General features: G+C 40.7%; 20 protein-coding genes, 4 long non-coding RNA genes and 1 other non-coding gene across 39 annotated transcripts in view; 11 read left to right on the top strand and 14 right to left on the bottom strand.

The window, feature by feature from the left end:
- The window catches only part of LOC6500885 (sex determination protein fruitless), a 123,525-nt gene extending 68,291 nt beyond the window's left edge, over positions 1-55,234 (bottom strand). For 2 of the 4 annotated variants that reach the window (XM_032456039.2, XM_032455696.2), the window contains exons 1-2: positions 54,726-55,230; positions 29,497-29,776 (exon numbers count right to left, since the gene is read on the bottom strand). In XM_032456039.2, coding sequence (XP_032311930.1) covers positions 29,497-29,765 — 269 coding nt within the window. In that variant the 5' untranslated portion in view covers positions 29,766-29,776; positions 54,726-55,230. Of the gene's footprint in view, positions 1-29,496; positions 29,777-54,725 lie in introns of all 4 variants that reach the window. The other 2 variants (XM_032456186.2, XM_032455462.2) reach the window with 2 other exon arrangements.
- Positions 55,235-69,578: 14,344 nt separating this feature from the next.
- Positions 69,579-71,327, top strand: LOC6499698 (zinc finger protein 184). The gene is made up of 3 exons (XM_001954071.4): positions 69,579-69,778; positions 69,835-70,483; positions 70,544-71,327. Exons 1-3 carry the CDS (start codon positions 69,703-69,705, stop codon positions 70,701-70,703), a joined length of 885 nt encoding a protein of 294 aa, XP_001954107.3. The 5' UTR covers positions 69,579-69,702; the 3' UTR covers positions 70,704-71,327.
- A 10,476-nt stretch (positions 71,328-81,803) lies between these two features.
- Positions 81,804-97,750, top strand: LOC6499700 (E3 ubiquitin-protein ligase RNF181 homolog). Of its 5 annotated transcripts, XM_014910705.3 has the most exons (4): positions 81,804-82,265; positions 85,524-85,541; positions 97,153-97,463; positions 97,521-97,750. In XM_014910705.3, the coding sequence occupies exons 3-4, from the start codon at positions 97,155-97,157 to the stop codon at positions 97,653-97,655; spliced, it is 444 nt and encodes a 147-aa protein (XP_014766191.1). In that variant the 5' UTR covers positions 81,804-82,265; positions 85,524-85,541; positions 97,153-97,154; the 3' UTR covers positions 97,656-97,750. The 5 variants fall into 5 exon arrangements, 4 of the variants coding, with proteins under 4 accessions (XP_014766191.1, XP_014766190.1, XP_014766192.1 ...); XM_044714275.1 differs by lacking the exons at positions 81,804-82,265; positions 85,524-85,541 and adding an exon at positions 88,760-89,017; XM_014910704.3 differs by lacking the exons at positions 81,804-82,265; positions 97,153-97,463; positions 97,521-97,750 and adding an exon at positions 93,089-96,463.
- Positions 97,751-98,131: 381 nt separating this feature from the next.
- On the top strand, positions 98,132-152,057 carry LOC6499703. 4 transcript variants are annotated; one of them, XM_032449923.2, is made up of 11 exons: positions 98,132-98,247; positions 98,298-98,470; positions 99,063-99,703; positions 99,838-99,918; positions 146,568-146,771; positions 146,824-146,975; positions 147,051-147,764; positions 147,834-147,971; positions 148,029-148,468; positions 148,521-150,964; positions 151,031-152,057. In XM_032449923.2, exons 2-11 carry the CDS (start codon positions 98,347-98,349, stop codon positions 151,727-151,729), a joined length of 5,637 nt encoding a protein of 1,878 aa, XP_032305814.1. In that variant the 5' UTR covers positions 98,132-98,247; positions 98,298-98,346; the 3' UTR covers positions 151,730-152,057. The 4 variants fall into 4 exon arrangements, with proteins under 4 accessions (XP_032305814.1, XP_032305813.1, XP_032305815.1 ...); XM_032449922.2 differs by having other exon boundaries at positions 98,138-98,247; positions 98,306-98,470; XM_032449924.2 differs by having other exon boundaries at positions 98,161-98,247; positions 98,311-98,470.
- LOC6500884 (putative uncharacterized protein DDB_G0291608) lies at positions 99,920-123,244 on the bottom strand. Its single transcript, XM_001954067.4, has 9 exons — positions 123,130-123,244; positions 122,153-122,294; positions 104,609-105,126; positions 103,738-104,339; positions 102,099-102,728; positions 101,195-101,991; positions 100,935-101,140; positions 100,735-100,877; positions 99,920-100,669 (listed from the first exon to the last, which is right to left on the bottom strand). The coding sequence occupies exons 2-9, from the start codon at positions 122,205-122,207 to the stop codon at positions 100,117-100,119; spliced, it is 3,504 nt and encodes a 1,167-aa protein (XP_001954103.2). The 5' UTR covers positions 122,208-122,294; positions 123,130-123,244; the 3' UTR covers positions 99,920-100,116.
- On the top strand, positions 105,386-106,942 carry LOC6499702 (testis-specific serine/threonine-protein kinase 1). The gene is made up of 2 exons (XM_001954066.4): positions 105,386-105,585; positions 105,652-106,942. The coding sequence occupies exon 2, from the start codon at positions 105,775-105,777 to the stop codon at positions 106,681-106,683; it is 909 nt and encodes a 302-aa protein (XP_001954102.1). The 5' UTR covers positions 105,386-105,585; positions 105,652-105,774; the 3' UTR covers positions 106,684-106,942.
- Positions 118,802-119,467, bottom strand: LOC6500883 (salivary glue protein Sgs-5). Its single transcript, XM_001954065.4, has 2 exons — positions 119,050-119,467; positions 118,802-118,994 (listed from the first exon to the last, which is right to left on the bottom strand). Exons 1-2 carry the CDS (start codon positions 119,432-119,434, stop codon positions 118,945-118,947), a joined length of 435 nt encoding a protein of 144 aa, XP_001954101.1. The 5' UTR covers positions 119,435-119,467; the 3' UTR covers positions 118,802-118,944.
- Trnap-ugg lies at positions 131,203-131,274 on the bottom strand. Its single transcript has one exon. It is a non-coding gene; the product is annotated as a tRNA-Pro (tRNA).
- LOC6500882 lies at positions 131,636-143,409 on the bottom strand. The gene is made up of 4 exons (XM_001954064.4): positions 142,475-143,409; positions 133,264-133,458; positions 132,405-132,515; positions 131,636-132,346 (listed from the first exon to the last, which is right to left on the bottom strand). The coding sequence occupies exons 1-4, from the start codon at positions 142,530-142,532 to the stop codon at positions 132,120-132,122; spliced, it is 591 nt and encodes a 196-aa protein (XP_001954100.2). The 5' UTR covers positions 142,533-143,409; the 3' UTR covers positions 131,636-132,119.
- On the bottom strand, positions 151,990-153,072 carry LOC6500881 (gastrula zinc finger protein XlCGF67.1). 3 transcript variants are annotated; one of them, XM_032449927.2, is made up of 2 exons: positions 152,191-153,072; positions 151,990-152,135 (listed from the first exon to the last, which is right to left on the bottom strand). In XM_032449927.2, exon 1 carries the CDS (start codon positions 152,944-152,946, stop codon positions 152,224-152,226), a length of 723 nt encoding a protein of 240 aa, XP_032305818.1. In that variant the 5' UTR covers positions 152,947-153,072; the 3' UTR covers positions 151,990-152,135; positions 152,191-152,223. The 3 variants fall into 3 exon arrangements, with proteins under 3 accessions (XP_032305818.1, XP_001954098.3, XP_032305819.1); XM_001954062.4 differs by having other exon boundaries at positions 151,990-152,129; XM_032449928.2 differs by having other exon boundaries at positions 151,990-152,424; positions 152,471-153,072.
- Positions 153,073-154,143: 1,071 nt separating this feature from the next.
- Positions 154,144-163,289, bottom strand: LOC6500880. Its single transcript, XM_001954061.4, has 6 exons — positions 162,863-163,289; positions 159,943-161,028; positions 157,166-159,883; positions 156,980-157,101; positions 155,911-156,920; positions 154,144-155,829 (listed from the first exon to the last, which is right to left on the bottom strand). The coding sequence occupies exons 2-6, from the start codon at positions 160,801-160,803 to the stop codon at positions 155,051-155,053; spliced, it is 5,490 nt and encodes a 1,829-aa protein (XP_001954097.3). The 5' UTR covers positions 160,804-161,028; positions 162,863-163,289; the 3' UTR covers positions 154,144-155,050.
- A 364-nt stretch (positions 163,290-163,653) lies between these two features.
- LOC6499704 (cleavage stimulation factor subunit 2) lies at positions 163,654-165,159 on the top strand. The gene is made up of 2 exons (XM_001954060.4): positions 163,654-163,929; positions 163,993-165,159. Exons 1-2 carry the CDS (start codon positions 163,793-163,795, stop codon positions 165,101-165,103), a joined length of 1,248 nt encoding a protein of 415 aa, XP_001954096.1. The 5' UTR covers positions 163,654-163,792; the 3' UTR covers positions 165,104-165,159.
- Positions 165,125-167,612, bottom strand: LOC6500879 (cleavage and polyadenylation specificity factor 73). The gene is made up of 5 exons (XM_001954059.4): positions 167,436-167,612; positions 167,208-167,369; positions 165,846-167,137; positions 165,338-165,780; positions 165,125-165,279 (listed from the first exon to the last, which is right to left on the bottom strand). Exons 1-5 carry the CDS (start codon positions 167,501-167,503, stop codon positions 165,190-165,192), a joined length of 2,055 nt encoding a protein of 684 aa, XP_001954095.1. The 5' UTR covers positions 167,504-167,612; the 3' UTR covers positions 165,125-165,189.
- Positions 167,613-167,924: 312 nt separating this feature from the next.
- LOC6499705 (Golgi SNAP receptor complex member 1) lies at positions 167,925-169,220 on the top strand. Its single transcript, XM_001954058.3, has 4 exons — positions 167,925-168,066; positions 168,127-168,314; positions 168,377-168,765; positions 168,980-169,220. The coding sequence occupies exons 1-4, from the start codon at positions 168,045-168,047 to the stop codon at positions 169,080-169,082; spliced, it is 702 nt and encodes a 233-aa protein (XP_001954094.1). The 5' UTR covers positions 167,925-168,044; the 3' UTR covers positions 169,083-169,220.
- Positions 169,221-169,328: 108 nt separating this feature from the next.
- On the top strand, positions 169,329-171,564 carry LOC6499706. Its single transcript, XM_001954057.4, has 3 exons — positions 169,329-170,897; positions 170,950-171,046; positions 171,108-171,564. Exons 1-3 carry the CDS (start codon positions 169,344-169,346, stop codon positions 171,494-171,496), a joined length of 2,040 nt encoding a protein of 679 aa, XP_001954093.1. The 5' UTR covers positions 169,329-169,343; the 3' UTR covers positions 171,497-171,564.
- Positions 171,565-171,736: 172 nt separating this feature from the next.
- Positions 171,737-172,651, top strand: LOC6499707 (mitochondrial import inner membrane translocase subunit Tim22). The gene is made up of 3 exons (XM_001954056.4): positions 171,737-172,097; positions 172,184-172,377; positions 172,447-172,651. Exons 1-3 carry the CDS (start codon positions 171,860-171,862, stop codon positions 172,600-172,602), a joined length of 588 nt encoding a protein of 195 aa, XP_001954092.1. The 5' UTR covers positions 171,737-171,859; the 3' UTR covers positions 172,603-172,651.
- A 3,678-nt stretch (positions 172,652-176,329) lies between these two features.
- Positions 176,330-179,831, top strand: LOC6499708 (insulin-like growth factor-binding protein complex acid labile subunit). Its single transcript, XM_001954055.4, has 2 exons — positions 176,330-176,814; positions 177,913-179,831. Exons 1-2 carry the CDS (start codon positions 176,791-176,793, stop codon positions 179,491-179,493), a joined length of 1,605 nt encoding a protein of 534 aa, XP_001954091.1. The 5' UTR covers positions 176,330-176,790; the 3' UTR covers positions 179,494-179,831.
- Positions 179,827-182,309, bottom strand: LOC6500878. Its single transcript, XM_001954054.4, has 5 exons — positions 182,210-182,309; positions 182,092-182,139; positions 181,628-182,028; positions 181,367-181,568; positions 179,827-181,160 (listed from the first exon to the last, which is right to left on the bottom strand). The coding sequence occupies exons 1-5, from the start codon at positions 182,222-182,224 to the stop codon at positions 180,045-180,047; spliced, it is 1,782 nt and encodes a 593-aa protein (XP_001954090.1). The 5' UTR covers positions 182,225-182,309; the 3' UTR covers positions 179,827-180,044.
- Positions 182,310-182,761: 452 nt separating this feature from the next.
- On the bottom strand, positions 182,762-192,256 carry LOC6500877 (NADP-dependent malic enzyme). 2 transcript variants are annotated; one of them, XM_001954053.4, is made up of 4 exons: positions 192,046-192,256; positions 189,041-189,818; positions 183,876-184,804; positions 182,762-183,814 (listed from the first exon to the last, which is right to left on the bottom strand). In XM_001954053.4, the coding sequence occupies exons 1-4, from the start codon at positions 192,105-192,107 to the stop codon at positions 183,139-183,141; spliced, it is 2,445 nt and encodes an 814-aa protein (XP_001954089.1). In that variant the 5' UTR covers positions 192,108-192,256; the 3' UTR covers positions 182,762-183,138. The 2 variants fall into 2 exon arrangements, with proteins under 2 accessions (XP_001954089.1, XP_014766772.1); XM_014911286.3 differs by lacking the exon at positions 192,046-192,256 and adding an exon at positions 190,347-190,532.
- On the top strand, positions 186,508-186,823 carry LOC116654759. Its single transcript, XR_004309972.2, has 2 exons — positions 186,508-186,589; positions 186,689-186,823. It is a non-coding gene; the product is annotated as an uncharacterized LOC116654759 (long non-coding RNA).
- An 18,176-nt stretch (positions 192,257-210,432) lies between the features above and the next one.
- Positions 210,433-245,487, bottom strand: LOC6500876. The gene is made up of 7 exons (XM_001954052.4): positions 245,319-245,487; positions 240,107-240,626; positions 219,101-219,260; positions 217,002-217,210; positions 212,428-212,561; positions 211,734-212,010; positions 210,433-211,649 (listed from the first exon to the last, which is right to left on the bottom strand). The coding sequence occupies exons 2-7, from the start codon at positions 240,153-240,155 to the stop codon at positions 211,585-211,587; spliced, it is 894 nt and encodes a 297-aa protein (XP_001954088.2). The 5' UTR covers positions 240,156-240,626; positions 245,319-245,487; the 3' UTR covers positions 210,433-211,584.
- Positions 213,634-214,826, bottom strand: LOC26514571. Its single transcript, XR_004311544.2, has 2 exons — positions 213,856-214,826; positions 213,634-213,793 (listed from the first exon to the last, which is right to left on the bottom strand). It is a non-coding gene; the product is annotated as an uncharacterized LOC26514571 (long non-coding RNA).
- Positions 245,488-271,153: 25,666 nt separating the features above from the next.
- LOC6500875 (calcyphosin-like protein) lies at positions 271,154-276,733 on the bottom strand. Of its 2 annotated transcripts, none has more exons than XM_032449570.2 (5): positions 276,585-276,733; positions 273,451-273,599; positions 271,811-271,930; positions 271,680-271,737; positions 271,154-271,623 (listed from the first exon to the last, which is right to left on the bottom strand). In XM_032449570.2, the coding sequence occupies exons 2-5, from the start codon at positions 273,597-273,599 to the stop codon at positions 271,309-271,311; spliced, it is 642 nt and encodes a 213-aa protein (XP_032305461.1). In that variant the 5' UTR covers positions 276,585-276,733; the 3' UTR covers positions 271,154-271,308. The 2 variants fall into 2 exon arrangements, with proteins under 2 accessions (XP_032305461.1, XP_001954087.1); XM_001954051.4 differs by lacking the exon at positions 276,585-276,733 and adding an exon at positions 274,480-274,620.
- Positions 276,734-279,987: 3,254 nt separating this feature from the next.
- Positions 279,988-280,893, top strand: LOC123257544. Its single transcript, XR_006507644.1, has 3 exons — positions 279,988-280,154; positions 280,266-280,402; positions 280,501-280,893. It is a non-coding gene; the product is annotated as an uncharacterized LOC123257544 (long non-coding RNA).
- A 22-nt stretch (positions 280,894-280,915) lies between these two features.
- LOC116654545 lies at positions 280,916-284,452 on the bottom strand. Its single transcript, XR_004309781.2, has 3 exons — positions 283,802-284,452; positions 283,645-283,743; positions 280,916-281,520 (listed from the first exon to the last, which is right to left on the bottom strand). It is a non-coding gene; the product is annotated as an uncharacterized LOC116654545 (long non-coding RNA).
- Between the last annotated feature and the right edge of the window lie 640 nt (positions 284,453-285,092).

The raw sequence follows: 285,092 nt of genomic DNA, 5'->3' as shown, positions 1-285,092 counted from the left end.
AAGTCCCAATCGTAGATGCACACTCACAAAAATGAACCTGGTTAGTAATAATGTAAATAGGTTTTTAATTAAAAATAGTTGCTAATCACTCTAAACACATGTGAAGATAACAAAAGAAACATTATCAATTGGCAAAAAATTTAATGTTATGATATCCTTTTTTTTTATATCCTTTTCAAATTTTAATAGTAGTTAAAAAGACTTTTCGAACTCTATTAAAAAGTAAAAAAATACGTATTCCTTTTCTTTCTGTGCCTTTCTAGCCAGGTAATTCCTTTGCGCTACAAAAATAATTGCAAATAAAATGCAAGCAGCCTCGCCGCTGCACCTGAGCAGCAAACCGGTGAGACGAGGCGAAGGGAGGTTGGGCCAGCCAAGAAGACATCTCTTGGCCAGCACCTGTGCGCCAAGGCGTTTAATTCCATACGAAAACAAACAGCCCAGAGAAGAAGTGTTGCGGCATCTAAAGCAGCAGCAGCAGCAGCATCAGCAGCAGCAGCCGAGGCCGCGGCAGCAGCAAATGTTGCATGTTGCAGTTGCAATCCCTGTCCTCGGCCCGAGCAATGCGGCTGTTAAAGTAACAGCATCGAAGAGCCGTTATCAATATCTGGTTTGTCCACTCAGCGGGCGCTGCAGATGCAGCCCAGCATCATCAGCGCACTCACACTCGCGAGCCTATTTACTATACTTTACCATTCTATACAATATATACAATGCAGCGGGAGCCGGTGGGGGCAAGCAGGGCGGCAGATTGGGCCAATGTACCTGAGTGGCAGCCACTTTCAGGCAGAGGAATGCGTTCAGCAGCAACACGGGATGAAGCTGGAAGCGGTCCTAGGGTAACTGCAAATGTTGCCATTTATATAGCACAATAAACATTTGGTCTTGCCCCCGCTCCCATGACTACACTTTTAGGAAAGCCAAACTGTTCCAGTATATAATGAATAAGTCTTTAATAAGGCAATGAATGGGGCAAGAAAATAGGATAGCTTAGACTAGTTTTATCATAATCATTTGCCCTAGATCTTATAATTGAATTCCAAAAATTCACTCATTATATTTATTATTCATCAAAAAGCCTCTCCAGCATCTATAAAATTCATTTTCATTTTATAAGTTAATCTATTTTCTCAGTGTCATTTGCCCCCTTTAGATGCTGTTGTTACTGTAGAGTGTTATCCCGTGCCGGAGCTTAGTTAGCCAACTATTTCAACGCCCAGCGTTTTGGCCTGGCCTGGGCTAACCAACGGTTCGCCTCGATTTTTTTCTATTAAAATTACCATCAAGATTTACATTTCAGTAGGCAACAGGTTTGGGCCCCTTTTAGGCAAATGTGGGCAGCAGTATCCAGCCACTTTCCAAGGCGGAGGGTGGCGTGTGGAGGAGCTGCCTTGTACTGCCTTGGCTAAATGCCTTTGCAACAGCCTCATCTGCCCACTCGCCGCGGCTTGAAGAGTCCGGCAACGCTCAAGTCAAGTGGAAAATTGCGGCTATTTGCGGTTGCTCCCATTTTGTTCGCGTTTAATGTCCATATTTAGCTGGGGGAATCAAGCCAGCGAATGAATGAACCGAGCGACCAGATCAATCTGGAAACAATGGCTTTAGCAAATATACTTTAACGTTGGCTCTGATTGGTGGCCAGAAAGGTGATGTTGGCCAACGGATGTGGAAGGATGTCAAATGGGGTTCTATGGCTAAAATTAAAATTAGAAAAGTTATTATTTAAAATATACATTTAAAACTATTACAGAACTCTTGAAAAAATCGCAGAAGAATCAAAGTTAGTAAAAATTACGTATACGCAATGGTGACTTATTTTTGATGCTCATTAAAAAAATTAATCGATAAATTATAATAGGTTTCTGTAAAGGAGTTTATTAGCTTAAAATAAGGTTTAAACTTTAAACTTAAAAAATTATTTTTCTTACTACTCGAGTAATTCTTACTACTTTTTTTTAACTACTACCCTACCCTTTTCTACTACTACCCTACTTCCCTTTTAAAAAGGTAATTGAAAGCATAATTTCAAATTGTAAAATCGTCAAATAATTATTTTGACTTTTACAGAAGCTCTTTAGAAGCTTGGAAAAATAACAATCTGCTCTTGAAATTACAAAGCTTATTGCAATATCCCCATAGGCTAGTCAATAAATAAACAAATGCCTTGACTTTAAATAAACAATTCTAAAAGGCTTCGCCATTATTGCTCAATAAACCATTTGGGATCGTTTGGTTTACAGTTAAGAGAAAAGTGCCGAGATTCAACCTGGCGATTCATAATCGCCTTGCACAGTAGCCCCTGTCCTGGCCAAGTGCTTTTGGTACTATCTGGCCATCTGGGCAGCCGACTGGCTGCCTGGTCATGTGCAGACGTCAATCGCCGGCTGGCCAGGCAATAAATTTTAATTTCATTTAACATTTTACAAGCCTTCAGAAGGCATAAACGGAAATTTAAAGCAGGTTCGAGTATACATACGACCAACGAAAATCAAATTGCGGCCCAACTAGGAAGCAACAGTCGCCCTCCTCACTGCCTGCCTGCCTGCCTCATCCTTGTGGCATGCCTCGAAATCCCCGCGTTTCCCTCGCACGCATTAGGACATCCATTGGCCCAGTCAGAAAGTCAAAGAGGCTCCAGGGATTGCAAGATGCGAGAAGGGAGACAAGGGGAAGAGGATGGGGTCCATCTAACAGCACAACGATGTATAAAACAATTTAAATATTGCCGCTGCACTTGCAACAACAACGAAGGAAAACATCTTCGATGTAAGGGAGCGAGAGACAGAGCGGGAAACTTGTTTGCCAGATAAGTTCGCGGATGCATCTGCAATCTGAATCGGCCTGCCGACGCTAATCTTCATCATCCGCATCCGCTTCGTCATCATCATGTTCGTCAACGGTGTCAGCTATGGGCATTCAAACAGCAAAAGCGGGATTGGGATCAGATTCGAGTCGGAAAACTTAGGGGAAGGTACAGGAATGCACCGAAAAAATAGGCTTCAAATAAATTTTAAAATATATTTGTACTGGGATAGGGCTAACACCAAACTATAAACTTATTCAGAATTTTATTGTTATTTATATAAAGAGTAAAAATATTTTTAATATTAGTCCATGGAAGATCTATTTTATAAATTTTTTCCCAATGCATCACAGGGTCTAAATGCCGGACTTGAGGCCTACGACGAAGCGGAAGATCAACACGCATGGGCCTGGGCATTAGCCAATGTCTGGCTGTCCACTCTCGGCCAGCGCCATGTTCATTTAAATCTACAACTTTTGGAGGGACAACTTGACTGGGAATGGGAATGGGACTACGACAACAACAACAAAAAATACTATAAAAGAATGGGGAAAATAGGTGCAGGATGGGGAGGGCCAGGCAGCATCAACAGCGACTGCCATGTGAGAAAATTGCGCACTTGAGCGGGCCCAAAGTCTCCGATTCAGTCTTGCAGCAGCCTTAGCTTTTACTCAGCAGCGAGCTGGCTGCGAAACCTTCGGGGCTGGTCCGGTTCACTGCTATTGCCTCTTATATAAAATGAAAATTCCTCCAGCAACAAATGTTTGTCCATCCACTGGCACAGGCATAGCCACATCCTCGCCCATGCACTGAACAAATTTTGTTAATTAAGTAAGGAACTTAACATTTTTTATTGCATATGAAATTAATGTTTTAATGTTAGATATTGAACAGTTAGTTAGTATAATTATGATTACATTAAAATATATTAATGTAACTTAGTAAAAATCATCCTTCAGAAAATAAAATTAAATTATTTTGAATCTGCGCTGTCTATACGTGACAGTTCTTAAACTTTTTTTTTTGAGTGCTTGAGCATGCGAGTGAATGGCCCCAAACCTGGGGCAAGTGAAGCCAATGCGCTTATCTCGAATTCATTATTGAAATACTCGTCCCCTTTTTCCTCCATGGCATGGCCCTAGAAAAAAAATGTAATGCCAGGGGGCGGCGAAGGGGAGGCCATCTAACGGTAAATGGCAAGGGATCAGGCAACATCTTAATGAAAATTGAATTTTATGTTTATTACGCTGAGGAAACACTTCAAGCTGGCAACCAGCCCTGCACATAACCCTAGCTACGATCCCCAGTCTTTAACGGCCAAAACTTTTCCGGAATCTTGGCCTGGTAGTCAATTTTTTAAGAAAAACAAAGAAGGTTTTAATTAGCCATGCCACTTGAAAGGGGTTAAGCCATTCAGGCTCAAAGAAAATATAAAAACTCATACCATATAAATCAAAACTATAAGGTTAAAAGGTTATATATTCCAACTAAGCCAAAACTAAAAAAACACTACTTGTATCAAATTATAATCCTCGAACCCCATATAAATATTTCCAATTTTTCTGCAACATTTTTCTTTTTTGGCGTCCAGGGCCCAGCACTTTGTGGAGTGGGATTAGCTTGGTGGGATCCCACCACTTCGACCTCAACCTGCCTGTCCAACTGTCATGACAAAGTGAATGCATCCTCGGAAATTCGATTAGCCTGGCATACCAGGCAAAGTCAAGGGACAGCGACATTCAGAATCGGAGAGCCGCGATCCGCAATCCGCCAACAACCACCAAGAGCTAGGCCAACTCGCAGCGAGTGGTTGCCCCACCCCACCACCTTTCCCCTCCTTTTCCCATAAAATCTCCCCCTCTATTTATCACACAAACGCACATATATATGCACCAACATATGGGCACACAATTACATGGGCCACATGCAACTAGGAAGCAAAATGATCTGGCCTGCCAGCAGCAACAGTAACACCAGCAACAACCAACAGCGAGGAACATCCAGCGACCAACCAGCAACAAGAACCGCTCAGAGACCTTGGTATGGGGCCAAAGCCCATTGCATTGAAGAAACGGTCACTACAGTGAAATAGATTTAAAATGGAATTTCTTGGAAATTCTTTCTTTCTTATTAAACAATTTCTTTTAATAATTCTTTTAAAACTTAAAGGATTTGTTTAGTCAGTAAGTGGTGAGAACTCATAAACAAAATTTCATTAAAAAGTATTTACAATTAGAATCTTAAAATAGAAAGTACAACCTGTAGTTGCAACAGCAACCTGCCACACGCGGCCTACGTAAGTGGCAAGATCGCACACAGCCACAGTTGGAGTCGCTCTAAGGATGCCAGGCGAAAGGTGGGCAGGTTGGTTGGTCGGTTGCTCGCCAGCTAGGTTGGAAGGTTGGTCCATGTGGGACGCCTTCAAGCTGTGGCTGCAACTGCGGCTGCGGTTGCGACTGCGACGTTAGCTGAAGCAGCAAAGGCTGCTGCCATGCCCCCAAGTTGTTGCATTGATTTAGCAAACATGCATTTTTATAGCCTTACAACGCGCCCAGCTAACAGCAACAGTAACAACGGCAACAAGTTTCTCTATTATTTATTCCAAGCTGACGGCCAAAATGCACCGTGAACAAGCTAATGATATAAAATTGTAATATCATATATCAATTGATTTTTGATTAAGCTTAAAGATCCTTTATATTGATTATACTTGATAATAATTTTATTGAATTAAAAAATTGTAGTTTTCTGCAGTTTTTTATTGTCACTTTTTGGCTATATTTTCTCCTAGACCCTTTTTATTGTGAAATCCCAGTCATCTATTTTTTCAGTGCATGCACTGCACTGTTTTTAAGGCATTTCTGTGTCCTGTCCCTGAATCCCTCTTTCCCTCTTTCTTTTTTGTGTCCTGCTCACCATTTTCCTTCTCTTTCCGTTGGCTGATTATTTTGATAGCGGTGGCGCAGAATGGCAGGAAAGTCGCCAGCAGCCTGAGATACTGCGCATGCGCAGCAGCATCTCCCCCATTCGGGCTTCCCATTTTCCGTGCCCCCTCCTCGTGCAACGGATTAAAGTGTTATTAATGTTTATTATGCCTGAATGAGTTTTAATGTTCGTCGAGGTTATCATTAAAATGTTGTTAAAATTTGAATACCACGTGAGAACAAACATAGACCGATCTGCTGGCAGTCGCTGTCTCGGCTCGCCGTCTCGGCCAGTCCAAAACCAAGTTAGCAAGTTTTTTTTTTAGCCAGGGGGAGCAGGAAGAGCGCGTACTTTATTTTGATTGAAGCTGCCATGGAATTTCTTTTGTGTGTTCGCAGAGATTTTTTAATGATCGGTGACAGGATTATTAAAGTCATTAAGCGACCGCTAGCAGTTGTTGTTTTCTGTTGGCGGGGCCGGGATCTAATAATGTTAACTGTAACTGGCAATGGCAGCCGTAAAAGCAGACACTTGCAACACGGCCCCAAACATGCACCTAAGTTGCATGTATGTATGGGCAAATGCATATGCTGATGCCAAAGTCGATGCCAAAGTTGCGGTTTATGCCGCCGACGATCATAAAGGCCTACTACACGGACTCCATTCGTTCGGCAAATTCTGTTTGGGTTGCGCGGGTTGTGCTTTTAATTAGGGTCATCAGCGGTGAAATGGCCGAGAGCCCGAAATTACAGGCAACTGGCCAAAATGTGCCAAGCCAAATAAGGTCTGCATAAAAATAAATGCTCTAATTACTTGTAATTCACCTTGTACTCCTCGCTAACTAAAAACAACCGTTTTCCACTTGTCACGAGATCGAAATAAATTTTTTTTTTTTGGTTTTTGGCATGAGCATCAATTTGTGTCAAATTATGAACACTTTACGCCAGGATATTTTCTCAAAATTGAAAAGCAATAGATTACTTTTTATGACATTAATGAGGCCTTGCATCTTACTAATAGCATTATTATAGCTTAAAAGTGATCTCATGGATGGCACTATTTAGGAGAGTTTATGCATCCGCTAGTTATTTTCAAATTGAAATTTTTGGCCTGCCGGAAATTAGCATTTTCGTAAAAAGCATAGATGCTTTTGCTAAATTAAAATTAATATGATGTATAACTAATTATTTAAGGAAACGCGCTTTCAAACATAATGTAATAAAAAATTAGTTTCGAAAGTCAGGCTTATATTTTCAGCTTATTTTATTACTTTCCTCAAATTTCCTATTTCAAAGAAGTAAATTACCTTCTCAGTTACAGGAGAACACCTTTGTAACAAAACCGGAATTAATATCCTTTGTAAAAGTACCTTTAGCATTTTATTCCTTGAAGGAAATGCCTGAGGGCCTACGCGTTCAACAAAGAGGCTGCCAAGTCCGAGTGTGTCCTTGATATTTTTTTTGTCGTTTTATATTTATTCTCGTGCTCCTGTTCCAGTTTCTGTCTACGTTTTTTTTCCATTGTTTAGTGTCCTTATTTTTCTTCTTCGCCGGCTTAAGCCGTAACTTCTCCAGAAACTTCAGCACAAGTCGGCGGCTGGCTTTTCATGTCAGGCGGCATTAATGTCGGCACGTTTATCAAATTGCATCCAACAGCGGTGCGGAGTGGTGGTGCATCGGTGGTGCTATTGGCGGTGGTGCAATGACTAAAACTAAATTACAGCTGCGCCGAGTAATAACCGTGAAGCCGTCAGATGACAGTCGAACACGTACGCATCAAATTATTGACACTCGACTGGAAAATGGAAACAGCTCCCTCAGTTCCATTTGGTTCGAAAATAAAGTTGCACCGGCTTCCTGGGAAAATTTGAAGGTCCCGTCGTCCGTGCATTATATAATGAAAAGTTTCGAGCTCACGCAGCTGCAACGCCCACTTACACCCTCGCCTCGCACAAGAATGTGTATGTAAAAAGTGTGTAATGCCAGAGATGAGTGCAATTTCTTGGTCAAGGTCAAAGCGGAATCAGCGATGGGGAAAAAGGAAAAGCCAGCAACTAAAATTACGAGCACGAGCCAAACCTCCCACCCAAGTGGGCGGCCAGCCATGTTGGAAAACGCTTTTATAATACGCCAGGAATAATAAAGACAAAAGGCTAAAAAACCAAAACGTGGAAGTGAACCAGAGGTGCAATGCACTTTAAAAAGGTTTATGGATATTCTGAAAATTAAGGAAAAATAATAAAGTAACATAAACTAAACTGAAACCTAAAATTTTGTTTAAAAAGTCTTAAGGATGTGGTACTACTGAAAATAAAAAATAGTTAGCTGTTCATTTTTGCTATTAGTCCATTAATAAGTTTAATCTACATGAGTTATCGTTACTTTTCAGTGCACTAAGCAATCGATTGAGATTTTAGCAAAGGCGAACAATTGATTCCAGTTGAAACGAACCTCGGAAAAAGTTACCAGACAAAGGCGGCCCCCAACAGCGAAGGAGGTGTAGCTCTGGGGGTTTTCAGGAGGGCGCGGCTGGCCAGACGGCGGGGGAGTCGGTTCGAATCGGTGCTGAAGATGGAATATAGATGGAGCTCCAAGCCGGGCGCAATTAGCAGGCAAACCGAGTGGAGCCTGCAATTTTAATTGCTTAGTGCTTCGCCAGCTGGGGGACACAAGAGCGCTGCATTTTTCTACTTCTATTTTGACCGTTAGACGCGAGATGGCCAAGTGCATGGGATTGGGATCGCTGTCTCATTTTGCAATAATCAGCGACAGCGAAATGGAGCACAAAACGTGGCTAATTGTAAATTGTTGCAATTTAAATTGTTGGCAACCAGCAAACGGTTCACCATACAAACTGGTCATAAAAGACAACATACGGCAACAGGAGCAAAAGTGCTGTTAAGGCCCAAAAGCAATTGCTACACAGACAGCACAGCAAACGCAGAAGTAGAAGTAACATCATCGACTCGATCTAAAACTATTGAGGTGCCATTGGCCGGAGCTCTAGTGTCCAGAGCCTGGGCGTAATCGTTAAGAGCGATCGTTAAAGGTTCCACATCGCATCGTAAAATTTGTGCATTAATAAACATTATGCGACAGCAAAATGATGCGTCGGCATATCCGCACTCTGATTCTTGTAGGCATTTTCTATTTTGAACTGAAAAAAATTGTGACCAATAGAAATAATATGTCTTAGGGCCTAAAATACTAAACAATACAATTATCTAGGAATTTAATTATTTTACTTATTCCATGAAAAACATTTCATAAGGATCGAATATATTTTAGAGCTGCCATATAACTCAACGATCGGATATGATACAAATTTCAATATGTCGCTAGGGGATGGCTATAACTTCCCTAGTTTCTATCCGTTTTTATCCTCCATCCACCATGGAAGGACAATATGGCCCCCAGGGATGGCTATATCTTCCCCAATTTCTATATGATTCTTAAGCGGAATACCTTAAACGATTTGTAGGTCGATTCTGCATCTTTCTGTATTAAAATCTAAGGACAAAATATTTTTTAGATTTTTCATCAAATTTTGTGGGGGCTACCCTTCAAAAATGATGGAAACGCAGGGAAGGACGATATGGCCCCCAGGGGTGGCTATATCTTCCACAATTTTTATCCAATTCTTGAGCGGAATACCTTAAACGATTTGTAGATCGATTCTCCATAGTTTTGCATCAAAATCTAAGAACGAAATATTTTTTAGATTTTTCTTCAAATTTTGTGGGGGCTACCCTTCAAAAATGATGGAAACGCAGGGAAGGACGATATGGCCCCCAGGGGTGGCTATATCTTCCACAATTTTTATCCAATTCTTGAGCGGAATACCTTAAACGATTTGTAGATCGATTCTCCATAGTTTTGCATCAAAATCTAAGAACGAAATATTTTTTAGATTTTTCTTCAAATTTTGTGGGGGCTACCCTTCAAAAATGATGGAAACGCAGGGAAGGACGATATGGCCCCCAGGGGTGGCTATATCTTCCACAATTTTTATCCGATTCTTGAGCGGAATACCTTAAACGATTTGTAGATCGATTCTCCATCATTTTGCATCAAAATCTAAGAACGAAATATTTTTTAGATTTTTTTTCAAATTTTGTGGGGGATACCCTTCAAAAATTATCCTTCGCCCAAAGTTAATTTCCTTTTCTTCTTTATTATAATTTTATTATTTAAAAAACAATATTTAAAAAGTTTGTATTATTATTTTTCTCAGTGAAAGGTTCGGTGTCCAGGTGACAAAGCACCGTATCCAGGCGATTCTTCTGTGACTGGCAATGTGACCCCCCTGCGGTGTGTGAGCTTTTTGTGTAATAAGCAGTTAGCGGAGGGATCGCAGTTATAACGAGATTCAGTCGATCCAGCGGGGCTTACTAACCGTTGTAGCATTTAACGATGCGTTTATTAATGCCACAAGGGAAATCGTGATCGAGAACCAAAGGGGTGCGGAAGCGGTAGCATTTTTATGCGCCGCCTCATTGAGTTTATCTATGTTATCAATACGTTCGAAAATTTATTTTACGACCGGGTAATTATTTGGCTCTGGCAACTAATATCCCGGCTACAACAATGTGGCAAATTGGCAGCCAACCTGATGATTATAACCAATTTAATGGGACTCTCCGGAAAGAGGCGAAAGATATTAAAAATCCTGCGGTTGGAACTTAAAGAAAAAATAACGAAAAGTCTCTTGAACTTTCAGCCAAATGACAATTGACTGCGGTCAAATGTGAGAGCTCGATTCAATAAGGTAAAAGTTATGCAACAGCGTGCCCAAGATTGCAACCGATACATTTCCCAAGCATTGAGCAGATGCCACAGCACATTTCTCATGCCTGGCCATTTATGGCATATGGATTGCCAATTGTCGATTGCCAAGATCCCAGATCCGTCCAAGATCGATGAACAATTTAACGGGCAGGCCAACTCGGGCCGGACCAGCCTTCAGTTCTAACTGTCCCTCTGACAAAATGCCGCAACCTGCAAATGTAACTGACACACAGTCAGACAGCCAGACAGACAGTTGGTCAGGGCGACGTAAAATAAAATATATATACAACATTATGCCTGTATAGCAGTAGATCTGAGGATGAGAGGTCTGGCCAACGAGACTAAGTATACAATGTGCAGGCAGGGAAAAAAATAAATCAAATTTTCTCATCAATCTCATCGAACATGAAAATGCACTTTCAAAACGCATTAAATAAACCATAACGGCACGCATGCGCCGAGGTAAGGTAAGGGAGCAAAAGAAACAGAAACAGAAACCGACTCTGAGACTTCGATCGAGACTTGGACTTGCACTAAGACACACTTGGAGGCAGAGGCCGCGTAAATCTTTCACTTTGAGCCAAATGCAGCACAGCTAACTGCGGCTAACTGGAAAACTAGCGGCCAAGAAATAACGCAAACGATAAATGCGCTTAGGCAAGTGCAGCTCCACAACCTCTGGACTAAAAGAAAAATCGGGGGAAGGAATTGTAACCCAAGCAGGCAGATGGCCAAGAGAGCTGCTATTTTTTGATAGCCAGAATGTAGCTGGATGGACCCTTTTGAAAGCCAAAAACATCAAAATAATTTGATTTAATATTTCATTCAATTTAAAACTTGTCCCTAAACTATTAAGATTAGTTTCTTAGAGCAGTAGAATAAGCTAAAAAAGCTTCGAAGAAGCCAAAACTTGACTGAAAAATAGCCAAGTTGGCAACGCTCTTAGTCGCACTTTACCATTATTCTCCATGGCCTGGCCATATTTGGCATTGGCTTTGCCCAAACCTCTGCCTCTCAGACACGCTGCGACTGCGCTGACAAATTGCTGTGGTTGTTGTTGCTGGTGGTGTCGCCAGCAACATGCAACATGCAGCAGGAGGAGCTGCCACAGCAGCCGGAGCAGCAACAAACAGCAACAGGCAGGCGGCAGCATCCGATATGCTAGAGTCCTCCGGGCAGCGTGGCACACAAATTTGGTAGCACGCCGCACGGCGGCACTCAATAGTGTCCAATAATTCATAACGCAGCCGTCGCCGTTGCCAAAATTGGTAAGACTCTTGATAAGCCGACGCTTGTTGGTGTTGCTGTTCCTATTGCAGTTGTTGTTATGGTTGTGGCTGTTGCTGTTTTGTGGCTACTTCTGCGCAGCCGCGCGTAATAAATCTGAGCAATTTGTTGCACACTAATCGGCAGAGCCGAAGCAGCGGCTTTCGTTGGCCGTTTCAATTGAAAGTATCTATCAGCTTATGGTTTGCAGGTGTTTTGGCCAAAAAATAGCCGCAGCGGGAACTTCAATTAGTGGGCCGAATAAATCAGTTTAGTAATTGCAAAGAAGATACGATACAAGACATTACTAAATATGGAAAGCTCATTTATAAGATAGCACGAGCCATAAAATGATATTTAAACAAACGAAGTTTGAATTTTGTTAAGTAGAGGAAGTGCCCGATTAAAGAATTGCGAAAGAGAATGTTCCTTATATAGTAACCTACATATATTTCAATTTATTTCCTCGCCTATTTAGGGACTTAGTCTTCATCGAAAATTTACAATTTTTCCACTCCATCAGGCAATTTCATTCAATAAGTGCAACCGCCAAAGATTCGCCCCAACCGCTTTGTGCACTGACTAATAATAGCCATAATTTGGTTTGGCAAATGAAATTAGCATGCATTACACAACGGCAATGGCCAATAACGGCACAAACCTGCCATTGATCCTTGGGGCATCCCAATGGGCCGTTTTTCGTGTTGGCCAACTCGTCGGTCGGTTTAAGCCATCAGTTTAGCAATTCCCTGCGCATGTCTGACTGACTGACTGACTGCCTGATTGACTTGGCCTGGGAGTCCAAGACTGGTATTGGTACTTGGTACTTGGCCGGGGACTGGGACGGTGGACTGGCACTGGGCATCAATGAAACCGGGCGGATGTGGCGGCTGCTGGTTGGCTAACGGTATCGCGCCATCGCTGCAGCCACTTCCACGTCCCCCTTCTCTATCCATCCTTTGCTTTCCCATCGGGCATCTTTCTAATGGCGCACGCATCTGCATCTGCATCTCTATCCGAGCATCTGCATCGCATTTGCCGCTTCAATGGCCAGCTGAGTGACCAACAGCGGATTCCTCCTCGATTTTCTCTGTCCCGGGAAATCTGAAGGCCCGAATCTACTCAATGCTGGGCGCCATGGTGAATGCATTTTTTATGTAAATTTATTTTTTTCCGCTCATAGTCATTAGTTATGACGGATGACGCTCGAAATTATTTAAATATATTCAATTAATTCAAGCAGACACAACATAAACAACTTCGTGGCACAAAGAGCAAAAGTAAAGTTGCATTTAATTATTAGAGAGGTTCCTTACATTATTGTGATTTATCTATTATAGGTGATTTATCTATTATTATAATATATATTCCATTAAATATAAATCCAAAATATTAACTACCTTTTTTAAAATAAGGTGTATCAGCAAGAACCAATCAAGATGACAATAATTAAAAGAATTCAAAAAACATTACTCATACGCTCTGTGGCCTCTCGTTGAGTCTATGGAATGTCTTCATTCTCGCCTGCCTGGGAATAAGTTAATAAAATAATTGAGCTACATGACAATAACAAGTCCGGTCCGGCATAAATGTGTGGCAATAACGAGAACAAGCGATGTCGAGATGCAGAGACAACAAACAAGGCGAACAAGGAAAGCGTGAAGCAGACAATCAATAAATTTCTGGCAAAAAGCGCCAGGCAGTGGCAACAGGTAAAGGCTATTTCCAATTGTTGGATTGCCCTAGACTGCTGCTCTTGCTGCTGCTGCTGATGTTCCTGCAGCTGCTTTGCTTTTGTTGTTGCTGGGTTCAATTTCAAAGATTTCTCTTGAAAATTGAATACCAAATAAAGCGCCGTAAAACAGAGAGGAGAAGTCAGGATAGAAAAGGCCAAAACAGGAGACTCAGTCGAGGCTTGAATATGATTTACATGCGGCACTAACTTGGAAGCAGGCTGCAATCTATGGCAGTGGTAGCAAATGCAGCTGAAAGTGCACTGAGAGCAAGGATTAATAGGTTATTACCAAGTTGGACTTCAAGCTATTTGAACCATATGACATAATGCCAAGTTGACTCAAAGTGCAGCCCATTTAAGAACCCTATTCAACCCTATGCGGCGTGGCAACATCAGCTGCTATAGTTTGATTTTTGTTATTTTTCCATTTCATTAAAGTCTATTTGATTTTCTCTTCATAAATATATTTAAAAATCCATCCAATTCTCAGTGTGGCAATATCAGCTGCAGCATTTGCCGTTTGTTCTTTGGCTTGGTCGTGCCACGTTTGCCACCTGTTTCTGTTCCTGTTGCAGTTGCAGTCTCTGGTTTTTGCTGGCTTCTTTCTCCCGTTATTGTTGCTTGCTTAGCCTTGCCTTGCCTTGCCTTTATATCGTTAGCTAATTTTATTGTTACAATAACTGTTGTTGCTGCTGCTTCTGGCATAAATGGCATTGCAGTTGTTGTTGCTGATGGTGAAGCTGCTGATGCTGCTGCTGCTGCAGTCTGTTGATGGGGCTATCTCTCGCGCATCTTATGACCGGCCTTGCTTCAACTCGTATCAATTCTATTAAGCCTGGCAGTTTGCCCCCCTGCATCCCTGTTCAGCATGTGACTAATCATGCAGAGCCAATCATGCCGCAAGTTTATTTATTTTCACGTTGCAACTGCCGGGCTTTGGGGAAACAACAACGGTAGCATAGAAAAACTAAAAAAAAAAACTAGGTAATCCACTTGAAAATTCCTCGATTTTTGCTTCCTTTTCGCTCTTCTCGTACATATAGATTTTCCATTTTCTATTTTTTGTGTGCCTGTTATCGCCTGACTATCAAGGCTGCTGCTTGTTCTCGTTATTGTTCCCTGTTATGTTGCACGTTGCTTTTCCGTTGCTTGTTTGGCTTCGTTTGGTCCGATCGTTGGCAGTTCAAAATTTTATAGAGTGAGTTATCCGCTGGGCTGTCTTTTTGTATGTCCATCGGTCCAAAGACGGTATCCCCACACTTGAAAATAAAATAGTTGGCCAAACTAGTTGGCCTTTAAGGTTAAAATAAAATGATTTTTAAATTTTCCATCTGGAAATTTAAAAACTAAAAGAGTAACTAAGATGTTTTCACTTCCTTAAGTAAATATATTTGAAATTCTTGTTGCATTTTTCTACCTGTATTCCCATTGCCATTACCATTCCCAGCTGCACTTGTTGTTCTCGTTCACTCACCGCGAGCATCTGTATCTGTATCTGCATCGGTTTGAGTGCATCTGCACATCTGAGGAGTATCTGTGTGTGACGTTTACCGCTATCGCAGCTGTCACTCGACCAGCCGGCCGTTATGTGTCCTTGAAAGATCTCTAACTGGCTAACTGTATCTGCTGCTCTCGGCTCAATCCACTCCCCGCCACCTGATGCCCCCAGCGATGGCCACGCCGGAAATTATAATCCATTCAGGCGATGCCGCTCAGGCACATCCTGCCCTCCATCGGAACAATAAGAAATTGTTTCAACTGCCAGAAGTTCAGGATACCGTCATCTATCATCCCATTTTGCTGACGTGACCCAGGAGTGTGTCATGTAACGTAGATTTGTGGCTGTTACATTTATATTGCTCCGATTCAGACACCTCAAAAAATGGCTTTGTGTGAGTACTGTGATTGGATTGGGAGAAAATAAACAAATCTGTGGGGTATTTCAGTAATGCAGGTGTCATATCCAAGGGCCAACAGAGGTTTTTGCCACAGAAAAATAAAATTTGGTTTGCGAGAAAAACAAAATCATTGCACTTGCATGATTTATAGTCTGAAGTAGAAACGGTTCAATGGATTTGTGTTAGTTTATTCAACAACTAGTTTTTTTTATGTATAAATATAAAATATATAATAGTTGTCTATATATTCGTTAATCATTTTCTTGTAGGTCTATCTATTGAACTATCTCTTCAATGCTATCAACCTACACATTTCCCAAATAAATCTCAATCACACATCAGCCGAACCTGTCAACGTTGCATAGCGGATTAGAAATCCTACCTAGGCAGGCATTCTCCTCATCCTCATCCTCATAAACATCCACATCGAAATCCACATCATCGTCAGAAGATGCGGTTGTGGGGGAAGTTGGACAGATGTCGAAGTCCATATCGCTGTCAATGGCACTTGTTGTACCGCGATGTCCCCGCCAATATATCGCAAGTGCTGGTTGCTGGATGCAGAATACAGAATGCAGCCAGCGGAATTGATAAAGACCGACAAATCCGTTGATGGCTATGTTAATACATAGGAGAATGGCCGATCTTTGGGAGCAGGATTCCATGGGCGGTGAAAAAAAACAAGCGCAAGGAGGCGGATCAATGTCGTTCGAAAACGATCTTATTGATGGCAGGAAGACAAAGACCTAAGATTGCCTGTTAATGCCAGTTTCAGACCTGATTCAGCGACGCGTGCAGAACCAGTTGTACTTCTAATGTACTCACTGAGAAAAATTATAAAAAAAATGTGGGTGCAATATGAAATAGATTTAACTAAAACTATTCAGAACAGGTCCAACAAGAATACGGTTTTATGTTTATTAATTCAAAACATTTGGATGTATTTTGATAAAAAAAAATGTCACCTTTAAAAGACCCAGAAATTATTTTTTAGTAATCATATTTAAATGTAAAAATATAACATTTTTTTTAACAGTACTGCTAGATCTTTCTGATTTTAGTAATGATTATCGCCATTACAGGAACTGCCGCTGCATCTTTGTGATTGCGGTTAGCAGATGATGGCAGCTACTGCAACTAGTATGCCACACAAAAGGCGGCTAACAATGCAACTGCAACTGAAACAAACTGGCTGCAATTAGAGGCTGGGCGTGGGGCATGGGGCATATAACGTGGAGCGTGGGGCGTGGGGTGCGGCTGGGGCGCATAAATTGCGTTAGGATAATGATCGCGCTTTGGCACAGTAAATCGCATTTCGAAATGCAACGGACACCGGAGGTACAGTTCGAATGTGCAACATAGCCCCTCTCCAATCTATCTATCTATATTTTCCCCCCCGATGCTGAACTGGTTCGGCAACAAATTTGACGCGCGCTGCTACAAATGAGCGGGCCCCGAAGAAACACACAAAGAAAGGGGCCAAAAGAAAGCAGAAAGCTGAAGGAAAACCAGTAGATATTGGTGGTTGTGAATGTGGATGTGGAAGGCCAGGCAGCGGGCACCGTTTTGGCCACGCATGCTGGGGCGCCATTTAAATTGAGATTTATTGCCAGCCACTTTTGCTGCAGGTGCATCACCGACTTGCAACGGCAGCAACTCGCAAAGACAAAACTGTAAACCGCTGCCAGCTCGCCAGCCATCTAGCTTTTGTCCTGGCTGAAATATAACAGTCAACAAATCGCTTACCAATGAAGATGAAGTTATTAGGCGACTTATTTCGCAAGCGTGTTGCCAAGATTTTCAAGCCATTTTCCTCTCACCTTTGCGGCGGCAGCTTTTCTCGGCAAAATGGTGCCAAGATTTAGAGTAATGACAAAGCTTAACAAGAATTTTAATTCAATTTTCTTGATAGCAGGAAATTGGTCTTGTATATTTTCAGCTAACATCGCTTGGAATTCAATAGAAAATAATTTCGGAATATAAATTTAAGGTGACTTTATGGAGCTTCTGTTGTGGTTTTAATTGGATGAAACATTCTCTAATTTCCGACCTTAATATTTAAACAATATATGACGTAAATAGATAATAGAAAAATGGTAAGAGAAATTAAAGAAAAAATATTTTAATAAAATAAGAATGATATAAAGAATTAAGAATGAATAAAGATCATATTTTAAAAATGTATAGATAAGGTAATAACTGATTTTGTTTTTAAATTCAAATAAAATCTGGAAAAATTCACTGAAACTATGTGTAAGCTTAAAACTTACATCCAGTATTATTATTTTAAATGGGCCCTGCCCCAGTGTGCCTGCCATTTATTTAATTGCAAGTGACACTGATTAGCATTCGCACGCCAATGCAACGGGGCGTTAAGTAGCCGAAGGCATCTAATGAGTTTGCCATGTGGCAAAACATAATTTCTGCATGTCAGTCACTCAGTCGGTGAAATGCCAAAGAGTAGGAGCACTTTCATGCAGGGAGGAGCGAAAAGGTGAGGCAGGTGGGGCCGGGTGGTTCAGAGGCGCTGTCAATGTTGCGGCTAATCCTGCTCATCATCTACATCTACAGTTGCCGGCACGAATACGATTTTGAAAAATCACTAAAACCGGTTGTCACCATTTGATGGAAAAGTCTCTCAAGTTGTTGGTGTTGTTTATTTTGTTGCATTTGTTGCTGTACTGGCACCTGCTGATTTTATCCTTGCCGTTTTGGCCATTTGCTTGTTTGGGGGCTGCTGCTTCTGATGCTGGATATTTTTGCTGCTGCCTCTCCATTTGATTGTCTGCCGTTGATTACCGCTGATGTTTTGCAGCTGTGTCGCCTGTGTCTGTTGCAAATTAAGTTGCTGCCTCCTAACGTTTACATGCTGCCGAACTGGCAGCTTTTGATGTTTTAATGATAAGATTTGTGCGATTGATTTTTTCTGGGTGTCGAATCTGCTGTTAAGCCACCAGGCCAACAGTGAAAAAAAACTTGGCATTAATTACAACTTTTTAATAAAAGTTTTGAAAGAAATGGTACTTCAAATTAAAAATGCCTTCTAACAATACAGTTCTTTGAAACCCTTTTCCTAAGATTTCAGCAAACTTTACTGGTAAACTGAAATTTTAGAGTGCATTCGTCTGAAGACAGGAAAAAACCAGCAGACGTCGAAAATTGGCGCAAAAACGTGCCACAAAGATTTGGGTATCAGCCCAGCCCCCGCTGACGCCCCGTATCAAGGTCAATGGGTTAATGCGGCATCAGTCGCGTTTCGGTGGTCCACCTCGTCAGTACCACCTCTCTGGGATCACGATAATTGCCACTGCCGACAATCCGACAATCCGGCAATCCGCAAGTGCAACTGTGCAACTGTAAGTGCCACCGTTTCTAGCCGGCGGCAAACGAGAGATTGACAGTGGAGCTGGAGCTGCCACTCAGCCACAGACGGCGCATGTTGGCCATCAAATGTCTAGGCTCAACATTTAGATTAGACCTGAGACGACTCCAATTCCAATCCCGACTAGAAGTCTTCCGTCAGGAATGCCATTTTTATGGAGCGTCGGTAGCAGAACAGCAACAGCAGAACAATCGACGCGACGATGGGATCTAATCTGGTTAAATTGTTGCATGCAACAATCGCAGCATAGCACACACAAGCGCACTTGCCGAGCGGCAGATACCGATACAAATCCAAGTGAACCAAGAGCTACACCATTGCAGCCTGTAACTCGGATAATTTCGTCGGGCTAATTGCGAAAAGTGCTCCCGTGGCGGAGGCCAAAGCAGCAGGACAAGTGAAAGACAGCGGCGCACGTGCGGCGGGGGCTCACAAAGTCAGCCCTCTCCATTCCGAGGCTCTATTAGCCCATCCTCCCTGGAAGCCACAACAAGTCAAGCACTTTGAAAAAATTCTTAGTGGAACTAGTCAAAAAACTAGTTTAATTATAACATTAAATATATACATATATAACTTTATGGAATAAGGGATAAATAAAATAAAAAAGGAAAAAAAACCCTTGCCAAAGGCTTATATCAGCTTATTTTGTTCAGTGCACCGTTTGCCATTTATGTAAGTGACACCTACGAGAAGGAAGCCGAAACAGGAGGAAGTCAAGCGGAGCTGGGACAGCAATTGTGTTCTGCGGGCCCACAAATAATAGCTTCATTGGGCGGCCCGGCAGCCGACAGTTTAGTTTGGAAATAGCCATGGCCATGGCAATGGCAATTTCAATGCCAGTGGGCAGCCAAAATGGGCAACAGGCACAGTGGCCGTGCCATGTCATGGAATGGAATCTGGTCTAAAATTTGCATTGTCTCTGGCATGGTGGCTTTGGCTTAACTTTTGGCCAAAAATGGTCGTTGGCATGGCCCGGACATTATTATGCTGGTGATTCTAATGCTGATGCGACTCCCTAATGGCTCCCGTTTGGGCATTTAAATGTCCATCAATTTATCAATTAAGTTTGTAACTAAACAATTAATTGTCAGCAGCCAGGACATGGGAACTACTTACTTGTGGACGGAGCTTTGTTTCCTGGATTCCCGAATTTTTTCATACATCTAGCCAATTTGAAGCGGAGGCTGAGCGATTTTATGTCCGCGACGTTTCGACATTTACTAACCGTTTGCAATGGCAACGTCCGCAGCGTCCGCAAAATCGCCTAGACGCATGGGCAAGTGAGAATCGCAACAGCACGAAAAGCTGGCGGGTTCATAGTAAAAATTCAAGACGGTCTTGGGCGCCTGACCGGAATTTATGGGTTGCGCACATGGCGCCAAAGGTAAATGTGGGCGACCAGGTAACTGTGACAGCGGCAGCAGCCTGAAGGTTACCTGTGAAACGTTCGCCTTCTCGTTTTGGCCAAAGAAATGCCCCGAAATAGGGGGGTAAAATGTTCAAAATTACTAAAGCCGCTTATGGGGAATGCAGGCATATTTGTTTGCAGGTTCGCAGTTTTATTTTCTGAGGCACGTTAGCGATGCGTTCGTGTAACACATTCTTTATGATCTGAAATATTTGTTTACAAGACACCACAAATATGTGCATATAGCTTTGCTTTAAGGCTGGTTTATCTTTAGGTTTACTCAACTACAATATTTCTGAAGTTACGGTCTCCAGGAACTAAGCTCCAGGATCATTGAGATAGCTTTTGAAAGTCCTATGATTTTATTCATCTTATATTCAATAAAGTTTTACAAGAGCACTTTTCATTTACAAGCAACTCGGGTTTAATGACACACACTTAAGGTTCCGTTGGAAAAGTTATAAATTAAGAGCCTGTAAGTATTCAGAAAGTCCAGATAAAAAGCAGGATAGGAAAAGTTTGTTTTTAGAAATCAACCAATTAATATACTACATGGACTGCCTTATACATAATTAAATTAGATTTTTAATAAAAAGAATCAGAACCTTTGAACTATTATTTTAGAAAATATTTTTTACTGAGAAAATAAGTAATACTATTGTACAAGAGTTTTTGAAAACTTTGAGTTTGATTTGTATTTCCTCTAATTCTCACGACCTATCAGCTGACAATGTTTATCGTTATTTGTGTTTTTTACCTTTCTGGCACAGTAGTTCAAGCTAAATGTCATAAGTTAATTAGATTAAATCGCAGACGTTGGCAATATTGTTGCATGTTCTTCTGACTTTTCTTTCCATTCGGCTGCTTCCTTCGTTTTGCCTATTCTTACTATTCAGTCACTCATAATACTCTTCACTCGATTCTGTTTCAGCTTCTGAATCGGCCACCGTTGTCAATGCCATGTGGGCGAGGGGCGTGGCTGGCTTAGTGGTTGGCTGGAAGGAGGAACTGCATACTTTGTGACTTGCTCGAGACGCCGCGCAAAAGTAGGCAACAATTTTGCGTGGACTGAGAGGCGGCCAAGTACAAAAGGCGCTCTATTATATAGTATGGGCTACACACAATGTATATGCTTACATTTTATTTGCAGTCGCGTGTGCGTAGGACTTGGCTCAAGTACAAGCCAGCTGCATTAATTAAAAGATGCAGAATAAAAAATCAACTAAGCCATGCACTCGAAAATTCAATAAGTTGCATTAGGCTCCGAGAAAAACTCGTTGGTCGCAAGTTTTTCTCAAACCCGAACCCTTGTGGAAAAGTTTCACTTTTGCCGGGCGAAGAAAATAAAGGAACAAATGGGTCGGGGGCTGGGGTAAAAAAAGTGGGAAAAAGGGTAAAAAATGAAATAGAATGGGGCGGTATGCATCTCGAACGCCCACGCACAAATAGCGGCGGCCCTGGCGATGGTTCTCGACTTTTGCCTGCCCACTCACGCATAGCACCCCACTACCAGTCATGCAGTCACCCACAAAGGCCGCCCCCGCACGCACTTACGCACTCGCCTGCCAGGAGCTTAAGTGTTACGCATGTATGTACAAATGTACATGTTTCAATGTATGTATGTGCATTAGTGTGCGTCATTTTGCAGCTGCTCGACATCGGTCTGGGTTTTAAGCTCGAACTGAATCGGAGGGTTGTTCTGTAGGATCGGGGGTAGCAGCTCTGGCATGCAATATTTTTAATGAAATATGCAACACTCAGATACACCGTTCTAGGCACTGAGAAAAATAGAAACTCATAGCCATCTGTCTCTGTAAATTATAAAATTCTAAGTCTCAAATAAAAGTAAACTGAAGTTTTTGCATGAGAGTCATTTTAGTTAAAAAACTATGTTTTTTTATGAAAAATTTGAATTTAATGCATCCAACTTATGCTTTTTTTCACCCCTCATAACAATATTACACTGATTTCCCAGGCATACTGATGCTGTTACAAAGCCTTTTCTTCAGTGAATAGTGCCAACTTCCTTTGGGAATGGCGAGGATAGAGGAAAAAAGTGTCTGTGGATTCGGCTGGGTTTTTCTATTTCCGTGTAATCATTCTTAACTTCCAGGGCTTTGCACGTGCCTGTGTAAGCTGGGGAAGTCAAGTGCTTGTGATTTGCCATTGTCGAGTCACTTGGCACACGCACATTTGTCTGGCAATTTTATAAAACCCGGCGCATATTACATTCTCCAGCGCTAAGTGACCCAAATTGTTGTCAAGCAATGTAATTTATGTATATGTGCATATTCGCCCCTGTCCCTCAGTGCGTATACTTGATCACGACAGAAATTTCTCAATGACTGTGGGGCGTATTATGAATAATGTAATTAAATTTTCCCTCGACTCCAACATTTGGAGTGGTCGCTTTACGTTTAATTAAACTAATTCAATTTGCAAATAAACACCTGATTAATATCACTCATACGCCACGTTGGCGCACTCGGCTTTCTCTTTAATTGTTAAATCTTGAGCCCCAGACTGGGATTTGTTTATGTGCGATATACATTTTAAGCCGAGACCGATTCCACAGACATTTGCTGGAAATAAACTGCAATCAGTAGTAAATCAAGTGTCGCATCAACTGCAGGTGGAAGCTCGAACCCGTGTGGCAAATGCCACAATAGAAAAGTTGACGAGCAGAGGGAAAGGGAGCCTGAGACAGCCGGTTGCTCCTGGCCAAATGACAAACAAGTCACGGAGCACTCACAGCCAAACATATTCGGTGCAGAATATCTAAAATTATGATTTCTGCCATTGGCCACACACAGACGCACTCTAAAATTCCCTTGCCTTTCTGCCTTTTGTCTCCATAAGCTCCACAAAGGCGAGAGTGGGTGTAAAATCTTTACTTGCCAGTTGCCGAAAGTTAATTATAAAGAGCATTTCGTTTTGCTTTTTCACCTTAAGCTTTTGCCCCCATCTGGAATTTGTTTTTCTGCTCTTAAGTCTCGCTTTGATGGCATTGCTTTAATAAATTATGAAATGGCAACCGAATGGGTACAAGTTGAAATCAAATTTATCGGCAGTTAGCTCCTGCACATAGATTTCTTGGCAATTAGTCTGAGTTTTCATCGAATCCAATCAAAGTTTTAGATTTAAAAAAAAAAAACATTTTTAAACGTTTAAGCTTTTTAAAATTATAGTGTACCCAAAAGGAAAAAGTGAGAAAGACATATTGATTTCAATTAAGTTGAAAATAAATGTTAAATAATATTATTTTTGAGTAAAAGTGACTCTTTAAGACATGACAGATGGCCAAATCTTGGATTTTTTATATTTAAGCTGACCTTTAGTGCAACTTTGGGCAGACTTTTTGACCCAGGGGTCCTAATGAGTCAGTGGTGGCAGTTTATGAAGTGCCAACATCTGATTCTTATCCAATTAGCGGGTCTGCCAGACGACACGCTGCGTTTGTTGCGCCAAGCAGACTAACTTTTCCCACAAGGAAGAGATAAACAAAGGGCTAAATGTTGGTTAGTTACACAGAGAGAAATTCACAAGAGTTAAAAATGTTCAAGAAAATGTTATTGTGTTGAATTTGAGTTTATCGATGATTTTTACCAGAAATGAAGTAAAGTTTCTCTGTGCATTTCTTACCCCACTGAAAATTACACTTTGTTTTTGTTTTGAACAAGAAGTAAGGGCTAAAAAACATTTGAACAGGCAAAAAACTTGAATAGTTTAAACAGCAAAAAGCAAGCTAGGTTGGAAAATGTGTAAGCTATTAAAAGTCACATTTCCTGGCTTTAACGCGGTTTTAGCTGTTGTCTTGTATTTTTCTTTAATCTTATCTAAAAATATTAAGCTACCATAGTCTACTTCCTTTTTAGGATTTCTATTCATTGGCCATCCTGGGGCCTCAGGTGCAAGGTTTTAACCTTTTTTGAGACACTTCCGCAATCATAGCTGACACTCGAAAGTGTTTGCAGCAGGTCAATAACAATTTTGCCTCTATTGCCTTGGCTTCCTGCCGGATAAGTGCACATAATTCGAACGGAAGGATGTGGGGTGTACAGTTTTTAATTACAGGTTCAGTTGGCCATAACCAAGGGCGATGCCTTTTCACTTAAATCGAGCGGGGTAAGAAGGATAAGGTAAGTGCGTATTTCTCTCCAGGATGCTTGTTTGCAACCCCAGAAACATGAAGTTAAATGAAATCGGGCAACGGGAAAGAGAGAAGCGAAGTATCCGGCGTCATGCTCGGCCTTTTGTATTCGTCCTGTGCCAGTTCCACAGTCTGCTGCATTCATTAGACCTGGCCAAGTGCCGCTCACAGCTCCGGCCTGGAGAGTTAAGTTGCCAGCTCTGGATACCGCGCTAATGGTGTAACATGACTTAGGGCCATCATGCCATTATAATTATGGTTATTATGATTACTCTCGGCCTTCAGGTATTTCATGCCGGAGAATGTTCTTAAACGCCTTCATATTATCGCTCAGCCTGGATTAGACCAAAACAAACACTAGACTGCAGTGGTTTGCATTTAATTTAATGAAGGAGTACTCTTAACCAAGAGATACCCTAAGGTAAGACTTATTTTTATTAATATTGTGATGCACTTGAATAAATTAAATTTCCTGGAGTGCAACCTGAAAGCCTTTTTTAGCCTTCTTAAAATCTATGGCTAAAATCAAAGACACACCTTCATTAGTAAACATATTCAAGACTTAAGAACTATAAATCATAATTAAATAACTTTTCTACCGCGCCTATTTAACAATTAACATATCTCAGCAGTCGGACACCTGAGTTGAGTTGGTAAATTGGCCAGTTACATGTGTTTCTTAATCATAAGGCAGCTCAGTCAGCTACTGAGCCGGAAGTGCATGACCCGGGTTGGCAACATGCCATGCAAAACGTCACAGTTACAACAAAACTGAAATAAAATTGGCCGTAGTTGAACAAATGTTGAAAACAACTTTTACAATAAACGGAAAAGTTCACTCCGCATCCTTTAATTCAGAATGGGAATGACACTTTTTTGTATCCTAAAGCTACGTTAAAGTGTATGTAAGGTAAAAGGTCTGTCCTTAAAGGGAAATTGAATTAAAGAACCATTGGTATGCAGTGTGACCTAGCTGCAATAAATCATTTTCAGTGTGACCACTATTATGGGTATACTTTTAACAGCCACGTAGCGTGTAAGATCGCCATTGGTGCGATGCATATTTAAGACGCTTGTTGCGACATTTCCGCTAGATTTGATTATCGGCCAGTGGGGATCCAAGTAACTCGATGCGGGAAATGCCTAAAGTTAAAACTGCTCGGACCTAGCAAAATAATTACTCAATTCCTTTTTATTTTCCCGCCTGAGTTGCATGTGTAACACGCTTTGCTGTTGTAAAAATTGCCTAGAAATTGCATGTTCATTAAAGGAATTTCGTTGCATGTCGAGGTGCCTAGAGTTAAATTTTTTAAAGACTTATGTTGTTTTAGGTTTAATATTTCGTATCAGAGAACTGCAACGAGTATGATTGAGTATGATAAAATCATCTTTAACAAAAACAGATCAAATCAAATCACATCATATGTCACAACATTTCAAATCGATTCAAGTACAAGTCAACTTTAAATCAGTTGATGTGATTTGTATCGTATAGTTTAGCTCGGTTTGAATCAAATCGCTTCAAAAAAATCGTCAGGTATAATTGACTGACTTTGATACAAAATGATTGTTGAAGTAGGCTACGATCCAGGCAGATGATTTAAATCATTGAGGTATACTCGAGTAAAAATGTATGATTGAAACCAGAGACTTGTAGTAATGTTTATTTTAATTTTTTTAATATACAAATAGAATAGACAGAATTTCAGCTTCTCTATCAACTAAGGGGACAGGGATTCAGCGAAATAATGACGTTTCATATTATCATAATATTTCTTCACAATGCTTCACAATAAAATGCATGAAGGGGTCAAAAATCACCAAAATGCTGATAACGTAATAAATAGGCAGACCCTAGCCTTGAGGCTCCCATAAACCATAGTCCAGATCTGTCATACGACCTTTCACCCTCAGTTTCCGCAGTACACCCAAGAAAAAATTGATCAAATTGGAGGATCAAGTGAAGGAGACATCTCCGACCCTATAAAGTATATATATTCTTAATCAGGATCACCTCCTGAGTCAATATAGGAATTTCCGTTTGCCGTCTGGCAGCCTGTTTCTACGCAAACTAGTTTCTCAGTTTTAAAGCTATCGTCTTCAAACTTTGCACTCATGCTTCTTTCGGAATCGGTCAACTATATCCTATAGCTGCCATATAACTGATTGATCGAAAATGCAATAACTTTGTTGATTTTTAAGTTAGAACGATGGGACACTCTATAGAATCTGGCAAAATAATCCGATCTGCCCAATTTCATAAGGATCGGCCGACTATATCCTTTAGCTATCATATAACTGATTGATCGGATAATATAATAGATAATAATAATAGATAATATAATAGATACAAATAATGAAATAATAACACAAAAAAATCATTTTTAAAATATATGTGTGCGTTTTAATAACAAGACATTATAAATCATTTCTTTGAATGGAATTTAAAAAAATGATGCTGTCAACACCGCCTGGCGCAATTCTGTTACGTTTCTCTGTAACTATATTCCCTGCTATTGAGAATGATCTTTCTGCTGCTGCACTGCTTGCTGGTATAGAGTGAACTTGAAGCGCAACTTTGTACAAGTTGGGAAATATTTTTTTATTGTTTTCCCACCACTCCAATAAATTAAAATTATGCGACATATCAATTAATTCTCTTGAATATCGAAGTACCTCTTCATAGGGAGTTTCTATCATAGGGTATAAGCTCCGCTCGCAATTTTTCTTTCAATTATTTCGTTAGTTTCTTCCATTTTTATTAGAGAATACTATTTGAAAGTAATGAGTGACAAGTAGTGATGGCACAAATTTTTATATGGTACAAAAAAATCGATTATTTTGTTTCAATTAAAGATTTGGTAGTCTCGAAACATGGTTTTAAATTAATTGATTAATAATGAAATAAGGTGGAATTAAAAATCAGCCCAACATACTGGCGACATTTTCAAACGCGCATAGCTATAAGTCAGGTTGCTCCACACCGAGAAAGATTATGTTACAAAGCCAATTGTTTAATATTTATTTATTATTTTATTATCCTCTTGACCAAATTTTGATTACCCTATTTATGGCGTTGCTTTTAACCAAATTTCCACGTAACCTTATAAATATATTAAGCCTCATATAGGCTCCAGATACAGCCTCAAAAGGCTCCAGATTAAAGCTCATTAAGCTCAGCAGGCGAATCAGAATCAATCATATGTGTATGATTTTACATCATTTTCGGGTATTGCTTTGCTTCTGAACAAATCAAAACAAATCATTCCCAATTGATGCGATAGTGATTCAAAATTGTTCCAAATCATTGACACGAAGCATTCGGATCGCTCTGTTCACATGAATCAAATTTTAAAATCAATCAGAGTAACCTATCATTACTCGAGTATGAACAAAAAAAATGTGATTCGTGCAGTTCTCTGATTTCGTATTTTCATTTGATTGGCATGCGCACAATGCAGCTAAGTTAGTTTTCCAAGGGCCTATTGCCGGTTAGCTATAGTAGTTTGCTTATCCCTTGCTAATCACATGCAGCCAGGATCATCAGTTACAGCCATTTAAAGGGCCATATGCCGCCGGACTTCACTACGAGGTAACTACGTACGCTAGTCAGTGGCTAAGGGCTTATGTCTAGGATTAAAATGGCTCTTCACTTACCGCGCCAGTTGGTTGGGGATTTGGGTTGTTGATTGTAGTTTCTGGTTTTTAGTAAAACTTACGAGAGAGAAAAGGTGGCTAACTAACAACTGATTAATGATAGTTTAAGATGAGACTAACTTTAGGTTGCTGGGTTGCCCCAGTTCGGGTTGAGTGTTGATTGAAGAGCAGCTCCTCCGGGGTGGAATGTTGATTGAAGATCTTCTCTGGGGTTGCTCCATATCGTTACACGGCCTCGAATTCTCACAGTTTGCTTGATTTTTTCACTCAGTTGAAAAGTGTTTGCCTTACAATTTCTTACATCTACGTTTGGGGTTATACTACGGGGCAAAAGTTAATGGTCTGGCCAATTGAGCTTCAATGGGGTTTTGGTTTTCCTTTACAGTTTGTACTCTTGGTATATAATTTTTGCATTTTACATGGGTGCATATCCTATCGCCGTGGTGCTCGGTTTATGCCTAGGACTTAGGGCTACTAATAGTGGTTAGGCATAAACTTACTCCTAGTTAGAATGTTGACTTTAATTATGGTTTATTGTATTGTTTATTGCTTCGAAAGAATGTAGTGTAGACTTGGAAAAATTCATTATTTTCGATTTACGTATACTTTGAGTGGTTATTTATCGCTCTACTAAGAGTTTAGAATATTTACTCGCTGATTAAATGTATCTTACTAATGGGTAACTGGTGGACCCTTCCGTTTAGCTGTGTTCTTTTACACGGTATGTTCTCGAACTCCTCAGTATACAACTCCTACTCTGGCTTTGGCTATATAATACTGTTTGAATTTATGAATATGTTAGTGAGTATATTGTATAATCTTTAGAAGAACCTCTACTAGTTATTGTAATTGGATTGCTTGAATTACGTATACGTTAGTTGCTTAAGTCTAGAACGGTACAAGTGCTATCAGAAATGCTCTGCCTTAGGTCTAAGATATTCTTAAATACTTTCGCTACTTGTATAGTTAATTAAGTATTCTTTAAATTGGTGTTTTTTCTTGCAGTTAGGTAATATTTTATAAATAATTAAACATTAATCTACTGGTTTACAATTAAATAGCGTAGCAAACACTTTTCATTGCATAAACTTGATATTAATTTGTTTTTCTCTCTCTATTTTTCTATTTTTTTTAACTTTAATTTTTGATATCTTGTAGTCTGATAATTAGCTTGACAATACTCTAATTTTACTTGGGCGTGATTATTTAAGGGCTTTTTAATTAAACTATCTTATGAAAAACGAAAATTATCTGATTTTGTATTCCTTCTTTTTAACTCATTTTGGTATGTTGATTGAAGACTTAGCAGAGAAGTGTTGATTTATGTTGCTGATGATATGCAATTGGTTGGTATTTGATTTCTTTTTTGATTTCGCTTCAATTCTTTGCTCGTCTTGGGTGTTCTGATGTATGCTTCGAAATTCTCCCCCATCTTCTGCTCCCTCCTCCTCAGTTTTTTGTTTTTTGTATAAGGGGGAGCCTTACCTCGGCGATGCTGGCGGAAGTGGCGGGGGCGGCAATGGCGGCGGTGGAGCCCGCACATCCGTCTCAATATTCCGCTTGTGCGGTGTCTGCAAGTCCAACGCTGCATAATGCGAGTGGGCGTGTCCATGCCCGTGGGCGTGTCCATGCATATGCCCATGGCCGTGGGCATGACCGACGCCCAATGGTGACTCCCGCGGCCTCAAAGTTGTGGGCGGACCGCGAAAAAGGGCGTAGGGATTGCCAAAATAATCCTGTGACGTCGCCATCATTTTCCCGGTGGCTGAAAAATATTGGAGAGGAAAACAATTAGCTCGCAATTGACAAATTATGACAAGGCAGTGCACAGCTGGCGAAATTAAAAGCAAACATTGAGCGATTGCTGGCATGTCAATAAACCATTTTTATGGCCACCGATTGCCACTGACTAAACGATGGCTTGTGCAACAGAGCACTGAAAAATATTTATTGTAATTATCTGAAAAAGGCTTCCAGTTTATAATTTCATTGAATAAACTATTTATTTCCCTTTGAGTCATAAGCAATACATATATTGTTTCCCGTGTAGCTATTGCCCTTCCTCCACACAAAAACCTTTCATCCTCCGTGTCCGTATCCGTGTCCATTCATGTTTTTTAATTTAATAGTCGTGTCATGTAAATGGCCCCGGCACGCGACTGTATTTAATTCGAATCGTGAAATGAAATTATTTTAACATGTTCGCTGTGATTGATACTCATTCCCGGCTGCAGTCCATTGTCTGATGTGAAGGCTCTATGGCCTTTTACCCATTACCATTTGCAGAGCCTGTTGCAGATGCAGTACACATGTCGGACACACCATAATTGACAGCAAAGGACATGCCACGAGCGGACTACACATGTAATTAAGTGCCGGCTTGTCGCTTAAAGTGCCAGCCAATTGCCACGAGCGCACAACGAGGCGACAAAATCGTGGGTGGCCACAGTGTGAGGATGATAATAAATAAACAATTAAGACAGTTGGTTTGAGATAAAAGAAACTCTGTGTCACCTGATTGACCTTTATGCATTACTATGACCTTAAGTATCAATTACCAAGACCTTCATAAAGTATTTAAGCTTCTATAGAATGCTCCTCTTGTATTTAATATCCAATAATCCCTTATATTACATGTATCAATTGAAATTGTTTTCGCTTTGCTAATTACATTGTGCTAACAGGGCTCACATTGAATATAAATTCCTGAAAGCCATGAAATCTGATATAACATTCTCGGTGTGCTCGTGTAAACATAAACGGCTCATTATTTCCCAACCATCAAATCGACCAACACTTGAAGTCACTTGCAATTAAATGCTTACACTGCGGTCCGAACCAAAAGCCCTTCACCCAGCACTAATTCCCGCCCCTATCCCAACCGACTTTACACACTTGACGGGTTTACGCAATTTCCAACCAATTGGCATTAAGTGGTGAACACATATAAACCGCATTTCGTCAGGATTTCGACTGCATTTCTCCACTGCAATTATTCCAACCGAAAAGAACAAATTCGCACAACACAGTAAGCGCTTAGCCGGATGATGACCATTCCTGCAATGCGGATTTTTTTCGTTTTTTAATGAAGGAAAAGTTCCTTGAATTTTGCACGACCTTTTTGCATAATTTAACGCGACACCGACAGCTTAAGTGCTGACTGATTTTCTACCTGGCTGAATGGCGAGACGTGCAATTGGGAGTTGGAATATAAAAATGGAGCCGATGATGGTTGCTTTTAACTTTTGCATAATTATGTGTAAGAAAAAAAGCACATTCCGCGCGCTGCTAGAACAAAGTTCGGAGAGGTAGCTAAAAACTTTACATCGGCATACGGATATCGAAGATCTACGTGGATGCTTGCGGCACGCACAGGGCGAATTGTTTTAACTTACTTGGCTCAACTTTTTTTATGGCAACGCACCGCGACACTAATGGTACACCCCCAGAGTGTTCTTGGCCAAAATGGGTTGTAGGGCTTTGAATAAAGGAGGCAGAAACTCACTTTCCATGTACAATGTCAGGTAAAATAATAGTACGGAATAAAAATAATAATAAAAATGTATAATTAAAGTATGAAGCTTCATTTGGTCTGATGTAATATATTTAATAAAAAATATCGTTAAAAAAAGAGAGCCATAAACCATTTACAGCACTATTATTATGCCTGCGGTTGTAGATACGCACACTAACTCTGTAGCCGGAAGAAAAGTGGAGCAATAGCGTCAAGTACACGCAGTCTGCTGCACTGCATCGAGGATGCTATATGGACTATACACTATATAGGCCAGACGTTGTGGGCCGGCAAGAGCACCTATGCGCAATCGTGTCACCTACTGAACTAAGCGTCGAGCGTTAAGAAGCAAACGCCAAAAACACTAAACACCAAGGCGCTAAACACCAGTGATGATAAAATATTTTGTAGTAGCTAACTGCAAATAAGCGTGATAGATATATTAAAGCAAAGGAATAAATAATAAACAGAGAAATACATAGAAGAAAAATGTAAAGAAAACAAATTTCTTGTAACCAAAAAACTTAAATATAATTTTTACCATATGAATATTTTCTTAGCTTAAATAATAGCTATGAATGACATTTCCACTAACTGGAAAACCCAGTTGAGTGCCTGGTATATCAGGCAAAGTAATCTCTGCTCTGTAACGCTTTTACAGCGCTGCGCCCAGGAGCTGTTAATGAGTCAAGTTGTACATATACATTTAGTGTATTTGTGTGCGAGCTACATGCATTTTGTGTTGGTGTGGGTGTGAGTGCGCATGGGATGTCCTAAGTGCGTTGGCGTCAAGTTGAAAGCCGCTAGACGGCAACAATGGCGGCGAACAACCATGCCGCCGGTTTTTGTTGCCTACTTTTGTGTGCCGTCGAGACCGTCATGGCGGTCTTAAGCCCAGTAACACACACTTATTTGCATACATGCACACATCTATTTTAATGACTAGTGATGAGACTCTTGGAAAGAAAGGGAAGTTTCATGGCCAAGGGATTCTCTTAAAAAAAGGCAGCAAAATAAGCAAAGTATCAATATTTCCAAAACAAACTATCATAATCAAGTAACCTTTCATTGAAAAAACTATTGCTCATGAGAAAGTATTCAAAAATCAGTGCTAGAATCTAGATAAATAAAGTGATTAGTAAGTTGGACTAATTAATTTCCATCGGAAGCTACCTATCATAATAAATGAATTGATATGAAAGTGTTCAAGCACTCATCGCAAATTTGCTGTTGAGACTCATTCACGTTGCCGCTTTTGTTGTGTCATTGACGGCAGCGTTTACCCCATCAGTCTGAGCATAATGCATGATATATATGGAGCGAAGGGTGGATCGGGGTGGAAATGTAATAACTCTGTAACTTGGGGGAGCCAAGGGCCCAGGATCTTGTGTGAAGAGTTTGCCTTCAGTGCTCATTACGTATAGGTGTGAGTTGCAATTAATTGAACCACTTTCGGGATCCTGCAGCAATTCATTCAGCATGCGACTCGAAAAAAGTTTCCTATCATTTAAGAATTTCATTTTTTTATGTTTCATTATAATTTTCTGTTTTCCATTTTTTTTTGTTGGTTACAAAACTTCTTTGTTGCTTGCTATCAGCGAGCTCTGTGCAACTTAGCTTGACTTTTGCCGGGGTCTCCATAGCAGTAAGTTTTCCTACGACCCCACTCCTCTGGGTGCATTCACTGACCCAAAGGAAAAGAAGGAGGTTCTTTTAGATAATCCTTTTCCGCCTTAGTGCCATACACTGGTGACGCTTTAAGACGCAGATAAATTGAATTTGCGGACAAGCCAAATCTGTTTAGCTGTTCTCTCGCATTGAGGAAAATTTTGCTATAGTTTGTTATTTTGTTGAGATGTTTATAAACTTTTGAAAGAAATAAATAAATATAAAAGGTTTAAAGGGGCTTTTCTAGGGAAATAATAAGTGTTATCCTTTCCATTTTACAGTCTAAATATCTATCCCAAAAATTAATAACAGATTCTATCCCATATATTTTACAAGTGTGTTTATGTTGTTCTATAGCTTTATTTCCAGCTGTGGACTTGTTTAGTCAAATGCTTCATTTGTTAGCCGATTTGTGCCGCAAACTCCTTCTCACTCCACTCAAAATGGACTCTTTCTTTGTGCTTGCGGCCTGAATAGTCTGCTTGCCAAATGGCTTTGAATGTTTGCCCTCTCGACTATTTGATTAGCCGCACTGGAAATGTGATTTTGTTTTTGTTATTACATAATACACAAAGAGAGTGCGAAGCAGTGCTGATGGCCGGGGCACTTTGGGAAGTAACCCCACCATTATCCCCGACCCTGAGTAAAATTTTTGGACTGCAGTCATGTGCCTGGCAGCTGATGGCGCTGCTCCGGTTTGTTTGCATGCAATTCCGTAAAGTCCTGTGCGTGCATTCAGGTTATTCCGCCAGCTCAGGCGTTTGACATGAAAAATGCATTTTATTGGGATTATTTTTATAACGTGTCCGACCTCAGGGCTCCGCCGCAATTAAATCAGCCAGCATCACGTCATTAAAGCACACGAACGAGCACGTGTGTTGAAAATGCAAATTCAATTAATTTTACATTTATGCTTAGTACGGGGCCCACGCCCAGCACTTACGATTTCATCAAATTTGCAGTCAATTTTCGCACTTTTTAATTCAATTTCTCTGAATTTCGCGGATAAAAATATTAAGCCAAAAAAACTCCAGTCCTTTGTGTCGAATGGTTGCTGTTAATGGCCAATTACGTGCTGGCTTTCCACGACCAGGTGAGTGTGTGTGTTAGCGGACAAGTGGGTCTAAACTCACATAGTGTTCACGGGTGACATTTTTGGCACATGTCCATGACGGGATCCATTTCGCGGTAGCCAACAAAGAGCCGCACGTGCCCGTCTCCCAAACTTTGCGATTTCATCAGCAAATTTGTTTTACGAACCTCTACTCTCTTCATACTCCTGTTCCAGAATTAGTTTATAAATTTAATTGTCTTTGTAATGAAATATTAGCAATGAACAAAGTGCTATCATACTTGCTATTTAGTAAAGTTTTGAATGTGTGAACAGAATTAGTTGATAAAGCAATGAAATAATTTGATTAAAATATATAACAATATTTGGAGACTTTCAATCAAAATGATTATCATGTTTGTGAAGTAACTTTAACGAAAATTCTCTAAAACTCATTTATTGCCTCTTAGCATTTACAATTAATAAAGCAGCGTGGCATGAATTCTAATCGAAAGTTGCCAAATATTGATGGCCAATCCCCCAATTGGTCACAAGTTCAGCAATCGCACGGAGACAGCCGGCGTTGAATGCGAAAAGGCAAAGCCATTACTTGACTTTCAAATTAAGCGAAGGCGCTTGGCGAGCTGGGAGCAGAAACTTTTATCGATAGATGGATGCCAAACTTTGGCCATTGCCAATTTGTAAAGACTCCCAACACTTACAGCTGTCACAGTCCTGAGTTTTTTGGCCAAGTGCCGCCGCCCATCCGGTAGCATAAATAAACTATTACGCAGCCGGAAAAGTTCACCAGCTTTCCGGTCTTGGTGTTAACCAAATATAATCTGTTCTCAACCGGACAACATATTCAATTCGCTTCGATTGTGAAACGATTTACAGATATTGCTTGTGTAATTTATTTTCAAGTGCCGAACTGTTTACAAGCTTACTGAACCAAAGAGCAGCTCATTTAACATGCTGATGTTCAATTTTCCCCGATGCTGCCAAATGGCAAACGGCAAGCGGCAGTTGTTGTCCATCGACGAAGGAGGGGCCATTACATGTTGCCACAACTGTTGCCATTGAAAAGCGTAGCAAAGCCGGGACTAAAGCCTTTAAACTCTAGCATTGCCCTCGGCCATAAAGTTAAAGTCCCATTTAAGTGACCTTAACTACTCGGAGCTATCAGAGCTTCATGATTTTTTGGCAAAAATCCACTGTCTATAAATTTTATTTATTTGAACATAAGTATCAATTTTTATTTAATAAACTTATTATATCATTGTTAAATATTCTTGTAATAGTCTTAAATTTATTTCAAAATTTTTATGGAATAGTTTACTATAATTAAATAAAAAATAGTGAAAAAAGATTCTATCCTATTGAAAACCTTGAAAAACAGCAGGTTACTCCATTGCAAGTGTAAGTGCAGTGTAAACGCTTTTCCTAGCGCCTGTCGGCATGCAGTACTTATGCATTGTAAAATATGCATTAATGGCAGCTCCATGCGAGTATTTGCATTTATATGGAATACCTTTTATTTTGCTGGAATTTGAGAAATTCCGGCACGTGGCTAATAAACCGCAAAGGCAGAGCTGCCATAAATAAGAATGCCAGCATGTCGGCTCGACAGAGGCTATTTGCATGCATGTAAAATTTGTTCATGATGTCCTCCGTATGCGTGTGTTTGTCTTATCGATGAGTGTGTCAGTGTGTGTGTCAGCTGGCGAATTAACACGTCAAGCGGCTTCTGCATTGACAGGTCCAAATAGTTACCACATGCCACACGGAATGGGAAGTGCCTGCTGTTTTGGACAGCGTGTGAGTGGAGCTCCTTAAAGGGTCCGGTCGAGGTCCTTGTTCGCGGGCAAGATGCCGAGAGATAGAGTGAATGGCAAATAAAATAATGAAAGGCCTTCGTAATCTACAGAAATAATTTAAGAACCAGTAATGCTCAAAAGAAATAATATTTAAATAAATTAGCCCACATGGCGTATGATCAATGCACTTTCTTAATAACTATTATGACTTCTCTCACAAGGCCTAAAAAATAACGAGAAATTACCAAATTTGTAATGCAAATGTATGCCTGAACTTTTTAAAACTTTTTCCCGGAAGTAAAATATAAATGGTAGAGCTATTAAAGGCGAAAAAAACTCCCAGGAACATATTGACAAGGCAATTAAATTTTTAATTACCATGTGTGCAAATAGTTGGTGAACTTAACGTTCTTTCTGCCGACATTAAAAATTATTAACAGAATTAATGCGAAAAGTTGAAGAAAAGACAAAGGCAAAAGGCGAAAGGCAAAGAGAGCGACCAAAACCACAAGAAGTTGGCCCCGACATCAAAGCAAACATCAGTGGAAAAAATGAAGGCATCATACAGACAAAGAGCGGAGTTAAAGAATTTTCCTGTCTCTTTTATTTTGCGATTTTTTATCACTTTTTCCCCAAAAGAAATGGCGTGCGAGTGTTGATACATTATTCATGGGACCAGCAGAGTTTTCAATGCTCTGTCATTTTCTTTAAAAGCATCCGGCAATTAAGAGGCGTTAGCAGGGAAACTTTAAATCGATCTGATTCAGAATGAATTAAATAGCAAATATTTGGCAATGAATTCTGAAAGAGGGAAAGTTGGAAAGAGGGATTTATTAAACTTGCAATATATCAGTTCCAAGGACTTTTTTAATTGGCAGTTTTGCAAATACATTAAAAATATGTAAAGTGGTTAAGTGCAAGAATCCTAATGAAATCACAGCTCTAATTAAATGCAATAAACACTGCAAGTCGTACAAGTTTTAACTCAATTATCAAGATACCAAAATGTCACGCAAACTCCCCATTCTTCACTCTCAGAATGCCGGAAACATGAATAAATTCCGTGTTAATAAACATTCATGCCCACAACGAAATCCGATTTGCATTTTTCAAATATTTTACAAAACTAACCAAAATGGCAGCTAAATTGCACTCACACACTCGCATTCGAACCGGGGGTGGAAAATGGGTAGGAACCGGGGAAAGTGACATTGCTAACTCGTGGATGTCGACAACGCTGGCGGAACGAGCGCCTCTGGCCAAGCTCGAAATGAAAGGCACGCGCTCTGTTACGCAAAAAAAAAGACAAATAGAGTTTCCTCTTTGATTCGATTTCAGAAATACCCTTCCAAATATATCTAAAGCGATATTAAATAGACAATGGTTCATAATTAGTTGAAGAAAATATAAAAGATCCTATGGTTTTTTTTATACAGATATAAGATGCATTTAGAGTCCAATTGAATAATGTAAGTTATCCCTATTTAGGGTATAAAATATATAAGAACGAACACGAATCTCCGAGCTTGTCTGACTGACAGGCCCAGTGCGAATAGCAGCCGAAGAGGCGCTGGGCGGAAAACCGGGGCCGGGGGGCGGCGGCAGGTTAGAAAAAGAGGCGGAAACCAGGCGGGTGAAAAGCGGCGTGTAAATTTTCCAACTAAGCCACAGCGAGCAGAGCGACTGACACTCGCACACGACAACCAACTCAACCCAACTCAACTTGCTGCTCGCGCCGTATATCTTCATTAAAATGCAATGCATCCTTGGGAGAGCAGGGCATTGGGGCAGGCAGCGGTAGAGGTGCCAAGGGGGGATGGAGGGAGGACAGGGCAGCCCGCTGGCGGTGTGCTGGCAGAATCCTGGCCCCTGGTCCACCAGTTCCCATTTCTGTCAGGCCAACGGGACCGAGTCGATCCCAATCCCAAACCTTCAATCGTGTAAGCGTCCGCGCGTGTAATGACAATGGTGGCGCGTGGCTTTGACTTTGACATGGCCAGCGGCAGGACTTTGGACGCAGGACATCGTAGGACATCGAGTCGGGGCTCTAACACCATATTTTTCAAATGCAATGCCCCGTGACCAAAGCTGCGGCCTGGCCCAACCTCTCCCATCAACACGTACGTAAAAGTCAAATCAACTGGAGCTGTAAAATTGGAACTTGGCAATGGGAATGCGCTGGGTAAGTTGCGACTGCGGATGAGCAGCATTAACGAAAATATAAACAAACATCTCGACTGGCAGCTAAAAGCAGCCAACACCTTATAAACTTTAAATGGAAAACAAGCAGAGGCTGGCAGACAATCACTGAACGAAACACAAACCTAATACAATGAAATACAGAGGGTAAAGTAAATATCATTTAAAATTAAAGCGCAAACTTAAAGTCATATTTTTCCCGCACTGCTTTAAATTAATTTCCAAAAAATAAGATAAGCTAATAACTATTCCCCCATTTTTATTTTGATTTTTCTCAAGTGCAACCAGAACTCAGGGAGCTGTGAAAAGGGCGTGACATGTGGTAAGTGCAGCGGCAGCAACAGCAGCCGCCGACAAAAGGAAAGGATAGCAAAAGGACGAAAGCAGTTCGGTATCAGGAGCCATCATAAAATGATGCGCCCACAAAATGCACATCCTGTATCCTGGCTAGGTGTAAATCACGTAGCACTCTGACGCCTTTTACAGTGCCAGTTGTTTTACCCACAATAAAATTGAAAAGCAGCCAAAACAACCAGCAAACTAGCTGCAAACCAAGAAAAACAACAACATCGAAAACGACAGCAGAACGCAAAAGTTTTAAAAGTAAAATGACAAGAGCACGTGCGACCTGTTCGGAGGTAGTCGAAACTGAAGGAGTTTGTTTACGTCGTCTGCCCACCAAGCAGTACCCACAGCCCACCAAAATCCCACCAAAACCCACTTTACCACCCATTAGAACTCCTCTTTCGGGATGTGGCTGAGTTATGGTTAGACATCGATCTCTGGGGAAGCCCAGTAGTTCTAAAGCTGGCTTGGCTGAAGCCAAAGCTACGCTCCCGAAAAGTTTTTGCATTTCTCGTGCGGCTCATTACAACTCCGTCAGAGCAGTAAAAAATACTCATATCACAGACAGGAATTCCTTCCCTTTGCTTAAGCCGGAAGTGAAGTGCATCGCATCTCAAAAAATGAACAAAAACAGAGCTTCCCTCCACCGACACCCATTCATGCATGTATTTTGCTCTCAATCCTTAACGCTGGCCCACGCGCCGAGTATTTTGTTTATTAAAATTAAGTGTCCTGAGCTTGGCCCAGACAGGAACAGTGGGGTAAGCTTTAATGTGGTATTTGAAATTAAAATGAACAAGGGTATACCTAAAATTCATTGGCATAAATTTAAGTGAAATCAAATTTTTAGGTTTCCAAGTAAATCAATTCAAATTTATATATATATTTTTTAGAAATGTTCCATCCACTGTGCAGTGACCACTACCATGAACAGAGCATCATCAGCTAAGGCCACCAGGTGGTCCCAGGACTTCGGTCTCCTCCTGGACTCCTTCTGCCGTATTATTATTATTGCTGTTGCTGTGGCCTGTTGTTGTTTGTCGACAGTTGCTATTAATGCCACACAGCAACAGCAGCAGCAGCGAGAACACTCGTTGCCCCTTCTGCAACCTGATGCACACTTTTTTACGAGCTGCACACGCACACGTGCCGGATGAGTCCCGCAGCAAGGACAATGGAACAGGCCACTGGCCAGTGGGCGCTGGACGGCCAAATGATGCCAGCATCCAGTGGGCAGGAGGTAAGATACGTGCCTTTTTGCTTTGCCATTAGCCTGGCGCACTGGGCCACATTAAGTGATATTTGTTTTACATGAAAATCAACTCCTGTCTTGCTGTCTACCTCTGTCCGATGTCTCCTGTCTGCACGTCTGTTGTTAAATTTAAATTTCAATTGCAGAATTGCTGAATTGATTTGCTAATTGCATTGCCGGCGCGTGGTTAGTTGAGCTCATCATGGTTACTTACGGTAATTTTAATCAATCATCAGGCGGTGTGTGTTTTGTGTGCATTGCAAATGGATGGATATCGAGGCATTGAGCTGCGTTAAATCCATAACTAAGCAGCCATCGGATATGCAGACTTAATGAGCACCAGAAACATTAACCACAGTGCCAGCTTGTTATATGCACAAATGTGTCAAGCATTACACCAGCTCCTGTCACTGCCATCTCTGGGCTCTGCTCGACAGCCACTTCACCCTCACCATCCACCATCCCAAAGCCCCGAAATAAGAGAAAAACATTACCTAACCTAGATCTCAGGGAAAGTTTTCGACTGCGCCAAATTCAAGCCGCTAAATGGTAATGCACTAATTAGTTCACGCTCTCATCTTGGCTGTCTGACTGCTCAGACTTTGCAATTCAGCAGCGTTTAGCATTGGGTATTCGCAGACACATTGAGACAGAAGCTACGAATGATTAAAAATTCGCAGACAGTCCGAATGTAAAAAAAGTTCGTCTACTAATAAAAGTGAAAATAATTTGACAAAACAACTTTTAGAGGGAAAACATTTTCCAAAAGTGCATTGGGATAAATTCTTGCACGGCCCTGTTTTCTCAAATTGAATAGCCGAGAAGACTGCTTATATAAGTATCTAGATTTTAGAACCAGTTATCTGTTTATAATTCAACCCATTCAAATTATAGAACAAAACATACAAAAACCTCAAAAAGTTTGGCTGTAATGTATTATTTTCTAATTTCATTGGGCTTGTTGTTATTGTGGTTTTCCATTGCATTGAAAACAAACCGGAAAAAATGTAAAACGCCAAATCAATTTTGGCTTTACACCTAACCAAATCTTTTCAATGAAAACTTTAATTGAAACCAAGGGAAAAATCCACTCGCTATTCAAAAAATTTATATTTATTCATATGGGGCTTAGTCCAATTGAGTGTTGGTTTCACAAAAAAGAATTTGCCCATAAACATTTTAACTGCCCAATCGAGTGATGTAATATATTTTCAAAATATAATTTTTTTGTTCATGCCACCATTTTATTTTAAATACTCGCCGCATGAGGCTGAAGTTCATTTGGCTGGCGTGGCTGTCGTTTTTGCTGCTGTGGTAGTGCACGTAAAGCGCTGCTCATAAAAGCCAAAGGCATTTAAACTGATGGTGGTTCAGGTAAGGTGGCCCGAATGGAGGCAACTTGGCTAGCCACAGCAAGTTATAAAGATGTCCAAAGGCCACAACACAAAAGTTTATTGCAGTCGGGCGAGAGAGTGAGGAAGTAAAGGTATTGCAAGCCCTTCACACCTTCATGTTGGGCCCCGCCGTCATGGTGGACATTTTTCTTGCACTTGACTTTCCTTCCGACCTGACGGCGGCTCCACAACCCAGGTGATATAGGTAACACGAAGAAATAGTTGGAAAGTTAAGTGGGAAAAGAGGCAGACAGAAAATTGGCAAACAACTAATGGGCGCTCCAACATATGCACAATATTTATTGCTGTGATTTGCCCTTTTTGTTCCAACTGCTTATTCTTATGCAGCTGCTAATAAATAAATTTTACTTCAGGCCGAACTATAATTTTATCAAAAGTAGAAATTCAAGATACTGATGGCACCTAGGTAAGATCTAAAAATTCAAGTTCTGTTGAACTATAATTGTCGTCGTTGCTGCGTTACTTTACTTGTAATATAAATATGCTGCTGCTTGCACATTTGTTGACTTTTACGGATTTGGGTCTCTGATTTATTGAAAAGTGCCTGGTAGTTCATAGCCCGGACTGTTGGGGCTTGTTGGGGCACACAACTTTATAAAAATATGCATTCGCAGTGAATGCTGGGGCCACTCAGACTGCTTTGAGTAGTGCTTCAGCCTGAAGGGGGTGGCAGACTTTCGCCACCCAAGATGAGCTAGTAAATGTTGAATAGACCGAGTTGTGAGAAATGGTAGAAAGCTAGTGGGGGTCCACACTGTCCTACATTTTCTCATTAAATTGGCATGGTTAACACCCGGAATTGCCGTAAACTTGACGCTAACAAGGCTGACAACGTAAGGTTGAAAGTGTCAAACATTTTTGGCCACCACTCTGTTTTTGTTTATTCGAAACTTTTAATTGGCCTGAGCAAATGCCAATTGTTTTTGCGTTTTTTTTTTAACCAAAACTTGTGGCTTTGCCAATATAATGGTCAGAGTGAAATAGTTTTAGAACTGGCACTGTATCACTGTTTTTTCGCCGCATAAGGGTATTCGTATTTAAATTACGTCCATAAATTGTGGCCAAGTGTCAATAAGTGCAATGAAATCCAGCGGAAACAACATTGTAATGGTGAAACTTTTTGCAAGCCTCACAGCAAGCATTAAAAATGCATAACTAAAGGCAAATTTACGGCAAATTCAGTGCCGCGTTTTCCATGCCCCAGAAGCCTTTTTAGCGATAGACTGTTATTTTAATTTTTACTTTAACAGCAGCCTGTTACTGCGTAACATCAATGTTTACAGCTTCCTGTAAGTGGAGGCATTACAGTGCTCGCAGCTGTGCGAAAACTTTCGTAATGAAATTGCTTTCCATTTGCCGCCTCCGCACGAAGTGAATGCCACAAGAGCTTCGAGGAAAACAAAGTTTTCCCTGAATAATGGCTAGGATTTTTGCTTGGCAATATTCACCACAAGTTCCCCTTAAATATAATATATTTTATTTAGGATTTAATAATCCGTATTTAATTAATATGTTGATAAAATTAAGTAGTTTTAACTCACATAGTCTTTGGAGGACACTTAATTCGTACCACACAATTGGTAGTTTCCTTTAAAAACAGCATTTTTACCCACAGTGTCCATTTCTATACATCCTAGGCTAAAAGTGCGAGCCTCCTTTCCGGCAGCAGTCACCCCATCATTCTTCCCGTGGCCCACTCTCCGAGCCCGTACCACTCCACTCTCTTGGCCTGGCCGACGACACCAATGCATGCTGGCCACGCGCTCATTTCAGTTTAAATTGAATTGAAGCCAAATGCATGCCATGATTTTAAATTGTTTGGTTTGGTTTGGTTTACATTGCATTACGCAGCAGTGGGCGGGATAGATTCCGGGTGGTTTGGCTTTTAAGAGGGGCCTTCTGGGTTCGGTGGTAACTTGGCGCATTGGTGCACAAAACTACACAAATTGCTGACATATTCAAATCAATGAGAATGGGATTCCCACTCCGTGTATATGTGGGTGGCTATGGTTGCATCTTTCCATTTCCAGCCATTCCCAGCACTTGCAAAAACAAACATCGAATTAAATAAATTGCAAAACGGCTCCGATGATGAGCAGAGACTTTATACCAGAGCCTTGTATTTTTTTTGGCTCATTCCCGATTTGCATTTTTGCCATGCAAATTCAAGGCGATAGTCGCGGGAGCTGGCTGTGGCGATAGTGAGGACCATACAGCCATTTGTTTACTACATTCCCGAGGAGCAGGGGGCCAATCAATGAGCCAAAAGAAATAAAAAACGTTTACGTTGGTGGCTTGTTAAGTGGCATATTTATGTAAGGCGAAGCCCGCGCTTGATTCTGTGCCAAAAAAGAATCCAGACCGGAATCGAAATGAACCGGGGACCAATTACTTGCAAGGGGGCGGCGCCCGACTTGCGGTTTTTTCTGTCCCCAAATCTTTCCATTCTCTTTGCGTACACCAGCTTTCAAATAAAATCTATTCCATTTACAAAATTCTTTGGATAAGCATGGAGAAAAATAACGAAACTGACTGTAAATTCCATGAAAGGGAGGTAAACAAACTAACTGTTTAGACCTTGAATGCTTTTTGCAAAAAGAAATTCAAGTATTTAACAAATTAAGTATACGCAGTGGTATGCAAGGTCTGCTAAATAAAAATAATGCGCATTAATATGCAAGGACAAAACATACACAGTACTATTATTTGTTACTATTATAAACACAATATTGATTACAAACATTTGAGGATCGAGGAAAATTATAGTCAGGATTCCATTAAGTATACGCAGTGGTGAACACTTGACCAAAAACTATAATCCTACTTGCAATGTTAATGTAAACATGATTGAAATTTTTGTGGTTTTCATTTGTGTTTATTAAATATTGTTTAAAAACAACCCTTAAATTTGTCTTTTGAAAAAAAAGAGATGCAAATAATCCATTGCATAACCTTTTACTTAAAGGGCTTACAAAGATTTATGAAGAGTTTATTTATAATACTATATAAATTAACTATATATTACGTATAAGTACTAATGAATATTGGAAAAAATCAAGAAAATGCATTGACTTTTTAATAGAATAGAATACATTTAATTTAAGTAGTTGTATAAATCTCCTCCAATATGCTGAATCTCGTAAACTACCGAAAAGCCAAATGATGACAAATTTTAGCCAAAATGCAAGTGGAAATGACCCCGGCAAAAGACAATCCATGGGAGAAAAAAGATAGACGGTCGAATAGGGATGTGGAATGGGAAAAGCGAAAAGAGAATCTCATAGATACAATAGCCGTGCCTCGATGCAGCTGGAAAGTAAGACCACAAATACAGGCGACCAGACAAACAATCTGTTGGTTTGACGAACTAACTGACTCGCTGACTGACAGCGACTGCGGCGTCGCCTGTGACTGCTCGGGCAGAGGCAGAGGCGTCGACTTTGTTGGCGCATCACATACGCCCGCCGATGAAAAATGGCTGCCCTTGGCGCCGCAGCGACGCCCAACTGCCAGACGGGCAGACAGACAGACAAAGAACTAACAACAAAAAATCAGAAGAAAGACAGGAAAACCTAACAGTCCGGATGGCAAGGCATAATATACTCGCTAGCTAGATACTTTTATTTCTATTAAATACTTTTACTTCTATTAGATACTTTCTATCGGATTTTTTATATATTTGATAATTAGGATTTTTCTATTTTATTTTTTTACATATTTTTCAATTCCTTATATATAAGTTTTTGAATTTCTTTTCAACCAGGTTTACTCAATCAAGATGAACAAAATAATAAATTCTGGTAGTTTTGGTTAAAAGTTTAAATTATTCATATAAAAGAAAAAAATATAAAACTATCTAAAAAATATTATTATGCATATTCGGTTGTAGTCCATATTCCGTCATACTTTATTAAGTATGTCCCATTCATTTTAATAAATTAAAATATAGGGTATGTGACATAAATTATAGCTGGTCTTCCATGGCAGCCATCTGGAGGTTCAGTCCTATTTTCAAAGCAAAGTTAAAATGGCCAGTAAAGCCTTTACCACGTGCTTATGGCTCTGACTTGGTCCCAACATGGAATGGCTCTGTAAGTCGTAAGTAGGTTGTTTCCAGAACTTCGTTTTTGGCATAGAAAATAGCTGAAAATCGAATTCCCTTTGTCTGACTGTTTACTGTGCCTGCGAGTGTGAGTTCCAAAATATCTAGGAAGCGAAGGTAGTTAAGGGAGTGGCATGGACGTGCCCGAAAGCCAAATACCAATAAAACTTACTGCACTTACTGGTCGCCAGTGTTGAGATTCGGTACGAGGCTAACTTTGTGTCCCAAATAAAGTTAATATTTTGTTTAGTTAATACTCCCCTTTAAAAAGAAATAGCCCTTTTTTTGCTAGAGATCATACACTAATATTTATTTTTTTAAGTGGAAATTAAAAACCTTTTAAAGCTATACAGCTTTCCGTACAATTCGTTGTACCAAGTTGGCCAACACTATCTTAATTTCGGCCATAATCGTGTTGATCATCATAATGCGCTTTGTGACATTGTGTCAGCTTCAAGTGCCCAGGTCCACAGTGCCTTCTGTGTGCTCCTTCTGGGCGGCTCCCAAAGCTGTGCATATTTTACAAAATCCATAGGACTACATCCGCCTCCCTCCATCCCTGTTCGGACTCTTTTTCACTGGCACACAACACACACAACTTTTGGTTGAGATTTATCGCTATCGCCCAACTTGGCCAAAGAGTTTCGGGCGCAAGGAATGGTTTTTAGAGACTTGCGGGAAAATCTAGACTATGCCTTTGCTCTGGGCTTGAACGGGAAACACGGCATATTTCCGTCCTTTACTACAAAACATTTGTTGGATGGTTCCAAAGCACAGTTCTTGAAATGAAGTAATTTTGTTTGTATAATGTGCTAAATATTTAAATATTGTCTAAGAAATAGACATTCTGGCAATAAATCGGACAATTTGGCTCGTCAATGATGATGAGGATGCGAATCGCATTGATGCTGGGCAAATGAATTGAAAGTTATTTTGATTGGCAATCGATTGCATCGGCGGGACATGAATAAATTTAGGCATAGCTCTTGCCTGCATGATGCATAATTTTATGCATATGCTGTAAGATTTTAGCATTTTAATGAGATGTTTACGGCATGGCCAATCAATCAGTTGGCCAATCTATCGTGTTTTCGTCTAATTTTCATGTAAATAAGCCACACCCACACCTCTCGCACGATGTTCAGCTGCAGGTGGCCCTTAAAAGCGACAGCCTGTTGGCGAGTCAACTGGTGCCATAACTCCTGAGCCTGCTAAGCGACCCCATCTGCCTATCAAAACTGACAACAATCCGTTGTTTGACCAGCAGCAGCACACAACCCAAGGGGCGTTTGGGGGATTGACAAACATACCTGATCCGCAGTAGCTCCACAAAGTATGAGCACATACTCGGCAGACGCACCGTTTAGTCATGGTCTGCCTTTCAAGAGCCTCGAAAAAAGACGAAAAATGAGGCAAAATCCAACGTAACATGGCTAAAAGGCATACCAGCCAGTAGCCAGTAGTCGGCTCAATCCCCCCACACTTTTCCATTGCTCATTTTCCACTACTTCGCAAACGGTTTCACAAAACGTTATATGCAAATCCCATTTGGCATACATATTTAGCAGTTGTTGCCAAACAGGAACCGACACGGATAAAAAATATTAGAAATTTTGTGAAACTATACAATAACCTATTAATATTTTATTTTTATTTCTAAAGGATTTTCTAAATTAAAACTCCCTATTTAAAATGCACATTTTTACAACACTTTTGTTTTCTTTGAAGTGTTTCTTTCAGTGCCTGAGAAAGTCGGAGCTTGGCTGTCCGGCATTAGCATATGCCAGCGACAGTTGGCTCCTGGCAAGGTTACACAAGCAAACGCACAGGATAAATAGGAGATGGAAGTCACAGTTGGAGGCCTCGTACCCCCAATATCCACAAAATGCCACAGCCACCGCCCATGTAAGGACGACAGAGATGCACCCCTCCATCTGCTACCGTTCTTTTGCATTAAAAGTAAAAGGAAAACATTTTTGTGCCGTTTGCGATTTATAAATGTGCTGGCCATCGATATGGATGAGATGAGATGAGATATCTCTTGCAGAGCCGATAATTTCGTTTAACTTGGCCTGATAAAAAATGCAGCCGGCTTTTAGGCGCAGAAAATGCTCTGATGAGGGGCTAACTACGAAAGTCAGCAGGAAATTATTGCTATCGTTTGCCTTGAGCTCGAGCCGGGGAAACTTTGTGCTTTGCTAATTGAAAAGCACAAAACGGGCAGCGGAAGCAGCCGTTCGGTCAAAAGGAAATTAATTGCAAATGACAAACACTTGACCGTAGGATATCCTTTCAATTTTAAGTTTTCTCCCCATCCCCAATCTCGGTTCGCTTTAATGGATACTCCTGTGCCATTTTCCAAACCATCGATGGCATTTAATTTCCGTGCCGGCATCGAAAACTTTAAAACAGCTCCAGGCATTGCTCAAAGTTCCCGTGAAAACTTGGCAAGGTGAGCCGAATTTTTCGCCTTCCTCTCGATTTTCCAGAAGTATCAGTACCTTCGGAATTGCTACCACCAACAAATCATCGGGCGTACCGACTATATAAATAATCCAAGCAAACAAAGACGACCAGCGATACATGAAATGGAGCCACGAACTAGGGTCGGCAGGAGTAACAGAGAAGGTAAAGGATAATGCGAAAGAGACAGGATATAGACCAACATGGGAGCGCAGTAAATGAGCCGAATGTTTAGTATCAGCGGTACAGTAAAATCAGGAATTATATATATAAGTTATTTGCGGATAGGATTTAAAATATAAAAACATCCTTCAATATTAAAGAACTGGCTTCGTCTTTAATAAATGGATAGACTTTAAGTAAATATGATATTTTTTGGGATATAATGTTATGTAAAAAGTATAGTACATTTTGGGTAAATTTTTAAATAAATTGCATCCAAATATTTAAACAAAAAAGCACTTTGTTTAATTTGGTTTCTACTGTATCGATGTGACATTTCACTGGCAATCAGGCGACCACCTAGTCCAGGTGCTAGTTGTTGTAATTTTAACGGCACCGCCGACAGTCGCGACAGATTTGGCTCTTCCCTCTTCCTCTAGGGGAGTCCCTGACTCGCTTTCCCCATGTTACCTTCAACATTTTCAACAGTTTTTAGCCCCCTGTCGTCGGCGTCTGGCAATGCGGTTAATGAAAACTGCGATTTTACTTTGGCGAAATTGGGTCGCTGCTCTTGTTTCTGTTTTCCGCAACCGACGCGTCGGTCCCGGTATCGCCATCTTTTTCCACTGGCTTATACCCATCTCTTTCGCTGTCTGTGTCTGCTGCCATTGCTGTTTTCCTGCAACGGCAGCAAGTGCTCGTTTTGCATTTACTTACTGGCTTCTGCCATTTACTGGAGCCCTTTTTCCTTTATTTTGCATCCTTGTTTTGTTTCTTTTCAGTTGTCGCTCTATTTTTTCCCCCCCCTATTTTGTTTTTTTGGCTGACTGCCGACACCAAAAGCGGAAAATCGCGGGGAATGAAGTGTAAATCTGTCTGCCGAGAATTTCCATACAATTTACACTATGCCACTCCACTATTTGGTCGTAGGATAAATGTTCGAAAAGATCATGAAGAGATAAAAAGTTAACTACGAAAGTTTATGGATTTCATATTTGGGTTACTTAGTTAGGAGCACTCTGTATATTAACTTGAAACACATTATGTAGGAAGTCATTGGACTTATCTAAGATTAACATTTAATATATTATTTAAACCTTAAAGACCTTTGTTTTTTCAAGTTCAAGCTTCAAAAGTTTGAAATTGCTAAGCTGACAAAATTGCAACATTATGACTGTAGAGAGAATTGTAAGCATTCTTTGAAATATTTGGAGAGCTCCACTTGTTGGACAAAAGACATTTTTTTGTTGGTAGTGTACTTTTTTTTGGCTTTTGACACATTTAGTTCGCTTACTGCGAATGCGTTCGAATAGTGGCGCCTTTATGTCTCCTTTTGAATGGAAACCAAGCATCCTTCTCTTCTCAGTGGCTCTCCATCCCAACTCTTGATCCCTAGTTGTTGTAAATCCATAATCAGTGTCGACTTAGCCTCCATTTTAGCGGTTGGCTTTCCGAAATGTCCGTATTTCCATAGATAATTTAAGAAGTCGCCAGGCAAGACCATAAATAAACACCAATCCACCCACATTTTTACACGGCAAATTACACACGGCTATAAGGGAAAACAACGGGGAAGTAAAGGAAAGGAGCTGCCTCCTTTCCCCCCGAATCCAACCATAGACGTCCACATATGTATGTATGTGTGTTTATAGTGGAATATTTTCACGCCTCAATAGCGCACATTTGTCTTGTGTAGACGGGCCAGCGTTTTCAACGTTATCATTTTAAGCAGGCGCACAGGGTGCCCGTGTCCTGTGTTCTCTGTCCCCGAACAAGGACGAGAACAGGCCAAGAGAAATGGGCCAAAGCGTATGGACAAAGGGAAGGTGGACCCCCATACGGGGCGTCTGAACATAAAATGCACTTGGCCGTGTCTCTGGCGTCTGGCTGGATTGGATTAGAGTGGACTCCACCGGACTGCAGTTTAAAGTCAAAGCCCACCAGAGGAAGAGTGCTTAAAATTCTGTAAAATTGGTTAAGGCCAAGCCGGTGGTGTTACGCATCCAAAAACCCAAAGGTGTAAATGGAGCGTAAACACAAACACTGAAAGGGAGTTGGGCATTTACAGTTGAGCTTTGCCGAAGGGGATATTTTTTGTTAGTAAGCTCGCACTTCTAAATTGTATCTCTTTAAAATTATAGTGGGCTAAATTTAATTTTACCTTCCTTAGCTGGTTCTTATTTAAAGGATATTAAATTATTCAATTGAAATAGGTGAAACTTTTATAAGTAAGTTTTATTTTTTTATTTTAAATATCCAATTAAAAGTACTTACATAAGCTTAACTAAAATTGTACCCAATTCTAGATGTAAATTTAAGCTTACAAGGCCCAAAAATTTAAAGTGGAAGTAGACTGATTAGACCTTAGGTAAATGTTATTTTCGGGCACTCAATGTGTCCAACTAATCGAGCAGAGAGAGATATAACGCATCTAATAGGTTTTGACCTGAAGGGATGCCTTGCACCCAAGTACTAGATGGAGATATTTTAAATAATTTATCAAATGCCATGTCGTGCTGTGGCATTGTTGATGCTCTTTTGGCTTTTTTGGCTTTTAATGAAATTAAATATTGATGCAACCGTTTGCAGGCCCAGAAAAATACTGCACATCGAAGGACCGAAAACCACAGGCCTAATAAAACTGCTCATGGGTATTAGGTAATCAAAATTTTAGCCTAGACCGAAAATTTTACAAATTCAACCTCTCGACTTCTCTCTTTCTATTTGTATGCATCCGTCTCTGTTCGTCCGTAGATTTATCTGGCCTGTCTTGAGGTCCTGTCTGAGTCATTTTATTACTTTGAGCATTTTTGAGCATTTGGGCAAATACTTTTCATGCATTTTTAAATTTAAGCAATTATGAAGCCACTGGCCTAGTAAAGACATTTCTGCCTCCTTTAATTGGCAGCCAACTGCACTTGTGAGCTGCATTTTCTTAGTTTTATGTAAGAGCCCAGTTGATTGTAAAACCTTCATCTTTATCCGGCCAAAAGTTGTGCCGAGAAATTCATTTAACAATTTGTGGTTTTGCTCACTAATTGTTGGCCAAAAATACATAAAAATAAAAAAAAGATCAACGATGGCCGGAATAAAGGAAGAAGAGCTTAAAAGTGGATACAGTTGAGGTGTCCGAGCAAACCGATAAATTGGTTGGCAATTATAAACCAAATATTTGCATTTCTCGAAGGCATCAACAATATCAGCTCTTATATCCAATTCAAATGGAATTAAAGAATCTACTGGTATAATTATTAGAATAAGAAAACTAATATTTAAAATATATTTTCTTTGGTCGAAAAAGAAAGTTGTGAAATGTTCGTATCACAGGAAATTGTATCTAAGTGCACTTAGCATTTAAATGGATCATTTAAAATTTATTGAATCAACTTTTTTTTTTTCTAAAATAAAGAAACTTACTGTACGTGTTTGACTTACTCGACAAATTGGCGACCCGCGGACAAGGTCAAAGGGCTCGGCAAGAATAATTCGGCAACTCAAACACTAGCTTTGGCTTCATTCGTTCCGCAAACTTATTTTATATAAGTGCTAGGCACTAAAATGTTCTTACAAAAATCCATAATTACATATTTTTTTTTGAATGAGGAAAAAAAATTACAAAACTAAGAATAATACAAGACCTAGGATTTTTTTTTTGTAAATCTTTCCAAGTAGACTAAATCTAGTCTTTAACTTTTTTAAATCATAATTTTTCTAGTTTCTAGTAATTTAGTTATTTAATCTATTATACAGGAAAATACTAATCTCTCGTTAAGCTTTATTAATTTGTAAATTTTGCCAACTGATTTAGGTGACTTTGGCGAAACACACTCAACAAATTACACATAATTCCATATTATGACTATTTCCGTTTTAACTAAACCACATTAGTAAACATACCCACAAACACGCGTAATCGCCGAAAAACAGAACCCAACTAATGGGAAAATATCTTTTAATGACATTAAATTGTAAAATCATAAAATTCTGTAATTGTCCAGTCCATGAAAATGCAATTTTGTAATGCAGAAATCTGTTATATAGGGTTGTTGCAATTGCGTAATTTGTACAATATGTCGCCAGTGGAATTGCAGGGTCATGTTTGTTAATTTTCATGTTGTAAATAAATTATTAAATTACATCTAGGAAATGAATATCACAATAGACCCTGCACCGGAAAGATGCCCAATAAAGTACACAATACAGATATTAAGTTGTTTTTAATGTGCTCGAAATGTTGTCTTCCTGTGAATCCTGGGGGCTGGGAATTACACAAGAGTGTCACAAGGGCCAGGGGCCATCATCATCAGCCTGCCAACAAAATCGAATTACTTCCGTATGTTGTGGCAATGTACTCCCAGTCATTCCTTTATACATATATCCCCGTCCGTCCATACATATATCCACCAATTCAGGCCGCACAACTGCAGCTCCATCTCGACACTTCACTTGTCCTTGTCATCCTTTACAGCCCCCGGTATCCCCGACTTATCCCACTTTCTCCCCATTTTATCCCAGACCCCGCACACATATTTCAGCTAACTTGTTGGACTTTTGTAACGGTTCGTCTGGTTGTTCATCAGGAGGCACTCGCAGCAGTTCGGCTTACACACAATTTACAAAATAACCTCCACTCACTCAATCCCGGCGCCCCCGTCGAACTCCGCCCCTGTCTGATAGCGCCAGGGCGGCCCTTCAGCCAGTCACTCAGTCAGCCGGGCTGGGAGAGAGTGTGTAAATTGTCTTGTGTAAATATGCAAATTCTTCTTATTTCATACCCTAGCTGGGAGGTCTTATAATTCAACCAAGTATCAAGAAAAAATCCAGGCGGAGTAGCTTTAACTTCTACACTACTTTTAATTATTTCATTAAATATATTTGCTACTGTAAAGTTACTAAATTAGTAGAAACATGAATATGGGGGGAATACTGATTATGACCAAACATTAAGGCTTTTGTACTTTATAAAACATTATATTTCAATTTAAAGAACAAACAAAAGTAAAAATTACAAAGAAAATGAAATAAGAGGAATTAAAATAGAATAAAGATAATTTTTTTAATTATATAGAATATCTTTTACAAGGATGAAGAATAAAATAAATAGAAAAATAAATCCAAAGAATAATTTAACAAACATTACAAACTCACATTAAATTCGTTTCTTTCCATACAAAATTCAATCCTGATAAGCCCAAATAAATCTTATGTAACATTTTTCAATTCACAAACAATTTCAGTGTATTAAGGGATCGACTGCCAGAGTTATCCTGTCAATCCTGTTTTTATTGTCAATGTTGTTGTTTTGGTTAGAGTGTGTGGACCAGGGGCGAAGTGGGCGTGGCGTTGGCAGTTCGTGTAAACAAACCAAGGCGTCGGATTAAAAAGTTTTGCATTACAAAGAGTTTTCGGTGGCAGGGTGGCGGGTGGCATGGCATCAGCATGAAGCTTGTGAAAATGTTTTGATTATTTAACTGAAAGTTACGATAAAACTAATTGCAATTACAAGAGGACTCCCTCGCTCGCCTTCTCTCGTTATGGCCGTAATGAAATTGGCAATGCCAAGGCTGGCGATTCAGCACAACTCAAATCAAACTCGGACTCAAACTCGGAAATGCAATTTTATTGGCTCGGTTCGAATTCAAACAGTTTCCTTTCTTTGTTGGCCTCTGCATAAATTTTCCCCGGGCTATATTGATTTCCATTACAAATCCAATATTAAACTATGCCCCTGAGAACGATTACTCGATTTCTACCTTTTGCTTACTTACTTAAAGCTTTTGTAATTCGACGAAATTGAGGACACAAACCGAGCACACCTACACGCACTTATGTAAGATATGTGGCACCACAAATTTTTTATTTTAAATAAATATTCTTCCCATGGGTATTTTTTTATCTTACAAAATATTGACTAGGGATTTATTTGTTCATAAATTTTGTTGGGCTTTTAAATTCCTATATTCCGACACTATGTTTATTCTAAATGTTGATTCAGTTTCAAGTATTCAATAAATATTGGCATATCTTAAAATATTGTCAGAAACTTAAATTTTTTTTTTTTCATTTTACATCAGAACAAAATATTCTAATACGATAAATATTATATAAATTAATTATTTTGTGGAGACAGATGACAAAATAAGTTATTTTGCTAAAATATGTTTTAAAGAAATCTTGAAAAAGATTGATACCAATCTGAAACTAATATTTAACATTTAAAATTTATTTTTAAATGACTGGCAGATTAAAATGGAAGAATTAAATAACTTCCTTTTTTTTATTTTCGAAAGATTTTGTTAAACCCATTACCATTTAATACTAACTATAAGGTTATCAAAAATGTATCTGTAAGCTGATTAAATTGTATTTTAAAGATTATAAAGGTTATTAATGTAGTTATTTTAGACTCATAATGAGATGATTTTATTACTGAAGAGCAACATTTTCTATAAATTGTTTAGAAGTATTTTTTATAAACTTTTATGCCTTTAATAAAAATATATTTAACGTAGCACGTAATAACAAATGCAATTCTAGTACCGACACAAATTGTGGGAAACGTAGACTGGCAATAAAGTAACTTAGAATAACGTTATTTTTACCATATGCACTTTACTTATTCCGCAAACCACTTAATAAAATTTTCCCCCAGAAAAACATATTACAAGCACTTCAAGTAAGTACACAGGAAAATCCTGGTCTTAGTAGCGACAAACGCCAACTCACCTGCTTTTATTTGACCTTATGCGGCTGCAACTTGTTGACTTTAATGAAAATGCACTCAGAACCTGCACACATATACAGGATGTTACGATGCTCGGGCAACGCACAACAAGTTAATATGAATTAGCTGGGCGCTATTGTATATACCAGTATCTTGGCAATGTTCACTGGCTAAAATGGCACACAACGAAAAAAAGGACAAACAAAAAAGTGGTGGCACAAATATGTCTGCTCACACACCGCACAATAAACCACTAACGCGAAAAAAAATGTCAAAACTTGGCTAGCATGTCTGGCTAATTAGCGTCTCTAGTGTTTCTCATAGCAGAGCCCTAGCATTTTATGTAAGCTGAATGTAAACGCTTTACAGGACTTTTACGTTGGCATTTAGCATTCGGTCTATGGCCTTTGGATTCTGGTTTCTGGTTACAAGTTCAGGTTGATGTTGGTCTGATGTCGATGTCGATGTCCTTTGAAGGGAGTGCTGTGCGTCCTTGCTGAAGGAGTCGACGCGGCCAACTGACTGCTGCTGGATGTGCAAGCTGCGATTGTTGCAACGACTCTGCTACTGCTACTGCTGCTGCTGCTGATGTCGTTGTCGTAGTCGGCGCTGCAGCAGCAACACATAAACGCTTTTCATATAAAACCAGACCCATGTATCTGTGGGATATGTACAGTGAATAGCGTCGGACACGAAGCTCCTGCTGGACGAAGGGTTGTGTAGTTGCACTGGTAGTTGTCGTTGTAGTTGCTCGTGTTGCAACATTAGCAAGGCGCCAAGCACGACCTCAACTTCGGCCCACATTGTGCAATTGGCTTAGTCCCAGTCAACAACCAGCCGCTTTACAGAGCCCGCTTACAGCAAAGAGCATGAAAGAGAGAAAACGTCTCTATCGCCAAAAAAACACAATTTCTCCGGCTGTGCTCTCTTTATCCTTGCGAACAGCTGTTCTCCATTTGCCGGTTCTTATCAGTGACAGTCTATGGAGCTCTGTTAGAGTGCAGATGCACTTTGTACACAGTCGGCAGAATGTTCAGAACGTGGGTTTTCTTTGCGTTCAATTTCCTTAGTTGGGCTTTGATTTATTATGTAATATCTCAAGGACATTATGTACAGTAAGTGCGTAGCATAGTGGACAAACTATATTAAGAAAAAATATATTAGACTTGATTTAAATATATATATTTTTTTTAAATTGCATTTATTAAAAGTTAATTGTTATAATTTAGTTAATTTTTTCCCTCTATTAATTTTGTCAGTTTTATAAGTAACTTTTATATCTTATATAAAAACATATCTGTATTTAAAGAGATCACTGTATGTTGCTAAGAAGTAGCGTGTGCGTGCCAAGTGTCGGACAAACAAGCTAAGCACTAAAGCCAGAATACATTTGAGACACTTCCAATCGACTTAATTCAAAATGGCCGTGGGAGACTGATGGGAGACCCTGGCAGGCACCAGGGAAAATCGGGTAATATGAAAATGGATTACCGCAAATTGCAAATCGAAATTACCAATTGCATGTGCCGACTAATTGATCGATTTAATCACCTTACAAATGCAAAACAGCCAGCCATTAATTACAGACAGTAAATCCTCTTTATCTGTTACTGAGCAACAATGGCGTAATCTATTATTAGGAGGTGGTCGGAGCGGGAAAAGCGATGGAAAATCAGTTGAAAATTTTCCACCAAGTTTGTTGCCAACCGGCGATATTAACAGTGCTCTGTTAAAGGACCTCTGTTAACAGAACCGGCACGTGTTTCTCTCGCACGCACACAGGCAAGCGGACTTTTTGATTCTGTTTTGATTAATAGCTTCGTTGCAAGCTTATCAGGTCTCATACCCACACACATGCAGGAAGTGCAACAATGTCACGTGGTCGGCATTTCCTCGAATTCTCTCTCGGTGCCTCTCTCGACCTCTCTCTTTAAGGACCTGTCCGTTTTGCCGCTCTCTGTAAAGCGTGCGCTGTAAACAGTATAAACTCGGCCACAGTTAACTTTTTCGCCTCCTTGCAATCAAACATGTTGCATCTACCGTTCTCTTTCTTACCTTTCCCCTCCACTACCAAATAACAACAACAAATAAAGGAGCAAATAAACAAATAAAAACAGTGCAAGCAACAAAAAATGAAGTATTACATAAGTCGGTGCTCCACCCACGCGAATTGTTGGTGGCCATAAGTACGTATGTAGCTGGCCCTATGTGAGCTCCTATATGGTAGATCGGTTTTTGGGTTTTCGGTTCTCGGTTCTTGGCTATAAGCGAATGAAAAGTGCGAAAATGGCTTGTTCGTTTTAATTGCCATCTAGTGTAGCATACATTTCGGCTGTATCATCGGCTCATTAGATTAAATATTTTTAAATGAATCAGCAATCGAGATTTATCTAAATATTATTTATTTAGTTTCCATTTCGACGGAGCTCCCATTTAAAAACATTAAGACTGGATAGATCGTAAATTTAATTAGATTGCAGCTTCCGTAAATTGTTTTAATATTTACTTTTAATTGGTTTTAGAAACTGCTGATATTATATTATTATTATAAGAATCAAATAATCAATTATTTTGTCATTTCTAATTAAATTTCGCCTGTATTTATTTTTAATAACTTACATTTTTAAGTTTACTTCACTGGGTTTATTATATTGAAATATATATTGTAAAATAATGATTTTAATAGTAATTAACTTTTTATCCCTAGTTTTTTACAGAAATTACTTTTTTAACATCACTTACGGCTTAGAAAAATATTAATTTAGGAACTTGAGCTTTTAAGGATTTAATAACGAAACATTCAATAAAGTCTGTGCAGATATTTAGTATTTAAAACCATTCGCAGAAATCAATATATTAAATTTAATTATACCTTTTAATCTAAAATATATGTATAAAATCAGGCCAAAAAAGTGTAAAATATTTCATAGATTGCTTTTACCAAATGGTAGGTTCTGCCAGGACCTTAACTCCTCCCCTTGCAACATGTTGCAAGCGTAATCCTTTCCCCTATTTTCTAGAACTCCAGTGTTGTTGGTTCTGATGCCAACGTTGCACGTTGCAAGCCGGTGGTGGTATGGGCTCCCTACAGATTTTGCATTTACTCCGCTGCCTTTTTGGCCATTGCCATGACTCTTGTTGCAGTACATGTCACCTACATACACACAGACCCGCCGCACACACAGACACTGGCCCAGGTACGGACACACACACAAATGCAGAAACGACTGCGTGCGTGCGTCGTTTACATAGGCTCCACTTTTAGCCAACCAACCAACGACGTTCATCCATGTCGCCTACACATGGTGGGTGGCGGGTGGCTCGATGGGCGGCAATTGGGCGGTGGGCGGCGGTGGCAGGGTTCGTCATTCTCATTCGTCGGTCGCTCAAGGCCCCCCGCCCTGTTTTATCCTCCTTCCCGCCCCCGATTGGCATACAATGTTGCTCGTTTGGACTCGTGATCGGGCTTTCGTAACCGAAATGTCAAATGGGCCTGAAGAGGGCGGTGGGCGGGGCGTTTGAGACGAATGCGTTAAGTTTACAAAAAATATTTTTGCAACAAACTGCATTAAATCTCCTGCTCTTTGCTTTCATTCATTTTCGTTGTTTTTGTTTTTTTATTTGCCTTTGGCTGTTTGCTCTTATTTCCTCTTGCCATGTTTCATGGCGATTGTTCTCTGCTTTTTGCATAAATTTTAATCTTAATTAAATGCGATTTTAATAGCATTTTTAATTACTTATCCACTATAATAATGATAACACAATTTTTGGCTCTTAACAAAATTTCCAGTAAATCTATGCATATATACTGCTGTTAAACATGGTCAAAACTATTGGCCAAATTATGCATTTGAAATGATTGATTTATAAAAGATTCGAATTATGATTTAAGGGAAATAATACGCATTTAATAAACATTTAGATTGTGATAGAAAAGAATTGATTCAAAGATTGCAATGATAGGCAAACGAAGCTCCTTCAATAAAGATTAAAATTGTTTATATAGTTAATATACTGGATTATTTAACGCTGTCTAAAACTAGCTAATAAAACAACTGTAATATGTTAATTTCGTATAAAAAGAACTCAAATGAAATTTATATAGCTATGAGTAAAAACTACTTTAAAGAATGCACAATACATCGCATGCTGGACCACCGAAGCGTGAGAATGTTAATTGCGAGGTAAGGGGTCCTCCCATGGGTAAGAGGGTATTGGTCTTCATGGGATCGGGTATAACCACAGTACTTACTATCTCTTCTAGTTGACCGATCCTTTGAAAGCTTGAAGTTGAAACGCTTTTTTAGGATTTCTATATTTAGAATATATATATTATATATTCTAATATAATATTCATTTATATTTTTTTATTCTTAAACAAATATTTGTACTTATGCAGGAAAGATATGTATGTAAGATCAACCACATCCGTGTTCATATTAAACAGAGCTGCTTATCTTCTAAACTAGAAGCAGGCAAAAAACAAAGGCAAACTAAGACTAATCCCGAGAACAACAAACAACAATTCCCATAAAGAGACACAAACCATTTGGCATTTTCATCATGAAGCAACTCACTCACATCCACATTCGGCATTCGCATCCACGGCTGCCTCGACATCTTCATCCTGGGAGGACTCATTTGGCCGTCGCCGCCTGTAATGCGACTGCACGGAATACCAGGGACCCCGATCTGGGTTCTTTGCTCGAAAATTTGTTTGTTTTCCACGACAGATTCGAGGCCATGCCAAGTTCGAGGATTCTCCTCTGACGAAATGATGAAATCTACTGCTGGGATATGCAGTCAGCCCATTTGTAAGCAAAAACATTTCAGCTAAATTAGTTTATGCATTCTGGGAATTGGAAAATTTCCTAATGAGAACGTGGTTGAATATACTAGAAAGTTTTCTTTAAGACAAAATCTATTGTATTTCTAAGACATGCAGGGTTTTCAATTTAATGTGATGAAATTATTTAAAATGATTGTTTTATGGAGAGTGTTTAACTAAAAATAATAGTTTGGTAACATTTATTATAAAAATTTAATGCTTTTTAATGGAAAACTATGCGGAGTTTAACAAACGGCAAAAACTGAACAGAAACCAAGAAACAACCGATGCATTTTTTCCGTCAATTCAGGACATAGGACGGCTTAGAGTAGCATCCTGCAAATAGCGCCAGGACAATCCACTTCCCGAAAGAAGCAAACTTGGAAGCCACTCAAAAGGCAAATTTCAGCAAAGGCCAAAAAGGAGCAGGAACAGGATACTTGCAAAAACTTTCATGTTCGGCAGCGGCTGCTTAATTTTAATTATGCCCTGCTTATAAATTCAATTGCATTTAACAATTGCCAGCGGAAACTTTTCTATTACTTTCCAAGCTAGACACCAAGCAGACGGAAATTTTACAGGATTATTCTATGGCAAAATGGAAAATTAATCCCGCAACTTTCTAGAAAAAAGACAAAAGACCGTGGCAGTTGGCTTGTTAAACATGACTCTTAACGTGGCTGGTGGCGTTTTAATGGGCACAGGCCACAGCTACTTCAGTTAATGATGCGACAATTGTCCCAAAATTGAATTATTCAAAATGCAATTTAAGAACCAGCACTTGACAAAGACTTCGTGCACTGCCGTCGAATAATATTTGTTTTTGGAAAATCCTTTCACTGCCTAAGCGCCATGGGTTTTCCTTTCCATTTCAAAGTTGATCAAAGAAGGGGAAGATGTGTTAGAAATTAAAATTCAAATTTGTGTCTACTAGCCTTGGGCTTGGACTTCAACCGAAAAGAATTCTCCTTTAAAAAAAAAAAATCGGGAAACTAAAAAAAGTTTCTGATCCCGAACTAGCACTGAAATGGAAAATCGTGCTTGAAATTATAAAATATTAATCGGCTGACGAATTGTATTTGAATTAGCTCTAGAGTGGGCCAATTTATACAAGTTCATTTGGCTGGGACGTGCCCGAGTTTCTTTTCGATTCTAAAGGATGTTCCCTTGAGCCAATTCAGATTACCACCTTGGCAAGGCACAACAGCCGAGCAGCCGAGGAAAAACTAATTCCATGGAAATGGTTTGAAGTGTGAAATAATTTCCGCAAAAAAAATTCTACGCCACAAGGCGATGCGAATTTCAACAATCGCCAGGCATTCAGTGGCCCTCAGGTGAATGGAATCCTTTTTGCCTGCCATTCTTTGACTGTCACACTCGTTTCCCCTCTTGCCAATTAGATGTTTATAAAAATGTGTGTGCATTGAGGCGACAGAAAAGTTTTTCCATTGCCGGTCTAAGCTGGCCAAAGAGAATTTGGCCAGTAGCTTTTCCCCAGTCTCGCAATCTGTTCTTTTTTTCAGGCCAAGCCTCGAAAAATAGAGAGGTAATGCCAAATGAAGAGGTGAAAGGAATTATCTTAAAGGAATCAAGGACTTGGGAATGTTCAGGTATTTAAGAGAGGTATTTTCAGAACCAAGAATAACAATTTTTCTATACTCTAAAAAAGTTGCCAAAGATCATACTTTAAAGTTTAAACGATAAATTTTCTTGACCGGATGGTAAAAAATGTACTAAATTTAACCAAACTTTTCCAGCTCAAAGACAAAGAAGAATTTTTAGTATGGAACGCCTTTAAAAGTTTTAGAAAATTTTGAAACTAAGCAAAAAGTGCGGGTATTTAACTTCTAATTAAACTGCAAGAGCCAAAGAAGGCTCATGCCGTCAATTGTAAAATATGGAAATATGCAATTATAATTTACAGTCTCTCCCACACCCACTATCATTTTTCGGCGGTTTTTGCGACTAGCTGCCACATAAATTTCTTTCGACTAACGCAACTTTGTGGAGCAATATATAGCACACCTCAAACTGCGGCGCATAAAACGCGATGGTGAAAGTTTGCCTGCTAATCTTCGAGCTGAAACTGCACTGCACGAAACTACAAGTCGGCAAACACTTACCAATTAACTTGCCTGGCACCTGCAACAACCAAACACGAACACCCACACGTCGTCCTCCTGACAGGATGCGTAATTTATGTTAAGCGCCGCATTTTTATGTTCAAACAAGCGAGGAAGCTGCTTATCATACAAGGCGATGCCTCAGCTGCGTTCTCATTTCACATTTCACTCGCCTCATCTTTGGAGTCATGGCAAAAAGTTAATTGAAACACACGCAAGAATGAAGCACGATGTGGAGGATCCGCCAGGAAATGTTTACACGGATAAAAGTTTCGAAAAACAACAGACGTAAGTCTCCTTGTCTTAAGTGTCACTTAAGTCGATTAAAAATATAACTTATTTTATGTCTCCATATTTATTAATGTCCCTAAGATACCTTTAATTGTTTTATTTGAAATCAGTTAAATCTATATGACATAAACTTCTCCATAAACGAAAGCAGAGCTGCCTTCGCCATGCCTTGGATTTTTTACTTTTCTCCCACCTCTTCGGCGGACTTAATCTTTGAAGCTGCATGTCAAGCCGAACAAGGCAGATGAAAGGACCATTGGATGCATCTTTAGAAAGGAATACATTTAAAGCGAATAAAAAGCAATTAAATAACGCAATAACCGACCAATAGCCAAATGGGAAAAATACGGCAGAACACCCACAGAACAATGTAAAAAATACACAATCACCGCAATGAACACAAGCGCCGGATCGCATTTATTTAATTAAGAACAATATTACGCGAGAATTGGGAGAGTCCGTACTTTTGGGTGGGGCCAATTATGGCTACAAAGTGTCTTCATTAAATTATAAATTCACGAGCTTAACATAATTTGCATGCCAATGCATTTTATGAAGTACTTTGTGGCCATGAAACACATGAATCCGATGAACACAAAAAATAAAAAAGCAGTTCAGTATAGCAGCATAATGGAAAAAACACAACCTGGGCCTCGTAATTGCAAATGGCCAGCGGCCTGTTGACACTTGCGGCATGTAAATTAACAGTTATTATTGCTGTTTAAAAACTACAGCCCAAACAAAGCAACAGTGAAACCAGAGGAATGCCAGACAAACAGCTTTAAAGTGGCAAATTGATAAATCGCCCGACATGGCAGCCACTAAGTCCAAGCGATATGCGTATTTTTATGCCAGCCCATAAATTATTTGCTCCGATAAGCAAAAACAAATGCGCAACAGATTTGTCCGAACAAAATCTATTTATTGTTATATAAGCCCATCCATTCTACACACAAAATTGGGAAACCGCGGGCTTTGGTTCACGTTTTATGATTTTATTTATGGTCGAAATTTTTGATTTCGGGGCCGAAGCATTGTTTTTGTTTTTTTTATGCTCTGCGATGGACACAATAGACCTGGGAACAGTTCGTCCTTTTTTTTTGTGTGGTTGCAAAGCGAAATGAAATTATTAATTTGCATGTGTGATTATTTTCATATAAATAACCGCACACGGGATGGCTGGCTGGGGTGCAAGGGGAAAACTGTAGAGCAGGAGTCCATTTTTTAATGCCCTGCGGTGCTGAAAAGTATGCTACAACTCTGACTATGACCTAGGTTTCCCCACTGTGTGTGTGTGCGTGTGTGGAAATTAAATTTGCATATACGGTGCATATTTTCTTTACTGTGGGCAATGCAATAAACAAACACACATAATCAAACTTGTACAGGGTTTTTTTTTTAAGGACTAACTTTTGAATGAATTTTTTCCACTGAAAGGCTTTCAAAGAATATAGATCATGCCAGGCCGAAATTTATATTTTAAGCCTTAACTATTTGTACAACATAAATTTCCCAGCGCAGTATGTGTAATTGCAGCATAATTCAATAAATATTTATTTGGCATCGGTAAACATTATTATTGTTGTGTAAATTATCAAGCGATTAATGCGATTGCCCATGGCCTCGCTGATACAACCTCGATTCGGCAGCGGATCGAATGCTGCAAGGACATAGCATATCCTTGGCCACAGGTTCGCATCTGCTTTGCTAGCTGGGCACCAACGAGCTAGGCAAACAAACTTGAACAAATAAATTTGGTACGTGCCAGCTATGACTTATCGCCAGGCCAACAAACCCGGTCAGCATACAAATGGATCGTTGAATAGCCCAAGTACAATGCTAACAATAATAACAATTGCAACAGAAGCAGGAAAAGGCGTCGGAACAGGAGCAACAAGCATTTGTCATGTGACAATGGCTTGCAAAAATCTACCAACAACACTGCCATTTCATGAACTTACCGCAAAGATAGCGACCAAGTCCACTGCTCTCGACCACATGGTCGGATGCCATATTTTATTTATGGGCACAATTCCGTTGCACAAATTTGCCGGCTCGGCACTTGGCCATCGGGGCTGGCCGCACTTTTGGCCAAGTAATAGACCCGTAACGGAGATACGTTCTGTACGTGTTGGCAAATTTGCTTGTTTGCAGCTTAAATTTAATTTATAAACTAAACAAAATGCACCGCAGAAGACCTTTGTGCTGGCAGTTGTTTTGGGCGTTTGAGAGTGGTCACCTCTAATCAATTCAAACGGATTTACACAATGGGAGTATACGAATACAGAAGAGTGTTTTTGGAGGATAGTTGGGTGCTTTTCGAGGGTTTTATTTGTTGGCTAAGGAAGCTTAATTGCTGGTTTATTTTAACGTGAAAACAAGCTTACAATTAGGCTCAAAATTTCATCACATTTTGATAAATGGCGACTGCCGAATATTGAGGCTGGCTATAGCTCCTACAGAGCCTTTATCCTAATATCTTTCCTGACAATTTTTGCATTGCTATGCCGGACACGTAGACCGACACTGGACAAATGCAATACAAACTTTTGCACAAATTAACAAATTTTCCCCAAACACCCGAAAATAAAGTTCTATTTGCCTATGTCGCAGTTTGTTTATGCTCTAGCCTTAGGTGGGTTAGGGATCGAGTTAGATGGAAATAGAAGTGCGGCAAAGGATGGAGGTGTCGGCTTTGGTCAGGTCAGGCCAGGCCGCAAATGCTGCAAACAATTGTGTTTTTCTTTAGTAAATAACCGGACAAGTAGAATGGGCTTTGTCACTTTTTTCCCAAACATACATACACTTTGCGGCATGAAAATTTAATTGCCAAACGCCTGAAGGAGATTTGTTGTCGCAGCTTGATTTCCGAGTATTTGATTAAATTATGAATTTTTATTTGCTTAGGATTTGTTGCATATTAAATGATGGCTGAAATGTTTTTAGTAAATTCACCCCGATATTTATTTATGACAGCATTTCTCAAGGAAAAACTCTAAAATAAATGCAAAGTGCAAATGGAAATGAAAATCCATATTCTTATCCCGTAGTCGGCAAAAAGGCAAAACAAAAATAATTACATTTTAAATGGGAAAATTGTGAAATGTGATTCGTTTGTGTCGTGCCTTTACACAAAGGAGTCCAAATACTGCCGTGACTCGTTTTCAGGCTTTTTCCAAATCTAAGGATTGACAACCTGCCGCCGTACTTCATTTATATGTTGATGACAAAATTTGCAATGCAATCTGAGGCATTGGCCTTCTGGGAGGTCACCAATAAAAGAACACTCCTATTCGAATTGCTGCCAAGCATGGATTAAAGTAAAAGAAGCTATTCAATTCTTGATGAGTATGACTTGACAACGAAACTGCTATTAAAAATTAAAGTAAACGCCTAGAACTGAATTCTGAATAATTTCTTTTCTCTTCACATTTTTTTTGCTGAAAATTCTGTGGCCAACACAAGTTTTAATTACATAATAAAGTTATGGCCAGAGTCTCATTTGGGTATCATTGTTGGTGCACAAGCGTGAATTAAAGTTGATGAAGAAAAAATAGGATGTCTCATTTGTCGTACATACATATTTAATTCGACATGTCGACTGTGACTGGCCCGGGAATTACTTGCTTTAGTAGCAGTCTACAATAAAGTGCCTGCCAGCTGCCATAAAGCTTGGCAGGCAAACGCAATTTCGATGTTTGTGCACTTGAAATAGATTTTTAATAGTCCAACTGCACAATACACAAATAAACAGAGATACACACTCTCAGATGAAGCAGAGAAGGATTGCAACTACTTTTTCAATGGCATGACAGTCCTCCTTTTATGCCGGCCTTTTGTTTGGCAGTCGAAAGCATTTATGCGATGTTGTCGTTTTGGGGGCAAGACACGAGAACACCCCTACGCCCATGCACATTAGATAGACGTCGTCCTTATGGATGTGCTATGGCAAATATAAGTTTATGAAAAATGTCATTTGTTTGGTCCACAGATATGAAGTATTTATGGAGACAGAGAGTTGTGAGCATAGAAAATTTGCAGTTGCCGAAACGAATTAATGTTTAGCTGGAAACAATTTTGCCTTTGTTGTTGTCTGGATTATTTTGTTATTTGTGCTACTGGAGGTTATTTTCACTGATTGGTACAGTGCGTTACGTGACCAGAAAGCTGCTCATAAATACTTAAAGTATACATTTGATTTGATATATTTTTGTTAAAATAAATGCACTCAATTGCAAGTTCTTGATTCGGCTTTTATAAAAACTTGATCCACACTGTAGACGAGATTGATGCACTCCAAAATGACCCAAGTAATTTGCTGGCCCAATATTTTGCGGCCCTCTTGGCCATTTAACAGCCAAACAACGAACTGGCGGTAATAAAGTGCCAAATAAATGCAATAAAGCTGTTCGGAACAAGTCGTTGTCGAAATCGGAATTGGTTGTGGGGCGGGAGTGTTGGGCACATAAATGTTTTCTCTTCCGGCTTTTATTACAAAACACACTCAAAAACGGCAAATAAAAAATGCAAATAAATAAACGCAACGAACTGCCGAACAATTGAAAACTTCTCCACAATAGAGTTGGGACTTAAGTGCTTACTGAAGGAGCTGCACCACCAACGTAAGCAGCGGAACAATCCTTAAAGTCCAACAAGCTGGGTGGAGTTGGTTGGTGCACAACAGGATTACAGGCAAATTGCGAAACGTCTTTGCATGTCTTAAACAAACACACAAGCACACACCACACCCCCAAGCCAACTAATTTTATTGCCCAACACATTCGAGCCTTGGTTATTGCCTGGCTACTAGAACATCCATCTACCTCACTTTTCTTTTCTCTCTTCTATGTTCTGCTCTCTTCCACTGGTTTTCTCCAGGACTCTCGAATCCGTGTACAAAAATTTTAACAAGAAAATTGTTTAAGTGGTTGGTCTTAAGTTTGAGGAACTTGACTGATGCCCAGACTTTAATGGGGGATTTTGTTATTTGATGCCAGTATAAGAAATAATTTAAAAATAAAACAAAGGCTAAGATAAAATGTAAAAATACACCTTTATTTCCTCAGAACCGATTAAAGAACTGCGCTTCAGAATCGAAGGAATACACATATATCCTGGAAAAATTCCAGGAAAAAACAGTTCCTCCAAAAAATTTCAAATCGTTAAAGGTATTCCGCTCTAGAATCGGATGGAAATTGACCAAGATATACCCATCGCATGGAGCCATATTGTCCTCCCAAGCAGTTTTCACAATCCTTGAAGGGGATCCCCCAGAAAATGTGACGAAAAATCTAAAAAATATTTTGTTCCTAGATTTTGATGCAGAATTACGGAGAATCGATTTACAAATCGTTTAAGGTATTCCGCTCTAGAATCGGATGGAAATTGGCCAAGATATACCCATCGTTCGGGGCCGTATTGACCTCCCATGCAGTTCTCACAATCCTTGAAAGGAATCCCCCAGAAAATGTGACGAAAAATCTAAAAAATATTTTGTTCCTAGATTTTGATGCAGAATTACGGAGAATCGATTTACAAATCGTTTAAGGTATTCCGCTCTAGAATCGGATGGAAATTGGCCAAGATATACCCATCGTTCGGGGCCGTATTGACCTCCCATGCAGTTCTCATGCAGAAATTGTGACGAAAAATCTAAAAAATATTTTGTTCCTAGATTTTGATGCAGAATGATGGAGAATCAACCTACAAACCGTTTAAGGTATTCCGCTCTAGAATCGGATGGAAACTGACCAAGATATAGCCATCGCTGGGGGCCATATTGACCTCCCATGCAGTTCTCACAATTCTTGAAGGGGATCCCCCAGAAAATGTGACGAAAAATCTAAAAAATATTTTGTTTCTAGATTTTGATGCAGAATGATGGAGAATCAATCTACAAACCGTTTAAGGTATTCCGCTCTAGAATCGGATGGAAACTGACCAAGATATACCCATCGCTCAGGGCCGTATTGACCTCCCATGCAGTTTTCACAATTCTTGAAGGGGATCCCCCAGAAAATGTGACGAAAAATCTAAAAAATATTTTGTTTCTAGATTTTGATGCAGAATGATGGAGAATCAATCTACAAACCGTTTAAGGTATTCCGCTCTAGAATCGGATGGAAACTGACCAAGATATACCATCGCATGGAGCCATATTGACCTCCCATGCAGTTTTCACAATCCTTGAAGGGGATCCCCCAGAAAATGTGACGAAAAATCTAAAAAATATTTTGTTCCTAGATTTTGATGCAGAATTACGGAGAATCGATTTACAAATCGTTTAAGGTATTCCGCTCTAGAATCGGATGGAAATTGGCCAAGATATACCCATCGTTCGGGGCCGTATTGACCTCCCATGCAGTTCTCACAATCCTTGAAAGGAATCCCCCAGAAAATGTGACGAAAAATCTAAAAAATATTTTGTTCCTAGATTTTGATGCAGAATTACGGAGAATCGATTTACAAATCGTTTAAGGTATTCCGCTCTAGAATCGGATGGAAATTGGCCAAGATATACCCATCGTTCGGGGCCGTATTGACCTCCCATGCAGTTCTCATGCAGAAATTGTGACGAAAAATCTAAAAAATATTTTGTTCCTAGATTTTGATGCAGAATGATGGAGAATCAACCTACAAACCGTTTAAGGTATTCCGCTCTAGAATCGGATGGAAACTGACCAAGATATAGCCATCGCTGGGGGCCATATTGACCTCCCATGCAGTTCTCACAATTCTTGAAGGGGATCCCCCAGAAAATGTGACGAAAAATCTAAAAAATATTTTGTTTCTAGATTTTGATGCAGAATGATGGAGAATCAATCTACAAACCGTTTAAGGTATTCCGCTCTAGAATCGGATGGAAACTGACCAAGATATACCCATCGCTCAGGGCCGTATTGACCTCCCATGCAGTTTTCACAATTCTTGAAGGGGATCCCCCAGAAAATGTGACGAAAAATCTAAAAAATATTTTGTTTCTAGATTTTGATGCAGAATGATGGAGAATCAATCTACAAACCGTTTAAGGTATTCCGCTCTAGAATCGGATGGAAACTGACCAAGATATAGCCATCGCTGGGGGCCATATTGACCTCCCATGCAGTTCTCACAATTCTTGAAGGGGATCCCCCAGAAAATGTGACGAAAAATCTAAAAAATATTTTGTTTCTAGATTTTGATGCAGAATGATGGAGAATCAATCTACAAACCGTTTAAGGTATTCCGCTCTAGAATCGGATGGAAACTGACCAAGATATACCCATCGCTCAGGGCCGTATTGACCTCCCATGCAGTTTTCACAATCCTTGAAGGGGATCCCCCAGAAAATGTGACGAAAAATCTAAAAAATATTTTGTTTCTAGATTTTGATGCAGAATGATGGAGAATCAATCTACAAACCGTTTAAGGTATTCCGCTCTAGAATCGGATGGAAACTGACCAAGATATAGCCATCGCTGGGGGCCATATTGACCTCCCATGCAGTTTTCACAATCCTCAAGGATTAGTCTCATTGTATTATTTATTTCAAAGTGTTCCACTTATTGATTTGTTAATAAATATTTTATAAAAGTTAATATACCCAGCAAGAGTATAAAAAGACCTTATACACATAAAAAAGTTTCAGTTTATCACGCCTATATCACAGCAGGCCAGTCCATTGCTGACAGTCTTGGCAGAGCCTGTAAATTTGAAAAATTTCGGGAGAAACTTAGTTGTGAGGTGGATTCTAGAGACATGCCAAAAATTTTTCGCAGCTTTCTGTCCGATCGCTACAGCGACAAAATCGAAAGATTCTACCAGCGCTACGATGGTAAGGCTCATTGTCGTTCAATGATTACCACGAGTCCACTTCACTTTTATTTTCAGGTTTCTTTCGAAAGACACCTAATTTAGCGCCAATGACGAGGCCGAGAGTGACCAATTTTGAAAAGAGTTCAACGAAAACCAGGCAGTTCTCAAAATATACCTATCATTATGGTACAGAAAAACCGAAGGACGATTGGCGTACTGGTGACAATATACCGATTTTGGTCCGAAGAGAAATGGAGGAGCGACTTGGGGTTCAATTAATGGCAATTCAGCCTGATGCAGAAACTAATGTTTTCAGCCACACTATCTGGCAATTGGACATGCTGGATCAAAGTCCAGAGATAGTCCCCAAAAACATAGGAACCTCCAGAGTGGGAACTATCCAGGTCCGTGCAAAAACCACGCAGCGCACTCGGGGCAGGAAAGCCGCAACTCAGTCTAAGCTGAGCCAAAAGAAGGCGGCAGGGAAAGCGGAAAAGCCACCGCCACTAGCACCACCCACGCCTCCACCACCCCCCACTTTGGCTTCCCAAAAGAAGCCGGCAGAGAAACGTCGGTTCAAAGCAAAGGGCGAGGAGTTTCAGTGTAGCGGTTGCATTAAGAAGTTCGAACACTCCTGGATGCTGATCGCCCATATGCGTGTCCACACAGGAGAGCGGCCTTTTGTGTGTCCCGAACAGAGCTGTCAGAAGTCCTTTGCTGATCGGTGGGTTAATTTTTAAAACGCCTCTATCTAGTCACTGCTTATTTCGTTTTCGCATAATAGCTCCAACTTGAGGTCACATCAACGCACAATGCGCCACCACAATTGGAGCCATCAGTGTGGACAATGTGGCAAGTATTTTAGTCAGATTTGCTACTTGAATCGTCATTCCATGGATGCCTGTCGGAAGTACTTGATGACAGTAATGCACAAAAAGAACTGAAATTTGAATATACAATTTTATTTATCGTTCAAAGTGTGCCTTATTAAAGTGTGTATAAAATAATAAATATTCGTAATAAGATTACAGTTTGGTAACTAAGAAAATATGTTGATTCTCCCTTTGAAATTTCGTAATTTGTTTTTCCAAACGTCAACTGACACTTAATCCTTTGAAGGCGGATTTCCATTTTCCGCCGGGCGTGTCTATCCACTTACCATTTCAAAGCAAATCGCCTCAGCCTGAATGGCATTTGGCCCAATGTATTGGCCAAGTTTCAAGTAGCACCGACCAGACGGCGTTTGCACACACTTACCAAAACTGTGGAACACACAACCGATGCAGTTGCGTTCAATGCAACTAAATTGGCTCATTAGCAAACAGAATGGGTTGAGAGGCAGAATGCGGAGGAGGGTTAGCGCTAGGAGAATCGTTTCTTTGGGCAGTCAAAACATTCCCGAGGATTGGCTCAATCCTCAAAAGTTCCAAGTCCACAAGTGTTTTGCGCAGCGACTAAATCAAACAATGCCAATGAGAGACTGCACTGCACAAAATAACTTACAAGTTTATTTCTTTTTAAAGTCGTATAATATTACAGTTTTGACGTCTGCTGAAAGTGAAATACTTTTTTTTAGAAGTGCATGTGTCAAAATGTGTATTGAACTTACCCCCAAAGTTTTAGCCACACGCACACTTCTTCTGGACAATTAATGACCGGGTCTTTTGGGGTCCGGGCTGGGAGGCTGGGGCATCTCTTTAAGGATACGACTTCGATTGCGGTTAACCCCGGCCACAGTGTAAATCCCACATTTGGCGGCAGCAGCTGCACGGGAAAGTGCCACGGTCGCTATGCAAACAGTTCGATGCAATTCAGGAAGGACGACGGCTAATGCCTTAATTTATGGTTGCCAGATAAACACAAGATGATTTAACGGGCCCCCTCTGCTATTGTAAAACGAGTGTCCACTAAAATGCAATTACTTAAACGTGGCCAACAATGCCAGACAACCATGCCGAATGTATCGTTTTATTTAAATATTTGACGAGCTCTCGCGTCACCTAATAAAATTGTAAAACACGACCGTTTTATCGAGCCAGAGTCTGTCGAATTTTCCGTCTCCTTGGTATTTTTTACTTATATTTTTGTGCTTGTCGTTTTTATTGAACCCTCGTCCGGGGAACTTGGCTGCAAAGAAGCAGGAGTGAGTAGGAAGTTGAACTAAGTGAATTTTTACGCCACCCTGAACGCAAGTCGCGTGCTGCTGCTGCCACAGAAAATGATGAGCATCCTTTTCCTTCTCCAAACGTATTTTTAAACTAATTTTCCAACTGGGATCATTTCGATGGCATTTAACGTGCCAGCAAAGGATACTTCGGCAGGACCCGGATCCGAAAACGGAGATGAAACTAAAGTTGGCCAGTCTGTGTGGCTAGTTGGGCCGTAAATTATTTTAGCGTTTCAATTTGGCCAGAAGGGAGACAGCGGAGTACCAGCACTGCCTGAATGGGCCCCATAATAAAAAGTATATATGTATGTATGTCTATTCATGGAAGCTATTTATCGCTTAGGAAATTTCACCAAATTGATGGGCAAATTGTCTAATTCAAATTCAATTTAGTGTCCCCGAATTCGAGGAAAAGTTTGAGCCAAAATTGCTTAGAACTCATTGTTAGTCGAAAGCTAATTTGTCTCTAACAACATTTTAATTAAGAGATGCTGGCATATCAGCTTAATACTAAACAACTTCATCAACCATAAGCTAGTTATGCTCTTCCTTGGTTGAACCTGCATTATTAATTTAATTTAATTTAGCTTATTACCTGAAACAACTTCATTGCCTGGAAGTTCAGAAAATGTCATTTATTAGTGCCTCTCTTCCGGCCACTGAGGGCCATCAAAAACCGCCGTGCAGCTCTAAATTTTGCAGGTCGTGAAAGGTAACGTCAGCGAAGATGCATAGCCAAGTTTTTGGCTGAATTTATGACCCGCTGTGAGCCACCAACAAGACACAGATACACTGACACATAGACACCTGGAGCCATCACGTTCCATTTTAAATTGTATTCAAAGGTACTTGCCACGAACTCATCAAACATTTTATTACCCACCCAGACGACAAATTTGCTTCCACATAACATCGAAACTTTATTAAGGAAACGAATCAAACTTTATAAGCAAATTACTGGAAATCTTAACTTTATTCTGCATACAACCTTATGATATTTTCTTTTTTATTATTTTAACAGTTTTTCAATCATTTTTAAACAACTTATTTGCTTATTTATTTTATTTTATTTTAATATTTTTACAATAGAGCTTTAAATACGTATAATCTTGTTCTTTATTAACATTTTAAAACTATTTTTATGTTTTATTAAAGCGCCAATAGCCGATAAGAACAATGACATGCTTTGCTTAATGATTCACTTCCGAGAGATAAAAACACTTTGTTATTAAACGTTTACTTCTGAATCAGTAGATGTAACCTCATTACCTCGTGATCTGCGACACTCACGGATATTCAAATAGAGATAGTAGCAATACAGGAACATGAATAGTAAAGCCACTGGGGCACAGATGAGGTATGAGAGAAATTTTAGTATATTATTCATTTTTGTATGTAGGAGAACCTTTAAAATATGTGAATTTGTTTTAGTGGATCACCATTATTTAAATATTTTCGGCGTATTTAGTAGACATCTCCCATATTCAAACTGTGGGTTAATTTGGTTCTAGCGACATTGGGACATCGTGGACCGATTGAAAGTCGTGCCAGGGGCTGTGGTTCCTGATCTTTTATCCGAGCTCGCCGACGGTTCTGGCAACACTGATGGCACAAATAACAAAGGTACGCGAAAGTCATCGCAAACAGGAGTCCGCCGAGTACAAATAGAAAAGGTTCGATCCTCAGGCACCGTATTTTAAAAATATGTTTAATGCTCGAAAAATCCATAACGCAAATGATATTCAAGAAAGCGAGAAGAAATGAAACTAAATGAGAAACAATTGAAGACTCAAATGAGTTGGAATTTATGTTCTTATCGCATAACTACACTGAGGAATGGTGATCTGAAAACACTCTTCGTCAATAAAAATTAATAATTTATTCAACCAATAGGTAATATTTAAATATACGATTTAATAAGGCATCGCTTATTTGTTATCTTGGACTCTTTTGTCAATAAACTAATATTCCATGTATTTCTTCGTATTGGGCCCTTGTGAAATAGCGCCAATTGGCCCGCCGTAGAGAGCTGCGACACGCCAGGATGTTGAGACAGCAATAAAATAAACTGATTAATATTAGCAGTACGAAGACTGGGGCACAAATGTAGTATATTAGAAGGCTTTCATGTGTCATCTCTGTAGATTGCCTAAAAATAATATAACTAAGTTACTGATCACCAATATTTTAAGCTTTTCTCACTCTAAAAATTAATTAGTACATATCATTTAAGTTCATAATATGACTCAATCTTGTCCTATGAATGCTTGGACTTCTGGGACTGACGTAATGCCATGTGGTAGAAAGATTGTGTACTCGATTTTTTAACCGATCTCGTCGACGAACATAAAAATACCGGAAGAAAACACACAAAATTAACACAAAACTTAATAAAAGCGAAAGTCCAAGAAGTACAAATAGAAAGACTTGTTTTGGAAATGTAGTTCCTTCAAGAAATTTTAAAATGCCCGGATCGTTAATGTCAGGCATTTCGATTCACTATAAAAATACAACTAAAATATATAAATGTATAAAATTTTTTATATACAATTTTATTATTAAAAAAATACATTTAAATAATTTCAAATTAGTAATACATTATAAAGGAAGTGAAAAAATGTTTTTTTTATTGCTACATTATTTTTATAAAAATAAAAATATTAAATATTTCATGAACGATAAGACATTTCATAGTAAATATTAATAAAAACTGCATTAAAAAACATTTTATTGGATCATAAAAATGTAATTTACATTTTATTTTGTAGTGTCTTGAATCATCAATACAACTTCTATATTTAAAATACACGGTATTAAGACTGAGATTGAATAAATCATATAGTATATATTAAGTAGACGCTGCCGTCACTCCCAACACTGAGTTTTTGGTGAGAGTGCCAGGGGAATTCCATGAAGGGAATCAAGCCGTGGGACTCACCAAACAAAGCAGACAAATATTATATTTATATGTACCAGTGCTCCAAGTGGAGCGCCGAGCTCAGACGCAACTCAATTCAAACTTTGAGATTGTGCGTCGCCGTTGACTGCGACTGCTTCTGACGTTTGATGCTTTATGATGAAGTAAAGACCCAAGCAAAAACTAGAGGCCACCAAAGAGATATGTGCCAAATCACAACAAACCGGAGAGCGCCAAGCCACCTCGTATGCCACATTCCATATTTCAGACTGATGGGCAAAGTTTTGGGTTTAATTTAAAATTTGTCTGAAAAAAGAACCACTGCATAAGCACGAAAAATCTATTTTTTTTAAATCCATAATGAGTATACAAAGCATAAATTACATATCCAATTAATTGAGTAAACCTTATAAAATCATTAATAAAATGACTGGAGCAAAAATATATAATGCAATACTTCCATGTGTCATTTTTGAAGATTCAATGTGTTAGAAAAATTATATAAATAATATGTATATTAAGTATACGCTCACAAAGTTTTCCTATGATGAGTTTTTTGTGAGAGTCCCAGGGAATTTGCATGAAAGAATAATCACTTTATAGAACTTGATGTTTTACTTTTAGAATGCTATGTCTTACCAAAAAGTTTGTAAAACTGGCTTACCAAATAAAACTATGCTCCACTGGAATGTTTGTTGGCAACCTTAATAATAAAAAAAGAACCAATTTTCAATTCATGCATTGGAAATCCTTTTGTATTGCTTAAAATTCTTTCAATGAAATAAAATGGTTTTTACCAACTATGTTCGGCTACTGATATAATTCGTGAAACGGATTGAGGTTTTTCGTTAGAATTAAGTTTGAACGGAATAACAACAACCACCTCCCAAACTCACACAAAATGCACATACAACGCTCCCAGAATGGATATTTCTCTTTCAATTTCGCAGGTGTTTGACTCCGTGTCGGAGGTGTGTTTGAATCGCAAGAGTGGAAAGGCCTTTGTCGATTTGAGGTGGACGTGGTTTGGTTCGCTTCAGTTGCCATTTAAGCGGATTTTTAAATCGGGAAAGTGCAAATGGACCAGCGTTGAGGATGCGGTGTGGAGGTACTTGGTGAATAAGATATGTTACATAGGATTATTTTCGTTTTTGTCGTAACTATTTTTCATTTTTTCCCTTCAATCGAACGGTTTAAAAAAATGTGTAATATTTAAAATGTGTAACCGTTAACCCGCATTTATTGGTACATTCGATTGTTTGTTTGCATTTTGCTGGAAATGTCGCCACACTGACCCAAACCTCTTTTTAACCCGCTTCCAAAATGCAACCCCTTTTAGCGTATGGGAACGTGTTGCATACTTTGTGGCTGCAGCTGCTGTTTGTTTGCCTTTTGCTTTCGGCGGCACTGCCTTTCAGCATTTTATGATACTCGCGATAATGATGGTTGGCCACAGACACATTACCCCCGACCACGAAACCACCCACCAATCACCCAGGATCCGCCCTGTTTACACCTTGCTGCTGTAATTAGATGCGAAAGTTAAGTTCGGGCGTGTGAAATTAATTAAAACTTTCGCTGCTTAAAGTTTCAACCTGAAAGGAAAATAAAGACCAACTTTTACTCCTCATATTGAGCGTGAAAGGAAAAAAGGACTTCCCCGACAAGGAATCCCCGACAAATTGCCCCGAGACAACGGAGGGCCACAAAAGTCAAGTGCAAGAGCGGCAAGTACATAAGTTCCCAGTGGCAAGCTGCCGATTGTAACTTACAACATAAATCAGAAATAGTTTAGCCCGTCTGACCCCCATTTGTCCATTTGACTGTCTGCCGATTGTCTATCATCGAAGGCCATCAGCAGAGAGGAGTCGAGCTTGTTTTCAGCCACCCATGCCCAAAAGCCTTTGTCCCTGTTGCTCGATTGTGGCAATCTTTTCAAGGGTTTGTGTATCTTATTTTTTCCCCTCCACTGTAGCTTCTTCTGCTGGTTTTCTTCGCTGGGCTGCTCCAACATGCTGCATATTTATGGCATGCCGCAAACGTTTATCTAAACTACATAAAGCAATAAAAGTTAAAAGTCAAATAACTGTACTACGGCTCCTTGAAGTTAGCCTCGTTCTTGTGCTCCTTCGACTGTTATTGTTTTTGTTTTCGCCATTGTTCCAGGGTGTTTTTGTGGCAACTCCCAAAACAGATGCCATTCAGTGACTTAGGGGAGGTAGTTGTGCCCCCATTCCCACAACTCGATCCCTGTGGCCTGGTCTGCCCTTTTGGGAAGCTCCAGAAGGTTCAGGCAGCTGCCGACAACCGACAATGATGAGAGTGGTTATGGTTTCGGTTTTGTTGGCAGGACCAACAGCAGGAAAAGCTAGATCTAAATTATGCGGAGTGCCAAGGTCTAATAGGTTCATCTTGTAATCTAAGGATACCCTAATTAAAGAGTTAAGATAACAATGAATTTTAAAATATTAATATTTATTTTAAGTACTGGGTAGTAGAATGAAAACAAAATAAGCCTTCATCCTTCATCCTAAGCCTTCAAACTTTTTTGTGGCTATCGCCATTTACCAGTTATCCGTATCCGATCCTTTTCAATCGCCTTATCGCATCAACGCCATGATATCCATTTAGCCCACCCGCAGTGAATTCCGATAGTCGAACTTGCTTCGGTGTTGATATCCTGGCGTTTTATGTATCTGTTTACACTTACAAGCTGTCGATGCAAACTGCAGATAACTACAAACTCCTGACTGCAGTCAGGACTAACCAAAGAGGTGAATGGTTGGGAAGTGAGAGGAGGAATGAGAAGACTCACAATGGAGGTCGATCCATTCCCTCCGCCATGTCCTTCTCCAGTTTGCCAGTCCCCGTGGCCCTGCTACTATTTCTGGTGTATCCTTTTAATCCTTTTGCCAATGCATTGCATTGCCTTGCATTGAGTTTGATTTCACACGCGAGCACAAAAACAATAATATTATGCCACAAACACTCGATGCCAACGAACATGGCCCATGTAATCACACTTGAGCTCCTCGCCCAGCCACACACATATCCTGGGAGTCCTGCTGGAAAAGCCCGTCACACCCATACAACTGCAGTGAGATTGCAAAACTTCATTATATGTCCGTTGGCGTAGCCCTGCACTAAAAGAAAATTCATGAAAATGTTTCAATCAAAAGTGATTGCAATAAAAGCGGAAATAGTATCATATCCTAGAGGAATCATTGAGATTAATGATAACTAATGCACACTTAAACAATATTTAAATATTTTTTGAAGTGCATTACCAAGAGTAGCTGGCGCTTCACTCCTCGCTTCGACTCGGCCAGTTCTTTTCCAATTCTATTTCTGTGCCGGTTTCAGTTGGCGTTTTCTGTTTGGCTTTGTTCCCGTCGCCCCTGTGTTGCCGTTGTTGCGCCTTTGGCCTGGCTGGCATTGAGCTTGAAAATGTGTTTATTCGCCACAGTTCCCTCCCTGCCTGCCCCTGCCCCTGGCATATTCAGAGATGCTTGTCGGGGCAGCAAGTGCCTGCCATAAAATCGCTGAATCCGTCCACGGCGACGCAAACAAGCTGCCATGTGTGAGAAGATGGTGGCAGGGTGCAATCTTACCACCCAGCAGCGCCACCCTTTCACCTTCCACCTTTCGAAATCGACATCGGCATCATCATTCCCGTCTCGGGGCAATTGTTGTGCATGTTTTTGTTATCTGCCGACTGGTTGGCTGTAAGGAATGCTAATGCCATTGCCAATGCCATCGGTACTGCCGAGTACCATAAGTGCACCTCAGGTGTTGGCCAACTCCTTTGCTTTAGGGTCGGGTCTGCTTTACTTACACGTGAAAATGAGGAAAATGATTTTACCAAAAATTAAAAATATATTAACGTTTAGGTAATAAAATTCATATTTTATTATTTGAAACGATTAAGCAAACTTAAACTGCAATGAAAAATAAAATACCTATTTTTAAAGTGTATGCTGATGCTGATGACATTTGTTGGGTTATTTCTTAACTTGCCTCGACTTGCCTTGAAATTAAATTCCTCTCGAGGATTAGGTCTGTTTTTGGGGAGGTGGTGAGGGTGAAGTGGTGCCGGGACGTGTGCTGCTGCCAAATGAAGCAAGTTCGAGTGGCACTTGGCATTGCCTTTCAGCCAAGGCTCTCCACACAAAGCCAGTCACGGTTTCATTTGCGGCATTGGCCAATATATCAAAGCACTCAAACAGATTGCATTTATTAGGGTCCAGACCCATAGCAATCTAACTGAAAGATTTTCGATTAAAATAATATAAAATGTATCTACGTAAACCAAATAAGTATCATACCATTCGAACCGTTTTCTTAAGCCTCCGAATGAACCCAATCAATTCAAATGACATCGGAACATCATCGGTTGCTTTATGAGCACCACGCGTTGCACTGACACGTTCCACAAAACGCACCACCAAGTGAACTGCATGAGGACCTCTCATCTCTTTGTTTGCAGGACAAACTCATCACTCGACCCCCTCGGCCCCTTCTCGATTTTAATTGTCGCACAACATTGATGCCACAGCCTTAATTGGTGTTTCCCTGACACAGCTATGACACTTGGTGGAGTGCCACATGCCACTTTGCCTCTGAAGGGCTCAACCGGCAATTATGTGGATGAGCTTCTCCATTCCAGGCCATTGGCTGGGGTCCAGCTTCGGTTTCAAAGCTGGACTATAAAAGGAGCCAACCTCCTGCAGTCTAACTCCTCCTAATAGTCGGCAATGAAACGAGATTATATCTGGACAATTTCGACTGTGATGGGAATATTTTCAGAAAAAGGGAAAGAGCTCTTACATAAGCAAAGAATTCTCCCTCTTCAATGCAACTGGGGGAAAAAAAAATTAATAAATTATATAAATAAACTCCCCCATTGGTAATGCTAATGATTACATTAGCGATTAAGCCATGGCATTTACTCATTGCATCCACTGCGCCTCCTCATTACGTGTAATCCCATGTCATAAAGGATTATGACGCGCACCGAGTCTCCCACAACTTTGGGGATGAATGTGCGGCAGCTAGCAGCTGACATTTAATTATATGCTGCCCTGCGTTTGATTTCCTCCGCTGCAGTTGACGACAATGCAGCTTATACTGAAACACCCGCCCCAAAATTCCCAGTCCCACACTTGCATACTTTCCACATTTGTTGCGTGCGCACGTAACTCAAATGCCAAACACCTGCAGTTAACACGTTCGCAGTGCTTACATAGCGGGCAAACAGATCCGTAACCGAGTCCCCGACCCGTATCCACACCCGTAGACGTATTCGCATCCGTGTCCGTATTTCTGCCTCTTTCCGTGCGGACAAAGCAGCGTTAAAACTGCACTTAAGTCAAACTTGCCAGACAAGTGCCAGGGGGTGAATGGTGGAAGTCCTGTCGGGAGTTCGGGGGGAGTCCTTTGCCTAAGAATGCTCAGGATAAGTGAAAAGGGAAGGGCTATACTTAAAAAAAATATTTGAGTTGCAGTATTTTCTATTTCATTATAGTTTTTAGCTAAAAATGTTATACAACAAAACAGATAACGTGTCGTATGCGCGATATTTGGTTTCTACTATGTTTATACTTGTCTTTTTAAAGTCTTTTAATAAAAAGAAATGTAATAATATGTTTAATATTCTATTTATAGGTCAACCAGCATTTTTTAAAACTAATTATAACTTAAAAGTAAAGTTTAACATGACGTATACGTGATATACATATATGGTATTGATGTTTAAACCTTACAATTTTTACCTAACATTTCAAACAGTAGATCTGTCTGTTTTTATTTAAATTTCAAACCCAGAAAATCTGAAAAAATGTAAAGAATTTAATTTAAACTTTTTATAAAACCAATTTTTAAAGTGCATTCTAAAGCAAGTTGAAAATGTTTAGCTGACGTGGGCGTTTTACGAGCGCCCTTCGGTTGTAAAATTTCATTACGAACTAAACGCTTTTCAGTCTCGAACCACCGGACAGTGAATCCAGTCCCTCCCTCCCAAATTCTTCATATTCTCCTGCTGATGGTGAATTATCCCTGCAGTCTCGGCCGGACGCTTTCTTATGCTAATTCTTGGCGCTTGGACACTTAGTTGATTGGTTTTTGTCAGAGACGTCGTCAGCGTTGACTGATTGGATTTTGGTCATTTGCGTCGAACTGACACTGCGAGAGCTAGCCCCTTTTCTGTCAGAGGAATAGCGATTATGAGTCCTTTTCCCCAGAGAATGGAACTTAAAGTTTCCGATTTAAACCACTTTTTACATCCGATTCAGGGTACATACTACAAATCTCTATTCGGAAGCTGTTCTGCTGCGGTTGTCAAGGGCGTGTACTGGCCCCAGTGACCTTGGCCTAGACCCATTCACACTTTACATAGGCCAAAGGGGGTGGGATGGGCGAGATGGGGTGTTGGCGGTGTAACATTCCCTTAACATTCTGCTGCCAATTACATTTCCCAAGCTTCTCGTTGAAAACGCTTTCGAAGCTGAACTAGGAGGGTGATTCATTAGAGCTTTTAATAAGTTTCATTAAAAAAAAGAAATTAAACAAGAAACCAATTAAGAAGCCGAAATTTTCTGAAAAACTAACCTCTTCTTACTTTGAACCTTATTATTTGTAGAGTTACTCCACCTTTTCGCATTGAATTTTATTCCAGATGTTACATATTACCTTGTTTAATATAATGTACAAGTTTTTCTTAGAATTTATAATACCAAAGGTATAATTTCCAAACAACGGTTAAATAAATAAATGGGCAGGTAGTTCCCACCTATTCTATCACCATCTTCAGTACGGCAAAGTGTGTAATAACCTCACAAGGGATACTTGGCCTTATTAAGATCAAAACTTTAAATCGCCCGCCAAAATTAACAGTCCTGTTCGTTAACAGAGACTGTTAAGCAGCCCCGCTGCTCTCTGGCCCACTAGCTTTTTGGATACAGATGGTAAACAATGAGAATAGAAACAGTGGGAACGAAACTGAAACGGAACGAACTTGAAATGGTCGCACTGAGTGAATTTTTATTTATTTCGTCGAGACGTTTCGGTTTGCCACTTTATTGAACTTTTTAGGAAGCCCAAAAAGCTAAAAATCGGCCAAGTATCGCCCAAAGATATAGCGACAGTCCAGGCAATCGGTGATTTGGATAATCTGCAGTGATTCAGTGATTTTGCCAGCAAAGCAGAAACAAAAACACGAACAGCGAAAAACGTTTCGTCACGCTGAGAGCGCTGTGGAATTTTTTCGCAACAAATACACCAAGCGTCGGCACCAAGAGAGGCATAAATCAGAAAAATCAATTAGTGTATAATCCCCACGGATCGAAAATCGGTGCAAGATAAGTTTCAAGAGGCTACAGAAGTTTCGACGATTGGTTTTTCATCGATTTTGCAAAGGAAAAACAGGTTGGTACTCTCTTCGCCCATCACCCGGTCCTCCGCCACCCCTTTCCCCTCTCCGGGTAGTATTTTAATTTTGACATCTTTTTCGTAGATTTCATTTCTATGGGGTAACTGGTTCTAGCCAAGTGCCGCTGCTTATTCTTTTCTGCTGTATTTATTTTTGAGCTTGGGTTTTGGCTTTGCTTTTAAGCTTTTTTCGTTCGTTGCGGAAATATGTATGAAAATACCGGCTTGCTTGTTGTCATCTGTGCGGGGAGAAAGAGAGCCGCAAAGAGAGCGGGTGACTCAGAAACTGTGCTTGTGTTGTGTGAGGTTATGCGTGTCACACCGACACGCTGGAATTGGAACACGCGCGTGTAGTATTGCCAACAGACAGTCACGGCTAAGAATATTGGTATGGCTGTGTTAGGGTAGTCGTACAACCTAAAAGTTTTTAGTTTAAACTTATTTGTTTTTTTAAGTTTTTAATGTATTATTAGAAAAATGTGAATACGGAATAACTGTCATTGACAACCCTGCAATGCAGCCACAGCCCTCGATTTGATGGAATTGCTGCATTTCTCTTAATTGATACGAACTTCAAATGGACGGGCGCTCAATTAGCGGCGTTTATTATTTTTTCTGCTTTCCCATTTCACTCGGAAATTTCTGATAGTCGTGGGTGCAGCAACAGTTCTTTCAAATTCCCGCGCAATTTGCATTTTCAATTGCACCCCAGCGAAAGAGACGGCTGGATCGGTGTGGAAAGAGACAACGAGATTATGCAATATGCTTGCATTCATTTAGCGTGTTATCATCCTTTATTGCAGCACATGACAGGTTAATTTTCACACACCAATTCCCCAAGGTTAGCTATGTATGTATATAATTTGAGGAAATTCAATTTTCAACTCGGGCGGAAGTTACTTGGATTACTGAGTCCAATCTCCCATAATCCAAACACTGATTCCCAGAAGCTTCTTTTGACTTGGTCGGAAAGTTCAAAAAAGGGGCTTCGCCTATTTGCCTTTGATAAGAAACTTTAAAACTTGATATTTTATTATTTTCTGTAATATATTGTGTATTATTTTCAGCCCTCCAACGGGATTATCTGCGACTTACAAGTAGTTCTGTAACTGAGTGATTACTTGCAATAAAAATATATCATCTTTAATTATTTGCAATGAGGTATTGGGTAATACCTGCTGCAGTCTTTGCGTCAATACGTTAATTGTCAGATAATGACCAAATACCAAAAAAAAAAAACAAAAACAATGAAAGCCAGTAAATATTTTCGTAAAGTCGCTAAATGAGCCCAGTGCAGGCTCCTTATATAGTTATCACTTTATTAAAATATTTTCTATAATGCTTCTAATGTGAAAGTTTTTGGGCCAAAAAAGAACAGCGCAGAATATTCATAAACAGCTAAGATAATATTTGGCCCACGGACCAAAATACTCTGGCTAATTGCAGAGGAATTTCACGCCTCGGCCACATGCCGGAGTCGCGTGGCTGCAATCTATTGACCATCTTAATGCGATAAGGGAGGGATTTAAGTAAAACTGCTAATTCGATTGATCAACGAGGCTGTGAGTGGTAATCATAATAGCATAATCGTGCCATTTACACCTGCCGGCCAAGTGGCAATTGCCGATTGCCAATTTGCGTTTCTAATTAGTTGCATCCCGTGCTGGCAATTTATGCTTGCGATGTGCTTGGGATGCCTCTCGACCCATCGACGATTGCTTAGATAAGTTCGACGAACAACGACTATTGTCTCTAATGGCCATGTGACAGCGTACCAGTCGTTTGCAATTGTCGCCCTTTCTAATTGGCCATTGATTTGAAGCTTATACACCCAGAAAAAATATTATTTCCCTGTAGGATGAGTAAGATCCTCTTTGAAGTCAGGCTCTTAGTGGTTGTTCTAAATATAGCCACCCTTTCCGAATATAAACAGGCTAATCAATGTGATTAGATTAATCGCAAGTGTTTTTAGTTTTAATTAGGAAACAGGGACTTTGTTCATTTATTTTTAAAGGCTTTTTGTGGAACCCCCTTGTAGAAGTTTATTTGAAATATTTAGAGTTTAAAAATACTATCTAATTGACCACATTTCGCATTTTTGCATTTGTTTGCGGCGTGAAAGGGGCCCAGATCTGAGCGTCTGTCATAAATTTAAGCGCAATTTGTTTGTTGTTTGTCTTGCATGCCGTTTTGTTGTCCACAAAGATTTCATATTTTAATGCGCTCACAATTTTCTAGTTTATTCTCGTTTTATACAAGGCATAAAAGTATTTTTAATGGGTTTTACAGCACGTGCCGTCTGTTTTTGTTGATTCGTGTCTGGTTTTGTTATTATTTTTCCCCCGAATTGTTTTTGCATGTGGAAATGAATAGACATACGGCATAACGTACTTATTTAAATATTCAGCATAGCCTTTGTTTATTATTTATGGCAAGTTATTAAAGTCGGCAGCTGTCTTTGCTCTTTACAGGCCATAACACTGTCCATAAAGTTATTCCCCAAAGATATCCTGGTTCTAGTTATCTGGAATGCCAATATTTGATCAATAACTTTTAACTATTTTCCCTTATATTTATCATTTTTTAATGAATTTCTTAAATATTCCTAAAAGACGTCACTCGAAGCTGGCAAAAAACGTCAATCAGTTTGGTTTTTAACACTTGGGCCCCAGTTTAATAGTTAATCCAAACCCAGAGAGGGATATTTTTGGCAAAATTAATTACTGTTTATTTTGGCAGCAAATAAATATTATTTATTTTTTGGTCGCTTCTCGCTAAAAATTGCCTTATTTATTTGGTGATATTTTGCCTAATTTGTTGCAACAGGTGCTACACATGCACCACTTCTTATAGCCACTTTTGGCATAGAAATGGGTGGCATCTCGAACCGAGATCCTCGATGCTGCCCTGGTGGCCGCCTGGCCATCGGCTGCTCATAATTTATATGCATGCGGGATAAGTTTTATATTTATTGGCATGAAGATAAGTTTTGTGGCCACATTCGAGACTTATTTATTTTTGGCTGCCGCCACCTCCAAAGTGCCAGCAAAATTGTTCAATAAATTATTTCCACGTTTACAAATCAAAATTTATGTGCTCTAATTATTTATTATTTATTCGCAAACTCTTACATGTTTTTAAGCGTTTGTGATTGTTGGCGATTAATAATTATAGATTATTTTGTTTTATGACAAAACCTTATTTATTGACTCAAATTTAAAGTTCTAACTGACTGTTTTCTGTTTTATTTTTCAGTTATCAAAAGGCGAAGTGGTAAGTTACTTAGTCTAAGCAACCTTTTCTTAAAGTAACTGGCCTCCTAGACTCACTTTCTCGCAGTAGAAGCAGGCTTAGGACACACATTTCTCAATGATTTAGCTCAGCAGCTACATAGTAATAGTATATTATTGTGCCAATTGGTAACGATTAGTCATCGGGGATCGGAATAATGTAATAAAGTCATCAAACGAGCACGCTTCAGCGGAAACACAGACGAAACGCATTAAACTAAATTGCATTCCTCAGAACTGAACTGAAATCTAAATGGTGATCTGAAATCGAAATTAAATTGAGATAGGTAGAAGGTAGTGCCGGGGTAGTAGTGGGTCACGTTCTGCTCGGCGCTAATCGCTCTATTTTCCTCTCGGTTAGCACGCGGAAGTGTGTGGGAGGCACTGAAAATAAAACCCCCCAGAAACCCAAAACTTTCCAATTGTAAAGGTGAATATATGTAGAAGAGCTACTGGTGGGAAATGCCTCAAGTACCATGCCCCAAGTACTGTGGGGTAATGTTAATTAAATTTCGCTGGCTGGGGCACGGCGCCCTCAGTCTTAATTTGTTTGCATGCTCGGTCGAGCGGAAAAACAACAACAAATTGGCATAATGATCTTGTACACGATCAACAACAACATCATCATCATGCTGAACTGGCTGACTAGCTGACTGACCCACCGACTGTCTGTCTGACTGGCGGACTGACAGGCAGACTTGTTTCTCTGCCGCTTGTTGTTCAATTGCTATTTTGACTTTGAACTTGCGTTGTTGCCTGTAATTTACAATTTCTGCATAGAGGTCCCTCTGAAAAGATCTGTAAAGAGCTTCCCCCTACTATACTATACATATAGTATATAGTATAGCATTGTGCAGCATAGTTATACGATTCGTGAACCATTTCCTACCCACTCAATGTGACGTTCGGCGATTTAAATTTAGCAACAATGACAAGAGAAAGAACGAGCTATAACTGGGACTCCGGGCTTAATATGGAACGACATTTCAATTGCGATTGCTATTTTTAGCCACTGTCATCTCGACTGTCTCGGCTTAACGATTTTCATCATGTTTTGCATGTTGTGGGACTACGCCAGAGAAGCTCTCGATTGTGCGTCTTGTGGCAAGGTAGATCTGTATTGTAAAGTTCAATTCGAAGAAATATTTAAGAGTTTTGTTTGCGAAAACAATTGCTTTTAAATGAAACCATAATAACCTTGTCAGATGGCTTTAATGAGTACCATTTAGCTTTAGTTTTATAAAATTATGCGCCATTATTATTTTTGTCATAGCTCTCGACCCAAAAGATAGTACTTCCTGCTATTTGCGCAGTTTTTTTGCGATGAGTAGCCGAAACACCATTGAACTGAAATACCCTCGAACTGGACAGAATATTTAGCTATGAAGAATATTGATTTATTTATACCTGAATTATTTTTTTGCGCAAAAAATGCTAGCGAGTGCAAAAGTCCCAAACGTCCTTGCCTTGAGAGATCGCATGAGATTTTTGAAGAAAACATGTGAGCTTTGATTATACTGATGAGAGATGGCACATGGCAAATTTTTGGCATTTTTTAAAGAAATCTTTATATATACATTTGTTTATAAAAATGTATAAAGTTTCACGAACCCGACGTCAATTCGCTTAGGTATATTTTTAAAAATATATATTTTTAAAAAGAAGCCATAGAATTCAGGGGTATATCTTGTCAAAAGATGTTTTAATAAAATAAAATATTTATTTTATCAATAAAATTTCAACCACATTAAAATCATCTTTTATTTATCTATAAATTTTATTGTCTATCTTATAGATTATGTATCTACTGACACAGTATTAGGCCGTCCAGACCTTTCCTCTTTGGCAGTACTCTTTTAAATATATGTACTATAGTTTTTACTATGCGGAGCCCCTAGTCCGTTCTGGTTCATTCATTAGGCCTCGCCCTCGAGCTGTGGTCATTCATGAGTTTTCCCCATTTTGATGTCACCGACGTCACGCAAGTGAAATTTTCAGCAAAGCTATTGACCAACAACGCCTTGGCAAAGATCAATGGATGTTTGAACTGCGGTGCGTGAGGCTCTGAAACTCGCACAACCTTTGGCCCGCCCACACACGTGTCGAATAACATTGGGCGCTAATTAAAAATCGCAGGTTTTCGGCCTCCTTTTTTTTGTTGGTTCTTTTGTGTGTCAAGAGTGTTTTGAGGGCGTTCGATCCGATCACTTGACTCGTATTGCCGGTGCGCATAAAAAAGTAAGCTACCATCCGATTATATAGATACAAATACAATCTCGCACAGCCTGACAAATTTCACACTTTTTGATTCTCTACTTGGCTTGGCTACTTCAAATACCCTTGTTATAAATAAGAAAGAGCATTCTGAGGGTAAACAATAATTTAAAAATACAGCGCATCATCGAAGTCTTATGCAAATTGCTAAAATAATAATAACATCAAACTGACGGAGGTTCTGGCGCATTTATTTAGGAAAAAAAAGCCCCCAGTTACTGTGGTGCTAAAAGGTGTGCAAACAGGCCTACCCAGGGATGATGATTATATTTTAAAATAAAAACTAAATAATTAAGAATCTTGAAGAGTGAAAAAGTGGCAACTTATAGAGAAACTATTAGAATACCTAGTTCTATCTAATAATATATAATTTTTTGTTAAATATCTCTGGTATAAAAAGCACCGACTAGAAAGAGTCTAGAATCTAGATACTGACTATGCAAATTTTCCAAGAAAATCACTTTCCAAGGGTAAAGTAAAGTAACGCCAAAGTAAACTCAGCACTGGTACTGCCAGCCCATCCGGGCTTTGGCAATAAAGCCCGGTAAATCCGTACTTTAAGCAACACGGCACGGATACAGATACAGCTGTAGATACAGATAGAGAAGCTATGACAGAGTGAGACGGGGTCTTGGTGGGTGAACTACTATAACATACTAACTACCACTAACTAACGCCGACGCGTTGATGGAGGCGGCAAAATTTCGCACATTTCGTACATATATTCGTCGATCGGCGAACGGCGTTTCTATATAGTATCGTTGTTATTTCACTTCTCTGCTCTGCTACTGCCTGCCATCGTCGTCGTCGTCGTCGTGTTCCGCCATTTGTAGAGCTCATTTAATTTTTATTGTTGTTTATTGCTTAACGAAAAAATGTTCATTTTAAATGTTTGATTACAACGATTTGTGAAGTTCAGTCGAATTTGTGATTTTCGCGCTGGAGGAGCGTCCGATTCCAGTGATCGCGAGCAATGCGATTCTGAACTGCAATCGGATCGAATCTCAATCGCAGTTCCGCCGATAACAACCAACTGTCAGTCAATCTCAAGTGTCGTGTGCGAAAGTATTTAAAACTGAATAAAATCTCAAGTCAAGAAAGAACCAAAGGACCCTTTAATAAAAAGTGATATTCGAGTGTCAAATACCAAAATGCAGTTGCTTAACTTGGTCTGCCTCAAGCAAAGTGGGTTATAATTATAAACTAAATCACTCTTTTGATTTATTTATTTCATTTTCACAAAATATTAATTTTTATAAAGTGGAAGCCTAAACACAATTTCTAATTGTTACCAAACTAATTTGAAATTCATGTTATCGCTGAAAACATTCCTCATATGCGCCGCATTTGTCATTTTATAATCCAAAAATAATGCATGCTTATAGCCATATGCAAATAGTAGAAAATATGATCCCAGTTTGATAGATAGGAGCTGCTAGATAAAAATTCGTGAAATTGGTTTTTGGGCATAGATATTCTTCACTCGGTTTGTGATTTATGTGATGGTGAATTTCGGCCATTTCGGTTTAAGAATAATAGCCATTAAATCCGAATAATTCCTAGCTCTCTTACACCCAAATAAAAATAAATGCAAATTGTAGAAATAAAATTTATTTCAAGGCCTCTGTTTGTTGCCCAACTTGTTGATTGATCGTTTAAAAATTTTACCCAATTCCCAACCATGAATTGATTTCTATGAATACGCTACTACGTTCATTTGTCAACGCCAGTGACGCCAAAAAATCATTTCAAATCCCAACTGCAACTAAATGCAAAAACACGGAATCATTACTCTTTCTTCAGCACTTGACGTGCTGAAATGTCGATACAAGTGCCCAAAACCAGAGATCTAATCTAAACAAACAGTCACTTGGGCTATTTGGCACTTGGCACGGCCCAGTACTCATCGGTTATACTATATGGGATAGTATCTGGGCGCTTTACGATGAGTATTTCATTCTTAGCGGCCGATTGCAGTGAAAATTGTGTCAACAATTAAAACGATATTGCAACTGCAAGGCAAAGTTCAAGCAACTGCAAGACGTCGTGCTCGTTAATGTGTCAATATTTAAATTATGGCATTAAATTAATTCAACATCGAAATTAAGGTGAAAGATATTAACAGTTTTGTTTCTTCTATGTATAATCTCGCTGTCACATATTTTTAAACGAAAGCGGGCGAGACACAAAAATTCAATTAAGTTTGTGTACAAGTTGCATGAAATATTTATTTTTTTTGTTATGAATTCTAATAAGAGTTAGAACTAGGATTTTATTAGATTACAATCAAGGTTTATTTAGTCTATTTTTTGGGCATATCTTTCCTAAATGTTTAAACAAATTTAAAATAGTACTTAATACTTAGTAAGTGTAACTATAGTTCGGCACTAATTCAGTTTATACGAATGATGATGATGACGATCACCTTTTGCCAGAACCTCCCCCTTTTTCCCATCCACCCGCCGCAACACCTTGCCACGGCCGAACTGCATTGGAATTATATGCAAATAGCTGCCGAGACGGAGACGGAGACGTTCTAAAAATAAAGACACCACGCAAAAGTCAAAGGTGTGTGTGTGTGCGAATCTTATTTTTATAAGACTTCGCTCCGACGATGGCGCATTTTTATGCAGAGCAGAAAAGAATTTCACGCTATGGCTAATGCAGACTTTTGATTCTATAATATCTATAGATACATTTGTATCTTTCAGTATACCGAATGTATCTGCAAGATACACACATGTGGCCATATCTTTATAATGCAGTCTACGAATTTTCCATGATGACTGTACGAGTTTATGGACTTTCCCCCAAAAACCTCCCCCTAATTATCTAGCCCCACTGAGATAACATAAAAGAGAGACACTGAAGCGGAGAAAGAGTGAAATATTGGACACCAACTGGATACCTCTGTTGTATCTGTATCTGCTGGGTGCGGTATAGAAAATACATACGCCTCTTGTATCTATGCTCTACTTTTTTTTCAGTTTTTTTTTTTTTTTTGGGTCTATTGTTGCTAATTGTTTTCGTTTGTTGTTGATGTTGTTGTTGTGGCCGCTGGAAACGTTTTTAACTTATCGTGCGCGTCAGAGCTGATAAAATCCGAGTACACAAGAGCACGGGAAAGCTAAAAAAAAAAAAAAAAAAAAAAACCCTAAAAATTTAATTTTGCAATGGAGGAAATGTCATAATGTCAAGATTAAAAAAAAAAAGTAAATTAATATTTTTTGAGCAACTTTTAAACTCAAAGCTTATGCTTTTAAACGGAAATTAAACTTAGTAATTTTTTAGGCACTGATCCATGACACCCACTGTGCGTTCGCTCAACCCTCTCTTGCGGCCCATGCCTCTTTCTCTGGGGGGGCACTGGGAACGGGGACCGGCGCCACTGCCACTACCACTACCACAAGCTGCCCCCTTGAAAGCCTTCGAAATTGTTGCTTTTGATATTTGCTCAATACATTATTTTTTGTATTTTTCTAGCAAAGGTCGCTTGTTGTGGCAGCTTTTTGATGCTCTTTCTTTAGGTATTATAATTGATAAATAATATATGATATATATTTGATAAATATTTCTGATAATGCTAGTATGGTTTTTAGATGAAATAAAAAATATTCATATAGCAGGGTATATGTTAGTCGGCTTTGCCCAAAAAGCTTGTCATCCACTCTTGTTTGGTTTTGTTTTTGTTTTTTGTCGTCAGTCGTCAGTCGCTGGCGCACTTGTTACGTCGAAGCTCTACGGCAGCGTTCTTCTGTTTTGTGCGCTCATTTGTTGCGCGGCTTTTGGACCGAGCGCTACGATAGATCGCGGCGAATAGAGGCCAGGCGAAGAGAACATCAAACGCGCGCGTGCGTAGATCAGGAGAAGTACAAAGAAGAAGCAGCAGTCTTCAGTCTCCAGCGACAGCAGTCTCCTGTAATTAATTCTTTACAAATTTGCGTAAATTGTTTTGATTTCTTTGGCGTGAAATCAATAAGGAAAATGAAAATTTATTGAACCAATAGTGACAGAGTGTATGTGTGTAGTGTGTGAGTGTGTGTGTGTGTGTATGTGACGAATCGAAGTCGTGTGACAGAGCTTATCAGTTGCACATGATCGTGGTTTCTCTCGGCTCTCTTAATATTGATTTATTTTGACAAGAAAAAGAGAGAGGGCACATCTTTCAAATAAAATTAACATTTCTTTTTTTGAAGTCTTAAATTAGCTTTCTTCTTTCCCTTTTTGTTGCCAACTGTTTTTTTTCGTGCCATTTCCTGTCTCCCTCTCGCTTTGCGTTTTGTTTGTTGTGTAAACATTTAAATATTTGTTAGCTTTGCGCGGTTCTTTTTTTTCGCCCCCTCGCCCCAAGTGTTAAATTGCTAAATTCGCCAAAAATTTTGGTTAGTTTAGTTAGCTTTTAATTAAGTGGCACATGACACGTCCGATAGCTGGAAGCGGCTTCTTTATCGCCGCCCCTGTCACAGATATCGACTTGCGGTTATTATTATACTCTTTCTAGCCGCAAGCTTATCTCGCCTCTGATTACATCAAAGAAGCGCAACAACAATGGCTGGCAACAATGTAAGCGCTGGCAAACACAATATCGGTGGAATTGTAAACATTTTTAGCTGAAAACTTAATTACAATTTCCACACATTATCTCTTGTTGTTGTTGTTTTTAAGCTTCTAAAAATAGCCCAATGCGGTCATTGGTCCCGCTCGCACACACCGCCCTCTCTTTCGTCCTCTCTTAAATTTATGCTGCACAGATCAAAGAGAGCTGGACACAGTCGAGGGTTACTCCATTTGGCACAGTCCCAACACACAGTAATGGCAAGGCATTGTAATCACACTGAATTACTTGATTCATAAAAGGCTTATCAGCGAAACGTGGAAAAATTTTGCATATAGCAGTATAACCAAATGAATGTGGAATGAGTCGGGCGTAAAACTGTTTGCCCTTATTCCAAAACATGTGCGGGTAATTTCCCTAAATAAAATGTGAAATTTCTGTACTTCAAATAGTGGGATTTTTATGAGTAAACAAGTATATAGTTATTTTTGTAAGGTAGTTTCTCCTAACTTCCTTGGGCTATACAACTATACTAATCTGTCTACCATCTGTTACCATCTCCTAACTTTCACATAGAACTCTGCCCTGTTTGAGGTCTACCCCCATTTATTAGTTTAGTAGTTGAGTTGCTTTCCTTTTGTAATGGTTGATATGGCAAGGTCCCGATTTTTACCCCCATTTTACTCTTTGTCCACTTGCAGAGGTGGCGCACATCGCCAACAACAACAGCAACAAGAACTGTAAAGAATCCAAGGAATCAGATCCCAAGGATACAGGAGTTTTCGGTTGTTTTTCCAAGAAGGAGGAGCAACAAGAGAATCCCAGCAAGAAGACTCAAAACTCGTCAGATCCGCGAGAAGTTTTCCGATCGGGCACCTACAAAGTGCAGAAAAGTGAACAGGAACAGCAGAGGAATCTAGAGGCATCAACTTCCGTTTACCGCCACCACGACGAGGAGTTTCATCCGATCAGAAAGGAGGAGGAGTTAGAGACCACACCACCGATCTCCAGTCAACCCAGACCGCGGAGTGCAAAGAGATCGCAAAGTCAGCCGGCGATAGTCCAGAAACCCAGCAACCAACGACGTCCAGGAACTTGCACCACCTCTGAAAACGGAACTGGAACCAGGAGCATGACCTCCATACCCGCCAATCTGTCCAGCAACAACGTTGCTGGAGCAGCAAATCTCGCCGGAGCAGCCGCTCCGCCAGAGAAGCAGCCATGGCCCAACTCCAAAGACGATTACGAGCTGAGGGATGTCATTGGCGTGGGAGCCACGGCCGTGGTGCACGGGGCCTACTGTATTCCCCGGAACGAGAAGTGCGCCATCAAGCGCATTAACCTGGAGAAGTGGAACACCTCCATGGATGAGCTGCTCAAGGAAATTCAGGCCATGTCCTCGTGCAATCACGAGAATGTGGTGACCTACCACACGTCGTTTGTGGTGAGAGAGGAGCTCTGGCTGGTTCTGAGACTCCTGGAAGGCGGATCGCTGCTGGACATCATCAAGCACAAGATGCGAACGGCCAACTGCAAGCAAGGCGTCTTCGACGAGGCCACCATAGCCACTGTCCTCAAGGAGGTCCTCAAGGGCCTCGAGTACTTCCATTCGAATGGTCAGATCCACCGCGACATCAAGGCGGGAAACATTCTGATTGGCGACGATGGTACCATCCAGATTGCTGATTTCGGAGTGAGCGCTTGGCTGGCCACTGGACGGGATCTGTCGCGACAGAAGGTGCGTCACACCTTCGTGGGCACACCGTGCTGGATGGCTCCGGAGGTGATGGAACAGGATCATGGTTATGATTTCAAGGCGGACATCTGGTCGTTCGGAATAACAGCAATCGAAATGGCCACAGGAACAGCACCTTACCACAAATATCCGCCAATGAAGGTGCTCATGCTAACGCTCCAGAATGATCCGCCCACTCTGGACACCGGGGCGGATGACAAGGATCAGTACAAGGCCTATGGCAAGACATTCCGCAAAATGATCGTCGAGTGCTTGCAGAAGGAGCCATCCAAGAGGCCCACGGCGAGTGAGCTGCTGAAGCACGCCTTCTTCAAGAAGGCCAAGGACCGCAAGTATCTCACCCAGACGTTGCTGCAATCGGGTCCCAGCATGGAGACCCGGGTGCACAAGGCAGCCAAAAGACAGCCCGGCGCTTCGGGAAGGTTGCATCGCACCGTCACCGGTGAATGGGTTTGGTCCAGCGAGGAGGAGGATAATGGGGGCTCTGCCGGCGGCTCTGGATCCGGTGGCGGCCGTAAGCAGCCTTCTTCCGATTCGGATTCGGAGGACAGGCCGATGAATCGTTTGGAGAGAGCCGATTCCTCCGACAGCGATCGGGATGAGCCGTCGCCGGAGGTTACACATAGTGTGTCCTCGGCCACCGTTACTCCCGGAGCCATTCCGGCAGGTGGAGCAGCCCAGGAAATCACAGCTGGTCTGTCACAGCTCCCACTACCCAGCGACGCATCCGCCGAGGCGCCACCCGTCAATCTTGTCCTGCGAATGCGCAACTTGCGGCGGGAACTCCATGACATACGCTTCGAATTTGTCGTGGGAAAGGATTCCGCTGAGGGTATTGCCACGGAACTAGTGGATGCCGGCCTGGTGGACGCTCTGGACACCCAGCCGATGGCGCAGCACTTGGATCAGCTAATAGCCGCCAGTGCCACGATGAAAACAATCACTTTCCAATTGAGCTCCGGCGTGCAGCCGGGCGAGGTGCCCGACGAACGGTCCCTGGTGGGCTATGCGCAGATTTCCATCACTGACTAGTTAGTAGCCACGGATCCTGGATCATCATCACACCATCAGCACAGCCACCGCCACCGCCACCTCCACTTCCACTTCCACCAACATGAAGCCACCAGCACTGCACCCTGAAAAGAAGAAAGCCAGTCTAATGATACGTAAGGCCAGAAGGAATCGGGATCTGTAGTCCCTCCCCTAGAGAGCCGTTGCCGTTTGCTGCTTTTAGCATCTAGACTAGAACTAACTGTATATGCTAGTGATAGATCTTAACGCCAGCCGATCGTTTACTTTAGTGAAAAGTATCTATACACACATATGTATGTTTAGTAGGATGGGTCGAGTTCGGTAGGCAAGGATGTGTTTGGATTGTAAGCTATAGGTATAGATTTTAATTTAAATCCTCCAGAAACGTTTGGGAATTCACCAAATTTTAATTGTTTTAAATTGAAAGAGCTTTCAATAAAATTAAATTAAAGGTTTAAAAATATTAAAGTAAGCAAGCGAAGAATGCCAGTCGTTTTTCCAATGAAATTTTTGAAAAATCAAACCCAAAAGTTTGAAATTTATTTATGAATATTTATTTATGTATAAAAGTGAAATGTAAACTTATTTTTGGAATTAATTTCAAACTGAATTTTTTGATCGATTTGGCTAAGAAGTCGACCCGTCCCCAAGCTTTATATATGCCTTACTATATAAATCCTTTGCGCATTGTAATTACTCCATGTGCCCCACTTCCGGCTCCCACTCCGGCTTCCGGCCACCGCCCCTACTCCCGCTCCGCTAAAGTGGATAAAGTAATTGAAAAATCGTGTACTTATTCGTTTTCGTTTCGTTTGACTTTAAGTAGCTCTGTACATACACCACATACGTATATATCTAATATATAGCTCCTGTTTTTAATTAGCCCACTGAAGTCAGTAGATATTCTGATGCAGTCCTGCCTCTATATCATTATTCCCCGCAAGGCGCCTCTTATTTATTCTCTAGCTATCATAATTGCTAATTTGTAAAGTCTAGCGGCTAAGTTTTGTTTTTTTGTTTTACTATTATTTACATTTTACCTTATTATATTTTATCATTCTGCTCTAAAACAATGTATGAGTTTTTCAAAAAGCTGCAAGGATGTAAAGTTTAAGTGAGGCCAGTTTATCTTTAGGAGAAAGTAAGAGAGATCAGGAGAGAAAGTAGAATTAAATCAAGTTATGTAACTACCTTGAAATAAACCGTAAACCAATTACTTTTAAACAGTGAATATTATTAAAAATCATACAAAAAACAAGAAACCTAAAAAAAAGAACTAAAAAAGAAATTATATTATGTGTTTTTATTGGCTGACATTATGGAAATGGAATATTTATTTAAAATTGGGTGACATATTTTAAGGAACTTAATAAATGAATAATACGTTTTGAATTAATTTTGATGAACTCTTTGAAACATCAAAAATTAAACACAAATAAAAATAGAATACAAGCAATGCTCATCTTTTAAAAATAATAAATAATTACTTGTTCTGCCGACCTTCCACCTTTATAAAGTTTAAAAATTAATTTAAAAAAGAAAACAAAAATCAATTTTCCTAAAGGCTTAAAAGCCTAATAGTCTTAAATTTTAAAGGGACAGTAAACCCTCACAAGTGTGAACAATTCCCCTCAGCTCACGTAATTAAGAAGCCAATATACGCCTGTAATTTTAGACATTTAATTGAATGGTTGGGCTGCCAGCAATTAAATGAGACATTCTACACCTAATACAGCAAGTGTTTTAAATGCAAAAGACCTCTTAGAAACGTAGTCCTAACTATTAAACGTTTATTGAATAGAGTCCTAGCCGAGATTGAATGTTATCAATTGTATACGAGGAACTTGAATTTCAAATAAAAATTGCATTTGGCTCTCAATATCTTTATGCTTGTTATGATAAAATAGAGGGACTAGGATGTGGGGATTTTTCTATCAAGCTAGCTATCTTCTATGATTCTCTGCTGAACAATTGCAGCCATGTCCGACTATTTTGAGGAACTGGGCCATGAGCCGACCGGACCGGAGGGAGCCAACGACTTTGAGAGGAATTTCAAGCGCCTCCAGGTACTGGCCATAATGAATGGCATCGACATGGAAATCGAGGTGCCGGAGGCCTCCAAGCGGGCTATAGCCGAGCTTCCTGTCCACGAGATTCTGGAATCAGAGGTCTGCGATGATCTGGAGTGTTCGGTGTGCAAGGAGCCAGGAGCTGCTGGCGAAAAGTACAAGATCCTTCCCTGCAAGCACGAGTTTCACGAGGAGTGCATCCTTCTTTGGCTGAAAAAAGTAAAGCTTTATTAATTTTTTTATTCCACTATTTTATTTTAAATTTATTATTATCAGGTGAATTCGTGTCCTTTGTGTCGCTACGAACTAGAGACAGATGACGAGGTGTACGAGGAGCTACGTCGATACAGGCAGGATGAATCCAATCGTCGAGACCGCCACAACACCCTCATGGACTCCATGTTTGGTTAATGGGAATTCCAATGAAGCTTTTACTAAAATTATCATTCTGAATGGGTTTGGGTTAAATTACTGGTGTGTTTTAATAAAAGATCTATAATGGAAAACGTTTTTCTATCAATGGGGATACAAGGGGAATTTAAACAAAAACAAAATGGAAAAAGGGCGCCAATTTTTAAACAATTCAAATCTTAAATTCTTCGAAGCGCCTCTGGCCACTGACCCGAAAACACTTAACAGGCTATCGATTTTCGTTAAAATTGATAAATTTCAAAATTCATAATCCATAGCTTGATCTAGTGAAGATTCAGAAAGGAGAATTACAAATTAAATTAAGCTTTAAAATATTGAAATAAAAGAAAAATATTTTCTCGTGGGCCTCCTAATTGACTATAGAAGCCTTCTTGAGCTCATTACGGCGTGCTCATTACATCGTTTTTTCTTTTTGCCACAAAGCTTATTATCGATATATCACACGGTGTTTATGGCAAAAACTTGCAGTGATCACAATCGCCATAATTATAATATTTTTTGTGGTAACATTGGCTTTGAGAAATACCAGCAACACTTTCTTTACCGCAAATCCTCCGCAGCGTAGTGTGGTGTATGTAATTTTCGATATTATTTTTATTTGTTTTATTAAATTTAAACAAGTTTTTTAGCTTAGAATCGACATAAATCAGATTCGTTTTCTGTTTAAAACATGGGTGACGAAAGCTACGTTAAGCATTTTGATCGCAAATTTGTGGCGTCGAACTTGAAGGAACTTTTGACCTGCCCAAAGTGCTACAATAGTTACACCTATTCATGCTTTAAAAATCCGGCCGGTGAGTATTCAGCTTAAGACGCTTCCCATTGCATATCTGATTCGTAAACACTGGCGAGACTTCTTGGGACGCGGAAGCTCTCGAATTTTTGTATGCATGTGTTTGCTTGAGCTACAATCTGGGTATGGCTAACAAGAGTCGAAAAAAGCTAAATTTCCTAAATGACCAAAGAATTACAAATTTACATAAACTTGGCTTGTTACATTTTTTTCGTTAAACTTCTTTATTAATTTTAGTTTTCTGAAAATGCACATGTTTGAGAATGTCTTGGCGTTGCCAGACGGAAAGCCTAAAGCGACAAAAATGAAAGTCATTAAAAATATTTAGTTGCACTCTTTTGTGCCTTAATTATAAAATATTCATGCTGAAAAGCGGCTCTGGCTTTTAATTTTAAATGCCAACACTGCTGCTCTGTGCCGTTATGTGGCTCAAGTTTCTTGTGACTTGTTCTTTAAAGTTTTCTTTAAGTAGGTTTAATAAGTAGGTTTGTACAAAATCATGATAAGCATACAAAGTATACATACAAACCTGTATGTATGTTTATGATTTATGTAAATATGATTCTTAAAACAAAATCTATTTAATCCGATAGAGAGCCACCGTCCCTTTCTGCTGCCATGTGGGCACAACCTGTGCGAGAGGTGTATTTGGCACAACCGCCATGATCTGAAGTGTATCGTATGCCTCGAACCGGCTCCGCCGATGCTGAAGGCCAAAGATCCGGCCACCAAGACCGGCGTAAGAGTGCGAGACTTCTACGACTTGAACTACCATGTCCTAGGGGAGACATTTAGTCTCTCGCACCCGCGGAAAAATGTTTCCGGAAGCGCAGCTTATTCGTCCATGGACACGGTCAACAATTCGATGACCGCTAGTCCAGGTCTCAGCGAGGTCGTCCAGAAAAGGAAATGCAGCGAGTGCAACTTCAATACAGCACCCGGGGAGTGCCGGAAATGCGACGCTTTCTTCTGCAACCACTGCTTCGAAATGGTGCACAGGCACAGCCGTGTCCTCAAGTCGCACATGTTCCAGAAGTTCAAATCGGATAACAAGACCTATCGTTGCAACGGGTTCCGTGTCGGCAATGACTTCTTTCCAGTGCCCAGCGATATGAAGTGCAAGAACCACAGCTTGCTGCGGAATTCGTGGTGCGTGAACTGCAGGATTAGGGTCTGCGAGGAGTGTCCCTCGCTTCACCACAAAGGACACAATGTCCACCCCTTGACAGATCTGGTATGAGATTGAAGATTTTGTAAAATATATTATTTTAGACTATAAACCCTTGTAAAATGAAGAAATACCAGAAATTTCTATATAATTATAGATATATCTATCCGGTTCCTCTACTCATTCATCCTCATTTTTAGAATCTACGCTACATTGGTGACATTCCGGCCGCCTTGACTGCCCTGAACACGGCCCTGAAGTACATGCAGAATGGCCAGAAGGTGAGTTGAACAATTTATTTACTTACTAGTCACATTTTATTTCACTATTGCTATAGGTATGTATAAGATTGCATTTACAGCTAGCTATTTACAGTACTTGCTCGCTAAAAATAATTTAGGGATGTACAACCAACGCACACGCAAATTTCACATTACAAATATGGCAAGCTTTCTTATTTTATTTTATCCACTGGTTGCTCATTTGCTGCTGCCCTTGATGGGCATCAGTTGTCCTGTATTGCCATCGGTCTTAATCTCAATAACCTCGAGCTTTTCCACGCTTACTTTCGTGGTTTCCCGCTCCTTTTTGTCAGCCGCCTTGGTCTCCCGCAGACTCTGAAGCTTGTCCTCTTCCTCGCTGCTCTCCGGCGCCGTGGGTTCTATCTCGAAGTCCACTTCTGGCAGCGGCTGGGGGGTGGACGACACAACGATGGGTTTCAGCACATAGGTCTTGGTGTCCTGGGTGCTCGTGGGTGCCATGATGGTGGTTGGCGCCGATTGGTCGTAGGTATCGAAGGTTCCCCGCTCCGAAATATCATCTATTTCATCATCGATTAGTAGATTTTTTTCAGAGCTCTGTTCGTAGACTTGGGCGTTTATTCCACTGCCGTGTTTCGGTTCAGGCTTGTGATTCTTGGGAAGCGAGGGAGTGGACGAGGCCTCAGCTGGTTTCTCCGCCTGCTGGGATGCCTTTCGCTGCTTCTCCTGACGCATCTTTTCTTCCATTTCCTGAAACTTCATTGCAAGGTATCTGTTGGAAATATTTAAATATAAATATATATTTCTGAGATTAATATTTTTGCCAAATCTGCTTACTTATCCACAATGGGTCCATTGTAGTCCTCTGGGAACTTGGGGTTAAAGGGCAGTATGTACTTGTAGAGTCTTTCGTTCAGAACATAAAGTTGGGGAGTGGTTGAACACTTTACATTGAACCACCAGTCGCAGGTCAGAGCAATCTGAAAATAAGTTTATTTTTTAATATAATCCCATAGCTTGGAACCTTCAATATCTACCTGACTAAAAATGGTTCCGTTGGGACAAAGGAAAGAGGCTTTTCCTCCGTTAAGATCACAGTAGTGCCACACCTGGCAATTGGTCTCTGGGTCGCCGAAGAATCCCTTGTAGCGTTGCTGAGTGCACTCGAAACTCGTCTTTGGGATCTCGGCGTAGTTGGGATAATCGATGCCAGGTCTTCCCGTACTCGGTCCAGGATGTTTATCTACCAAAGTATCACCTTTAATAATGTTTCTTGATTAAATAATTCTTGACCCACTTGGTCCTTTTAGTTTAACCACTGCCTCGGTTATCTCTTCTGAGCCTGTGGACGTTGCGGGATGATCCTCGCCACTCCCTGTATTGTAGTCATAATCCTGGGAGCTGTGCTTGTGCTCTTCGTGGTGCTGCGGAGGATTGGGCACTATCGTCTGGGTTTGCTTGAGGTTCTGCAGAATGCGTATCAGTGTCTTGATGGAGTTGTCAATGTTGTCGGGCGTCAGGGTCTGGGGCAGATGGTTGCTCGCTTGGAGCTTGTGCAGGATCTCGGCCAGCGATGAGGTACGGATGTCGGGCAACTGATCCTCGTCCTCTGGAACGTAGGCTGGTGTCAGTGGAGGCCGTTCGTGGGCGTACTTGTAGACCGGTTTCAGTTTAATGGGCGTGTGCGTCGAGGGCTCCCTGCTGGCGAGCTCATTTTGTGGTCCATTCGGTGGCTTTCCGGAAACGTAAACATATTTGGGCGTAATCTCAACCGTGTGACTGGGAGTGGGCGCAGCTGCTGGCGAGGGCGTGGTCACATAAATGGGTCGTCTGGTGGCCTTGTAGTTGTGTACCGGCTGCAGTCGCAAAGTGGGTTGCTGCTTGTAAAGGACGGGGGGACGCGGAGTGGAAATATCGTGGTGCAACTGCGGTGCAGGTTGGTGTTCGATGTGCGGCGCCGTCGTGGTCACCAGGATGTAAGCATGCTGCGGTGGCTGGGGCGCCGAAGGACGCTCGTGCTGTTGGTCCTCATCCAGGGACTGCCTGGGACCGTCTATTAAATAATCGATGTACTGCTGGGGCGGTGCTGGGGAACTGAGAGGGAGTATTAATCATTAAATAATATAATCCAAAGGAATATGGTTCATGGGGCCTATGATGAAGTGTATCCTTGAATCCCATTGCGGGACTGAGTGACTTACCCGAGTGGTTCATCCTTTATAAACTCTTGTCGCGGCGGTTGCGCTTGCGACTCGGCCTGCGACTGGGACTCTTGGACATGGGCCATGAGGGCCCGTAGAGGAATGTGGAGAACCTGCTGACCGGCAGTCGCATCCGGCCTTGCATAAAGGGTGTCATACTTGTGTGAATGATGGTGAGTGGTCTGGGGATGGTGGTGCTGGTGAACCGGAGGCTGTTGGGGATGCAGATGAGTGGATGGAGGATGGTGGCTGCCAGTGGCCAGAGTATTGCTTTGTGCTGGCACCACCGGATGTGGGAAGTCGTAATTCTGTTGGTGGTGTTGCTGCTGCTGCTGCTGTTGCTGTTGCAGCAGTTGCTGATGTTTTTGGTGTTTCATGCGCTGTTGTAAGTAAAGCACGTATTTCTCCTGGGGCGTCAGGTGTTGCGGATGCTGCTGCTGCTGTTGCTGCGGATGAGGATGATGGTGGCCGCTGGTCGAGGGTGGGGCCATGTTGAAGTAGCTTTCGTATTTACTTACATGCCCGAAAGCCGGCGACTTTTGATGTATTATCAATGCAGTTTTAGAGGATGTGGTGGCGGTGACTGAGCTAGGCTCGGAATCGGGAACCGAAACGGAGACGTAGCCAATGCTGTGGATGGGTCATCATGCAATGAGGTTATGGATTGGATTAGAAGCTATTGTGTAAAGGTTTTACTCAATCTACTGGACACTCTTGTGTCCTTTTTTAAACTGTTACCCGAAATGATTTAAATCATTTCATTTAAAGTGTGCCTGCCGTTGGTAGGTTGTAAAAATGTTGCCTGTTTGGCGAATATGTTTCCTTTCTCTGGGGATGGGATTGCATAACAGATTTTTGACCTCAGCCCCGTGGCTGTTTATGACATGAATTTGCAATTTGACAATTACTACAAGAACACGGAATGATGAGTGGTGCATGAGAAACTCGGCCCATTTTGCCCACTGGCAGTGCCTCATGCCGAACATCGAACAGCAATCTGAGCTGCACTCGCTGTCGCCATGGATCTTACGTCATCCGGTCGGAGATGCATCGAAGGAGATGTGGTAGCGGACGGAGTCTGAGACTTCTGCTTGATTGGGTCTGGGTCCGGTGCATTTAATGCAATTGATTTTTCTGCCCAAGGGCACTGTATGCATCCAGTATTTGGCCACAGTCTCGGCCTCAATTCAAGTTTTAGTTCAGCTCTGGCCATCTCAGCCTTAATATTTTGAGTTAATATATATGATATATAATAATATATATGATTTTGAGTTGCAAAAAAATACATTAAGCTTTCTGAAGTGTATTAAAAAAACTGCCTTTAATTAAGAATGACTGTCTGGCACATGAAATGAATTAAATGCTGTGTTACGGCACAGTTTATTGCAAGCATCTATTGACATGAATCTGTTGTGGCAGCAGCGGTGGCAACATTATTTGTAATTTGTATTCTACATGCAATATTGCAACTGCAAGCTAGACACGGTGTGTCTGTGGGCGTTATTCGGGGGTGTGGCTGTGAGAAGTGGCTTGCCAATCAAAGCTTATAATGTGAATTGTTTCATGAGATCGCAGCTTGACTTACATTTGAGCTTTCACACAAAATGTTGAACGTGTTGCAAATCTTTGCAAATCTTACCTTGGTGTCGGCTGAGGCTGCTGCTGTTGCTCCTCCACTTGGACCACCGCCAGCTCCTCCTGGGATGAGTGATCCTCTTGCTGTACTGGCGGACCTTTTGGCTCCTTCTCCGACTCCTCTTCGGAGGAAGAAGCCGCCGATGAGGCAGTCTGTTCGGCGGAGACTCCAGCTGCTGCATAATCCGCGGCGATTGGTGTTTGATGGGGATTTTTATGTGGCGCCGCTTGGAACACTATTTCAGCGCCCACCGCCGCCGGCTGCTTCATGTTGTTATTGATGTTATTGTAATTGGCACTGGAGGAGCCCGGCTTGCTGCTCACTGGCGTATAAATAATGGGTATAAACTGTCCCGGCAATGTGTTCTGCGCTGTAAACGGCGTTAAATTGATTTTTGATTGTTTGCCTCGCTGGCGTTGCAACTGGGATGATGCCACCAAGCCCGGTGATAGCATCTCGAATTGCACTGGTTGCTGTTGCTGCTGTTGTTGGTGGTGCTGGTGCTGGTGTTGCTGGTGGAGGTGGTGCTGTGGTTGCTGAACTTGCTCCTTCGATGGTGGCGGAGGTGACGGCGGGAGCGGTGGAAAGTGCTGCACCGTCTTGTGCTGTGCGTGTGTAAATTTATGATTTTCTTGATTATTTCTGCTTATTTATGTCCCATGAAATCAAATGTAATCAACGAGGACTGAAAAATATGCATCTACTATTTGAGTACCCTTTCAAATCGAACCACTATATTTAAATATTTTGAACAATATTAAAAACCAACTACTGATTTTAGTTTTTAAGATATTGCAGGTTCAGTTTAGACTTATTTGAGATATTGCCCACTTTGAGAGTAAATTGTTAAGACTGTAAGAGAAGAGACACTTGCCTTGTGCGGTGGATTCAATGGTTTGTAGGCAATAAACGTGGCACCCGAATCAGAGTGTGGGTGCTGCTCCTTGGCATGGCCAGCTGACGGGTGGGAGTGCGGATGGGGATGAGGATGCTGGTGGCCACCAATGGCCAGACTATGGTAGACTTCGCCTGCTCCCGATTGATAGTGCGGCGCTGGTGGGGGCGGATGAGGCGGTCCATGGAGGTGCGAGTGGGCATGATGCTTCTGCTGGTGCTGTGGCATGTAGGCTACAGGCACTGGGATCCTTCCAGGCGATGGTGCCTGCAGCTGGGATCCGCCGGCGGACGATGAGTGCTTGGCCACATACTGCTGATTAATGGGCAACTCCGGGGCGGGCAAATAGAAAGCCATGTAGGGTATGAGGCGTCGACTCCGCTCGGAGGCACTGAGCTCAGAATCACCAATGCTACTGTTGCTGCTGTGGCCACCTCGAGCGTGGCCCGGCATTTGGGTTGAGCCAGTGGCTTTACACAAAGCTGGGAGTGTGAAAGCTGTAAACAAAAACGATTATTTAAGTAAGCATATATTTCAAATTAATTGCAAACTTAATATGTTTAGTTAGATCTTGAGCTGTCGCCTGAACCGAGCCTGTATGTTCTACAATTACTATTTGTTTATCAAAGCGAATAATGGCCAAACATTATTTACCAGCTGAGGCTATATGAGCACATTTTATGGCCGATGTACTCAGGCACTATATGGAGTTAGTCTTTGCTTCCACAAACGAAACATTTCTTTTAATGTCATGTACACCTCCACCTTAGTAGTCCCTGAACTTTTAGGCAAAATTCAGTATCACACAGTCTAGTGAAGGTTTTATACATTTTTGTATTTGTCTTTCCCTCTCCGTTACGTTTGTAGTTTGTCAAAATTTCTATATCCTGATTTTCGTATGAATAAATAGATAGATTCCCTTAAATTCCAGTTTTGTGAAATCAACCAACGAAACGGTAATTATCACACTCTAACCCATGCACCAGCCATCAGCCATCTATTAAATGCTGCAATTTTTGTAGTTGAAGAACACACTTAAGGAAGAGGAAAAACTTTTCGCCATTCGGCGAAACTTTTGGCAATAAAAAAACTAAAAATTTGGGAATTAATTGGAAACAACTAATTGCCACAAGAATTTGTCTAGAATGTCAAAATTTAACGCCAGCTCTGGGAACAGGCAGTTGACCACACGAAGCTCTGATGTGGATGCACTGGCTCAGCGTGGCTATAATGTGGGCCATAAAATCGGCGAGGGATCATACGCAACTGTTATCACTGCCGGATATGCTGATGATGCCGGGCACGGAGTTCACTTGGCTTGCAAGATCATCGATAAGGCCAAAGCGCCGACCGATTTTGTCAATAAGTTTTTCCCGCGCGAACTAGAGATCCTCACCAAGATCGACCATCCCAACATTATACAGATCCACAGCATTCTCCAGCGCGGTCCCAAGATATTCATCTTTATGCGCTACGCGGAGAACGGAGATCTGCTGTCGCACATCAAGAAAACGGGTCCCATCGACGAGAAACAGTCGAAGATCTGGTTTTTGCAGATGGCCAAGGCCCTGAAGTATCTGCATACCCATGACATAGCCCATCGGGACCTTAAGTGCGAGAATATCCTGCTCTCCAAGCGGCTCAATATTAAACTGGCCGATTTTGGATTCGCTCGCTATTGCCGGGATGATAGCGGTCGGGAGATGAAGTCTGAGACCTATTGTGGATCTGCTGCCTATGCTGCACCGGAGGTTGTTTGCGGACGACCATATGACCCAAAGCTGGCTGATGCATGGTCCCTTGGCGTCATCCTCTTCATTATGATGAACGCCAAGATGCCCTTCGACGACAGCAATCTGACCAAGTTGCTGGAGGATCAGCGAAACAGGAAGTTCGCCTTTCGTAGGAAGCTGCAGGACTTGATTACGGCCCAGGCCAAGGCGACAGTCTCTGTTCTTCTCGAGCCAGAGTCGCATGCCCGCTGGAATCTTCGGGAGATTCTCAACTGTGCCTGGCTGCGAAATAGCGAAGAACCACAGCCCGCTACCTCTTAATAAGAAAAATCGAAAAACATGGTTGGATTGGATAGTATTGTTTGGTCATTAAGTCTCAAGCGAAGAGAGGACTCGCCACGTGCGTTGATTTCACAGTTCGGTGTAAATTAAAGGTATCACAGAAACTTCCAGGTATTTGTCAGATGGAGAACTTCTCTACCATCTGATTAAATTGTCTCCTAATAAAATATTGGGATTCGTGTATATACATATATAGCTAAAATCAGTAAAAGGGATTACAACTTTTGGTATAACAAAACCTAATATTTTTTATTTACCGAATTGGGGAGAACTTTTGATTCTGAAATAATAAAATATTTAGAGAGTTTGAAACACGTATGGGACGTGTTTTCCCTCCTTAACAATGCATTTAAAATTGTGCAATCGATCAAAAAACCTCACAATTAATAACCGAGGGGAACACCAACACGTCAGACTCAACGAAGCCTGACCCCAAAAACCAAACTGCACGCTGTCATAACCGTACAAGAAAAACTATTATAAAATAGCATTAGGTAAATTTTTAAACAAATTTTTTGTTGCATCTCTTTCCCCACTGGCATTTGTTTGTCGTGTGCATCGTTGGCCACACTCTCCACTATGTTTTTGGCCGAGTTTAGTGAGCCGCAGCATTTGGCCGAGGAAAATATTCATTATGGCACGACTCTAATCTCTTATGAAAGATGTTTCAGAAAAGTGAAATAATTTCTAGAATGGCCTAATGAGATTCTGCTCAAATTAGGTTGTGATTTGGAGGTGACTCAATCAATAAACTTATTCGATGGCCGTTATAATTTTAGGAGATGTCCCATAAAACCTTGTGCAAAGCCCACTCGCATTGTCTATTGTAGAGACAGTTTGATTATAATTATGCCATGGTTTTATTTCTGAAACAGAGATCTAGCTTCCCAAAAATGGTCAAAAATAATCCTTATTTTGAAGATTAATTGCAACAAAGGAATCGTTTTTGAAAGGATCATTGCAATACTCGTCTAACCTAATCAGAGTCTGTCTGAACTCTCATCAATATGGTTTATAATTTGGGGGAATTAATATTGGGTTAGTCGGTTTTAAGCCATGTGCCAGGTGACCAATCTTGTGGAACATAAGTAAATGGTGATTCGGCCGCTTTACCATTCCTGGCCTCCTCGAATTGGATTGGCTTGGCCTCGCTTTCGTGTCCTGAGCAGAGGCATGTGTTGCAAGTTTCAAGTAGCCAGTTGCCAGTTGCCATGCCGACTAGCAATCTCCAGACATTGGAAGTCGGGCCACGACAATGGATGACCGGCAGTACGGGCCAAATCAGAGCTGTGGGGCAGATAATTTGCATTGGGGGAGCGGGCCAGGCTTAAGTGGCAACTTGGATGCAAGGAAGGTCTTGTTGCATGTCTCATAGCATGCATGTGGCATGTGTGACAGCAGAGTGTTTCCATTCCACCCACAGCATTGGGGGAGGCAGACCGAAATGTTTAGTCTTTATTTTAGCTATCCTAGCTGGAGTAGTGCTCCTAGTTTGTTGTTTTCTTTGTGGACCAAAGTCTTTTTATTTTACGACTCTTTTTCATCGCTTTCAGGCCGGCAGTCGCTCGTGTACACCTGTGCGTATGCGTAATGCCATTTGGCATTAATTAATATAAGTTGTCTGTGTGCGTCTCGCCTGCGGGGCACTAAAATGTTTTGCGATGGCTCATCTGCCATCTGGCTATGGCTCTGGTTGTGGCTCTGGCTGTTGCTGTTGCTGTGGCCACTTTCCAGTCGAGAGACGGCAGTCGAGTCGGCTCCCAAGTGGCTCGTATGGAATTAATTTTGGGGCAACGTGTCAGATTTATGCTGCAGTCGCTGTCATTGTACCACTCTGAAGCTTATTAGATCTGTCCTCCCTCCAACTTCCGGCTTTGATTTAAATCCTTTTAAAAATTCTGTCTTTCAGTTAAATATTATTATATATTTTAGAAATATGTGTATGGCCTCAAAAACCACTTTATTTAGTTGCTTGCAAGTAAAATCAATTAATATAAATACTATATATAAACCAGAAATCAAATCGATAAAGAAAATATAATTATTTGTAAAAATCAAACTATAATCGAATGGCATTTAAACTTTTTTACCTTGGCTTGAAGAACATTCTTGATTTTATTAGCATTACTTCCTTAGAGTGGACTTGCGTGCTATAAAATGATTAAAATGTAGTTACCAACTCACAGCAATGACAAAAACTCGGTAAATGAGACTTGTTTTGCAGCTTTTTATGATTGCCGACGGCCTACAATTGAACTTTTTATATTTCGCACACATTACTCAATGCAAAAGTTTCTCAGGCTGACTAAAATAATTGTGTGTTTCTTTAACAGCATTAACTATTTGTTCAGACAGCAAAAAATCACGCGACGTGTCAGCTTAGTCCGAAGGAATGGGAGGAAGCCTCTCCTAAATAAACTTGTCACGGCCACACCCTAGTTGAGATTTCAATTACAATATAAACAGGGGAGTGCGGCGCAGCAATGTTGAAAATGCAATTAGGCGGCCGCAAAAACAAATAAACGGGAAGCCCCAAAAGTTTGAGAATGATTTCTGATAGAATGAGAAGAATGGCCAGGAGTGTCGAAATTTCCCCCATTAGATGAATTCAGGGGGGAGCTGTTATCGTTGTCATTTGCGTGTTTCGCACAGCTACCGTGGACCATAGAATTTTCAGCTGTTTCGGCCAGTTGTCAGTTGGTTTATGGCCAAAACACATTAAGCGAACCGCATAAAAACATTTTAGCCGCAGTCACTGTCACAGTCGCTGTTTTGCATCGTGTTGCACCCATCCTTTGGAAAATTCGGGAGTTGCAGTCGCCGAAGCGTTCCAAAAATGCACAGATACAGATACAGATACTGTATACTGGATACGAATTGTGATACAGATACAGATTCGGATACCGATACTGATCAGGCCATATTTGCCAAGCACTTTTGCATGTATTTTGCATAAAATTTGCAAATGATTTGTTGAGCGCTTCTTATTTTGTGCAATTTTGATGCGATTTCTAGTGGCATGGAGAGCGAATGTAGAAGATGGGTTATATAACACATCGATAGATATACACACAGGACGGGACACAGGTGAACCAGACATGGAGTACTCACCTGTTCAATGAGCAAATCTGGGGGTTAATTCGCCTAAACCCGCCCCGAAGCCAAACATTTCACGCTTTTTTGACATTTCTGGCGCATAATTTGATTAGATTTTCGCAACTACGACACAATAGCAAATTGTTTTGGTCACTCGACAGAACTGGGGGACTGGATAGAGTTGAATTTTTGAAGTGGAGGAGCGCAGCTATTGGTGGATGTGGATGGCGGATTGTTTTCTAATTTGATTTGATTTTGGACAGTGTTTTGTGGCCACATACCAGGATGCTTCGCTCAAATGCAATTAAATGCAAATTTATTGCGTAAATATTTACTTGAGCGTGAATGAATTTTAATTTTGTCATCGTGTGCGGCCGATTCCCCCGATTTATCAGCCACCCATTTCTAATTTTTCGGCGTATTGTTGTTTTGAAATGCTTGTGGCGGCCATCTCATCTCCTCATTCGCGGAGTGCCTGAGGTTGCACGACGCTAACTGATTTGGTTAGTTAGTCTCCCCCTCCCTCCCTGATACCGAATCCGAATCCGATTATTGTGCCCCTCAGGCCACGAGCCGAGTCCAAATTATAATGGCCAAAATGATGCCAGGAAGAAAAAAAACTCTCGCCTTTGGCCATTTATGGTCCAAATTGTAAAATCGCCCATGTAAGCCATAAACTCCACATCTGTAAAGCAGCCATTACACGAGCCGGGGCTAAGAAGTCGAGCCAAAATTGCTGGCTGTCCGATCGGAGCTGAATTTTGGCCACAGATTTGCCTTCACTTACGTTTTTGGCCAAAAGACAAATTATAGAGGTCGTAAAATGCAATAAACCAAACGCACAATTTCGGGTGGTCCAAATATTAGCCAACTAAAGTGCGAACTAAATTACCATGTACTTCTGTTTTTATGTGGCTACGTTTCAAGACCCTCGGATTTGGAGCGATCTCCCTCTATTGTCTGGCAATAAAACCTTTCCAACAGCCTCTACTCAGTTTGGAATTGAGATATAAACCTAGATTGGTTCGACTATTGTTTATGTCTTGAGGCATAACTGTTCAACTAGATCGTAAAGTTTTAATTTCTTTATTACAATCACATGTTCCCTTTAGCAGAGGAGAATCGTAAAAAAACAAAAGCTAAAAGATAACTATAAATACCAATAATAAATGGTATTTATATACATATGTTGTTACTGTGTCTTAAACCAAATCCTGTAACTAGCTATCTATAATAATAGAATCATATTAAGATCGTTGAGTCACGTCAGAGCTTAAACCAAATGTTAAATTATTTTATATTCTACTCCCACGTGTGAAACCTGCAATTTGCAGCAATTCACACCCAAACCTTTAATGGATTTAGGTATGCTATTGTTTCGGTTCCGACCTTTAAGTTGCATTCCTACAATCGTTGAGAACTCGCTAATCCGTACTATATGTATATCATGAGTAACTCGCCGATCGAACCCAACCATCACCCAGAATAAATATCCGCTCGAGGCGGAGCTGTAACTTGATCACATCGCCATAGCTATTATAAATTTGTATAAAATAGTATAAAAATTTAAACTTTTTTTTTGTGACGGGGGGTGTTTTGTTATTTTCCACGTTTTCCGCTCCTCGGCGACAACAATTGCGCCAGCAAAGCGGACAGAAACAGAAAAGTGAATGGGTTTTCCTTCCATTCCTCCAATCGGCCGGCTATCGCGGTTCGTTTGCAAATGTCGCAATCCGGCACTGGCACCCATTATAAGCATTTGAACTGTGTGTTGACGTTTTGTGGACAGCTTACAAATACAAAAAACAAAAATTAACCGCCCATTAAATAAACATTGCAATAAGTTCCTCAGTTTGAAATCAAATCTGACTGCGTTTATCAAAGTCAAAATGGTATTGGCCTCGTTGTCAACCGGTGAGTTTGTTAGCCGGTCTTTGAGATTTATCTCCAAAACACAATCCTTTTCCATAGATTATGATTTTTGGCAAAGAAAAACTGTATTTATTCATGAAAAAGGAAATAAATTACAATATTTTGTCAGTCTTGTAATACAAATATTTAATTCCATTTACCCAAGCTAGTTTTGGAAAGTAATATCCCTAATAGGGGTTTGGGTGAAGCTAAATGGTAAATGGCATGTTTTTGAATGTTCATAACATAAACTCTTGGCAAAAATCTTGGCAAAAAGCTTCAACTCCAAATCTTAGACCTCCACTCCAGTTTTTCAAACGTCCAGCGATCCATGGAACTGTTGGTGCAGTAATTGTTATCATTGGCCGAACGTTAATTGTATGGAAATGGAAATGATTGTTACACTCTCTGCTTACATTTAGTTAAAAGAAGAAAAAAAATTGCAACTCATTCCGCCTTCCATCGGTCAGTTGCATCTCATTATAAGATTTACATTTCACGGCCAGGTTGGCAACGAACACTTCCTATTGCGCGTATTTCCTCGAATTGGAGTTGGATGTGTAATTTATTTCTTTCGTTCATTTTATATCTGTGGCATTTAGCTTATATTTATAGATTATGGTAATGGTATTGATTATAAAATTTTACTCACTAAACGGTTAAAGTTAATTATAAATTTTGGGTGAATTTGTTGATAATGTTTCAAGATTAAGAGAGAAATAATAGGAATTCTTTAGGTAAAGATTTTGATTTGTCATTTATGACTGTGCTAAAAGGTTTGTGTTTTATTATTTCTGGCTCGTGCTTATTTTATGTTCGATCCGTGTGGGTTTTTGGCGGTTTTAGTGTTATTCTTAAACCATATAATATATTGGAAGAAGATTTAATTGAATCCCCGCCTTGGATATTTCATTTTAGTGGAAATATCCATATTAAAAAATTTATTTGTCTAAATTTGTAGCCCAAGGCTTCCTTAAATGGAAGCCTGTAAATTTGTCTCTCACACACTCCCCAGATAGTCACATTGCCTCCGTTTCTTTGGTGACCCAACCGCTTGAACCTCTCTATCTTATTCGAGCGAAAATCCCACAGTGGCCCACGGGGCGAATGGAGCACGATTTGAAAGGCTGTTCGCTTGACCCGGCGACAATCGCCATGGATCCGAAATTACCTTTGAAGGCTTTCATGGAGGTTCTGGCCTCCTGGCTTGATAATTATGTAACAAACTTCTGCCCAACAATGCCGAGATCAAAAATATTTATATCCAATGTTTGCCATAGAAAAATGATTACGCAAATTAAATGTAATTTATTTGCGCATGCAACAAAGTAAAAGCCACAGCAAATGGCTCGAAGCCGATTGTTATCACTCGAAGCCCAGCCAAGCCAAGCCAAGCCGAGCTGAACAAATTTAAATATAATTCACTTACAACCAACACAAAGGCAGCAAACTGAAATGTAATAAAAGCCAGAAATGAAAACAGTAACATTGCATAAATTAAACAACAGAGACTGCACAACTTCAATTTAGATTTTGCTTTTTATGGCTACGGTTCCGATCGATTTGCGGCGCTACAGAAATCGAGCAATCGATTTAGATAGTAATAGTATAGATCGATCGGCCTGGCAAGGTCGCCCAGCTGCTGATGGTTGGCTGCTAAATGTGGTTCAGCAGTACTCGTAGATCCGCCAGCGATTCCTCGGAGTTCTCAGAATAAATATTAGTTCCGACACAAAGAATAGGTAGATGATTTGTGGTTGCTCTCTGTTGGCAAAGAACACGGTTGAATTATGCTATAGAAGGCGGAAATTGGGTGCTGAGGTTTTGAGTACATGACGAGGCCGACAGCGCCACAATGATCCCCTCTACTAAATGGCAATTAATCCCAGCCCACAAGCAGAATTAATCGCTAACAACTAGAATTAGTTTCCATTCAGTCTCGCTCTGGTCATAGAAAACAAAGCAAATCGGTTAGGTTTGAAAAAACCTTTAACAAAGCTACATAAAAAGTAAATCTTGTTAATTAGACCGTCGAAGTCACGTTTTAAAACTGTAGCCGTAGCCCTGCTGGGTTGGGCTGACCAATGAAATTTATAACTAATATGGTTACTGTTGAGAATGTCATAATCTGTATCACGAATTTGTTTGGGCATGAGGCGTGCTCCAACCAAAGTCAAACATTGATGGTTGATCTTAATTCGGAGGAAAAGGAACCAACCTTTGACAAGTACATCGAATCAATCATTTCAAAACAAATGTTTACCCATAAACACCAACGATAAAGAATTAAAAACTTTCCTAACATAATTAGTAGGTTGTTTGTCTATAATTTTATTCCGAAGTTCAGTTTTGATATTTCGATAATAAATTATTCATCTTTAAGCTACTTAACAGAAGATCAAAATAACCAGTAAAAAACTTAAAAAATTGACAAGTGATTCATTAAAACATTCCCCCGCAAGCCGGACATAGCTTAATAATTTTCGCATAATTTTGTTTAAAAAGCAGTAGACCTGCTATTAAGCCATTTTTATATTCAGTCAACAAGCCATTAGCTCAAACTTAACCAGGGGATTCCCATCATAATCAGATCGAAAGATATTTTGGCTCAATGCATGAACAAATTATAGAACCGCGAGTGCTCTTTGACCCACAACGGTCAGGGGCGCTGGCAATGGAAGGAAAAAAGTATCTGTGACCATCATGAAATGACCAAACAAAAAAGATACTGACCCTGTGCACTTTTCGCTCTCGTTGGCCTGCGAAAACTTGGAAATCTCCCGCAGACAATGGAGGAGCTTGGAATTTCAGCTGACTCACAAGACAAGGCCCATAAATAGTGATTTCCTGAGCTCAAAGTCAAAAAGTTTGACAGTTTTTCTGCTAGCTTTCGGCTAGCATAGTCTATGCGAAGCACTTTAATTAATTACGGTTGAATTCTATTGCAGTTTATACAACATTTTAAAACAAGCCATTTTTGGTTAGTTTTTGCGTTCCCTGAGTAGCCAAATTTACGGGCGCTCTAGCAAATATCAGAAGCCACGTCTTGGCCAATCGAGTTAATTGTTTATTCGAGATCGTTTCGGCTGCCTTTTCTAAGCTATGGCTCATGCCAAACGATTGTTGTCTCTGCCGGCCAAATTAATTGGCTTAATTTGGAAGCTTGGCTGGCTGCTTTTTAGGTGTTAACAGTCGTGTTTGCATGTTGCTGGTGTATTGCCAAACACCCAAAGCCTTTTTTTCGGCTACTTTAGAACTTGAAAGCAGCCACGCCACCCAGAAAGTGCAAAAAACGTGAAATGAAAAAGGCGAAATAAAAAACGGTTTCCTAATCTAGTAATCCGTACATAATAATTAGCTTATCCGAGCGGTGACCTTCAACTTCATCAATTAGCTGACCAAACCATGTCGATAAATATGCGTTGGCCACCGGTCGGTTTTAATTGTAGATAATTAATGTAAATGATTGAAACTTTAGCATACCGTGCACTACAGCCATGCCATTCCAATTCAACTTGTCTTAATAATAGAGTAACGCTTCCTCCAGGGAAATACAAGAAAACGAGCGATGGGCGATCTTAATTGAGTTAAGGTCAAGAAAGGGGCCAGATAGGTTTTGATTGTGCCTTAATTGGGTTAATGAAGACCCAGCTGAGAGCTGTACAAACATTTGGGTAAAAGCTACCATAAATTATCACCCGCAAACCGCAAACTCAACCTTGATGATCCACTTTTCGAGCACGATTCGCGGTTGACAAATGAGCACTATCGGCCAATAAGTGACAATCGAAGATTAATTACAGCCACATATGGCCAAGATAGTCGAAACCCATTCGGGTAATCACCAGATCCGTATCACATTTGTTCTTCCAAGCATTCTTATTAATTTCCCGACAGGTTGACATCGAAATCGAGATAGTGGTGTGTCAGTCTGGACCAAGACCCGATTAGTTTAGCTAATAACTTGCACGATATACTATATAGCGTGTGCGATTCGCCATGTGTAATGCAACGGAAAACCCAATTGAAATTGTTTCGCCACCTTTGATATTCCTGCATGCAGTGAGTCAGTTTTTATTGGATTTTAAATGCGACTTGATGAATAAGTGATTCACTTTGTTAAAATATTAATTTTAGGCTTTTGAAATAATTTGTAAATTGCTTTTAAAACCAACTAAGGAAGAAGCCTTGCGAGTAAGAGAAAATTCCCCATTTGATTGAGCCTGCTTACATTCCCGTTGCGATCACCGTCATTACATCAATGAAATACCAACTTTCCACCAGTTGGCCAATTAACCTGTTCCATCCCCGAGTCGCATCCCCATCATTGTATATCATTTATTTGCAATAAAGAAAAATATCTCAGTTATGTGGTTACTTTGTGCAATCAATTGCAACAAGTGCACTTGGCTATCGAGACGGGTTCAGGTGGTTTTTAGCCATATTTGATGTCAACCCCTCCGATTGTGCGCTTGGCTCTAATCCAAGCTATTATATCCAAGCAGTCTTTTGTGGTTTTTAATTTAACACGCGCCACTTGGCCCACAAATATGCGTTGCACTAAACTTTCACTCCAGCCGGGTCTCATATATCACAAGCTGGGTAATTGGATCACTAATTAAAGCAAACACTTCTTGGCCCAAAAGTCAGGTGTGGGACATAATTTTACTGGCCTGAGCCGAAACTTCATCAGCCACAGCTACAAAGAAAAATTATGTCACAATGATTTGGGGTAAAGGAAAAATTATGAACTGAAGAAAAGTTGGGTAACCCAAAATATATTTGTTTTAAAATTAATAATTTTTTTTTTAGATTCTCACCTTGTAGGTAAATATTTTTCCCTGTGTGCTAGTTTAACGGGTTGGGTTGTTTTAAAGTTACGCACGAGCCCGTCATCATTGCACTAAGTATATCAGCAATTGCTAGGCTCAGTTACAGTTTCAGCGATAACCAAAACAATAACAATGGCAACAGTAACAGCAACAATGGAATGTCTCTTACCAAATGCGGCATTTTGTTGGCATTACACATCGTCTGCTCCAACCTCACCCTTTTAAACTACTGCTCTACTTGCTCGTTTTTAATAATCATAAAAAACATCGCCTTATGTGTTGACATTTTTCATTTAAGACTTTATTTGGCCGAAGGCTTCGTGTAGTTGCCAAAAAACAAAAGCCCAACCTGGATGGAGGGGGTAAATAATAATAACAAAATGCGTGTAATAACCGAAAAATATTCACACAGTTTACACCTGGGAGGCAGTGGTTTTTCTTTCTACTTCATGCTGACTTTACTCCATGGCAGATCTTGCCTTTTGATTTTGTGGCTTTTGCTTTTAGCCCACTTTTTATGGTCTTGTGAGGTAATTTAGGACTTGTCTCGGCTTGACAGCGCAGCGGGTTCCTCTTATTCAATTTTTTGGTTGTGCTGCACATAAGTGGGGATTTCAATAAGCAAATATCGCACTGTTGAAATTGATATTTTTGCATAATAACATTTTTTCAGTGGAGACTATTCATTGGGGATTAGAAAATTTAATTTAAAGCTTCCTTATTATTTTATAGGCTATGACTAGTACTAGTCCCTCACTCATTACATAAAAACACGGTCTTGAATCTTGACTCTTAAATCAGCCAAGCGCCTAATTCCTTTTTTTATGATGTGTGCAGACTTTTCTTATGAAACCATATTACAAAAATTTTCCCTATGCTTAATTATTACACGTGAACTTCTTTGTTTGCTAATTAAGACCGCGACAAATGAGTTTTGGATATCGAGTGTTAGACTTTCAAATTTCTGTCATTAGTAGCGATGAGACAATCAAAACTTAACGACCCAAACTTATCAAAGCACATTAAAAATCAATTCTTGGCACCGGTTTTGGCAAAGAGAATGTTTTTTATGTTTTCGTCCCCCGCAAGATGACAAAACAGAAAACGGGACCATCGTCTGAATATTTGGCGGGGAGAGAGCTATAAATCAATTAAGTTATTACTGAAGGCGTTGGACAAGGCGTTGAGCCAGTTTCAACTGCAGGAAATTTGCATTCGATCGGAAATGTATGCCCAGTACGCGGCTTGGATATGGGGGTATCTGTGGTCGAGTTAGGCTGGCAAGTCTTCCGCCTGGACCCAGGCACTTGACTACAGCCCGCTTCTCAGACAAGTTGATAACTATTCGGCTTGCGATTGTGTAAACTTGCCAACGGCCATAAAACAATCAAATCATTGGGTGAAAAGTGGATGCGAGACAAAGAGAGTGAAAAGCTCCGCAAGAAATGTTAATGCAAATGAAAATGGGGTATTATAAGAAAATAAGCCTTCAAGTCGAGAAATTTGGAATACCCTTACTGAATAGTCTTCACTTCCTTCGCTTTTCAAACAAGAAAGCATTTCAAATGCTATTTATCATATGCATCCAAATACGTCCTCTTAATTTTTATAAAATGTGACTTAAGTTATGTTCTCTTTGCCAAAATAAAGAAAATACCCTAAGTGGTAAGGAAAAAAATCACCAAGGTAATTCAAATGAAAGCAAACTTAAATACTTCGAACCTGGATCGGTCGATGCGGTCTCCGCAGCTCTGAAGCAAATTTTGCAACAACCTCGCTCGGACATCGCGTAATTGCGAAACTGCCCCCAGGACATTGGCGCTGCAGCTGAAGCTGAAGTTTCTTCTTTGTGGTGGTCTCTTTAATGAGTTTTGCATATTGAAAATGGAAAATTTTCTTTTATTAAATCCGATCAATCGCCGCCAATCAGGAAGCGAGTGGTACTGGCCCGGCTTAAGCTGGAAAAGCCAAACAACATTGAACTTGAATTGCTTGGCCAGCCAGTTGCTGCGTAAAAGTTGTGCAACTTGTTGTTGGGGTGAGCAGCTTCAAGACATTATTGCAAAACACCTCTGTGTGGCAAGCTCTCCTTTTATTTTCGTTGCGACGCTGTTGCAAATCCTGTTTTTGGTCAAGGCACTTTCAAATAATTGGGTTAAAATGCATTTAGGGACCGAATAGTACGTGTCATGTCCGGCATAAGGCCAAATCCAGTTGCGAGTCGTGTAACACCGGCCAGTGAACAAAATCAGTAGTGGTTTATGATGTTGAATCTTTATGTAAACATTTACTGGAAAAGGCTAAAGCAAAGGCAAATAATATGTATTTAGACTTTAGGATTCTAAATATAATTGTATTCCAGTAAAAACCATGTAAGAATTGTTGGAATAACTTCACTCTTTCAGCCAACTGGTTGCTCAACACACTCTCCCTTGGCAAAGTAGGAGTAAGCTGTTCAAAAATGGTAATTACTTTATGGAAAGTGTGCATTTCTTGTTTAACTCACGTTTCTCATTGGAGCAAATGGAATTAAGCATTTCGCACTCGTTGCTGAAGGTGATGTATTCTTCTTGGAAGATTTGGGCACATACAGGATCGTAGACATCCCCGCAAACTCTCGGGCAGTTTGGCTTACAGGTTTCCCTGTCAGTTTCGACGAGCTCTGTTCTGCCGCTACTCTTGCGGGAGCACTGCTCCACCTGCATCAGACACCTGTTGTGAAAGACAAAGCACAGCTCGTCGGCCATGGCCCAGACCAGCTCTTTGTCCGCTGAACATTTGTACTGAACGCTGCACCTGAAAAGGGCATCCTCCTGGGCCGATGTGAATCCCAGGTAAAATAGCAAAATACCCAAGGCCAAGGTCAAAGTCAGCTTACTAATTCCGTGCATCTCGCTCGCTGACAGATAAAGTGAAACTGCAAAGCCCTCTCCCGCTGCTGTTCATTTATACAATTCACACCGTGTTTAACCTTTCATGTCTCCCTTTCCCTAACTAGTATTTATTAAATACATTTCGATTTTTATGAAATCATAATGAGATTTTATTTAATGAAATTACTCTTACAAGTTATATGAACGTCTCTATTAACCTTTAAATTCTACTGAAAGCTTCATAACAAAAATCCCCAAATGATTTTAAAACCATCAAGGGGTTAATGACTTGACTATATATGTGAATAAGTTTGATTAATATTGATAGTGTCAAACAAAATGAATTACGGGTTAAATCCCGCTTTTTGTATTCAGTTGAGTGGATCAGATACACATATTTTTTATAGCCCACAATTAAGATGTTAGATAAATAGTCTCCGGACTTTTATTTCTTGGAAATTTACAGAAAAAATTAATTTCAAAATGGGTTTTAACAAATCACACTGTATACCTAGTGCAATGAGTGATGTCTGAATCACTGATAGTAATTCAGAGACTGATAGTAGGGTTTTAACAAATCATATTGTATACCTAGTGCAATGAGTGAATGAGTGATTCAATCACTGATAGTAATTAAGAGAGGGTGGAAAGTAATTTAAAAGAATTAAAAATTTAATTAAATCAAAAAGCAAAAACTTAAAATACAGGACCTATTTATAAATTTTCTTTTAACCGCAAAAGTCTAAGAATGTGAATTGAACTCTATTGTTTCTGCTGTGGTTTTTCCCAAAGACGGGACTTAACATTTGGTTAGCGGGTTGAGATCTCGAAAGTGGCTCAGAGACGTGCGACTCTTTCGGGCAGATCAATGCTCACCGTCTGCTTTCTACCCATTTGAACATCTTATTATGTCAATTATCCAATTGCTAATAAAGTCCACGTACACTGATCTCCGCTGACTGTTGACTACTGAGTACTGACCCGCGGTTGTGGATCAGTGAAATGTAAGCGGCCGATTGAGAAGCGAAACGAGAAATTCGCGTTGAAATCATTTCAAAGTCATTGACACAGACGGTGGCCGCCGGAGAGCGGAACTGTATTGTGTCCGCCAACATGTGATTACATTCGGTTTTCCATTTTATTTTTTCGGCAAACATTTTACTTTTTCTTTTCAGAGGGGATTTCACGCTCCCACGTCCCCACGCCCTCTCTTTATTTTCACTTCATCGAAATGCAAGCGAAAAATCTTGTTTGCCGCCGTACATTCAGAAAGCATATCCGCAGCTGGCCGGTGTCTGGCCCAAAGCAAATTTATGGACCTTCAAATTGTGGGTCTGCGGCTGTGACTATTAAGCCCCGACACCAGCTCCACCACCGCTTGAACTTGCCGCAGAAAGTTGACAAAACTTGTTGCAAATTATGTAAAATACAAAACGTTGGCGGCAATTAGTCAGCATAGGTTGAACTTCATCAAAGTGAAGTTTTTTGCTTCATTTTTGGGTGGTAAATTAATGACTTGCGATGACTGTAATTGGTTTTTCACATTTTGGACATTAGGCATGCCAAGTTGCTCGCTTTAGGAAGTTATTAACATAATTTTCTCGGGAAGTTTTATTTTGTTTATATTGGTGAAAGATTGCAATACAATTTTTGGTATTTCATCTCGTGTCGCTTGCGCGAACTTTGCCCAATCGAAATATCTTTTTACATGGATCCCAACATTCCGTAGCATCTGCCCAATCTCCCACGAAGTCACTGGCAGACACTGGCAAATGTACACATTCCTGCATCCAAAGCTGGGAAATTGCATTTTGCACACCAAATGCCGCGCACTCGAAGTGGAGCACGTTTACCTCAACTTTGCCCGATGGCACCAACTTGGTCTGGGCTCTGAAATACTCATCTATGCCCCTTACACCGTATCCCCCATTTCAAATCCCGTTCCCAGGACCAGGGTCCAGTTTAGTTATCCACTTGGCGGTGTAATTCACCGTCACCGAATGCCGTCAATGTTGATGTTGATGGCGATAATAATTTTTATGTCGCCCCATCAATACCCGGCTTACCGGGCTCAACTCTATCAGATATACAGTGGAGGTAAGAATTATGATATCTTCAAATTAAAATAAATGAATCTAGATTTTTGATATAAAGTTGTCTTTTGTATGAAACCAATTTAATATCCCCTTCAGATAAAATTATAATAAATTATAATTGACGGTAGGATTTGTGTCCCATAGTGCGAATTATCCCCAGACTTGTAGATGGAGGACGCATTATGAATCCGCAATGGATCCACCGCGTACTTTCGCTCCGGTACAAAAATATACATAAACGCAACTTTGCGCACGTATTTGGGATTTCGTCCACTGCTGGTGCTGGTATTTAAACTTCATTTTCATATTGCCAACTGTTTTCGCTGGCTGGCCGACAATTGATGGTCAGAGCCCTGCAGCGCCATTGTTGGCATTTCGATGTGATCCCATATCTCAACCCCGCATGTCCTCAGTTGTGGGGGAGTCGGGGATTCACTCCAGATTGCATAATCTCTAATATTTCGGTGCGCAAACCGAAAACGACATTTTTCAGTAGTGCGACATAAACGACCTTGCTCCCGTTCAGTCACCCAATCGGCAAAAAGGCGAAATGGAACCAAAAAACTGGTTTTCAGTGTCTTATGGTTCTAACTAAGTTGGCTTAGAGGTAAGACCGGGTAAGTTAAAGATTTGCACTTACCAAATGCCAGTATTAGCAGCAACCAGCTGGTCAATCTTCCCTTGGGGATCCGCATTGTTTCGATTGTTTATCACTTTTGTTTATTTATTACTGCCTGAAATCCTGTTCGAATGCAGCTTAGTGAAACATATTTGGTAAACAACTGAAAGTATTTATCGTATTTCAAATAAAAAGTCATTAGTTGATTGGAATTCGTCATCAACGAAAATAAATTTGCATAGAAAATGCTCGGAATTGTACGTTCTATGATGGGGCGATGCCTTTTTATCTCAAAACTGCATAAATTAGTGTGCTCCAAGTCGAGTCAACAAAGAAAAGAATGCTTTTTGTTTTAGGAAATACTGGGTTAGTTTTGTGGGATTTTAGTTTCAAACAATTTGGTAAACCAGTCTATGAATTAATTCTAAAAACTCTAAGAAAAAAAAGAAATGTTTTCTTCAGGTGAAATTTTTTTTTTGTTTCCTCAGAGCTTTGAAGTGTTTTGGCTGCTACCACTAAACCTCTATTAACATTGATTTCTTTGCTAAAGTTGTGTATTTTTCTATCAACCTTTTTTCAATCTTATACTTTTCAATAAATTCTTAAGATCTGTTTCACTCCATCTATTAGAAAAAAATTGGGGCGTTAATCTAGATACATTTTAAAGGGTCATTGATTTGCTTTGTCTTGGGTCACAATATTTATAATTTCGATTGGAATTGGAATTTTTTTCATCTTGTTCTACACATCTTTTCAGGAGTTTCACAATTTATTTGGTGTGTCATTTTACACCATATGTAAATTTCTTCTTATAAGAATTATAATTTGTTTTTTATGCCCAACTTTCACAAGCCGAATATTTCTCAAACACCCAAGGGGCTTATAATGGCAACTAATATTGACAGTTCATAATTTGCACGATTTGTGTTTGGGGTTTTCAGTTTTTTGTTTTGAAAAATAAAAACGAAACTGTTTTTTATGATTTGTAACAAACGAACCGAAAGACGTTTAAAAAATCAGCGGAGCGCGCGAAATTTTATTCACGGCGCACGCGCAGCGTTCCAATTGAAACTGAATGTGGTTTTGCGGCTGCGCGTTTGTTTATTTGGTCTCTGGGGTAAACTGCTTGCCCCAGCGACTGTGCACTGCTTGCCAAGGTTTTCTCTCTCACCTGGGAAACTCTCACAGGTCTACCTGGGAGACTTCTCAGCTGTTTTGACCATCGTCGCGTGCTCTGTGAGTCATGGTAATGGTGGGGCATTTTTCAGGAGGGGCGGAGAGAACTGCTTATATTGCCTTAGGTCAGGTCTTAGCCCGGCTTTGTTTATGCTTTTTTGCTGGCCTGCCTTTAACTACCGTATTCGCTGGGGTCTGTTGTCTGGGGGCCTGTAATGAAGCCATTAACAGACAATTACCAGGGCGACCATCTTATTACGTTTAAATTGATTTTGCATGACACAGACCCTCTTGTTTGCAGTAGTGTGTTCTGCCTTCATTCCTTTCACCCATCATCGGCTTACCTTTGCACTTTCTATGGCTTTAAATTAACCACAAAATATGATCAGCTCATCCCACATAATTACTTACCAAATTTTCAATTCAATTTCCGAAAGCCACGCGATCGGATGGGGTCTGCTTTTACCCTAAAAAAGTATTGAATTATGATCCTTAATTATGATCACGCTATGCTGTGATATATTGATAAACCACTCCCACATTTCAACTGCTCACCAATTTAATTAAAACTAAAGCTGAAAACTAACTGGTGAATTCAAAAGTCCCGCCCTGGCCTAATCCATTAACTTAATCACGTCAACACCCCCATTTATAAGTTCAGTGATTGGGACTCCTTTCCCAGCATTTACATAATTCGCAAGTATTTCAAGTTTAAAAAAGTAGTGCAGGTGAACTATTTCCAGTTTAATTGGTAAATGAATTGAATAAAATAGAAATTATAATTCCTTTGTTCACCCATAAATATTTAATGAACCAGACCAAGCCGTTGAAGGAAAGTGCCACCATTAAATAGCGTGATAAATGTCTTTGAGGTCGAATTTGTGTGAGACTGAGTTTCTTGAAACGGATATAAGTTATAATGCTTCTACAGAAATAAATAAGTAACTCTGAATGAATTATATCATTCAAATAAAAGGCTTGTTTGTGAAAGTCAATGAACTATAAAATTAAACAACCATTTAAATCTTTATTTATTATTAAATTGAATTATTTTAATTTAATGACTATGTTTATATTGTACTCCATTAAATAACATTATAATAAAAGTTCCCCCAGAGCGCTTTTTACGCCTAAAAAAATGTGCAACTCCAATTCCGTGATGGTGGCGTATGGGGTTCATAAGTGCCCAATTCGGGGTTATTGTCTGTGCAATTGACTGAGCGGCGGCGGCACCCCAGGGCAGTCATAAAGGGAAACTCCTGCGATTCGGAGAAGGGGAACTTTGGGTGGGAATGGCTCTGGAAAAGAGTGGACACTGGCGGCGCACGTGCCAAAACATGGTTTAGAAAGTGCCCGAAGCCATTTTGATGGCAGAAAGGAGCGGTCAGCAGGAGCTACATCGGTGAAATCGGTGTATGTACTTTTAGTTGGCAATGGTCGATAAAAAACCGATTACTAAATTCAATTTAGTCACAAAGCAACGACAACACCTTTGTGGGATTTTCAATTATAATGCCCAGGCCAAAGAAATATGCTTGTCGACGGACTTACTTTTTTTTCCCTAGCATTGGAAAATGTGGTCCGCAAAAAGGCAAAATGCAAAAGCGCCAAAGGCGTGAAAATAATCCATAAAAAGAAAATCAGGATTCAAATGAAAGAAAAAACGTGGAGATGATGAAGAAGGGAGCCCAACCAGCCGGGCCTTCAGACTTGGACTTTTTTTCCGCTGGTGCTGGTAGAAATGGCAGAAAGTGCGCTTAAATGATTTTGAATTGTGGACAAACACTGGCGACATGGAAGCGGAGGCTGCAACAACACGGACACGGACACGGGTTGACGTTGTCAACATTGTAGCTGCGGCTCCTGGCTAAAATGTTTGCGGCTCCTACTGCGGTTGGTCAAAAGATGGGAGGATGGTGGCTGGGTAAAAATAGTTCCTGGCAAAGCCGCGAACACAAGTTGCAAAAATCACGCGCCATGAATCGAACAAAGCACAATTGAATGGAACTTTCCCAGAGTGAGGAGGGAAAATGTAGCTGACTGACTGGGATTGTGGCTCCTGGTCTGACTTTGGTTTTGTGATGACGGTTGGATGGTTCTTTTGGGTCATGATTTTGTTTTGTTCTAGTGGGTGATAGTATTTGGCTTGGCATTACATCTAGTATAATAGAATTTAATTATTTAAAGTGAAGTGTCGTTATATTACTCAAATAACTAATGAAAGAAAGGGAAGAGTGCTTATATGAATCACCAAACTATATACTTCAAACAATAAGCTAATAGAAATGGATAGACTTCAATTAAAGTTCCATTCAGATTTTGCTCACAGGTTATCCAGGGCATTGCTTATTCGTTTCGTTTATCACTTGCCCATCTGTCTGGAACACTTTCAGTTTATTTTCTGTTTTGAATGAAGAATTTTTCTTTTTCTATTGCCTGCCTGCCTGCGTGGATGCCTGGTGGTGCCACAAACTAACAAGTCGCCCGGATTGCCAGCAGAAATGTACATATTTTTTATTCCGGGGCAAAATCAATTGGCATTTCAAATTGCACGCCTTTGAGTGTTGGCCACTGCGTTTCGTTTGAGGGAGTTTTTGTTATAATTGAAAAGTGGCCAACGTCGAACCACGGACGGTTGGTTGCCATGGAATGGTAAGATTGTATATTTTAGAGCCTCCTCCAGCCCACTGGGTGAAGAAATCGTGGCAAATGGCTGGGGCTATTTAAGTTTTGGCAAGTCTCGGCAGTTTAGGCAAATAGAGCCATAGTCATCATTGGAAGAGCAAGCCCCATCATAGCCATGGACATAGCCATACAATTAATGCAGATGACGATGCCGGGGCCAAACCAGATTGAATCCATGTAGGCGTCCGTCGACAGCAGGTGCAGGTGCAATTGCATTCGCAAGTACAGGGGTGCTCTCAGTATGTGCTCTCAGCCAACAGCAGACACCAAATACTTCCTTCATTAGGCCCATTTCCCACCCCCCACGCTCACTCCAAAGCTCCCTCTGAAGACTCTATGCTCCAAGCTACCAATCCGTCCCAGTCTGGCCTCCATTGTCAGTTGGATTTCGTCGGGTGCGTGTTTTGGTTTTAGGCACTGAAAAATATACCATTAGCTTAGAGGGAATAGGTATTATTAAATACACTGAAACGATGGACCCTCATTATTTTAGGATCTTCAATCACACAGTGACTGTTCAGTTTATTTTGAATATTTCATTACCCGCAGTCAGTTTCAATTTCTCCTCGTGTAGTTGGCTTTGTTTGCTGCATAAATAATTTTAGAGTAAATTAATTTATTCGTTGACATGTGTCCTGCGTTTATTTCAAATTGCATTGTCATTATGCAAATGCACTTTATTGCCCTCTCGCCCCCACATTTTCTGTTCAATTTAGCTTCCTTGTGTTTTCAACTCTCTTCAGTTGAGTGACTGCAAACGGACTTTTTCTGTGAAGTGGAATGATTTATTTGTTGATACAACCGAGTTATTTACACTTAATTTGACAATGCCTGTAATGGTTTGTTGGCCACATACAAATTGAGGGCTAAAACTAATAGTATTTTGTCATTGGAGCTCAGACTATAGCATGCAAATGCATTTACTCTTCGCATTCAACAATTGCTTGTCCGTTTGATTTAAAATATGTACATAGATATTTATCCCTGCCGAATCTGAGCTGCCTTGACCACGTCTAATTGGCCATATATTACTAGAATAAATACAATAAATAAATGAACTGATGCTTCAATAATGGCCTAGGTAAAATTCCATTTTCTATTGCTTTTAGCCAGGAAACAAGCCAAAACTTCTGAGCTTTCGGCACCAAAGTGCTAAAGTTATGTAATTATAATCTAGTCTTCCCTATAAATCTATTTGGATTATGTCCAAGGAAATGCTACCTAGATTATGGTTGTCTGGGTTTCCACATAAAAATCTATAATCAAATCTGATTCTTGAGCAGAATCGATTTATCATTTTAAATTTTTGTCAAATATTTTGGGGGATTTAATCCTAATCCCCTTCAAAACTAAAATACAAAGTGCATGAAAGGACAATATGGCCCATAGCGATGGCTATATCTTTCCATCCCATTCCTAAGAGGAATACCTTAAACGATTTGTAGATCGATTCTCCGTGATTCTGCATCAAAATCTAGGAACAAAATATTTTTGAGATTTTTCGTCACATTTTCTCAAGGGATCGTCACAAGGATCTTCCCTTCAAGCATTGTGAAAAGTGCATGGGAGGACAATATGGCCCCCAGCGATGGCTATATCTTGGTTAATTTCTATCCGATTCATGAGAGGAATACCTTAAACGATTTGTAGATCGATTCTCCGTGATTCTGCATCAAAATCTAGGAACAAAATATTTTTGAGATTTTTCGTCACATTTTCTCAAGGGATCCCCTTCAAAGATTGTGAAAAGTGCATGGGAGGACAATATGGCCCCCTGCAATGGCTATATCTTGGCCAATTTTCATCCGAATCCAGAGCGGATACCTTAAACGATTTGTAGATTGATTCTCCGTAATTCTGCATCAAAATCTAGGAACAAAATATTTTTTTTAGATTTTTCGGCACATTTTCTGTGGGATCCCCTTCAAATATTGTGAAAAGTGCATGGGAGGACAATATGGCCCCCTGCAATGGCTATATCTTGGTTAATTTCTATCCGATTCATGAGAGGAATACCTTAAACGATTTGTAGATCGATTCTCCGTAATTCTGCATCAAAATCTAGAAACAAAATATTTTTGAGATTTTTTGTCACATTTTCTCAAGGGATCGTCACAAGGATCTTCCCTTCAAGCATTGTGAAAAGTGCATGGGAGGACAATATGGCCCCCAGCGATGGCTATATCTTGGTTAATTTCTATCCGATTCATGAGAGGAATACCTTAAACGATTTGTAGATCGATTCTCCGTGATTCTGCATCAAAATCTAGGAACAAAATATTTTTGAGATTTTTCGTCACATTTTCTCAAGGGATCCCCTTCAAAGATTGTGAAAAGTGCATGGGAGGACAATATGGCCCCCTGCAATGGCTATATCTTGGCCAATTTTCATCCGAATCCAGAGCGGATACCTTAAACGATTTGTAGATTGATTCTCCGTAATTCTGCATCAAAATCTAGGAACAAAATATTTTTTTTAGATTTTTCGGCACATTTTCTGTGGGATCCCCTTCAAATATTGTGATAAGTGCATGGGAGGACAATATGGCTCCCTGCGTTGGAAGTCTTTTTGGCCACTTTCCACCCGATTAATGAGCGCAATATCTCAATCGATTTGTACATCGATTCTTCACCATTCTACATTAAATTCTAGAAAAGAAATATTTTTTAGATTTATTGTAAAATTTTCTGGGGATCTCTTCCAAAAATTTCTTTTCGTCTATTTGTTTTGATTATCCAACGTTGAGATGTCTGTGGGTGTTGGTCTACTGGCTGTTGTAACTGCTGCAGCCCTCCACTGACCAAATAACCGACTTTTCACGCCAGCTGGTATTACATCTATGGCCAGAGCTGTGGTTACCCCAATCCCCTCTTCATCAAGCCAACAAGCCTGTGTCCAGACTGTGATGCCTCTGCAACATTCCGTAGCACCCGCAACCATATTGCGGTTGCCTCATTACAAGAGGGAAATGCTCACGCTTTTCTTTGGTATTCTCCACAAACTGCAACAGAAACAGCAACAGCAACATGTTGCATTTTATGAATGAAGAAAATGTAATTTTACACTTCAATTGCGTGACTTGAAGCGGCTAGTTCTCATATTTCAGAGGCAAAGAGATGCCGCAATCACGTCAATTGAAAAAGAGCATTGATAGGCAAATTAAGGGCCGCTTGCACAATAGCAACTTGTGTTGTAGACACTAGAAAAAACTTTTGAATAAGAAATATAATTTGAAGTTCTTCATCCCTTGTACCATATATTTCTATGCCATCACTTGCCTTTTTTTTTTAAGATTGTATAATTTTGTGTTTAATAAGTATTTTTTTTCTCTGTGTTTTTGCAATATTTGAGGCAGATGAACGATGCTGAGAATGCCCGCCCCGACTCCGCCTCATTAGCGGGAATCCCAAACTCAGACCGATCCTTTCACCAGGGGGTAACGAACATTCACTTTCATTAGCCATAGCCAATGACATTCACTCCAACAGGCAATTGATCAGCAGCCTGATGCCTGCTGTGTTGTGATGTAGTTGTGGCACTCATTAAATGTGTTTCCATTGCACTTTGAGGCCGCCACCGAAAGTCATTAACAGTTATGGCACCGCCGCACTGCACCACACCTGAGACGGCGGTGCAATCATTAGTCGATCTGGTCCGGCCCGATCTGGTTAAGACTTCTTGGTGCTGCTCGTGATTTGTTCAACTGTTTTTAGGATTGATTTTCGGTTCGTGCTGGGCTGTCACAAAAATGTACAAACGTTGCAAGACATATTACACATACGCCACCGTTGCCGGTTGTCGGTTTTGTAGCAAGAATTCCGATATATTCCACCAATTTTTGTTGTCAAATTTTTTTCTGTCGCTGCTGCATTCACAATCTGTTTAGTTATGTTGCACAGTGAGGGTAGCGTGTATAAAAAAGCATAATTTATTTTAAGAAATTTTGTAAATATCAGTGATTATGTTATCTTTCCATTACATGGGCTGAGATAGAATTGAATAACAAATAAAATCTACAATTCAGGGGCCTGTTTTATTTTAAAAATATTCTTTAAGACATCATCTATCTTTAAGACATCATTACAAGTCTAAACTACCCAATTTATCCAATTTTTTCCTAAAATAAACATTAAATCCAGTGCTTCATGTCTGCCAAGACAGCTACTTTTGGTAGTTTGTCTGGCTTTAGCTGGTCCGACACTTGTTACCATCTTGATCTTATCCCGCCAGCTGCGGATGCGAAGGCCATAGATCGCCAGTCTCTCCGCATTTTTTTTCTCAGAAAAAAACCGACTGCGGATCAAAAAACTTGCATATTACTGGCTGATTTTAATTCCGTCTCCACTCATAGTGAAAGTAGTTTTATTTTTGGGAAGTGCATCGGCTGGCAGGCCTTTGGATTTGGTAATTCGATGCGATAGCCATGTAAGGCCATTACAAAATATGATGGCTTCATTCTTTTAGCAAAAACTATATTTATAGATACCAGTTGGCTTTGTCCCGCACAAAGAGAAAGAAAGATCAGAGAAAAATTGTTTGTGTGGGGTTAGTTACATCATAATCTCGACTAGTTCGAGTTTTCGACTGCAGCATTAAATCTTTCACACTTTCTGTGAATGCAACTCACAATCGGTTCGTGTGGCGTCTCAGTTTTTGGTTGGCCTGGCCCCAGAGCGATTGACTCATTGTTCAATTTTCCAATTGTCGACGATAAAACACACAAAGACTTATCGCCCAAGTCAATCGTAAAGGCCCCAAACACGTTGCATGTGGTCGGTGGCTCAAGTTGGTAGTAATATGTATTAGCCATAAGCCATCCGGTTGGCCTGACTTTCATTGCAAGTCGGTTGCATTGCACGAAAATATAAATGGGATAATGTTTAAATAAATAAGAAACTTTATGATAATTAAATATTTCAAAATAACAATTATTTGAATATATGAAATATCTATTCCTTAAATTTTTATTTTAGGTAGAACATAATTTTAATAATAATTTTTTTAAGTGAGTCTACTGTTCACTTTATTTTCCATCCAATCAACGCGTTGCCATCTGCAACGTTCGTTTATTTGTTGACCGAAAATGCCTTGCATATCTGCTCTTTTCAATCGCTCATTTCGCCTCGCTTTTGTTCGGTTTGTTAATTAACTTAATGCAACTACCATAACAAAATTTAAAGGTAATGTTAACTAAAAAAAATTAAAAGCCGGGCTCAACCGGGATTTGAACCCGGGACCTCTCGCACCCAAAGCGAGAATCATACCCCTAGACCATTGAGCCTCATGGCCGGCATCTTGCCGAAAAAGCATATGCTCTTCGTCGCAGTCTGCAGCTTTCCATTTGGATACCAGATGCTTTTGCTGACGTTGATGCTGCTGAGTTGGCCAAAACAGTTGGTTTTTATTCAGTCTTGGCCTAGTTTTGGCTGTTGTTCGTACGGTTTGCGGTGTGCCGAGCGGCAAGAAATATGCAACAGTTTTCCAGGCAGGTGGCTATTTTAAAACGCGCCTAAACTTTGGCTGCAAAAAGCTTTCTGTGCTTTAAATACAAAATTGACAGGAATTTGTGCAGCAACTAGTCTGACAATGCACACTTCGACCATATTTCCTTAAAAGATTTATAAAAAAAAACCTTTTTTTGTTTTTCTTATAAATAAGATTTATTACATATTTATTTTTCAATATTAAAAATATATACAGAAATTTTTTGAAATGCTTTACATATTTTATACTAAATTTAAACGCTATTTTAAAATGTACTAAGTAATATCGGAAGGCAAAGAACCGATGAAAATGGAGTAAAATTGTTCAGCAATGGAAAAAATGTATATATCTCTAGTGTTTATGTTTATTTATAAATCTAGTCCAAGATGCAATTTTTAAGAAACAAGTAAAGTGTAAATTCGTAATTTTTATTGAGAAATTGCTATTGAAAAACTAATAGAGATAGATTGAAGTCTTTGAAGAATAAGTCTGCAATACAGACTTTACATGAGCTAAGCACACTAATAAACTGGAATTCTGAAATCTGTTAAAACAGAGCATAAAAAAAAACTTTAGAGCTAATCTATTAACTAGTAGGCATCGCAAACTTAAGCTATTATAAGTATCTGGATCCTTCGGGGCTCAAGTAAAGATATCGTCGACCAACTGCTTCGTTATGATGCGGTGGGGCCGAGTAGGATTCACCTTGGGACGTTGATAAAGCCGGGCATTGATGGCGTAAAGCCGGGGAGAGAGATCGCATCGCACATTGAACCACCAGTCGCAGACGAAGACGGCTTGTGAGAACTGGGTGCCATTGGGGCAAAGGAACGAGGCCTGACGTCCATCAATGTCACAGTAGTGCCAACCTGCAGAAGAATATATGGTTTTCAGTAATGATCAGCAATAAACTCTGTTTAAACTCACCCTGACACCTTGTTTCCATATCTGCAAAGAATCCCGGGTACTCCTGCTCATCGCAATAGAAGTTGGTGTAGGGCACAGCCGACAGTATTGGATAATCAACGCCGGGACGACCTGCAAATGATTTTGTTATTGCAATTAGTGGGAAGCTCGGCCGGAAAATAAACCTATAAACCATCGAAAAACCGAAACCAAAATAAACTGCATGTCACGCAGATGGAAGTGGGTGTAGTGGTGGGGGTTTCCAATCAATTTCACTTTATCCTGCAACCTTACTTGAAAGAAAACCTGCAGAAAAAATGGTCACCCCATCAGACGCCAAACTCCCTCGGACCTCCCGGAAGTGTCAACTGCAGGCGATGGCCCCCGGGTCACCGAAACATTGGTATACCCCAATAAAAAATTAACAAAAACAAAAATAAGCGCGACATAAACAAATCCCCCGTCCGATTTCAGTCGCCTCTCTGGCACTAATAAATGAATTTACGAGTAGATGCACTTCTGTGCCAAATATTCATTCCGTTCGGAGGAAAATAATTTAAAATCGTGCATTTTTTTTTGGACTGTTGGTGATGGTCTGAAATGCATTTCGCTGCCCCATCTTCACCTCCTGTTGTGTGCTTCTGCCTCTGCCCAAAAAACGGTCAAAAAATATATTTTGGCACTGCCCTCAAATGGAGGAGCATTGTTGGTTATGGTTGTGGCAGACATAATGATCAGATTGAAGGCCATGCATACTGATTGACAATGAAAAACCCAAATGGCTTTAGAAGAAAGGGTCTCCAAAGGTTTTTGTTGAGTTTGAAAGTCTTTTTATTCATTTATTTTTAAAGTCAGAACCTTTATGACCTTAAATACTTACCGGGAATTGATTTTCCCAATTCAAGATACTCTCGTACTGAGGGGCTCAGGAAATTATCTGGTATTTCCGGAACATCCTTTTCCTGGCTGCCGCTCTCATCATTTTCCAGATCCTGTTGCGGTTCCGGCTCAAAGTTGACCGGTTCCGGGGCGCGTGGGCGTTTCGCTCTCTTGGTGCGAACTGTTTCGCGGCAATCTGCAAAATACAAACAAATAAATAAACAATTACTCCGATGACCAAGCCTAAAATTTGCAAAGTTCAAGGTTCCGACGATGGGAAATACATTTGGGTAATCATGGCTTCAATGGCCATTGCCCGAAAAACCACTCCCTAACCCAGTTAATGAGTCGTCGGTAGCCAAGTTAACTTTAACCTCAGATGTGCCTGACCCGGTTTTAAGATTCGCTTGTGGCGTTGTAAACAACAATTGTGCAACAATTGTTCTCAGATCATGTTAAATACGAAGTTGTTTGTTTACACGCCAAAAAATAATAAAGTAGAATGTCAAGATTCAAGACAAATGAAAATCTAGTAAGCTCTCTTTGATATATAAACTTTTTTTTTAAATATTCTTTTTGTTACTAAACTAAAGATCTTAAAGAGCCAGACTTTTCTTTATGTGTAAATCTACCGCCACTATTGACAAGTTTCATGCGGTTGCCGTTTTTGTTGCTGACCTTGCCGGTGTTGTTGCTTCTTTGGCAGTGGGAAAAGATTTGGCTCAGACGGCAGAACTTTGCGGTAATTGCTCAATATTAATTTTAATTTAGTTTTTTTTTTTAGTTTTGCTTTTGCATAACTTGGTTTCGAGGCTCATTAGCTTGATTTGCAGTTGTACATAAACTGCTCTGCTTCCTTCACAAGCCCCCACGCCAACTTGATATTGCCTTGGAGATCTCAGGCATCCACTAATTGTTAAAAATGTATAGGGTATGATGTTTTTAGATCTGAAACATGGGGCTTTATTTATTTTTATAACTTTTATAAAGCACAAATCTGAAAAAATTCATTAACGAAACTAAAAACTGAATTACTGCCAGGTACTTTATGTTCGATTCTTGTTAAGCTTTTAACCTTTTTTGACACAACCTCTTGACTTTGTTTATTTACATTTTGCTGCCTTTCGTACGCTGATGATGTTGCAACTGGAAGCAGGCTCAGAAACTTGTTCTTAATTTTTATTCTACATTTCACGCGTAATTTATTCGCAACGCTGGCAGTTGTCGGTTGTATACAGTGTCTGCCTTTGCCTTTTGTAATTGACCTTAACCTTGTTCCGCAGTTGTCTGTTTTCAGTGTTCAGTTCTCATTTCGTTTGCCGGTGTTTTTGGTTGTATAATTGAGTTGAGTGTGAGTGTTGAGCCCCGGGCTATAAACTTGGCCAATGATCGCTTGTTGCATCGAACACGGGCCTTTCATTTAAAATGTTGATCGAGTGTGGGTTTTGTCGTTAGATTATCGACAGTGCAGCTGACCGATGAGTAATAGAACTGGGGACTTATTTAGGGTTCTAACTGAAAGCTTCCGAGAGGTCAGACCTGATATTCGAAACATAAATAGCCATAGCTTTTATACAATTTTCTGTAATTTATCCCAATTCCCCCAAAAGAGCTATTTAAAAATTATGGACTCAACCGAGCCATAAACTATAAAATCCATTTACATATTCAGCCAGGTAAGCGGCAGCCATTAGTTAGCCATTAGCCACAGGTTAGCTAATTATTTAGCCCGAACAAATTAACTGCAAAAACCCAGAGCACACGCCTCAAAGAGCAGAAACCAATTAAGCGAACTCCGGCCGACAGCCGGCAGCAGGCAGCTGGCAGCCTCCTCTCCTCCCACACAAAAACCAATCGAATGCAGAAAGCATAAAATTAAAAATGAAATTATTAGGCAAACATACACACAACACACAGAGTGGGGCACGACCGACAAATTGCTACATTAAATTTCGCAAAAGAGCAACAGCAACTAAATTTATTACAATTGAAATAATTACTGCGAAAAAGAAAAACAATCAAATTGTAATTAGGCGCACGTTGAGGTGAGACCAAAACTGCAATTGCTGCGACAAATTGTAGAAACTGCTCAGTTATTCACACATTCGTATGTCCACCATGTTGGAGAATAAATCTTTATATCTATATCTGTGGCCAAGTCCATTAGCCACGCATTTGTTGGGGGCCTAATGTCAAAAAGTTTTGTGCGTGAGAAAATAAGTGCATTGAGGCTAAAAAGAACCCACAATTTTAAATACTCTTTCCAGCAGACAAGGCTACATATAATGTGTTTATAAATTACTAGAAGGTTTTGTTAATCAATATTCAAAACAATAAAAATAATGTAAAACTTGGTAGCTTATACCATATAATATTGCTAATATTTCGAAGAAAAATATTTTATAAACAAGAGTCAATAAATTAAATTGAGTGAGTTGTATAGTTTTTTTTATAAATTATTGAAAATCATGGAACAAGTAGGCTTAAGTATTAAGCAGCACTACCTTCTAGTACCTGGCATAAGTTGAAGGTGAAAATCTTGACTTTCTGTTTGAATCAAAGGTTGTACAAATAAAAATGAATTTCTTGGAAAACTATAATTCCCTGTGCCTATTAGGGTATGGCAATATCCATAAAAGATTTGAGATTTTTTTTTTTTTTGGAACCACGGATGGGAGTGCGTCGTCATTGGGGCACGGGCACACCCCTTTGTCACGTCAGGCGTTGTTGGCCAGCAGGCTGTGGAGTTGGCTGGCTGGCTGACTGGCTGGTTGTGTTGTCCGTGGGTTAGGTAACCCAAACTAAACCGATCTGAACGGACGTTGTTGCCGCTCTCCTCCGACAGTGCAGCGGCGGCAAAGTCCCCTCCTGTGTCCGCATCCCGCATCCTTCATGTGTTGCTCCATCCAATCTGATGATTTGGTTCGCTTTGGTTTTGTATGGTTTACTGGCTTGTCGTCGCCCCTGCGATTGGGTTTGCTTGCTGGTTCGGTTCAGTTTGGTCTGGCTTTGGTTTCGGCTCTAGTATTGTTTGTGTTTTTGTTTTTTGTGCAGTCGCATAATTAAAGTAATTGCCTTTCGTTGTGTGCGCGAAATTGAGTCAGCAGCTGGGGGAAAATTAAACAGCACCAGATACTGCACAACGCATTTCACAATTGTAATTGTTATTTGGTTTTGCGTTGAATTTGGCACCTTTTCCACCACCGGTTCCCCAACAGCAACAACACCCAACCACTCTGCACCACCCAAAAGCCCCAAACCGAGCCCAAATCCAACGAATTGATAAAATCCCCCTTGCTCTGGGCAAATAAATCAAATTGCGCCAAAACTTTTATCAGCCCAGGTACATCTCGGCCTGTTGCACGCCATGTCTTTGTCTTTGTCTGATGATTTTTAGGTAGAGACACTAGGACTCTAGTTGATGGGTTGGCGGATTGCTGGTTTGTGGCATTGGTGGAGCTGCAGTACAGACTGCACATAAATAAGACTGTTTTTGGTTTCGGTTGTTATCTGTTATCCGACTCTTAATGGGGATTATTAATGCTTTTTCTCATTGCCAGAAGTCTGAACTTCGAGTTAAGGAACTCAATTGGCTAAATGACGGAAATTGTTTTTAAAATCTTCATGGGAGTGGGAAAGTTGAACTTTTGACAGAATGATTAACTCACCATCATACAAATCCATCTTAAATCTTTAATATTTGACTAACCAAAGCAAGGCCAATGGCGCCTTGTATTTCCAAACAGACTTCCGACCCTGGCCATCAATAAACAGTATCTTGAATAAATTACCCGCTTACTGCATCTTAATGTCAGTCATAAAAAGTCAGCTCCATTAAAAATTCACATTCTTCTTGGCCATAATCGGTTAAAGGGCTCAAAAAGCCAAGCCAGCGACTTCCAGCTTGCAGGAGGTAGGAGCTTTAGTTGACAATTATGGGCAAATAAATCATTTAAATAAAAAAAGGAACAAAGACGATGCTGTGGCATATCCTTCCATGTCCAACAGAAAACTGCCAGGGACAGGACCGAAGCCAAAAAGGCAGTGTCATCAACAACAGCAACATTAACGAGGATAATTCAGTTGCCATGATGAACATTACCGGACTCGGGACTCAGGACTCTGGACTGGGGACCATGGAACACAAGGCTGTCCTTGTTGTTGTCGCCGCGTAAATCGGCGCAAAATAAATTAAGCTCATTATATAATTGAATCCTTGATAGGCTGATTATCCACACGGCTTGCCATGTGCCTGCCGCCTGGTCGCCGGTGGATACCTCCTGCCCACTCGCTTATTAAAAGGATAATGCCCAGTCAAGCGCAAAGGATGCGAAATGGCCAAACGCAAAAATTATGTAAATGAATTTCCTGTTGCATGCTCTGCAATGCTCTGCCGGCCGTAGTGGTCGGATGGCCATCGACATTTCCATAAATCTGCCAGGTGGTGCCGCAGTCAAATTAAGGATGGTTAGCCTTAAAAATGCATTAATACTCTCATGCCTTATAGTAGTATCTTTAATAATTATTTCGAGCAAATAGCTTCAAAAGTAATCTCAAATTCTAATCCTATTCAGATAAAAAAAAATTGTCGCTAGCTCCACCTTAAAAAATGAGGACAAAAAGCTTAACTAAAATTGTTTTTTATGCCGCTTGATAGCCAGTTGTGCGGGACAGTCGTCGTATACTTTAACGGCAGCCTCATGCAGTCACGATTTGTTGCACTCTCACACATACACATACGTGGATATATAAATCTAGATATTTATATATATGTAGGTAGGTAGGTAGGTAGGTAGGTAGTCACAGGCCTCCTTAATCTATTGACTAAATGCATTGCATAAACTGTCGGTCGGCCAAACCTCCGAGCACAAACCTAAAACAATGCCACAAAACGAACGAGTTCAGTTTGCCGGCAATATTCGTGCAGCGCCGTTTTCAATGGCCGCAAATAGCTCAAAGGCGCTTTGTCTAGCCAGTATAAAACGTACTGCCTCCTCCGTGACTCCTTGCCATACCTACCCCCTGAACACACTGCAACAGCAACAAATAAACCCACTCCCTGTTGCATGGTTAAATTATGAACGCAGCCAAAAAATCTATTTTCTGGCCGGTCTCGAAGCTCAGACAAAAACTTTCTGGTTAGGCCATAGAACTTTTTGGCTCAAATTCGAATTGCCAAATAAAATTTAATTCGAAATGCCGTTAGAACTGGATCCGTTGTCTCTTGATTTTTATCGCTCGGCCATAAGACACCCACCAATTTTCAGTTAACAGCTTGACTTAATGCCCGACTAACTGCTTAGTACACAACAAAAAAGCAAGGAGCACGAAAGTATTTCAAAATTTCTGCCTTTTCAAATATTCAAAACGTAAATATGACTAAATTACGAGTTGAAGTTTATTGGTACTAGGATACTTGCTGCTAGGTATTATTTAATAGGGTTATACCATTTTTTTGTTTATACATTTTCAGTAACCAGGCCAAAAGCAGCTTGGGGGCTAGAATTCGATATGAGGTGGCGGTCAGATTGCAACGAAAACATACAACAAAATGTTCAACTCCCCAATAAGATTAATTTGTTAACTTCTTACATAAGTTTGCGGCTTGTTGGGCTGCTGTATCGGCTCATTACAGCCATAAATTTGCATTCAGGCGTGGGCGGTAGTTTTGGGAAATTTGCTTAAGGAAGGGTTTCAATTTTTGCAATCAAGCTTTACGATCGATCTTGTTGAAAATCATAAACCAAAGAGTAGAGTACTTTTTAAGTATTTTCAAATAAAAATCCAGTTTTAAACCGATCACCATTTTTATTATTTTATACCCAACATAAATCTCACACCTGCTTTACGGCATAAAGTGCACACTTCCCACACTGGAAAGACCTGATCATCGTTGTCTGGTACAAAATCAGTTTAATAAGCTTTTATATGTAATTATGCATTTTTTTTTAATGTTAATTGCATTGAAATGCCTCGAATGATTCCCACAGTTTTCGCCGTCCTGCCACTCAGATTTTCCCACATCCTGGGGACAATGGAGGTCGATTTTCATGGCTGCCTGGGCAGTTTTTATGTCGCGTATATCTCATAAATATAAATGACTGCATTTTTCCGCAATTTGTCGCACACAAAACAAATTTCATTTTAATTGAAAATTATGCCAGAGCATTAACATGAGCCGCGCCATAATGGATTCTGTTCAAGATACGATAGTTGGTTCTATAGTAGAATTTATTTTATATATCAGCCTGTCTTGGGCTTCATCAGTTTTATTTATTTACTAATTTAAAATTTGTTTAGTTCTGTGAATGTGATATGGTAATTTCTGACAAATTGTCACAGGCTCTCCGATTCGAAGCTTTGCATCATTCCAGTAATTTTTTGCTTTTGCCAAACTTATCGCTTTGTTTTGCAAAGCCTTTTGGCCGTGTTTGGCCGGCCAGGCTATTTGCCATTTGCATATGTCAGCTGGGCAGTCCACGGCTGTTTTGCTGTTTATTTGTTGTTTGGGGCGATGTGTTGGCTGACAGCCGCATAAATTGTTTTCTCATGTGTGCCAAATGTTTGACTTACGCGCAGAAATGTTTGTGCAGGTAAATCTTTTGTGTGTGCCCCGGATCCCGGATTGGGTCAAATTTTTGTTGCGTTTCTTGTTTTCCGCTTCAGAATTTGCGTGTTTGTTGTATTTGTTAGCCATGCATATAAATCAATTAATTTCGGCATGCAAATGCAAAATTGCGTGCCGCACTGTTGGGGCGAAGTTATTTCCTCCACCTGGCGACTATTCGGCAGCTTTTAGTCCACTTGCGAATTTATCGGAATGGTATGGTGGTCAAGAAGTATGCGGCACATGCACATGTATCTGACATGTCTTTTTGTTTTTTTTTTTTTTTTTTTTTATAATAAAAGTTTCCGCTTTGAAATAATTTGTGTTTTCTCATAAGCATTTGCAAGCCTCTCGTGCAATAATTGAAAATCATTTGCATTCGAATGGCAAATGGTCGCTTGGCTAAAGCATCTATCCGACAATCTATCTGCCCAAAGCGGATGTGCTTGTACGGCAGCTAAAAGGTTATTTGCCAGCTAGTTGGCATGCATTACGTATACGCCGCGGTGGCTTGACGGATGCTGTGCTCACCTAATGTGAGTGGGAAGCCATTCGTTGTGGCTCCGATGGGCCTTAACTGGAGACTGCAGACTGGAGGGTCGCTGGCGCATTCTTCTTCCATCTACTGCACAAATTCGAATTCACGAAATGAAGCATTTGCCATTACTGGCAACTTTCAAATTTTAGATTGTAGTCTGTTTTTAGTTTTATTTTTCGTTTAGAAGGAACGCTGTTCCTTTACCATTTTTTGTATAGCTTCTAAAAATGGCAGTTGATTCATTAACTTACAATAAAAGAATTTATAAATAAATCTTCTAATTAAATATTTAAATCTAATGCTCATAACTCTCGCATTATATATGTGAAGGTTATTATCGTAAAACCAAGTTAATATTTTATTGGTAAGTATATAAGTTTTGATAAGAACATTGCTTGTCTGGTAGGTCTCTCATTCACCCAATTGACATTTTGCCATGTTTTAAACCCATAACTTAATGGGGTGTGTGGGCTACAACTTTTGACATGAAAAGTTTATTAAAAACCAAGTAATAATCGAACACAATGCCAAGCAGAGCGACTGCTAATTAGAGGCGAGCACAAATCGCACCTCATTCAAATGGCAAGGCAGCGGAAGGTAGACATGGTTGCTTTAAAGATGCCAGACGGCAAAAGGCGGATCGGTTCGCATAGCCTTCGACTTGGTCTCTTAATTTCGCTTTTTATTGTCTGTGCATACATATTTGTTGTTTCTTTGCATTTGCAACACAAAATGTCGTGCAGCATTAGGTTTTAGTTTTTTGGGGTGCGGACCGAAGCAACCTTCATATCAATGCAAATGTCAAATGCCAAAAAGAACTCTCCTGGCTGCGAACGAAAGATCAAATCAGTGTTAGAATGAGAACAGAAACCGAATCTAAACAGTTTTGGGTAACTGCATGATGCTAATATATTTTGTTTTTATTTATGGAAAAACTTTACCGACATAGTTGTTGCTGTGGAAATTCTTCCCAGGCGGCAACACTTCAAAATGGAATTGCCGCAATACCGAATCTCATAAATAACCTGAACTTTTGCGTTGCAAAGCTAATAAAACATACAAATATTTCGCATGGTGTCGTGTCGGTCTGCAGATGATGGTGCAACTTGGCCAGACTCTTCCCAACGGCAGCCGTTACGCATACGCCGTGTGGCCAGCGACTTCTATTGCCACCCGATTGAAAGACAGACAGGCGAGCCATAAAATAAAATGCAACACGCAGCATACGCCGCTAAAAAACGCAGTTTTGGCTTGTGGTTTTGTCAGCCTGTGCTTGACACATCAAGGCGCCCGGTCGGTCGTCCGCTCCGCCGCCTCAAAAGCGTTTTCTTTATCCCGCCTCCGCTAGCATCAAGACAAGTACAGTGTGTACTCTACGGGTGTAACTTCTTTTATACTCCAATGATAAAAAATTAATATTTAAAAATGTATTTAATACTTATGGACACAGTTTGCGGTTTCTACTGTCCTCAGGAAAGATTACAAATGGATTATACATAAAAGTAGACAGCGATGTGGTTTAATCTGCTACTATTGATTTTCTGGCATTTAGTTTAAACGTGGCATTTAGTTTAAACTTATCATAACTTAACTTAACTCCTAACTTAAACTTCATACTTGTTGAGCTTGATATGATATACCTTTTCCTTATGCCTTCAAATTTGGATAAATCATTCAAATATCTCTAATTGAAATCAGACACTTTATCAAATACTTGAAAGCTATAAGGCACTCAATCCTTTTGAAACTAATAGATTGATATGCAAATTCTGATTTCAAATATTTGATAAACGAAAGGTATTTCTGGGGAATTGATTGATCTAAGTTAACTATGCCTATAAAACAATGAATGATTAAACATTCTCCTCAAAGAATGATACCCAACTATATAAGGTTATAAGAAATCAAAACACAACCCTTTAAACGCTTATCCATGTAAGAGCATTAAACGTCTCGATGAGACTGAATGCCCAAGTAAATCAGCAACCTCTCTACTTAGCATGCAAGTCGCATAAATACTGTGGGAACTTGTGATTTATTGTTGGTGGGATTGTCTTCACAGCTTACCAGTAAATAATAAATATCCACAAATGATGATAAATACAAAAGTTATCCTCGGCAACATGTTGCTGCTGTGTCTGCCGCTGTGGTTTTTTCCTTTCCTGATTTTTTGTCGTCGGGTTATACTTTATTGTAAATCCTTCTTAGGTGTGATTTACGTTTTGCTGTGCTCTGACCTTTTTCAAAAGCAACAGCTTAGCTAGCACTTGCACAAACTTACTTTCATGCACTTGAGATTAATCCACAAGGTAGAAAAAACCGCAACGCATTGAGCGAGTTAACGATTCGTTAAATTTCGCTTTAAGAAACAATTACAATCAATCGGTTTTTATTAGCAACAGAAATTGCTGCCTGATGCGTGCTGCCGGTGCCGCTGCTGCACTGGATTGTTATTGAGTTTGTTTACTTTTCCTTTTAGATATCTGGCTTTTTCTTTTCCCAGCCAAAGTTAGGGAGTGGAAAATGGAAAATGGAGCCACACCAAAGTCGGAGATTGCTTCAAATTTGCATGGCCTATAAAAGAGTTAGCCCGTATGTGAAGCGATTGCCCAAGAGGCCGCCAAAATAGCGGGCGGGTGGGTGCTTCACGTTGTAGCTGCCACCGAAGTTTCAGTTGCAATTGCAGTAGTAGTTGCCTCAGTTTTATTTTTTTCAATTTGGTTTTCTGTGAGACAATGGGGCACAAATATGGCACAACACAAATGTGACCGACCGGGGATAATTCAACTCCTACAGTAGACACACTTCTTCTGGCGCACTAGTTGTTTCACTTTTTATTGTTATGGCCTGCAATTTTTTGTTTTTCGCTGCTGCTGCGGGTGTGTTTCAATTCTTACGGCCAGGAGAATCAGTCCAAAATCAGTTTGCTATTTATTGAGCAGCGCACGCGCAACCGTTCAACCAGATGCTTCAACCTCAACTGACTGCAATTGCGGTTGAATAGTTGGAAACAACAAGATTCACTCAACTCTCCAGCTCTAGCTCCGGCTCGATCTGAGTCTAGATTTGAGTGGCTCTCGGCTTGGAACTCGTTTGTCGTGCCTCCAAAAAATAAATGTTTAACTTGAGCGCGCACTCGCCTGTCTTACTTTTAATTGTACTAACTAACTAGCTCACTAGGCTCTAGCTCTAACTGAAGCTATACCTTTAGCTTTAACTCTAGCTCCGATCTGGCCAAGAGGCCTTACGCAATGGCCAATTGTCGATGAATCACTGCTGGCGCTGTTGAGAGAGCCCCGAACCCTATTTTGGGCAACCTTCGCCAAATAAAAATCCAGCCGAAAAAAAAATGTTCACAAAAGAACAAAAAATATGCTGCGAACATGGAACCCAAAAGCCACAGCTTCTAATTAATCATGTAATTAAGTTTTTCCTCCAAAACTTTTTTTTATATTTGAATAGAGCGGAAAAACCTTTGCTAAGTGACACATTGTTTTTTTTTTGTTTTTGTGAAGGCCTTTAATATTATTTTGTGGTTTGGTGTGATGGGATTAAATGATCCTATTTCTTGATTGATTTCGAAATATTTTTAATATAAATGAGTAATTACTGTCAGCCAGATTAAGCCTTTTTAGAAATAATTTGCTGCTTGTGTCCTCCTATTTAACTTTTAACTATTATTTTTAAAAGTGTACTGGCCAAGAGCATCTAGAGTGCAAATAGCTGTGCTGTTGACCTTGTAGATGGAACTCTTCGGCTGCCACAGAATGTGTACCTGGCCCCTCTTCTTGACGAGATGGCCTCTTCTTCGCCCAACTGTCTTTTGTTTTTGTTTGCATTTTTGGTCTGGGCCTGCATTTTAATGCAGCTAGTGGATATGAATGTACTGTATGGGAGTATAGAAGTCTGGGAGGGGGCTGTTGATTTATTTGGTGCTGGTGCCATGCCGACCAGCATGCGCAATTAGCCTTCTCCAGATGGACTGATCGGATCGAATTGGTGGCTCAAAGCTACTGGCAACAGCAGTCACTCAGGGGGAGCTCACTTTCGATCACTTTTTGGGGTAATATCGGTAGGCAGCACCTCAAGGCCTCCCACATAAATCATAATCACATTAGCTTAGCTTCCCCCACTCCAAAGCGAATCGTGCAGAAACGTGTGTTTGATCGCTGGCTTCCCCACGGTTAATTGCAAAAATAAATATAAGAAAAGCGTACACAAATTATGTATTATATAAAACGAGAAACAATTATTAATGGCAAGCCCCGAGCCGGGGCATTACGCAGCCAGCCGATCTGAGCCGGGTCGGAAAGCGAAAAGCAAAGCTGGCTAACGAGGCGGCACAAAACGCCACCAAATTGCGTGTCCGGCCTATCGTCCGATTGTCTGTAATTGATAAACTGGCCAAAATGAACTGTCCGGCCGACCGACCGTCTATTGCCGATTGGCTGAAAAAGGCTTATTTACCGCAAAGTTTATTAAACAAAAATCTATGTTCACTCCAATTGAAAATTGCGTTCAATAATCACATTTGTATTTACTTAGTTTTTTTAACTTTAATTGCACACTAATAGTTTTAATGTACCTACAAAGTGTTGGCCGGGCTAGTACGTGTATGAAATCACAGTAGAACTGCTGAAATAGCCATTATCCATGCCATTTTCTGAGTGATTATCAAACGGAGCCGCAAGGTTTTGTAATCTCCAAAGGCATATTAAATCAATGTCTACTGCCGAGCTGAAATGATCAAGTTATGACAGCATTTATCTCGAAATAAATAAAATGATGGCAACTATAAGATGATTGATATTTGGCCAGTGAATTTATGATCAGTCACTAATCACACATCAGCTGGGGGCAAGATTAATGTTTCTTAATTATATTTTATAATAATAAATTAAGGATATCCTTTGACTTGATAATTATCCATTTTTCCTTCCAATATGGACCAGTAATGTTTGTTTTAATTGAAAATATATATTTTTCCATCCATTTGACCAATCATCGCCTAATTTGTGTCCATTTTGTTGTCTTTTAACTCTTGAGTTCCAGCCAGCTTAGAAGGAAATAGACTTTTAGGCCGGGCTTGGCCAAGTTGCTTAATTTTTGCTCGACTGTTATTATTGTTAGCCCACTCGCAGAGTTCTTTAATGCGGCCATAAAGTCAGTTGGCTGTGTAGGAAGTTGGCTGGTTGCTGGGGCTTTGCGATAATTCGAAATTGGGCTCACCGAGTACAGATTATTAAAAAGTATTTTCGTGGCCATTAAAACTAATTGGCGAGGTCTGGATATCAATTTGAATCGGGTCGGGTCGGGTCGGGCTGTGGTGCAAAGTTTTGATAGACAAGGTAAACAATAGAAATGTCTAACCCAAGCGAAGCATGAAAAAACCCTTGACAAGGTCAAGTGAATTGATCTCACATGGCCCGGAGCGGGACTGACTGACAAAACGATCCGAGTTTCGTTTTAATGATGTGCCAGATTCGGGCTCCTACATGGTTTCATTTACACGACAACTCTTGAGATTGGATCGCGCGATGGATGCCCTTTTATGGAAGAACGGCCCGTTGGCGCGAACTTGCCTGTCATCTGCTACAAATCAGCTGTCATAAGCCCAATCCGATCCAGTCCAATCCGAGCCAAGCTAGCTAGCTATCTAGCACTTCGGTGATTTTTACAATCACTTTCAAAAACACAACTAACAGCCAAACAATCTTTTTGATAATGATCATTGCCCCTCAAAATGCGGCAGAGAAGATTGCAGTTGAGATGAACAGAGGAAACCAGTAGAGTTGCCTTTTTGTAATTTTTTTAAAAATAAATATGTATTAATAAAATACATAATTAAATATCTTAATAATTTAATGTCCTAAAATAGCATTTATAAAAAAAAGTAAAAGCTATTTAAACCCAAAAGTAGCTTAACTGGTTGCTTCAAGAAGAAGTGGCCAGCGATGGTCTGCTATTGAGAAATTCACAATTAAAACCCGAGACGCTCGGTCGGCCTGACCATTCCATTCACCTCGAGAGGTGGTGGGGTTAGGCTAGGTGGCAATCGCACCGAGTCATTAGAATGTACAACTTATTAATCTGCATGGCTATCATCCAGTACTAACCACTTCTGGTATTTTCCTTCACTTTTTTTTTCTTAAACTCACAGACTTTGCGCGCCACCAAAATTGAGCAAAGTCGCTATGCCTCCGAGGCGATAGCCATCATGTCCAAGCACTTTTGCCACCTGCACGGTCTGCTCCAGGTGGCCGAACTCCAGGTCATCGAGAAGCTGCGCGAATCCAGTCTGCCTTCCCAACTGCAGCTCAACGAGGCGATGGGAAAACTAAGAGGCTATGAAAGTGTTATTTTGGTGAGCATTAAATTAAAATTCTGGTCCTCTTAGTTTATTTTTCTTCTTTTAGAAATTCAAACAAATCCTGGAGAGCGGCCTTGACACTCCTTGTCGAGTCCCAGGCAATGTCGATATGGAGGATCTTCTGAAAATGATTTACGAGAGCCTTGAGAAAATTCCCACCACGGTCGAAATATCCTTACACAAAGGATCTCCCTATCGGTAAAAATATATTGTATTATATTGGACCAAAAACATTCAACTTAACTTGTACTTTTTCTTTATGTTGCCCCCCAGTATGGCCCCCAGTTCAATTGACTTGACCAATTTAATAGACTCTTCAATGAAATGTCATTTTGTGGATCCCAACATCCGGATTGTTTTAAATACTGACTTTCATCGTCCCCAATACCTTCCGATCACCATGGGCGAGAGATCCTTTTCCCAGAGCTCTGTCAGCGAGAAGGAGAATATTCGCAAATTTTCTATGGCAACTTCTCAACGAAACTTGAACCGTGGATCTCAGCTTTCAATGACCACGCTAAATCGTCGGGAGCGAAATACAAAGGACTATCAATCTAGTATTAGCTCCATAGTTGACGGCTCCCAGCCGAACGATCATTATATTGTTAATACTTTCTCGGCTCTTGATATAACCAATCAAAATGCGGCTGCATCTTCATCCAGAAACGTTGGAGGAAAAAACAACGACGATTGGCAGAAACCGGGATCTTTGGTTAAGTTGCTTTTTATCAAGTCGCCGGATGATTTTTACATTCAGAGTGTTCATGTCGCCCAGAGAGTTCGCGATGAACTGGAACAGTATGCCCAGAGACTCCACTATAAGAGTTCCACCGCGCCATCGGTGATTGAGATGGGCGAGCGCTATATAACATATTACCAGGAAAAGGATTGTTTCTATCGCGGCATGGTCAGAATGAAACTAGATAAGGACACCTACCAGGTGTACCTTCCCGATATGGGTTACTATATGGATGTTCACAACAGCAAGTAAGTTTGTTCATAGAGGACAAAAGTAATTCATATATATTGCTTTATATTTATAAATTCTTATAACAGTTTTCGTAATTTGCCATCGAGTCTGGCCCACATTCCGTATGCCGCTGTCCGTTGCAGCCTCAAGGACTTAGCTCCCATCAGCGAAGGAACAACTTGGGATTCGCCAGCTATTGAATTTCTTAAGTTCGTGGTGCAAAAGTAAGTGCTTTCAAGCTTGATTCGCATTAGCGCTCAAAAAAGTATTTTCTTAAACAGCAAACAAGTGAAATTGCTCGAAATTAGACATCTATCCGTTGATCGTTGCGAGGTTGACATTGTTATCAAAAACAACAATACGGATATCTCGGTGCGCGAGTCTTTTTTATATTCTGGCCTGGCACGCTCCCGCTCCGGAAAGGGATCGGTCGCTGGCCGTAATGCTCCGCCAAACCTTCAACTGCCCAAATTCCGATTGCAGTACGGGGACATGTTCATGATTCAAATGCTGCATGTGGAACATCCACAGGAATTTTATATAACGCGTCACAACCGAGAGCGCCAGCGATTCACTCAGAATATAAATCTGCAGGAGTTTATGACGCGCATGAACAACATCAAGCTGGAAAATATTTTCTTGGGGAGAGTTCTTCTCGCCTGTGCCGTCCAGTCGAATGGAATCTGGAAACGAGCCCGAATCGAGAAGATCTTGTCCGAAGGTGAGTCCGTTCAGAAGTAACAGAGGATAAATAAAATAAAATCTCTTTACAGGTTACGTGATTATTCGCTTGGTGGACGAGGGTACAACCCAGGAAGTGTACTGGGATCAGCTGTTTGTGCTACCAGAAACCTTCTGGAGTCCCGAGATGGCCATAAAGTGCTGCCTAGCAGACGTGGAAACTCGTCCGGAGACGGACTACACGTGGACCCCAGAGGCAATAAACTACTTTAAACAGCTTACCTCAAATCCGAAACTATACGTTGACGTGCTATTCCATAGTGTCGACCTGGCCTATGTGGCCTTGAATTACTCACGCAATGTCGCTGGTGAGTCAACCACCATGAACATTGGCGTCCAAATGGTGGCCCAGGGGCACTGCACATCGAGTGGCGAAAGCAGCAAAGTGATCAAGCCATCTAATCTGGCACGATCTCAGCGCCTCGATGTCGACACCCGAAAGTTCATGGAGCAGCAAAAGGTAAAGGCGGTAGAGCTGTCTCCGTTCGAACGTCCAGATGAAAAAGAGCGCAATAGACGCATTGAGGTTAATGTTATCTATGTCCGTAAGCCGGATGAGTTCTATGTGACCTTGCCCCACTTCCATCCAGCAATCGAGGACTTTCAAAAGAAGGTACAGGCCGAAGCCGCGGCAATGTACCGGGATCAATTTCCAAGGACCAACTGGCAAATAGGCGAAATGTGCTACGTGAGGGTTGTCGCCCAGTCGGATCAGGACCTACTTTGGCATCGCGGTCTTATCACCCAAGTCTATGCTCCAGAAGGCGATTCGGAGCTCACACGTTACCAAGTGCAGCTCAGAGATCTGGGGGAACTGGTCGAGAATGTTACCAGCACCTGTCTGGCCAATATCGACGAAGCCACCATGCGCATCTCCAACAGCGCCAAGCGCTGTCATCTTTTTGGAATTCGTCCTGCTGGGGATGGTTGGACTTCTGATGCCATTAAATTCTTTAAGAAAGAAGTTCAGGCCTACGACCGGCTGCATGTCATTGGGAAGGGGTACACGGATAATTCCTTGAGCGTGATCCTGTGTGGATCTCGCACTGTAATATCTGGCCCTTTCTCGCCAGCTCGCACGGAGTTTGTGGATATTAACATGAGACTTGTATTGGAAGGATTGGCCGAGAAGAGTCAGGATTACGATGAAGCAATGCAGGGCAATGTCAGTATTCCTTCTGCCGCCTCAGCCTCGGACACCAGTGATATTAGAGCCATGCAAAATTTAATGGATAAAATTGACAAAAAAGTTTTAAGCAAGAATCGGGCTGAGGAGTCACCACGACTCCATGGAGGTTTCCAGCACAATGAGGACATGCCGGCATTGGAACTCCTACTGGATCTGGGAACATCAAAGCGCACGACAGGCCAGAAAGCGCCACCAGCGGCATGGACAACACCACGTCCTTGCGAGAAAACCATCTTCACGGGTATTGCATCAAATGTGAGCTACGAGGGTAACATTTTCTTAAGTCTGGCCACAGATAAGACGTTTTTAGAGCACATGCGCGGGTTGTTGGTTAAAGTATATTTGCCAATGATGGAAAAGCAGCAGGAGAGATCAACATCGTTCAGCTACGAGGTGGGACAGCCGGTACTGGTCACCTATCACATGGACAATTTGATTTATCGTGGAATTGTGCAGCGTCTTAAAAACGATACCGACCAGTACACCGTTTACTACGTGGACTACGGTAACATGGAACAAGTCACGGCATTCGAGATGCTGCCATATGCGCCGTTCCCTCAGTTGCATGCCATGTGCTGGCAGGTTTCCGTGCACGGCGTAAAGCCAAAGAGAGTGAAGTATTCCATAAAAGAAATGGACACAATTCACCAGCTGGTTGTAATGAAACTAAGTAGCATTCATGTCATAGAGCGAAATGGTGGCGAGACCAACAAAATACCATCTTGCGAAATTAAGGTTAACAATCAAGACTTGGCTACTTTTATGAAGCAGTGCGGCATGGCAGTAGATGCGAATCCCCAGATCCCAAATCCACATTCAATTTCGATGAAATCCGCTTTGGAGGAGTTTAAGGTTTTCGATGAGCTAGATAATCTAGCTACTGGCATAGACTCAAAAAGTGTCAAAAAAGAGACACCGACCCAACGCAAAGATGAAACTATTTCGACCAATCAACCCCCGCCAGCCAAGAGAAAGTACGTGGTGAACAGCAGGGAGGTGGATCGGTTTGAGAGCGACCAGGATTTTGATTGCCAAGAGGCGGCACAAGAGATGAATAACAACATGAACTATCGCCATCCCGTGATGGGTAATATCTATCCCGAAACTGAAACTATCAATTCTGATGAAGATGACGACTCTGGATCCTCAAACAATGAGGACGGTGTGGACGTTGTTGTTGAGGAAGACATCAGTGATGCAAGTGATTCCCAAATGAAACCAAGTAACCTTCCATCTGTAGGCAGCGCCACTAAGCAATTAAAGCGACGTATCGAGTTCCATCAAGCGGTAGGTTTCGCAATATTGAGCAGCAATATAGATTAAGATTTTAACAATTGATATTTTTATTTTCAGGATATGAGTCAACAAGTGGGTTTCTCGCCCCTCGATACTTCTACTGTACGGTCGTTTTACCAAGCTGGAAGCAGTTTTAAAACGCACCATTTGCCCACCGGCGTTAATCAGTTTATGTGCACCGTGGACAATATTCTGTCTCCCACGGAGCTCCAGATCTCGCCGTGCCTCTCCGAGTTCACCAAGCACGACATTAGTTTGCTTCAGGAAACAAGCGCTCTGATCAATATGGCAGAGCCTCTGCTCCCCAAGCTAGGCGACTTGTGCCTGGCTAAGTACTCAAAGGACAAAAAGTGGTACCGGGGTACTATAGAAGAGGTTCAGCCCAGTACTCATCATGCCACCGTGTTCTACATCGATTTCCACGACACCGAAAGTGTTCCCTACGATGATCTCAAAGTGATGCCAGAACAACTGCGCATGTTTCCGCTGCGCTCCTTTCGCGTTAAATTGCACAACATGAAATGGAATAGGAATTTCAACGATAAGTCCGTGGTGCAGTCCTTAAAGGCATGTTTTTGCAAATATACGGAGTTATTTGCCCGGGTTCACTACCCGAAGAACTACCATGCTAATAGGAGCGTTCAATCTGACGAGGGATATGATCTAATCGAAGTGGATCTGTTTGAAAGCAACAAACAACAGAAACTTGTATACCAGGCTCTTATCAACGACAGGATGTTCACAAAGAAAAAGTAAACAAAATTACTTGACAATTTTTATATATTTTATAATCAAAACAAAAATCATACTTATACAAGGAATTTCTCTGCGATACACGCACTTTTGTTTCATCAAATACTTTTCTAAAATTACATAATAGAATATGTATAAATTATTCATTTCATTGATCCCAGTTATGTTAATCATTTAAATACTTTCAATTGAATCGGGCCATATTTAACCGTAGAACTTAAAAACTTTTTCGACCACATTCCATTCTTTTTCTTCTCTTAATATTGAATGTTCAGAATACAAAAATGTTCAGAATATATTTAAAATTTCAATAAAAACAACCTGATTCAAACTTTTCAGAGGATTTATCATTTTTGTCCAAAACTCAGGCCCATAAACAATCCTTCAAAATGGCCTAAAGAAGCTGAAACTAATTTAAATAAAGAATATGCTACCTACATAGACCTTTTGAGGGTGCATCGTACCTAGTTAGTGGTTAGATTAAACATTAGTTTTGACTAAAGCTCGACGGTAAAGGGATTCTGAGAGTGATGGATCTTCAGATGCCTGTTGTGGGTGCTCTTGGTGGCGGAGCACTTGCCACAAATGGTGCAGGTGAAGGGTCGCTCGCCGGTGTGCATGCGCCTATGCTCAATAAGATAGTAATGCCGGTGGAAAGACTTGCCGCACTGATCGCATGTAAAATTCTTGGTTCCTTGGTGCTCGCGTCGATGCCGCATGTAATTGTACTTGCGGATGAACTTGCAGCCGCAGTACTCGCACGTATACGGCTTGATCTGCTTGTGCGCGTTGATGTGGTTCTTGAAATCCAGCTCGCGCACAAATGCCTTCGGGCAATACTCGCACTTGAATGGCTTGGCCGTTCGATTGGCATGTACCCATGAGTGGATCTTGAGGTTCCACTTGGTGGAGAAGCTCTTGTTGCAGATGGTGCAGTCGTACTGTGGATCCGTCGAATGCGTTGCCATGTGGGCCTTAATCGAGGTCTTCGCAAAAGTCTGCTTGCACATCGGGCATTCAATCGGCTCGGAATAATCGAATTTTTCCGAGTGCGCCAGACGAATGTGACGGCGGAGCGAATTCGCATGTACGAATCGATCGCAGCAGTATGGACAGCACTTTGGCTTCAGATCGTGTGTTTCCTTGTGCCACAGGAAGCGAGCCTTCGAGGGCAGGACTTCGCCGCAATGGCACACATACTCCTTTTTGCGCAGGATCATCTTGGTGTGCCTCTTTCGGTGCTGTGTTAGATTCGAGTAGCGTTTGAACTTTTTGCCTGTGTGTGGGATAAAATATATAAGTTACTTTACATTTCTGATATGTAAATGGGAGTTATATGGAATGACTCTTATTTCAAGGATCGAAAAAAACTTCCTAAAAGCTATTAACACCTCAATCATATCTTGCACTTACCTTTTATTTTTTAGATTTTCGTCACATTTTCTGGGGAATCCCCTTCCAGGATTGTGAAAAGTGCATGGGAGGACAATATGGCCCCCAGCGATGGCTATATCTTCGCCAATTTCCATCCGATTCTAGAGCGGAATGCCTTAAACGATTTGTAGATTGATTCTCCATCACTCTGCACCAAAATCTAGGAACAAAATATTTTTTATATTTTTCGTCATATTTTCTGGGGAATCCCCTTCCAGGATTGTGAAAAGTGCATGGGAGGACAATATGGCCCCCAGCGATGGCTATATCATCGCCAATTTCCATCCGATTCTAGAGCGGAATGCCTTAAACGATTTGTAGATTGATTCTCCATCACTCTGCACCAAAATCTAGGAACAAAATATTTTTTATATTTTTCGTCACATTTTCTGAGGGATCCCCATCAAGGATTGTGAAAAGTGCATGGGAGGCCAATATGGCCCCCAGCGATGGCTATATCATCGCCAATTTCCATCCGATTCTAGAGCGGAATGCCTTAAACGATTTGTAGATTGATTCTCCATCACTCTGCACCAAAATCTAGGAACAAAATATTTTTTATATTTTTCGTCATATTTTCTGGGGAATCCCCTTCCAGGATTGTGAAAAGTGCATGGGAGGACAATATGGCCCCCAGCGATGGCTATATCTTCGCCAATTTCCATCCGATTCTAGAGCGGAATGCCTTAAACGATTTGTAGATTGATTCTGCATCATTTTGCGTCAAAAATTGTTCCGAACTTGTTCCATAATATTAAACTGCTTTACTTTTATGGAAACATTAAAAAAATGTCTCAAACTTTCAATCAAAAGCAACCCGTTTTAAACTTTTCAACGGTGTTATCAGTTGTGTCCAAAACCCCGCCCATTAAAAAGTGAATTTTTTTTAATTATCCATAAATTGAATTTATTTCTTCCATAGAATGAGTTTTCTTCCATTAGATCTCATTGAAATTTGTAATGTAAGTTGTAAATATTTAAAATTTGTTTTCATTTGTTTCGTTATTATTTTAGCACGGATGCATGGTATTATGAAGTTTCATTTATACTTAAAAGATGGTGTGTTACTTAATGCTAGAAATTTTAACTAATTACTGCTTTAAACCATTGAAACAATCCTTTAAAATAGCCTAGAGAAGTTGCAACTACTATAAATGAAGAATATGCTACGTACATCGAAATTTTTATCCAATATGACAGTTGTGTTCGCTTACGTTCGATTGCTGGCAGAGGGGATTGATTGATCGCCTCCTCATTAGAAAAATACAAAATATATAACAAGTTATAGATGGGTATTCGTTTTCAGTGTATGTGTTTTTTCGCTCAAAATGTGCTCAAGTTTAGGGGGAAACTCGAATGTTCAAAAACCAATTGCGGCTAACTTAAATTAACTAGTCGGCATGCTTGGGCGGGCATGCACGATAAGTGATACAATAAGTGATAAAACTTAATGCGAACTAAGCTACATTAATGAAAGTATCGCGACATATGAATTAATCGATGTATATTGCACTGAACTAGGTATGCCATTTCACTAAAGTGTGTTTAAAACTAAAACTTAAATTAAATGGGATTAAAGCGGGCGAAACGAATACGATTCGAATCGAGAGGAAAAGGAAGTGAAGGGGAACACTTTCACATTTAGCTACGTTCTTAAACCACATCCAAAATGTATAATGAGTAAAATGTAATTATTGTGATAATTGTGATTTCTTGTTCTTTTTCCATTCAACAAGAGTTGGCATTCGCATATATGTAAACTATCCGTATAGTTCGATAAGTAATACTAATTTGTTTTGTTTTCTTTGTTATAACCACATACACACATTACACACATAGAAGAATCATGAACAACTACCTAGTTAATGGTTGGATTAAACGTTAGTTCGATTAAACCTCGACGGTAAAGGGATCGCGCGAGTGATGGATCTTCAGATGCTTGTTGTGGTTGGTCTTGGTGGTGGAGCTCTTGCCACAAATGGTGCAGGTGAAGGGTCGCTCGCCGGTATGCATGCGCCTATGCTCAACGAGATAGTAGTGCCGGTGGAAGGTCTTGTCGCACTGATCGCATGTAAACTTCTTCGTTCCGTGGTGCTCGCGTCGATGCCGCATGTAATTGTACTTGCGGATGAACTTGCAGCCGCAGTACTCGCACGTATACGGCTTGATCTGCTTGTGCGCGTTGATGTGGTTCTTGAAATCCAGCTCGCGCACAAATGCCTTCGGGCAATACTCGCACTTGAATGGCTTGGCCGTTCGATTGGCATGTACCCATGAGTGGATCTTGAGGTTCCACTTGGTGGAGAAGCTCTTGTTGCAGATGGTGCAGTCGTACTGTGGATCCGTCGAATGCGTTGCCATGTGGGCCTTAATCGAGGTCTTCGCAAAAGTCTGCTTGCACATCGGGCATTCAATCGGCTCGGAATAATCGAATTTTTCCGAGTGCGCCAGACGAATGTGACGGCGGAGCGAATTCGCATGTACGAATCGATCGCAGCAGTATGGACAGCACTTTGGCTTCAGATCGTGTGTTTCCTTGTGCCACAGGAAGCGAGCCTTCGAGGGCAGCACTTCGCCGCAATGGCACACATACTCCTTTTTGCGCAGGATCATCTTGGTGTGCCTCTTTCGGTGCTGTGTTAGATTCGAGTAGCGTTTGAACTTCTTGCCTGTGTGTTGGATAAATATGTTAGTCAGGTTCTATTGCTGATATTTCGCTGATATAATTTCACTTTTCATACTTCACTTACCGCATATCTTACACTTAAGAGGCGTTTGGCCTGTGTGCATCCGCATGTGCTCGACCAGAGCGCTACGCACCACGAATTTCTTGTCGCAGACATAGCAGCCAAACTCCTTCCACCCGAGATGGCGCTTAAGATGGAGTGAAAAGTTCTTCCAGCGGTAGAACTTCTTGCCGCAAGTGAAGCATTCGGCCGGATGCTCGGTGAGATGGGCATCGTACAGCTTTACTGACGGAAAGTCGGTTCGGCAGACGTAGCACAGAAAGATTGACTTCTCCATGGCCTTTTGTTCCAGCTCGTTGAGGTTGTTCCGCTCTTGGCCGAGCTTGGACTCATTGTAAGCGATGAGCATCCGATAAAGCGCTGCTAGCTTAGCAGCCGGAGTAGTCATGGCCAACGGTGGTAACACGATCTTTTCATCCAGCTGGCTAGGTGGCTTAAAATCACCCTCGCCATCCTCGTCTCCATCGCCATCCCCGATTCCCAGTAGTTCCGAATCCTTGACATCGGACAACAGTTCGGAATTGGCGTGCATTTGATCTACCTCCGTCTTATCTTGGCATTGTTCCTGCTTGATTTTCACAATGCCGTCTTTGGAGTCCTCTTGGAGGGCAGCCCCCTCTGCCGGTGGTAGGAGCATTGTTTGCTGCTGGGGTGGAAGCATTTCGGAACCTCCCACCTGCGGTTGGGTGCAGATGAGCCGACGGTTCTGACGGACATAGTTGTGCTCTCCAATCATATGCGCATTCCGATCCTTTAGCTTCTCGAAGATAGACGCGCAATGGGGGCATTTGTAGAGCTTGCGCCGGTGTTGTTTCCTTTGGGCGATTGCCATGGCAGCCGCCTCCGCCTCGGCAGCTGCCCGGGATGTCGAGGCTATGGGTGGACCTGCCAGCAAAGCCGAAGACGTGGAAGTGCAAATGGAGGAGGTGGTGCCCGCCGTTGGGTCAACATCTAACAGGTCGCTCTTTCTAGAACTGGATGAGGCCTCATCATCAAGCGCATTAAAGTCGAAACTGAAAGGATTGCAAAGATATATATAAATAATTACTTGAAAAGAAAGTTTAGAACTCACTGCTTTTGCTCTCGTGGCTGACCGCTCAGATCGTGAGAAGGAAAATAGTCCTGACGCCACTCTGGATTGTATCCTCCGGAAAACTGATTTCTAAAGTACCGCTGAGAAATATCTCCGTATACCTGAAAACGTACAAATGTATTTTCTGTAAGATATATTTTAGTAAACATGACTAAGAGTAATTACCGATTCACTCCATGAGTTTTCAACATCGCAGTTGCTCTCCTGCTCTGAGATTTCACCCTTGGCGGGCATCTTCTCGTCTGTACGAATGTTCAAGCCGCCCACCAAGCTGCTCTCCGTACCTGCTCCGGCAAACGATGACGACGTGGTCGATGTGGACGCAGAAGCCGAGGGCAGGTTGCTGCTGCTCAGCTGCTCCCGCTTGCAGGCGTCCAGATCCAGATATTTTGCATCGCCGTCCAGGGCCACACTACAGCAATCGACGGATGCCAGAGCAGCATTGAAGTTAGTGGGCTGGGTCACCACGTCGTGACCGTGATTATTTCCAGAAGCCGTACCAGATCCGGCACCCACACCACCTTGATTCTGTGCATCCTGGTCGTGATCCTGCTGATACCAGGACTGCGATTGAGTCTTAGCCACACGGAATGTGGCGTTCATTGAGTCGTGGTCCATGGAATTACTCGAAGATGAGGCCAGAGTGGCTGCGTTGGTGGCATCGCTCGCTCCATGGTGTTGGAGATTCTGCTGTTTGGAGAAGGAGTTGAAGTATGCACCGGTGGTGACTGTGGTAGTGCTTGTGGTCTGCTGGTGGTACAGGAAGTTAAAGTCCGGAGGCTGGAGCGCGGCCTGCACCTGCGCCGCTGAGGAAGCGTAGGAAGATGACGAGGATATCACAATCTCATCCACATCTAGGTTGTTGTTGTCTGGAAGGATGTATTCGTCTTCTGGCTTGCTTAAAGCTGCTGATTTGGAGGTGCTAGCAAAAACGGATCCGGCCGAGGGGAATCCGGTATTGGCATTCACCACAAAAGTGGTGCTGGCGGCAGCCAATGGAGGTGGTTGCTTCGAGTTGGCGAACTCCAGCAGGACGCGGGCATCATCGTCATTCGCCGCCGAATGGTGCAGCAGTTTGCGGCCGCTGTTGGTGGTCAGGTGCTTTTCCAGAATGCTACTGCTCGTTGGAGCCTCTACGTTTTCACTCTTCACTTGCACCAGATCTTTTGATATGGTTGGGTTGCTGCTGCTGCTGCTGTTGCTGTTGCTGGAGGAAGATGGGGTGTCAGTCTTTTTCGTCGCTGTGGCTGTCGCTGTTGCCGTCGCCGTCGCCTTTGGTTTAATGACTAATTTCTTGGGTCCACGCAGTTGCTGGGCCGGCGTAGAGAAGCGCTGCGGCAGGAGCTTGGTATTGGGATCTACTTCCACTTTCATGGGTGGCGGCTGCGTGAGGTCCTCGGCGGAAACGGATGTGGCCGCCGCCGAGGTACTGGCCATTCGAATTACGCTAGTGGTGGCATGCTCCAAGCTGGGCTTCTGCTCCAGCGGTTGCTGCTCCGCTTCATTGTCATATTCATCCAGCGGCTCCTCCTTTTCCACCTTGACCAATGGAATCGGAGCCACAGCGGCAAAGGGACGAGCTGCCCCAATCCGGCTGGACGCCACAATATTTCCCATTAGATCGAGGTACTCATTCATGTTAAGCGGAACGTCGCTGAGCACTGTAATCCGGTTCTTCTTGGACTTGGTAGTGGTGCTGGCGGATATGGAATTTGAAGCAGAACTGGAATGATTTTCTGCTAGATTGGATGGCGATGTAGCCGTTGCCGCCGCCCTGCTCGTTGAGGGAGCCGTGCTCAAGGGCGGAAGGGAAGCCGCTGTGGAGTTCGCAGTCTGATGATCCTTTTTCCGCTCCCGTTCCGGCTCGCTTTCGCAACCACTGCTGATGCTCATGAACTCCTCCTCGTCCGACAGACGCTTGGAGTTTCGCTTCGACTTCGTTTTGCGTGACTTTTTTGTTGCCTTGGTGCGACTTCGACTGTTCTCCTCTCGCTCATCATCCCCATCATCGTCCTCCAAGGGTGCTTCGTGGGTGTTTTCCTCAGCATCTTCCTCCTCCTCATCGTCCTCGTCGTCGTCATGGATATGTAGGACACTCGGCGGCGACTGGTATATACGCTCAATCACCGAGAACTCGCCATCCTCCTTTTCCACGCACTCCACAATGTGCTTGGGTGTCTCCTGGACAATGAAGTCTCCGTTCTCGCGTTCCAAGTAGTGGGCCACCGGCGACTCTGCGTAGCGCAGCACTGACGAAGATGCCGTCGACGAGGCAGGCGAGGGGCAGGCCACAGCCGCAGCGGCATTAAGCAATGCGCCGAAGGGGGAGTTGGTCTGACGATGTCCGCGCATGCTGGCCGACGTGGAGTTGGACGCAAGCGAATGCGTGGAGCTACAACTGTTGCTGGCTCCTGAGCCAGAAGCGTAGGCCTGCAACCCAAGCGGCTGATGCTGTTGGTGCAGTCTGCCGGAGGGTTGGTGCAACGTTCCCAGCAGCTGGGGGTTAGCATGCGTATTTAGATTTGGATTCTGCTGATGCCCTAGGCTTTGGATCTGTGCTTGCGACGGCGGTGGTGGGGGATTTAGGAAAACTTCCGTATGAGCTTTGTTCGAAACAAGCTGCTTGCCAGCTGCAGGTCCTACTGATGATGCCGCTGCTGCTGCTGCTGCTGTCGGTGGTGTCAGGGTTAGGTTGTGATTGTGGTGCACGGTTACGTGTGGTTGTTGCGGCTGTAGCTGATGTTGCTGTGGCTGCTGTTTGTTTTGGTTGTGCTGAGATCGTATTTGACTGATAGCGGCTCCATAGGCGGGAGGAGGTTTCACGTGGGGCGGCGAACTGTTTTGTGTAGCGTTTGCCGGCAGTGCCTGCTGCTGCGTAAAGAGCTGTAACCGAAATTCGCATTAATTCAAGGACAATCTATTTGTAGACTGTGGGAAATTACCTGCAGCGGCGGTGGTGGCGGCAAAGCAGTGGCGTAGGTGTATTTCAAGGCTGGCTGTTGCTGCTGCTGCTGTGGAGGCTGGTGTTGCGTTGACGGCTGCTGTTGTTGATGCTGCTGCTGTTGTTGCTGCTGCTGCTGTTGATCGGAAAAATGTGCCTGTTGCTGGGGGTTGGTGAGAAAGTGCTGTTGGGGCACTTGGGGAATCACCAGTGTGGCTGTCGGAGCGTTGCCTCCACGCCCAAATATCGGTTGCTGTTGCTGGGCTTGATTGAAGCGGTAATCCGGGGTAACCAGAGTCGGTTGGTACAGACTGCTGCTGGACATGCTGCTTGTGGTGGGATGTGCGGATGGGTTGGCTCGCGCCTCAGTCGGGGGCGGTGCGCATTTCAGTGCTTTTATCGGTGGATTGCTCAGTTTGTTGCTATTTGGGGACTTGGAGCTGTTTGCGGCGGAGGTAGTGGTGGCAGTGGCGGTGGCGGGCGTTGATAGAGTTGAGGAGAGCGGTGGCGGCGGCGCCGGCGGCGTCTGTACCGCTGGTGCCGTTCCAGCTGATATGGATTTGGCTGTCACAACTGGTTTCACTTCGACATTTAGAGGCGTAATAGCTGTTTTGTCATCTATTACAATGGTTTCAACACCATTCGCTGCACCACCACCTGATCCTCCACCGCCCCCAGCTCCTGCCAGCATAGCGGCCGCCAGGGCACTGCCGCCGCTCCCAGATCCACTTCCAACGATCGTCATTTGCACCAGTGCCTTGATCACCTGCTCCTTGGGATGAGTCTCCAAGTGATCGGAGAGATTCATGCCCGCGTGCAGGTACAAGGTGCACACGGGGCACTGGACGCTGTTGTCGACCATGTTGGCGGATGCTTGAATTCTGAATCTCAGTGATAACTATTAACTTCTTCTGTTCCTCGTTCCTCTCTCTCGGCTCGTGGAGGGAGGGAGGGCTGGCCTCGGTCTCTAGTGCGACGGATCACTCGGTTCGCTGCCGCTCAGAGTCATAAAACGCTCAGAGTTTCTCTCCTTGGTGGGGCGGCCATTGTGCTCTGAATCCTCCTCTGGTGATCCGACTCGTGCGAGCTGCAACCAAGAACAAAAAAGAAATTCAGTTTGTGGAATCACTCGTGCCAGCGCCAATCTGCGCTCCGATATCAGCCCCGCGGTGAGTAAGTTGATACACCAAGAATGCGCCGCCCAGCGATCCGTCGGATCAGTTGGCAAGGAATGCGTGAAGCTTAATCTTAACGAATGTGGAGTTTGGCCCCAAAAGGTGGTGGAGGGGATTGGTTTGAGAGGTTTCTGTAAACAAACTGTGGAATAACTACATTTCAACAAACTCTTGTCCAATCACCAAAAAAACCATAAACTTTTAACTTTTACGATTTATCAACACATTTAATTTAATTCTTACTAAAATAGTCACCAATTAATCACTTAATTGTTGCTAAAAAATGTTTTCTAATCAAGTCACTCCTCTCATAATGCGGAAAATATTTAATTCTAAAACCCTCCACAATAAGGACATGTGTATTCGGACAAATATCGAATGCTGTGTGACGAGTCGGTAGCTTCCAAGTGGGAGCAGCATGGAAGTGGCGGATTGGAATGCTGGCCATCGCAGAGAACTGAGGTAGGTGTGAGGTGGGACTGAGACAACTTCTGGAGCAGCTTTTCTGAGCGAGCACACTGGGCAATGGGCAAGAGTCACAGGAGGATGCAGCAGCAGTGGCATATGTAGGAGAAGCAGAAGGAGAAACAGAGGAAGAGGCAACGACCCGGCCCCGATGACGAGTTATGGGTTCCTCTTTTTCTCATTTAAATTTTTTTTTTATCTTATTGTTTGTGGGAATCGCGAACTTTTGCTTTTATTTATAGCATATTTATTGTTTGCTCGCCTGTTTATTTTAATTTTTTTGGCATGACAGTCTGAACTGGGGGTCTGCAAGGGTTGCTGCTGCTCGTCCTCCTCCTGCTGACCAGGGGATGGAGGGCTGTACATGAACACGGCACATGCAGATGTACCCATGTTTAAACAGCGGCAAACAAATGTCTACGTCTGTTGCTATTGATTTTTCCTTTCCAAAGGTTACACACAAACACACACACACACACCCACACACACCCGAAAATGTGTATGATATGAGCTCCGAAGAGCAGAAAGTGCGTGGAGCACGAAATCACTTAATGAATGCGTTTAAATTTCACAATTAAACACTAATTTCACTGGAGGAGGCCCGCAGGTTGTCTTTCTGGTCGTGCCCCTCCAACTAAAACAGAAATACTTGCGGGTAAAAAAATACAAACTAGAGCCTCAAAATATTCCAGTTCTTTATTGTTTTTCTTTCTTTTCATTTTTGGAAATTGTAGCAGAAACATGTGTATATTAAGAAAAGAAAAACCGGATATTAGGATGATGTACGAAGGCCTACACTCGGCCGTTCAATACATACAGATCGAAGACATTTTTTTGCAACTACAGTGATACAATGATAATTGTACTTGCTGTTGAAGATTACCCCACAAAGAGAATAGAGTTGCAATTCTTTTTTATATTTTTGCTTCAGAATGCTAATGCGATAACCCGTGGTGTGTGTATGTTAATGTCAGTGATCTTGGCCACAGAGTGTGTTTTTTTTTTTGCTTCTCTTTTCCGTTTCTCATAATTACAGGCACACACACAAACACACACACACTGAGAGGTATACCCCGAAAGTAGACACAATTTAAAAATGCACATAATTCCGCTTTTGTTCGCTGGGCTGTGCTGCCATTGAATCGATTTCGATTTCGATTTCGTCCATGGAAGCGGATGACAATTATTCCAGAGGAGAAAGAGAGGACGCCAGGTAATTGCAGCCCGTTCTGGCCCGTCTGGCCGTGCCTGGTTGCAGGTATCCTTGAAAAGAGTATGCACCTGATTCAGTATTATTATGTGCGAGCGCTCCTTCTGCTTCTCCACCAAGCTGTATGAGCTTTTATATGTTCAAGTTAAAATGCGAGGCCATCGCTGCGTTTATCTCCGACTCTCGGTCCGTCCGTGTGTTTGTACGAGTGTGTTGAGTGCGTGTGCGTGTGCGTGCGCCTCGGCTACACACAAAGTAAAATTTTCAATCGCGCTTTGCATGCATTATTCGACCGATTTTCTCGGCAATTCTTTTGGTAACCGATTAACTCCTTTCTTAACTACACTTTGGTGCGCAATCGGAGCCTTTTAATCAACTTTTTACTTGCAAAAACCGTTTAATTCGTCTTCACCTTGCGACAAGAAAAAAATTACAACACCACAGTGTTGCCAGATGTGTGGAAGTAGAGCTGGAACAGTAATCCATGCTAGCATTGATTGTTTTAAATCGATTTTTACCTCCGGCCATCGATTATTATTTTCATTTCATTATTACTATTTCTTTTTTATAAAATAACTGCTTTTGGGGGATATATTAAACAAAGTTGATCATTTGAAAACTGTAGATGAGCATATAAAAAATTCTATAATTTTTACAGGCTTTAGTTGGGATGCTTGATTATGCGATATAAGAAGACATACTTGTATAACTTTCAGAGATATTTGCAAAATATGTTAGAATTAAGGCAATGCATAAATTTTAACCTATTTTTTCCGATTTATATTGTGCTCTCATCATAAAAATAATAATTTAAAATTATATTAAAATAATGAAGCAGGTTAAAATGGCGAAAAAGGCTAAAACGACAACACTATTTGGCTAGCGTTTTGTGGTAATTGTGTTTTTAGAAGAAGAAGAGTGCGGCATCGGCTTCTGAAAGTTTCTCAGCGGTTACTGAGTTTTTATAGTCAAATAATAAGGATTAATAAATATTTAACGAGATGGCAGACAAGGCGCAGGAACAAAGTATCATGGACAAGTCCATGAGGTCGGTCTTTGTGGGCAACATACCCTACGAGGCCACCGAAGAGAAGCTGAAGGAGATATTCAGCGAAGTTGGACCGGTGCTGTCTCTGAAGTAAGAATTGAATTCTAGGGCTATATCCTAAGAAGAATGGAAAGTAATCCTCTTTTTTGACAGGCTGGTGTTCGATCGGGAGAGTGGCAAGCCCAAGGGCTTTGGATTCTGCGAGTACAAGGACCAGGAAACCGCACTGAGCGCCATGAGGAACCTGAATGGGTATGAAATCGGAGGTCGGACACTGCGCGTGGACAATGCCTGTACGGAAAAATCGCGTATGGAGATGCAGCAGCTACTGCAGGGTCCCCAGGTGGAGAATCCTTACGGAGAACCCTGCGAGCCAGAGGATGCCCCAGAGTTGATCACCAAAACGGTGGCTTCCCTGCCACCGGAGCAGATGTACGAGCTGATGAAGCAGATGAAGCTGTGCATCGTCAGCAATCCGTCGGAAGCCAGGCAAATGCTAATGCTGAATCCGCAGCTGGCCTACGCCCTGCTCCAGGCGATGGTGGTCATGCGCATCGTAGATCCGCAGCAGGCCCTGGGCATGCTCTTCAAGGCGAATCAGATGCCTCCTGTGTTGGGCGGCAATCCCCACCAGCAGCAGCAACAACAGCAGCAAATTCCCATTCCCCAGCAGCAGCAGATGCCGCAGCAGCCGCCACCTCAAGTTCAGCCCATGCCTGTGCCTGGTCCCGGTTTCAGTTCCAATGTCCACTCCAACGATATTGACCTACGCATGGTCCAGGGTGGACCGATGCCCATGGATCCGAGGATTATGGGCCGCAATATTGACCAGGACATGCGCCAGGTGATGCCTAATCCGGTGCCACCACCGCTGATGGATCCAAGGACCCGAGCCCAGATGCCTGCCCAACAGCCCCAGGTTGCCCCACAGGTTCCGCCCCCGGCTCCCTATCCTAGCGATCCGCGTCAGCGCCCGATGGATCCTCGTTTAAGAGCTGGGCCGGGCCAACAGCAGCAGCCACCGCCGCAGGTGATGCCCCAGGCACCACCGCCAACGCAGCAGCAACAGGCTGCCGCCCAACAGTTGCAGAGCCGTTTGGGGGCCCATGGGGTACTGCCGTCGGATGCTTCTGATCAGGAGAAGGCGGCTTTAATCATGCAGGTGCTGCAGCTATCCGATGAGCAGATCGCCCAACTGCCCTCTGAGCAGCGTGCCAGCATCCTCATGCTTAAGGAGCAGATTGCCAAGAGCACTCAGCGATAATTTACAAAATTGCAACAAATATTTCAAATCAATAAAAGAACATTCTCACATTCGGAGATTTATTTTGTTTTGGAATGGCGAGCTGATCAGTGGGCCGAGACTAGAGTCTGATGCAGTTTCTGCACCGTTGTACTGAGCATCTGTCGCAGGACATCGTCCTCTGCACAGTGGACAGCCTGGAAATTAAGATGAGTAGTTTAAAAGATGATCTCAAAGAAGTGGAATTCATCATACCAGTGTGTCCAAGTTAATTTCCGCTCGCTTGCCGCTGACAACTACTGGGAGCAGGTCGCCTTTGAACATTTTGGGCACACAGCTGTCGCCAAAGGTGTCCTGTAAGGTCTCGATGAGGCACTCCCTGAAGCGGGAATCCTCGGACTTAGTCTGTTTGGTGGCACCTTTTAGGTTGGTGCCGCCCAATTCCGATTGCATGATGCATGCCAGCACTGCATCCGCATATACATCGTTCACATGCGTCGCCTGCCACTCCATAATAATGATCTTCTGCTCCACAGTCAGCTCAATGCATCCGAAGACCCTTAGTTTTCGCTCTGGCTCCACAACTTCGACGCATCCGGTGCCAATACGATCTAGCAGGAGCTCCAGAGTGGTCAGGGAGCTGCCCCAGGGAATCGACTGCCGCTGGGTAACCACCGACATGCTCATGTCAGTGTATTCTGGGAAAGAAGAGGCATAAATCGTAATATTCAAAGACTTACACTAGGATTAAGGTACTACTTACTGCCCAGATCGGAGGGAGCCAACAGGTGGTATTTAAAGTCCCGCTTAACCAGTACACCTGAGAGCTTGCTTCCCACCTCGGGATTCTTGGCGGCTAGGTTTCCCATTACCTTGGCAGTTTTCTCGCCCCGGAAATACAAATCCACGGCATGGGTATTGCGCGGGTTGTAGAACTTAATATCCGTACTGGCGTCCGCCTCGTATTCGCGCTGCAGCGCCAACTTAAGGCGGGACATCTCATTCTGTTCGCCGTGAACCAAAACGACATGAGTGGGCTTGAGCATGCGGATGAACTCGCTGGTCTGCTGGTAGTCTGTGTGGGCAGAAAATGATATGTAGTCCACGGACATATTCAGGGGCAGTTTCTGGCCGGACAGGGTTGTGATCTCCTCGGGTTCAGACAGTATAGTTTTGGCCAATGTCCCCTCCACACAATAACCGGCAATGATCACGCCGTTCTTGGGATCTGTACACCAACTTTCGAAGAGCTCCCTAGACAAGCCGGATTGCATCATACCGGGCGACGCCATGATAACACACGGTCCAATGTCTTCAAAGTGGTCAATGCCCTTCAGATTCGAGATGTGCCGGAAGACAAAGGGATTGTTGACTGCGATCTGTCGTCGGATTCGATCGTTCATGGCATTGATGTACGTCTGATAGACGGCCATGCACTTTTTGGCCAGCGAGGAGGCATAGTAGATGGGAATCTCATGCAGATCCGGATTCTGGGACCAAAACTCATCGAGGATGAGAAGCAGTTCCTGGGCTCGGCCCAAAGCGAAGACAGGTATCAGACACCTTCCACCTTGCTGCACTGTTTTCTGCACCAGCGATGTAAATCGATTCTCACGATCCTCGCGCTTCTCGTGGATGTGGGTGCCGTAGGTAGACTCTGTAATCAATACATCGGGCTTCATTGGCGGCACTTCGGCTGCCATTAAATGACGATCCTCCTGGCGGGAGAAGTCTCCGGTGTACAGAATCTTAATACCGGCAATTTCAATCATAAACATGGCAGCTCCGAGCACATGTCCGGCATTGTATGCGCAAAAACGAACACCCATCACGTCCCGTTCTTCATGGAAGTTGATGGTCTCGATCTTCTCCATAGAGGCCTCCAGATCAGCATCTGTATACAGCATCTGTTCGGTGGATATGTTACTGATCTTGATGTAATCTGATAACATCCAGCGGTAAATGGCCTTCGTGGCATGGGTCATAAAGCAGCGTCCCTTAAAGCTGGTTTTCATTAGGAACCATGGCAGAGCTCCACAGTGGTCCAGGTGAAAGCTGGAAGGGATTTTTAAACGGATTTTGCTTGTAAGACACTTTTTGACTCCCAATTAGTGAAGGTACATACTGCGAAATAAACAGCAGATCGATTTCGTCCGCTTCTATGAGATCCACATAGGGGAGAGCATCCATCCCAGACAAACCTGGATGAATGCCACAGTCGAGCATGATCTTTTTCCCCTTGAACTCCAACATGATGCAGGAGCGACCCACTTCCTGGCCAGCGCCGCTGAAAGAAGGAATAATTTCCCAATAGTTTTCATAGCTTTTATGGTCTTAACTTGACATCTCTTACAGGGGCTTGATCTGTAGAAGATCACTCTCTTCATCTGGCACTCGAGCATCACTTGTCGGCTGCGTCATTCTGTCAAATTTATTAAAATAAACAAGAACATAAAATTCACAAATCGCCGGCAATGAAACAACGCTACTTCAGTGTGACAGCACTTTCCATCAGTGATAACTTATCGATAAGTCCAGGTGATTTTGATCATTAGGCGGGAAAAAAGTAGAAGGATTAAATTTAAAATTAAATATAACTCTTATAAATGAGTTTCTTATTTAAATTTGTTCACTATAAAATCATTACTTTATGTCTTAAGATATAAGAGTTAATGAAAGCACAAATATGTTTTGCTTTGGTAATTGTTATTAGTCATAGTTTTAATAAATAAATTACTTGAAGATATAATATAGTAGTAAATTACATCGTTTAACTCAAATTTATATAAGAAACTAATAAAATCTCTCAATTTCCGCTTTTAAAACTCTACATAATTTTAAAATTGTTCTTCTCATTCATGACCTGGCAATACTGGCGCCATTGTTTAATTCACATACTCCCGGACTGGTCATACTGATTGCCACACTAAAGGCGAATAAATAAAGAAATTAATTTGGACAAATGGGAGGATCAAGCTATGATGGTATGTTCTCTGATCGCATAGTTCCATAAATGTTCAATATTTACCCGATTCTTCTGACAGTGCTGCGCAAACAGGCGAGAAGCCTGGAAAACGAAATCGACCTGAAGCTTGTGGCATTCAGCAAAATTGGAGCAGGTAGCGGTAGCGGAGGAAGTGGAGCTTTGGGAGGCGGTGTTGACACATCACCGCTGCTGGGCGAGCATGTCTTTGACTCGCTATCCGAGGAGATCGAACAAATGCTGGAGAAGGTTCAAAAAGAGCAGTTAATCGGATAACGACGCATATATTTCATGAATCACTCCATTTTTAGTTGTCCTCCCTGAACGAATCAATGTCAGACCTGCCTGCTTCGGGGGCCGCCGCCATGCACACGCTGCAACGGCACAGGGAAATCCTGCAGGGCTATCGCCAGGAGTTCAACAAAATTTGCGCCAATCACACAATGCGCATCGAGCGCGAGGAGCTCCTTCGCGGCTCTGGTCTGGCCACTAGCTCCGGCAGTCCCTCCATCTCCGGCTTGAGCAGGCGGGAGATGTATCTGAAGGAGAGCGGTCACCTGAGTAGTGCCAGCCATTTGGTGAACGACCAGATCAATATCGCTATCGAGACACGAGATCACCTGCATGCCCAACGCCAGGCCTTCAAGCGGCTGCAGACCCGTTTCAACGACATCTCGAATCGGTTTCCGCTGATTTCCAGGTGGGGTAAAGCATATATATTTGGTATTTTACGTGTAAAGTATTATCTTTTCATACGGTTGTTCTTTCCGTATAGTTCCACCCTTTTTTATCTTTATCTTTCAAATGAGTCAACATTCAATAACTAAAATTAGACATAACATTGCTTAACTTTACTTTTACTTTATTTGATGAAAAGGTTTTCACTCATTGACCATTATCTTTTATCTTTTCAGTCTTATTCAGCGCATAAATATTAAAAAACGACGCGATTCGCTAATCCTGGGCGCGGTGATTGGATTCTGTGTTATCCTGCTGCTCTTGTACGCCTTCAACTAGTGTCTCTCCTGCCTTCGGCCAAAGATAGAGCTTGTACCCCACTCCAGTACGGACATCTACTATTTTCGTTTGTTTTCTCCAACGGTATATGTGTATGATTAACTTGTGATAGCAATAAAATGTATTATATAAGACGAAGCACCTTGTGCCAAAGCCTTCATCTACAAACAATCTCAAATCTTCAAAAAGGGTTCAAAACATCAAATACAGATACACAAGATTATATTTTTTTAAAGAAGCCCAGTGTTTCACCCTCAAAGAATGGCTGAGAGTCAACCCGAAGAAGTGTCCCAGGCCGCTCCAGCTCTTGAAGCAACTGCTGAAGCGGCTTCTGTCGCTGATTCTGCTCCTCTTACTGGGGCTTCCGAAGAGGCTCCACAGGAGGAAGTTGTTGGGGAGCAGGTAAACGAGGTTACAGGGGAGGGAGAGACTTTAGGCGATGATGAGGGGAAAATAAAAGTGGAGGAGCAAGAGCCGGGAGAGCCTCGAATCACTGTAAAAGGACTTCAGGATAAAAACGAAGAACGCAAGCGCTTGAAGCTTGAGAGGATTAAAAAAAGGCTCGAGTTTGAGGATGAGAAGAAAAAGGCCGAATTAGACTTAGTGGAGGCCCAGAAGCCGAAACCAGTCATGAAGTTGGAGGAGAAGTCTTCGGAGAAGGGTTCCTATAATTCAGAGACTGAGGGCGCCGAAGACGGTCTCGGCGAAGACGACATTGACGAAATGAAGGGAATTATAAATCAATATGATGACTTGGAGATGCCGGAGTCCCCGGAGGACACCCAAGATGAGAAAGTTGAGTCGGACAGCGAGGACACTCCCTTGCCGAGATTGGGTACCTCCCTCAAGGGGGAATTTATTCGTACTTTTGACAGTCTGCCGAGCATTTCTGATATTTCGCTGGACATAACGGAGGAGCCCACCGAACCCGAACCTCCTAAAGCAGAGTCCCCCACCGGTTCCGATCATGGAAACTTCGTAGAGTCTGGACAGGAGGAGGGAGCGGGAGAGGGCGAGTCAGGGGAGTCCGAGGGCAGTCAGGCTGGTGGAGCTGCTGCTGCCACAGGAGCAGGATCCGAAGAGGAGGCTAGCTCAGAGGAGGAAGACTTTTTTGAGGATCTCCCTGATGAACCGGAAGAGGAAAAGCGACCCGTTGTCGATGAGGAGCCGGACACAATGGCCATGTTTGCCGAGGTCGCGGAGGTTCACGTTGAGGACAAGAGGGAACCTACACTTAAGGTGGAAGAGCCCTTCTGGTATCGCCTTACCTACGATTTTGTACACCATCTGATCAACATGGTGGTCTCCAAGGTGGAATCAATTGATAACATCGCCAAGTTGATGGACAAGCACAAGTTGGTCTGCGCTCTGCAGCAGGAGGTAGACGACTTCATGGTCGAAAAGAACACAAACAACTCCCTCAACAATGTGGTCTGCGACTACTATCGGCGCCAGGGCAAGTTCCAGAACTTTGCCACCCTAACCCCGGAGGACTCGGACAACGAGGCCATCCGCTATATGGCAGCCCTCAATCTGGTGGACTTCCTTATGGAGCGCGTTAAGACCTTGAAGAGCAATCATTTAAGTGCGGCCCACAAGGCGATGTTGGAGCTGAACTCCCTTTCGGTCCTCTCCTACAGCGAGGAGCAGTATCTGGATAACTTCATGCGCAAGACCCTCGTCCATCGGGACATGGAGAGGCTACGTCGAGCCCTGGAATATGATATGAAGAAGATGTTGGAGATGCGTAACCAAATCAGCCAGAAGCGCTATGAACTCAACCTAAACCTACACGCTCTGGCCTTTGTGGACGAAGTGGGTTCTTGTCATTAGAAAGCATCTCTTGTTTCTTAAACTTCTTCCACAGAAAGTCACTAGATTTGAGAGGGTCACAGATACCTTGACAATTTCCCAGCTACTGTGCGCCAATGAGTCTATTATTCAGTTGAGCAAGTTGCTTGAGGGTATGTCTGGGCTCTCCAATATAACTTTATATCCTTATCCTATCCGAACTTACTCCCACAGAAAAGAGCAAGGATGTGGCTGTAATGCAGTCGAATTACAAGAAGTCAATGATCGAGGAGACCTGCATCCGCGAGAAACGGGATATGATCTCCTGCTCCCTGTCGAAGGCCAAGAAAGAGTACAATGATCTCATAAAACGTCGCACCGAGCTGCGGAAGTTGCTGACCAATCTACAGGCGGTCCACGCCAATCTGAAACTTCAGCGAGCCCAGCTGGAGGCCAAAGGAGGACTACTCTTCAAAACGGCTCTAATGTACGACTATGACAAGTGCATGGCAGACGTGGTATCTAAACGCAAGCGTATTGTTGGCCTTAAGAAGACCATTTCGGATTTTAACAAACGCATTTACGTGATTGAACAAGGATTCAACGAGCAGTCGCCAAATTAATTTGAGTACAGTTGTAATACATAATTTTCTATTTTCACACAGACAATATAATTGTTATTGAGCTCAAATATCTTCTATGCTGCCAGTTTTGTTTTTATTGTTTAAAATATACTTTAATTCTTATCAGAGGTTTATTGAATCTTCTCATTTCAAAAGTCGTCCTTTTTCCCGCTAGTCTATCGGTCATAATATATTTTAGTATTTTTTGTATATCGATAACAAAAAATCATTATAAAAGGCCGTCTCTAGCAATCAGCTGTGAAGCGATGTGATAATAATTTCGTTTTCTTTTCCAAACACGTTTGACCCATTACAAAATCCATTTTTTCTGAATAAAAACATTAACTGTGATTTTATACGGAGATGTCCGTGTTGCCGAACGCCGGGATAAATGCTCAGGCAGCCCCGAAATCTCGCCTCTTTGATGACGCCGATCTGGACAAGATGGCCATGCAGTTTGTTGGGAATATGCAGCGCTACCGCGAGAATATTGTAATCCCCAAGAGCAATGGGCCTGTAAAAATCAAGACCAACGAAGAGAAGTTCATCGAGACCGCGGTGGAGAGCTGTGGCTTCAAATGCGCAATGGCCTGTGTTATGGGTAAGTCTACAGTGGGCATTAAACCGGAGCGATTTAAAAAAGTGGATATGAAATACAAATTTATATGCATTCTTTTTCTTAAATAGGTTATGGTTTGGGAGCTGCCTTGGGTTTGTTTAGTGCCTCTGTCAATCCCAACATGGCTGATCCTTTCGCGAATGAGAAGAAACAGACGGCTCGTGAGGTTTTTCGGGAGATGAGGGGAACCACCCACTCCTATGCCAAGAATTTTGCCCTGATCGGTGCCGTGTTCTCTGCCGTTGAGTGCACCATTGAAAGCGTAAGTTTCCTCTTTAAAGGACAAAGATTAGATGCATTTTTAAACATATTTTTTTCTGTAATCCTTCAGCATCGAGGAGTGACGGACTGGCGAAATGGTACATATGCTGGAGGCATTACCGGCGGACTGATTGGCCTGCGAGCGGGCATTAAGGCGGGCGTAATCGGAGGCCTAGGATTTGCAGCCTTCTCCACGGCCATCGACTACTATATGCATTCTAGATAGGCTTTTCTTTTGGTTACCATGTATCGTATAAATGTTTGTTTTCAACTAACGTGCGTTCTTTGAAACTTTGCCGCCAAGGAAATGACTGCATCACGATTGGTGCTCCCCATTTCCGCTGCATGGATGGGGTATGGTCAGGGAGCCCTGACATTTACAGTGCAGCTGCCAGCCATTAATAATGCTCTCATCAAAAGGCACACATATTGTATCGTAGGCTCGGCTGTGTGGCATAAACAATGTGCCACAGTCTCGATTTCAAATTCGGCCAGAGTGCCCCCGACCGGTTTTTGTTTGTTGCGGTGGGGACTGTGTCCAGCCTGTGGGAACGTGAATCTCGATTCCTAGCAGCAGCACCAGCAGTGGCATTCGAATTTCCAGTTTCAGTTCGATTTCAGCAGCGGTCAGGTATAGATCAGTGCTTCTCGCGAGGGTTTCCTCCTTTGGTTTCGGCATTCGCGCGTTGTTTCAAGACGCGGATGAGCATGATTTCAGTGGCAGCTGCAAAAGTGCAACATCAACCGCAGCAGCATCATCTTAAAACGGGTTTTATTGGCAGCAAGTCTGCGGTTGGGTCGCGTGCAGTTACCGAGATATGCAAAAAAGCCTTAATCATTAAATTAAACACAGAAGAACGTCTCCTAAGCACATGGAACTCTGCCACGGATGTGCTTTTCTCTCCTCACCAGCCCGTGCGGCTTGATGAAAGAAATAAAATTGGATAAGAGGCGACAGAGATCATATCTGTTTTGAAGTAGAACTCAACAGTAGATCTTGGCTACAAGGTCTAATATAACATTGCATTTTTGTGTCAATTTAATTTTTAGTTTTTTATCATTATATTGTCATAGACAGACATAATATTTTCGTGTTATAAGATATAGTAATTTTGAATTTAATTTAGAAACAATGTGATATCATAAATCGACCATTAAATACAGTAAATAATATTACTTGTGGAAGTATTAAATAAAATAAAGTGATTTGAAGTGCAAGTGCCTTTATGCATCTTATTAAAAGTGAAGTAATATACTGGTTTTTAAAAAATATACAAAAGTTATGGAGCTATGGAAAGCTATAATCATGAAAGAAAAATATTTTTATTTTTTCCCCGCTGTTTCCCGCCAGAGATTTTTTACTGTACTTGCCCCCAGTGGGATAGTGACTCACAAGTGTCTGGACAACATTGGTCGGGCCCTGGCTTGGCTCTCGTCCGTCTACATCTCTCCCAGTCCCCCAGTCCGTCTCACAGTGGGCGATTTGGTCTCGCTAGCGGCATTTAATTAAAATTTTCAAATTTAAAAACTGTTAATATTTCTTCACATATGGATAGCAAATGCTTTGATTAGATTTTTAAAAGCTTTTTAAATGCTGTACGATTAGCTGGTCATATGCTGTGAGCGGTCAAACACACCATATGATTTTGCAAAGAGCTTTACACAATTTTTTCTCTTTGCGCGCATTGAATTTGAGTTCCTCGGAAATTTACAATTTTTAGTGAATTTGTTAAAAGTTTTGCTTTTTATTATCTTCAAGGTATATATTACAAAAAAAGTCAATGTTTGTGACCGGTCTATAAATGTGTAGCTCATAAAACGTAGTGGTAATTCAGGGTATTAACAACTAGCCTGGATTAGCGTACACCTGTCTTTCGTGGAGTAGAACTTACCGGATTCAAGTGGATTCAGTCTAACTCTTTTATTAGCCGAAAGTGTGATTCAGTGCCGTCCAAAATGTGTAATATCAACTGCTATTACCTGCTAGCCTTCAAACTATGGTACTTTTTAGGAACAATGTCAGTAGCAAAAAGGGTGCTTTTTATGGTATGGCACTCAGAAGTCATCCCAACAAAGAAGTTTGCTGCCATGGAAAACTTTGTATTTGGTACTGTTTTATTAAAAGCCAAATTTCAAATATTTTACCAACATTATTGAGTGGCTTTAGAATTGATCACCAATTCCATATGACCATGCTTGATGGCAAAACGTTCAGTGTTATATCGGGATCTTCTTCGCAAACATGCGGAATATGTAAGGCAACTCCTAAGAATATGAACGATCTGAATTTGGTGAAGAGCTTGTCTATTAATGAAACCTCTTTGAATATGGGTTATCAAGTCTTCACGCCTGGATTAGGTTTTTCGACTGTGTTTTGCACATTGCATATAGAATTCCGATTCAAAAGTGGCAAGCTCGTGGTGTTGACAAAGATGTTGTCGATGAAAATAAAAGAATTATTCAGCAGAAGCTGAGGGAAGAGATTCATTTGCTGGTAGATATACCAATTGCTACTGCTGGCAGTACGAATAACAAAAACACTGCAAGGAGGTTTTTCAAACAACCAAATTTGGCTGCTCGTATAACAGGAGTAAGCTATAATTTAATACATCGATTCAGTGAGGTCTTACGAACACTAGCATGCTGCCACGAAATAAATTCGGTCGCATTCCGGTCTTACGCATTGCAAACTGCCGAATTGTTTGTAAAATCATATTCCTGGTTTTATATGCCATCTTCTGTTCACAGAATTTTAATTCATGGAGCAGATATTATAAGCCATTTTTGCCTTCCAATTGGTATGATGCCCGAGGAAGCTCTTGAAGCCAGGAACAAAGTTTATTTATGGCCTTTTTTAGATAAAGTTTATTTATGAAATATGTTAATTGAAGTTTAAATAAAATAAAATTTAAAAAAAATTTTAAATTTAAAAAAAAAATTTTTAATTAAAAAAAAAAATAAAAAAAAATTAAAAAAAAAAATTTGTTAACTTAAAAAATTCTATGATTTGTTTCTGATCAGTGAAAAAAAACCGACTGAAAAAATCTATTTTAGTTTAGAAGTTATTAATTAAATGCCGCTAGCGGGACCAAATCGCCCACTGTGCGTCTGGCCGTCCGTTCGGACAAAGTGTTTTGTTTATGCAACCAATTCCAGAGCCACAAACATTTCTTGTTTGCCTTTCTCATCGGCGGCAGCTGTGAACAGCTCAATTCTCCATTGTGGATGCTCGGTGCCTGGCTCCAGCAGCATCGGCAGAGCAAGTTCAATGGATCCCAGTGACACTCGCAATTGCGATCGCTCTTAATTGGATCGACCGGCAAGTGGATCAAAAGTCAGTCCGAGAATCTTCGCCATCGGCTGACTCAACTGGGAGGAGAAATGTGTGTGTTCTTTTGGGGTCTCCAACGCCATATGTTGGCACATGGAGAGTCAGCACAATTATCTTATCTGGAAATAATCCGCTCAAAGCTACAATTATACAGTGCAACTTCTTTAAATACAAAATGGATTAAACTTTGTTTTTATAATATATTTGATAAGATTAATTTTTTGGTTAAAAAAGAATTATAAAGTATTTATCGGTCAGGAACTTGTATTATTTTTGGATAATAAGCTATAATGTTAATATAGAAACAAAATTTATTTAATATGTTCAGAGACGCAATCTATTTTTTTATTTTAATAAATAGTATTTGTTTCAAGTACATATTTTTTTGTAATTAAATTTTATCTATCCAGATACCAATCTGTGACTTATAGAATATTATGAGTTATAAGATACAATATCTAAGATAGATTTCAGTTCTATGAAGCTGCACTGTCTATTTGTATCTATTGGATGTACGTGTTTGCGGTTGTACTTCAGCCGTCGCAGATAGGGCTTGGCTTCTTACTAATTAGCTGGCAAAGAAATCGAGAGAACCGGAGCCGACGACCTTGCGGGGAGAGCTGTCTCACCTGGGGAGGGATCAAAGAACACCGAAAACAGAAGGCTGCAGCCGTATATGACTCCATCAAAATTCACTTTTACCTGAATAATTGCCCTCAGATAACCAGAGAGATCAGACCCACAAAATAGAGAGGTTCGGAGCGGTACTGAGAAGTGGAAAGCGACACATTCTCAGTTCCTCTCTGGGGACTGCTATCTAATCAAAACAAATAATGCTGTCGGGCCATGGCAGCTTGATTCATTAATTCAGTTCCACTTTCCGAAGCAGGCGGTTTCATCGTCCAGAGCTCTTAGAACAAAATGCAACAATAACAGAGTAAAGAAACGCGAAAAAATCACTTCAAAACCGCATACAAAAGTGCAACAAAAGATAAAGTTACTTAAGATACTCAAGAAGCCACCCGATACGGTAGAATCCAAGGAAAAGCGAAACTAAAAACCGAAACTGACACTGATACCACAATGAAGCACAAATTTCTGCTGCTGGTGAGTAAATATTTTAGACTTCGAAAACATTATCGCTATCTTATCGCACATATTTTCGAATAAGATAGTAGAAATAAGAGAGAGTATGTGGTTTTCCATAAAAAGCGCCACAGTTGCAGGCTCCGTTGGGAGACCTTTTTATGAGACACCTTTGACCTCCTTCTGGGTAGGAGAAAAAAAGCCAAACAAACAAATTAATTTTAAAAGATCGAGGATCCCTTGTGGTTCTGCCGGTGAGTCAATCAAAGTGACTCACTTTTATGATCGATGATTTAAAAACAATTGTGTTGTTGTCCTTCTACGATAAAATCAAAAAGATTAATTCAACTATAGACTACGTGTAGGAAAAATATTAATAATAAATTATACAGGAAAGGACTAAAGTATTTATGGTTAACATAATCCACTTTATTTTCAAATAAATTATATTTACATGTCCTTAAAAATATGCATCTTGATTATAAAATCGGAAAGAAACCATTCAGGTTTCATATTCTCTTTTGAACAAATATACATATTTTTATAATGCATTCTGATATTTCAAAAATATTCAGTAGTTCGAACAATGAATTATACCTCTTATATGTATGTATATTGCTTTAAAAGTATTACTTATTATCAAATATTACTTAGATCATTTAGCATTTAATTTAATATTTCATTTATTCTCTTCAAGCTATGAAGAGAGTATATTTTTATATATATATTTTTTTTTTTGTACTATATTTTTCTATATATACTGATATATACTGATTGAACTTTAAAATAACCCACATACTCGTAATAATTCTTGACACACTTATTTGTCTGAATACCGACTAGAAGTAAGACACAGATAAGTTATAAACTCCTCATGGTCAATAAAATTTAAAATCAGATTGTGTTTTGGAGTAATTCGTGTTTTAAACTCTCAAAAGTACATTTCATATCAGGCACCGCCTTTTAAAAAAGGCTATTTACTTAAAAACTTAAGAAGCAGTAAAGATATAAGATTAAAAAATAACAATAATAAAATAAAAATATATATGCTTTAAAAATTACTATTCTTTTGTTATAAATGAGGTTTCTTGAACTAAAAGATATCCTATTTTCTTATAGCTCCTGGCCGGAATGGCATTACTTCACACCAGTGAAGTCCTGGGCCAGCATGAGGACATCCCCTACCAGGCGGTGGCCGACATCTGCAAGACTTGCTCGTGCCAAAATGTCCAGGACAGCGACCATCGGACGCACTTCACCCTGGACTGCTCGGTACGGAATTTCGAGCACATCCTGGCCCGCTGGCCGGTGGAGCTTACCGCACAGGCCCTGTCCGCAGGAGCAAGTACCCAAATTGTCCTCTCCTACTCCGGCAATCAGATAAAGTTGCTGCAACAGCTGCCGGCCACAAATGCCAGTTTGTCGCTGTCCTGTCGTCACTGCCGACTGAAGGATCTGCAGGCTCCGCTCTTCATGGATGTGCCCAACGTGGAGGGGCTGTACCTTAGCTGGAACGAATTGACCGATGATGCCCTTGTACCGGATCTCTTTAGAGGTCCTTTTCGCATCAATCGCTACGAGCCAATCGGCTTGAGGGACTTGGACTTGAGTCACAACTTGATTGCCCGCCTGGATAGGCGGCTCTTCGAGCACACACCCCACCTGACTGGCTTGAACCTGGCCTACAACAAGCTTAGTGTCCTGGATGCAGCCACCGCTGCCTCCTTGGCTGCCGTCAGCACTCTCCAGCGATTGGATCTCTCGCACAATGGACTGATGTCGCTTCCGGCTGACCTTTTTCCAAAGCTGGTTAGCTTGCGTGTTTTGGATATATCCGGAAATGAGTACTCATCTGTTCCGCCGAGCATCCTGCAGTTGGGCAAGTCACTACTGCAACTGAACTTGGCGGAGAACAAGCTCAGCCACATTAAATCCGGAAGCCTCCAGGGCTTGGACGTTCTAAAGCGCCTCAATGTCAGCGGAATGCATAGTCTGAGGATCATAGAAAAGGGATTTTTCAACTTGCCCGCCTTGGAGCAGGTGGATTGCTCTCGTAATGTGCATCTGGAGCGCCTGGAGGTGGCTGATTTTTTGGCCAGCCGTAACCTGTCACAGTTGGACATATCCAGGAACTCCCTGACCACTCTGGTATTGAATGGCACCACCAGCAACTCTAGCATCCAGGAACCGTGGCCACGTCTCCGTCGCCTCAGCATTGCTGGAAATCCCTGGGACTGCAGCTGCGAACTTTTGAAATCCCTGGAACTGGCTGGCATCACCCACATAGAACAGCAGACAGATGGGTCGGAGGCGCGTTGTGAGACTCCCTATGTGCTGGCCGGAGCACCAATCTCCAACTTTACGTCCGAAAAGATATGCAATATGGTGATTCCCAGGAAATACAGGCCTGTGGATGAGGAACCGCCACGATTCCTGCGACGCCGTTACATCATACTCACCGCCATCATAGCCAGTGTGGTGGTGGTGATCGGCCTGATCATTGGCTTCATTGTCACCTGCGTCCGCCGGCGGCTCAAGGGCACTGATTACGGGGTGCAGCCCATAAGATATACTAGTGTCAGGGGCAGCAATATATCGGCTATCTCGCAGCTTCAACCCACCTCGGTGGCAAGTAAATTCAATAATGCCCACGCCGCCAAGAACTCGGCCCCCGCAACAACAGGCGCTTCACATGCCTGAAAAGGAGGAGAGATCTGAAATCCGCATCAATTCCGAGTACCGAGTTAGTTGCACAAGTTTCGAGCCAAAGATGATCACGAGAGTGTTCCAGCCACTGAGAATGACGTGCTATTCTGTGCGTGCTATCCTGTATATAATATGTGTCCTTTACATTAAATCCCATAAAGAGGAGGTTGACCTTCTTAAAGATTCCTATACCCCGATCGAAAAGTAACCACCTAGTTTTAAGGGCCGCCATCGATGTTTGTATTGTACTTAAGTTTCGAAAATTAGTGTGTAAAAAATAAAACATTTTCATAGAGAAATTGAATATGAACGCCACAACGCTACAACTTCTACATAAAAACTTTTATTTTCGCACGAATTTCTTTTTACAGCAACGGATCATGGGAAAAAACAAAAAATGAGGAACAAGTAAAAGGCAGGATGCAGGTGGCGTCGCTCGACGCTCAGATTATCTATCCACCGAGTGAGATAAACTTTATAAACACAAACAGATAATACCCAGAGTCGAGGAGATGGTAGGCATGTGACCGTGAAACATAAAAAGACTAGCACTCGCTCTCGAGTAGCTCCTCTTCAGCAGCGTTTACAGGTGGAGGTGGGAGCTGGAAGAGATTAATAGCCTGCTTCTGCGCCAGAAACTGACGCATCTCGGCAAAGTTATCGCGCTCCTTGTGCTGCTTGCTTCGCCGATTAGTCAGATAGGCTGAATCATCAGCTGAGTCCGTGTCCGAATTGTCGGAGGAGTCGTAGCTGGGAGAGGTGACATCCGTTAAACGATTATCCTCCTGTTGCTGCTGCTCCACCTTCTCGATTTTTCCGAAAAGCTCATCCACGTTGATACCTTTGGATGCCAGGACCTCTCGCTCCTTTTCCAGCATCACCTGTCGGATGGGATCAATGCGATCCTTGAGCTGCTTGAGAACGGGCTTGAACTTGCCCTTGGTTATGCGCTTCTCGAAGTTGAGCAGTTCCTTCTCGGGTGTGGGAAAGGGAGCGTGCTGCTCCGCCTCGAACTGCTGCTCTTCGTTTTCATCGTACATATAGGCGTAGAAGTCATCCTTCTGCTGGGGAGCATCCACATTCTGAGAGAACTCCACTCGCAAAATGCTCTCGGGAAACTCCTCGTCCAAATTATCTTTCTTCGCTTTTGGAACCTCAGCCTCCAAGTCCAGCTTGCTGTGCAGGAACTTGTTGTACACCAGCATCAGTCTCTGGAAGTCGTCGCAGCAAACTGCCAGGGCGTTCTCAATGCCTCGCATGTTGTTTGCCACCGCCACCAGCTCCTTGGAGTTGTTCTTTTTCGCCGCTTCAGTGGCCGTGAGCCTTTGGAGTGTTACATCCAGAGCCTGGCATTCTCCGGCAACGGCTACCATGCAGGCACTGAGCTTCAGAGAGGAATGCTGCAGCACAGCGATGGGACCGCTTTTCTGCTGCTCTACTTTGACGGCATTCAGCTCGTCCAGTTCCATTTGCTTCCTGTTCTGCATTGCCAGGGCCAGATTGCTGAAGTGCTGCTCCTCCTCTTGGACCAACTGCCGAATCAGGGAATCGATCTTGACTAGTTCCTCGCTCAACTGGGATATCGAAGGCTTGGTGGTGATTGTCAGGGCCAGCCGGAGAAGATACTGGGACTGCACGTAGGCGAAGATGTTGTGAAAGTCCTGGAAGATAAGATTAGATAGATAGAATTAAAAATATTCCTCTTTTAAATGCAAATATTTTATGCGAATTGCAATCACAATGGCTTTGTTGACACCATATTGCTAATTATTCTAATCTCATTCCATTAGAAGATAAGAGTATATGAGTGTACATTGGGGTGGCCCTGTATGGACGCACTAGAATCCAAAACTATCCTTCTATTTACCTTTATGTGCTTCGGACTGTAGTCCGTGACATTGTTTTTAAAGTACTCGCACTCTCTTAGCTCCTCCATGGGCACATAATACGGGCCATATTTTGCCGGCAGGGGATAGTCCGTCTCCAGCTTGCGGGTAGCATCGTAAAGAATCTCGGTTACCTCCTTGGCGGCTGTTATGCAATCCCAGGCGCGCTCAATCTGGCGGGATCTAGAATTTTAACAACAATTAGCTAATTTTCATGGAAATATGAAGATGTTCTTTCTCACTCTATAAGCTCGGCTTGCTTCATGATGATGATTTCCTGAAAGTACGTCATATTCCGGCGGATGCAGTTGCCGAACTCATCAATGGTTTTCACCAGTTGCTCCAACTTTCGTTCCACGATTTTGTTGCGGCAAACAAACACGCTCTTAACTGCATACAACGCAGCAAAGGTGCCAGCGATGAGGATGGAGGGAACCATTGTGTAACGGATACCCTTTGGGGTCACCAGGTGCTCCACCAAAATGCCGCCCATCAAGAGGCTGGCATTCCGCGTGGTCAGAAACTGCCGGTTGGGATTGCTGGATTTCGACAGTTCCCGCATGCATTGCTCCAACGCCTCCACATGGTCCACAAGTAGGCGCTTCGAGAAGAGGATCTTGTGCAGCAGATGATCTTGGATTACCTGTTTTGTAACAAATCAATGTAAGGTTTATTTATAGTTTCATTTTTACGGCATGGCACTCACCTGCTTCTGCTTCAGGTCATCCGCCAGCTGGCGGCGCTCAAAGCGTTGCTAAAATATGTATTAAAATAGAATATATATAGTATTAAACATATAGGTGCTCTCTTGACATCCAACGCACCTTGAGCTCCTGCATTATTTCTACTTTTGTTTATAATTGCAAATTGTCTAGGGTTGTTCACAATATATATAAAACAACATATCGATATTCCTGGTATAGAAACGATACATTTATACCATGATAAGGTCTAAATATCGAAAATACGATGATTTTTTTTTACCTTTGCCGGTTTAGTTTTAAAAAGTTAGACAGAAATACGTTAGACCCAGAAAATCAGAAAAATATTTCACAATTTAGTTGGATTTTGTGTTTTAGATTTTAGATAGACCTTTTAGATAAGTTTGGCAGGTTTTAAGGATATTTTACATCTTACATTCTACATGGCTATCGAATATTGTGCGATATTTAAGCTGTCCGGCACCACTGTTAGTTTGAAATCCCTTTTTAGCTTCCGTTTTTTAAATTTAAAAGTTTTTAAAATACATGAATGAAACAGATTAAATAAAATTATAAGACAAAGAAGTTGTGTTTCTTTTCCTTTTTAATTAATATATGTCAATTGATTTTTAGAAGATAAATATATTTTCTAACAATAGTAAAAACACCAAAGCCTTTAATATTTTTATTATTTTTATTTGTAGATACTTAGAGTAGTTTGTGTGGTTCAAGATTACATAGAAATTTGTTTACATACATATCTATAGATCAATATCCCATTTACATAGAGTCAACATCATAAAAAATATTTCGCTGCGATTTTAGAGACACTCTTTTTGGTTCCCAAATATGATCATTCGGGCTGCGAACAGGGGCTAGAATGGTGTGGATAGTGGTTAGTGGTAAGTGGTAAGTGGGGTATAATAGGCGCGTTACAATTTTGCTATTTGTTAGGCGACAGATGTGCGACATTATAAAATAAATAACATGGTTACTGCTCGCTGCCCTCGCCGATTATCTGTGATGGAATAGTGGACTCGTGTCCTGCATCCTTACATCTTGTAGACGGCGGGAGTGGCGGGCGGATAGTCCAGATCGTACATCTGGGCCTTGATGAAGGCCAGCTTGTTGGTCGGTTCGGGATGCACAGTAGCCAGTCCGTTCTTGTAGGCGTACTCCACAATCTTCTCGGCGATGGCTATCGAGCAGTTGACAATGTTGTTTAGGGGCGGGTACAGGCTGCCCTTGGCCAGGTCGTCCTTGGAGACCAGCTCCGCCAAACGTTCCGCCGAGGTCAGGAAGATCTCCTCGGGAATGGTCAGCATGCCGGCGCACAGAACTCCGAGTGCCACTCCGGGGAAAATGTACGAGTTGTTACCCTGGCCCGGATAGTATTTGCGGTTGTTGTAAGTGACCGGGGCGAACGGGGATCCTGAGGCGAAGATGCAACGGCCCTGGGTGTGGGTGTAGGCTTCCTCGGCGGTGCACTCCGCCTTGCTGGTGGGATTCGACAGAGCAAAGATAATGGGAGTCTCGTTGATCTCGGCCATCATCTCGAGGATCTCCTGGTTGAAGGCTCCGCCCTGGGCAGCAGCTCCGATCAGGACATTGGGGCGGATTTTACGCACAGCCTCGGCGAGGGAATCGATGGGCTCGTGCACCTGGGCGAAGTGCAGCTTGTGCTCGTTGAGGCCACCCTTTGGGCGATCTCGGATGATCACGCCACGGCTAAAACGGAAGAAGATTGGTTAGTAACTACGTACTTCAATAGTTTCATAAAGTCACTCACCTATCCACCATCCAGATGCGGGACTTGGCTTCCTCCTCGCTGAGACCTTCGGCCTTCATGGCCATCAGGCAGAGATTGGCAATACCCAGAGCCGCCTCGCCTGCACCCAGGAAGAGCAGGACGTTGTCGCTCAGCTTGGTCTTCTTGATTTTCAGCGAAGCCAGCAGACCAGCGACGGCCACTGAAGCGGTGCCCTGGATGTCGTCGTTGAAGGTACAGAACGAGTCGCGGTACTTGGACAGCAGTCTGAAGGCGTTGGCGTTGGCGAAGTCCTCGAACTGGATCAGGACGTTCTGGCCGAATCGGCGGACACAGGCGTGCATGAATTCGTCGATGAACTCATCGTAGGCGGCGCCAGTGGTGCGTCGCTCCTTCAGACCAATGTAAAGAGGATCATCCAGCAGAGATTCGGTATTGGTGCCGACGTCCAGGGTGATGGGCAGGCACTGGGAGGGCTTGATACCGGCCAGAGCGGTGTACAGAGAGAGCTTGCCCACGGGGATACCCATGCCGTTGGCTCCCAAGTCACCAAGGCCCAGGATACGCTCTCCGTCTGTCACCACAATTGCCCGGATATCAGACTCCGGCCAGTTCCTCAGCACATCGTAGACATGACCCTTGTCCCGGATGGAGATGAACAATCCCTTGGCCGCCTGGAAGATCAGGCTATACTTCTGGCAGGCCAGGCCAACGGTGGGCGTGTAGACCAGTGGCATCATGTAGCCAATGTCCGAGCTGAGGACGTTGTAGAAGAGGCGCTCGTTGCGCTCGCTCAGGTTGATCAGGTACATGTACTTGTCCAAGTCATTCTCCAGTCGGTCCAGCAGCTGGCGGGCGTGGGCAATCTGCTCCGCGGGCTCGCGAACCGTGTACGGCAGCAGTCCATGGATGCCCAATTGCTGGCGCTCCTGGTGGGTGAAGGCCAGACCCTGGAAGGAGGCAATAATATTAATACCAATCAGTTGAAGGCCTTAGCTTCCTCGAATTATCAGCTGAATATATAACCAAGCAATTAGGAATGAGTGTGCATGTACTCGGTTTTAATGGCCTGATCTTGTCCGGAACAAAGGCCATAAATCAGTCCAAACAAAACAAAACAAAAATGGGCTGGAGGCTGGAGGAAAAGTTCGCCGGTGCTTATCATTATTGACCCATGGCCTGAGCACGCGCCGGAGCAGCTCCTGCCCAGTCCGATTGCGATCATGTCCACTGAGACGGCAGTAATCACCTGACCATCGCAAACCTTCCGAGATCTCACGCCCGGGCACGAGCCCCGCTCAAGTTCAAAGTCATATTCTAGCACCCAGTCACCAGAGAACTGGAACTGGCAATCGATTTTTGCATTTCGAAAGCTCAGTCTGGGACTATTCGAGTCGGGATGACTCAGCGCCGACCTCGTTTCTCACGCACAATGATGCTGCCGATTTTGAAAGTTTTGCTCTATAATTGCTCCGGCTATTCCGACGAAATAGACAGCAAAAGTGAACCTATATTACGTATACGTATCTTGGGGGCGTTGCCTGGTCACCCCGACAGATAGCGAAAAAAAAAAAATACGTGCAAGTCGACATTCAACATTATGTGGATTATGTGGGATTTCAACAAGTGTCAGCAACGGATGTACCTGCTAATATGCACATTAGGGAATAATTACCCGTGCCTTAAAAGTAATTTAAAAAGTGGCAGCTGTTCGGGAGATCGTGACCATACAAAGGCTATTAAGAATTTCAAAGTTAGTTACAAACTTCTGGCTTTTGTGACGTTCATTTTTAAGCAACTATGTATCTACAATATTTAGAAATTATCTTTATAAGCTTGTCATCATTGTAACTATCTGGCCAATCAAGTTTATTTTTAAATTTTTTCAATTTCTCTGTTTTAGAAATCAGCAGATTATATTTATGTAATTTCGTTGCCCTGAGGGCGCTTTAAAATATAAATACCTGGCATTAAGTTTGCCTGAAAATTTGAATAATTATTTAAAATGATATTTTACAACATCCATCATTTTAATAGATGTGCTATTATCCTCTTTATTGTTTGTTATTAAAAATAACCTAGATTTGTGTGCCATTTTGTAAGAGTTTTCGGCGCAAAAAACGAATTCCCTCGCCCTCATAATGAGTCTGTATAAAATAAAAACACTCCATAATTTGATTAGTGTTAAATGACTAGTACTTTTACTTTTGTTCAAGTCATGGTGAAAAGGGTTTATTTTCTGGAGGCTTGGCGACTGAAACTTTGTATTCAAATTCTAAAGAAAATCACTTCCTTGCAATGAAACGTAATAGTTAAGTCAGATACATGATCTAATCAAAACCTCACACACTTCCAATAAAAGCGAAAGGGAAATCCTAACACTGAGTACGTCAGGTTTTGTTTGCCTTTGGATTAAATTCACTTAGTTCCCCGCTTGGGGGTTTTGTTGGACAATAAACACTCTAGTGATCCCCATAAACAATAATTTAGTGGCAGAAGGGGCTCGAAGCTAACTATCATTGGTGGGACTACGTCACAGGTGGGCTGGTGAAATACGACAGCCGGAGGGAACGACACTTTTGACATTGAAACCGAGGCAGCACCTGCGATAAGCGTGCGAAAGTGTTTCGGAACCGCTTGGCAACAAGTTTTCTCCAGTCATTCCACCACATCACCAGCTCCACAACAAGCATAAAAATACAATCAGGTATTGGCAACCAAAATAGTAGCAACAGGTAATAATAAATAATAAATTGTTTGTAGATTAAGCAAAAAGTGTTTAAGATGCTATGAATTTGAATCAATATAATTAATAATTATTTTATTTCTTTAAGAACGCTATGCTTGTGCCCACAACTGTGTATCCAATTCAGACACCACTGCGTATACGTAATGGGCAACTCCAAGATTACGCATACGCATTTCGTATGCTATTGCAAAAAAAAACCAAACAAAAAAGTCCCAAAAATCAAAAACCAAATTAGCGGACCAAAACACGAATTAGCAAATGCTCAGCTGATTTTTTTCCGCTGTCTGGGCCGACCGGTGATCATGATTATCAATGCTGAACTTTGAATAGATTCCGATGACGAAAGCGTCGCTTTGATCAGCACGAGCTGGGCCAGACACATAACAGGCCATTTCAAACAAATTGTTTTATTCGCAGAGGTGAGACGATGAAGAGATTATTTTTATTTTCCAGGCTAAGACTAATCAAGAAGATAATCATTAATTTAAAGCTATTAATTGACAACAGCTATGGGAATAATTCTCTCATTTCCTGTTCAACATAAACAAGCCATTGGATAAACAATTAAATAATCCAACTATTTCGCCAAGTATCGAAGTCTTTGCTCTTTCAGCACATTGACCGCTTGAATTAATTTAAATTTTTTAATTTCCTTGGCGCAACAATAAATAACAACACAAACACTGAAGAGAAGAACAACAAAAAAAGCGAACAAATCGAGGGGCAAACAAAAGCGTAGAAATGCAAATATAATTTGCTGTTCGCTAACTGTGTCTGGTGTGAGCAAACACTCTGATATTTCTATACATTATTAGCTGATTATCGTCATTCAGTTCTTTTTTTTTTGTGATTCGAAACAAAGTTAAATTTATGGGTGAATGTAGGTCAGTGTTTGCTGGTTGGCCAGCGGTTTTGCGGTTGTCTCATTTCTTTGATAAGCTCTTTAAAACTTTCCATGGGCCAAAAAATAAGGAAAAAACAAGGAAATCAAAACAAATATCAGCTGTTGGTTGAAGTTTAAGTTTCAGATAAAGAAGTGTCACTTGCTGGGAGCGTGTAGGCCGTATAATAACAGCCTGTAGTACATAAGTGGCAGTCCCCATTGATAAGAATGATTTGCCCAGATAATTCTGGTTACATTATTAATTTTCGGTCTTGGATGAGATTGCGGCCTGTGACGTCAGCTTGCAAATCTTATGGCGATAGTTGTGGGGAAAACTTATTTGGAGAGCTCCTTCATTATTCTTAACAACGCTTCTGTTTACGTTACGAAATAGCCCCCTTATAGCCTGACGACTCTTGGCCATCTTCAAATGAAAAAAAAAAATAATATGAGTTTGAAAACAGAGAAAAAAAAATCATACAAAGAATAGTTATTTTATCGACTAATAGTTTATGGAATTTTATGAAATAATTTAAAATAATATAACTAAAATGTGTATATTTTTATAGATTTTTTATTTAAATATTTGATGGGGAAAACATTTCTTTTCGTGTGGAAAACCACTTAAAGCCCATGCGCCATCTCTCTTCTAAGGCTCTCGAGCATTTTTAGCAACAATTCGTGCATTAGCTCTCTCATGTCTTTATCGGAAAATAGCGTTGAAACAATTGCAGGCAAAAAGCACAACCCGCAGCATTGAACTTGAAATGCAATTCGATATAAAAATTTTATAAAATTTCGATGCTCTTTCGTTTGTTCTGACCGCTTGACACCCTCTAATATTGGACCGGCACTTTAATTGGCTCAATTATTAGAGTCCACTATCGATTTTTGTGCCTCTTGCCAGCCGCCATAAAAATAAAAACAAAAGCCCCAAATACTGTGAGCTTTGGTCTTCCAGTGTGGCGCGTGTTTGCTTCAAACTGGACGGTCTCTGTCTGCTGTCTCTATGTCATATAAAGGTCACCCACACCAGCTACCGAAAATGAAGCCACTGCCAAAAAGTATCTTTTTTAGTTGCTCTGAGTCGCCAGCTGACATTTCCGCCTAATAGATATTTATGAATTTTTTATGCTCGTGCTTGCTTTAAATAGAAAATAAATAAGAGAGCATTTTTTTCAAGAACAAGGGACTATAATTAATCAGCTATCATTATTAATTTTAATTTATTTCTTTTAAAAAATTTTAAATTGGAAAAATACTTTAGGAAAAGTAACCCTGAAAGGGTTGTTCATCTTTAATGTTTATGAACCCGATGTCTAATACATTGATGTCTAATTCCCTTGAACGAGAATTCCCCCAAAAAAAAATTCTCATATAAACACAGTCACATACAAGCCGAACCCGAAAGCGAAACCTCACGAGAAACCCACCCTGGAACCTTTGCCTGGTACTTTTCCACAACTTAGTTAGAACCGCGAAGACCGGGTCGGAGGGGTGGTCCACAGCAGAAAAGAAGAAAGATGAGAGAACAGAACCAGTAGCACCACTCACCTTTGAGTAACGTTTTCCGTAGAGACGATCCAGTCCGGAGATGCTGCCGGAGATCTCATTATCGCCACTGCCCCAAAATCCAAGACGATCGCGGGGCGCGTATTTCTCCACGTTCACTGGCTTACTCATATTTTCGTACTGTGTAGTGTCGATGTTGTTGTTGTTATTGTTATTATTATTGTTGGTGTAAGAACGTTGCTGTTGCAAGAAGATTTTGCTGTTGATTTGCTGTTGTTGGGTGTGGAGGGCGTGCAGGCTGCGCTGCAGTTGGTTCCAGTGATGGCGCGAGGATAACGGAAGTCCTTGTGGCAAGTGGCCAGTAATTTCGCTATTTTCCAACTGGTGGTGCTGTTGCGGGTCCGCTGTTGCTGCTGTTGCTGCTGCCGCCTCAACGTTGCTTTGCGTTGTGATTCGTGTTGTGAGTTTTGCAAAATTGGAAAGTTCGTATTCGAGTGTAGTTGTGGTTGTAGTCGTATGATTTTTACACACACGACTACTACACTCGCAGCCATGCTCGGTGTGTGCGTGCGCATGTGTGTTATTGTTGTTGTTGCTGTGGTTGGTGGTGGTAGTGGTTGTGGTGCGGGAGCGCACATCAGCTGTTCGACACTGAGAGAAACTGCTCTCAGAGCTACCGGAAGTGGGATAGCCATTCTCCCGCTCTCTTAGGTTCTCTTTGTCTGGGTGATGGCTGTGGGGGCGGTGGGGCTGGAGGTACGGCGATATTTGGCCATTGGAAGGACTCTGGGAATTGGCGGCCGTGGGGTAAATCGGTGTGCTGGGGGGGATGCAAAAAGAGAGAGAGTGAGTGGGTGGTTGGGTGGATTTGGGGGTAAATGGAGAACGATGAGCGAGGTAGACAATGCCGGAATTGTGCGGGTAGAATGCAAGCAATGTTCTCTGTAATTCAATTAAGCCCTGAGCTCATCGAGTGTGAATGAATGCGGGAGCTACAAAGCGTTATTTTCAATCAGCTGACAAAAATGCTCTTACTCATTTCTTAAAAAAGTCTGTATATTTCAGGGATTACCTTTCATATTTCATGCTCTTATTGAAATACAATTTCATCAGTATTAATTATATAAACTCTCTATGTTAAAATTAATTTATAACTTGAAAATATTTTGTAGACTTTTGCCTTTAACTTAATTGAACCCGCAGAACAGGTGATGCTCAGGCAGACAGGCCTTCGAGATTGATAGCGATAACCGGTGACAAAGTGTCACTGATTAAAGCTCCATTAAAAACACGCCCTCTCGGTTCCATGGTCCAATAATACCTTATAATATATACATTCTGTACTCACAGTAGCTGGAGACGTAGACCAAGGGTGTTTTTGAGGACGGAACAACGTTGCAGAACTGAATACATGGCTTGCCCTTGATTCAAACTATATTCCCAACATAAATAATATATTTTTTTATATTGATTTGCAATTATCTCTCTGTATTTGTCTGGTGTGTGGCAGCTTTCGAACTAAACTGAGCTGGTGTGTTCGATTTGTTTTGCCGCCGAGTCTTCTTCGCCTTTACATTTTGCACTTTTGCAGTGTTTGTTTTGTTTCCGCGTCTTTTCGCTCTCTGATTAGTCTAATCACCGCTAGGCGAGGGTGGTGGAGGGCGCGAATATCAGCTGACTGATAAGGGCGGTACAATCGCATATGTGTGTTGTTTGTAGACTTTTATGTAGTATAATAACCATAATAGTAGTGATAATAGCCATTTGTCTGGGTCCAGGAAAACATTTCCCTTCAGCGTGAATAACATGCGAAAAATATTGTGCGATAACAATGGCGGTCAAAAATAGGAGATCTAAATGTGTGATCAAACAAGCTCCTCAGATACTAGCTTTTAGTTATCAGTATTCCTCTATTAAATAAAAAAAATACTTCAATTTCCAGCTACTTCAGTGTTGATTACTAATGTACTAATGAAAATGTAATTTGTACCTGACAGTTGGTTTAAAAATTCAACTTACTCTTTTTATGTCACGCATCAGCTATAAATTATTTAAGCCTGTTCCAGAGACGGCTTGAAGCAGATATCTAATTACGAACCGGCCCGAATCGAAACCTTTAGGACTCCGAAATAAACGCCTTAGCTTGCACTTGAATCAATCATACGCCCGGTGGGCTACAGCGGCGTGTGTTTCAAAGTCTGCCTCGTTCAGTTATTACACAAAAAATTGAAAGTACAACACGGCATGCCAATAAATTGGAACATATCGGACATGAATGTATGTGCCTGAGTAACCTTCATAAATATTAACAATTTACTTCAGCTGCGGTTTGTAACAAAATATATTTCGAATACGATGGATTTTCGTGCGCAAAACACACCTGTCGATTGTTTTTTTTCATGCTTTATTTAATTTGAAAATCGGTAATTACAGATCTGGAGTTGTGTACGCGCCACGCCCTTCGATATCGGTGGGCGGTATGGCGTGTGCCAAGTGTTTTTTTATACGTCGCGATGGGTCGCTAGTAAATCGCTGATAAATCGCTAGTAAACCGCATCGTTAAACACTAATGACACCTGAAGGCACAGATTTGGAAAGGGCGTGCTGACGGGCGTTTGCTTGCACGGGTTGTGCAGTCGAAGCAAGTTTGTTAATTAAAGGATTCATATACTAGTTGGGGTATTTTTAAATATTAATATTGAAAACATTAATATTAAAAGCCTTAATGTATGATAGGTGATTAAAATCTTATAAATATTTAATTTATATTTAAATATATTATTAAAACGAAACATTATTAATTGGATTGATAAATATTTTTTTTTAATAAGATCTTTTTTATTTTCTCCGTTAGTTTTAAGATATGTAAGTCAAGAAAACAAGAATAAAAACTTATTTTAATCCTGTATGCTGATTTTAATGTTTCACTTAAACAATTTAATAATTTTATATATTTATGAAACCACTCTCGCATTCTTTTTCTTGAACTCTCTTTGATTTCACCATTAGCTTGGGGTTTGAGTATCTACTTTTGTATTATTCCTTACCCATTTTCATCGAAATTTCTTATGGCATTGCGATCGGCGCAAATGGAGCTGGAATTTCCCATTTTGGGTGATTTTTGATTAATTAACTGAGCTGGGAGTCTAGTTCGTTTACTTTAGTTTGAATAAGTGCACTTGAAAACTTTACAAATATAAATAGACTTCGGGAACAATGAAAGACAAACAACAACTAGAACTTTTCACACGCGATTACTTTTTGGAGCGTTGTCCACACGATATTTCACCTAAATTATTCAATGTTGTTAATAACTAAAATTAAAACTGCGTTTTAGGAATTGCGCTGGATTTTGTCAAACTGAATCGCCTGAAACTGAAACAAAAACTGAACGCGCACTCGAAACGCGGCTTTGCCAAAGGCCACTTGTTAGAGAGCGGCCCAAAGGAGAATGCCAGTGCAGGTGAGAGTGGGACAGGTGGCAGAGCAGGCCTACTCACTTCCTCGCACACGTAGGGAGCACGCGACTTTAGTCGGAGTGTTGAGTCATTTCGGGCGGCCCCAGGCGGACACAGGTCTACCTAGCTAAGACCCCACTAGAGTTTCAAGTCTGAAAAGTTTTCCAACTTTTTGTTGTTTAAAAACAATAAAAAATTAATTTTAATTATATTTATTTTTAAAGTAAAAATTAAAAAAAATTCAAACTTCATAGGCTTTACTGTATTTGATTAATCGTTTCAGCCTTAAAGACGCTCAGGTGTTGAGTTGGACTCCACTAAACATGAGCGGTTGGCTAAACGCAACGACCTTTGGGAGCCGCACACAAATCCATGCTGCAATTTGTTGCTGCCTAATTATAAAATAATAATTTAAGATATAAGAGAGGGCAACCCGCTGAGTGACCATCGCGTCCCAGTTGGCTGCACTTGGTAACTAAATAAAAATAACAGACATACAAATGCGATTCCGGGTCATTTTGCAATCATTGGGCCAAATCATTTAAGCAGGCCATTTACTAGTCGGATTGGTCGAATCTTTAGCCTTTTGATTTTATCACCAAACGAATTAGGTGCTCAAATTTTAATGAGATTGATTATTCTATATTTTACAAGTATTTAAAAACACTGTTGAATTGTTTCAATATGACAAAAATAAATTACTGTGCTTACTTTGCTGTTCAAAAATTGTTTGCAGTGTAAAAACATTCGTATTTTGTAATTGATGCTTTGTGTTGTAAGTTGAATTGCAAAACTGTCACATAAAAAATTGCAACACGCTTTCAACTGTGGCCAGGGTCAAATGTAATTTCAATTAAGCCACTAAAATCTAACTTCAAACAATGCATAAAAGTAGTATTTATGGTAGTAGTACATAGTTATTATGGATATTTTCTGATTCAAAGCAAAAAGTTTTGTTGCACATATGTATATAATATTTAAAGATATTTTTAAATATTTTTTATTTTGGTTTTAAATATATAGAAGCCATGGGAAAATTAAAAATGGGTCAGACAGTCTAGACATTTCTTTATCATTTGAGAAAACCGCGAATCAAGCTTGAATTTCTTTTTTTTTTGGAGGAGCGCAGGGTTCTTAATTTAGTAAAAAGTTCAGTCTATTATCATAAACAGGCGAAGACTGTTTTATATAGATTATATTAATATAATTTGAATTATTTTTAGTGTAACTTAAAAGAGCTTTACACAGCTTTCGACGGCTTAATATAGTCAAAAATAGATGGCGCCAAGACTAACATAGTTCGTGAAATTTCCGTATCCAGCGTTGTGTGGTTTCGGTTTTAAATGCAATAAAGCAACATACTACAAATAAGTGAATTAATGGTCAAAAGACGTGCCTACCTAATAATATTATATAGAATTTTGTGATACACAAAAATTTTTTAAAATATACATTTCCCATTATCTTCCAACTTTTTCACGGGATAGACTGTGATATATCATATCCTTAGTAAAAGGATTACTTTAAATTAAACTCACTTAATCTTAAAATGAAAAGGATTTAAATAAATTATCATTTATTTATGCATTGGAATCGATTTTTCATAAATTCAGTTAAAAGAATGAAAATCTGATACATAATGAGTTATGATTACAATTTCAAATGTGTCTGTTGTGGACTTTAGAAGCTATTCCTATTACTTACCCTCTCACAATTTTCCCATTTTCTGTAAATTTTTCACTTTCTGTCCAGCTTCAAATTAATAACAAGCAGAAAGTAGAGTAGCAGCGACGTGCAACAAGCAACAAAGCAATTGAGGGCCACTTTTATCATCAAATGATTTTGCCCAGACTAAGCCGTCGCTATTTCCACGAAGATGTATGAGAAAAGGTTTAATACTGAAAAAATATAACCGTAAGACTAAAACTTTTAATAGGAAATACATATAGCTCGAAGTATGAAAGAAAATTGAATTATTAATCATACAATTCCCATGTTTTTATTTGATTTTTTTAATTATTATTAATCTAATATTTTTACCATTGTTTTTACAGTGCACATGGGGCACTGCACATTCGAGTCAAGTGCAAGGATGTGTAGGATCCAGTGTAGGTGGTGTATGGGTGTGCACGGTAATCTATCATAATTTTTATATCCTAAAATCCCATTTTCGTATTAGAGCGAAAATGTCTGCGAGCAAATATAATAAAATGGCCAGCACATCGACGGAGACAGTAGCCGGAAGGTACAAAGGGTCTTGGTCACAGCTCCCTTCGATCCGCAGCACATTTATGCTCCTTGTCAAAGGATAACACCCTCTCTCGCCCTTTCACACATCCTGACTTGAGATGCCATGCCAACAGTATGAAATTCCAGCCAGGCGCTTGATTTTTCTCCATTTTCGAATTGCTCCTTGCTTCCTTGTACTTTGGTAGCCGCGTTTTATTTTTCAATGCCCTGGCTTTGGCCAACACAAAAACGTCCAAATAGCCAACAATTTTATGAGTCCCGCGCAAAGGATCTAACTATGTCCTAGTCTGGATGCGAGTCTTTCCATGTCGGAAATGCGAAAAACAACAAAAATGAAGAGCTAGGGGGAAAATAATAAGTGCCAATCAAGCAATACTGCAAAAAAATTCATTATTAACTGAATCATGACTAATCAATCCTTTAATTTTCAAAATGGTCTTTATGATAGTACATTTTTAAGAAATTATATACATTTTTTAACAAGAAACAATTTAATGCAGGTCTTCAGGCATTTTAAAGGTAAGCGCAAAAAAGATACGTTAAAGGCTCGATATGGTTGATCGGCAGGGGCAGTAGCAGCCAATGCAAATTTAAATTAATATGTGATAACTATTTTTTAATATATGGTCAGGAGGCGTAGGGCGACGGCAAGTCAATATTTTATTTTTAAATTAAAAACGGCAACGACCGGTAAAAACGCGTCGAAGTAATGCGGCAAAACCTCCAACGAGCCAACGTGGCGTATAATTAATTTTTAAATAATAATATAAAATGGAGTCAATAAAAAAAGTGGAGACACGCCGTCAGGAAAAAAATAAATGCGCACAGCATGTTGAACACTCTCAGAGGCCACAGCTTACACACGCAGTTAAACCGAAATCAAGGATACATTATATATACGCAATATACATATATTCCCGTCGATGCTCGGCGTGTTTTAAACCGCTTTAAAAAATCACCGGCTCATCAATGGCTGAGTGAAGTGGAACGGGACTTGGCCGGCTCATTATGCATTTACAACTGCATTAAAGGGGCTGCATGGTAGTTGGTCGCAGCCAAATTATAAGCCTCCAAACCCTTTTCGGCCATCTCTTGTGGCCCACAGCAGATGGCGCCAGTATCAGATGTCCGGAAAGTCATGGCCGGGGGTCCCTAGTTGTAGGCATGTATTCACAGAGTGACTTAACGATTTCCACTCTGCCACTTTAATGAGTTTTCCTGAAATTTAAGATAATTTTTAGTTTAAAAAATGTATAATTTATTAACCTTTTATTAAAATCAACTTTTTTAGATACAAAACAACGATTAACTCTCGCGAATATTTTTGTTTTTATTTCTTCTCCGCTAAGCCCTCAATACTTTTCAAACATTCTATCTCCAAAGGTTTTGAAATATTATCATTAATTTTAATTCTAGACAAGATTAGAGGGGCCTTGACAGTGTGTCCCCATAAAAAGAACGACAATATTGAAACAAAGAAGCGACAATCAATTTAATTAAAAGTTTTAACAAGCTTTGCCTCATTTCACTTTCTCCGCTGGTGAGGTGAGAGTGTGTGTGTGTCCCTGTGGGCTTTTGATTTCGGGACATTTTTTGGGATGTCCTCGAATATGGCAACGTTTCATATTTGATATTAATTAAAAAGTTTGCGCTTTCGCTGGTTGCTTTAAAACAAGTTGTTGTCGGAAGCAACAACAACCGTCAAACGAAAAAAAAATCAGGAAATCTGTTCATGGATGGGAGAGACAAAAACAATGGAAGTTGCATGTTATCCATCTGGCTGGGATATTCCCAAAATGGATGAATAAAAGTGAGGGATTGGCCCGAGTTTCATGTTGCACTGGCACCCAAAAACGAGCGCCCGAGGCGCCGACATCTGCTAATGTCACGCCTTTCCCTGACATTCCCAAAAACAGTTATTAAAAAACTTTAAAAGATTGGCCCATCGAAAGAAAAAAATGAAAAATGTCTGACACGTTGAAGGCTTATAATTAAGTCTATAAAAATTTTGGATGACCTTCCAAGGGTAATAGTGGATAAAAATATAACATAATTTAAACGAAAAATTTAGATAAGTAGTTATAGATTATAGTGGTTTAAATAATAGTCAAAATTAATGAAATTACTTTATACAGAAGATAAAAAAAAACCTAATTTGTACAATTACTATTTAACTTTAGCTACGGATAATCAGTTTAAAGGCGTGTCCTTTTTATTTTCATATTCAATTCGATATGCCAATAAAAGAACGATCTTTCTGCGTTAAGACATCCAACGCATCCCCTAAGTCCCTATTGAAATGGAATTGATTTTAACAATTTGGCGGAAAAGGGCCGAATGCAAATTTCCTTTCTTCGGAGATATTATTATGTACAAAATGTAATACGGACTTGACTCATTTGTTATATTTCCCATTACATAAACATTATAATTTTTGTATGCAATTTTTTCAATCAACATACACATGTTATGTATGAGTTCTAGCTGGCGGGGGGACAAGGCAAAGAAATATTTTAACATTTGTGCTTTTTGAAGACATGAGAATGGTTCGCATAACTTATAAGCCCCCCAGTAAATCCAGACATGCAAATAAGTATTTGTACACACGTGCTGCGCCTATGACATTTTCAAATCAAGGAACATGGCGACGACAACTCGCCTTTCACTTTTACCTCATAAAAGTCAAGCGCTTTCCACCTTGTATTCGCGCTTTTGCCTAGTCTTACCCCAACCCCAGTCCCAAACTCAATCCCTCATCGCAAAACAATATATCCACCACACATGGAAAAAAGAAGCTCAATGAAGACACTAACAAAAAATAATATATTTTTAGTTAATTAATTTCCAACTTCCAATTAAGAAATGATTTTAAAATCTATTTTACAGTCAGCCTATAGGTAAAAAAATATAAATAAAATCAACGTTTATCTAACATCATAACATTTTTATTGAAAAATTTAATTTTTTATTTTTTGCAGTGAAACCCCACCGAACTGAACTCAACTTGTGCACAATAAACGAACGCACTTGACTGAAAATGTAAGCGATAATCCCTCGGGGCCATGACATAAGGGACGATGGAAGGAGTGCGTAATTGAACTCGGCTGAATCCTGGAACTGTGCTAAGAGGGGCAACTGGGTGAAGAAGGAGCAGCGGAAAAATCGAGGGAAAGATGATGGAAAGTCATGGGGGATATGTATAGGGAATGCATATTTATGCCAAGTTGCGCCTTTTTTCGTAAGCTCCATTGAATTGGTTGTTGGTACAGTGGGGCACAATAGAATAGTTTCCCTAGAACCTATAAAAAATCGTACAAATCTAAACTAAGTACTATATAGATTGGATTTATGTCAAAAAATTAATCAACTGTTTTTTTTAGACCCACCAAAATATTCATATTATATTTTTATATTTTTAATAAACATATATTTTATAAAAGAAATCGCTAGGACTATTTCATTGTCCCAAACCACTGTGCCTCTATGTCATCTCCTAGGTTTTTGGATTTACTCGTCCTCGAGTCCTGTTGCTAATAAACTCTCACCGTGTTGCCGGCTCGAAGACTGAGCATCTCAAGCACCAATAAGCGCCAAACTTCGTCGATATTTATCGAATTTCATAGCCGCTGGTTAAATGTTTGCCGGTTTTGCATGTACGTAGGGTATGTATGTGGGTATATTTGTGTGGCGGGTAGCGATTCCTTTGGCATTGAATAAGTATCTGGGGCGGGGTGTGGTCTTCCACATCCTTCTAGTCGGGCTCTTCTTCCGCCTTTGGGTTTATGGCATGTACTGAGGCATGTTTTAAGTGGTTTTACAGGACGCGCTTCATTGCTTCATGCAATCAATTTACCCAGCTCGTTATGTTTACCAAACGGTTGGCGAATTGTCGGAACACAAGCCGCCACTCCCTCCCAGCACACTGCCACCCAGCTCATATAAATTTATTCATATTTTAACTAATATTTATCAATACGAGCTGCGGTATTGCGGTCCTCAGGTAGTGAAATTGTGTATATGGGTGCGTCCTGCATATTTAGTGCTTATTATGGCAAAATGATTGTTTTTCTTTTGCACAAGTTACATTTACATATCCGCATGTTGGATACAACTCTCGTAGATACGCACATAGACGCAAAAATTTCCAAAGGTGGAAAAACATAAAAAATATATATTTATGCGCATATATTACCTATCGTTGATCTGGCATTTAATTGGTCTTTAGCTACTAACGTACATGATGAAATCAAAATTCTTTAAACAGAAACAAAGCTCTCCTGAAATGCATTGAAATTTGATGAAAATAAGTTAAATGGTTGTTACATCAAAATTTGCAAGCGTTGCTCTAATGGAAACTGGTAACCATTCCAAAGGAGTACCATTAATTTTAACTTTAAGTTTTGAACGATGTTTTGCCAATTCGTTTCAGGATAACCCAAACCAACACTTATCTAAAATAGACAGACATTTGCATTGTAATTTGCCACTCACTGGGGCTCAGAAGTGGCTCAGAATACGAGCATATATAGTACACAAAAGGTGTCAGAGGCCTTTTGTCTGCCTGTCAATGACAACCGGGCGAAAGTGTGCCAAAAAACTCGGCGAAAGACTTTGTTAACCCCAAAAACGACATCGACGTAGACTTTGTCAGCTAAAAAAATTGTGTGCAAAATTCAAATCTCCTTCTCTCGGACCGGTTGACGATGTCGATGGTAGCCCTTTTAGGCCCACTGCCATGTCTAACATAATTTAAAGCCGTAGAAAATCGAAAGGTTCGGGACAGGAGCAGAAGCACAAGCAGCAGCGGCATCAGCCTGAGTTGAAATACCGGCCGATTGGGGGCCATAAGCTAAGCGCTGTCAGGCCTGCCAGTTGACCCTGACGAGCAATCGATTTGCCAACGACCCAACGACTTTTACAAGCCTGTCACTTGACTTGGTCGTTGGGCCCTTTGTTAGTCGATTTTATGCGGCAACAGAAGCGGAACAACATCGACGTGTGGTAATCGGTGCTGGGCGAAGCCTAAGTCGGATTATTGACACGCCCACACACAGAGAGACTAAAGAAAAAAACACAAGGAGGCCATAAAAATAAAATACCAACCTTACACAAAAAAAATTATTAAAATTTTGTATTTTTATTGTCTCCAATTTAAGGTTTTCTATTGAAGTTCCTATTTGTTATCCTACTTGAAATCTTAAATTATTGATTTCTTAAAGTGCAAATATGTATTTTATATTGTCTCCAGAGCTACGGCTATCTTGAATTTCAATTAAACCTTCCCCGCCCTTTAATCGAGAAAGCTCAAAGCCATAACTCAGTCAAGGCTAAGCCTTACGAGTGTCCTGCGATTCAATTATGCTTTGGAGTCCCGTGTCCTTCATCGTCGCAAACTAATCGTAATTGAAGACTGCAGCGCGGCCTTCACATTCCCAGGTGTGGGGGTGTGCTAGTCTGATTATTTATGGGTCTGTTGTGCAATTTGGCTTAATTAAGGTGCTTGGATGTCATTTGATTTTGAGTTTGGTGTGCGCGAAGATTATCTGTGTGGTAGACTGCAATTTCAAAGCACAATTTAAGTTTTTCGAACACAATTTTTCGCCTGTTAAAAGGGCTCTGATTTTAATCAAAGCACACTCAAAAGAAAACACAATTTTCCTTTTCCAACAGCAATTACATTTCCTTCCTAACAATTAGCAGTGTGGTTAGGATTTGGTTTCCCTCGGGCCTCGTCTATTTAATTTCAAGAAAATTAAAAGCCAACATTTGTATTTTAATTTCCAGAAATCGTTCATCGTAACATAACGCACTAATTATGCAGTATTCTGTGCGTGTGCTCGGAGAGAAATGTGTGTTGAGCATTTGAAGGTAATTCATCAATGTTATTTTTGCTCGCTATTGAGAAGCATAAAAACCATAATGCAAATGGTATGTATGAATATGGCTTTGTGGGGGGGTGAGAGTGTGCTGCACTTATCCTTTCACTTGATGCGCATAATGAAGAGCACTTTGCGCTTATAAAAGCAATGGCTAAAAAACAGGCAACAAAACAAACAGCCAAGCAAACAAACAAACGTCAACGAGCGTACGATTCGCATAAAGAAGCCTGTTGGTCCTTCCCAAAACGGGTTGCCAGGAGGCGTGCCGGTGGGCGGTAAATGGTGTGTTGCATTTAGCATGCTTAAGATCGCACCCACACAGCCACATGCAAACACACATTCGGGGCCAAGCGTGTGCGAAGGACATGAGCACTGACTGCAAAAACTGCAACGAGGGTAGACCTAAAAATATGATATATTATTTTGAATAAATTTAATATTATTATGATTATTTAAGTAAAATAATGGTATGATTTTATCTCTTTTAGAAATGAATATTGAACTTTAACTTTTCAAAGTAATGTTTTCTTTATTAATGAACTTACCCTCGATACTGTCCTTTTATGATTTTTTGCAAATGAAATGCAAACAAGAGAGCAGAGCCCGGAGGAGTGAGCCTGCGGAAGCTGCCCCGCTGTCAATTGACGGCCACGCCTTCTTTTCCTTATGGAAGAGAACTTAGGTTTTAATTCCAGTTTCACTGACAGCTACGCCCCATGGTAGCCTTGTTCACAGTTTTGCTCATTTAGTACGCTTTTTAATTTTTTAACTTTTTATGCAATTTTGAAAGGAAATAATAAAGTAGATTATTCATTTCAAAGGGAAATACTTTAAAATACAACTGCCATAGAAGTGATTAGTCTTCTTGTTGAAAAAAGGTTTATTTTTTATTTGCGGTTTTGATGTGTTTATGTATTTACAGCTCACACACATAAATCACAAACACACACACTCGCATTGGCTGGAGGGGGCGTAAGTGGCTTTAGCCAAGCGTGAGTAAGGGATGGAGGGTGGAGGGACAACAGTAAACAGCTGCGAGATAAATTGCTCATCTGCTCGACCTCGGCGTTGATGTCGCCTTCAGCTGACCCCGCCATCCCCATTCGTCCGCCTCCTCGGAGGGCCTGGATTCAGTGACATCGCATTGCAGGGCGGCGAACTGAAGTGTTAAGTACATAAAACCCACATACAGTGCGTTTATCCATAATGATGACCTAACTTATGACTCGCTCGTCCACGCCGCGTATACGTAATGCGCATAAGAAGCGAGAAGCAGAAACGAAAAGCATTGCCGGAAAGCAGAAATCGCTTGGAATTGCTTGAGCTTGTGCTTGTCTCAGTTATTCGACATAAAGATTGGATTTATGCCGGCTGTCACTTAAATTTGGGAGAATAGCCAGCGCAAAGGGGCTTCTTCAAGACTTCTTGAACAATGAATTTAAACATGAAAATGATGTTGAAATTGAATAAATATGACAGTTTCCGTGTCATAATGTGGTTCAACCCGTTGCCGGCCACTGCAGATGGTTATGTCCAAGCCGAACTCATTTCATTGTAGTTTGTTTACTGCAGATGCCAATCTCGTGGAACAATTGAACTAAGTTTTGTTTAGTAGTCGAATGCACATTTCCCGCCATCACCTAGTTTGGAACGGTTCCGGATGTTTTTGTCTGTGAATGGAGTAATCGTTTCTGGTTCTCCTGGTGCTCCTTGCTTCTAGCTCCATGCTTCTTGTGCTCTGCCCTTTTTGCGATTTGCCTTTTCCAAGAGGATGCCATAGCCAGCAACCAATGGGGAGCACTTTGCCACTCAAGTGCCAAACAATTTCAAAAATCAACACCCACACCACTGCACGTACATACACCGAGGATGAAGGGAAAGGTCAGGAAAAAAGGAAAGAAAACCAATTCATTTGTGGCTCTGTGTTCGGATTGCACTGACACAGACAAAGCCAACCAATCTTTGGGCTCAATTAATTAACTTGGCTAAAAGGTAACTCGGGGCTTGGCTCTAATGAATACCAAATGAGCATATCAGCGTGTGTACCGTCAGACAGCTTGCGATTTATTTTGAGTAATAAATTCGCTAAAAAAGTGTCACAAATTTATGGAACCGCCGACATTTCAGGCACGGATGACAGATTGTTCTGGATGCGAATGAACAGAGATTGCCTGGGGTTTGGGCCGTTGGGTTCCACTTTCTGGATTTATGTGGCAGCGAGCACGCCAGGCTCTCGACTAACCCCGAAGCGATACGGATCCATATGTCGTTGTCCTCCTTTGTGGATCCTTAGACTCCTATCTCGTTTAGTCATTCGTGCTAATGTACATTTTTTATGCTCACCGCTGATAAGAGCGCCACAGACTCTGGCCTCGACTACGAATCCAAATCCATCTCAGTCGGCCTTTCGGTCGGGAAACGGTCTTTTCGTTTCAATTTACATATGGCCCCTCCTTTAAATAACACTGAAAAAAGTTTATTTTAAAAATAAATGGAAAGAAAAGGAATACTACAGATAAATTAAATATAATCATTAATTTGTATTTTTCCTTGTTTTGGATAAGTTTTCTAGTCTAGTATAATTGTAATTTTTAAGCTGGAAATGAGATTCCATTTTGGAAAGTGCATATTATTCGTGCCACATATAAATGATGTGTCAGTTTGCGTTGCCGGTTACGTTTTTCCATCCAACTCGGTTTCACTCATTTTACGCTTCGCCACCACAGCTCATTCGAGGCCACCGCTTTGCTCGCTTCTTGGTCTTGGTTTTGGTCCTGGGCCATGTCCTGGTCTTGGCCTCCTCCACAAAAAATTCCGGCCAGCCAGGTAAGCGGCAGGATGTTGAGAAATAGGAGAGTGGGCGTGTAAGTAGGTGGCACTTTGGCGTGCGCGCGAGTGCAAAAACAGATTACAGTTTGGGACATGTTTTGATAAGCAGCAATTTAAAACGTGATGCTATTTTGGGCTTATACCATGAATAAAACTCACCGCAAAATCAATGTTGACTGGCATCCTCTAAAAATACAACAAAAGAAAGAATTAAAAAAGGAAATGACTCTGATTTGTATTGAATCGTATTAGGAATATCTTGAGGCTCAAGGACCAGAGATTCCATATTCCAATGCAATTTATTCGTAATAGATTGAAATTTAAAACAAATTGAGTTTTATAACTAAGTAGTAGAACCAACAAACCAATTAACTTAAATAAAATGTTGTACAACAATTTTTGAAATGTCAACTACGGTAGTCGACTGCCAAGCTGCGGTAATACCCCACATGGGTGCCATTTAAGCAATCTGTCATATGCCCGCCAAGATGCTTAACTTTTCCCCCACTTCGATTCCTACTTCTCCCCACTTTTTTTATGACAAGGCCCGACAATCGAGCTACAATACAACGATAACAACAACGGAAAAATAAATGGGCAACCGAAGAGGCGTGTGAAAATGTTGGGAAATCTAACGCGGTACACGGCGCCAAATATTACCATGTTCTTTTTTTAATTTTAAATTTATGATATTTACTTAAAAATATATAATAATGACAGACACATTATTTTTGAGAAAAGCTGTATAATATTTAAATGATTCTGATTAAAATATTTTATGAAATTTTGTCAGTGCATTCAAGGCCTAACAGGCACCGGAAGAAGTGGATGAGATGCTGCCGTGTAGTTATAAAAATTGTTATCTTAAAGCTTCTGTCAGTTAGCCGGAATTTCCCTCCAGGTTCTCCCAGCTGTCTGCTGATGAAAACGAACTTGACAATACGAATGAGTTTCTTATAACAACGGCAGCAGAAGGAAAGGAAAAAGTAAAGGCGACCGAGTGAAGGGGCGGCAACAAAATGAAGCGACAGCAAAAAGTGCGAACGTGCCGCCAAAAAAAAAGTATAACAGGGGGTGGCAAGATGGCCAAACAGGGGAATCGAAATGGAAACTTTTGGCTCTTGGCTCAGATTGAGCTCTTTGGTTTGTCGCAGGTTTCTAGGATAGTAAATCTAGCAAAAACAACGCAAATGACAGAACACAAAATGGGTTTTTGTCTTTGTTTTCGAACGTTTTGAACGTAAGTAAGTTTAATAAATCAAAATTATTGTATCTTTTATTTCATATTCTTATGTAAACCCGACATAAACATAAGAGATGAAAAAAAAACAAATATAGAACAACATAGCCTTTGCGGTGTGTCCTCTGGAACTCTCCATACATTTTTACATTTTGAAGGGAATCCTCCAGGAAAAATGACAAAAAATCTAAAAAAATTTTCGTTCTTTGATTTTGATGCAGATTGAATAAGAATCGACGTACAAATCGTTTAAGGTATCCCGCTCAAGGATCGGATAATCATCGGCAAAGTTATGGCCTTCGCAGTGGGTCATATGGTACTCCCCATACATTTCTACATTTTGAAGGGGATCCTCCAGGAAAAATGGCAAAAAATCTAAAAAATATTTCGTTCTTAGATTTTGATGCAGATTGAATAAGAATCGACGTACAAATCGTTTAAGGTATCCCGCTCAAGGATCGGATAATCATCGGCAAAGTTATGGCCTTCGCAGTGGGTCATATGGTACTCCCCATACATTTCTACATTTTGAAGGGGATCCTCCAAGAAATGGCAAAAAATCTAAAAAATATTTCGTTCTTAGATTTTGATGCAGATTGAATAAGAATCGATGTACAAATCGTTTAAGGTATCCCGCTCAAGGATCGGATAATCATCGGCAAAGTTATGGCCTTCGCAGTGGGTCATATGGTACTCCCCATACATTTCTACATTTTGAAGGGGATCCTCCAGGAAAAATGACAAAAAATCTAAAAAATATTTCCTTCTTAGATTTTGATGCAGATTGAATAAGAATCGACGTACAAATCATTTAAGATATTCCGCTCAAGGATCGGATAATCATCGCCAAAGTTATGGCCTTCGCAGTGGGTCATATGGTACTCCCCATACATTTCTACATTTTGAAGGGGATCCTCCAGGAAAAATGACAAAAAATCTAAAAAATATTTCGTTCTTAGATTTTGATGCAGATTGAATAAGAACCGACGTACAAATCGTTTAAGGTATCCCGCTCAAGGATCGGATAATCATCGGCAAAGTTATGGCCTTCGCAGTGGGTCATATGGTACTCCCCATACATTTCTACATTTTGAAGGGGATCCTCCAAGAAATGGCAAAAAATCTAAAAAATATTTCGTTCTTAGATTTTGATGCAGATTGAATAAGAATCGATGTACAAATCGTTTAAGGTATCCCGCTCAAGGATCGGATAATCATCGGCAAAGTTATGGCCTTCGCAGTGGGTCATATGGTACTCCCCATACATTTCTACATTTTGAAGGGGATCCTCCAGGAAAAATGACAAAAAATCTAAAAAATATTTCGTTCTTAGATTTTGATGCAGATTGAATAAGAATCGACAACAAATCGACAAAAATCATGTGTTTGTATGTTTCGATGTGGATGGTTCGAGGTAAATGTAATTATTGAACGTTTCAATATATCGTAATTTGCAAAATTATTGTGAATTCTTTTCAGAAATTATATTTTTATTATGTTACATTGGAGTCATGTGTCAGCTGAATTTTTCGTTTATTGAATAATTTAATAAAGAAAGTAAAGAAAATTGCCGAACAGTTTGCTGTTGATTTTAAATAGGCTTCATTTTACAAATTGTGATTTCTTTTCATTATAACAATGTAAAGCGTAAATACATGATATTTTAAAAACCATAAACATTTAATGAACATAAATAATTTGTACAGCTTATTTTCAGCAATAATGCACAAGTAAATAATTCTTATGGAAGAATCATTTTTATAATAAAAGTAATGGCTACAGTTCCATTTTGAATTGGTGGCTTTTGTGAAACATTTTTACAAGCGTTATCTTTAGGCCATTGGCGAATGTTATATCAGAAATGCCAGAAACAGCAACTGCAACAAAAATAAAACAACGCAAAGGACTTTTTCGCACATGTCCTGCAGCAAAGAGGGATTCGTTGCCATACTCGTCCATCGAACGATAAACAGACGCGATTAAATGAGCAAATCGTTTAATTATAAGTCCACTTAATGCCAAGCGTAAAGCCAAAGGCTTTATGAGCGCTCTTTTGTGAAGGCCAGGGAGATGGAAAGGGATAGGGCCGGATATGTGAATGGCAATTTGGAATGCCTCTAGCCGGTTTGGGCATCGTGACGGGACATTTTGACATTTACTGCGACATAAGAACACTCGGGATAGCCGATAGCAACAATATGTCAATGCAATTTGCCAATGATACGGCTGGCTGTGTGAAAAACCGCCTGCCAGGCACCCACGTCGCCCATCTCGATTTTCGACCCAACTGCCAAAAGTCAAAATTCACTGGACAAGACGACTGCTGCCTTTGGCACTTCTTTCTGAGGACTCGCAATGGAAATCAAAATGGTGCTGGGCCTACCGATGTGTCATTTGGCACACCTTTGGCGATTCTCCATTTAATTAACTCAAGAAACACTCGTCAAAAATTTGTACATCCCTCTCTAGAATGTTTTTTGCAGATAAACTAATGGAAACAAAAATTTTTGTAAGAATAACATTAAAATGAAGCTCCCAACTACATGTTTTAAACTAAAAATTGGTCAGGCTTCCTTTCAAGTGAAAGAAAAACTTGTATAAGTAATAACATGCATGAGAAATAGTCCTGATAAGTAGGCTACATTTTTTGGGTAAAGTGTACAACAGAGCCTTAAACTGCATGGTCATCCCACGATCTAGGACCCACAAAAAAGGGAACTAAAGGAATCTCAGAGAGAGATCCTGTGCACGTTTAAATTGCCATCATCGAGTTGAACGCATGTCAGGCTCAGTTCCAGTGCCTTGTCATGACCCTGCAACACGTTGACTGACACTCGCGGCTCAAAATGTAAAATCAATGCTTGCACCAGCTCACTGCTCTTCGTCGCTCTTCACTTCTACAACATGCCCAAAAAACTTTTGGGGCTGTCACTGACTTGACAGATTTTCCTAAGCGCCTCTAGTTGGGTCAGTGATTTTCTGTGAATTCCAGAATTTTCAAAGATTTGGTTTTATTGAACAATTTATTTAAAACTAAGATGGTTTCAAAAATAAGTTTAATATTATTAGTTTTCCTATTGAATTTCAAATGTCTCTATGACCATCGTCATTCAACTTTTTAACGCACTTATTGAGTGAAACTGTCACTCACAGATGCTTAAAAAAATCAATTTCGTTTTAGCCAGTTATTTTTAACGGGAACGATAAAAAAACAAAGAAGTGAAATTGATAACAGGCATGGCAACAATTCAGAATGCAGTTCATGTTTATTTGAATCCGTGTTGACAGACTGACAGAGTCGGACCGGCCAAATATTTAATTTGAATCAGTGTCACTGTCTATTAGACGAGTGAAGTGGCGGGGACGGATGTGTGTCGATGATCAGGCCAATTGTAAATCGGTTAAATAAAAACACCATCTGTGGAAACGCCAATGCAAATGGGACAAAACGTAATGAAATTAAATTTAAATCTCGTCCCACATTGTTTTTACATTAAATTGTCTGGGAGTGGGGGAAAAGACGAAATTAACAATGTGGCAAAAGTGGGTTGAGAGGAAGAAAAACAATCCTTGCTACATGTTATCACCTGAGAAGCGACTCTTATGCGGTCGTTTTTGCTTTTGTTTCATTTGCCTGAAACTACAAGGGAACCACCCAGAAACTGTCGGTGGTTGGTGGAGCCATTTACCTGTTTTCATTTAATTTAAAACATTTTCTTTGCCAAAATTACAAAAAATCATCTAGCAATTGTGCTCCGACGCAAGGTAATGCCTTCACGTATAATAAGTAATTTCGTAAAGCTTTAAACTAGAGGTATTAATTATTAATTATAGAAAAAACTTTAATTGATGTATGTAATTTCAAAAGGGTGAGAATAGGTATTCTTATAGCTTTTCTTTAATTTGGATTTAAATTATTACACTTGAAATTCTATGGGCTTCTCGAACAGTGAAATTTCACTGCCACGTGACTTACTAAATTAACTTGGACTGTCGCTCGTTCTGTGGCATCTAAAAATAGCAATCAGATGTGAAAATGAAAGGACTCCAGTCCAATTCCCTTTCTGGGTGGTGTCGCCAGAGATGACGGCCTGACAAATCGCGTGCAAAAATCTGGGAAATCTTCGTTTACTTCTATCTCTATCTGTATATTTTGGTTTTATTTTGTGCACTATCAGAAAAAATGTAACTAACTTAAAACAGATTGTTAAAACCAAGGAATGTGTTGATCCTGTCATACAGGAAAGGGGTGACATATTTAAGAACCTTACTTTAAATGATTTATCAAATAGTGTATTTTACACATAATACTATATTGTTTTTGAATTTGTTTCAAGTGTATGCTTTTGAAATACTCTTTCGCGGACTCCATTCTTTGAGTAAGGTTTTGCTTTGGCGCCTCGCGGAAAAAAAAAACGAAAAGAAAAACCTTAGCAGGCACCGCCGGCGCCTCTTTGGCAATTTGTTGTGTTTGCTTTTTTTGCTTGTTGTTTCTGTTTTTGTTGTTCCATCCCATTTCACTGGCCATGGTAAATTTTTTGATTAATCAAAGGAAATTTTTTGTGCAGTACCGCTGTGTCTCTTGGCTGTTGGTTTGTCGGTTGGCCAAAAAGGAGGCCGAATTAATGCAAAAATGATGAGTGGAAATTTGTCAAGCTTATTTACTTCCGTCATTTAATGGGCCCGCGGCGAATTGGGGAGGTGGTGGGTGTACGTTGGAGTTTTCCGGAAGCACCGGAATCCGGATCCGGAGCTGGAACTCAAGTCGAGCCCAAACCAACAGACGCTGGAACTTATCTTTGTTTGTTCCCTTATTTTTTTTGCTCTTGCTTAGCCCGAGGCAATTTTATGCATAATTTTCGGTCAATGCCTGACAGTTTTTGTGTCCTTGTTGTTCTTCCTGCTCATGGCCGACTGTCATTTTTACCTGAGGCGGCCATTGGCCATTGCATATTTTAGCCCGGATTTGTCCTAATGCGTTGAATATTTTTCACTGCCTTGTAAAGTGTTTGGTTTTTCATTTTTTTTTTATTCGGAGGGATGCTAAATCGAATTTTTCGTTGTTGGCATTTTCCTTTCATTTTGGCTGTGTTTTTGTTTGTTTGTTAGCTTGACGGCCGCCGTTGTATCTGTTTGCCATAAGTTAGGTAAACGACTGCAGGAAAGGAAATGAGGGGCATAAGCGGTTTTCCAGGGGTCCCCATTTGGATTTGGGAATTGAGGAGAAGTGGCATTAGCCAGTGGTTCTTTTGTAGCCCAAAAGGAATTCGGTTGAGGGTTTTTCTCCTCCCGTGCTTCAAGAAGAGGCTGGGCGATATCTAGGAATTCTTAGAATTGGGTCCTACTGAAAAGATTAAAGCATATTTATTAATTTACAAAATTGATAAAAGCTTTGTCAACAGGAGCTGATTGCCTGGCAGGTCAGGTTAGCTCTGCCTTTCACTTAATACACAATTTAAAATATCTAGTTCAGTACATATCTTCTACTGAAACAACGCACTCAAACTTTTATCACTCTCCTTATTCGGGAAAAGTATTTGTATTTTTCAAAATGAGTTTCGATAGAGCTTTTTACGAAACATTGAATTTTTCGTCGCTGTTTATTTTCGAAGTGATGCATCTTCGGAAACTTGTGCTGCAGCCATTTGGATGTTCGGCGCCAGATTTAAACTCTGTGATTTATATATTGGCGATGCATATATATCTTCAAAAAATGGGACCACTCGGCGTATTGAGAAACCCAAGGAATCTGGGTTTAACAGTTTTTCTTGGTCTGATGGCTCTTCACATACTACTCGTCTACATATCGCTTGCCTTTATTTGGGACGTTTCTGGTTGCCTCGTCAGTTATCTATTGGAATTCCCGAAAATCATGGACCTAACTGATTATTTATATATGTGCCGTGTTGCCATGGCTTGGACTTTTCTATTGGGCTCTATTGTGCTTCCCGATTATCGGAGAAAACTGGCTGTCAGATACTTTGAGATGGTGGAACAGGAAGGAGATGAATACCATGATAACTCGAGCCATTATACATTCTGGGATGTCTTCCAGTCCGAGGTGATGTTGGGCAGCTTGGGCGTGCATTACCGGGAACCAACTCCGCCGAGTAGGCAGACATCGCATAATAATCTGCCGCAGCCGGACATTCATGTATAAGGTCTTATCCTAATAAGAATAATTTTTTTAGGATTTTATATATTTTGCATTCATCTGCTCAAAATTGAAAATGTTAAAAAATTGAACAAAAAAACTATGTTAGGAATTCAAAGAGTTCAACTGCTCAAAATTATAAATGTTAAAAACTTGTACAAAAAAACAATAACATTTACCTTTTGTCCTGCTCTTCATTAAAATTGAATAGAGACATACATATATTTATTCGTATTTATTTATTTCCCATACATCATTTAATACAATTAACAATTCACATACAATAATTAAGTTTACTTGCCATTGATTGTGTGTGTTTCCATTTTCCGTGCTCAAATATTCATGTGTAAATTTGTTGATATTCGAATTTTTCATTTCTATTGAAATAATTCTGACATTTAATAGTATTTGGTAGCAAATATTATGTTTAGATTCCTAGAATATATTAATATTTTATATATTTCATTCTGTGTTCATTCTTCGGTTTCAATTTCCATTGGCTGGTTTACACATAAATAATTGTTTCGTAATACACTTATATAGCAAATGGCTGGGCTTCCTGCATGGACCTTAACTAATTCAATTTCGACTATATACAAATTCAACTGTTGCTGCCTTGGCTTGTTAACTTTTTCACTTGGCTCGAAATGGTGCAAAGAATCCAATTTATGTTGGCACCTCTGCCGGACTTTTGATTATTTTCCAGGATCTGTATCCACTTATAGTTGAATCCCGGAAACTTATGCTAACAATAGAGCACCCGTCAAAGCTAGCCACTAACTTTGGGATCCATGCCAGCGTAGAAAATGGACAAGACCCAGCAGCCAGGCGGCTAAAGAAGCTGTAAAAATAATTTAAATTTATCGTTAAACTTTATACATATATTTCTTATGACATTCAGGGATAAAGAAGAGTTGGAATGCACCTGGTTGGCCATTGATGCAGGAACCATTTTCGGTGAGACGCTGGTTAAATCCGGCATCCTTCAGGGCCAGGACGGTGGTTCGGATCCGGCTCTCCCTTCGCACACTCGCCAGGCCCATGATGTCTGCGCTGCAGCGCAGTTCCAGCACCTCACTCTTGCTGATGAACCTCTGGTCCTCGAGTGACAGGCGCAGCTGCAGGTGGCTGATGAACAGGTGGAGCCCATCGGTGTTGCGTGTGACTTCGTTAATTTGCGGCTGCAAGCTGTACGCTGGGACCTATGGGGCCGGAAGCAAAGAGAGACGACGGTGAAAAAGGTGTGAGTGGATTTTTAAAGCCAACAGAAACCGAATGCGGGCGTGACTGACACCAGGTTCTAGTTGCGTCGCTACTTTTTGTCAACATTTAGGTCAATTCAATGGCCAGAACGGGACGAGTGAACGACTGACTAACTGACACTGCTACCGCGCTGGCATTTGACTTGTGGTTGGCCCAAACACGTAGTTGACGTGGCTCCAACTTGCAAAGGCCAAGACAAAGTGGAAGAAAAAGTAGTGTATCTTACAAAATTGAGATTAAAGTTCCAAGAAGGAGGTATGGAATCCCCTGTACTTTTCAGTTAATCTTTTTTTCTACCGTTGTATTTTTGATCAATATTTCAGAATCTATCCCATATCCCACCAATTAATACTCACCGTCTTGTTGTTGATATACCACATTAATTTAGAGGCTGGACTTGACCAATCGGAACTGCAGTTGGCTATTAGAGTGTCGCGGTATTTATAGGCATGTCGCCATCCAGTTATGAAAGGGCCCAGCTTTGGTAGAACTGAAATAACAAAAAAATTGATTTTAACTATTATTCGTTTTCCTTGGAATGTGAAATTAGTGTGTATTTCAAATCCTTAAAACCATTCCCCCTTTAGGAACCTCTTTATTACTGCTAATTTGGAAAGAGCCAAACAAACTTTAATTTAGCTCACAGTTAGGAAACTATATTTGCAACAGAAAATGCAGAGTGCAATTCGGACACAAAACTTATCCCAATTAGGAGGAGTACAAAGTCGTTGCTAGTATACGCACCACGGAGAGGAGTGGGAATGCTATATGGTAAGGTACGGACGGCACTTAGGCAATTACCGACACGCCAACACCAAATATTTATTTGAAGTGTTAATTAATCTTAACAAATAATTGCCCAGGACAAAGTTTTTTTGATGAAAACAAGCGTAATTTAGTTTATGGCTTGGGGTGGCAGAATTCGCCACTTCCCATGACCGCAAGGCAACAACAAATCCGAGATCCGAATGAATGTTGTTTTTGTCGAGAATTTGTGAAATATGCTAAGGACCCGAAGGCCTCACAGTTGGCCAAGAGACAATGGTGGGACAGGGGAGGTGAGTGGTCGGTTGGTGTTTGACTGGTGGCTGTGGGCGAGGCATCAAAAGTCAGGGAGCAGTCAGCAGGACTGTAAACTTTTTAATTGACTTAATACAAACCACTTTGGTGGAAAGTTTCTGACCTGTTTCAAGTACAACTTACGGGCACACAGACGGATGGGCAGACGGCGGACGGAATCCGGAGTTCAAGTTGATGATTGCGGCCATGTTATGCCAGCTTTCCCATTCCCATATCCACTCCCTTTCCTTTGCCAGGCCCCTCCTTCAATTGTCCTGTCGAATTGTGTGACTTGCATTGCAGGCGAAACAAAAGCAGCAAAAATGAAAATTTAACGAAAAACAAAGCAATCAACCAGGGTAAATAAACCAAAAATGGCCATGTACCCAAGTACCAGTAAAGCACCACAACAAGATTGAAAAAATACTCCACCCGTTCCAGTTTCGGGAAGGGCAGAAAAGCCAGCCCAACAAAACCAGAAAAAGTAAAACACAAAAGTAAAATCACTTCTGGGGGAAAATTTGTATTGTCGGAATGCTAAACGAGTCCAAAATACAGAGTAGATTTCAGAACTGGACAGGTGTAACAATTTTTGTAAGTCTGTTTATTTTAAGGGATGACCTAGCCTCAAATGATAAGAGCTATATTAACCTTGAAGTATCACTGAAAAAAATCAAATACTATTAATACAAAAATTTGTATAACAAATACTAGTTTTTTCTCACTGCTTAGGCTTAAGAAAAGTACTGTCAGCTTGTTTCCAAAAAGCGGAAAATCTCTGAAGTAATTAAGTACGGCTCAGTCGCCGTTTAATGGTCAATGTTGGACACACACATTGCTCCGGCATGTCCCGGCATATCCTGTCTCTCTGCTGAGCTGTGCAAACTTGACAAAGTTAATCAGTGTGATGACACACGGCACGCAGCTAAGCGGCAAAATATTTGCTCAGCAAAAGTTTAAAGCAAACCTCAAAGCCCCGGGCCTGATCCGGTTCTCCTTCGCATCGCAGGTCCAGGCCATAGTGTTTTTCATGTATACCTGTGTATTCCAGTTTCTGTTTCAGGCATCATCAAAGCATCCTGGGTGATTGCTGTTTGAAAATCGAGAGCTCTCGGCCGATGTTGTTGTGACAAAGTTTTTAAGGTGGTTACGATGGCGATGGCACTTTAGTGACAAAATTCCCAAGTCGATTGTTGGTCTGTCAACAGCTTCGCCTTCATTGAAACAAAAAACAGGCGACACCAGCTAAAACTACCATGGGGTTAGCACTATGTACGTGCATAGGATCCCTTTTCCAACTCTCTTCTCCCGACCTCCTGCCCTTTCTCGATTTGACCCCTTAGTACCAACACTTTCACAATTTTCCAACACACCGACACATTGTCCTGAAAAAGAGGACTTTAAACTTTGCCACTATCTCGTTGATGAAGTTTGATGCCATGGCTGGTTGGCTTTACTATATTTTGTTTGGCTGCCCCCGGGGTATTGTATTTTTTTACAGCTTATTTCTTGGATTTGTGCTGCTCTGTGTGAGTACATATAAATTAAAATGACGAGACCAACTGGCCACTGACGCTGGCATATGCCAAAGGCACTCGTGGCTCGTCGGACAATACGGCCAGCCACTATGATTATATGGCGGTCGGATTGCCCGCCAGCCACCATGTTTCTCTACTTTATCAGTGAAAAATGCTTTTATTTAAATTTCATATAAGCTCTTAGCTTTTTAGTTTAAAAAGCAAACTAGTCATGGTGTCGGCACTATTATTCAAAATTTTATTTTTTGATAAACATGAAAGGGATTTAAGCAGTTTTTTGTATTAAAATGGGATGTTATTGATTGGGTCTAAGTAGTTCTTTATGAGTAGTTTCAGATACGGGAAGATGCCAATGTTTAACGTTATAAAAGTCTCTTCCTTCTGCTGCATTTATTTCAATATTTTTCAATTGCCAATCATTGAAATCCATAAGTAAATGCCAACTAATAATAGAAAATTTGCTGGTATTGCAAAAAGCTATGGGGGAAGCTTGTCAGGTAATGGAGAAAGTGCGCGGGGGCCAGGGATGGAGAAAGCACTCCACGTGGCTACTTGACTGTAGTCTGGCACTTAATCTAGCCACTGGGATTACCATGTACATTGTACAGCAACTTGAGCATGGCTTACTTTGTCTATTTAAGTACGTTGAATAGATAAAAGTCAAATTGACATGCAAATAGCGAGCACAAATACTGTCTGCCCTTTACCAAACATCCAATTAAAGACGCAATACAAATACGAAAATGCGAATTCAAATTTGATTGTTACGCGTAAACAAATGCTTAAGTGCGCATTATGCAAATCAATATCTCTTAAAGTAACGTCAATAAATAAGGCACCCACAATCTACACCCATACCCCCCCAGAGTAGCAGTCACAGTTGTAGACCCAGTTACTGCCACAACCACTCCAACAACGCCCACCACCACCCACCGGGCAAAAAAACCGCCCACTGAAAGCCACCCATTTAGCATCTATCCAGGCTACAAAAGGAAACAAATCGCTGAGCGTCGAAATTGCGACAAATAAATCATTTTGAGCCGCATAGAAACTAGAAACAAAAGACATAAGCAGGCCATTTCCATTTGCCTCGAAATCACATTGGACCGAAATCAATTGATTTGAATTTCAAAGTAGAACCAGCCCAGTAACCAAAAGTCTGGCTGGCTGTGTGACGGAATGCCTGGCGGTTCCTTTTGGTCGAAATCAACCGCAGAAACAGGGACGAGGTTACACCAAAATATAATTAACATAAGATTCCAATAGGATATTGGAATATTTTAATATTACAATTAAAGTGTTGATCTTAAAGTGAAATATTTTATTTTATATTATTAGCGACAAAATCTTGATAGTTTTTAAATATATTTTGTAATTTGTTACTGTGTAGGCCAGTGCGTTTTTGGGAGGAATTCATCGTCATGTACGCCGCCAATCAAAGCGAAATCAAAATGGCGGGTGATGCGTTACTGGCGATGGTGTCCATGGGGCGGAGCGAGCGGGTGTGGCGTTGACGTTAACAAACCCAACTACAAGTGCCACAAACGAGTTGGGCCTGGGATTTTAGCAATGGTTGTTGTCTAGGCCCAGCACGTGACAACGCCAAACGACCGCGCATTGTAGATTATAAATTGATTCGTACAAAACTCACAATTGAGTTGAATTTGTTCACTAGAGCGTCAGGTGCCGCCGAAGGACTCCGGCAGAGGTTGGGGCGAGGGGCTGCGGCACGGACTGGGGGTACTGTAGGACCACCCTTGGCGGTGGGCGGCGCCTATGGATGGTTGTCAGGATTTATTAACAATCATTACTCATACAAATGGCTGACGCGTGTCACAATTTTCCAGCATTTATGTGACGCCCTTTTGAACTGCCTACTGCCACTGTCCCTCCACCATTCTCCTCCGTGATCCGTGATTCCCTCCGCAATCCACCCGGAAAATACTCCGCCGTGTGGCATTGATAAATGGAAAGGAGTTGTCGGTTGAACTCCTACCTACTACTACTACCTCGAAATAGCATCGGGTTCGGTGGCCGTGCAAAGACCATTTATAATTTTATTAAGTGTTTGCAAAATTGCACATAATTTGTTGTCTTTATGTTGCAAAACATAAATCAAAGACAGCTACAAACATTTCAGCAAGTGTACAGTGGGATCGAAAGGATTTTGTAATAGGAAATTGCTAAAAAAAGGATATGGCTTAAAAGAGTAAATGGTAAATGGTGTAAATTGTGTTTAACAGATAAAATTTTAAATGAAAACTTTTTTTTTTGAGTGTAGTGTGACTCCATGATTTGGATCATGTTTGAATTCATTTATTTCTTATACGTACCACCGACTGTCATATTGGCCGACTGATCGATCAGCTTGAACTCGGGCGCATCGCCGGAGACCTCGCATCTGTACTGGCCGGACGAGCTGGCGTTGAGCTTTTCCAGCTCCACGTTGCAGATGAATTGATTGCAATGCGGCGAACCGTTGGCAATGGTGACACCTTTAACGGGGAACCAATTTGTTGTCGGCGGAGTTAGAGGCGAGTATCTGCAAAAGGAGAGAGACAGATTCGTAGCGTTAGGTAGAGTCGGGGATGGTGCAATTGGAGACTGCAGCTTAAGCTCAAGTGCTGCGCCAAAATCGAAATCATGAAATATTGATGAGGGAATCAAGCAAAAAATCCATTTCTATTTTTATTTTTCAATTTTCATTTGAGTTTCTGCATCGGAAACGTTCATCGTATTGTACCCACACGTTGGCAGGGCTGTCGATTTTATTATGAATATTATGCAGTTGCCACTCCGTTTTGCATTCTCGGCAAGCAAAAATAAAATTCAAATTCCGAAAATTCAAATTTCAAATTCCATTTGTAAATTTATGTTCGATGGCAATGTTGCATTTGATTACAGCAATTAGCGCGGGGTTTGGGCCAAACATTTTTCCATTTTTTAAATGTTTTAAATTTTGAATGTATGCTCAGAGCGAAAAAATATAAAGGGATTTCAAAAAGAGGAAAATTTATGATTTTATCATATTAAAAATAATAACTCAAATTAGAAACAAATTTGATAATTTTTAACTTCAATATTGAAATTTGATTTTCCAAAATAATAGTTTATAAAATGATTTATTTTTGTGGTTTGATTAATTTCGTGGTAACTCTAATTGGATGGGAGTTTTGTAAAAAGCTCAAGCAAAATCTATTATTTGGACAATAAGCACTCAATTTAGCAAATGAAAAAGCACGGTTCGTCTATTTCGAAATAGCAAAAGTCTTTGTGACGTTTTTTGTTACAAATGGAAGCAACCGCAGTGTCAAATGTGCATGAATAATTGAAGCCGAGTGCAGACCACACAATCAAAACGTTCACACAAAAGCGTAATTGATAAAAGCCAAATGCCTACGGCAGTAAATTACTGGAGAGACGGCTCGAAAGACCGCCCTTGTTCCTATTTCCCCCTCTTGAAATCGGCCGACCCTCGCGAATATGTCAAAAACAATAATTTTGGGGCTGGGAAAGCCAATCGAATGTGGTCGCCAAAACGTTTCAAATTTACATGCAACGATGTTGCAAGGGGCGCATCTGCCAGAGGGTTGCACTGCAAAAATAGTGTGTTTAGTGTGGGTTTAGTGTGAATACATGGTAATATTTTGTCAAGTAATTTTTTTTATCAAAACTAACGTGAATTTTTATTTTGAAATTATTTTGTCAAGTGTATTTAACAAAAGTTAAGGGCGTGTCAGTCCATTTGGCAAGGAATATAAACCGTTAAATGGTTCCAATATTTGACATAAATAATACTTTTTTGCCACCATTTCAGATTCGTTGGCATATTTGGTGGCGGCTTTAAAATCAATAACCAAAACATAATCAAAAAAAACAAACTTTAATGCCCAAATATACACCTTTGTTAAAAATTTCGCGCTCGATTAAGCCCCGGATGAAGCACAGATCTGGCCCCGGTTCAGTTCTCGGTGGTGCAAGTGTGAATATGAATGCGGCAATGTGCAACAATTAAGCCAGTTAAATAAAAACCCTCTTCGCACATATTTGGGCCCGATACGGTGGTAGTGCCACCTGGCCGCAATTGCTGGAGCCCATAAAAATCCATTTCAATTAAGCATTTAAATTAGTTGCGACACTTTCAAGCGACCCATTGCCATACCACGAATTTCCTCGCCACTTTTTTGGGGGTCGGGTTTCACTTTGTTGCGGACAGTGTTGCAGTTTCATGACGTTTTCAATTTGCGCCATAAAATCTGCATGAATGCACCAGCACATTTTCCGATCTCGAACTGCCAACTCACAGTTACCAACTACCAACTGCCAACTCCCTGGCCGCGCACTTGCGACATTTTATTATTTCAAACTGAATGCCGAAAAATATTTTTATGGAGCATTTTTATTTGCTTTAAGGCCACAGCCGTTGGCTCACCTGAAAAACTCGAGGCCATCCTTGTACCATTTGACAGAGTTCAGCGTCCGATTGCCCATCGCGTAGCTGCAGAAGAGTTTCGCCTTTTGGGACACGTCGATAATTCGCGGCACGGATAGGTTCGACAGGTGCAATCCCTCCGCGGGCAGAGGCGCCATTCCTGCAACGAGAGTGGTATGCGACATGAAACCAGGACGGAGTGCGATTCGAATGGTATTATTCGGTAAGCTGTTGATAAGTGCGGGCTTGCCACACGGGGCTCACGGGGCGGATGAATTCAAGTGGGGGGACTATGCGGCAGGTTGACCTGCCCATGAAAAACTTAAAATAATAGATTTTGTTTCGTTATCCTTTGGGATTTCATTGTTTGCTTAGTGATTTCGTTTTTTGTGGATAAAACTGTATGAATGAATCATGTGTATGTAGGGTGATAAGGGGTTACCCAAAGGTAAAAAAATATAGAGTTTTCTCTTAAAGGTAAATTGGATTCTTTAAGTTATTAAAATATAAATAAAATGTTTGTATGACACTCGTTTACTTAAAAACAAGTCCCACTGTAAACAATGAAACCCAGCTTTTAAAAGAGTACTGTTTGGTGGGAAAGGTGCCAAAAGGGTCACCATCATTAATTCCTTGACTTTGGGCATTACTCTCTGCATTTTCTGCCTTCGCACTTTGTGCGGCCATACTTTGCACATTTTTATTCTTGTTTTTATTTTTATTTTTATTTGCGTTTTTATTTCGCGCCGCCACATTCATTATTGCATTTAAGCCGGACCCGCAAATGCAGGCCATGAATCAAATGCCCGGCTCGACGTCCGACGCGGGTATTAATTAAGTTTATTTTACTTGGCCTGATAATAAAAATTATACAAACGGACGAAATGAAACGAAATGGCGACCAAGGACGAGTGGGCGTACTATCTTTCCATGAACCATGGCCCATAGACCCATGGCCACCCTTCCCTGCACTCGTCCTGATGCTGCTGCCGCCGTGGCATGTGAACTATGAACTTTGGCTGACCGACAAAATAATTAGCCCGGACTGTGGGCCTCTCTTTCGTGGCTAGTGTATATCCTTTTTTTCGCACGCAGCTAGCGGAAGCAACAGTTTTTCGTTTGTTTATGTTCTCGGCATTTCCGGCCAGGGACGAGTTTTAATGGCCCCTGGGACAACGGCTTGAACGTCGACTAATTACAACAAATAACAGACAAACAGAAATTAACTTACGTGCTACATAAATTAGCGATGTAATATGACTTTTTCTGCCATCCTCCCCAAAGGTCTGAATTTATTGCCCTGGCAACAATAGAATGATGTTTGTCCTCCAGGGAGATGAAGCGATGACTAATCTCCGTGACGCACTTTGCAATTGTAACGAACTTTGCAACTTATAATAATGTTTAGCTTCTATTAATTAAATTTAAAACTAAATAAAAATGCCTAACTGTATATGTAGATTTAATATTATTCACATTATTATTTCAATGTAAATAAACTGAGTATTTTTAAATTGAGTATTCTACATAAAAATAAAACATTTTCAAAAAGTTTGGTTTTTGTATTCCAAATAGTTTTCAAATTGGCATTAGTACAAAGTTTATAATATAATTATACTGTTGAATTTAAAACACAGCATTTAATTTGTTCTTTTTTGGGTTGGGAGAAAAATAAATATTATTACTTTAATTATAAAACATTGTTTCTGTGTTAGCAATGCAAATTTAAGTTTATTTAGGAATTATTTATGTTGCAAGGACATTTAACTTTCGTTATTTCAGATGTTTGTCAACTTTTATTTAAGTCCTTTTTTGGCCACCGTGTTTACCATTTTTTATACATTGTTTAACGATTATCGGCCATTTGTAATGATGTTTTGTTTGCATACGAAATTAAGGCCAGATGACATGTGCGATTATGTTGGATTTTGCATATTGTCCTGGAGTTTTTTTTTATTAAAGACTCAGTTTATTCACAGGTAGATTTCATTAAACGATTGCGTTATTTATTTTGTTTTGTCTGCCCACTGGAATAGTTTAAACTGCTGAGAGCTTTAAGCAATTTGCCACTCGTCGCAATCTTTTCGACAAATTGCTTTATGGGGGCATCCCAGACACATTACTCATAATGACGGACAAAAATGCGATTAGCCTGGGAAGCAATTAACATGTGAGGCACTTTTTCATACCCTTCAGCAGGATTTTAACCCATTAAAAGTTTATTAAATGGCATTGATTGAGTTTATTTAATTCTGTATACAAACCAATAAGTATCTAACGACCTTTGGCTTTAAAACAGATGATTTTATAGTATACATTTACTTTAATAATTCATAAATACAATGAGTATTATTTAAGTTTGCTATGGGTTAAATAGAACATCTGCGAAAATGACTAGAACAATTCGTGGTCAGCCATAAGAATGCTCTTGTGCCTCCTGAAGCCCAAAATCTGGCCTAAGCCTCTTTGGGAAAAGTGTGTGCTTTGGCTGCTGCCGGTTCAGTTGCGTTGCCCTTGACTGATTGTCGGTCAGTTAATATCACTCAAGCATGCCGTGGCGACCAAGCTCCCGATGACAGACAGGCATACAGAGGGACAGGCAGCTGACCATGTGAGGACGGCGATGAGTTGGCCAAAATCCGAGGGAAAGCAAACCCAAATGCAAAAGCTCCGGCTCATCCCCAAAGGCTCACATGCGATGAGATAATGAATGCGTTGACGTTCAAGGATTTAATGTGCCGAAACAATGATGAATTAGTGACGAGACAGAAATTTCTCAAGCGCAAAATAATGAGGCATTTGGCTTGCTGTATCCTCGAGGACAATCATGATGGGCCTGGGCCTGGCCTGGGCCGATGTCCTTTGGGCCATTGTGCGGACAATTTGCTTTGAATTTAGTTGATTGCCGGACGGAATTCGGCGCCATTTGTGCGTATATTTTTTTTCAAGTTCTTGCCGGGCATTAAATTTATAAAAAAAAAATTCCCATTTTCGCAAGATGTCGTTTAAGGGGAGCAGAGATGCAGGAGCGGCTACTTACTAATTTAAATTTTAATGGCAAATACAAAAATTTTCGTATAGTCCTTGAAGCTAGGTAAATTTGTCATTGTCATCGCTCTTGACATTGACGTGTGGTACGTTTTTGTTTTTGCTGCTGCCGAGGTTGAAACATTAATTTGGATACTACATGTATATACAGAGTATAGTCCGAAGAAATAAAGACATGGAGCTTATTATTTAAGATTTAAAACTCTTTATACTCAATTTAAAATTTTTTGTCATCAATTTTTGTGGAATTTTTAAATAAATTTTTTCAGAAAAGTGTTTCGTAAAGCCCTAAATGGTAAGCATTCTTTGAATTTTCTTGCTAGTTTTATGCCAAGCTAGAGGACAATTTGTTTGCTTGTCAATGCGCCTCCATCCTTCTTGGCTTTCATTATTTTTCCCGTGTCCTATTTCCATCTGCTCCCAATTTCCATCATAATTTTTTGCTCAACATGTTATTGCTGCTGGTTGGAGCAAACATTTCATCTTGGTTACATTCTCTAGGGGGAGGGGGAGCTCTACTTTCCCTTTTTTTTTTTGTCAGAGGCCATACATTTATTCTCCATGTATTTTAGTTAACATTTTTAGTGGCTTTCAGAGTTGGGAAACAACAAAAGATTCATCATCTTCTTTCTTGCTTTTTTTCTTTTCGAATAGTTCGTTCGGGGACTTAAAGAATAGCTTTAATATAGTGTATTTCTGAGGGGAAATGTGGTTCGCAAGTTTCGTTGGCTGCTGTAGTTTGGGTGGATGTGTGAGTGCTGTATACTGACAGTTTTATACACTTGGGGATTGCTGGGTTTTAGTTTTGGGAGGCTTTTTTGCCCACAATATGCGTTGATGGATTGCTTCGGGACAGTTTTTCTACATGCCTTCGATGTTCCGGGTTGCACCAAGTTCCGCAAAATGATGTCTTACTCTTGCTGATTAAAACTACTAACGAATGAACCTGGCTTTCATGGAATTATGCATAAATTTCTCTTAAATATTTAATCAGATGAAAATCCAGCAGTTGCTGCCCAGCTGCAGAAATACCTACAAACTTGCAACTGAAAGTTACAGTAAGTCGTCCCTTGATTGTTGCAGGGCAGTGCTGTAAAAATGAGGGAGAGAAAATGTTACAATAGTGTCAGGTAGAAGCCTGTAAACTAGAAGACTGGCGCAAACGAGCTGAAAGTTGATTTCAGATGAAGATGACCATGATTACGGAAGGGGAAAGAATGTTGGTTAAGTTATTAAAAAATTAAGGCAACTAGAGAAGGCTACTTAATCTTTCAGTCAGATTCAAAATGTTGGCCTGAATCAAGTATGGTGGTGGCCTGGTCTCCCAATACCATTTCCATTTCTCCTTTATTTATAACGTGGCGTAGACGCAATGCAAATATTCAGAAATGCATTGTTTATGTCCATGTTTTGTTTATACTCTTTCCGCTTCCATATTTTTCCATTTCATCTTAGCAGGTTTTTTGGTTGTGCCTCTATTTCGGTCCCTGACAAATTTGTTTTTGTTTAAATTTATTTCCGCTCCGTGCAATTTTTGCGATTGTTTGTTCTGCCTTTTGCATTTTGCAACTTTTTTAATCATTTTTATAAATTCAGCGCTGCAGTAACCATTTCCAATCTACCGCTGCCATTCTTGGCGTTCCTTTTGCCTTTAATTAAAAAGAACTCTCAATACAATATGCTCGGCCCTGGGAAAACGACGCTGGCCTTTTTGTTTGCTCTTAATTTTCCCGACTTCTTTTTATTTTTTTTCGGAGTTTTCGCTGGATATTTTCGTCATTGCTTTTGTAGCCAACAGATTTCCCACGTCCCACGTAGTTTTTTTGTGTTGGTTTTTCCGTCTCTACAGACGTTGGGGCTTATTTATAGTATGTGTGTACGTTTCAAAAACAAAAAGTTTCAAACTAAAATTAGTAAACTGGGCGCGGCCGAGAGTTCCCAGTGAGATGTGGCCTACAAAATGGGGTAAAGGCTCTTTGATGGAAAACTGTGCCAATTGCACAAGTTATGGACGGAAATTGAAGAACACCCCACCAGTCTGGCACATTTCAATCTTCATATTTTTTTCTGTGCTAATTGCTGTACAACGAACTTTTTTATGGGCCAGCGGCCCAGAAAAGCGAGAGTAACTGAAATTCTAAACTGAAAACCGAAGCTAAACTGTCGAGCAAAAGATCATTAACGGCCGGCAACAAGAAGGGGAATAAATGTAAAAAAAATATAGAGAGAAAAGGGAAAAGGACACTTCACCTGCCACGAAGGAGCGGAGGCCAACTTACACGAAAAACTGCAACAAACACTCAAGAAAACTTTTCTCATTTAACGTCGACTCGAACTAAAAAGCTACTCAAAATCTATTTGAGTTGCCGACGACGGCTGCTCGGTTCTGCAATGGAATAAAAACCATTGGACACTTTCGCAAACTAATAACAAAATATTAAGTTTACACAAATTCGAAATTGCCTGCAATTGACAGCCATTAAAGTTGTCCGCCTTGCGGGGTAATATCAATTTTAATGTACATTTTCAATTGCACCGTTTAGGGCGAAAAAAGTTTGTACTGGCATAAATATTATCCTTATTTTATTACGTTTATTTTTTCTTGGTCGCGTTGCAGCATATTTTATGGAATCTGTGATGGGGGAGGGGGGGAAGGAGATTCAGTATCCGTAAGATACTTTCACATCAGTGCAAATGTCGTCGCATAATGTTTAAGAAAATATATATTTTTCCCATTCGATGCAATGTCGCTGCGTTGTTTTTTCCACATCGTCTGCTTATTTTGCCAAAGCCAAATATTAGCTGAAAAGTTGAGAAAGTTTTCTCAAGCAATTTTGCGCTTACATTTTACGAAGAAGCGAAAGCAGTCGAGGCATCCCAGAAACTTCACGCTGGCTCCTGGTCTATCTGTCAGGAATGTCCCCCTGCTTTCTAGGACTTCTCGGCTCTGCGTTCCCCGTTCATTTTTTCCGCATTCGTTTTCCCAGTCCGGGGCCAAGACTGGGGTTGGGGGGTTTCCATTTTCCCACCCCGCCTCCCGACGATCTTTATCCTGAGCAGCTGCCTGCGTGTCTGCGGCCTCCGTATCCTTCTGCCCTCTTTCGTTTCGTTTTCCCCCAAAGTGCATTAAAAAATATTGTTGCTGCATGGTCGGATACGAACAGCGCGTATCATTTTTGATAAAATTCATGGTAATTGTTTCAACTGTGAATTTATCGAAGTTTTTCATGTTACGCACAAAACTTTGCCAAAGCCAACACACAGAGAGACAGCCGCAGAGACTCTGACAGCGATAGAGACGGAGGCTGGAGGATAAGAAGGAAGAATTGTGATGGAGACAGGGCTGGAGAAAGCATCTGAGGAGGAGTCGAAGGTTGCGGCTGGCATTGCTTTTATGGTACGATGGGGAGGAATGGTGGATTTTCGGGCAGATTGAATGGAGAATGGATGCTTTCGACATCGACACGGCATTGCTGTCAGTTAGCTGCCTCAGTTTGACTTCATCTCCTTATACCCACAGCTCCCGCCCCCGCTGCAGGAGTCCTTCCGAATCGTATGTGGAATGAGTTAAGAGGAAATTAACTCTTTAAAAGGAAGATGGTTTTTCTAAAGATTAATCGATAAAAATAAGGAAAAAATACAACAGGAAATGCGTCTTTTCTATGCATTTCAAACTATTAAATATATTTTAAGTATTTGGGGAGTAAAAGGTAAAAAACTTAGAGTTTCCTCTATCACTAAATGAAATATTCCAGACTAGCAAATTTAAATGCAACTGTCACTTCCATCTAAACTTTCAGACAGAAAGTGAACTTTTTTCTGGTTAAATGAGCTTATGTGGAAGCAGCTAGCATATCACTTTTATGGATCATATGGATCCCAAGTGTCAGCTTACTTTGATCAGAGTTTCGCCCCCTTGGCACGGCCACATCAAAAAGAATGGCCAAGCAAGTAGGAAGTTTTAATTTGGAAACCCGAAACCCCCAGCAAACTGTCTCAATGCACAGGGCCACAACATTTACATTAACTTTTGACCTTATCACAACAAAGCCAATAGAATCAATTTGGGCATCCAAAGACAACAACAGAGTAATGCTGGGTCCAGGAACAGGGGCATTTGCCCGGGAATATTGGCAGATGAAAATGGAAATGAAAATGGGAATGTAAATGGAGACCAGTTTCTGGAAAACTGTGTGCGAGCTGGTCTTGTTGGCACGACGTACAAACAACTGTGTATCATTGGCAATAAAACAAACACTAAAGGTTAAAGTTTTTCATCCAGACTTGTGTACTTTTGCATGCAGATGTGTACTTGGAGAGCTCTTAGTGGTCAATACCCGTTTAAAAGGGATCAAAAAAGGCGAGAAATCGAAAAATGTTTGCAGTCTTTATAGAACAATTAAAGGGGAAATGTCAGATTATAGAAGTATTAATGCTTTGTGCATCTGTCATATTATGCAGATTTTTTAGTCCTTTACGAATAGTTCGCCCTGAAGACAATTACTCCTTATTGCCACCTTATTGAATTAGCAGTGGGGGGAATAAATAAAGCGAACGACTTTATCATTGTCCCCATCCCCAGTGCAGCATATTTCATCTTAAATTATTACAAATGTACGTGTCTCGGTGGCACACATAGGGAAAATGATAATACAATAACAGGATTGGAGGAAACTAAAGTAAAATTTAAACATATTTTCAACCCCCCAGCGGGTGATGCAGCTCACTGTAGGTGTTGGTTTGGGTGTTGGGTGTTGGCTGTGAGTGTGGGAGTGGGTGTGCAAGGGTACGTGGCCTTCTTGATTCAAAGTTATGACTGCTCAAGACGCGGCCGGCGGCTCTAAAATTTATTGTTCGCTACTATGAAAAACTGCTGCCTGCCCGAGGACTGGGCTGGGCTGGCTGTGAACGTGGCCCAGGCACTTGGTTGTGCAACTACACAAGATTATGATTAATTGTTTAGCACCCTCTCTGCAACCGAAAACCGACCATCTTCAATCTACAGTAAACTACTTAAGAAAAAACAAAGAAAATATAAAAATATATTTTTAAAAATTATAGTATTCAACCTAGAAAAGAAATTTTGCTGATTTCCGTAAAATTTATCTACAAAATTTGTTTATAAATATTCTGTTTCTGTTCTGATTCTGAAACTTTCGATAGTTCCCTGTACCTACTTGGGGGCGTGGCACGTGTGACACAAGCACGGTCGATGACATAAAAAGCATGCAACTTGGTCATGAGGCAGCTGCTTTGGCTCAGCACATAAATATGGAGCCGCGTGACAAAGCCAAGGCATTAAAAATTAATTTACCCCCGACCATGAGTAGCTTACAGCGAGAAACATATATATTCTTCTGGGGGACGGGAAACAAAGCTAGTTCAGCACTCAGCGGTAATATTTCACGCTCATTTTTGCGTAATTTAAAAACATCAAATATCCAATTAAACTTGCCACAAGCATTCATCCTCAATTTATAATAATTACAAACTAATTAACTCTGATCCCTTGCCGCGGCAACGTTCGCTGCCATCAACCGCAAGCAATGCCGAAAATGCGAAAATAATTATTAACAAAAATTAAGTCAAATTATAGCCGAACCCCAAAGTCCAACCACCCATCGACCCTCAAATCCTCAAGGAACTCACCATAGCAATCAAGCTGAGCAATGGGGCTGGCAAAAAATATTTAAATTTCGTAAATGAATTAAAGCAAGCCACAAAGTCGAACTTAGTCCTCGGGCTGTAAGAATTAAACAAAAAAACACCTTTCCGAGTAGAATGACGAAAAGATAAAGGCCGAGAAAATCTGCTCCCAACTACAGCTCATTATTGACGTCGTCCTGCTGCTATAATATCCTGTTTGTTTACTTTAAAGAACGGACATGGCAAGAAATTGTAACATAAGATTAATTTCACTTGAAAATAAATATTTAAAATAATTTTTTGTTTGATATTTAGCTTTAATAAAGACATAAACTTTCTATAATTAAAGAATGCGACCCTCCTGTGTATATGGATGAAGCTTATTGCCTCTTTTCCGCCCAGTGTGGTCTTTGTCCAGGACCAAATGCACGTGGCGTGTGGGCGGGGCAGCAAACTTCATCAACCACAATAGGACCACCGTAAAGATGTAGAGAGCCGGAATGAGCAGCCTGAGCATGTGCGTAACGTTAATGGAATTAGAAAAGTTTTTAAGCAAAGCTGAATATATGAGTGTGATTTTGATAAAAAGTCCCTCACTATGCCACCGAATTGCGGATACGGGGCAGGGAGCTGGGATGCGTACATAAGCAGGCGATGCGCAAAAATTGCTTAATGAAAAAGTTTTTTGCTTTTTGGAGAGCTTCCTCTGCACATCTTTGCCTCACACACCTTAAAATCTACTCAACACGCATACGACGAATGGGCCAAGCATTTTTCTGACATTTTTTCGACTTGCGGCGAAAATGGTGAAAAAGTTTTTGGCAAACGCAAATCACTGTCACCGACAGTACTAGCTATGGCGTATAATCAAAATCCATGGCTATTGACATGGGATCCCTGGAGTAGGACTGCGGCCATAAAGCACAATGCATTATTTTCAGGGGGGAAAGTTAGAAGTGGAAAAAAGAAATTTCTGACACACGAGCAGTCCTCAAAGAACGAAGAATTCAATTTTCGCAAAATAAAAAAAATATATATAATTAAATTATTGTATATGGAATTTATTGTTTCTGAATTTAAGGTATCTTTTATTGCGTGTAAATCTAAGGCCACAAGGCGCTGAAACAAACATTCAATTTATACGACCATTAAATCGAAGCAAATAAAATTAATGACTTTTTAAATTAAACCATTTTATTTTACGGCCAAAGTTTGGATATATTTTATGGCCACTAATGCAAATAGAATCGATGCAAATGAAACTTGAATGGCATTTAAAGCTTCGCCTTGGTGTCCTTCTAGAATATATGACTTTAGGCTGGGTATATGTTAGTTTTTGACATCTGTAACCGGATACCAGGGTCGGAAATTCTATGAGATGTGAAAAGTTTTTCTAAAAGTGTTGCTACACACATATCAAAATATATGAAAAAAGAAAAAAAAAATTTATATTTATGGTTCGGCGCCAGGACATCAGACGGCTGGCCAAAAGAAGTTTGCCGCCTGGCCGGATGGCATTATAATTTCAAATTTTCATCCTGCCTGCTAATAAGAGAGCAGAAAAAAATCTAGCCAGACAAACGAGCCGTTGGCCTCAATGTCCGTCTATCCGTCTGTCAGTCTGCGTGTAAAATTATGCCCCTTGTCTGCCCAGCGGCCATTACGATGGCATTCGATTTCGATTTCGTTTAGCAGCAACAGCGGCAAGCTGCTTTGGCAACACTTACAACTTTCGACAGTTCAAACGGCCTCGGGAACATCGGGGGGAGAATTGTATTGTGAGAGCTGGTGGTTGGAGGTGGAAGATGGGAGGTGGGCTTGGATTCCATAGTCAAGCGCTGCGGGACACATAAATCATATTTCCCAGTGCGAGAGCTTCAAGGAGCTGCCATTGATAAATGGAAAGGATCAACTTTAAGCGGAGCAGTATAACAATGATTTAGCAAAGGACAAGTGGCGGGTACAAATAAAGAATTATCTGGTCGAGAGCGATTTCCATTTAATCGATTGATAGCTTAAAGCATCAAAACGAGTTTAAAACAAAGTTATTTATTCAATCAAAGATGCTTCTGAGTTTAGCTGGACGACAACAGTTCAAGAATATACTTTTAAGACGTTTGATTAGATTGATGGCTTATTAAGGTTACAGTTAAAATAGATTAGAAAAATATAGGAACACAATTAAAATGAAATGAGTTTATAGTTTATTTGTTAATTAATGTGGGGAGAAGTCCTTCATAGAATTCCTTTAAACAGAATGCATGCTAACAAATTTTGTTTGTTACCCTCTTTGTTAGCTTTAAATTTCAATTTCTCACATTAAACCAGAATGATTTTTTCATATACACTTTAAAGATTGCTTTTATTGCAACTTAATTTCGGTTTGGCTCACTCAACAAGAATTGGTCCGATAAACTAATTGTTTATGAATCAATTTGCCATAGATGGCTCGTTAAGCGGAGGGTTAAATTTTTTATTCGGTCATTAACATTTTCCTGATGTGCAGTTTATGGGGCCGCAGACGAAAAGCATTTTGGTATCCTTGCTTTCTTTGCTCCTTTCTATGGACTTGCTTTTTTCGCCATGTTTATCTATACATTGATGCGAAAATGGAAAAATATTAACAGCTGGTTTTTATGAAGCGCGCTCAACTATTGCCAAGTAATTCTCGTTGTTATTGATATTATTATCATTATTATGGTTATTTTCGGGTTTTTATGGCCAAAGTTGGCGCATCGCTTTGGGGTCTCGCATAAATGAATTTAATTATTCCATTTCCCCCGAGCGCAAACCCCCACTGGAGCAAGCCGAATAAACAGTCGAATATGATGTGTTCAGATGGTGAGCTTCGTTCATAAGGCAGGGTGAACCGGCAAGGACATGGGCATTAATATGGATGCCAACCTGTTGCCTAATGGCTTAACAAATCTGGCTGAATAGCGAGAATAATTACAATTACGCAACAGTTGTGTGGGCATGTGGGTGGGGGCTTTCCGAAGTTTGAGTGGCTCTCAGAGGTAAAGTCTTGGTGCTAGGAAGTGCCCATGGCGTGGCGGTCACATTGTTGGCAGCAGCCTTTGTTGACAGCCAAAGCCGCAGTCGCACTTCTCACAGCAGCAGCCGTAGCACCAGCAATAGCAGTGCAGCAGTTGGAAGGGCAACAAAACAGCGGCAACACTACAACAACGCCTGCCATCACAAACACAACGGGGCACAACAACAATAGAAAACAGTCGTTGACATTTATGCCGGTGAATGTCACATGCCAGCTATGCCCCTCAACTTCAAAGTCCTGCAGGCCAGCAATAAGGGAAATGAGAGGAGCAAATCACGACTATCAGATACCCGGTACATATCAAACAGAGTCCTAAGTTTGAATGTCATTTTTTAATGGTTAACATTTTAGTTATGTAGTATTTGGGGATATGATTACAATTTTTCATTGTAATAAATAAAGGGTATAAAAGTAATTTAAAGCTGCCGCTTTGGACCAATAGTAAGACGAAAAAATGGCTCTTGGTTTTCAGGGGCCTTCTCGTTTAGAATGTGGAGTAAAGTTGAGAAGAAAATAAGTAGTTCAGGCACATAATCCAATGTCATAACAAACTTGCCTGAAATGGCAATGCAATGTCACGGAGAACAACAACGGCGACGCGACAAAGAGAATATATATTTACACAGACTTTCCTATATGGCGCTCTGGTAAATACGAAAATATCTTTATTACCAAAGCAATGTCAACAATAATAGCAGCATCACATTATATTACGAAATACTTGGAGTGAAGTTGTAGTTTAAAATTGTCAAATTCATTTAATATTAGAACCACACTAATGCTAAAGGTAATCTAAGCATTTATGTTGAATTATTAGATAGTTTTAGATTCTTAGCTTAGTTGGCTTGATAGATCCAATTGAATTTGAGTGTTTGTTTAAAGGCCAACCTGAAATTAATCCTCAATATACTCGACTTTAGTCCTATGACAAAATTTTAACTAATTTGAGAACTTTAAGTTAAATTTCAACTTAACTGAACTTGACATTCTCTTTTTCTGGCTTAATGTAAAACTGTAATATATTTATTAATTTAAATAATGGCCAGGCCAAAAAGCAGTGCCCGAAACGGAGTAAAGAAAATAACCCATTTATTTATATCCTTGCTTATATATGGCTGGGGCCCTGTTGCTGCAGTGAATTTATGTTGCTTGTGCAGCCAAGTTATTTTAAATAATTTATAAGAGTTTACGGTCTTTATGCCTGCTGCAATAAATTAATAAAATATTTTAATTAAAAACAGTCATATGTTGACGAATTAAGTTACTACACATTCATGGCTATGATTGTCGTTTTCCACAAAACTGTAGGTAAGAAAATTTGAAAATTAATTCCCTGACTTTGACACTTTTACATATTCAAAGCAATTCAATTGGATGGCTTCTACTTAACCCCTGACATTTAACTATTTGTAGCAAAACACATTCACACGCACAAATACTTGCTATAATTGAAATGTAATTACTTAAACTACTAGCCATCGTCAAGTTGACAAATCAACGACGGCAATATACCAATCCAAAGTCAATGGCTAAATGACACAGTAATTACTTCCAATGATGTGGTAACATTTTTACAGCCCGGGCGACAAAACATTAACAGGATGTCTGACTGCAGCAGCTAACTGGGCAATTTGCTGCAATCCAGTTAGCTGGAAAGCTGCTGAGCAATTTGCCCGGCCATTATTCATGGCACATATTGTGACCAGCTACCAGTTACCAGTTAGCAGGGAGCAGGGAGAAAGAGCCCAGTCAAACGACCGGCAAAAGTGGCAAATCTTTGTTCACACCTTCTCAAGGGAAAGCGGAGAGGTCCTGATTCCGGTTCCGATTCGCTTTGGGTCGAATCAGTGGACTGAGAGGGTCGGGTCGTATGTGTTTGGTGAGCTATTTTTATGGATTTCTGCGTATGTCCTTTTGGTCAACCTTAAAAGTGTTTTCCTCTACATAAATTTGCTATAAAAACCATTTAAACGGAAACGTTTCAAACATTCAAAGAGGGAACCAATGCCAAGACGTAAACTGGCAAAAAATGCTTGCTTTAAAGGAATCTAAATAATTTATATAATTGTTAAAAAGAATTAAAATAAAGGTTAAAGCAAAGTTTAGAGTTTTTTGTTGTTTGATTTAAATGCTAATTTTCTTAATCCTACAGCTTAAATACTTTTTTTTTTCAGTTTAGTCCTGAAAAAATGGAATGAGTCCCAGCTTGGACACATGGGTACGCTCTAGTTGTCCTTTGACTTGTGGTCCGGATCAGATCGGTTCAGTTCGGCTCGATTCGATTCGGGGTGGACCGTTCTGCTGGCCAAATCTAAACTGCTTCAATAAAGCAAATTATCGTTAAAATGCTGCTGCACATAAGAAGATTTACGATTGCTCAGCTCGTTGCCCGTTCTCAGAGCTTGGGGTTCGGATTGGGATTGGCTTTGGGCTTTTGCCAGTAGTTGGGACTCGGGGCGAAGGTGTAGTAGTTGTTGGGGGTCTGTTGTAGGGGAATGGGAACACAGAACCTTTGGCCATGATTCGGTTTTGGTAGCTTGTTGTCCGTTGTACATTTGCGGTTCCCCTCTTCGCTTGTTTACTCGCCAGCTCTTGATTTTTGTTCTCCTGAAGGATACGTTTAGTCGAACCTTTTTGCTTTAGCCTTCCTGTGTGGCCCTTTTTGCTGTTTTTCCTCGAATGGATTTTTTTCGGCTTGTTTTTGTTTTCGTGAGCTCTTGGGTCGCTCCTGCATTCGATTTCCCTAGCACAAGCGAAATGAGCGTATGACCAAAACAAATAACCCACAAAGTGAGTTGTTCGACGGAAAAGGGTGTACGGTTCGAGGGGATAGGAGCTCCCATGTGTGCGTATACGTAACATATTTTTGTGTGTAACTGGTGTGTGCTCTGTATTCGTTGATTTTCAGTGCCATGAATGCTTCAACGCTTCTGGCCACAGCTGGTGCGCAAATCTCGCACAGTTGGTTATTTGACAATTGATGATAGCATCAAGATTGGGTCGCCAAAATGCCCGGCACAAAATCCCAGTCCTATTTCACCGCTGGAGTTAGAGAGGAGCACGTGACCAGTGCCAGTGTCACGGAAATTGTTCAGAGGGTATGGCAATTAGCCTTTGACCTTAGGTTGATGTGCGGAAATTTGAAAGGGAAAAGGTTAGGAGACTTAGTCATGAAATACCATTTATTATTTATGTGAAACTGTATCCTAAAAGGGTCTGGAAAAATGAAAGTAATTTAAATGTTTTAGCTCGAAAGGAATATCAGAAATTTTTAATTTGAAATATAGTAATGCATAGTCGCACGTTTTCATCTCGAAAACTTTATCGTTTTGTATTTATGTTTCTACAAAAACCACATCACCACTACCATTAACTTTTGTCATTTCGCATTTTGGGGTTTTAGATGGCTAAAAGGTTTTTTGCGGCAACTGTTAAAATTGAGGCAGTATTTAATTGCAATTTAATATTTGCTATTTGGCGAAATCAGCCGCAAACCACTTCCTGGAGGGAGGGCAGCTTTATTAATGAGTTGGTATATTTACATAGCATTTAATAGGCCATGTGGGCTTTATTTTTGGCCCTGGTCCAGCTGAAAATTCGCGCAGCATCGGTTATTTTCAGTTGGTAGCCTCTTGATCAGCGCTAATGAACTTTTTGCTATTCTGGCCCAGGACCCCTCCGGCATGTCCTTCGCGATGGCTGGTGTGCTTTCGCCCCACCGGTCCGTTATCAGTGTTAATGCATGCGTTTTCTTTGTCTCCTTTATCGGGACTTCCTGTCATTACTCCTGCTATCGTCCTGTCCCAGCCTCCTGGCTTCCGTGTCGGCGCATTACCTTGTCGCCGTGTCCTCATTGTCGTCGCATTTTCGCCACTTGTTCTCTCGTCCTGTTCCCGTGAGATTACAGCACTCACACTGTGAATAATATTGTACATTTTTATGGGAAAAGAAAATTATTGAATTTTATAAAACTATTAAATTATATAATAGCGTGAAAAAGCATTTTCATCGTTTACTTTTAATTTATTTACTTTTATTCCATTAGAATAATGTCAAGTATTTTTTTAACTTATCTGTCAGTTCCTTTTATTGGCGCACTGGCCATTGCTTAATTTCGATGGCAATTATTTATTTAAACCGCCTGTCGCCCCCGCCATTCAAACATGGCCGGGCTTAATTGTTTGACTTGGCGTCTCTGAAACTATGGCCAGTATTTCCCATCGACCATCACCCATCTCCGCTACTGGTGCCGCTTTGACAACTCGTTGACCGTAAATTTCCAAGTTTTTCATTAGGCTGCCTGCCAGTCCCAGGCGAGACTTTCAGCTCGGCTTTCTAATCAACTTGGCCGCAGTTTGTCGCGCAGCCGCCTCCTTTGTCTGCCACGCCCCGCCGCAACCGCTCCGCCCTTAGACCTGTGTGGGAAAACTTTTGTACCTCCATTCTGGCATGTTTAAAGAAAGCGTTTTCACTGCGATTTCATTTCATTTAGTCGCCTCCTTTGCCGGTCCATGGGCTGTTCTGTTCTGTGCCCGTTCTGTTCTCTGCTGGGCTCCCGCCTTCATTCATTATGCGCTGCTCAGATTTGTAATTTACACCTGAGGCTAACAAGCAGTTGAACAATGGGAGCCGCGAGGGCAGTTATATAACTTTGGGTGCACGGGGAATTAGGCCAATTGGCAAGTTGTTGAAAACACCATAAGAAAGTTGTTGAGGACAATGAGGTATTTTATCATAATGTTAGGGTCATTTTAGCATATTAAAAAAATGTATTCTTGGTGTTTTATAGAGATTTAGATATATACATGTAGAATTTTAAATGTAGGGTTTTAAAATGATATTTTTAGGCAATGATATGAATAAGCAATTGTAATAAATATTTTACAATTACTTATTATTTATTATTATCCTTAAAGAATACATTTTCCTTACTAAAATGTGTACTGCTATTAATTTTTCGTTTTTAATATGTGACATTTCATCCGCATTAAGGAGAAAAAAACGAATTTGGCTAAAAGGCTTAAAAATTTGTGTTTATACACACTCTAAAACACAGAGACCCGCTCGAATAAAGCTATCCTAATGCCAGCGGACCGCCCACTTTTCCGGGACTAGGCCAAAATGCGAAATGGCTGGCTGCAATTATGAGGGTGAGAACTGAGGACGGCACTGTTTCCGTTTGCTAGGGCAGTTTCCTGCAGCAACTGCAACTGCTGTAAAATGTTTATGATGCTTTTATGGCAGCTGCCCTCGGCGCGGCAAGAGCCGGAAAAGGGGGCGCAAGGGGTGGCCCAAAGAATTAACAATATGAATATGAATTATAAATATGCAAAGGCTGCAAGAGGAAAGATGAAGTGCTAAATGGCTTATTACGATTACAGTTATTGTGCTCATTGTACTTTCTATGTACTAGCAGCAATTTAAAGCAATTTTCTTGTTTACACGAACAAAAGTGGCAACAATAAAGCAAAAGGGCGAACGCCAACACATTTTTCTGGCATTGACGTCACACGAAATCCCAAATCCATCATACGCCACGTGGCCCAAGGTCGAGCTTTGTTCGCATATTTAAATTTCAAATAGGTTGCCCCCTCTTGGCACTCGCATGGCTACTTTTTCACTTGTGCATAATCTTTAATTTAAACAAATGCCGAAGGCAAAAAATGAAGCCCAGCATTTGAACAGAGAATCTCTATCCAAGCCAAGCTAAAGCTGGACGTGCCATGCGAACCAAATAAGCCACAGAAAATAGGAACAAAAATATATATTCTACACAATATATAAAATAAAACGCCGGGGATATGGTCAACGGTCTGGGGTCAGAACCGGAACGGAAACTGTCGTCGAATGGATGCGGCCGGAGCTGGGACTGAGAATCAACCCTATGGCAGTTGCTGTTAAAGGCAACGACTTATCTAAGATATTAAAGCTATTCTCAGGGGATTTTTTTGGGAGATGGTGGAAAAGATTGAAAATATACTTAATGAATAACTTGGGGGATCCTTCTAAAATATAAATGAGTTCCAGCTTTGGATTAAGCTTTAATGGGTCTAGTCTTAAATTAACTTGATGTTTAGAAAGAGTTGAATTGTGAGTTCTTACTTGGAACTGACTTTTAACTAATTCTGAAAATCTTGACTGTGCCATTCATCGCTTTATTTTTTATCTAAGTAATTGTTTTGGCCAGTCTCTTTCTCGTATAACATTTTCGAAAATTCCTTCAAAGCCGCAACTGACATCGCATTTTGCCAATGCGTCCAGGAGTTTGTTGGCCAATGTGGTTGGCTATTGCAGTGGCACGAAAGGAATTGGGGGAATTTTGGGTTGCCAGTGGCAACTTGCCACACATATAAAACGCGACCTGCTAAATTTGTAGCACGCGCAGAACTCGGAAATCGCACTAAACTGAAAGCTTTAAGTGTCAAGGAAATAGACCAGAAGTGTGAGAAACAGATCTTGACCTAGGTAACACGTTTTCGTCTTTATCATTGCTTAGTGCCTTTTTTGTCATTTTGTGTTTTGTATTGTATTTTGACTTTGGGCTTGGGCTTTCTTTTCGGAACTCAGTTTATTTTGTTAGAAATTTATTTATCAACGCTTTTTGTATTTCCGCTGTGGCTGGCTGCTGGGCCGTTTGGCTTTTTGTTTATTTTCATACACTTCCTCATTTTTAATTTATGACAATGGCCCCGGCTATTGTGAGAGCCACGCCCCTCAGCCCGGCAGTGTTATTGTAACTGATGCTCTTATAAATGGCCTCTGCCCGTCAGACAGAGTTTCGTTTGCTGCTTTTATCGCAGAACCGGAAAGTGGCGGATGCGAAAAGTGGGTGGCCCAAAAAGAGGGCTCCTGTCCGAAGAATGGGTAGCTCCGAGTGGCGGCGGGTATTTTCCAGAGGGGGCCACGTACACTTTGTATTTCCGTTAGCCACTATTGTCCTTGACAGTTTCATTATGACAGCTGGCAGGAGTCGCCAGTTGCCTCCCATTTTTCGTTGATTTTGGTTTTTGTTGTTTAGTTCCGCGTTTGTGCTATTAAAGTGTCATCTTGTTGTTGCTGTTGATTCTTTGCGCCAGGCTACTAAAACAATGGCCAAGTGTTGGACTTAATATAATTATTATTATTATTATCAAACGCGCTTCCTTTTCCTGCCGCACAAAAGCAAGATAAGGGACGAAGGACAAGCGCGTAGATAAAACACCGCCATTCATACTCTTGACTGATTTTTAGTTAATTTCATTGCCTTTGTGACCACGGATAAGGGACAATAAAGGGGTTTATTGTCTATCAACTCTCGGACATCTTCCACTAATTATAGTCATTCCGTTCACTGATTAAATGACGTTTAAATTGGCTTAAGTTTTTAGTGGTTACAGAGCTTTGAATTTATAAACTAATAAGTGATTGACGAAGAATCATACAACTAACTCTATAATTCAAAAATGAACAAAAATATAAATGATTATCTTCAAACCATTTTCAATTGAATCATAACGCCTCCTGGACTGTCATAAATCCTCAGCAATGTCCTTGAAACAACTCTTCCGTCCGCGTAAATCCCGAAATGTGCAAATATTTAATTGAAATAAATTCAAGCCCCCTGGCGGGCAGTTGACGTCTGTCTGCCCTGAGAATTCTGAATATTACGAGCAGTCAGACATTTGCAAATTTCGGTTTCGAGTGCGTTATATTAAAAGCTGGCAAGCCGCTCGGGATTTATGGCTGCAACTCGCCTTTTTCGGGGGCCGCTGTTCAGCTTTCAGATTCCCCAGCAGTTTGCAGCTCCCGGGAGCTCCCAGCCGATTTCAGATCCTTTGGCTCCAGTGGCCGGGCTCACATAAATATGCAATTATTTTGCATTTTCCGCTCTCCGGCTCGATTTTTATTTATTCGCAGCTGCCATTTGCTGCGGCGTTGCGGTCTCACGCACATTTCGCCATGTTTATGGCGCTCGCGACTTCTGGGCGGCGACAGCAAATTGACTTTTACACAAAGATGCTGGCGGTGGCTTTTCGTGGGAGGGCGGGCCAGCATGGTTGGAGCATATCTTTTTATGCGACATATTTATTTGTTGATTCATATATTTATTCTTATTTATATGCATAATTTGCATTTGACATATTTTTATGAGGCCTGTGCCGCCTGCAATGCCGGCACATGCCAGGAGAAATCAAAATACGGTTCGCTGAATGCAAATATTTTCACATTTTCCGAATCATCTGAAAATTTCTTCTCACATTAAAGCCGTTAAAGTTTGTTCCCCGGATGAATAATATAACCTTTACTGCAATAAGCTAACTTACAAAAAGGATCAAATTTAATTTTTAACAAAACCAATGGGTTCTTATTTCTCTTACGAACAAAATAAATGAAAAAATATTTGTTTTTACATTCAGTTGCTTGCTTAAAGATTACAGGGCATTTTTATCCGAATATTTTCAATAAATATTTCAATAAGAGATCCTTGACCTTTTTGAGAGAATTTCAAAACTAGATATGAAAATCCTCAGTATATAGTATGTACTGAGTGTACTACATACACAAATGTGTGTTATTTTGACAAATATGCTTGACAAAATTCCACAACATAGATGTCGAAAAAGGTTCGATTTCTTGTTTTAACTATTTTTATTAAATTTCTGTTGGAGTGTCCTGTGGTCTGTATGTATGGCTATGAGTTTTAACAAATTGAAATGCATCGCAAGTGCTGTCGAGGGGCTTTTTCATGGTGTAATTTGTTTGTAGCTTCGGTTATTACTTATTGTTGTTGCCGCATTGCCTTTTGTGGCAGCGATAAGCCTTTGGCATATCGCATTTTATTTGCCTGGCAGGCGGCAAAGCTGCAAGAAAAATGTTTGTTCATTTAAGATAAATTTATTGTTGTTGTCGATGCAAATTGCAACATTTATTGAATTGTTGCTGCTTTCTGGCTCCACTGTTATTATGATTGCCAATGCCAGCGCTCGTAAATAGTTGTGCAAATAAATTGCGAGCGCAAATAAATCGCAGCTTGCAGGCGATTGCCGAACGTTTATGACACTTGCGGGTAAGGGCGGGCTTACCGTTAATCATGTTCATAAATATAGAACGGCGCTTTAGTCTACACTTGGAGAAATAAGTGTTTTCAAATTCAGAAATTTATAAATGGTTTTAAGTTAATTTATTCTTGTAATAGCATTATTGACTTTAACCTTTAAGAGTATAGTATACTTAAAATTATGTTTAAATAAACTAAGTATTCAGGCGAGTGCACTCACCATTGAATGTGGCCAGCAGCAGGGCTCCAAGCAGGCGCAGCAGGCTCATCCTCAAATCCTTTCCAATTTACTTGTAATCCAGCGCAGAGCCGCTAGTTTAGTGTCGCTCCCGATGCCGGGAATGAGCCTTCGGATTGGGACCCAAACGGAAACGCGTTTACATTGCCGCGATAAGAAGCGGAAGTGCTCGGCTGAAGGCTGAAGGTTCAAGGCGGCAAACGCAGGAAACCGGGTGGCAGTAGCAGAAGTACCACAAGGACTCCGGGGCAGGAAGCACTGCCAGTTTGACTGCCTCTAAATGCGGCGTGCCACCCGCCGAGCGTTGCGATGTCTGTCTTCTTTTTTCCCGTTGATTTTTAGCCCGGCTTTGTCTTTTCCCGAAGAAATCCAGTTTCATTGCTCGCTGTCTCGGTAGCTGATGATATTTATGGCGCCGTTAGTAGTCGCATTTTATTGGGCAAATTAACGCCGTTGCAGTTTTATAGTCCGTGGAAATTACCAGCATTAAGTGCAAATATATCTGTTCAAGAAAGTGTGTATAGTTTATGTTAATAACGACATAAATAGATTAAGGCTTGCAGTGTATAAAGCTATTTGATTCTTGGAATATTGCACTAAAATGACGTATGTATAGGCTATAATTTTTGCTGCCAAATATTAAAGCTGTTGCATTTTCACAGCTTTTGAAGATTGTGTGCATTTAAGATATTTAAATATTAATCCCGCAGGCTGAGCTCATGCATCATCTCATGGCGGAGACTTTTGCTAGCTTACATGCATGAAATCCACGTTAAAGATTTATTGTTCTGGGTGTACGTTATCCTACAGTGGCTCCTTCTCATTCTCCTACTGGTGTTGTTGTTGTTTTATGGCTTTCTGGTTGCCTGCCACTGTTGCGTTCTCGGAATTTCGGGTCTGTCTCGCCTCCCTGACATTCAGACTTTGTCTTTGGCCTGTTTTTGCATTGGCTTTAAGCGAGACGAGACATGCAGGGAGCAGGTTAGGATTTTCCTTGAGTTACCGTGTCACCCATGTGACCCATGTGGCGTATACGTCATGCGGATTGTCTTTGTGGCAAGCGAAACGCCACAAATTGAGCAAATGTAAGCGAAACGATGTAAAGAGCCAATCTCGTGCAAGAACGCGTAACGTCTTGTTCAAGTATGTTTTTAAGAATATTAGAAAGGGTTGCAAATAATAAAGAAATACCATAGAAATGAAAAGCGCTATGATGATGTGAAAGGCTTATTCTTACTTAAGTTTGAAATATTAATAATAATCTTAGCAAATACAAAAATTTATGAGTTCATTGGGGCTGCGGAAACCAAAATTATATAATGTATCTCCGTTTTCTGTCAGTTTCCCAACACATTCATCTTGTTCCATAGAGTTCGTTTCAGCCACCTGGAATGCCAACAATTCAAAACTCAATCTGTAATACACTGCCGGCTACTTGGACTTTTTCCCCCACTCTCCTCGTACTAACTTGACTCCCACGCCAACTGTCTGACAAATCGACAGTTGTATGCTGCAGGCCTAGCCGAAGGGACCCGTGGAATCCGGTTGGGCTCCCCAAGAGGGCCAAATCAAATTGGCCGCCAAACGTTGCCTGGCGTCAAAAGTCATCCATCAAGGACATGGAGCAGATCACACAGGGTGGGCGCATCCAACTTTGCATGAAATTGGCTGTGTTTAAGCCAACGGCAATGGAAGCATCATGAACTTGGACTTGGACAAAGACACATGCACTGCGAAATTTTTGTTATGGTTTTAATTTGCATAACAGACTAGGAAAAAATATCTTAAATTGAATTAAATCCTAGGCAATAAGAAGTTCTTTTCTAATTGAGTTATATATATATACATATAAAAAAATTTTTTAGATTTATTTATGGTTAAAAGGAATTGTTGCGAAAAATTAAATAGCTCAAGAAAAAATATAAAGGACAAAGTTCTTCCAGTGCATTGTTACTCTAAACGAGAGTGGGAAAAAGGGTTTGATTAGCTGTCGGGGGGTATGAGACTCACCACTTGAGACTTAATAAACTGAGCCCGCCGGGCAGCACGGCCCGAATAAAAAACAAAAAAATGTAAATAAATAAACGCTTAACTCCTTTTAAAGCCAAGTTTTCAGAGTGGAAAAAATACGTGCTTGTATACGTGTATAGGAAACGATGTTGGCCGCCAAGAGCGACGAGTTTTTTGCATTATTTTTGCCTAAATCCCCGGCGGCATTATCATCAATTCATCATCACAGTGGGCGGAAAAGGGGCCGGGCAGGAAGTATAGCCGTTTAGTTGTCTGAGCTGCCTGCTCTGTTTATTTAATTTCGACAACAAAAAGTACTCTTGCCAACAAGGAAAAAGTAGAAATTGCCTGCTGCCTTGGTCCGAAAGAGTTGGTCCGAAAGCTTTGTGTGTGAGTGTATGTGCGTATTAATGTGTCTATTTGATGGTGTGTGTGTGTTAGCCATTGCGGCTGTGGCAGCGTCACCAGCATAACCATAGCCGCAACTAACGCCAGCGGCTTGACTGCGACTCTCAGTGATGGTTGGGCCCACACTTGCACAAAATTTAAGAAGTTTTATACTTTTTAGATTATTTTAAAACATTTTTGTATTAAAGAAACTCTTTTTTGATAATGAATTTTTTTTTAAAACATTACATTCTTGTAAATAAATAAATATTGTAGTGTTTCTTCCAGTGCATATGGGTGTATTTGCTTTTTTTACATTCCGTTTTTGCTGTTGCTTGTGTTGCGGCTTTCTATGCCCAAACAACAGGCGAGCTAACAGCAGCACATGAGTCAAATAAATTACCCCAACATTGTTGTTGGCAAATTTTTGATGGTTTAATTTTGTGGAAAATAAGTTAAGCCGCTACTGCGGCGACCATATAACACACACACTCGCACTCACGCCATTCCAAATAAATACGCACACATGAGAAAATACAAAGCATGCGAAAGCCCACTCCGGCAAAAATTGTTGCCTACTTTGCTGCGCCGCGTATACGCAATAAAATAAACGCGTCGCAGTTACATTTCCGGCCTCCTCAACTCGAACCAAAATGGGAACGGAGTGACTGTGGGATCTGGGTACTGGGTATATGTGCTCAGCTTTACTTCTCGGCACATTTTATGCCGCATTGCCATTTTTATTTATTTATTTTTATTTGCCTTTGGCTGCCACTGCCACTGCCATTGCCGTTGCTGTGCGCCCTTTATTCATTCATTTATAAATTATTATTGCAAAACACTCAGACTCCGCCTTCGAGTTCTAAGCACTGTTACTGCCGCTTGAATTTTAGAGATTTTGTGGGCGCGTGTGCATTTCACTTGAAAACGTTTGCCATTTCCAATTTCCGTCAACATTGTTTGCTTAAAAATGTATGAGTTAATGAGTTTCTACCCGCAACGAATTGCTGGCAAAACAAATTAGCCAAATGCTTCAAAATCTGCATGATTCAAAAGAAACAATGCTAAGGCAACGGAGCTCAAGAAAAATTAAAGTGAGTGGAAAGCGGTCACAAGTATTTTCAAGCGTCTGATTTTTTATTTGTCGTTGATATATGTATATTTGGACCAGTCATCTCTTTTCCTCATTTTTTAATGTTCTTGCCATGCATGGAAACTGCTTTTATTTTCCCCTTTTTTGGTATTCGTTTTCGTGCGACGGCTGTTTTGAATTGAGCCACATCATCATCATCCACTTTGTCATCGTCATAGCCATCATCATCATCATCTGAGCCTGATGGCTGACATTGTCAAAAGGGTTTAAGTGGCTATACTTGAACCAGGAGGAGAATCAGCAGCAGAAGCAGCAGCAAGAGCAGCAGTTGAAAGTCCTCACCCCTAATACTAGACAAATATGAAAGCGTTTCTGGAGTGGGCGGCTAGGATTGTGGGTGGTGCCCTGAAGAAGCATGACATGGAACTTATATTTTCACGTTGCCAAGGAGCAGGTTTAAAGCAAGACCTCCGGCTGCGCAGAGCGGAACGAGCCACAAAATGAAAATTTAATGTTATATTGATTCCGATATTCTATAAATAATATAGTAAATTGTGCATGACTAGCTGAGCGTTCAACAAAAGAAACAATGAAGAAAGTTCACCTATTATTGTTTAATGTGAATTAAATTGTTTAGAAAGTATACTTATACTACTTTTTATGCTCCATTTCAATTTAAAAAAAATTCGTGGCATCAAAAATATGTATCGTTTACTACTTTATGTTTTCAAATAAAGAAAGTCCATAGTTCTTTCCTAACCATTTTAATAATAGTATCAATAAACACTGTTTAACGATTAACTTCCCATTGAGAACCCTCTTCTTCATTATGTGCTCTCCAACACCCGGCAATTAAAATCCCCACCTTTCAGTTACTCCAATCACACCTTTTCTTCGAAAAACAGTCGACAATAAACATTTAATTACCAACGATTGTACCCTAAGCAGAGCAGTAATTTGTCAAAGGGTCTAATTAAAAACTTGTAAAAGCCTCCAAAAATACCAAACTTGACAGGAATTGACACGTGAAAAAAATTCCCACAAACCGGCCGGAGATTTGAAAACGTGGAAATGTTTTGTTACGAGCTGATTGGACCATTTTGGAAACACGCAATTCACCTTCGTCATTGTCATGTTAATTAATTTGCCGACACTCGAAGAGACAAGTGAACACGGCTGGTAAAAAAAAGTATTTATTGTGTTAAAGGGTAACCAAAACTGTCAAAAGCATTCGAAGGAGCCAATCTCAAGTGGCAAGGGTTAACTTCCCAGCCTTTTACACTTGTTAAGACTTTCCGATGGGCATCGATTCCTTTCCCCATTCCATTTACCTTTCAGCCGGGGGCATTACACTTTCCAAATGGCAAATTTTGGGACGTCCATAAGGTACGTTGAATATTTTTTATTTAAGATTTAGACATGTAACTATACCTTCTTGTTCTCTATTCTTTAGATGATTTTTATTTTCATTGGATTAATCATCTTTATTGCCTTCATTATTTTACAACAAAAATACATTCATGTTTAGAAAATGAAAGTAAATAATTCATTTTTTTCAGTGGACTCAAAAACAACAACAACAGCAGCGAGACAGATACAGTTCAATGCCTCTGGCATGGTTCATTGCAGATGGTAAGCCGGTAGCCGGCAAACGTTAAAATGGGAAACGGCCAGGCCGAAACACTCATACACTGGGGCACTCACAATTTGTATTCTTTCCTTCGATTTTTTTTTTGGTTTCGTGTTCGTTCAGCTGGCGAAAATTACGTCTTTTTCGACTTATGACCGAGCTGCGTTGCGTATACGCCGCGTGTGACACATGTGGCGCGCGCTGAAAACCCCTGCACGCACAGCAGGCTCTTCGAGACTGAAGCACCGATGCTGCGAATTCACGGCTCAGTATTCCGTTGGCAGCTGCTGCGCCGGGGCAGCGCTGCTGCAGAGCAATAAGAAGAAGACCGAAGCGTTTAGGACCGGAGCAAAGAAATTCGTCGATGGTTCGCTGATGTCATGGGAAGCAGTTGGGAGCAGTCGAAGATGGCCATTCCTTCGCATCAGCGAAAGACGAGCTGGGGGGCCAGCTAGTGAAGCGGCTATATAGTAAGCCCAACATATTGTCGCAGGGCAGCATTCTAACGAAATCAAGGACGAAGCTAAGCACTTCGTGACAGAATCAAGAGTCCCAGTCGACTTGGGGCTCTTCGTAAAATATGATATTTGCTCTTTTGTAGCTTTGTAGCAGGCCAGGATCTGAAGTTCTCTTAGACGCGACTCTCGTTTCTGGGTCACTTAGGCGGGTCAGATTACAGGGAAATGAGCATTAATTTATAATTAATTTATATGATAAAATTAAATACCATATTATTTTGAAAATTTAAATTTTTTTTGTTTTAATTAGTTTTTTTTTAATTTTCTAATTTATCTGAATTTATTTTTTACCTATGTTAGAATTACTACATGGTTCTGTTATTTAACAGTGAGTTTTCAGAATGTTAGAGGTCCTTTAAAAAGTCTCCAAAATGTTAGTAAGATGTTAAAGGACCTTCAGCATCCGTACTGTTAGCTTAGCATAACTCCCTAATTTCAACATTGAACTTTCTCAAACGAATTTGAAGTTTTGTAGTGTATATTACTCATTAAAATCGATTACAGATCCATTAAATCATGCTATAATTTAAATATGCCTAAAGAACTTTTTTCATATTAAATTTTTGTTGGACTATTTCCAGGCCCTTTAACTACCAATCAATATTGCACGATATAAAAAACGGAATATACGGTGTAATTTTATGTTGAAAAGAAACGCAACGGGAGTGTGGGGAGTAATCTTCTGACTCACCCGTATTCCCTCTAAACTGACATTCAGTGGACCAAAGCCAAAGCAATTACTGACTCAGACAATGGGCATGGAAATCGGGGCTTTTAACATTTTTTGATGGCCGGCAATAAAAGCAAGCTCCAGCTTCAATTCTCCCTTCAGTCCACACCCCCTTTCCTCGCCGACCACTTGCAACTTGGAAAACTAACCCAGATGTATCCGTAAATGTAAGGGAGGAGGGAGGAAATAGCGCTGAGCTGAGAACTTCACGTAGCCAAGAAAGTCGCGTCAAGTACGTTTGGATATTTAATGCCATTTGGGGTCGTAAAAATTTTGAGTGTATCTACTTTTTGGGGCCTGGCTTTTGGGGAGCCGAGGATTTCCAAATACAAAATGCAAAGCACTAAGGACAAATTCAGGCCAGCGCAATTATCATGGTCTTGGACTTGGTTTAGCCATTAGATGACCCAACTATTTTTGCAAATATATTTTACGCATATTTTATGTGCTTCGAGTTTTGTTCGCTTTTTTCCCCCTAAGGACCATTTTATGGCCTGAAAGTCAAAAGGAAACAAGCCTCTCGAGTAATACTTATGCCGCTTTAGATGTTGCTCACAAATAAAGATAGAAAAAGCTCAATAGCGATAGGCATTACCTATAAATGTATAAAGTACTTTAAGAAGATTTTGAAAAAATAAGTTCAACGCTTTTTATTAATTAAATTGTTCTTACATTGAAAAGCTCTGTATTCCTTTATTGTCGATATGGCAAGAAGCCACCTGTTTTCGGATTCACTTAACACGTTTGCAATAAACTATTAAATAGTACATATTCCATTCCTCAAAAGAATGTTACAAACATGCATGAGGCAGCCCGCATGTATGGAAAACTACTGGAATACTTTAGGTTCTGGGATGGTTGGTTAGTTGTTGGGTTTTGGGTTCTGGGTACTCGCACTTAAATGCGCATTAGTAAGTTTAATGAGGAGACAAAACCTCTTATGGAAAAGCAACAGCAAAGGCAACAAGAACAATGTCGAGAACAATTTAGAAATTGAGCTTGAAGCCAGGCGAAAAGTTTTTGCATTTCATGTGTTTTTGTCATTGGAGCTCGCTAATTTCCGTGGATAATAGTTTCATCTTCGTGACAGCACCCCATCTCTCTTCGGTGGTCCGCTTTCTCCTTCTTGTCAACCGATATGTATATCTATCTATCTGCTTCCCTCTAATGCTTGACATCTTGAATTTGTCGTCTTCAGTTGGGTTCGTTTTTCAACTTTCTTCTCGCATTTCTCTTGTTGCGTGTTATTGGCGATGTGCATGGGTGTGTGTGCTGCTTGGGAAGTGTTTGTTTTTCCCTTTTTTGTCCGAGTGTGTGTGAGTGCGTGTTTATGGCGGCTTTAACTTGTCGCAAAAGTTTGCAATTTAAAAAAAGTAAATTGAAATGGAATCATTGTCTTTGGGTTAGAATCCGGCTTTTTAGCCTGGCTTTTGCTCCGATGCCAAATGCAGTCAGTTGGCACGAAATGAGCCGCTTCTCTATATAGCCACACCGAGCCAAAAATATTTACTAAAAATATTTAATTAAAGCCTTAAATTAATAGGGAGATACTAATTAAAGAAGACCGATTAAGAATGAACATATTTGTTGATATTTCATGAATTATAAAAGAACGAATTAAAAGAAAACTTTCATAAGTGATTTGGTAATTTTTCATTTCTGCACAAGTTTTACGAGGCAGTTGCATTGCTTGGTGGTGATTCTGGATGGTAAGGGGCGCGTGTCACACCCAAATTGACCCCATTAATCGTTGTGGCTCGAGACTAGCAGTAGCAAGGCAAATGCCGGGCCAAAAAACAATGACAAAACCACTGGCCCAAACAAGAGCACCAGATTCAGAGCCGGGCCAGTCAGTGCTATGGACTGGTGGAAAATGGACCAAAAAGTTGTCGGGAAAGCAGCAGCAGGCAGAAGGCAAACGGCAAAAGACAGAAGAAAACGTCGTTTTGCACTCTGGCATGGCTCTTTTGGCGTATTTATGGCTTGTTGATCCTTCCAGGGGATAAGGCATTTGTATTTGTCTGTCGTCAGTAAGTGGAAATTATTCAAATGCAGCCGAATACCTGACTCTCGAGTTCATAATTTTGCATTTAGCAAATTGATTTGATTTACCCAGGCTACAGACCCACAGATTAAGATGGCTTACTGGGCCATGAGTGTTTATGGAAATGTATAAATTGAAATTAATATGCTGGTATGTCTGAAGACTTACTCCTTTAAAAGAGAATACATTTAATTGATTAAATAGTTGCTCGTTAATTTTGGAGAAATACCTTTTTGTGTTGAATATTTACCATTCCCATAAGAAATATTTGCATTCTCATATCTCTAAGGATATTTTTACCAGCTGCACTTAAAGGCTTAAGGGCTTACGTCCATCCTCTCACAAAAAAAAACCCCTTCATATTGGATAGATGTTTTTGTGAGCGCCCTAACAAATGATCAATGCTGGAAACTGTTGCGTTTAATCTTGGACTTGGCTCGATTTCCCCAAAATCCATTAATCATTTCGGTCATCAAGCATGAAAGCGATTACTCATACATAGATGGCTACCCCCACCAGAGCTGCCCCCCTTTTGGCCAAACAGAAATTGCCACAACAAACACTGCCTAATAGGCAGGCAAATGGAAAAACGAAATTTGTGCGACTGTGTATGTTACACACACACACTCTGAAAAGGGACAGGGATGGGGGCTGAAGGAGAGGCGTCCGATGCTGGCTAAAATTGTGAGCCAAGGCTGATCTAATATTTGTTCAAGTGTTATTTCTGTCGGCTTAGTTTGCCCCAGAATTATGCTACAATATTCCGTTATATTTATCACATTTGATTGTGCGTATTAACGGCAAGTTTAGTGGGGCGTGATGACAGGGAAAGCTGAAAGTGCTGGAGGAGGGGGCAACCTCCAAGGGGAGTGTGTGAAATGTGGCAAGGAATTAATAAGATAACTTTTGTCTATATTGGCCGGGCCAAGACAGCCGCTGGCTTACGACTGTCAGCGGGTTCAGCGAAACTTGTTTATTTAACATTTTGGCTTAATTTGTTTTTATGGCTACGAGAGCGGACGACTTTGGCTTTATTTCTGTGTAAATCAGCAGATTTATATTTCACCAGACTACGCGCTGACTGGCTAATTTGATTTTGAGACCACATTCGAAAAAGGGAGCGGAGCACATTTAAATGGAAATGGAATCAAAGTTGTGGGACATGTTGTGCAAGTTAATTAGCACAAACAGATGGGAGGGTTTTCAGGGGCTTGGTTTTTTCAGGATTACACATGGGGAAATTTATTAACCAGCAAATGAGATATTTCTGTAAGAATTGAAACATTAAATTCGACAAAATCTTCTCTAAAAGCAACATTAAAGTATCCCTCCAGGTATCTTTAATTAGAAAAAACAATAAAAATGTTATTCAAGCCCATTGACTACGCCCCATAGACTGATTTTCTCTAGGTGTTGTCGCACAGGCTGTTCGCATTTTGTGCACAAATTGTTTCAAGGCCTCGGTTCCAATTCAATTGCCTTAGTGCAATACCATTTACAATTGTTTATTTTAAGTGGACTCACTGCACATGAGTGTGTGTGTGTGTGCGTTTATTGCGGCTAATTAAAAACAAACAATGGCCGCACAAAGTAGGTTGCATGCGGTTGCCCTGCAACGACTACAAAAGGCCAGCCAATCAAGTCAAAGCCACATTACACGTTACGTTATTTTCAAATCTTCTCTTTCACTTTGCAGACACACTAACACACACACACACATAGTGAGTATTTTTCTTTCGACATTTTGCGAGAGCTGGCTCAGGCTTTCTCCTACTTTCTCCCCGCCTCCGACCAGGCCTTTGGTTTCGGGCCTTTTGTTGATGCGGCGCCATAATGAAACAATTAAGTGCACAAAATTAGGTTACAGCAGCAGTCGCGCAGCACAATGCCATGCAAATGCTGTGAGTAAAGTAAATAAAAGTTGAATGCAACATCGGGACAAAGGCGACTAAAAAAAAAGAAAAGACAGTAAGACAACAGTGAAGGGAGAGCCGGCAGGACACAAGGGCCGATGGGCTGAAGGGAAAACAAGCGGACCAGAATGTGACAGGAAGGCGCTTCTGGCAGGCCACAAAAGGCAGGATCAAGGGGATTTAAGGGTTTTGAGGAGAGAGGGACACTCGTTACTTGGCACAGTGATTACTTAGCACTTGAGAACTTCATCAACATTTTTAAAATAACTGTTTACGAAAAAAATTTTACATAAATTATAAAAGGTCCAGTGTTCTTAAATCTATGTTCCTATTTGTTTGGTAAAATCAAAAACATTTCAGGCTTGGGCACACAGTACCACTGCTCTAACTGGCTAAAGAATGTCAGTGCCCAGATCTCAGAACCTTTGTCCATTTAATGCAGCAGGAGCTCGGACTCCAGGACTCAGACGACGACATGTGTTATCAGTGTCAAGAGCTGCGCTAAAGTATGCTACAGAAGTCGCATTGTGCAGCGAGCGGGTTAAGAGTGTGTGTGTGAATGGGCTAAGCATTTGATGGGCCAAGCTAGAGGACGGGAAAAAAGGGGAACGGAGGCAGAAGGATGAGATTGCTTTATTATTGCCATTGTAGCAAGTGAAATGGAGCAGCCACTTGATCTACTTACCTAAGGAACCGAATCAAGTGGTAAACTGTTGCTTTCCGTTCTTTGTTCTTTGGAAAAATATCCAGGCCAAAAATTGTAGAAATTATTTACTGAAATGATCGAACTTTGCCGAACTTTAATAAAAACATAAATCACAGCCCTGCCATCGGGTTATTACACGTCCGAAAATTTATTTTCCAATGGGCCACATTTTGTTATCGATAACAAAATAATTTGGCTGAAATGTTTTTGTTTATTCTACCCTTTAGCTTTTCTCTCTGCTGGCGGTCTTTTTTGAATATAAGTTTTTCGATATTTCCAATTTGTGTTACGACGTTCTTCTTTATAATTATTATTTAATAATCAGTGCAAAAATATACAATAAGAAAATAAACAAATTCTACAGCAATATACTGTGTCGGGTTTTTTCTATTCGATCCTAACTGGCTCGCAGTGTTGTTTTTGGCCTTCTGTCAACATCAGGCAACGTTCATATGTATGGGCAGGTCCTGTCAGGACGAGGGAGAGTTGCCTATTTTCGTTGGCCTGTTCATATGTGAAATGTGTTTCAAGCGAATTACGCAGATGCCCTCGTCAATCCCCATCTCCCCCCAGCTAACCCTATCTAAACATACACTGAGTAGAACCTTTTATTTTCGGTGGTTTTTCGCTAGCTGGAGGGCGCAGATTGATGTTGATTTTAGTGTTTGTTTTTCCGTCCTTGCATTTTATGAGTGCATGGCATGTGTCGTTTCAATTCGGCTAAACAAAATCATAAAAGAAAAACACAGTTGACTGCGAACATAGGGCGCCGTCAAATTATAAACAGTATTCTATCAAATGAATAAACTAATGGAACATTTATTTATATGGAAGGACGCTCTATCGATCGTCTACTGTACGGCTACCACTTGAAAAGCCAGATGGCCTGAAGCTATAGGGGTTTTCAATTAATAGAAAAGCTTTTGACTATGGGAATATTTAGTCCAACTGATTTAATTAGGGAAATGAATTCAATGTTAATACAGTGACTTAACTGATTTATGCACTTGCCACTGTCTCTGTTCCTGACCATTTGCAATTTGCTCAAATTAATTTGGTAAGAAATCACGTAGATAAGCAATTAACATTGCCACCGAAGACGCAACAGGGATGCCTTTTCCCGGTCGCTACTCCTGCCCGGTGTCCTGTCATTTCATTTACAGGCCACGTACGAGATGTCCGTTCATTGTTAAAGAGCGTAAAATATACAGACAGCTTTCAAATGCTGCAGATACTTTGTTACAGATGCAGATACAGATACACAGATGCTTTTGCACCTCGGGACTGTCGTTGGTCGCTAGAGCGTTTCTCTGAATACTAACCAACTAAGTATGTTCCTCTGCTGACTGATTTCCCTATCTTACCGGAGGGAATTAATATAATGGTCCAAAACAATTATCAAAAACGTGATCTGATTTTTGGGTCATTTTCTTGAAATCTTGAATTCCTAAAAAATTGTAACTTTAACCACATATTTAGACCATCCATTGATCACCAGCTAATGTCACTTAATGCCCGAATGAAAAAATCGGGCAATAAATAAAATATCCCAAACTAAATGAATGCAAATTAGCATATTTAAAACGTAATGCCTGCTGACAATTAGACAATGCTCTAGCTGGCCCAGAGCTGCAGTTTTATTATTTATATCGCATTAAATGCCAGGCCAAACAAAACTGGGCCACGGGGAAACAAAATTCACTGGGTGTGAATTCATATATATTTTTTGCTTCCATAGTATTCAATGCAGAAATAATTAAATGGAAATTCGGTGGAAAAAAGGAGAGTTAGAGAGATTCGTGCAGAGCTTAATGCGAATTTTCAGCCTTTTACATTGTTTTGAAGGCTTTAATGCATAATTATTGCCTATGATAATTACTAATAATTATTTTTGCGGTTTATTTATGGCCTCAGATTTGTAATGAGATTAAATAATTGTATTTTTGGGGCTTAGAACTTGTTAAATTGAATTATTTCTAATGCACTCTAAGCCGTTTTATAATGGATATCCAATTGGAGGAGAATGCATTCAATTATTTAGAACTTCTAAATTAAAAGCACTTACGTGGTGGAGGCTTATTAATAAAATTAAATGGCTGCTTGAAGTCCCCATTATTTAAAACAACAATTTAGCTTCGGTATTCAAGAAAATGAAAAGTTCGATTTTTTAAATGAGTGTTTGCATATGCCAAGAGCGTTATTTTTTGCATGTCTGTGTGGGTATCAAATATTCAATTGACTTTTACCCGAAATATTTGCCCGGTCACGTTTTATTGTTAATTTCAACAAATTTTTGCAAAATGCATATAAAATTTAACGACCTCTCACAATGCCGCATACAAAATGAAAACCACTGTATTTTTGTTGGCCAGAGACGGGTGCCAATGGGTGGAAAAAGCCGGGTGGACGGCAGTGGGTGGCATTGTCAAAATGATAAAAAAAAGTAAACAAAAATACACCAGGCGATACGGACATATTGTAGGCAAACACACATATTTTGTTATAGGCCGATTTGCGCTTTGTGCCTTAGCGCATATCTTTCGGCGTGTCCTTTTTTTTATTTTTTTTTCTTTTTTTTGGGTGACTATGGACCGCATTCTCCGGCTTGTTGCATATTTAAGCGCTTTTAAAACATTTGTTACTCTGTTTTCCAGAGCGTGTGTCGGTGTCGGTGTGCGGTGGCCCCACTTTTATTGTTTTGGTTATCAATGCTCAGCGCTTTTAAAAAATTCAATTGCGGTCGGAAGTCGTCGCACTCACATAAACTGCGACCCAACCACCTCTCGTCCCCTGGACGGCAACAATTTACATTTAAATGGCGATAAAAAAAGTGATACAAATGTAAAATTCTAGACTAGACCCAAGCTGGACCGCTTCGCTTTAATGACACGACATTTTCTGGGGAGATGGAGAATAGGGGCAAGGCGAGGAGAGAGCGAGTGAGAAAAAAAAGGACCTCTTACAATTTTGCGCAAAATGCAAATTTAAATTCTTTCCAATTGTTATTGTTGCTGTTCTATTTGCACTTTGGTGCAAACACTCGACGCCTCTTGCCCAGGCCACAAAACAAACGACAAGCAGGAACATACGTTAGCTCTCGTTTCCTTTTGGGGATTCCCAATCGACACTTTTCCGCCCCCGAAAAACTTTACTTCCCCCCGTCCGTATCCTTTCCAGTTTGTTGCTGTTTTTTTCGTATGCTGCCAGCTCCTGGCGACCCTTTTATTCGCTTTTGTATTGGCGAAAGATTTTTAAATATTTCATGATCTTCGTTGGTGTTTCGTCGTTGACCGCATTCCCACAAAGTGCAGGGAGAAATTTTCAATTTACAACCAAATGAATTTTTATCGATACGAAACAATAATTGCAATACGTAAATATGAGGATGATTCTCTTTACTGATGTTTGCTTAAGCTACACACCTATTTGCAAGCGCTTTAAAATAATAGTTTATTATAATAACTATTTAATATTGCTATGGACTGGATATTCTACATAAATCTCAAGAATATTCAAAATCCATTTATTAGAGATGTAACTCCATCCATAACTTGGGATATATCTCATATTTTAAGAAGTATTTATTCCAAAACGCATTACCCAAACGATTGGTTGCCTTTGGCGGAAATTTTGCCAATTTCCGAAGTGACAGAATCAGAGAATTTACAACGCCGTCAATCTTTATCGAAGCCATTGCACTTGGCTGGCCAAAAAGCAACAACCAATGGGCGGGACTTTGAGTTTCTCTCGCCCGGGGCGTGGCACGTGGCATATTTTTTTGTCCAGAACCCGATAAGCGAGTGAAAATCAGTTGGCAAGCTGACTCAACGAAAAAAAAAAGTTCTTCAGTTGATTTTCTGCGGCATTTTATTCCTAAATTTGCCGATTAACCGAATGCGGCTTTTTTCCCCTAGACTTTTGAGCCAGTGCCAGGAAGTTGCCATGGCCAGCAAAAGGATTCTTGGCAAATCTGTTATCTGCCCGACTTTTCAGTTGACTCACAAACTGTTCCAGTCCACTGCAAACGGACTGCGTTCATAATTGACAAATTTATGACTTGTGGGGGGTGCCCGGTTCGAGATGAATGATTTACAACGAGGGGCCTTAAAGACCCCGGACTTCAATTCGAAATATTGTTTTAATTATTCAGTTCTATCTGACAGCAGATAAGTGTACAATGCACATTTTATGCTCCAATTGGCTTCAGATTCAGATGCGGATCCAGTGCAGTTCGGTTGTAGATGGGCTGGCTCTGTTGCTGGGCACGCATTTTAATGAAATCAAAAATTTACGACACTTTTGCCGAGTCAAGCAGAAAAATTCAGCTAGTGCTGTAGCTTTCCAAAGACTCCGGTCCACATTTTCTCCCTTTTTTCATGAAGTCTCTGCAAACAAAAATCTGTTTGCGCTTAGAATTGTGCAGCGAGTGAGACCAAGAAAGAGCTTTTCGGAAGGGGGCGTTTCGGGGGGCTTGTTGGGGAAGGAAACTCCTCATACATGCAAATGGTGCATTGAAACAATAAAAAGGGCGCAGCTGACTGACGGCAGCAGGGGGCGGGATGGTACCAGTTATTTATGCAACGAAGCGAAACAACTAAAATGCAAAATGCGCGAAGATTTCGTTTCTCCGAAGTGACGAGCCATGCAAATTGGCGAAGTGGTGGCACCCAAGCTTAGTGCCACCCCACAACCACTGTGCAACATGCTGCAGTATCTGGTGAAAAGTTTTGGGTGCCACTTGAACGACAACTTGGTGAAAACTTGGCTTACTATAAATAAGAAATAAATTAGTTAAATGTATTGCCATTTGAGATAGTAGCGCTTTATTTGTGGCATTATAAAATCTAATTAAATTCCAGGAAAAAGTTTTGGGAGCTGTGCCTTCAACACATCTGGGTAATTTTGTGTATTTTGTAATGTAAGATAAATATTTTTGTGCTTTCACTTTCGATTGTGAATTGCATCTGACTTACACTGCTCCCACGAAACAAGCCCCTTGAGTTGAACACCTCTTCATGTCAACCACAAATGTTGCAGCTTTTGTGTTGCCGTCTCCACAACGGACACAATGCACTATGTTAATTTCTGAAGGAGATCTTCCTGTAACTGTCCTGTGTTGTTCTATAAGCCCTCATAAACAGAGAGCCACTCCGAATTAAAGTCAAAATGCCAAGTAGTGTCTGTCAGCGTCAGGATTTGGTCAGGGAAAGCCCTCAAGCTTCTCTCCAAACTCTGAAGCAGACAGAGGTACGGGCTTCTGATTCCTGATTTCAGACTCCGCTTTTGCCCCAAGACCCCAACTCCTGTCCAGATTCCACAAGGCGAAAATTTTGCAGCGACTCTGGCAGTTTGGCATCTTTTCTGGCGCTGCTTTTGTTGACACGGCTTTTGCGGCGTTGTCACAGCCGATGTCTCGTGTTGCATGTTGCACATCCATGTGCCACATGTGCAACACTCACACAAGCAAAAAAAAAGAGGCAACAAAATGTGAATGGAGTGCGAACGCGCAAAGCTGACGTCTGCTGTCATTTGCCATTTGGCTGCTCCTTTTTGCATGCCACCGTTTCCTTGGGCTTACAGCCTTTCGTCGCAGCATTTTAATTTTGTTTTATATTTTTTGTATATTTGCAGTCTCTTGGGAACGTGCAACTTGCCGCTTAATTATGGTACCTTCAAGAAGCCCATGAGGTAGTTGGCAAACTTCACATGACTTCGGCTTAAAGTGCCATCCCAAGAATACATTTCAATTAGGAAGTTTATTTTTATTCAACTTTAAAAATGTACCAATCATTTAAAGTACATCACTTAAGAATCGGATCAAGAATCAGGTATCCTTATATGGCTATAAAAAAACATAGCCTTTCATGTATTTTTCACAATCTCTAAATGATTGACAATCTTTGATCCTCCAGAAAATGTGATGAAAAATTATTTTGTTTCCAGATTTGTTGCAGAATGGTGAAGAATCGATGTACAAATCCATTAAGATATTCCGCTTAAGAATCGGATAGAAATTGGCCAAAATACAGTCATCGCTAGGGGCCATATTGTCCTACCATGCATTTTGCACAATCTTTGAAGGAGATCTCCAGATAATGTGACGAAAAATTAAAAAAAATATGATTTTTCCAGATTTTGGTGCAGAACGAGAGAGAATCGATGTACAAATCGTTTAAGGTATTCCGCTCCACAATCGGATGGAAAATACAGCCATCGATAGGGGTCAAATTATCCTCCCATGCATTTTGCACAATACTTGGAGGGAATCCCCCAGTAAATGTGACAAAAGTTGAAAAAATAATTTAAAAAAAAAAAAATCTGAATCTGCTTTGTTGCCGAGTTTTCAGCGCAACAATCTTCAATTTAAGGTTATGCTAGACTGTAAATTATAGATTTAATTTCCATGATAGAAGGGGTGGAAGCGATTTTCCACACAATTTCTATGATAATTGCACAAATCGTAGACTTGACTCGTAATGCCTGTGAAACTAATCAAAACTTGGCTGGCTAGATGTAATAACTTCCATTTGCAGACATCACTTCCACTTGCATTTCGACTTTTTCGTTTTCTTATTTTCAAACCCTTGTTCCGGCTCGTCTTCGGGTATTTTTTGAAGTTGTGCAAAACTTTTAACTTGACAAACCCAACAAGTGCCGATGACAATGGACCGGCCATGGACGTCGAAGAGAAATGGTATAAAATATTAATAGTCAGGCGAACTTTTGCAATTGACTATCATCAGGGAAGTGGGCAGCGTTGGGTGGTAGGGAGTAGGTGGCGATGGGGTTGAAGATGGCGATGAAAATAAAATTGGGAGAGGCCATCAGGCATCAGCATCTATAATTTCTTACGCTCCAACAAACTTGGCCGGCGAAAATGCACTGCCATCTGGCTTGTCCTTTCCGCCATTTTCCGTCTTGTCTATTTTTTTTCTTATTTTTTTCGTTGTAGTATCTGTGCCCTGCGTGCGTTTTACAATTTGTTAATTACTGCAAAATGAACTTCTTCTCTGATGACGATGCAGCAACACAAGACTGAGACTCTGAAACTGGAACTGTGAGATTGTGACTTTAGCAAGTGGCAGATGCTGTTTCCTGGGCGATCCGGAATGAATCTCTGAGACTGCAATGCTTTCAGTGCAGCAGCCGAGTTGCTGATGGCAAAGTTCCTTTTCGCAGGACTCGTCACTTTCCTTGTCGCCATTGTTGGCTGACGTGACGTTACATCAGAGGACATTCTCTCGCCAATGTTCTGACAGTGTTTGCACACTCGAAAAAGTCAATTAATGCCAAACCAAAATTGTTTAGATACTTTTTGGGATGAAAATGTCACTCATGGTTAAAAAAGACTCTTGAAACTTTCATTAGAATCTTTTTTTAAATATTTTAACTGTACAGAAGATAAAAGCTTTAAACATAATGCCAATGATAATTTCTTAAACATCACATTTTAGTTTGATTATTTTTTTTCAAGTGAGATCTATCTACTTACTAATGCGGTTTGTTTTCGCCATTTTTGTTTTGCGCTTCGTTATTTCTTGTTTTGTTTTAAGTTCTGCCTTCTTCACTTGCCTCTTTCTGCTCCTCTTACTGTTTCTGCATACTTCCTTCGACCGGCGCTTTTCAGAAGGACAAACAACGTCACTACGCGGCCAGGATGCCAAACAAGCTTGAGTCGCCAGGCGCAATTTTTCATTCTGGGCCCAGGATGGGAAAAAGGACATGGGCAATGGGACAATGCCACCCATTCATTACCAGTGCTTTGGTTGCATGCAGCGTGGCCATGTCCTGCATCAGGATTGCTCAGTTAGCTGCTTTTAGCTGTAGCTATTTTTGAACCGTCAGAAAATGCTGCTCATTTTTTTTTGTAAATGTTTCTAGATTCATCGTAAAATCGATACATTAAAGGGGCTTTCTACATTTGATTGTTAATCCATAAAGAAAGGGTAAAAATCGTTCTTACTTTTGATTCATAGGATTAACAATGTTTGAACAATTTTAGCTTTTCGCAATTAAGCTGCATTTTAGCCACAAGAACAACACTTGTATTACCCTCTGTTCTTTTTTTTCCCATTCCGGGATAGTGTCCTGCAATCGCCGCCTGTACATCATCCGCTGGTCTATCTGCTCGTCCTCCGCCGCTGGCTCGTCTTTCCTTCCTTCCTTCCGTTTCATTGCCAGCCGCGCATCCTTCCGCATGATGACACTGTTTTTGGCGGCCACCATAACCACCATCCACCATCTCCGACCCCTTGCCCATTTTGCCGTTTCCCATTTTGCCAGCTTTAGTCCCAAGTCCCAGCCGCGGTCCTGGCCTCATTTAACTTGTAATTACGCTTGAGCAAAAATCAAAGTGGCTCAAGTTGCCAACCCAGCGGCAGCAGTAGTCGCACCCAAAGCCTCCATCCACCGAGCTTGTCACCATCCATGGTCTCCATCTCCCCCATCTCCATGGTTTAGCACGTGCCTTGCTTTTCTGACTTTTTTTCACCAGCTACGGTACTCGTGGATTCAAAAGCATATTGGACCCAAATTGAGAGCATTTGATTGGCAAAATATAGGATCGTTTAGGCCTCGAGGGCTCTTTTGACAAAATTGAAAAAATATTTATCTTATATTTAGATGATTTTTATATATTCTTGGAAATAATATTTCAATTTTAAAAATTTGTTTCAAAAGTCAATTTTTAGTCGTATCTAAATTAACAAGCTTTCTATTTTTTTGTCATTTTGTTCCGTTTTTTTTGGGTTTTTTTTTGGTTTGTTTTTGGTGGCCGCCAATTTGAGCTGCATAAAATATTTAAAGTCTCGCTTGACTCTGATTATTACAGTTGTTCGCTACCCTTTTTTTCGGGCGACTCAGTTTCCCTACCGAGGTCCCCCGATCCTTTCTCTGGTTTCGCAATCCCTTGACGTTCCGAGTTCCCAAGCCTATGACAGGTTTTCATTTAGCAGCTGCCTGCGACTCTGGCGGCTTCTGTTACATTTTTTGCCAAATTATGGCGCAAACCTTTTTCCTGTTTTTCGTTACTTTTTGTTTTCGTCGATTTCCTGTGCTACTTTTACGCACTTCCGTTGCGGGACCTTTGGGTTTTGGGAGGAAGAGCCTAACTGGAATGATGTGCTGATTTGCGCTTAGGCTCTTAGTACATAATTTATAGGAGAGGTCGCGCATAAACAGCTTAAATTATGTGAATGCCAGCAATAGCTTGAATAAAATTTGGCAAAAAGTCAAAAATATTGTGTAGCGAATGTGAGTGAGCGAATGTTAGGTCATAATTTTTCCCCTCTTGGTTATTATTGGCCTATTAAAATCATATTTTTTTAGTTTCTAATGGCTGTCGCCTTTCAAGGTAGCTATTTCAGTGTCTGTTAGATCTCTGGACTTTTGTAATTAGTCTTCTGCTTCAATAGGAATCTGACGCAACAAAAGACCAGCTCTGACCCCTTTCAAAAGGAATCAAACTGATGGCCATCCCACAAAGACTTCCATTTACCCTGATTTGAATTGGACTGCCGGCTCTTAGTTACAGCCATATTGACAGATTCACGGTGGGCTTCTATTACACTGAAAATCGAAATATGATTTCTAAAATATTCTGATAAAATTTGTGCTTTGGTTTTGACTTAATTGAGTAAATGGCACAAAGAAAGTGTGACCCTTGGATTCAATTATTTTGAAAGATCACTGAATTTTTTTTCTGGTGGAAGCGGTTAAAGGGGAAAACTGTTTTAGGACCGGCTCCAGCTATCTGCCGGTAAACATGGCTTAAGCTGCAAATAATCAGAAACGCTCATATTTGCGCACAAGCACAGTGGCCCACTCATTTGGGCAAAGCCCCTGGAACGAGGAGAATCCAACGAGCATTCAACTTCCCATATCGCTCCCCTCATCCCTCCTTTCGACCACAATATCAACACATTTGGGTTTTAGCCATAATGAAGTTGCTAACTTTCGAAGTGCGCCGGCAATGGCAGTAGCAGTAGCGGCTAAGACCAAAACATAATCAAAACCGAATTATGTGCTTTAAATGCGTCCAAGTCGTTGTCTCCGTCCCTTTACCCCATTTCCTCCTTTTCCACCATTTCCCCCGTTCGCCTCTGTATTTCCCGCATTTTCCCCCTTTAGGAAAGCATTCAAACTATCATTTTCCTACTTAGGAGAATGTGTGCCGACAGTCGCCAGAAGTCTGTCCCGCTTTCACCCATATAGTCGCATGCATATAGTAATTAGAAAAGAAAAGAGTTGCTTGGAAAGAAAAGCAATTAGTGTCTCTCTCAATTTCTATGCGCATAGTTTCACAATCTTCTGCCACACAAACAAACATGTATATGCGGCTGGCTGGTCCTCAAGTCGGGGCTCTCATCATCATCTCGGTTCGAAGGGATTTTCTTTCCCCATTTTCTTGGGCTTATTCGGTTACTTGGTGACTGACCCGAGCTTCTTACTCCGACTCCTTCAAGTATCCAGCGAGTATCCTAGAAGTGATTAAGCGCATTTGCGCTCCACGCACACAAAGGCAAATATGGAACAAATGGCACCGTCAGAAATGACTTGGGTTAATACGAATTTTAGGCACTATCAGTTAGACTTTAAACGGTGTTATTTATTGAAAGTAATTCTACCTTATTTCTCTGATTTTTTTTTTAAGATTTTGGGTTAAAAATCTTCAAATTTTCATCTTTCGTTCAGTGTTAGTGAACTTTATTCATTTCGTCAAGTGCATTTAACTCTGTTTCCCATCGCAAGTCTATCTCCAGTTTATTGGTGGCGCCAACGGAGAACACAGATGATCAACACGGCGTATGAGTGTTGGGTGCCGAGCCATTATTGGCCTTTCGATATATGTTTTGTGATGAAAACGAAAACAATTAACACCGAAAGATGAAACGAATCATGGTCAGGGCTGGGTCAAGAAAACCGAACAGGATAGGCATTTGGAAGGACTAAAAACAAAAAAAAAATGGTAGAGGAAAAACGACAACTGGGGATTGGGGAAACTACACAAAAGTTGAGAAGTGTTGAAGCCAGGCAAAGTTTTTTCATCAACGAAAACATTTTCCGACCGACGGCGAGTAGTTTGCTGGTCAAGCGTGGTCGGGGTTTTCCGTAAGTTTGATGGACGCGTTCGCCGGACAAACGACGGACAGTGGACGACGGACAGCGGACAGCGGACATTTGGACGGCCCGCGGACGGAAGTGAGCCAAGAAAGTTTGAGGGACGACTGGTCGGTGGATGTGGGATAGGTAAACAGCAACAAAGTAAATATCAAGTTAACGCCTGCGGCTCTCTACTTGGAGCTGCTCGGAGGAGAAACTAAAAGCGGAAACGGAAGTTTGCCATCGAACAGAAAATTTTGTGCGTGCGCTGATGTCGATACCGAATCTGATGCTTCTGCTGCTGTTGCTTGCTACTGGTGGTGCGTATTTCCAATTCCAATTCGAATTCCTATTTGATTTTTGCAGCTCAATGGCTACCTTACCATGTCATACCCTTCACATTTGTCTAGGCCAAAACAAATAATGGCAGAGATTCCATTTTGCTACGAAGTTTCTATATCAAAGTGCTCTGTGTCTGATATATCAGTAGCGTCGGGGGAACTACTTGTCCTTTGTTTTTGGCTTTCAGTTATTTGCATGCCCTTTGCTGCTCTAATGTCAGAGCGAATCCATATGTGTTTTCCATGGTTCTATGGTTCAGTTGAAGGCCAGCTAATAGTTACGACCTACACATATAGTATATATATGATTGATTATGTGAACTCTGACTTTATACAGTCTTTTGTCAGATTTTGTCGACTCAATCGACAATAACAATTTAATAAGTATTAGAGAATGAAACGAAATGCAAAAGTCTCTAGCCCTATCCAAAATATAGAGTGATACCTGAACGGCAAAGAATGCATTTTTTCTAATTGAAAAAATTGCAAAGAAAACTTTGTTTGACATTTATTGCCGTAGGCCAAACATTTTTAGTTTCCACTGCGTTCTGAGCCGAGTCTGCGCTTACAACATTTCAACAAAATTAAAGAAGTTTTTCGCTTGCAATTTGTCTCTGTTCACTTCCCAATTCCTGCCTCTGTCGTTTGATGCCTTGCATACGAAAAAATAGGAAAAAAACTAGAGTGAACCGAAAAACGAATACAAAATATATTTTTCATTTTTGCCAAGTGAAGCGGAATGCGAAACCGTCATAGGCTTTGTCATCACATCGCTTCGCAAAGCCCAGAAAAGTATGCGGAAAAATATTTGGCGTGATAGAGGAGGACAACAGGCTCATGCATATTCAATTGCTGATTGCGATTGTCATTGCAAGTGTGCACTGCCAAAGGAGCTGGAAGGCAACTTGAGCCTGAATCAAAATATATTTGCATGGATTTGTGGAAAGGAATTTCGTTAAAGTGGTCTACAAACTTTAGTCGATTTAAGCTGTTTTAGGTTTAAACTATTTTTGATTTCTTACTACTTACTTACTAACTTATTAGAATGTATAGCATATTTTAGAACTAATTCTTTTTAAACTTATTACTTCGAGCAAAGGCATTCTTGTAAAGAACATCCTTTTTGAAAATAAGAGAACTATTACAAAATCCTACACCGTGCTTTTAAAGCGTTTTCAACGGAATTGCCTGTCTAGATGCCCCGCACAATGGCCCTGCTGGACACGGCTGCAGGACGCGATTTTAATTTCATTTTTTCATCGCCGCAGTTGGGAATACTCCCCCAACCTATCGCCTGGCCACTCGGCGGCAACGTCCTTTGGTGCCAATATGAAGCTCAGAATAGCCCGCCCCCACGTCGCTCAGGAGAACGCCTCTCCTTAGTCTAAGTATGCAACAATAACAATATTTAAAGGTATCTGCCAATTTATTTTAATGGCCGCAATTAAAGTTAATTACTCGCGTAGACAAAACGTGCAAAAGCCAAGGCGATGACGAGGATATTGGAGGGTCACGAAAGGAGGGGTAGGTGGGCTGTAAGCGGAAAACAGGCGACAGCTAGGTGCTCCAGCATCTTTTTCCTGGTTCTGGCAGCGCCCAATTAGGCATAATACGCTCGACTTGGCCGGGTGTCGCTGCTCGACGTTGGCTAAAACTTTGCGGCCTGCTGACTACTTCTGTTCCTCCTCCCTCCTCAAACCATCCTCCTCAGACTGGCTTGCCTTTTACATTTTCATTTCCCCCGTCCAATTTCAGGGCTCGTGTTTAATTTTCCTAATGATATTATTGCAGTTGACCCTATTAGAATTTGACTGCGGCAAATGAGTCAAAATGAATATTTAGTTTGGGAGGAGTGCAAATTTAAGCGTTTGCCTAATTGCCTGAAATGTGATATGGTTACTCAGCCAGAGCGGCTCGATCAATTAATTTCGACGGCTAAGCCTTAAAGTTAAGCTAAGCCCATTGGACGCGGTTAATTGCGAAAGCGCCAGAGTATCTGGGAAAGAAAACAAACGAATGCGAATGCCAAGAAAAGCCAGACACTGTCGAGGCCATTTATCGCGACTTCATTTTCCCAGCCGAGCTCTGCACATTTTATCTTGGCAGCTTCCACTCATTTTTTTTATTCTGTTGCCAATTTCATCACCAACCATCGAGCTGTTCAGAATTCCATGGAACATTTCACAACAAAGACAAGCGACTGGATTGTTTTACTCCAAATCTGTGACATCTTTTGATTGATTAAAATTGATCGAAATATACACTGATAAATGGACAGATTTGTAATTAGAATTGTTATTTTATCAATAAAAAGTATTTGTAACAAATTGAAAACTTGTGTGACACTTATTAAAGGATTCCTCCAAACGGATAACTTAACCAATTCAACACAAGAGCGATAAAAAGAAACCTGTTTACTTGCAGAAAAGCCATACTAAATGGAAATTGTTTTCATGCAGCTTCTGGCTAAATAATTTCTCTCGTCCTGCCACAATCGCACAAGCGACAAACACTTAAGAACAATAGTTGCCAGGGGAGACAGCGCCACGGGTATCGGACAACGGGTGGGTCATAGGCAGGGGTAAAAGTAGCAGCTCCAACTTCAGCCACAACAATAATGACTTTATGAAAAAATGATTATCCTGCCGAGCTGTCTGCAGTGCCAGCTCAACGTCTACGGTTTACGGTCTGAGCGATGCTAAGCATCCGAGTCTGGCCAACTCTATTAAAGGGAAATAATAATTTTTGGCTAGAGATGGTTGGCCAGATAATTGTACTAGTTCTCTGAAGGTACCTGAAGGAAGCTAAAGATAAAATAAACTTTTTTTATTACGAATCTTATCCAAGCACTTATCAAAGAATTAATAATACTTGCTAGAGATTTCTGTTAACAAAATTCTCATTTGTTTAAAATTAATATATATTGATATTTATGTATTAAATAGATATTTTAAAAACTTCAATAAAATAATCATTTTATTTTATTGAATTTGTTCCATCTCTAGACTTCATTTGGTTCATTTTCTTTTGTGGCAAATAAGCAGAAAATCGTTTGCCAAAAATGTTGTCAACCACGGAAATGGAAATGACCAAGCCCCCAGACAACAGACTGGGACTCCAGGTCCAAAATCATGTTAGCACCAAAGCCAGAAAAAAAAATTTGTCTAACCGTAGACGGTGGCTTCATTCGTCTGATGCTGAGACCCCTCTGTTTGCCCCGATTCCTTCGCTTTTATCCGAGAAAATTCTGCTGTTTACGCAAGATGACAAAAGAGCGCGACGGTGAAGGAGCTGCAGCCGGGGGGCAAATAGGTTCGGTCTATATAGTTCACCGTTAGATATATGGTAATGGCCTCTCGGTGGCCATACAAAAGCGTTTTCACTGCGTAACTTGGCCAGCCACTTTTCCAGCGATATCTCTGGATTGTCATCAAAAAGCCAGCGACAGCCAGACAACGAGCTAGTGGTCTGGGGCTGGGTGGACTGCAGAGTTTTTGGTTTTCAGCCAAATTACTCGAAACTGTTTGAAGATGGGCCACGGATCGAGGCTGCCGGTAAGGAGGCGAAACTGATTTGGAATTGAAATGAATGAAACTGAGAATTTGAACTTTTGCATCGCTGACAAAATTCTATTGAACTCGAATTCTATAACCTCAGAACTTAATCGAATGCAACATTTTAGTTTATTTCGGATTGAACTCTTCGCATTGATAACTTGTCTATGAATTCTCCGTTGATATAGTTTCTTAATTAAGTGCTGGATTCTGCAGAAATGTTGCCCTCCACCGAGTTGCTTATTAAAAGTTTAATGCACTTTTCAGTATTGTACTGGACAAAGGGCTCTGGTAGATTTCGTACCGGCATCCTCTGTTTTTTTTTTATTCCATTTCTAGAGTAAACCAATTCAGCAAAGTGGGCATTTTAATCTGTGTCTCTGCGAGAGCCGGACCAAATTTATGGTACGGCGGGGAGGAAGTGGACAATGCATTTGACCCACTCAAAGGGTGGTAAATAAAATAAATAAACTGCAATTGCTGTGCAAAGAGTTTTTAGCTAGCAGAAAATCAGGCGACCAACAAGCAGTAGCATTTCCACAAAATGGGCAAAAATATAATTCCGAAATGGGATAGAGATGGAGGGGGGTCATCGAATAAACGAAGCGATGACTTACATAAACATTTGGACAAGCTAACAGCGGAGCAGAGTAAACAAAAATGACACAACACATAAAATTGCTCACACACACACAAATGCAATGGGTGAACTAAGGATGGCGCAGGGAGGTGGGTCAGCTGGCAACTTAAACGAGCATCCGAAAGGATTTTGTGTACAATTTCCGTTTTATGACTCTCCAGAGTGGCAATAAATCTCACACAAAACTATTTCCGTTGCATTCGAGCTGCTGCTTAGCCCTCGCACATGCAACTACAGGAGATCGGGGAGAACGGAGTCCGTAGTATGGAGAAAGGAGAATGGAGAAAGGCGAGAGCCATTGCTGCACATTATCTTGTGCGCAAATCCGAAAAATCCAAATCCATTCGCTATAAATGGCGGTCGTCTGGCTGCGGCTTTCGTTTTTGGCCCCCCACGGGCCAAACGGTCCCGGGTCATTGTCGGCCATCGAATCGGTCCAATCCCTTCCAGGCCTTCTTGGCTGCTTATGACCCGACTAGGTCGCGTGTTTTGTTTGGCCCATGGCACGTACACGATAGAATCAGGCACTAAGGGAAAACTCTCGAAAATATTTTATTTTAAATGTAAGATATGTTCTTAAAATGTTTTGCTAAAAAAAAAGAGTCTTATGTTATAAAACGTTACCGATTCCACATTTAAATTCTGGAGTCTGCTGTTAAAATAAAAATTCATGAAAATATTTTCTTTCAGTTGAAAAAATCGCACATTGCTCCTATTGCCAGACCGTTTTTCCAACTATTTCCGTTGCTTGTCTTTGAGCTGAGTGCACTTTTAGTGCGGCATCCGCTTCGGCTACGCCCATCGAAAATTATGAAATACTTGCACCGAATCAAAGATATAACAAATGAATAAAAATAAAAAGTGAAAAGAGATTTGCAAGTCAATTTGTCAAGAACCAACAGGGAGATTTGCCGGCTCGTCTTTGTTCTCGTCATTAGCGCCAAAGTCACGATTTGACTTTATTGAAAGCACTTTAATTTAATGTGCGTGGATTTTGCTTTTCACGTTTCTGTTTCTCTTCCTTGGGCATTTTTATTTTTAGCATAATTTTGCATAAACCTTTGGTGTATGGAGTTTGGCTTTTCGTTCGTTTTAAGGCTGCAGCACGGGGCGTATACGTAACGTGTAATTTCATTGCATTTGCATGTTTTATAAGACATGCTCTCAACTACGCTCCGTGATTCTGTATTCCCTAACCCGGTTTCTTGTTGGTTTTACTCCCACACACCGAATGTTATATATTTTTTTAAGGGATTTTCCTTCTCTTTTCATTTGGCCGGCTCAAGCAAAGTTTTATTGACAGTAAACGTGGCCGATATGAAACTAAAAGTTTTTGCTCGCTCTGGGGATTTCAAAAGCTCTGATTTTGGAGCACACACTCTCACACTCTGGAAGGATCTGTGATTCATAAAACAAAAGCTAGGTATGCTTCAAAAATCGAAAACATTTTGCTGTTTGCAAGTGTTTAAAACTGAACTTTTACACGTGTCCAGCATGCGGGTTGCTAGTTCTCGTAGCTAGTTCTTCTTGAAACCAGAGAGTGTGGTGGCACAATAAAATGCCTGGCATTAGAAGCTATGAAAATACTTGAGAGCATTTCTCGCATTTGCTTATTGTTGGCCAAAAAATAACTTTATCCGAATTGGCTGAAACTTTGCAACACGTGTTACGGCATGTGCCAGGAGCATCGAATAAGCCATTTCTGGAAAGTATAACTTTACTTAGATTTGCCAATAAGTGGCAGCAGTTTATTGAAGTTGGATTTTGATATTAAACCGGCATTCGGAGTATATTTGTGTTTGTACTCGTGAATCTATGATGAATGCTTTCTACCTACGAAATACTAATAATCCAAAAAGCACAATCCAATCCAAGTATCTGGTAATTAATACGCCGTGGTTTTCTGAGCCTTGACTGTGTCAGGTCTTATCATCAGAAAAAAAATGTCATGAATATGTCTTGTGTAATTGAAAACTACTAACTAGCTCAATGCATTCAACCGTAGCTGCCAAACCGTCTCAAACATCTAATTAGGCTGCACCATGATATGCACCAGTGTGATGAGGCTCACAAAAGAAGCTAAAATTTCGACAGCGATGGTGGAAGTTCATTAGGAGCCACTGTGTGTCAGCCACTGCTTGTCAAACAGACTTGGCCAACGTTTTCTTTTCACCGGTGCCACCGGCAACGCTGCGTATGCGTAATTTATGTTGCAGCTGTTTGCCCAACTGCTAAACGTAATGCTAATGCGGTAAACTAAATGCAAAAACCATTTTAATTAGCACGAAAATCATTGTAACTCGTTAACGGGACCCGGCTGCCATGGCACCGGGATTCGGAGGCGAAGGTAGGTTACGCGAGAGAAACCTACGTGCGAATAAGCCGGGTTAGCTTACCACCGCCTCCTTTTAGCCCACTGCAGCCATTTCGACATGAAGCCGAAGAAAAACAACTACATGCTCACCCGGCAAAAAGGAACCAGTCGAACCTAGCAGAGGTGACTGAAAATAAGGCTAAAAGGGTACCTGGCACTCCGACTTACTTTCAGCCTTTTACCCGCATTTTTCCGGAGTACCGGACAGACTGCTGATGAAGAGATAATATTGTGATCACGTTCGGCAACCTGCTGAAATGCAAATACTCCGCTCCCAATGCCCGCCGTTGCCAAACCGTGTATGTAATGCGAGTCGCGCTAATGAAACGTTCATTAATCATACGCCACTTGGCAGCGGCTGGAGCTATGTATGGATCCGACTTGGCCCCAGCCTTTGCCTTATTTTGGATGTGGGGTCAGGGATCAAGTTAGTTAGCAGAGCCAGCTATGTAACCGGGAATGTGCCTTCAAATCTGAAAACGCCAAGTGCCAACTGCCAACACGAGGACACACACACGGAGGCCAAACGTCGGCATATTTGTGAGAATGTAAGAATTGCAGTGAGAAAAAATATTAATAATTTATATTCAAAAATGTAATGTTCCTAATTTAAAGATATTTTGATTCATTTTTAAAATCAATATAAACATATTTAAATTATGTGTATTACTTATTGTGAGCTTTGTAAATTATATATTTCCAGTGTCTCTTTTATTATGTGTGGGAGGGTGGTGTGTGTGTCCCAGGTAGTTAGTTAATTAATATTCCCGTTGCCGCACGTTTCATGTTTGCATTAATTTGGCAGGTAACTTGTCAACATTGTTGTTGTTGCCGCTATTGGCCCTTTTGGCCTGATGAGGATGTTGGCAATGCCGGGCTTTGTCTAACAAGCTGCACATATATGTACATCCATGCCGACAGACAAAGCGGACACACTCACACAGATACTCACACATACGAACACAAGTTCATATAGACTAAGACAAGGAAGCACGCGCTCACGCTTCTCGTATAGTTAAATGCATGTTCTTGCCTTGTAATTAGCAAAGATCGAAGTGATTTAATTACTTGGGCAAACTTTTAACATTGTCTACATGGCATACAAAAACTCTGGCCTGTGCATAATCAGCTCAAGTCGTTTGCCGAGCTGTTATAGATATTAGTGGGTATTAAGTCGCCAATCCCAGGGTTTGTTTATCCAGCTTATAATCAGATGTGGTATTCTTATCATTGATGCGAAATGAATGTAATTAGAGTTTGCCAATTGCTCTCCACCTATTTCTCCAATAAGCTACTAATTAAGCATTTGTCCGGCTCAAGAAATACCAAAAGTTTTTTGGTGTGAGGATGGGTCTCTGGCGCCTCAAATTTTCCATGAATTTTTAGCTATTGTTTGTTAAATAAATTTTTATCATATTTTATCATAAACAATTCTCATAATTTTTTAATAAAAAAAAAACAAAAAAAAAGGAATTATTTGAAATTTAGAAACCTATTTGGAGTGACAAAACATAGGCTAATCTGGCTTATTTGTTCTGTCTATGGCAGGTCTGACTTTTTGCCAAACTGACTTTTATTAAAAGCGACAAAAACCCTGCCAACGATTGCGCATACGCCGCGTATCCCACATCAACCCCAAAACCCAACTCTGTCGCTTGTTCAGCGAGTATTATGCCGTGCTTTGTGGCTTCACATGTACAAGTAATCTAATTAGTTTTATGCTAATTAGCACGCGGCTTTAATTTAATAAATTATTATAGCGCATTATTTGGCCAAAAGTACACGCATTTTCTACGCAAAAGAGGGTTGGACATGGAAAGTTTACGGCCCGACTGATTTGGGCTGTCACTGTCGTAATCTCTGGGCAAAGGCAAAGTTTAGTTTATTCAGCTTAACGCCAATAGATTTTTAACTTAATTCTAAATTAATTTGGAGTTTAGTGTAAACTTTAAAAAAGCTGTAACGCTATGACCCACGCTATGAATCGAGTCCTTTCTCAACGTTCAACTGGTACATTTAATTAATAATTAAAACATTGGCTTGGCATTTAGTTATTAATATATGTGTGTGCAATTGATTCAACTGATCAAGCTTCAAAGGCGGCAAATGGACGTTAAAATTCTGACTTTGAAGAGGAACACTATTTAGAGTTTGTAGGCGCGTCGCATCATCAAATCAAAGTAGGCATCATTGTCGATCGAGGCACTGATCGTAGAATAGTAGTTGAGAAACTCTTCTTTAGTCACAATACCGTCAGGATTCGGAGCGCCTGCCTCAAAATTTTTTAGGAATCCTGTGAAAATCTCCGCCTCTGTCATCTCACCACTCAAGTATTTAGGATGTTCACGCACCGAATAAACATTTTTCAAATCGGCAATAGTTATTTGATCATCGCCGTTGACATCCATTTTGTCGAAAGCCTTTTCGATGACACTGATTCGCGAATTATTCATGGGAGGCTGAAAACATAAAACACTCTTAAGCAATAGCTGCACTATTCAAACTAATTACTCACTCTCAGTTTAACCAAAAATTCAGTCATGTTGATATTGCCACTTCCGTCTGAATCGAAACTAGATAGGAAAATAATGAAATCAATTTCATTGTCTGGTATAACATTTTGATGAGCTTATAACTATCGCCTACCTGGTAAACATTTCTTGAATTTCTTCATCGCTCAACTCCAGGCCCATATCCGTTACTCCTTTTTTGAATTCCTCGGCGTTCAAGGTTTTGCTGCCATCGTCGTCCATCACACGAAAGGATCTGAGGGGTAAGAAAGGAATTTAAATGAGGACCGCAAAGATTGATTCTCAATATGGATGAGCACGCAAAAATGAAAAATATATTCCTATTATTGGTCCGGACAAAAGCATAAGAATATGCCATTGATAGGGACCCTTGCAGGGGGACTAGAGCTCATTCAGCTATGCATTCGATGCATTGAATTTTCCGGCTGGCAAACAAACAAATTGCATAAATACAAATGAAAATGCGCGCTCACGAGCACGAGGCCAATAGGCGCAGTCACCATCCAGCCGGCAAACAAACAAAGTGCACACACCACCAACAACCGCCCGTACATATGTTGCAGATGGGAGGATTTTGTACAAAATGTCTACATATTCAAAACGAGAAATTGTTGGCAGACAACCGAGCAGGAGGCGCAGGAGAAGGTGGATGGAGACAGGTGGTCGCGGTTGCTCCTCGAAGCTCAAATTGAAATAAAAACTAGCAGTGAGCTGAGCCGACTAGCATGTTTGTGGGTGGGTTGTGGGCAAGAGCATAGTACATGCTAAAAAAAAATTATAGCAAAATAAACAGGAATTATTGAGCTCATTGATTAAGACTTTTACGAATTGTTAATGCTTAGTTCTGACTAAAAATAGCATTTCCATATTAAACCCGAATCACTATGAGAAATAATAAAATATTTTCCGAGTGTGCCTATACTCTACAGCAACTAGAGAAATCCAATTATGTTTGTTTGCATTCAGTCAGCGATTTTTGCCACTCCCACTCAGCCCCTTATCGGGCTCATAGCCATAGTGTTTTTTCTATTTTTTCTGCCCGGCCTGCATACACTTGAAAGCGCTTTCGAGAATGTTAGTTCAACATGCACTCGAACTCTCGGCATGCTTGTATTTACATGCGCCTAGCTGGGCCTGAACTTAACATCATCATCAACGGCAGGGGCAGGAGCAGCAGTGAAAGTTTCAGTTTCATTTGCCATATTTTCCTGCTGGGCCCAGTGCAATGCCAACTTCGACCATCTTCCCCGTACATGCTCTCATCACTTGTCGGACACTCAACAATTTCATAATACACCATCCCGAGGATGTTGCGCTTCACAAGAGCCCTAAAAGCAGATCCTGGAAAAAGCTCTTTTTTAAGACGCAGTAGCCGAAGTCCATTGCACACACCAGGAATGAGTATAAATTTGTAGCAGAATGACATACCCGATTCAGAAACTCATTATAATTAAAGGTAAATATCCCATTAAAGTCAAACTTGGTTGATAGCACAATTTCGAAAGGATAATTGTTGCTTTGCATGAAAAAAAAAATACTTTTAAGGACTCTTATAGGGTATCTAGAGTACGTTAGATCAAACATTGTTTCCAGATAGTAAACAAATAGAAAACAATTCACCAGGCCCACCCAACCATAAACACATACCAGCCACATTATGCAAACAGGCATACCTCGCCTTAGTCCATGATTTCTAGTCCCAGTTAAACCCATGAAAGAGGAGTACAGAAATGTGATGGTTGAAAACCAGCTCACCTGGACAGGCCCAAGATGCCCGTGGCGCCGCGGCTTAAGCACTGCAGGCGCAATTTGTAAATTGGATCCTTTTCGAGGCCATTGGCCAACTCTCGCCTGGCCAAGTTCTTCAAAGCGGCCTCCTTCGAGTAGGCGTTTTCGCGTTGCATCTGTGGGAAAATAAATAGATACGAAATTTTTAGTAGATTTAGTAGATTTAGTTAGATTAGCAGTTACTGTGGTCTAGTTCCCTCTGAAGCTATGAAAAGAGTTGAGCTTATTAGCGTTTTTCAGAAAATGAAACATAAATTCATACAATTTATTGTTTTTATGAAAATAAAACAAACAGTTTGCAATTTAAGAAACCTATTAAGTTACTTGACGTAAAAGAGACTGAGTAATTACGATTTCTACTACTTTTTAAGGATTTAATTAATAAATACGTTGCTTTGTGGAGTGTAATCTTGTTTATTATCCGCCAATTGCCTTGCGGGATTCAATGTAAATATGTTTGATATTAAATTTTTGTTCTATGATACCACAATAATTTTCAGTTCAGCAAACACCCGTACTGTCGATAAGCTTTAGTTGCCAGGCACCAATGACAGCCACAGCCATAGCCGTGGGCTATTACACCCGGAATTGATTTATTTCAGCTCAAAGGCCCCTAATTATGCCACAGCGGGAAGGCAAAGTTATCTGTCTCTAAGAAACCGAAGCTATTTTGTAATTTGCCGGGTTGATTAACATTTTAAATGAATCTGTCCAAATATGACCTGCCAGTCAGTCTGTATGACGCAGTGGATTTACGGTTCAATGCATTCAAAGGCTTGTCAGAAGTTGTTGGTTTAGTTAACGCTAAAAATGATAAATTCTTGCTAAATTAAAGACGCTCAAATACTAAGGGCGAGTTGAACTTCTTAAAACGGAAATCAAGCTAACTGCTGTAATAATGTTCTAATAATGGCTTCTGTCACTTGTTGTTATTCAAAACAAACGAGGTCTACACTTTAAGATGCAGTTTTTTTTTAAAATCCCAATAATATGTACCTTTTAGTCCGTTAATCCGTTAGGAGCTAATACATTCCAAATATTTACAAATTTTTGAGCACTAAACTGGAAGGCAATTTTGTTTGAAATACTAACTTATTTCGTCTGTCAAAAGTGACTTTATTTTCCAAGTGTTGGCAAGCTATAGCCTACGTTTACCCACCTTTGGGCCACAAGAGAGCAGACAACGGAAGGGGGAGGATGGGTTCTGACCAGGTGGCGCTTGACTCAATGAACTGTGACGACTCGAGGTTCAACCAGCTTGATTAGCACTCAATTTGGCGGAGGGCGTAAGTGTGTGCATTCACCTCAATATTTTACGCATGACATCACCACCATAATAGTTTCTGCCTCATATGTGTGTATTACGCGAGCATTCAATTAGCTTTCATTAGGTTAAGTAAAGGCCTGATTTTCTAAAGAATTTATCTATGCGGCATCATTTTGATTTTATTCGGCATATCCTTGACCCGTGCGAGGAGCTTCCTAATTCATGTGATTTATTGACTCATGAATCGGTCGACAGTAATGAAGTAAACAGCCCTGACTAGTCAAATGTTTGTTTTTTCAATCAATACCATTGATTTGAGTATTCAGAAAGCAAACGAAAAAAGACAATTACTGGAAAACTAGCATAGTCGGAGGACCTTGAATGGGAAAAAGGCTTTCGAGGACAGTGGATATTACATCGATTGATGTGATTTGAGTAACTGGCATGTCACACTAAGTGAACAACCCCATAAAGCTCTTAGAAGCTATTCAGAACTTTTTTTGAAGTATATAGTATAATTATATATCCATGGGGGGTCCAAACAATTCACAGTCCCTGAGCAGATGACCCCGTTAGATAGACCGTTAGTCAGACACGACCAATACCGCTTGAGTAATGAACGGTGCTCTAATTAACAGCCCCAGGTGGCATTTTAGTGTCCTTAAATGAGACACGCCATTCGGTCACGGGTCACTGAGAAAAAAATGTTTCTCAAAGTTTTCAGTGGCTCCAGAACTAGGCAAAAGCAGAAGGGAGAGGCAAACTGTTTTATAGAAAATAAATAAATTTTAATCATTAGTTTATGATCGTTATATTGAAAAGAAAGTATATCCTCTTGTTATACTTATTTTTTTCGTACGATTTTCCAAGACATAAGAAGCTTCGAAAGTGTAAAGCTTTGTTTTAAATGGGGTTTCCCGGGTCTTGGCAACAAATGTTGCCGCGCAACAAATGCACCTTGAATTTGGAAACTGCAGCATCCTCGGTAAAAGTCAAGGTCGTCAGTTGTATTGATTTCGCCAGGGTTTGCTGCTGATTCTTTTTATAATATTGCGCATACGCCACGTATGCAAAAGTGAAATGCCAGCTAACGAGCTGAGAAGGAAAAAAAAAGAAGAAGGGAACCAAAGGAGATGCTAACGAACTGCGATAGAACATGAAAAATAAATTATGACTTTATTGAGGGTAAGGGTAAACAAAAAGACGATTTAACACGTCAGCAGGACGCTGAGTGCGACAGGGATAATGGTGACACACATACACGTGCACATACTGGGGGCATCGGAGACATACAGGACTCAGAGGACTCAGAGGACAGCGGCAGAAGACCTATAGCAAATAAAGCAAATAGGTCACGTTCAAAGACAACATCGATTAACCATAAATTGCGAGTTAAGCAAAAGGCAGCCAGGACAACGGTAAAAGCCGGCAAAAAGGACCCTGGCACAGGCCGAGTTTAAGCATGATTTGTGCGTGTCTTTATGACACGGAACACATTCGCCACCAGATTCCCCTCTCCATACTCGGTATCCTTCTGCTGCTTCTGCTTCTGATACTTTTCATCGGGGAAGGACGACACAGTTGCAGATACGAGTAGATATGGAGTTGTGATGACAAGCCGCTCGTTTCGCTAACAAGCAAAGTATCCGCTACTGACACCGCCAGCTGTCGCTCAAGCTTTCCTTCTTGTTCACCACCCTCTCTCCAAAAAAATGAAGCAAGAATGGAAAAAGCCAGCACAGCAAAAGAAATGACGTGTGTGTGTGTGCGAGTTCGGGAAAACTTTCACCATAATTAACAGACATGTCGATTATTTCGTTGCCACACTTTTTACCTTTCCCGGCAGCTGCTGACACACAATGTCTATTATTATTTTATTCCAGTTTCAACGGATTCAACTTTTCACAATGCACAAAATGTCGCTGCTACAATGCTGAGTTTTCGACGCACGTGTCGCGTGTACGGAGTGTTGCCAACGAATGAGGCAACCACCACCGGGGCAACCACTGAGCCGTTGCAGCTGTGGATAGTTTTGCGCCCCACCTACTAGTTACCATAAGCGGCGTCCTTAGGCAACTACCAAGTACATGTGGAAAAATAAAGCTTTAATAAATTAATTATTTCATAAAAAAAGTTAACGCAATTGAGATATGGTATGTATTTCATAAATATAGTCGCTGTTTGATTTCGAAATGGTGCTTTTACTGTGAGGTTGTTCTGTACTTTTATATATTTCATTCCCCTACTACATCTTAGCCCATTTTTTTCTCCGAGTGTCCTGTAAAGAAAGCTTAGCAACACATTTATTTTGCTTCCAATAGCCAACGGATGCATAGATACATTTTTACGCGAGCTTTTGTGGCTTGTCGCATTTGTTTAGGGACATTTTTTTTCAGATCCCCTTTTCCGTTTATTATTGGGGTGCTCACCTTGTCGGGATGGAGGGGTTGGCAGGGAGTGTATCACATTTTTATGACGCGACACGGCATTATCATTACCGCTTTTGTGGTGTCGGAGTGCATAAAATTTATGCGCGCACATCATGCTTCCGTTATGCCGAATTGATGTGCTCTTTATGAGTTGTGCCTTCCTTATGTCGATACTCTCATAGAAGGTGCAAAAAAATAATTGTAAAATATGAAATAAAATCAATCATGAAATACAAAAATTAATGGAAAAGTTTACATAGTGTATACTTGAATTTAGAGGCAATTTTAACACATTGAATACATATTTTAGTGTATTTGTAAATTCGACTCGGAAAAATTGCATTTGTTTATTTAGCAGAGCTAGATATAAGATGATTGCTGACAATGTCGATAAATTTTATGTTTAATTCGACTAATAAGACATATAACGAAGGTACATTCGCATGCGAGGTAGTTCATCTGTAAGGAATCGAACAACCAAAAAGCAAAATATAAACAGACCCCTTCCGCTTTTATGGTTGCTTCAACAATATTCCTTTAAACAGAATTCAAGCCCTTAAGGACATTTGTCTATATTTTATTATCTCCCTCCACGCATTTCTCATTTCGGGGTAATGAAACGGTTTCTGCTCTTATGTGGTTCTCAGTCCGTGGGAATAAGTAAGAAAAATTGCCCCATCTTGTGGGCGAGATTTGCGCCTTCCTGTTGGCCAACCGCTGGCTGTCATCGCTCCTCATCCCCCGACTTATGGCCCTCACTTCTTGGCCATATCACTCTGCCAGTGGTATTATGGTGGTGTGCATGTGTGCATGGCTCGCTGCTTTTTACTGTCAACTACATTTTGTCAAATTACTTATGCAAATCTTTCAACTTTTACAAGCGCGTCGTTGCCACGACATCAGCGACACTCTGCCACTCTTCAGCTCCTTAGCCATTCCTATTTTATTTTCTTTTTTTTTGTGGCAAGGCCAGCGTAAAAAGCTCGTTTAGTGATGCTGCTCAAGTTATTTTCCCCAAGAAAAATTACGCTCAAAGCCTGACGTGAAGTGGCTGAAATGCTGCTCATATCACGCACAGTCACACAGACCACGCAGCCATCCATCGGGGGCGTGGCCAGTCTCAAGGGCGCACTGGCCACAGAGAGTTGCGGGTGGGCGTGGCAATGTTGCCGTGTAGGAGCCACCGCATTGTCAGGACAGTCTACTAAAAACCTATTTTGAATACCGCGGCACAGCAACAAAGTGTTGGCCAAGCATCTCAGGTATTAGACAAACAAAGTTGCTAGCCATTTGGCAAGAAGGTGCCTTTCATTTGAAAGGAAATAGCAGAGAAAAAATGAAGATGAAACTGAAATGACTACTCAATTTTAGATATTTAAACTATTTAGTTCATTTATGAACAATTTTTAAAGAAAAGCTTTTATATATTTTTTCCAATAATTCACAGTTAATCAAACAAAAATTTTGCAGTGTGAAGTCACCTCTTTTGTGCGGCCAAAGACCGGGGCTTTATGCTCTTATAAAATAAATAAAATTTATGCTGTGACGCATTATTGCCTTGTCCTTTGTCCTTTTTTGTCCTCCTCTCGGCAGCCACTCACTTTACTATGCGCTGATGTTGTTCTTGTTGTATTTAAAAGATGACAAATCGTCGCCAGGTGGAAATAGAGGGGCGGAAAAACTCCGTCAGTGAGACTCATTTTGTGGCACTGATAAATTTGTCGTCTATAAAACTGCTTCTGCAAATTTTTGATATCCTCGAAACATCCTTTTTATTCATGCTGTACTAGGCTCTGATGTCCTGGGAAAGGGACTACATATTTTTTTATTTAAGCTAAATTTTATAAACCATATATGTTTGCTCATGTAACTTTAAGAATTTTTTTTAAATAGACCAACAATCACAAGCTAACTCAGTACCATTTGTTTTATAATTATTAAGTATATGAAATACTTAACTTATATTTAAGCTTATATTGTTTTATTTAACTTATATTATTTAATACGGTATCAGTTAGCTTCTATTTATAGATGGAGACTCCTCGCCCTGCTTATGATAAATACTTGGCTGGGTCCCTGCCCTTGTCTGTACCTGGCCACTTGAATCTGACATTGCTGATGATGATGATGACGCCGTTGGTCGAGGTGGCTTTGAGGTGGAGTCGTGGCCCGTCGGGTTCTCAGTCCATTATTTATGAGTGTGTTGACATGGAATTATTCTTAGTCTCCATTGTGGTAGCCATGGAATAGGAAAGTTCAGGGGATCTGTTTTTGTCTCCTAGCGGCGGGAGTGCAAATTTCAAGATAACTTTTTACCAGACCGAAGGCCAAGCGGCCAGTAAATATTTGCTTAATTAGTGAAATTGGGTCCAGCCCACTCCAGCACCTCCCACACCAGCAACAACAATGGCCATACCAAGGACATAAGCCGACTTTAAAGCCACGTTTTACGGCTATTGACGCAGGAAAGACATCAACGGGGAGTGGATGTTGTGGTTTCGTTGATTGTTGACCCGCCGCTTATATTAATTGAGTTTGCTTTGGTTTTTGACCTTGGCGCATACTTAATTGAGGACCATTCGCCATTCGTATCTTTTTCTACAAAAATTCTGTTACTTTGGCAACAATCGCGGGGCCAATCATTAATCATGGAAAATTTTTCGGTCGGTCATACATCATTTCTAGCTGGCAGGCATTTCATATGCATGAGGTAATCGAGTTTAGCAAATTGCAACACTGTCAATAAAGGGCCAGTTCTGAATATATGTTCTTGAGCAAAATATGCATGGGTCGAAGGAGCTGGCAGCAAAACAATTTACTTCTAATATTTCACAGAAACATCAAACTGTCGTTGACAATTACTACAAGCTAACTTTATTTTATTTAATGAATAGTCCGGCTCGACCGGCAGCACAAAGGATCTATGCTTTTCCTATGCACTTGACGAAATATCAAATGAAGTTCAGGAAATTAAGGTAAGAGCAGCACTAAATATGATTTACTTTTAGAAAATTATGAAAAATAGTTAATAAATAGTGCACAATTAACAGTTTTTCTAAAAAAAAACAAATTTATTATTTTTTCAGTACATTGAAATATATGTATGAAGGTAAGTGCGTGCCCAACGCCTAAAATAACTTTGTTCCCAGTAATAAATTATGAGCATGGACAGCTCACCGTGTTGCCTCCCAGCCATTGTCCATATTACATATTGTGCACGTAGGTATATATATTTGCTTAAATCTGACCAACTAGCACCATATGACGTGGACATTTTAAATACCTGATTCTATGGCACAAATTGTCCATTGTCTGGGCCAGGCTTCAACGTCGTTTCCATGGGCGATGAACAAGGAATGAGATCTCCCAGTAATTTGCAAATATTTCAATAGAATATTGCATGCAAAAAAGTCGAACCATGTGCGCCACACCAGGGAACAGAACAGAATCCCTGTTCTGGCATCTGCAACAATAAATTTCAAACGAAAAGGGGAAATGAATGGTGGATGCTACACTGAATCAACTCCAACTTTCCTGTCCAATCCATGAAGACGAGTTAAAAAATACAATTCCTGTCCTGCTCAGTCCCACCGATCCTTTGACCATGCTACAGCTCGTGTTGCTTTTGTTAATTGTCGAGCAAGCTTTGATTGCGATGGAAAGGATTATGTTTTAAAATAAAGTCATGGATTTATATTCGATTCTAAGGATTGCCTCCAATGTGTTAAAAAAATGGTTGGGTATTTAATTACTGACTATATAATACATTTATTTTTCTATTAATATACTTGAAATACAAAAACGCTATACGTCATCAATAAGAAAATTTTTTGTGGAATTGCCAAAAAATAACGAGTCTGTGTGCTGCATACTTATTAAAGTTACTGTATGCAAAGGCTGGTAGTTATTGTTGTAATCACTATACAAGTAGTGTGAAGTTGTTACAACATCAGCTGTACTGCATTTCCAGCCTGTACAGGACCCTTGTTCCTTTTCCTGCTCCGGGGTCCTAGTTGTCCTGGTCGACTGCTGCTGGTGAAGGCTTTATTAAAGCAGGTGCCCAGGTCTCCATGTGCCTGGGCAAAATATGTTAAAATGGCAAACTCGTACAAGAAGTGCACTGTGGTGGGCGGGCCTGCTGTGCCGGAAATTTGAGCTGTTGCAAATGTGAATATTCCTGTGGCATGTAGATCCATTGTAGGCGTTTTCTATTGCACTTGACAAGTGCCGGGCCAAGATGTTGATGGCAAAATGCACAGGTCCTGTCGAAAATGGATTTTGGAAAGAGCAAAGAGAAATCGAATTTCCTCGAGACATGTCAATACTGAAGAGTAGATGAAACTGAGGAGTGTTTAGATTTGTAAAGTTTATTTCGGTCTGATTTTTACAATTCAAAACAATCAAGTACCCTAAATAGAGGCTAAGTTAAAAGTTTCAAATTATGGTGACAAATAGTTACATTTTCGTACTGAATTTCGAAATATGGATTGGCACGCCTAATTTAACAGCTTCGAAAGCCCTAACAAAATGTGGCGGTTGCATCCACCCACTACGTCATTGAATCGCCATTTATGCTGCATTTTTCGCCGACAATTGGCACGAGTCGGCCAAAAATTGGCGCACAAAGCAATGGACTAAGCAAATTGAAAGCAATTTGCATAAATTCCACCGCTGCAAACGCAGAAAGTGGAACCTAAAACCGCTGTAGGGGGATTGCGGAGCACGGATACCCCTTTTAGCCCTGCTCGATGACCCCTTTTACACGCACTCTGCTCCCCCTCTTGGGGGTCTACATCATCTGCCCCAAACCGGATGGACGTTGCAGATTTGCGGCATTTCCAACAGCTGGCGAGTGGGTCAGAGGGCAGGCACTACTGGTGGTGCCCGGTTTTAGGTTTGGGCAACGGTTTTGTTTTAGACCATTGTCTGAATTATTTCTCAGGGGTAGACAGATTGTGCTTGAAATTGAAAGGGGTCAAATGAGCATTATACTGCCCAAAGTGTACTTTATACTAGGTATAATTTCTTTCATTTCTTTAATTTATCTTTTAAGTAACTTGCTTAGGAACATAAAAGCTAAATAATGAATAGTTTCATGTTCGAAAAGTTCCTAAGAAAATAAGGGTTTATCAAAAATAAGGCTGCGTAATAGCCTGTGGTTTGTAATTAGTAATTATGCCCAGCCCGTTATTAAGGCCTCCTTCTCTGTTTGTGAAAGTTTGAAGACACCCAATTGATATGCATCCCATATGGTTTCTGCTCTCACCTCGGTCCCACAAGGGACCACGCGCAGTTGTCGGGTCTGTCATCAAACGGCGGCTAAAAGCGAGGCAATTGCATATTTGATTATGAATAATTAATAATGTTTGGCGTTCATTGAATTAATTAGTAACCCTCTCGAATCCGTGGCCCCGCCCATCGGCCCTTCCGTCCTTCCGGAGCTGTCTTCCGCGAATCCCTTTATCTCCGTCTGGGCCTCATTGTAATAAGTTTGGCGTGCGCACATTGTAAATTAATTAGAGACCAGTTTTCATTGCATTTATGTTTATATCATAATGGCGCGATCCGGTCGACATAATGTCATGGCAACGTGAAAGCTCACACCTCGAAGCGGGGAGAAAATTGTTAACAATTAGTCAACTGAGCCAGCAACAATGGCAAATAATTAATTTTAATTGTATGCCACGCATAAGTGCGCTGAAACGCCAATGTATGAAAACAACATGTTAAATCATTTAAAATTCAAATTAAATAGAACGTATAGAGGCATTGAATGCATTGCAAATAATTGAATCGATGTCACATTCGGTTGCAAATCACTGAGTGTTATTTGTTCAAAATATATAAATTGTTTTAGGATAAGTTTATTGAGCAAAACCATTCTTTTTATTCAATCATTTTAAGCCCTACAAATCTGTCAATTGAGGTAAAATAAAAAAGGGAAAATCTTCATAAATATTCAAACGAAAACTACAACAATTAGCGAATTATTTGAAGTTCAATTATAAGCCAGCTCCCGCTCTAATACCCCAGAAAAAAAAACAAAACTTGATATAAGCATGGGGGAAAAAGCAGAGAGAGCTGCTGAAAAACAAACCGCTGTTGCGGGCATCGTCTGCTTTGGTATTAATTTTTAATTACGCGCTTCAATTTGCGGGAGAATCAGTAAAAGAAAAAGAAATTCCTGAGCTCTTCAGAGTTTAAGTGCTATATATACTAAAACCATATGAGTGTGCCTCAAGGGTGTAATTGCTGCAGAACTTTGTTGGCTTTGTGGCCCCGAAAATATTAGCAAATTGAATAATGAAACAAGAGGAACTCGCTATCAGGAAAATAAACGAGATTTGGACGGGAAGAACGAACGATTTTTTTCAAAATATAACCCAGAAGGTACATAATGCTGGCAGCTCTAATTTTTGTCCTAGTATTAAGTTTTGAGTTTTCTGCTCTTTGGAAGCCACTCACCATAATTGTTGAATCCATCAGCATCAAGAACTTTTATCCCCACCACCACCGGCCTCAGCCTGTTCAGAACCAACCAAACAAACTAAAATGTGCAAAGTTCTGCAAAGGACTCTACGTAGTAATAGCTTCGACCACAGGTAACAGTTTTCTTTTTTACCTTTCTCGGCGCTCTACTCTATCGCAAATCCACATCTCGACCCCTTTGGCCAATCCTGGTGAGAGCTCTTTCAATATCCTTCATTACCCCAAAAAAATATAAAAAAAAAGAAACTGGAAAATGCGCAAAAATAAAATCATTGAAATCCAGCTTGCCGGTGCTTTGTACGTAATGCGTTTGATTCCTCGGCGAAAAAAACTGCAGGTCGTGGAAAGTCTGAAAGTCCAAAGCTCTCTATAGTTGCAAATAGATAAAAAGTTGCATAAAGAAGTTATCGAAAAGTGCTGGTCCAATCCGACGTATCAGCATTGCCGAGAGCTGCAATCGAGTGCACTGTACGATACGTTTATAGCTCCTGATGAACTACTTTTTAAGAAATTCAAATCTCACTGAATTTTGAAGACCCATTTTTTTACAGTGCCTACTATCTCCTTACCCTCCTTTTCGACCTGTCTGTATTCTGTCTGGTTTGGTTGCACAGCAGGCAGGCAATAAGATTTCGGCAAGTTGGCAAAAGGCGTTCCCAACGATGACGACTTATTGGCGTAAGCTTGTTTGACGTATTAGACATACGTGTACGGGTGCTTGTCTGGATTCCTAGCCATATCAGAGCATATTCATCCTCCACTGGCCGGCCATGAGGCGTGCCAATCTGGTTTTACGGCAGACTTCTCCTTAAGCTATGAAGCGATGGCATTAAAGACCTGGCGGGAAGCCTATATTGCAGCGACACTCGCCTAATGACCCACGGCCCATTGCTAATGAACTCGTTGGCGGGCCTAATGCACTCAACTCAGACCAACTCAAACCAACTCATAGCAACTGCCCAACCACTGGCCGACGACTTTTGTGGTCACTTTCGAGCCCAAGCTCGCTCCTCCGTCAGGCCGGCACGTTTTGTTGAAATCCCAACCCATATATGCCATATCCTAAAACGAACCAACGGATCCTTTGCTGATGCTGCCAACCCATTTGGACTGATAGAGCGACTCTAATGAAGTCACTAGCTCCGTCAAAAGGCAAAATGCAGAGAGACTGTGTGGGGGCGTTATATATTTTCAAAATTTTTGGGGGCACGGCATTTTACACTCGTTCCCTTGTCACTCAGGAAGTACACCTTAAATATTGTTCAGGATATTCAAATAGAATACACAAATAACTGTAAAATAATTATAATAAAAAATATTTATTTTATATAAATATTTTTCTTTTTGAGAAAAAAACGTAGCATATCTATATGGGTCTGCCTTTTAAAACTATATCTATCATAAAACCAAGTGTAAGCTGTATC

Source organism: Drosophila ananassae, chromosome 2L (assembly GCF_017639315.1).
Source record: "Drosophila ananassae strain 14024-0371.13 chromosome 2L, ASM1763931v2, whole genome shotgun sequence".
Lineage (NCBI taxonomy): Eukaryota > Metazoa > Arthropoda > Insecta > Diptera > Drosophilidae > Drosophila > Drosophila ananassae.
Note: the sequence above shows the minus strand (reverse complement) of the source record. Positions and strands in the feature narration are given on the sequence as shown.

Excerpts from the sequence above, each read along its gene's own strand:
- LOC6500876 (XM_001954052.4), bottom strand. The coding sequence starts at position 240,155 with ATGAGCCTGCTGCGCCTGCTTGGAGCCCTGCTGCTGGCCACATTCAAT. Across the intron at positions 219,261-240,106 it reads GCTGCTGGCCACATTCAATG|GAATGGCGCCTCTGCCCGCG; the intron begins GTGAGTGCACTC and ends CTCTCGTTGCAG. Across the intron at positions 211,650-211,733 it reads CTGCATCAATGGCCAACCAG|CTTCTTTAGCCGCCTGGCTG; the intron begins GTGCATTCCAAC and ends TTATTTTTACAG.
- LOC6499700 (XM_014910706.3), top strand. The coding sequence starts at position 88,984 with ATGCAGTTGCTTAACTTGGTCTGCCTCAAGCAAA. Across the intron at positions 89,018-93,088 it reads CTTGGTCTGCCTCAAGCAAA|AGGTGGCGCACATCGCCAAC; the intron begins GTGGGTTATAAT and ends GTCCACTTGCAG.
- LOC6499705 (XM_001954058.3), top strand. The coding sequence starts at position 168,045 with ATGGGAGGATCAAGCTATGATG. Across the intron at positions 168,067-168,126 it reads GGGAGGATCAAGCTATGATG|TGCTGCGCAAACAGGCGAGA; the intron begins GTATGTTCTCTG and ends TTCTTCTGACAG. Across the intron at positions 168,766-168,979 it reads CGGTTTCCGCTGATTTCCAG|TCTTATTCAGCGCATAAATA; the intron begins GTGGGGTAAAGC and ends TTATCTTTTCAG.
- LOC6499702 (XM_001954066.4), top strand. The coding sequence starts at position 105,775 with ATGTCAAAATTTAACGCCAGCTCTGGGAACAGGCAGTTGACCACACGA.
- LOC6500882 (XM_001954064.4), bottom strand. The coding sequence starts at position 142,532 with ATGTTGCCGAGGATAACTTTTGTATTTATCATCATTTGTGGATATTTA. Across the intron at positions 133,459-142,474 it reads TGGATATTTATTATTTACTG|ATTGCCGCGAAACAGTTCGC; the intron begins GTAAGCTGTGAA and ends TGTATTTTGCAG. Across the intron at positions 132,516-133,263 it reads ATTGGGAAAATCAATTCCCG|GTCGTCCCGGCGTTGATTAT; the intron begins GTAAGTATTTAA and ends AATCATTTGCAG.
- LOC6500877 (XM_014911286.3), bottom strand. The coding sequence starts at position 190,411 with ATGTATTCAGTTCTGCAACGTTGTTCCGTCCTCAAAAACACCCTTGGT. Across the intron at positions 184,805-189,040 it reads ACGGAAAACGTTACTCAAAG|GGTCTGGCCTTCACCCACCA; the intron begins GTGAGTGGTGCT and ends GCCTCCTTCCAG. Across the intron at positions 183,815-183,875 it reads CGCATCTGGATGGTGGATAG|CCGTGGCGTGATCATCCGAG; the intron begins GTGAGTGACTTT and ends CTTCCGTTTTAG.
- LOC6499698 (XM_001954071.4), top strand. The coding sequence starts at position 69,703 with ATGCCAAAAATTTTTCGCAGCTTTCTGTCCGATCGCTACAGCGACAAA. Across the intron at positions 69,779-69,834 it reads ATTCTACCAGCGCTACGATG|GTTTCTTTCGAAAGACACCT; the intron begins GTAAGGCTCATT and ends TTTTATTTTCAG. Across the intron at positions 70,484-70,543 it reads CAGAAGTCCTTTGCTGATCG|CTCCAACTTGAGGTCACATC; the intron begins GTGGGTTAATTT and ends TTCGCATAATAG.
- LOC6500881 (XM_032449927.2), bottom strand. The coding sequence starts at position 152,946 with ATGATCCTGCGCAAAAAGGAGTATGTGTGCCATTGCGGCGAAGTCCTG.
- LOC6500879 (XM_001954059.4), bottom strand. The coding sequence starts at position 167,503 with ATGACGCAGCCGACAAGTGATGCTCGAGTGCCAGATGAAGAGAGTGAT. Across the intron at positions 167,138-167,207 it reads GATCTGCTGTTTATTTCGCA|CTTTCACCTGGACCACTGTG; the intron begins GTATGTACCTTC and ends AATCCCTTCCAG. Across the intron at positions 165,280-165,337 it reads AAATTAACTTGGACACACTG|GCTGTCCACTGTGCAGAGGA; the intron begins GTATGATGAATT and ends CTTAATTTCCAG.
- LOC6499707 (XM_001954056.4), top strand. The coding sequence starts at position 171,860 with ATGTCCGTGTTGCCGAACGCCGGGATAAATGCTCAGGCAGCCCCGAAA. Across the intron at positions 172,098-172,183 it reads CGCAATGGCCTGTGTTATGG|GTTATGGTTTGGGAGCTGCC; the intron begins GTAAGTCTACAG and ends TTTCTTAAATAG. Across the intron at positions 172,378-172,446 it reads TTGAGTGCACCATTGAAAGC|CATCGAGGAGTGACGGACTG; the intron begins GTAAGTTTCCTC and ends GTAATCCTTCAG.
- LOC6500878 (XM_001954054.4), bottom strand. Across the intron at positions 182,029-182,091 it reads ATGACCTGAAGCAGAAGCAG|GTAATCCAAGATCATCTGCT; the intron begins GTGAGTGCCATG and ends GTTACAAAACAG. Across the intron at positions 181,161-181,366 it reads ACAGTCCGAAGCACATAAAG|GACTTTCACAACATCTTCGC; the intron begins GTAAATAGAAGG and ends CTTATCTTCCAG.
- LOC6500883 (XM_001954065.4), bottom strand. The coding sequence starts at position 119,434 with ATGCACGGAATTAGTAAGCTGACTTTGACCTTGGCCTTGGGTATTTTG. Across the intron at positions 118,995-119,049 it reads CATTTGCTCCAATGAGAAAC|CTTACTCCTACTTTGCCAAG; the intron begins GTGAGTTAAACA and ends ATTTTTGAACAG.
- LOC6500875 (XM_032449570.2), bottom strand. The coding sequence starts at position 273,599 with ATGCAACGCGAAAACGCCTACTCGAAGGAGGCCGCTTTGAAGAACTTG. Across the intron at positions 271,931-273,450 it reads GGCATCTTGGGCCTGTCCAG|ATCCTTTCGTGTGATGGACG; the intron begins GTGAGCTGGTTT and ends CTTACCCCTCAG. Across the intron at positions 271,624-271,679 it reads AATTTTTGGTTAAACTGAGA|CCTCCCATGAATAATTCGCG; the intron begins GTGAGTAATTAG and ends TTATGTTTTCAG.
- LOC6499708 (XM_001954055.4), top strand. The coding sequence starts at position 176,791 with ATGAAGCACAAATTTCTGCTGCTG. Across the intron at positions 176,815-177,912 it reads AGCACAAATTTCTGCTGCTG|CTCCTGGCCGGAATGGCATT; the intron begins GTGAGTAAATAT and ends ATTTTCTTATAG.
- LOC6500880 (XM_001954061.4), bottom strand. The coding sequence starts at position 160,803 with ATGGTCGACAACAGCGTCCAGTGCCCCGTGTGCACCTTGTACCTGCAC. Across the intron at positions 159,884-159,942 it reads CGCCACCACCGCCGCTGCAG|CTCTTTACGCAGCAGCAGGC; the intron begins GTAATTTCCCAC and ends TTTCGGTTACAG. Across the intron at positions 155,830-155,910 it reads TCTTAAGTGTAAGATATGCG|GCAAGAAGTTCAAACGCTAC; the intron begins GTAAGTGAAGTA and ends TCCAACACACAG.
- LOC6499703 (XM_032449923.2), top strand. The coding sequence starts at position 98,347 with ATGGGTGACGAAAGCTACGTTAAGCATTTTGATCGCAAATTTGTGGCG. Across the intron at positions 146,976-147,050 it reads CACAAAGGATCTCCCTATCG|TATGGCCCCCAGTTCAATTG; the intron begins GTAAAAATATAT and ends GTTGCCCCCCAG. Across the intron at positions 148,469-148,520 it reads CGAGAAGATCTTGTCCGAAG|GTTACGTGATTATTCGCTTG; the intron begins GTGAGTCCGTTC and ends ATCTCTTTACAG.
- LOC6499704 (XM_001954060.4), top strand. The coding sequence starts at position 163,793 with ATGGCAGACAAGGCGCAGGAACAAAGTATCATGGACAAGTCCATGAGG. Across the intron at positions 163,930-163,992 it reads GGACCGGTGCTGTCTCTGAA|GCTGGTGTTCGATCGGGAGA; the intron begins GTAAGAATTGAA and ends CTTTTTTGACAG.
- LOC6500884 (XM_001954067.4), bottom strand. The coding sequence starts at position 122,207 with ATGCGGATCCCCAAGGGAAGATTGACCAGCTGGTTGCTGCTAATACTG. Across the intron at positions 104,340-104,608 it reads CATTGAATCCACCGCACAAG|CACAAGACGGTGCAGCACTT; the intron begins GCAAGTGTCTCT and ends ACACACGCACAG. Across the intron at positions 101,141-101,194 it reads GGTTAAACTAAAAGGACCAA|ATAAACATCCTGGACCGAGT; the intron begins GTGGGTCAAGAA and ends ATACTTTGGTAG.
- LOC6499706 (XM_001954057.4), top strand. The coding sequence starts at position 169,344 with ATGGCTGAGAGTCAACCCGAAGAAGTGTCCCAGGCCGCTCCAGCTCTT. Across the intron at positions 170,898-170,949 it reads CTCTGGCCTTTGTGGACGAA|AAAGTCACTAGATTTGAGAG; the intron begins GTGGGTTCTTGT and ends CTTCTTCCACAG. Across the intron at positions 171,047-171,107 it reads GTTGAGCAAGTTGCTTGAGG|AAAAGAGCAAGGATGTGGCT; the intron begins GTATGTCTGGGC and ends TTACTCCCACAG.